The sequence below is a fragment of the Nuphar pumila genome, chromosome 15 (assembly GCF_984573655.1).
Source record: "Nuphar pumila chromosome 15, dmNupPumi1.hap1.1, whole genome shotgun sequence".
Classification (NCBI taxonomy): Eukaryota; Viridiplantae; Streptophyta; class Magnoliopsida; order Nymphaeales; family Nymphaeaceae; genus Nuphar; species Nuphar pumila.
The window spans coordinates 34770685-35059042 of record NC_143263.1 but is presented as its reverse complement, the minus strand read 5'-3'; the positions used below and the strand labels follow the sequence as shown (position 1 = coordinate 35059042).

At 36.8% G+C, this 288358-nt stretch overlaps 4 protein-coding genes, 1 long non-coding RNA gene and 1 other non-coding gene across 7 annotated transcripts; 4 read left to right on the top strand and 2 right to left on the bottom strand.

Moving 5' to 3' along the window:
- Positions 1–44408: 44408 nt before the first annotated feature.
- Positions 44409–46510, top strand: LOC149815108 (uncharacterized). The gene is made up of 3 exons (XR_016428063.1): positions 44409–44489; positions 45135–45269; positions 46395–46510. It is a non-coding gene; the product is annotated as an uncharacterized LOC149815108 (long non-coding RNA).
- A 1665-nt stretch (positions 46511–48175) lies between these two features.
- LOC149815107 (polygalacturonase-like) lies at positions 48176–52483 on the top strand. Its single transcript, XM_089990484.1, has 5 exons — positions 48176–48281; positions 50011–50092; positions 50487–50595; positions 51392–51508; positions 52219–52483. Exons 1-5 carry the CDS (start codon positions 48176–48178, stop codon positions 52453–52455), a joined length of 651 nt encoding a protein of 216 aa, XP_089846610.1. The 3' UTR covers positions 52456–52483.
- Positions 52484–105901: 53418 nt separating this feature from the next.
- Positions 105902–238695, top strand: EMB3142 (nuclear pore complex protein (DUF3414)). Of its 2 annotated transcripts, none has more exons than XM_089988665.1 (45): positions 105902–106206; positions 106305–106397; positions 106529–106603; positions 106688–106792; positions 106878–106988; positions 108869–109028; positions 115098–115183; positions 115380–115502; positions 115599–115826; positions 116190–116279; positions 122782–122940; positions 141769–141885; positions 141957–142163; positions 142344–142445; positions 142512–142658; positions 159015–159145; positions 159262–159381; positions 159644–159767; positions 161810–162007; positions 162086–162204; positions 162798–162948; positions 163029–163141; positions 163226–163307; positions 163397–163483; positions 163594–163671; positions 179480–179683; positions 185996–186088; positions 193835–193948; positions 194122–194289; positions 194378–194433; positions 194518–194590; positions 194702–194892; positions 194981–195110; positions 195200–195277; positions 207445–207609; positions 210560–210733; positions 210796–210915; positions 219150–219293; positions 219827–219946; positions 220040–220135; positions 221995–222090; positions 222189–222289; positions 226043–226162; positions 226282–226360; positions 238216–238695. In XM_089988665.1, the coding sequence occupies exons 1-45, from the start codon at positions 106066–106068 to the stop codon at positions 238297–238299; spliced, it is 5553 nt and encodes a 1850-aa protein (XP_089844791.1). In that variant the 5' UTR covers positions 105902–106065; the 3' UTR covers positions 238300–238695. The 2 variants fall into 2 exon arrangements, with proteins under 2 accessions (XP_089844791.1, XP_089844790.1); XM_089988664.1 differs by having other exon boundaries at positions 221953–222090.
- LOC149815106 (small nucleolar RNA Z195/SNORD33/SNORD32 family) lies at positions 120111–120190 on the bottom strand. The gene has a single exon (XR_016428163.1). It is a non-coding gene; the product is annotated as a small nucleolar RNA Z195/SNORD33/SNORD32 family (small nucleolar RNA).
- A 38210-nt stretch (positions 238696–276905) lies between the features above and the next one.
- On the top strand, positions 276906–278194 carry LOC149815104 (early nodulin-93-like). The gene is made up of 4 exons (XM_089990483.1): positions 276906–276984; positions 277285–277346; positions 277772–277847; positions 278109–278194. The coding sequence occupies exons 1-4, from the start codon at positions 276906–276908 to the stop codon at positions 278192–278194; spliced, it is 303 nt and encodes a 100-aa protein (XP_089846609.1).
- A 2408-nt stretch (positions 278195–280602) lies between these two features.
- On the bottom strand, positions 280603–281758 carry LOC149815103 (uncharacterized). The gene is made up of 2 exons (XM_089988358.1): positions 281527–281758; positions 280603–280704 (listed from the first exon to the last, which is right to left on the bottom strand). The coding sequence occupies exons 1-2, from the start codon at positions 281746–281748 to the stop codon at positions 280618–280620; spliced, it is 309 nt and encodes a 102-aa protein (XP_089844484.1). The 5' UTR covers positions 281749–281758; the 3' UTR covers positions 280603–280617.
- Between the last annotated feature and the right edge of the window lie 6600 nt (positions 281759–288358).

Genomic DNA, 288358 nt, shown 5'->3' with positions numbered 1-288358 from the left:
TTCCCTTTTTTCAAGTAAATCAGTCAATTTCAAGGCCTAGTTTTTTTCAATGGACTCAATTTCCTCATCCATGGCTTTTACTCAGTCTGTTGACTCACATGATTTTATTGCTTCATCATATAACATGTTATCTTCCATGTCATTCAGTTTTAAAGCATAACACAGTTTCTCCAACAGGTAGACATAATAGTCATTCAAGTAAGACAGGGGAGTTCTAGACCTTTTGTGGTCAACCTGAGTCTTATGAGAAGAAGATATAGAACTAACAGATGGTTTATCATAACTTAAAAGTTTTTGTGAGTCATCAGAGTTATAATATAAATCAAGAGGATCATCTCTATTTATTTCAAGAATGATTTCTTCTATATTTTGATGTTCCAAGAATATAACATCTCTACTTTAGATGAAACCCTTATTAGGGTAGTAAAATCTATAACATTTGGATCCTTTGGATATCCAATAAAGATACACCTTATAAATCTTGTATCGAGTTTTTCTTGATCGCTCTATATCCTTTATATGAGATACTAAACCTCATCTACAAAGGTGACTTAGGTTAAGTTTTCTTTCTGTCCATAATTCATAAGTTCTAGAGACAGTGGCCTTACAAGAAACTCTATTTAAAACATATGTTGTTGTATATATTGCTTCTCCCCAAAAATACTTTGAGTAATGAAGCTTTAGATAGCATGCATCTAACCATATCAAGAAGGGTCCTATTGAATCTTTCAATCATACCATTCTATTGAGTTGTGCTTGGAGTCACAGTTTGAGGTTTGATATCATTAGCCTTATAATATTCAAAAAATTTATTTAAGGTATATCCTCCTCCTCGATCGTACTATAAAACTTTAATCTTTCTACAAAGTTGGATTTTGACTTCTTGTCAATATTCTTTAAATTTTTCTAATACTTCATACTTATATGTTATAGGTATACAAAACTATATCTTGAAAAGTCTTTAATAAAAGATATAAAATATTGCATTCCTTTATAAGTTTAAGTCCTAAAAGGACAACAAATGTCAGTGTGCATAATTTTTAATAATTCAGATGTCCTAATTACATTATGTGAAAATGGTTTTCTTGTTATTTTACCATAAATACAAGGTTCACGTCTGTAAAAAGAAGATTCATCAAAGTAAGGTATTAGATTTAATTCAACAAGTTTTTTCATTTTCTTTAAATTAATATGCTCAAGTCATCGATGTCAGACATTTACATCCACATTAAAGACATTGTAAATATAAGTAGAAATAGATAAAATTTTATTCAACTTAGAATCATAAATTTTGAATAGACCATGTTGTTTATCAAAAAACCCATCAAACAGAACTCGACCATTTTTTTCTATGGTAACCTTTCTCGATAAAAATCTAAGTTCAAAACCCTTAGCAACCAAAGTCAAAAAATACACTAGATTACGTCTCATAAACGGTAGAAATAAGATATTTGACAACAAAACATTGTTTCTAAAAGTTTCAACATGATAAGTCCCAACACCCATAATATCACAGTAGGTGTTGTTCCCCATGTACACTCGATGTTCACCAGGTTTATACTCGATCATGTACACCATTCCTTTCATGCTCATGGCTATATGACGTGTTGCCCCAAAGTCCACCCACCATCTAGAAAGTGTTTGGTCTGCATAAGGGCATTCCGATATCACATAGATTATATCACTCATCTCCTTTTGCTGATCATTTTTGTTGTTCATTCTATTATTATTGTTCATTCAACTCCAGCAATCTTTATTGAAGTGTTCAAGTTTTTCACACTTGAAGCATTTTACCTAGGAGGCAGTTTACGAAATGTTGGACATTTTCTCTTATCAAATTTACCATTACCTTTAAAAAGTTTTTTCTTAAAATATGAGTATCTAGAAGGGCTATGACTGTGGTTTGGAGCATCTTTTGTGAAGTGTAATTTGCTTTTATTATCTTGTTGCATATGTTGCTGCCCAATTCTAAGTTGAGTAGGTAGCTCTTCCAAAGTTAGGTTTTTAGATTTCAGTTTTAGAGCAGTTTGCACCATCTTCCATGAAGATGAAAGACTATGACGAATAGTGGATATCTGCATATGATCATGAATCATATTCTCAATAATCGCCAAGTCTTTTCCCAATACTAGCATTTTATTCACGTGGTCAACTACATTGTCATTTTCTTGCATCCTACACGAATTATATTACTCCAAGATAAATTGAATGTGAGTTTCAGAGATAATATCATATTTCTTTGAAATAACATCAAACATGGACTTTACTTTAGGGTAATTTTTGAACACCCTAATGAGATCGTCATCCATGTAGGCGAGCATAATGGATCTAGCTAACATGTTATCCTTTTTATATATGAGATAAGCACTTTTGTCTGCTTCTGTAGCTTTGTCACCAGAGTCTCTCATTTTAGTAGTCGGAGCATTCTCGATGCCCCCTAAGGTCAAAACTAGAGGAATCCTCCTCTTTCAAATATGAAAATTGATTATATTTAATTTATCAATTTTGACCAATTTAGTAGCATAAACCCTACTAGTCATTTCTTTGAATTTAAGTATTTTGTGTTGGCAAAGCATGGTAAAGATATGTCAAACATTCAACAAAAAGATAAATAAAACAATATTAGCCATGAGCTCATAAAATATCATGTTCATAATCAATAAATTCATGATATTAAACTTATTTTGTCATGCAAATATCACAAAAATGAAAGATAATCAATTTCTAACTTATTACAACTAAAACTAAGATCAATGAGGCAAACTGCAAACTCTGAGCACTTTTTTATAATTTAAAAAAAGTCAGAGGTGTGAATTTAAAGAAAAAATAGAACCCCCAAAACAGAACTTAAAAAAAATAGGAGGTTTTCTGTAAAATCTCGAAAAGATAAGAGCCTATTTTGGATATATTCCAAAGTACATGCCTCTTTTTAAAAATTACTAGATAGTTAAGGACTTATTTTATAAAGTGGAGGATACAGGCATCAAATATAAAATAATAAGGGTCAGAGATATAATTCTATTGCAACAAGATATAAGTGATATTAACAAAAAAGAATACGGGCAAAAAGGTAAATAAACTGGGCAAGGACTTGATAGGTATTAGTGGAAACGACCAAGGGTATTTTACTAAATTTCCTTGTTTAGATGTATAAAAGCAGTCGAACATCCGAGAATTCTGGAAACTCAAAACAAATTTTTTTGTCAGATCATCGTTCTTCTGCTATTAAAAAATTTATTTTTTTGCTTATGTTCCCCTTCTGTGAAAGAAAAAAACATTTTGGTTTGATCCTCCACTACATGCAGTCTGCTTGGCTAGGCGCTTGGGTCAACAAAAAAAAATGTTAGCATCAGAAGTGGGCGACACAACGGTGGGCAATGAGGCGGTGATGGGAGAAAAGGTATTCTTCCCCTTTGATTTTTTTTTTGTTTTCTTTTTTCAAAAACCAAGGGTCGTCGAATACCGGTGGCCCACTCCTAATATCCCTTTCTTTTTTGTTTGTGCTTTTGTTTTTGTTTTTCTACCTGTTAACGAAACTAGAGGCTAGATACAAACCCCGGTCTGGGGTCTGTGTTATTTTTTTTTTAAAGCAAATGGACCCAAAAAAAATCCTCATAGGGGTTTTTTCAAATAAAAATAATTACATAAAAAGAAATTTCCTTTTTTTGTTTCAAATAGACACGATTTAGGGTGTCTTTTTTTTAGAAAAAAAGGAACCCAAAAAAATTGACCTGATTCAAGGTCTTTTTATTTTCTTCAAAAAATGGAACCCTTAAAAAAATAAAAGAGGTTTTTTTTTTCTCCAGAGGGGAGTTTTTCTTGTCTTCTTTCTGGTTTTTTCTTCTTTCTTTTAGCTTTTAGTGAGGTAGGTCGCTTGAATTTGGCGGGGTATTTTCTTTCTTGTAAGAAAAATGGTCCAGTTAAATGAAAGCACACTTATTTTATTTTTATGTATACTTTGATTGTCAGATTTCCATCGACTAAGGCTGGAAATGCGGTGACAAGAAATGAGGGGCCACTGAATTAGACTCGGTTAGGCCCTTCAAAATACAACAACCTTTAAACTAAAGGGAAATGAGTACTGACCTTTTTCATGTTTGTTTTACGGTGATCGTCGATCAGTGTTTTGTGGCTTTGAGCGTCAAACATCGACTCTGAACACGGATTCAAAGATGGCACTGCACACACCACGAACTAGCACTTTGATACCATCGTAGAGAAGCCGAAGAGCCTAAGTACGCAAATATAAAAAAGGTATATAATAAGCCTTCTTCAAAAGGAGGTTTTCTCACTTTCTCGTATGTCAGTTTCTAAGTGAGAACCTCTCCCTTATAAGGGAGAGATGTGCTGGTAGTTTTTACCCTCCTGGGTAGCCATTACCAACTATTGGGACTTACCTATTTTCGATAACCATTTTTATCTAATTGATACAATAGATTCGATCAACGTCAGCCTCCCTACCCGAGATAAGCACTTACCCTGCCAGGACTACTATCTGGACTCAACCCTGTCAAGGAGACTAGAGTGGTGACCTAACCAATCAATTATTAAATAGGAGGCTAAAGTGATGTTCTAACTAACAGTCTAATAGGCGGGAGGTTGCCGCCATAATGGCTGCATCAATATATTGAATACAAAGACCTCACTCCAACCATTCATGCGTAAACCCATTATTTACAACTGGATCATTATACTCTAACTCTTAAGTAGGTACCCCTGAATCAATTATGATATACGAAAGGACATCATCATCTTTAGGATCAAAATTACTTTTTTTGGCTTTCAGGAATTCCACCTCCCTACTCTCTATAAATCCTTTCTCAGGATTATATAGACGATATCCCTTTGATCCCTTTGGGTATCCTATGAAAATGCATTTGATAGTCTTGTTATTTAACTTGTTCCTCATCTGACTAGGAATCAACACATGAGCAAGTGACCATCACTTTCATAAATGACTCAAGTATGGCTTCCTGTTAATCCATAACTCATGAGGTGTAAGTTCTACAGTCTTAGAAGGAACCTTATTTAGAATATACATGGCAATACATATTGTTTCTTCCCATTTTTTTTTGGAAAGATTTGCATGTACCAACATGGATTTTATCATATCCATTAGAGTTTTATTCATTTTTTCTGATGCGCCATTGTATTGAGGTATATAAGGCATAGTTGTATGAGGAGTTATGTTATTATTATTGCAAAATGTCTTAACATCATCGAAGTTATATTCACCTCCTCTATCAGATCTAATAACTTGGATTTTTCTTTCTAATAATCCTTCAATTTTATGTTTATATGCCTTAAAATTTTCTAGAGTTTCAGATTTCCTAGAGATTAAGTAAATGTATTCATACCTCGAGTAGCCATCCATGAATATGATGAAATATGATTTATTTTCATGTGTTTCTATTATTATGGGTCCACATAGATATGTGTGTACTATAACTAGTAAGTCACATGCCTTATTACCCTTAGAAAATGGTTGTCTAGTCATTTTACCTGATATGCATGGTTCACATCTTTCAAATTCTATATTTTTAAGTGAAGGTAATAATCTCATGTGAACTATTCTTTTCATTTAATTAACATTTACATGTACTAACCTTAAGTGTCATAAATATGCATCAACATTAAATGCACAATCAATATAACCAGAAACATTCATTTCATTATTTATAAAATGAGACCATAGTCAGCATCATAGCGACCCTTGAGCTTCACTTTTTCATTTTTTCCAATAGTGACCTTGTCACCCAAAAAATGAATTTCGAAGCATTTTTTAGCAAAGTCTCCTATTGCTAAAAGATTTTTTCTCATGGAAGGTACATAAAGTACATTTGTCAGTAAAAGACTAGTCCATTCTATTCGAAGCTTGTAGGTCCATATCCCGATCGTATCATTATAAGTGTTATTTTCTATATACGCCTTGTAATCTTCAGGCTTCAACTCCTTTATCTCTGTAAGTCCTTCCTTTGACTTAGTTGCATGTCGCATCACCCTGAATCAATCCACCATTCTTGGAGATCGCCATCTATGATCAATGATTCAGACACAATACAAACTATTTCATGCTCTCCAGTTACTTGTTTTCCTGGATTCTCTTTTTTTGTTCTGTTTGGGCAATTTTTCTTGAAATGCTCAAATTTTTTACAAGAAAAGCATGCTCCCTTGGTTGCATTCCTGAAGTTTTTAGTTTGCACTGGACGCTTATTATTGAATTTATTCTTCATAAATTTCTTGAAGAATATGTTCTTAGGCGAGGGGCCTTTCAGCCCTCTCCATCCGGTGAGCCGAAAAGGGAGGGGTCTACTGGCCCTTCCTGTTCTGACGATATGAAATGAGAGAAGGGCCCAGCGACCCTTCCAATTCGACGGTCGACAAAAAAGAGAAGGGCCTGATGGTCCCTCCCATCTGGGTGATCAAGGTACTAAACAATGGTTGCAGATCGCCCGGTGTCCAGTCGAAACTAAGGGGAAGGTCGAATGGCCATCTCGCTTGTGCAGCCCGGTGTTCCAAAAAGAATGGGTCGAGCGACCCTTTCCACTCAATCGGATGCTACTGAAACACCCATCCACCGATTACATAAGATCGACACCGACAATAATAAAAAATATGCAATAAAATTATATTGTCAATGATTCATTGATAACAAGCGCTCTGATACCAAATGTTGGATTTGTAAATCTACCAAAAACTAAAGGATTATAATACATGTTCTTGCTAAATCATTGAAACTAAAATATAAACTGAATCTTGATGTGAAAGCGTGCTTGAATTCATTAGCGATCTGGTAGATCGATGACATGTATGATCTTTCAAAACCTTCATACATGGCCCTATTTCTTTCTTTAAAATCTTATGAGAGAGATTGATTTCTCTTGATGATAATGAGAGCCTCAAGGAAAATGTCACTATATAAGGTTTGGGGACCATAACCTAATTTGAATCCATTTGAGAGTCTGTCTACAATTCAGCCCATCATAGAGTCGTAGACACTCTTTATATAACAAACCATATCATATGAGATATCATATGGCTCAACCGAACTAGATCACATAAAGTGGACCTGAACCTGATATAATCTATAATGTTTGATTTATCATATGTTGGCCCAAACTACAATCTATAATGTTTGATTTATCATATGTTGGCCCAAACTATTTTTCCAACATAAAATGCTTTGAAAATATCAAGCTTGAGAATCAAGAAGGATATACCTGACTTTGTGAGTGAGTGTACCCTCTCATTTGCTAAGAAGATCCCATCATGTAGAAATCGTCCCTGTGAACCAATAGTGATGTACTTAAGCCTTTCCGCAAACACTTTAGCCAAAATTTTATAAGTGCTATTTAGAAAGTAGATGGGTTTAAACCTTGTAATGTTTCAGCATGGACTTCTTTGGGGATCAAAATGAACTCTGGACGACTTATTTTTCTAAGCAGGGTACCATGTTGAAATAATTTTGATATGAAAAGATAGGGATCCTGCTTGCAATTGTCCCAAAATCCCTTGAAAAAGTAGACAGGAAAGCCATCAAGCCCAGGAGCCTTACCTGACGAAAGGGACCAATAGCTTGCCCAAAAGTAAGAAAACTGAAAATGCATGGGTTCCAAAACTGCAATATATGTGCGATAGTTTTTTTAAAATAGGTAGATTTATTCAGAATGGTGAGTTCTATTCATATTCTTGAAATTGATGAATGCATTGTATGTGTAGACTGATCGCGAGAGAGATCAGTGGACCATTTTTCACATTAAATGATAACTCTTGATTAAGTAACACTTTGTTTATTAGTTTATTAAAAAGAATCATATATAAATGTCCAAACAATGTCAAAATTACATTCTTAAACACATGACAACTATGTCAATTAAGAAAAAATTTATAAAGAATCTAATTTTTGACACCACTACCATTGCTTATACTCTTAGAATATTTAGGATAATTTGATTTGTCAACCATCTTATCCCATTTTTTCTGTATAAATAATTTCATCTCAATAACAACAGGCCAACCACCCCTCCTTTGGCCAAAACAGTAGGAATAAAAAAAAAAAACTTCCCCTCGCATGACCACGCATAATTCCTTCTTATGTTGCAGCCCGCCAAGTGAGCCATCAAGGTGTCATGCCATCGGGCAGGTAGCACACAAAAAGGAATTGAAATTGTAAATATGAGACTTGAAACTATATACATGAGAGGTGGGAGGATTGGAAATTGGGTTTGGGATTCAGGTGGTCTAGCATTAAGGTTGGGTATAAATTAAAGGTATCTTATAATGGGTCAATTGTCTATGAGAAGGAACCTTTGGAGGCCGCTCCCCCCAAAGTGAGGATGTCCACTTTGGCATATCTCCATCTCTTCTATCTTCTTCATCCCTCTCATGGTTGTGGCCTACCACTCCATGCATACCCCCACCGAGCACGGCTCGGTGCCATGTACGTGCTCACCTTCACCCAAGGTGTCAATACAGCTCACGTGTGCTCGATCCGGTCCCCTTTCTGCTCATCACACACACCATTTGTGCCCCTACGGGAGCGTTTGAATTGCGGATGAGCATGGACAGGATGCACCAGAACGTCCATGCACGTCTGTGAACAGGACAGGATGCACTGTCTTGTTCTGTCCATACACTAAAAAAATGATTTTTGTTTTGTTTTTTGTCTGAGAATGTCCATCCTCTGTTGTTCCGTGGGGGGGTGGCACAGAACAGCGGCGGACGCTACCGTCCACAGAACGCACAAATATCCCGCATTTGCGTGGGTGCGTGGACGCACGAGGGGCCCACGCTTGTTGCAGCCCGTGTACAATGATTCAAACGCCCCTCAAGAATCAAAGCAGGTTATATGTTCCCCCCCGAACAGGGCAGTTAGCTACATCTCATGTTCGGGGGTCCCAAAGAGCACCACGTATGTAAGCATGTGCATCTCGTATCCCCATGTTTGTCAGCATTAATTAGCATTGGAGTTTGATGCGATTGCAAAGACTTAAGTACCCTCTCCTCCATTGGTGCCAAAAAAAATGACGATTCTTGAAAAGGAGTGGTTGTAAAGACTTAAGTGCACCGAAGATGATTATTTAAGACCCAGTCTCTGCACTGCAGGATTATCTGAGAAAGAAATCTCCCTTGGAGGAGGCTATGAACATCAACCCTCTCACTCTCTCTCTCTCCCTTCTCTTTCTGCTTCTATGCACATCCAACAGAAGATCTTACATTGCTTCATCAAGCACCGGCTGACCTGCACATTGACTGTTGTGGAGTCTGATTCAGAGTTTTTACCCTTACAGGAAGAGGGTTTGGGGGCTCCTTCCAGCGTGGGTAGCATCATTCAACTAAATGAGTTGTAGATCCTGATTCAGAGTTTTTACCTTTACAGGAGGAGGGTTTGGGGGCTCCTCCCAGCGTGGGTAGCATCATTCAACTTGATTCGTTGTGGAGCCTGATTCAGAGTTTTTGCCCTTACAGGAGAGGGTTCTGGGGGCTCCTCCCAACGTGGGTAGCATCATTCAACTTGAAGAGTTGTGGAGTCTGATTCAGAGTTTTTACCCTTACAGAAAGGGGGGTCTGAGGGCTCCTCCCAGCGTAGGTAGCATCATTTAACTTGATGAGTTGTTGAGTCTGATTCAGAGTTTTTGCCCTTATAGGAGGAGGGTTTGGGGGCTCCTCCCGGCGTGGATAGCATCGTTCAACTTGATTCATTGTGGAGCTTGATTTAGAGTTTTTGCCCTTATAAAAGGAGGGTTTGGGGGCTCCTCCCAGCGTGGGTAGCATCGTTCAACTTGATTCGTTGTGGAGCCTGATTTAGAGTTTTTGCCCTTACAGGAGGAGGGTCTGGGGGCTCCCCTCGGCACGGGTCCCGGGTGTCGTGGTCAAAAAATGCACAGGGTATCATGGTGAGAAAAACATATTTTTGTTCCAAGAAAGGTTAGAAGAAATCAATGGAAATTCCAACAAGGAGCATGCCAGAATCAAGATGTGGATGTCAAGCGAGAATGGTGTTGTGCAACTCGAATAACACAAAATAATAGGGGTCTGGTTTTTAGTTAAAATGAGGAATGAAATGACAATAGAAATCACTGAAAATTTACAGAAATAAACTAGACTTAATAACGAAGACACCATTTTTTACGGATTTGGAATATGACCTCCGGTTAGGGAGATATGGCCCTGACAAGTTTGTCCTAATTCGGGTAGCGATTTACAGCGATTTGCTTATTGAATAACACTACAAATCGCTATAGTGATTTGCAGAAGACACTACAAATCGCTATAGCGATTTGCGAAAGACACTACAAATCGCTATAGCGATTTGCGATTTGTAGTGTCTTTCGCAAATCACCCGAAAATACTACAAATTACTGTAGGAAAGCCCGGGATCCGCGCCGGGGGGGAGCCCCCGGACCCCCTTCTGTAAGGGCAAAAACTCTAAATCAGGCACAGAAGTAGAGAGAGAAGGGAGAGAGAGTGAGAGGGTTGATGTTCATGGCCTTTGCCAGGGGGAACTCTTTACCTCCCTTGATTTCTTCTCTAGAGAGAGAGAGGGTTTTACAGTGTTTTACGGAGAAGGAAGAAAAAGATGACGATGGAGCAATGTAGGATCGTTTGTTGGATGTTGTGAACACCCCAAATTTTTAAAAATCTTTTAAATATTCCCTTCTTGCCCCTAAATTCATTTTTTTAGCAAATGTGTCATTTTTTAAATATAAATTCCAATTCATTTCTCAAGTTTTACTGAAATCAAATTCATTTTACATGTTTAAATTGATTTCGGATCTGGATCCATTGTCCAGATCCAAATCTAAATCTCCTTGTTCAAATTTTAAATTTAAATTATAGAAAATACCAAAAATAGTCTTTAAATAGCTCGGACAGTCCATTCGACATCCGTTTGGATCCATCACATATATTTCTCAATTCGAGCTTCAAAAACTCAAACATTTTCTCAAAACTCGGGTCCGAATCCATTTTCTGAACAAATTTCCTCAAAATAACCTTGAAAACCTTCTTTTGTAAATATTTCTCAAAAATACAAATAAATTAGTTTTAAATCTTTGATTTCAGGGTTTTATTCTAAAAATGTCAAAAAATATATATATAGAAAATGTCAAGAAAAGAACAAAAAAATAAGAAAATAAAAAAATCCAAAAATTTCAGAAACTATGCAGTTTACTCTCCTTTTTTTTAGTAAAGACGCTCTCTTAAAACCTCTTTTTGAAAAATCATAAACCATTTTTTTAGAAAAATCTTAAAAGGGACCCCCTCTTTGGAAATTGAGGAAACTCACAACGGCCGCAAGCTCGTCTCCCCCAAGCTTCCACCCTTCGATCGATGAGCACCTTCATCTCCACCATCGATGCTCAACCGATCGCCTCCATCCTCCTCCTTCGTTCATCACCTTCTTCCCCACTGGGTGGCCCTCCATCTCTAACAGCCTCCCTCTCTCGAAGGTTCCCCTTTCCCTTTAAAAGGAGAGCACGCAGAAGGGGGAGAGGATCTGTTTTCACCTCCCCATTGCCCTCCTCTTCATGCATCGATCGCATTTCACCCCAGCATCCCCTCTTCTCTTCACGATTCCGTCTTTTCCCCTTATTGCTTCCTCTCTTGGTCTTATCCATCGGCTAAGGTAATCCGACCTTACTGCAGAAGCATCATCGAGGTAAGCCTTCCCCCCTCCTTTTCTGGTTTATCTGTGAAATTTTTCCTTCTTCACGTAGTTCAGTCGTTTTAAATTTTACTCCTCCTCAGTTGCTTTTGATCTTCCCTTTTTTTTTAATTTCTGTTTAAATCGCACGGTTAGAACACCATGGTGGTGTCGGTTTTGCATATAGCAAACATCGACCCATCTGTGTGCAAAATTAACGGAATCTCTGATTCCCACATCTCCTTCTCCTTTCTTTTTTTTTTCAGAGTTCCATTAATCTTCACATGATTTGAGTTATTTATATCCTGTTTTTATTTTATATCACCTCATATGATCCCTCACTTACCCTAGGTATTTCTTTTGATGATTATCTTGACCTGTATCGGGTGGCCTTCTCTTTTGGATCTGTAATTTTCTGTAATTTCCATTTGCTGAACCTTGGTAAACCACAATAGCTCGGATGGCATTTTTCGCCCCTCATTACCATAGGCTTCATTTTCTGCTCGGCGCCATCCACTATGCATAGAATAGAAGTTATGATTCTAGCCTTTAGCTTGAAGAAGATCCATATGGGAAGCTATACGCAGTGTATCAATGTCCAGCTAAGAAGAGCATGGAAATGCTTTTTACAAAGAAATGCCAAGAAGAGTTCTTGTTGGGGACATTGGGAATATTCAGAAACTCGTTGCTGGGATATGCTACAGATACGTTTTTAAGATATAAAATGATCTCCAAGTTTACTTTATGCAAATTTGCTTGCAGCTGTAGACTACCTGGGTTTATTTGTGATAATATTTTTCAGCCTAAAGAATGATATGCTACAGGTAAAAATGACACATGTTTAAGAAAGGAAGATCATTACTCATTCTTAAGGGAAGCATTTATTAAGGGAAAAAGACCTTTGTATTATAAACATCGTTCCCACTTCTGTTCTGTTTCAAGCCACGCTTGTCTTTAATCCCAGTTGGTAATCAGCTGGTATTAACCCCCAACGTCTGTTTTATTTTGAACTTCAAAAGGCCATTCATTAACTCAACTATATCTTGGAGTTATTTGTAATAACTCAATCAGGTGGCTCGCCCGATTCCCCATTTTTTATCGTGTGTGTGCTTACCTCTAAATTGGTCCTCAAAGTAACCTCATTCTTTCTATCAAAATCCATAAATTTATTTTATGATGCCTTCATGAGGCGTTATAAGGAGTCAATCTCAGCAGCATTGTGGCTGCTCTGGGTGCAATTGCTTCTGTTGACTCAATCATACAGATTGGTCTTTTAAACCTTTTGAAGGTTCAATTTAAGATATCATTGACAATATTATCAATCATGTGCCCGAGAGATGTTCTGAGTTTCTGATTATCCTTGATAAACAGCTGGAGAAATGCAAAGAATATGTGCATAACATGTCATTTGATAGGTTTGCAACACATCGATTCTGCTGGCAAAAACGTCAAATGTACAGGTATGATCCGACCTTTTGATAATAAGATGTTGTGTTAGTCTGTGCCACCATCTTCGTCTGCCACTATTCCTGCTAACATGTATCATTTTGTTCATTGTAATGAGTCGGCACCCAGTTATCACTTCCTGCAGCCCCTGCTATTACCATTATAGCCATCACAAACAGCACCCTGCTGCAGTCCTACTTGCAACAACATCATTGTAGCCTCTTTGGATTTACAGCAGTATAAGAAGAAAAACCATTGTCGTGCTTCTTCCTACACCTACAGCCATATAAAGCACTGCTGTATATGCCAAGTGTAGCAACCTCCAACATTCTCCGGCACCATTTTCACTACATCGTCACCACACTTGCTGCCATCACTACCTTACTTCACTGTTACACAGCAATCACCCATTTTTCCCAGCCCTCACTGTCATTTTACTGCTATATAGCAGTCTACCTTCCATTTACCAGGCACTTATAACATATACCTCAGTTTGCAGAGCACCCACCGGTATTTTGCTGTATTTTCCTGCAACAACACTACCAATCATCCCCAGCCTTACATACTATCATATATTCAATGAATTTCACAACAACCCCTGTTTCATCAACCACCTGTGACATCCCCCTTTGTACCTACAGCAGTGATTAGCAATGTTGTAGTCTCTAAAACATGCACACAGCAGTAACAATACACTGCTTAGGTTTCCCTTTCAAACTTCCACAGTAATGCCCAACATTACTACAAATCCCTTCACTACCATCTGAGTTTTATCCTTGTCAATCACCTGTTGCAGCATCACCATCCCCTTTACACTTTATTGTTTGATTTCTCTACACCCATGCCACATCAGTCTACCCAATGTATATCCCAAATTCCTCCCATTGCAATATATCACTTCCAATGTAAAACCAAATGATGTATATCTATATATATATATGTATATATATATATATATATATATATATATATATATATATATATATATATATATATATATATATATATATATGCATGTATATACGTATATAGATACATATCAGTTTCATCTTTCCATAATTTAGATCTTAAAAAAAAAAAAAAACCTTGGTATGTGAGCATTTTGCCATTAATGTTCATGTGATATGTGCAAATTTTCTTCTATTCTTATACTAACCAAGTGTTTTTGTAGGAAATATGTGGAATATATCATCATTAGGAGTTATAAATTCAATTTTGGTGTGTTGTAATAGTTAGAGCTTAATGAAAATTTATATTTCCAGTTTTAGCTAGAATGAATGAGCATTGTAGATATCGTGAATTACTTGTTTTTATACATCTTTACCTTTATTTTTCAAATTCTCACATTGGTGAAACACGAATGACACGTGCACCATTTCGTAAGAGGTAAATCAATCCTAAGTTGATGATCCACATCAATGGCCATAGTCAGGGTGTGGACAAAACTTAGGATTTTTATCTTTTACGAAATAACACTGGATCCACACTGGATCCATTTTTCAGAATCCATCATATTTTCTTAAATATTTTCGTCTTTTATTAGAATTTAACTTAAAATTGACTTAAAATATATACCAATGGCCATAGTCAGGGTATATTGAGAGTTAATTTCATTATAAATTCTATAAAAGCACCAAATGTATTTTATTCTTCTCTTGAATTTAAATATAGATTTTTATGTAATACATTCAATGACCATAGTCAAGGATGTATTATATTTTCAATCTTATTTTAATTTATTTGAAGAATGGAATAGCTTTTCAAAATCTAAATTCAAAAATTTTAATTCATTCATCATTTAGATAGAACTGCATCATATTTTTCAAACTCCCTTTTCAAAAACTCCAAGTGATGTAAACATCTTCCTCAATCCATCTTCAATTCCTATAAAAAACCAATTCATCCTTTCATTTTCAAATTCAATTTCATTTTCAAATCTCAAAGTTCAATTTAACTTTGAGATTTCGAAGTCATTTTTATATTCAAATTCAAATCAGATTTCAAAGTTCAATTTGACTTTGAAATTCCAAATTTGTTTTGTATTCAAAAAAATCCAATCTAACTCAAAATTCAATTCTTTGAGATTCTTGATTCATCTTCTAAATTCAAAAATTCAAGGTCTAATTTGACTTTGAAATTTGTTTGTATATTCAAATTCTAAATTTCATTTTTAATTTTGAACTTGGAAGTTCTTGATTCATCTCCTAAATGTAAACTCCAAATCCATTTTAAGATCCAGGATTCAACACTCATATTGGATCCCAGACTTCAGATCCAATTCCTCTTTAGGATCCAGAGTCCTATTCCACTTTCTAGATCTCAGACTTCAGATCCAATTCTCTTTTAGGATCTAGACTCCAATTTCACTTCGGATCTCAGACTTCAGATCCAAATCCATCTTAGGATCCAGAACCCAATTCTACATTTGGATCTCAGATTTCAAATCCAAATCCATCTTAGGATCCAGAACCCAATTTTATATCGGATCTCAAATTTTAGATTTTAAATCCATCTTTAGATCCGATTCCATTCCCAATTCTATATTTCAAATCCAATTCCATTTTCAGATCTTATCCAAAACTCCCTAAATCCATTTTCTATTCTTAAATACCATTTGATTATCTCAGATTCATTCCAAACTTAAAAATCCAAATTCAATTCCATCTCAAGTATTCATTTCCTTTCCTAAATTCAAATTCAAATTCAAAGTCCATTTTTGACTTTGAAACTTCATTTCCTTTCATTTCAAAGCTTCAAGTCATTTTTTTCTCTCACTTATTCTTTCAATCCTGATTCACTTCAAAAAAAAAAAAACTTAGAACTCATCTGATCTATCTCAAGTTCTAAAGTTAGATTCAATCATTTCTTCGCTCCCTTATCAAGTTCATCTCAAAATAACTTAGAGATTTTCAAAATATCTTTCAAAAAGAGCATACATTATGGCATTGCACAAGCATGATTCTTTGTGCATTTAGAGTTAGAATAAATTCTTAGATTATATTTAGGCAAAGCAAAAAGGCATAGATTCGATCCTTGGTTTGATTACCCCTGGTAAAGGCGCCAGGAACAGTCGAACCTCATACCGATGAGTGAATCCCGTCTCTCTATTTTCCCGCAAATTTTCAAAAATGAAGGCGAGTAATTTTCTAAATATTTTCAAATAAAGGTCAAGTGAAAACCCGCAAAATAGTTCATCTTCTCTCTCTTTCTTTCTTTCTTTTCTCTTCTCTCTTTCTTTTCTTTTTTTTTATTCCACTCCCTTCAAAAAGGAGGAGAATAGAGGTTAGAAAAGGAAAAGAGAAGGAAGAGAGAGAAACCATAAAAAGAGGAAAAATTTTGCGATATCACAGGTTTGGCGACCGAGATGGGACCCGTCTTCGTCCGGTCGAATTTGTGCCTTTGCTTTGCTTTTATATAATCTAAATCTTTATTCTAACATATGTCAGCTACATTTTTCATGCAAACCTTAGGAGCCTAGACTCTGTCCTAAGCTGACATCATTGCATACAAGATCTAAGTATGTTTGGTAGGACTATATTGAGGAGATTGTCCATGTTCACATTAGACTTAGGTCTTAAATACAACTCTCCTCAATTTTAGGGATTGAATGCAAAACAATGTATGCAAGTGTATGCTTCTCTTTATTTAAATCTATCTCTTTAGGACTTACATTAGAGCCTTCTGATTTTATTGCATGTTCATCATATTTTGAAAACATCCATACCTATATTGTCCCGATCTTCACGTTGCTGGGCTGTCTCACTGAACCATAGTTCGGGAGAGAGCCTCACAACTGGACCACTTATTTGGGTTCGCGCCCCCCTACCACGTACCTAAGGGCCATAGTCCGAGGTATATCGGTACGTGCTCAAGGATGTTGGGAAGCCTTTTACCTTAGAACCGGAGAAATATCTTATATGCCACGTACTTCAAGCTTCGGCTTGAGTATATCGGCATACCTTGATTGGAATCAGATGATATAAATCGTAGAGTTAGGATTAAGATCCTATTTGCCATTTCAAATATTGCATATAGAGTCAGCTTTAGGGAGTGTTGTTTGTACATCCTTGTTTGTATATCTGTGATTGTATGATATTTTATATCTTCCCTATATTCTTCAAAACCCTGGGTATATATTATTCAAAATTTTCTCCTTTTAAAAACCCAGGAGTACTTTCCCTTTATTCTTTTGATTTCTTCAAATTCTTTGATCCTTCCTGCAAATTCTTCAAATTTTCTTTAGATATCCCCTTTCAAATTCTTTTATAAAATAAATTTTTGTCAGGATATGTCCCTTTCAAAATTAAGTATTTGTTCATTCTTTTTCAGAAAAAAACAATGTGGTTGTCACGAATTTTTGGGTGACAACCCAATCCGTCGTAATGGGATATTTTCATTATTAGACTTCTATTTCCTTCTTTATCATATTTTCCTCCAAATTTTTTTTCTAAATATCCCATTCTTACCTTCAAAGAGGACATTGACATTTCATCATGGTTTGGGCAAGGACTGGAAAGGAAACAGTGCCCCAGCAAAGCGACAGTGAAGGAGAGGAAATGAACTCCATCAGGTCATCCAAGCAGCAGGGCCAAGAAGCAGAAAGCAATATCGATACAGCTACATACAAGTTATTTCAGAAAGTGATGGCCAAAATGATGTCTGAACAGGCTGAGGAAAACCCTGAGAAGATATCTTCTAAAAGCAAAACCAAGGGAAAAGTCAGCAAGAAGCAAGTTCAGTATGACAGCACTTCAGAGTCAGCAGAGGAGGACTCAGAGGAAGAGCAACCGACATATTTTCACAATCCCTTGTATCGGCCCAAGAAGGTCAACAAGGGGCACGAGTCAGCAAGCAAAGCCAAAGGTCAGATCCCAGCAGAAGATCCGATGCAGGAGAAAATCAGAGAAATGACTCATGCGATCAAAGACTTACAAACCCAGGACAAAGGCAAAAAGAGCTACACCGGTGCAGATTTTTATGATGGCCTAGAAGGAGATGACAACTGGGAAGATCTTCCTCGTAAATTCATAAAATTTGATGGGACGGCAACCCCAAGGCTCATCTGGCCACATTTTTCTCCGAGTGCAACCGATTCAGAAAGAACAATAGGGCTCTATTCTTATGCTTCCCACGTAGTCTGGAGGGAGTTGCGGCAAGATGGTATGCCGACCACATCAACCCAATTGAACTGCGAGAATTTGACAAAGTCATCAACTTGTTCATTGAAAAGTTTCTCTTCAATACTGAGGCTTCGCCTACCCTCAACCATCTTTTCAACCTAAAGCAAAATGACAATGAGAGGGCAAAAGATTTCATTCATAGATGGAGATCCACCTGCAACCGGATGAAGGATCCGATATCAGAGGGACATGCACTCTCAATAATCTTGAACAATTTCTCTCAACCTCTGAAGGGTCTGATCTCTACTTCTCTGTCTAAATCTTTCATCAAGTTAATAGAGCGAGTCGAATGGCTCGAAATGGGATTAGAAAATGGAACCTATCATGGCATCACCTTGGCAGGAGGCGGTCAGGATGTGAAAAAGAAAACCAACTTTACCTTTTCTACCAGTTCCTCCAACAACAATGGCAAAAACAAAAGAGGTGGCAGAAAGAACCACACTGGCGGGTCAGGCAGAGATGATTGTTTCAGTCAAAAGAGTGAGATCAGCAGGCAGAATGGCAGCTCTCCCTCGAGCATCCAGTTAGAGTCTAAGCCCCAAGGGAAGCCGAAGCATGACGGTTGGGGATATGACCGTGAGTTTACACCCTTAGAGCAAACACTTGAGGAAGTTCTTGAGTATATGACAACAAAAGAGATGGTTAAACTTCCCAAGGTAGCAGATCCACCTGTGACTATGGGAAGATTCAAAGATCAGTTCTGCAAATTCCATCTAGCGATGGGGCACGACATCGAGCACTGCTTTGTTTTCAAAAACATCGTTCAAGACTGCATTGACAAAAAGCTGTTGGTAGAAGAGTAGCTACCCGTCCTGGCTTAGCTTCCCGAACCATGTCAATATTTTTCTGCTTTCTCTCTTTTCAGTCACCTAATAGGGACAACTCGGTCCCAGTCTTTTGTGACCTTTGGTCAAACAAGCTTGTAAATATTTCAAGTCGTTGTTATCAATATTTTCCTATCAATGAAAAATGTCAAAAATTTTCTTCATACCTGTTGATATCACATACCTCTATCCTTCGCCACCATGGGGCATTTATTTTGGAAAAAATTGTATTTCTCCTATTTCTTTTTAAAATTAAGGGACAATCCAAAAACATCATCATGAGAGAAATGATATTACCTATGAGGGATTTTCAAAATTATAAAAATCTTGAGAATTTCTGCAAAATCTTCGTCATGTTCATCAAAAATTCAATATTTTGATCTAGTCTTCTTCAAAATAAACTATCACATTGATTTTTCTTAAAATGGGTTTTTATACCATTATCTTCAAAATTAACCCTCATGATGATCTCTCATGATGATCTCTCATGATGATTCTTTTTTAAAAGGATCAGATCTCACACTGATCATTCTCCTTACAGTAAACCTTCTTCTCAAAAATGATTTTTCACCTATCTTTTAAATAAACATTTTTTTTCAGATCCCATATGCAGGCAGGATCAGAAAAATTCTTTTTTCTCTTAAATCTTATAAATTTTCAGTTAAATTTGATATTTTCTCCAGTTTCATTCATTTTATTCGTATTTTTATCAAGTTTATATCAATTTTATCAAGTTTTTATCAAGTTTATCGATATTTCCTCAATTCCATTAAAATTTTTTCAAATCCTTACCCTTTCAGGTTAAGGGATAAACCTGATGCCTCTTTCCCATGAGGTATTCTTTTCCCGCTCAGGTTAAGGGATAAACCTGACCCTCGTTGTCTGAGGTGCTCCCATTCAGGATAAGGGAAAATCTTGAGACCCCTTGTAGGAGCCATAACGCTACCTATGAGGATTCTTTTGTAAATACAAGTTTTGTTAATCTTTGTTTATTTTCTAGATTTATATCAATTTCCCTTCATTAAATCTTTTTAAATTCTATTCTTATTCCCATTCAGGATAAGGGATGATCCTGAGACCTCTCGTGGGGGCAATAATGTTACCTATGAGAATTCTTTTTGCAAATACAAAGTTTCATCAAATTGATTTTCTAAATTTATATTAATTTTCTTAAATTCCATTCTTTCCCCTTTCAGGTTAAGGGATAAACCTGAACCTCGACATTCGAGGTATTCTTTCTCAGGATAAGGGATGATCCTGAGATCGCTCATAGGAGCAACAAATGCTACTTGTGAAAATTCTTTTACAAAGTAAATAAATTCCCTCAAAATTTTCTCCATTGTTTATCAATATTTCATCAAAATTTTATTTCCCTTCTATCTGTTTAAATTTTATTCTTATCCCCATTCAGGACAAGGGGTTAATCCTGAAAATTGGACCGCATACAGCCAAATGTGCTGGTCCATCTAAATCCTAAATCCTAAATCATAAATCTTGTCATATCTCTTTTAAATTCAAGTCTCAAGTATATCCTCCAAAAATCTCTTCCCCTTTCAGGTTAAGGGATAAACCTAAACCTCGACATTCGAGGTATTCTTTCTCAGGATAAGGGATAATCCTGAGATCGCTTATAGGAGCAACAAATGCTGCTTGTGAGAATTCTTTTACAAAGCAAATAAATTCCCTCAAAATTTTCTCCATTGTTTATCAATATTTCATCAAAATTTTATTTTTCTTCTATCTGTTTAAATTTTATTCTTTTTTTTCCAAGACAAGGGGTTAATCCTGAAAATTGGACCGCATACAGCCAAATGTGCAGGTCCATCTAAATCCTAAATCATAAATCTCGTCATATCTCTTTTAAATTCAAGTCTCAAGTATATCCTCAAAAATCTCTTTCCTTTTCAGGTTAAGGGATAAACCTGAATCATTGTCTATTATATCCTAAATTCTCACCAAATGTCTATCAATTTCATCAAATGTCTTTTATTATCAAGCCTTCGGGTTACAATTTCATCAAATGTATATCTTTTTCAAAGCCTTCGGGTTTCAATTTCATCAATGTATATCTTTTACAAAGCCTTCGGGTTTCAATTTCATCAATGTATATCTTTTTCAAGCCTTCGGGTTACGATTTCATCAATGTATATCCTTGTCAAGCCTTCAGGGTTACAATTTCATCAATGTATTTCAAGTCCAAAGCCTTCGGGTTACAATTTCATCAAATATCCATCATTTCCAAACCTTCGGGTCACATCTCTATCAATGTCAATCATTCTTCCAAAAATCCTGATTTCGAGCTGGTCGGGCAAACAAATCCTGCTTTCGAGCTGGTCGGGCAAACAAATCCTGCTTTCGAGCTGGTCGGTCAATCAAATCCTGCTTTCGAGCTAGTACTTCCAAAAAATCCTGCTTTCGAGCTGGTCGGGCAAACAAATCCTGCTTTCGATCTGGTCGGTCAATCAAATCCTGCTTTCGAGCTGGTCGGTCAATCAAATCCTGCTTTCGAGCTGGTCGGGCAAACAAATCCTGCTTTCGAGCTGGTCAGTCAATCAAATCCTGCTTTCCAGCTGGTCGGTCAATAAAATCCTGCTTTCGAGCTGGTCGGGCAACAAAATCCTGCTTTCGAGCTGGTCGGTCAATCAAAATCCTGCTTTCGAGCTGGTCGGTCAAACAAAATCCTGCTTTCGAGCTGGTCGGTCAAACAAATCCTGCTTTTGAGCTAGTACCTCCATCAAAATCCTGCTTTCGAGCTGTTCGGGCAAACAAATCCTGCTTTCGAGCTGGTCGGTCAATCAAAATCCTGCTTTTGAGCTGGTACTTCCAACAAATCCTGCTTTCAAGCTGGTCGGTCAAACAAATCCTGCTTTCGAGCTGGTCGGTCAAACAAAATCCTGCTTTCGAGCTGGTCGGTCAAACAAATCCTGCTTTCGAGTTGGTACTTCCATCAAAATCCTGCTTTCAAGCTGGTACTTCCAAACAAATCCTGCTTTCGAGCTGGTCGGTCAAAACAAAAATCTAAATATTCCTTCCCAAGTTTTAACTTAAGGTCGCATCAAAATCTATATTGAGTGATTATTTCACAAAGGATGCTCAAAAACCTTGCCAATTTGATAAAAATACTTGTTGATTCCAATATTCTTACTGCACAAAAGAATTACCTCGAATTACCTCTAGTATTTTCTTCATAAAAAGTAAAACTCTTTGTGAAAAAGATGTAAAATTCAAATCTTTTTCCTGTTGATCAACCAAAAGGATGAAAGAAATATCCTCGGTATGATTAGTAAAATAAATATTCAATGACATTGAAAATCCGGAATCGAATTGATATTGATCATAGCTATGATGCATGTTTAAAAGACGATTTCCTGGCAATTAGGCAGCGGAAATATCCTGAGCCATAAAAGAATCCACTTAATCCATATCACCTTATCCAGTTTAAAGCTGCAATCAAATATCGGCAAAAGGAATCTCTCAATTGTCGTCAAGATGAAGGCGAATTAAGCGAGTAGACCCCCGGGGCCAAAGAAGATTTGAAACATCTCCAAGATGACAGAGTTTGTGATGGATCCTTCCAGGGAAAGTTCGGATCACCGTCAAGATGAAGGCGGATGTGATGGACCTACCGACAAACCCTAAATGATATTTGATTTCAGTTATCATCTAAAAGACCTTTCGAGCCAATATCATATATAATCCCTGAGAAGATGAAGGATCGGAACATCTTCAAGATGAAGGAGTTTGTGACGTACCCTTCCCTGAAAAAGAGAGAAAAGTCAGGACACATCCAAATGAAGGATGATGTAAAAAGCCCGAAAAAGTCCAATGACTCAAAAAGAGTGCAAAAAGATCATCATGAGAAAACACTCAGATATCAAACTGCCTAAATTGCCAGAAGTCATTCTTTCTCATGCAAAATATCTTTTATCAATATCTTTTCTTTACTTGCTTTTATGAAATTGAGAATATTTCTTCTCTTCTCATGTCAAGGAAATGGATAGCTTCCTTGAAGAAAATCATCAGCGCTAAAATTTTGAATTTAACTCTTAAAACCGAGGAGTTAACCTCGTTGGAGGAAATACTCTGGGTAAAAGAGGAAATATCGTTGCACACATGTGCACATTTTCAAGCGTTGAAGTCAACTATAAATTTATCTTATTGGCAAAATTTTCTAGATATTCTAAGAATGAAGTAAATATTCGATATCCATTTTGATGCAACTTAGCGTTGTTTATATCTTCCAAAAGAGTTACCCCATTCAGTTAAAGTATCTCTCCTATCCCATCACGGTTTTGAGAAATTCTGTATGGTCTTTCCCACTCAAGTTAAGGGTCAAAACCTGTACTCCCTGCGAGAGATCATTAAATTCAAAAGCTGATTTAGTCTCAGCAATGAGACGCCCAAGTTCATCCCTTTTTCAAGCTTTAGGGAACCCCATTTCCTTCCTCCTTTCGCAAACCCCTGTCGGATTTGTTCGTCCAAACTCCGAAGGTCCCATCATGGTTTCTTCACTCGAGATTCCATATGGTCGTCCCCTTCAGGTTGTGGTTAAACCTGAATCTCGTCCAACGAGTTTCCCTCGTTTCGACAAGGTGTTTTCCTTCAGTCCCATCATGGTTCTTCCCATCGAGGAATCCATGCTTTGTATATCCATCCGGAATAAAGTCCTATTTGAACTTCATCTCATGAGGTGTTTTCTCAAAAATGTCCCATCAAGGTCATCATATGTTCCCTTCCCCATTCAGGTTATCTTGAGATATCTCTGTCCCATCCAGGTTAAGGGCTAAACCTGAGTCATTCCAAAAAGCTGATCTAGCCTCATTTATGAGACTTGATCAAAACCATTTCATCATTTCGAGATCTTCACCCAAAGTCCCATCACGATTTCCTCATCTCTATCATTCAGTCATATCATGGTCGAGGATTTCACTCCCCCAAGCCATTCAGGATAAGGTATTAAGCCTGAAACCATGTCTTTCAAATAAATTCTTCCACGCCCAGTTCAGATCTATTGACTGGGGCATTTTTCAAAATTTGGAGTGTTTTCTTTGCCACTAAGCTCGGCTTTCAACCGGCTTAGTAGCAAAGAGGGGCATCTGTGAACACCCCAAATTTTTCAAAATCTTTTAAATATTCCCTTCTTGCCCCTAAATTCATTTTTTTAGCAAATGTGTCATTTTTTAAATATAAATTCCAATTCATTTCTCAAGTTTTACTGAAATCAAATTCATTTTACATGTTTAAATTGATTTCGGATCTGGATCCATTGTCCAGATCCAAATCTAAATCTCCTTGTTCAAATTTTAAATTTAAATTATAGAAAATACCAAAAATAGTTTTTAAATAGCTCGGACAGTCCATTCGACATCCGTTTGGATCCATCACATATATTTCTCAATTCGAGCTTCAAAAACTCAAACATTTTCTCAAAACTCGGGTCCGAATCCATTTTCTAAACAAATTTCCTCAAAATAACCTTGAAAACCTTCTTTTGTAAATATTTCTCAAAAATACAAATAAATTAGTTTTAAATCTTTGATTTCAGGGTTTTATTCTAAAAATGTCAAAAAATATATATATAGAAAATGTCAAGAAAAGAACAAAAAAATAAAAAAATCTAAAAATTTCAGAAACTATGCAGTTTACTCTCCTTTTTTTTAGTAAAGATGCTCTCTTAAAACCTCTTTTTGAAAAATCATAAACCATTTTTTTAGAAAAATCTTAAAAGGGACCCCCTCTTTGGAAATTGAGGAAACTCACAACGGCCGCAAGCTCGTCTCCCCCAAGCTTCCACCCTTCGATCGATGAGCACCTTCATCTCCACCATCGATGCTCAACCGATCGCCTCCATCCTCCTCCTTCGTTCATCACCTTCTTCCCCACTGGGTGGCCCTCCATCTCTAACAGCCTCCCTCTCTCGAAGGCTCCCCTTTCCCTTTAAAAGGAGAGCACGCAGAAGGGGAAGAGGATCCGTTTTCACCTCCCCATTGCCCTCCTCTTCATGCATCGATCGCATTTCACCCCAGCATCCCCTCTTCTCTTCACGATTCCGTCTTTTCCCCTTATTGCTTCCTCTCCTGGTCTTATCCATCGGCTAAGGTAATCCGACCTTACTGCAGAAGCATCATCGAGGTAAGCCTTCCCCCCTCCTTTTCTGGTTTATCTATGAAATTTTTCCTTCTTCACGTAGTTCAGTCGTTTTAAATTTTACTCCTCCTCAGTTGCTTTTGATCTTCCCTTTTTTTTTAATTTCTGTTTAAATCGCACGGTTAGAACACCATGGTGGTGTCGGTTTTGCATATAGCAAACATCGACCCATCTGTGTGCAAAATTAACAGAATCTCTGATTCCCACATCTCCTTCTCCTTTCTTTTTTTTTTCAGAGTTCCATTAATCTTCACATGATTTGAGTTATTTATATCCTGTTTTTATTTTTTATCACCTCATATGATCCCTCACTTACCCTAGGTATTTCTTTTGATGATTATCTTGACCTGTATCGGGTGGCCTTCTCTTTTGGATCTGTAATTTTCTGTAATTTCCATTTGCTGAACCTTGGTAAACCACAATAGCTCGGATGGCATTTTTCGCCCCTCATTACCATAGGCTTCATTTTCTGCTCGGCGCCATCCACTATGCATAGAATAGAAGTTATGATTCTAGCCTTTAGCTTGAAGAAGATCCATATGGGAAGCTATACGCAGTGTATCAATGTCCAGCTAAGAAGAGCATGGAAATGCTTTTTACAAAGAAATGCCAAGAGGAGTTCTTGTTGGAGACATTGGGAATATTCAGAAACTCGTTGTTGGGATATGCTACAGATATGTTTTTAAGATATAAAATGATCTCCAAGTTTACTTTATGCAAATTTGCCTGCAGCTGTAGACTACCTGGGTTTATTTGTGATAATATTTTTCAGCCTAAAGAATGATATGCTACAGGTAAAAATGACACATGTTTAAGAAAGGAAGATCATTACTCATTCTTAAGGGAAGCATTTATTAAGGGAAAAAGACCTTTGTATTATAAACATCGTTCCCACTTCTGTTCTGTTTCAAGCCACGCTTGTCTTTAATCCCAGTTGGTAATCAGCTGGTATTAACCCCCAACGTCTGTTTTATTTTGAACTTCAAAAGGCCATTCATTAACTCAACTATATCTTGGAGTTATTTGTAATAACTCAATCAGGTGGCTCGCCCGATTCCCCATTTTTTATCGTGTGTGTGCTTACCTCTAAATTGGTCCTCAAAGTAACCTCATTCTTTCTATCAAAATCCATAAATTTATTTTATGATGCCTTCATGAGGCGTTATAAGGAGTCAATCTCAGCAGCATTGTGGCTGCTCTGGGTGCAATTGCTTCTGTTGACTCAATCATACAGATTGGTCTTTTAAACCTTTTGAAGGTTCAATTTAAGATATCATTGACAATATTATCAATCATGTGCCCGAGAGATGTTCTGAGTTTCTGATTATCCTTGATAAACAGCTGGAGAAATGCAAAGAATATGTGCATAACATGTCATTTGATAGGTTTGCAACACATCGATTCTGCTGGCAAAAACGTCAAATGTACAGGTATGATCCGACCTTCTGATAATAAGATGTTGTGTTAGTCTGTGCCACCATCTTCGTCTGCCACTATTCCTGCTAACATGTATCATTTTGTTCATTGTAATGAGTCGGCAACCAGTTATCACTTCCTGCAGCCCCTGCTATTACCATTATAGCCATCACAAACAGCACCCTGCTGCAGTCCTACTTGCAACAACATCATTGTAGCCTCTTTGGATTTACAACAGTATAAGAAGAAAAACCACTGTCGTGCTTCTTCCTACACCTACAGCCATATAAAGCACTGCTGTATATGCCAAGTGTAGCAACCTCCAACATTCTCCGGCACCATTTTCACTACATCGTCACCACACTTGCTGCCATCACTACCTTACTTCACTGTTACACAGCAATCACCCATTTTTCCCAGCCCTCACTGTCATTTTACTGCTATATAGCAGTCTACCTTCCATTTACCAAGCACTTATAACATATACCTCAGTTTGCACAGCACCCACCGGTATTTTGCTGTATTTTCCTGCATCAACACTACCAATCATCCCCAGCCTTACATACTATCATATATTCAATGAATTTCACAACAACCCCTGTTTCATCAACCACCTGTGACATCCCCCTTTGTACCTACAGCAGTGATTAGCACTGTTGTAGTCTCTAAAACATACACACAGCAGTAACAATACACTGCTTAGGTTTCCCTTTCAAACTTCCACAGTAATGCCCAACATTACTACAAATCCCTTCACTACCATCTGAGTTTTATCCTTGTCAATCACCTGTTGCAGCATCACCATCCCCTTTACACTTTATTGTTTGATTTCTCTACACCCATGCCACATCAGTCTACCCAATGTATATCCCAAATTCCTCCCATTGCAATATATCACTTCCAATGTAAAACCAAATGATGTATATCTATATATATCTATATGTATATATATATATATATATATATATATATATATATATATATATATGCATGTATATACGTATATAGATACATATCAGTTTCATCTTTCCATAATTTAGATCTTAAAAAAAGAAAAAAACCTTGGTATGTGAGCATTTTGCCATTAATGTTCATGTGATATGTGCAAATTTTCTTCTATTCTTATACTAACCAAGTGTTTTTGCAGGAAATATGTGGAATATATCATCATTAGGAGTTATAAATTCAATTTTGGTGTGTTGTAATAGTTAGAGCTTAATGAAAATTTATATTTCCAGTTTTAGCTAGAATGAATGTGCATTGTAGATATCATGAATTATTTGTTTTTATACATCTTTACCTTTATTTTTCAAATTCTCACATTGGTGAAACACGAATGACACGTGCACCATTTCGTAAGAGGTAAATCAATCCTAAGTTGATGATCCACATCAATGGCCATAGTCAGGGTGTGGACAAAACTTAGGATTTTTATCTTTTACGAAATAACACTGGATCCACACTGGATCCATTTTTCAAAATCCATCATATTTTCTTAAATATTTTCATCTTTTATTAGAATTTAACTTAAAATTGACTTAAAATATATACCAATGGCCATAGTCAGGGTATATTGAGAGTTAATTTCATTATAAATTCTATAAAAGCACCAAATGTATTTTATTCTTCTCTTGAATTTAAATATAGATTATTATGTAATACATTCAATGACCATAGTCAAGGATGTATTATATTTTCAATCTTATTTTAATTCATTTGAAGAATGGAATAGCTTTTCAAAATCTAAATTCAAAAATTTTAATTCATTCATCATTTAGATAGAACTGCATCATATTTTCCAAACTCCCTTTTCAAAAACTCCAAGTGATGTAAACATCTTCCTCAATCCATCTTCAATTCCTATAAAAAACCAATTCATCCTTTCATTTTCAAATTCAATTTCATTTTCAAATCTCAAAGTTCAATTTAACTTTGAGATTTTGAAGTCATTTTTATATTCAAATTCAAATCAGATTTCAAAGTTCAAATTGACTTTGAAATTCCAAATTTGTTTTGTATTCAAAAAAATCCAATCTAACTCAAAATTCAATTCTTTGATATTCTTGATTCATCTTCTAAATTCAAAAATTCAAGGTCTAATTTGACTTTGAAATTTGTTTGTATATTCAAATTCTAAATTTCATTTTTAATTTTGAACTTGGAAGTTCTTGATTCATCTCCTAAATGTAAACTCCAAATCCATTTTAAGATCCAGGATTCAACACTCATATTGGATCTCAGACTTCAGATCCAATTCCTCTTTAGGATCTAGAGTCCTATTCCACTTTCTGGATCTCAGACTTCAGATCCAATTCTCTTTTAGGATCTAGACTCCAATTTCACTTCGGATCTCAGACTTCAGATCCAAATCCATCTTAGGATCCAGAACCCAATTCTACATTTGGATCTCAGATTTCAGATCCAAATCCATCTTAGGATCCAGAACCCAATTTTATATCGGATCTCAGATTTTAGATTTTAAATCCATCTTTAGATCCGATTCCATTCCCAATTCTATATTTCAAATCCAATTCCATTTTCAGATCTCATCCAAAACTCCCTAAATCCATTTTCTATTCTTAAATACCATTTGATTATCTCAGATTCATTCCAAACTTAAAAATCCAAATTCAATTCCATCTCAAGTATTCATTTCCTTTCCTAAATTTAAATTCAAATTCAAAGTCCATTTTTGACTTTGAAACTTCATTTCCTTTTATTTCAAAGCTTCAAGTCATTTTTTTCTCTCACTTATTCTTCCAATTCTGATTCACTTCAAAAAAAAAAAACTTAGAACTCCTCTGATCTATCTCAAGTTCTAAAGTTAGATTCAATCATTTCTTCGCTCCCTTATCAAGTTCATCTCAAAATAACTTGGAGATTTTCAAAATATCTTTCAAAAATAGCATACATTATGGCATTGCACAAGCATGATTCTTAGTGCATTTAGAGTTAGAATAAATTCTTAGATTATATTTAGGCAAAGCAAAAAGGCATAGATTCGATCCTTGGTTTGATTACCCCTGGTAAAGGCGCCAGGAACGGTCGAACCTCGTACCGACGAGCGAATCTCGTCTCTCTATTTTCCCGCAAATTTTCAAAAACGGAGGCGAGTAATTTTCTAAATATTTTCAAATAAAGGTCAAGTGAAAACCCGCAAAATAGTTTCTCTTCTCTCTCTTTCTTTCTTTCTTTTCTCTTCTCTCTTTCTTTTCTTTCTTTTTATTCCACTCCCTTCAAAAAGGAGGAGAATAGAGGTTAGAAAAGGAAAAGAGAAGGAAGAGAGAGAAACCATAAAAAGAGGAAAAATTTTGCGATGATCACAGATGTGCACAGAAGTAGATGTTCAGAGAAGGGAGAGAGAGTGATAGGGTTGATGTTCATGGCCTTCTCTAGGGAGAACTCTTTGCCTCCCTTGATTTCTTCTCTAGAGAGAGAGAGAGGGTTTTACAGTGTTTTACGGAGAAAGAAGAAGAAGACTTTGAAGAATCAACATCATCCTCGACTTACTGGATGAAGGACATGTTTGTCCTTTTTTTGAACGAAGAAAGAAGAAGAAGACTTTGAAGAGTCAACATCATCCTCGACTTTCTGGATGGAGGACATGTTTGTCCTTTTTTTGAACTGTTTGTTTTTTTTGAATGAAGGGTATTTTTATCATTTTCTCAAACCATCACTTTATGAGAAGAATAACAAGAAAGGGTACTTAAGTCTTTGCAACAACACCAGAGTCCGATGCAAAGTTATGTCAACATACACGGGAATACGAGCCCCATGTGCTTGTATACGTGGTGCTCATTCAAAGCCCCGAACACAGACGTAGGATTCAGTGAATCATCGGGGGCGAACATACACCACCCTCTCCTTAAGAATACACAAACTCATGGTCGTTGTTGCACTGAAGCGCCTGTTACCCACACGTGCCACCAGCTTTGCGAGCTGTAACACTTAGCTGTTGGACTCCTCCGTCTGTCCTTGTTTTTTCTTTTATAATCATAACCTATGGGCTAATACCAACGGTGGCTCAGCTTGTCTGTTAGGAGCAGCTGGTGCACGATCATCTTGTGTTGCTACGTTGCAGGTTCAAAACCCATTGGAATAGTTGTATAACCAGGGGCGTAGCTAGGGGGGGCAGGACTGGGTTGTAGCCCAGTCCTGCCTCCCCAAACAGTTAAATTTTTTTTTTTTTAAAAGCCCAGTCCTAGCCCTGCCCTGATTCCATATGAAATAGATTTTTATCCATTTTTTAGCCCAGCCCTGACTGCAGCAAATAGTTTGATTTGTCCATATGAAATAGTTTTTTATTAATAATTGTAGCCATTTTTATTTTATCTCAAAAAAAAAAAAAACAGGGGCGCTGCCCCCGAACCCCCGACTATCACACAAATAAATTTTTTTTTGCTACACCCCTGTTTGCCCCCCCCCCCCCCCTCACATGAATCCTAGCTACGCCCCTGTGTATAACTACTGGTATGGGTCTACTTAACCCCAGCTTGCCTTTAAAAAATATATATATCCTATGGGCTAAGAGCAAGTACTTGCTTAGTTGATATTTACAGCCGGGACAGTGGCACAGATCATGTTCTCAGGAAAATCTCGGGATGAATTAAAAATTTTGTTCTTTCGAAAAAAAAACTCGGAAACACATGTACATATTTAGATCAAAATGTTCAAAAAGTATTTTTATTGGGATAAAATCACGATCTCTCTAAAATTCCTTATTTGGGTTTGTGTTACAAAATTAAATAATAACCGGTGCATGTTGCAGTTTTCTAAGAATGTAGTGGACTTTGAATAATATATCTCAATATTTTACAGGTATCGCGGATATCTATGATATAGTTGACGAAGACACACCCGCTGAGCTACTTATGGGTTCACTGAACTTTTATATATATATTGAGAGGCAAACTAGGGTTAGCCCGACTCCTACCAGATATCTCTTGAGCCCCATGTGGCAGAGGGATTCGAACCTGAGCCTTCAGCTTGGCACATACCCGGCTTACCACATGAGATACCACCTCTGTGGTTATAAGGATATATATTTGCTATAGCTGATTGTAAGTAGTCAACCTGGGATCTCGTGGGTGCAAGTTGTTTTGATTAGGACACGAAGTTAGATCTGTTTTGAGTTAACAGAAAATATAGAAAAAATTTCAAATACCCTCAAACGTTTCCACCTAATTCATGCACACACCAAACTTTTTACATGAGTTAATCAAATCCCTAATTTAATTACCTCTAATTAATTAGACTTATAATTTTTTTAAAAATGACCATGCTACTCATGTCTTTTTTTTTTGAAAGGCAAGCTGGAGTTTGTTAGACCCCCTATCAGTTATACAACTATATTATAGGGTTTCGAACCTGCAACGTCCCAAAGCAAGGTGACGTGCACTAGCTGCTCTTACCAAACAAGCAGGGCCTCTGTTGGTACGCTACCCATATCTCTTGCCACGTGAGAAAACCTAGTTTATAGGAAACTTTTTTTTTTCACTTATCTCGAGTCGTGAATATCTCTCTCGAAACCAAACGAACCCATAATAGTCACCATGACAATAGTTAATTGATCTTGATTCTTTATATACTAAAACTTTTGTCAACTATAACCGGATTGACTTTTGGGTCAATGAAAATGCACCTAGTTTAGGTTAGGGTCAACTATTGGGGGAACCAAACAGACCTAATTGTGCTTATAGCTTGCATAGTCACCGTCATAGCAATAACTAATTGATTTTGATTCTTTAAATAGTAAAACTTTTGTCAACTATAACCGGATTGAGTTTTGAGTTAAATGAAAATGCATTTAGTTTAGATTCGGATATTTATCAGGTCATAAGGAACCAAACAGTTATGCTATTGGTGGGTTGAGTAGCTTACTGTAATTTGTTTTTTAAATAATCAACCATCAGTTTTAAGGTGTAGTGGTTAGTGTCTTGGAGTCAAGGGTTCAAGTACCATTGTAGTTAATACACTTTTTACTCAAAACATTAGGTTCATGGCCCTACAAAAGTACTTTGTTCATACTTTTAGAATAAAGACAAACTAATAATTTTATTTTTTCAATTACAAGAGTAAAATGATAACTTCAAAACATGAGTTAGGTTAACCCAAGATCAATCCTAAGTTAGCTTATGATTGGGGTCATTTGATTAACCCAATTAAAAACTTTGGTAGGCATTTTCAGACTCAAAAGTTTGGTGTGTGCATGAATTAGGTCAAAACTTTTGCGGTTTTGAATTTTTCTTTCATCAATTCAAGCTTAGGTCTTAAAAAATTTGAAAATTTTCAAATACCCCTCAAACATTTTGACCTAATTCGTGTGCACACCCACCAAAGTTTTTACCTAGGTTAATCAAATGATCCCAATTTAATTAGCTTTAATTAATTCTGTTAGAATTTTTTTAGTCACATGAGAAAACCTAGTTTTTAGGAAGCTTTTTTTTTTACTTATCACAACTCACAAGTTTTTAGGATTTTGGGTGGCCATCCGCATCCATGCAAAGCTTCTTCGTCTTCGGCATCGTATTAAGGAATGACTCAGCGTTAACAACCTGAACAAGTTTAGGTTCATCGGTCAGTGGGAAGCTGAGCTCTCCTCCTTGGCCCAATGTCAGGTCGATCTTGTTGGTGTGCCGGAGGGTCAAGTGCTTCAATTGCAGGAGCGTATCATTGCCCTCTCTGCCCTCGTTGCAGAATGGTGAGCGCGAGATGAGCTTAGATGAAAATTGAGGGCCAGAGTTGCATGGTTGGCAAATGGCGATGATAATACACGATTTTTTCATATGAACGCATCAAATAAGTACAGAAAGAACCGGTTCCTCTCGATCGAGATCGATGAATGCCAGTTTGATCATCACAATTGTCTGACAGCTATTACTTCTTATTTCTCCAGGCTGTATTCGACTGACGTAGGCGTTGGGGGGGTCATCGGCGATATGGGTTATAAGCGGTTGGCGGCAAACCAATCTGTTCCTCTGCAGGCTAGATTTACCGAAGCTGAGATTTCAGATGCTATTAGCAGCCTCTCAGGATGGAAGGCCCCAAGCCTTGATGGTTTTCACGTAGACTTCTTCAAAGTTTTTTGGCAAATTGTTAAAGCTGACCTGCTCCAGTTGTTCGATGAATTTTATCGTAATGTCAGGCTGCCTAAACCATACCATGTGGCAGTCTTTTCTTTGATTCCTAAAAGGCAAGGGGTGTCAGACATATCCAACTTCAGGCTGATTTCGGTGATGGGCGCTCTGTATCGCATTATATCTAAGGTGTTGGCTAACCGGTTGCGCGTTGTCATTGATCAACTTGTCTCTTCAAATCAGGGGGCTTTTATTCCAGGTCGAAGTGTGCAAGGGTCATTTATTTGTGCAACTGAGCTTCTTCACTCTTTACAGTCGACTGAATCACCGTACTTCTTGTTAAAATTGGATTTTCACAAGGCTTATGATAGTCTGGCATGGGATTTTCTGTTTGAATCTCTAACAAATATGGGGTTCGGCAACCGGTTTATTGCATGGGTTAAGAAGCTGGTCACGAAATCAGTGTCATCGGTGTGCATCAACGGACTGAGAGGGGAAAAATTCAAGTTGGCTAGAGGCGTGCGACAGGGTTGTCCCCTAGCCCCCATCCTCTTTAATATCGCGGCAGAGGGTTTACCTATTCTCATGAAAAGGGCAGAACAAACAGGCTTCTTGAATTCGTTGGGCATTCCTGGTTTTGTTGGTCACACAATTCAATATGCAGATGATACTTTAATATTTGGTCATGCGAATGTTAATCAAATGTCTAGGTTGTGCTTCATTATTAAAATATTCGCTGCAATTTCTGGCCTTCGCCTGAACGAGAGTAAGTGTGCTCTAGTCTTACTCAATGTTGACCATCTCCTCCAATCGGCTGCTGCAAGGATCTTTAACTGTCTGATATCCGACCTTCCTGTTAATTTCTTGGGTCTATCATTTCACTCACTGCAGCCGTCGAGAACTTCGTCTTGGACGTCTACTATAGAGCGGGTGCAAGGGAGGTTGTAGTCTTGGAAGGCCCGATATTTATCTTTTGCGGGACGATTGACGCTCATTCGCCATGTTTTGGTTACATTACCAGATTTTCGTATAAGCATGTCCATTATACCGACGACAGTAGAATGAACGATTAACTGTTTGCTTTCGCACTTTCTTTGGTCTGGAAATGCGTCTCACAAAAAGTACCTGCTTGTTTCATGGCAGCAGATTGTTCTCCCGAGGCAGCGAGGCGGCTTGGAGATTCTGGCTATGAGAAAGATAAGCATCATTTTAGTCTTGAAGTGGGCTTGGGTCGCTTCCACATCTCCATCTTCTTGGGCTACGTTTGTTAGGGAAAAATATGGTAGTTTACCCGACTCCCTTCTTTCGACGCCCAATTCAGTGTGCCATTCGTCCCTCTAGTTGGAGTGGCGGAAAACACTTCGCTCCTTCAGTGACAGGGATCTTAGGCCTGGCCATGGCTGCTCGTGGCTTCACTAGGCCATGGCGAGCGGAGATAGGTTCTCCATTAAGCAAGTTTACTATTCCTTGTTGACATCTGGGATGGATTGGTTTTCCAATGATTGTATATGGGGTAAGGGGCCCGCTCCAAGGGCAAAGGCGTTGGCGTAGTTAGTGGCTCTAGATCGTGTTCAAACCCAGATTAATGTCAGGAAACGGGGGCTTCAGTTTCCAAGCATGTGTGTTCTTTGCAAGAAGGCGGTAGAGGACACGACTCACCTATTTTGGTTGTGCCCTGTAGTTTTAGACCTAGTCTTTCAAACTTGGGGTGCACCGCCGGTTCAAACGCGTTTGAGTTCTGTTATGCGGGACCTCTTGTTTGGTCTCATGAGTTTACGAAACAAAAAAAAAGGGAGATTATTGTGGCAGGTATGGTTGTTTTCAGCATGGTGGGTGATATGGACCGAAAGAAACGATATCTTTTTCAGGGGCATCAAATTCAATTTTGGAAGGCTACGTCAGCGGGTTATGTTTGATGTGTATCTAACTCTTAAATTACATAGTAGAGACGGGGGTTTGGATCTACTTATACTCTGAAGTGTGCATAGTCACCATCTAGATGGTGGTTGTCTTACTCTTATGTTCCTCTCTCATCCAATATTAGGTTGGATGTATTTTGGTAATGTTGAATGATAAATGTTCTCTCTCTCTCTCTTTCTCTCTCTCTCTCTCTCTCTCTCTATATATATATATATATATATATATATATAACTAATTGATTTTGGTTCTTGCAATAGTAAGACTTTTGTCAAGTATAACCAGATTGATTTTTGGGTTAAATGAAAATGCATTTAGTTTCAGTTTGGATATTTATCAGTTCAGCTATTGAAGAACCAAACAGACCTAATCATGCCAGTGGTGGGTAGAATGATTGTTGGGTTAATAAGCTTACTGTAATTTAAGCTTTATATAATTTTTTTTAAATAATCAATAATTAGTTTTATGGTGTAGTAGTTACTTTAATGATGTCAAAAGGGCTAGATAGGATGAATCAAATGTCACTATATCTTTTTACCTTTGACCTGGCAAAAAAATCAATCAGTTGCCTGTGCCGAGTGAACAACCTGAGAATCATGAACAATTTCTTTGTTATCCAAGTGATTTATTGATTGTGCATTGTTTAGAATTCACATGGGGATGAATGTTTTCAGAAGAATATTGCACTTTGAAGTGATCTGTATGGAACACTGGATGCATAACTGCTCAGCAATTTGTGTGAGGGCATGAACTAGCAGGTGTGGGGTTGATTACCAACGAGGGGGGGCTGTGCGTGGTTGGTAGGAGCTATCAGTGTACGTCTCCTTGTGGTGGGACGTTGCAGATTCAAACCCCAATGGTATGTTGAATAATAACTGGTGGGGGTCTGCATAACCCAGCTTGCCTTTAAAAAAAAAAGGTGTTGAGTTGATTAGGTCCCATCAAATCTGCCCATCCGTTTGAATCGTGCTCGTAACATATGCAACGCCATTAGATGCGTTTGCAATGATCCAATCATCATTTAACTTGCAATGTCAGGATTGTTTGACAAGATCCGCTAAATACATTGGGGAGTCGGATACCGATAGGCTTGGGACAGCAAAAAATCACAAAACCTCCGACCCATTTGCATCCCTACTCAGCCACCCAGGCGATGTATCAATGGCGATTATAGTTGGAAATTGTGCCATTGTTTCATCACCGTTAAATCAGGGTCAAAATCACTGGTTAGCTGTCTAATGAAACATTTCAAGTAACTATAAAAAATGAATATTTTCTCAAAAAAAAAAAAAACTACATAAAACGAACAACGTTAAAACGTTTGGATTCATATTAATATACAACTTTGCGATTGAAAGCATCATCCTCCTAGCTTCGCTACTTCAACCCATTCCCCTTGCGCTTCTATGAGGATTTCTCATTTTGTCCCTCCATCCTATCTTTAACATTTCCCATGAACTCCTAATCATCATGTCTTCAATACCTGCAATTCAAACAGAGAGAGAGAGAGATCAAATCTGCTTGGCGGACTTAAAAGTGAAGAAGCATGTGTTGTTCCTTCCAAGAGAGTTTACTTTCAGTGGTGCAACTGGTGCATCCCACACACCCTTTATAAAAAATAAAGGGCGGGGACAAAGCAGTCCCTAATGGGAATAAAGGGTGGGGATAATTGCCGACTCGACCGAAACCTGAAAGTCGAAATCAATGCTAAACCCCTTTTGGTTGGCGATCGATTTGAATCCATATGTCTGGAAGGGCGGACGGTCGATCCAAACCAATAAAAATGCCATCTGAGAGGCTTACCGGTGCAGGTTGAAAAAGCAGTGCCGAACTGTGGTCGGGGCGAGGTACCAACAACAAATGCCACCTCATAAGGTGGGACACACTTCGACTTCCCCTATATAAGGGGGGGTTGGGAATCAAGGATCCAAGGCTGAGGAGTATGATTCTCGTCGTGAAGTAGAGCTGGCTTGCACACCAACCTGGGTCCCCGTGTGCAAGCATGCTTCTGGCTAAATACGGAGGTGTCGAATCCTTGGTGGGGGCCACTAGCGTGCGTCAGCGAACACTGTCAAAGCTTCGTCGATCATAGATCCAAGCTTGGTCTGCGGTTCTGTTACATAATGGTAATGTTGACTCGCAGTCTCAGTTCGTTGGACACATCTTTGCTCCGAACGGATCTTTCCGCTCAAAAGAAGGCTACCTCGCTCTCCTTCCGTCGGGGGTGGACCGGTTTCTGACGAGCCTGCTCTGAGGCAAGGGTCCGACTCCGAGATCATGTTTTCTGGCTTGGCTAATCTTACACGATCGGGTGCAGACTGACAATTTCCTCAAATCCATCGGATTCCATCTGCCGAGTAAATGTGTGTTGTGCGAGGCGGTCGAAGAATCTGCGTTTCACCTTTTTTGGGAGTGCTCTATCTTTCAAAACATTTTCAAGGTGACTTGGAATAAGTCGGGGGTCAGCGTGCGCCAGGAATCGTTCACCAGTGATTTGTTGTGGGGTCCTAAGCAAGTTCGTCATTGCAACTATTGACGGATTATTTGGCGAACATGGCTTCTCTCGTTATGGTGGGTTGTATGGATGACTCGCAACAACACTATTTTTCGGCATATTCCGGCAGTGTTCAACAAAATGGTGAACCTTATTTTGGCGGACGTGTATGCCATTCTACGCATCAACATCCCTAATATACAACACAATCTGCCCACAAGGATCACTCATGATCCAGGGTGATGCTAGCCGACAAACTGGAGTTGTTTCGTGTTTCTCTGTTATCTTTTTTTTTCATTTTTCATTTCTCTTTCTTCTTTTTTCCTTCGTTTTGGGGCTCTTTGGCATGTCTTGGGCCTGGTGGGTTATCTGGTAGGTTCAATGTTGGTTGAACCTGTTTCGTAATGTTGATGGTTATAGTCTCTCTCTCTCTCTCTCTCTCTCTCTCTCTCTCTCTCTCTCTCTCTCTCTCTCTCTCTTGCACATGCTCATCAATTATGTAGTTCCAATTCTATGCCCTAGTTGGGTTCAGCAGGTTTCACTTTCACACCAATGTACAGGTAGTGTCCTGATGAGAGCTAGGTCTAGCAAACGGGCCGAACAACGTGATCTTGGGCTGTTAACCCTCAGTCCTTTCATGTGATGGTGAGCCAGACCAACCTCAAGCTAACAATATGCCCTAGCGAAATGATCAGGACCCGAGCTGAGCCGTTCACATAAAAATAAACTTTTATTTTTAAATAGGTTGTGAATTAGTATTTAAAAGATATTATAAATTATGCATGAATCCCATAAAGGCTACACTGTTTAATAGAGATGTCAACTGGCCAGATGTAACCCAAATCTGGATCTAATTAATAATTAGATTCTGTTCGGAATTGAGTTTTGCATCCGAATCCAATTAATATCTCATTCCGATCAAAATCCGAATATGATCAAGTGTAAATATCTGGTTTTAAGCTAGTTGGATTTGGATTTAGTTTTATAAGATTCCATCTGACTCTAAATCCCAATTCGAATCTGAATCCAATTAGGCCATTACTTAGTAATGGCTAAATGTTCCAGAAATCGCATCTTTACTAGCACAAAAATTATGACAGTAAATGATTTTTATTGATGCTAATTTAGTTCCAATAAAGACAACTTTTATTGGCACTATTGATGTTTTTACAGCGCCAATAAAGCCTTTTGTAGTGGGTATTAGGTGTAAAAGATTAAATGCTTCATTATGTTTGTTTAAATTACATTCTTCTCATGTGTTTTGACTGTTTAATTAAAAAAAAATTGCCCCTTCTCTATCTCTCAATAAGAAATGATGAGAATTTTAATCTCTGAATTAATCTTGACAAATAGTATTTGATAGATTTTTTCTGTTATTCGAGTTTTCTTGTGGGCCCGAACACATGGACATGTTGATGCTCTAGTCTGTTATAAGGAGGTAATGTTAGCTACTCTCGTAGAGGTGGGCCACGTAAGGCTGGGTGGTAGTAGGGTCCCACCCGGGGTTTTCTCTCACTTCTGTGAGGGTTCCTCGTCATAAAAAAAAGATGTCCATTACCCTTGTGGGTAAGGGTAAGCAAACGCTAGTGATAAAAATGTAATATTTTCATTTTTTTTTTTTTAGTTGTTTTGTACATCTGGCAGAAGTGACTTACAAATTAAGTTTAGTAGAAACTGAACTTCCAATCACCTTTTTTTTCAAGTATATGCCAGAATCTATAAGAGTTGAAATGCTTTCAATATACCAAATTTTCAAACTTCAAAACATAAAATTTTACATCAAAAACTATGTTCTAAAGGCCAATTCCTACTATTTTGATTATGCCGAACATATCCATTTGGTCAGACTTGGTCAAAACAACCTTTCCTTATAAGTTTCAACTATAAGGATTCCTTACCCATGATGGTACGGTACTGTCCGGGATATAAATGTGTTTAATTAGCCATTGCACTGATTTTTGTATTATATTCCCAGCATTAATTTTCGTTGCTTTGACTTGTTTGAAACACGTCAAAGTTCAAAATGTGCACATAGTGCACCTGATCCTCCTTCAAGTTAAAAAGTATTCATGGATGAAAAGCCTGTGAGTTCAAAGCTTATCCAATCATTATCACTATATATCTCTTTATAAAAGCTTGAGCTCTAATATATTTATATTGGGGTAATGATGGCCTGTATTAAAGTAAAATAAAAGTTAGATCAAGAAGGAAAAACTAATTAACCCCCAAAAAAATAAAGTTGGCTTTTTCAACACAAAAACTTTGTTTTTTGTGATGAGGAACCCTTGCCAAAGCCAGAAAAAACACAGGTCAATAAGACTCCACGTGGAAACGTGCCACTTTGAGTCTATTTATCATTTTTATCATTTTGTATATTTTATTATCTATAAATATTTACATGTTAAAATTATTAAAATATGCTTTGATAAATTAAATACTTAAAAATATGTGCCATCACACGAATTCATCACTCGAATCCCTACTACATCCATGTCTGTATCTGTATCTATGTATTGAAATTATAAAAAAAAGAGTGATTGATGGCCTATACATACGTAAACCAGTTTCAAACCAATACTCTCAACCACAATTTTGATTTTAACATGTTAATGGATTTTGAGCAGATATACCTGACCTTGTAGGGGTCAGTTCAAGATGGAGGTGATTGATGCTGTCCATTTTTCGTCTCAACTCTCAAGAAAATTTTGAAGATATAGAATGTGCTTACCACCTTTTCTAGCCACAAAGTGCTGGGTCTTTTTTTGTTAAGCAAAGGAAAAAAACTTCAACTTCACATTTTTCAGAACCTCACTTGGTAAAACCCTTGAGGTTCTTCCTGCCTCCTAGGAAGTAGACCCAGCTTCAATCTTGTGGTAAGAAATCCTCTCTGTGGGTTTCAAACTCATCGTGTCAACTTGGTGATGCTCACAAATCACCCCTACTATATGGGGAATGCTCATAAGCTGATGGGCTGTACCCCAGAGATGGAGGTCTGTCAGCTGCAGCCTCACACTAAAAGTGTGCAATGTAATTGCACCTGATCCTCCCTCTTCAGATGCTTTAGTTGCCGGTTATCTAGAACAATGTTGTTAGAATTGGTATCAGGTCTGAATCAATTTTCAAAATGATTCAGATAATTTTGATTCACACTATGAAGCGAATCTTGCTGAATTGGTCAACTTTTCACCATCAAATGGGTTCCACTCAACCCCATCTTTATACCCCTCAGGTCTGAATCAATTTTCAAAATGATTCAGAGAATTGGTTGATTCACACTATGAACCGAATCTAGCTGAATTGGTTAACTTTTCAACATCAAATGGGTTTCATTCAACCCCAAAGTCAACCCTATCTTTATACCCCTCGGGATTTTATCAATGCAAGTTGTTTTTTATCAAATCGGACCAGATCAAACCTTTGGCTATTTTCAAAGTGGGAACACGTATCCAAACCCTCTTTAAGCTTTTTTTTAGATAACAAGCCAGCTCATATCCATGTCGCCGTGAACCCAAATCGGCCTTAATTAGTGGGGGAGAATCAGATGATGAAAACACCATTTATGGAAATCCCCATTCATCTCAATCAGCGGGATGGTAAGAACTCTCTCTCTCTCTCTCTCTCTCTCTCTCTCTCTCTCTCTCTCTCTCTCTCTCTCTCTCTCTCTCTCTCTCTCTCTCTCTCTCAAGATAGGTATGGTGTATCACGCATGAACATGATAAGGTGCGGCTATCTCATCTGCATCCGTTTTTGGGATTTATAATAAACATTAAAGTTAATATGATCTCGGGTATGTCCAATTGTTGTGCAGTTTTGAGCCATTTGACAGCCATCGTATAATTTTTAAAAACAAAAAAGAATGCCGACCATTTTAAAGCTTTTGATTGTCATCTTCACATGAGAGAGAGAGAGAGAGTTTTTAGTCATGCTTTTGTCATCCAATACGTAACTAGAATGGAGGGCCCCGGCTGGTGGTTGAGAGAGAGAGAGAGAGTTTTGCAGCCTATAAATTGCTCCGAAAGGATGAAGGATGCATATCAGTAGCAAAACTCGAGTGCACACGGGGAGGCAGATTAGGATTAAACCTCGTGAATTCTGATACTCGAAATGATGAAGCTTTATGGTGTAGCGACCATATGCATGCTGCTGCTATTGTCGTTAGAAATTGGTGGAGTGTTAGGAGATGTTGGCACGGCAGCGTCCTACAGTTCCCCTTACATACGTAAGTCACCCAACATTCTACCTTCTTCTACAGATAACTTTCTGCATACCACACACTAGCATGTTCCAGTGATCTGCCACGAGTACTTACATGCCACTGAAACACACGAAATTGCTGCGCATGTAGTGATTTTTTGTATAAAAACACAGGAAATCGCTGCGTGCAACCCATTCCCCTAGCAATTCTATGAGGATTCCTCATTTTGTCCCTCCAACCCATCTTTAACATTTCCCATGAACTCCTAATCATCATTTCTTCAATACCTGCAATTCAAACAGAGAGAGAGAGAGAGAGAGATTGGCGGACTTAAAAGTGAAGAAGCATGTGTTCCTTCCAAGAGGATTTACTTTCAGTAGTGCAACTGACGCATCCCACACACCCTTTATAAAAAATAAAGGGCAGGGACAAAGCGGTCTCCCAGGGACAGATTTGTCCCTGCGTATCAAATGCAGGACAGCGCCCGGGCAGGGCCAGGTCTGTCCCTGCTATGGTGTGTCCCTTGATTAAAACCCATCCTATGATTTTATTTTATTTTTTATGATGAGGAACCTTACGGAAAACCCCGTGTGGCGCCCCACGACGACCTTACCTTACGTGGCCCACCAGCTTCGGACACACCCGTGTGCCAGCAGGGAAAACCCGCCCTATGAGTTGAACAACGTTATTCCCTAAAATGGGACTTCCCTTCTCTACTCAAAGTCTTTGTTCATCTGTCCTGAAGTACTTGCAAAAGGAGAGAGTTTCGAAGTTTACCTTGCAGTTTATGTGAATGTTGGGTTTATTTGCATGTTCTTGTTTTAGCTACTCAGTAGTGTCCAGTGAAAGTGGAGAGGAAACCACCCACTACATGAATCCAGCCAAGCACAGCAGAGAGAGAGTTTGGGTCTCCAGGTGGGTCTAGATTTGGCACAAATATCAATCTATCAACTATTGGAGTCGACATGGAATTTGCTGACCACCATCTCCCGGTGGTGGTAGTCTAAATGTGGAATTGGCGTCGGCAAAATGCCACCCCAGTTCCACGAATTCCTTATTTTCTCTCCGTCCCAAACGGAGGGAAACCTTTGAATCCAGTCTGACGCCCACTTTTCAACTCGAGATTCCAAACAGGCCCTAAGATGAACCTTGATGCGTGAAGGTGAGTGGCGCCGTGTGACTCGACGGCAAAACGGATCTCTACCATTTAATATGGGCCCTACCACCTGCTTCGGAAAGATACCTACTTTCTTGTGAAAGAAGGCCTTTCTTATAGGAAGTTTGCATGCATGACATGACTGCAGGAAACCAGGCTTGCTCTGTGGACAAGATCTATCATAACCCAGTGGATCTATAATGAATCCACGAATCAAGATGAAATTTAGATCGAGTGCTAATGGGATGGATACTTTCTAATTCAACTTGTCCCAAGTGGTTTATAGTATATACAAGATTTTGATATGGTTACCAGATATGCAAACTGGAATTAGATTGCCCTAAGTGGTGCACACCTCTCTCTCTCTCTCTCTCTCTCTGGTAGCTTGGATTTTTTATAGTGATAAAGATTTTTTTTTTGTATAATGACAACTGTGAAGCGATTTCACAAAAAAAGACGAACAGAAATGGAACTACTAAAAAATATGTTGTGTTTATTCTCAATAAATAAACACAGTGAAAGCATATACCCACTGTTCTTTCTCAGATCTAGTGCCAGATATGTTATGTTTCTATTAAACTCTTCTTTTTCGTTTTTTGATGAAGATATCAAATCCTGCATCTGTTATGATATGATATCATATCAAATTCATAGTTGTAAACAAATCTGTGATTTCAGAGTAATTTCTATGAATAAATGCGTTCTTCCATAGATGTTGCTATAAACAATAAGAATAACTAATATATAAGGTCATGATGCACAAATGCAAATCACTTGTCTAAGGATTCGTTTGTTCATTTTCGTCTACCATGTAGCAGAAATGGCTCGACCCAGTTCTGTTCTTAACCAAGCTTCAGGCACTATGATAGTGTTGTTGATTCATTTGGTTTCCTTGGGTTGGGCAGGGGACGTACAACTTGGAGCTGTTGCTGCTAAGATCTTTGATGTGGTTAGCTTTGGAGCTGCTGGAGATGCCAAAACAGATGACAGCAAAGTAAGTTTTTTTTTGAAAGATTTTATTCAAATAGCACTTCTTTCTGCAAACTATTGCCAAGGCAACGAGAGAAGCAGAATTTTTTTCATCATTTCTAAGCCAAGTCAATCGCACACACACACACATAATGCATATAAATAAAAGTACAAACGAAACATATAAATACAACATTATGCTAAAAAAAATGGAAAAGAAAACATATATTACAACATGAAATGTAATAACTATTCTTTTAGGGTTTTGAATAATTATATGATGATACAAACTTGTTGGGGCTGCAAACAGATTGGATATGGGATGGATACTGCTTGATCCAAATCCATAACCAGAATATGTTCATCCGACCCCATCTGAGTCTGAAGCCTAATAGGTTACAATGATGTAAGATTGAATCTTGATCTACAACACATGTGGTGATACTGGATCCCATAAAGAAGACCCAAATCAAGGTTTTAACATGCAAGATGTGTAAACAGATTGAGTTTGATCTGAATCTGAACATAGATTCTATATAAACCACTGATCCAAACCCAATCCAGATGCCCTTTATGGTTTTGCTTTAAAGATCTGCATGATCTTGATATAAGGTGCTGGATCCGGATCTGGGTCCCACAGAACTTGATTCCTACATTTATGATTTTGCAGGCATTTGGGAAAGCGTGGTCAGCAGCCTGCAGCACAGGTGGGCCGGTGGACGTGGTTGTCCCTCAAGGGAAGACGTTTTTGGTTGGTCAAACAGCCTTCAGCGGTCCTTGCAAGTCTTCTCTCATTACCCTCAAGGTACACATCGCAAGCCATTATGAAAACAATTTTTGCATTTACAATTATTTCCTAAACTTTAGGACATGTTTGAAAGGAGAAAATGGTAGGAAAAAATCGAGTAGGAAAGAAAAAGTGGCAACTTTTCCATCCATTCCCAAACGTAAGATAATTTCTGTAAGAAAAGTATTTCTAAAAACTCAGATTTTTTATAGGTAAATTCTTCCACCTGGTGAAAGAATTTTTCATATCAAATGTTTTCTTTTTTGCGTTAGGGCAACCCATCACCTTCAAAGCATCTCTCTCTCTCTCTCTCTCTCTCTCTCTCTCTCTCTCTCTCTCTCTCTCTATATATATATATATATATATATATATATATATATATATATATATATATATATATATTTATATATATATATATATATATTTATATATATATGGTCGCTTCCTCCAATAAATTAGAGACTGGAGTTTTTAACCCTATTTTTCTTATTACACACAAACAAACCATAAATTTTCATTTGGGACTTTTTTCTTGCTTCCTAACGCTCGTTACTGGGATTTTCTCAGAAAAGGAAAATCTCTATCAGTTAAAATTTTTGTTTTTTTTTCAAAAAGATTGGTATATTTAAATTTTGAAAATATATGAAAATGTTATAAATATATAAATTATAAATATCATTTTAATAATGCAATAATATTGGGATGAAAATGCAATACTTTCAAAATAGGTGATTTTTTTAACTGTTTTTTCTCTAATTGTATTGATTCTTCCATGATAAGGTGTCTGGTTTTGGAAAAATGCCTTAATATCTGTGACTATTGATTCTTCCAATGCGCTTTGGTTCTTTGTAGTACTAAATTTAAAAGTTATAAGACCCAAGGGGTTTGGCTTAGTGGGATGTGGTCTAGACTGTTTAACGGGCAGTCTAGGTTCAAATCCCCGGGCAGTCTAGACTGTTTTACACGACATGAACAGTGCGGCAGGCTGAGCCAGCACGGCTAGGTCTCTGCGCCTGGGGCAGTTTGTCTGAATAAAAATTAAAAAAAAAAAAAGTTACAGAGGTGTCCTTTGCCGCAAGGTCAAAGTTGGCGAGGTAAGGGGAGCTTAAGAATGTTTACACATATTATTCTTTCATCGTGTAGGTTTTCGGCAACATTTTAGCCCCTGGTGCAAGTGCATGGAGATATCTAGACAAGAATACGTGGCTATCATTTGAGTCAGTGACAGGCTTGGGCATCGAGGGACATGGACTAATTAATGGCCGTGGGTGGGATTGGTGGCCCAACTCATGCAAGGTTGATCCAAAAAAGGTAAAAAAAAAATGTTTAGCTGCCCTGATAACTCAAAGCAGTGCCACATGTAAAAGAGATAGATCTCCTTCTTTGTCCTGTAACGAACCCTGTAGGGTTAGGGTTTGGTGACAAAGAAGGAGGCCTGATTAGAATAGGGTTAGGCTGAGATCACCCACATGTTTTCATAATCAGACCTCCTTTTTTGACACCAAAATCTAACCCAATAAGGTTAGGTACGAGACAGGATTAGGTTAAAACCTGACCCATTGATACCCTTACTTATAGGGCCTGATTAGTGAAAGTCCTTGAAGCAATGGGATTTGATTTGGTATCCTTAATTCATTATTGAGCATCTTCACACACCCCTTGCTAGCCAGTTGTGCTCAAGCCGAGAGAGCAATTGAATCTTTAAAGTAAATTTAGTGCAATTAAGAGATCTGGTAGACTAAGAACTTATTATGTTTAGGAATCATCTTGGTTAATCCAATTTGCAGATTTCAATTACCAAGGAGTCTCTAACTTTAATTTGTGTGTGTGTGTTTTCCTGTTTTGCAGCCTTGCACGGACGCACCAACGGTTAGTATCGTTCTTGCCTTTCAATATATATATGAGGCACTCTTTTTTTTCCGTGGTTTGTATTGCATAGTGGAATCGAATAATGAAAACATCTGTGTGATTAGCCCACAAGGGCTCCGTACACCTAGCTAGATGGGTCGACTTAAAGTGTTTTGGTTGGAGGATGTTGCAAGTTCGACAGCAGCGAGTGTTCCTTGGCGCAAGGTCAAAGTCAATAAGAAACTATTCCGGGTGGGCAGAGGGGGGTGGGGAGAGTAGTCATGTAGCTTTACATTGCAGACACCAAAACAGAGCACAGTCATATTGGCGGTTTGACACACACACAATAAAAAAAAGAGGACTATGATTAACTTGTTGAGCTTAAAAACAAGTGTTCATGCTGCTTGCTGCCACGCTATGATTTTTGAGAAAATTTTCTCAAAATCTTATCTGCCTTCTTCTACTTCATACACATGGCAGCATCAGAATTAGGGAATAATTTTGAATTGAGATTAGGTGCAACGTGATTGCACACTTTTAAGTGTGTTGCTGCTCCAGATCAATCTCCATCGGATGTTGAGCCCCACAGCTGACAGGTGCTATCCTAAAGATTGCGAGTGATCAAGTGTAGCAGCACACTAAAAAGGTGCAATCACATTGCACCAGCCTGAACTTTTAGGCATTATTTTCAGCAAACTGAGAAGAGAATACCAGATAGCCTTAACCTAAGGACATTAAAAGAAAATGGTGTTGGGGGTAATATCATCTTTCCTGCCCCTAAGTCTTAGGTTGCAAGTCAGCTGCTCACTCTCTCTTTCTTCGAATTCGATGTCTTAAGCAGCATGCAGCAAAGATCGATTTGAGATGCTAGTTGAACGATAATACTATTCTATCCTGTGGTCCTAGCTATGTAAGGACATAAGGTCTCTTCTTCTTATCACTACGACTAAATCGTTGATGCCTACCAAGTGCAGGCACTGACAGTCAGGGGATGCAGCAGGACAAAACTAACTGGCGTTAAAATTGTGAACAGCCCGCGAGTTCATATTCTCATACAGGGTTGCACCATCATCAGCATGACGTCGCTTTACTTGTCATCGCCCGGCAACAGCCCAAACACTGATGGGATACATCTTACCACATCACGCTATGTTCGAATATCAGATGCCCACATTGGAGCAGGTTAGTTATTCTGAATCACATCAAAGTTGAACATTTTGCTTGGATTTATTAGCGCCTCAAGATGTGATCCATTGATCTCTTGACGCATTTCCTATATATGTCGTCAAGGTCAATTGCATGATAGCTTGTACGTAGGGCTGGGAAACAAGCTGAGCCGCTGGTGGATTGGTTTGTTTCATCTTGTAATGAGCTCATTCAAACTCATAAAGGCTTGGCAAGTTGATTATGAACAATAGGTGCCCGGCTGGGCTCAACTCTTTTTAAGCTTGTTAGTAGAAATATATTTTAGCCCTTTTTTTTGTATGTATTTTTTTTATAATTTTAGTTCTTTCAGTTTTAAAATGATGTATTTTTCTATAATTCAGCTTGGCTCACCACAAGAATGAGCCAAGCTTCAAAACTTCAAGCTTGGCTTGTTCAGCTCGTTTAATTACCAGCCCTAATGGCAGCACTTAGGTCAAGAGAAATCACATGATTTTGTCAAAATGCAACTTTTCTAAACTATGGTGTTGCCAAAATGTGGTTTTAAGGATGGAGTGGTCAAAAACATCCCCTTGTAGATAGTGTTGAATTGTGCCAGTTCCATCTCCAATACAGTGCTTCTATGGCTCAAACTTACAGCAAGTAGTCTCTAGAGTTCCAGACAAAGTTGAGTCAAAGTGGTTGTTTTAGGGTGCGTTTGATTACCTCAGATCTCATATTCAAGGTGATCTATGCAATTTGAGATCAAGTCTTCTCAGATCCTATGAACTTTTAACTCGATCTGAACTACACTTGATGAATATTTGATGAGTCATGAAAAGAAGAGGGGCAGATAGCAAAAGCACATGGATATGAAGAGTCATATCTACAGAGTAGTCCTCCCCCTTAGGTTGAGATTCATGAATCTTAGATTACATTTGAATCTCAATTTCAAAGTTACAGTATTTCATGTTTGTAAAGAAAAAGCATGAATTTGGTGTGGGGCCCATGCTAGATCCAATGCGTGGATTAGAGATTTAGGCTATGTTTGGGAGCCTTTGCAATGAGATGAAAACATGGTTTCAGTGTATTGCCAAAATGTTGTTTTGCCAATGTCATGTTGAGAGGAGTTGCCAAAAACATCCTCTCGTGAAAGGTGTTGAAATGTGGTGTTGGGCCTGCCAACACCACTCCCAACACATCGTTTCAGCAACGCCACTGCTCCTAACAGTAGGGGTGGCAATCGGGTCGGGTTGGCGTGTCAGCATACCTCAACCCGAACCTGACCCGTTTATTAAACGGGTCGGCTGTGGCAAACACGAACCTGACCCGTTTAATAAACGGGTAACCCGACACGACCCGCCAACCCATTTAATAAATGGGTTGGGTCGGGTAAACAGGTTTTCAGGTTTGCGGGTCGGGTTGGCGGGTTGATGGATCGGGTTGGCAGGTAAGCAGGTTGGCGGGTCGGGTTGGCGGGTTGGCATACCCCCAACCCGAACCCGACCTGTTTAATAAACGGGTTACACGGGTCTACCCGTTTATTAAACGGGTTGGCTTAAGCCCAGCCCGAACCCGCCTAAGAGGCGGGTTGGCGGGTCGTGTCAGAAATTGCCACCCCTACCTAACAGCAACAAAGTACGGGAGAATGCCGGAAACCAGAACACAACCACCGATTCAAGTCTCCCAAACATACCCTTATATCATTCAAACACACTCTTAATGATTGGTATGCCTTTTAAAAGTAACGATTTTTTTATGCATGCAGGAGATGATTGCATTTCTCTTGGCACTGGCTCTCGGGACATTAAGATCACAAATATTAATTGTGGACCAGGTCACGGCATAAGGTAGTATTTAATTTAGTTATTCATTTCGACGAATAGGTCAAGAGCGTGTTTGCTTGAATCTCATATGATTCAAAATCACATGTGATTTGAAATCATATGATTCCAAATCACGTGGTTGTGGCTTGGAATCACATGAGAAATGAGTGAAATGGCCCTAAAGCTGATTTGAGATCTCATTGCCTCATGTCTGCTTGCACGTGAGAAATGGGGCAAATGAGGATCTTTCACTTACTATTTTGAGACAATGATTTTTGTCTAGGACAAGCATACCTTCCCTTGCTTCAATTACACTCAAAATTACTTGTTTTTTGAGTTCCAAGAAATTTGTTTTCCCATGCTTCAACTGAGATATTCTAAGTAACTATTGACGTTTTTCTGCATCTGAATATCATAGCATTGGCAGCCTGGGAATCGGTAAAACCGAGGGAACTGTAGAATTGATACATGTAAAGAATGCCAACTTCACTGGAACAATGAATGGTGTTCGAATAAAGACATGGCAGGTTCGTCTTTTCCTTCACGTTAGTAGGGCTTATTTTCGGACCATTACCCTAACACAACCCGGGAAAAAAAGGAACATTGTTTACCAAAGGGAAGCCACTTTTCCCAACAAAGGGATGCCCACGTGAGAAAGTGCTTATTTCTCTACGAGAGAGGTGTGACCCTATTTATGAAAATCCTGCGACAATATGGCCGAGAAATTACCTAAAAGTTAAAAATGGTAATTTCTGGCGAAATTTTCAAAATATCATGATTTTTTTGGCAAAACATAAATATCACGATTTAAACATGATATTTACGTTTTAAACGGATATTTATCGTGAAAAATTGTGTGGTTTTTATTTTTAAATGTTTTTTATTTATATTTCCTTATACAAAATTATTTGTTATACTTAATTTATTTTTTATTGCTGAGATTTTACCGAAAAACATGAGATATTAAAAAAAAATCAAAATCTCACGAGTTTTTGACTGCCCGAAAAAAGTGTGTTTTAAACTTTTGTCACTATGACCTTATTTTGATAGGAAAGATGGTTTTTGGAATTTATTATGTAGGCCCCGCTGTGTATCTCTCATGGAATTTGAGAAAGAGGCATCTTTTCCTATAAAAGAGGACTTGTTTCGTAGGAAATGGCATGAAACATACACCCCCTTAAATCTTAATGAAGATTACATTATTGTGCCTATGAGCCAGTATATCCATTAGAGTTTTGGATTTGAAAAATATTGCATTCATTAATAGCTATTATTGCACACATGCCTATTTGATGTTGTTTTTTATTCTTGTTTGTTTAACAGGGGGGCTATGGCCATGTCAAAAATGTAGTGTTTGAGAATCTGCAATTCAATGATGTTTGCAACCCAATAATAATCGACCAATACTACTGTGATTTACCCTATCGCTGTCCACCGCAGGTAAGGCATGTAGTGTGCCATTTAAATCACACTTTAATAAATAAATAAATGTTTACCAAAAATCTTGGTAGAGACATTAGCCAAATACATGGACCAGAGATCCTGGATTATGAGATCCCAGGGTCTCTAGTTCAACCCTACCTTCCAGTGAGGGCGGATGGGTGCAATCACATTTTCAGCATTGCACACTCTCAGTGTGCCGCTGCACCTGGCTGCCCTCAATCTGCTGTTGGGCTCTGCGGCTGACAGGATGTATCTCAAATATGGTGGTAGGGCTGCCAACGGGTTGGGTTTGTATCAGGTACCCGGCCTGAATTCTCTGGTATGGGCATGAAAAGCTCTGACACGAATAATATTCGGGTCATCCCAACCCGTGAAATATGTGGGCTGGGTTTGGGTCATGATTTTTTCTGGGGACCTCACCTGACCTGATTTTTTTCTGGGTACCTGACCTAAGTATTTTATACGTATTTTCTAGTAAAAATAAATTTCAGAAATTATATGGGTTCGGGTTTGGGATTCCATTTTCATAATCCGGCAGCTTGTTATTTGCGGATACCTGACCCATGACATCCAAATATGAATTGCAGCCAGGTGAAGCAGCACACTGAAAGTGTGTAATGTGATTGCATCAGATCCGCCCTCCAATTTCATTGGTTTCTAACACCATTAATTGAGTTGTACTCACCCCTTTTCTTGACTTAACACAGAAATCGGCGGTACAAATAAGTGAAGTGAGTTATATTCAGGCCATTGGTACGTCGAAAACAGATTCTGCCATATCCCTAAACTGCAGCAGCAGCGTTGCATGCACGGGGTTGTTATTGCAGGATGTCAAATTAGCATCTTCAACAAGAGGGCATGAAGTGTATGCAGCATGTATCAATGCCCAAGGGACTATGAGAGGCACCGTTGTTCCACCAGTTCTGTGCTTTTCTTCTTATTAGCATTATTCTATATACTTCCTACGTAGGAGGTGATTGTACCACAATTGCAAGCAAAAAAAAAATTGCAATGAATATTGTTTTTAATCGAGGAAATTCCGGTTAGGATGACGGGATTGGGGAGAGATTTGTCATGGGCTGAACCTTGGGAACGAGCCGGCAGTTAGTAATGGGCACTAACCAAAGCCTACTGCATGAGCAAAAGGGCAAACGCCCAAGGCAGATGCCCAATCCGTGCCTTGCATGAAAGAGGTTTGTCGAAGAGCAACACGATGTTGATGGTCCCTATACTTAGGCAAGGGCAACGATGGGAGAAGCACGCGACTTGTGCATCAACGCACACTTTAACATGCATCCAGTAACTTGCAAGCATGCACAAAGCATACCCACAATCCAACAACGCACAAGCAAGCTTCACACAATCCAATTAAGAAAGTAATGAATGAATAGTAGTACTCTGTAATTTCTGTATATTACTTTGTTACATACAGCACATATTTATAATGTCACGCAACATTGATCCTGCGTGAGTTACAAAATTCAAAATTTTAAAAATACAGGCTGTTACATAGAGGCTATCGTGATTTCAGGATCTGATTTCACGCTGGACGGTTTACATGAAGATCTTGCCAATATTATCGCTGCTATGCCGCAGCATCTATTTGTTACTCCCCCTCAAATTGGAGCGTGGAGATCCCTAACACCCAATTTGTAAATAAATTTTTGAAATTCTATTTTGCCTAAGGGCTTGGTAAATACATCAGCCTTTTGAAGTTTTGATGATGCCCTTTTGAATTTTCTCGCGAATAAAATGACAATCTAGCTCAATGTGTTTCGTTCTCTCATGAAACACGGGATTTGCTGCTATGTGTAATGCAGCCTGATTATCACAATATAATGTAATAGGTTCATGCCTCATAAGACCAAGATCATTAAATAATGCTTTCAACCAAATAATCTCACATGCAGTGGTTGTCATTGCTCGATATTCAACCTCGGCTGAAGAACATGAAACGATACTTTGTTTCTTTGATCTCCATGATATAGGAATGTCACCGAGAGATATAAAATATCTCGTTACAGATCTGCGACTAGTAGGACAACTTGCCCAATCTGAGTCACAGTACGCTTTGATAGATAACTTAATTGTAGAAGATAAAAATATCCCTTTTCCTGGTGACGATTTCAAATATCTAATTACTCTTAATGTTGCTTCATAATGTGGCTTCCTTGGATTTTGCATGTACTGAGACAAAATATGTACTGTAAATACAATATCTGAGCATGTCACTGTGAGATAGATTAGTCGTCCGACTAGACATTTATATTGTGTTGGATCTTCTAATAATGAACCTTCATCCACGATCAGTTTTAATTTCTGATCCATAGGAAAATCAACAGGTTTGGTTTCGCTTAAACCTGCATCCTTCAATACATCAAGTGTATATTTCTTTTGACTCGGAAATATACCAGATTCTGATCTAGCTACTTCAATCCCCAAAAAATATGTCAAGCGACCTAGATCCTTGATATGAAACCTAGAATGTAAAAATTGTTTGAGAATATGAATGACTGACTCATCATTTCCTGCAATGATAAGATTATCAACATATACAAGTACATCAATAAAATGTTCTCCTTGTTGACATGTAAATAAGGTGTAATCTACATTGGATTGAGAGAACAACGCATATTTCAAGGCTATGGTGAGCTTATTGAACCAATTTCTTGAAGAATGCTTAAGTTCATATAAGGACTTGTGAAGTTGACAAACTTGATACCCCCCTTAGTATGAAGACCTTGAGGTAATTCCATATATATTTCTTCATCAAGATCTCCATGAATGAATGTATTGCTGACATCCATTTGATATAAACTCCACTTTTTAATTGCTGCCAGGGCTAAAAGAGATCTCATGGTAATTATTTTTGCAGCAGGGGCAAAAGTCTCATGAAAGTCAAGACCTTCAATTTGTGTACATCCTTTTGCAACAAGGCACGCTTTATATCGCTCAACGGTACCATCATATTGCCTCTTGATTTTATATACCCATCGACAACCGATAGGCTTCTTTCCAGGTGGAAGTGTAGTGATGGTCCATGTATTATTTTTCTCAAGAGCTTCAATTTCCTCAGTCATAGCATCTTGCCAATGCGTATGCTCAATAGCCTCGCCATATGTACGTGGTTCAACATCAAGAAGAACATGAGAGAGAAATGCAATATGTTGAGGGGGAAATTTTGATAAAGGTAGAAAGTTGGTGATAGGATAGTGATTACCTTTACTTGAGGATATCTGATTGAGAACTTCGAGATTACTGCATGATGAATTCTTGGCCAAGGCTACTGAACAAACGTAATCTTGAAGATATGATGAAGGAATATGAGATCGACTGGATCATCGTATGGATTGGTTTGGTTCAATAACTGGATTGGACTCTAGTGGGTATTCAAGTTCGGAATTGTGATTTAGTGGTGCAAAGTTGGTTTCTGAATTTGACTCATGCGGTATAGGGGTTAATGCTCCACTTTCAATATTGGCGTCATGACCTTCAATACTTTGTGGAAGTACTAGGGAAGTATTATTGTAAAATTTATTTCCTTTATAAGGAAATATTTGTTCATAAAAAGTAATATCTCGGCTTGTAAAAATAGTTTTGTTTTGAATATCAAAAACTCGATATCCTTTTTTATTAAAAGTGTGCTCGACAAATACATATGGCTTTGCTCGAGGAGCAAATTTGTCCTTTGGAGAAGGAATAATTTTAACATAACACAAATATTCGAATGTACGAAGACGTTCATAGTTGATGGTGTTTCCAAATAAAAGTTCCAAAGAAGTTTTATTTTGTAAAATAACACTACAAGAAAAATACAGATTAGCGACAGATGCTATCTATCACTAAATGTGTTTAGCAACGGATTGGCGACGGATAGCATTTGTCGCATAATCCTGGTCGCTAAATAGTGACAGAACTGATCTGTCGCTAATCCGTCGCTAAACAAGCATGGATTTGGTTTTGTGGCGGAATGTAATCTGTCGCTAATTCGTCGCTATTTTAGTGACGAATTAGCGATGGATTACATTCTATCGCAAAACCAAATATTAGCGATAGATATTATCCATCGCTAATCCGTCGCAAAATTTTAAAAATAATTAAAAAAATTTAAAAAAAAAAATCTAAACGAATCGAGTCTGATCCATAAGAAACCAGGTCCCAAACATAAGCCCGAGAAAAAAAATCTTTTAGGGGGGGCGCTGACCCCCCTATAACCCCCCGCCAGGGGCGGCCCACCGGACCGCTGACCGCGCAGCGGGACCTGCGAGAGAAAAATTAAAACAATTGTGTCTAAGTTGTGGGGGTAAAGTAGGAACCACGAGAGAAGGCTTACTAGTTACTATCATTCCCGCATGAGCACACATGTAGAAATCAAAGTGTCTCGGATGACAGATCTTTGTGTCGACAACAGTACCTATGGCAAAGACAATGAGCATTTGGGACTAATTAAGCATGTTGCAGAAAGCATTTGTTAAAGATGCCTACCAGGTGGCACATTGTCAGGTCCATTCTGGAAAAGCTTGTAACCCAAGATCATTACACCTCAAGACCAACTTGAAGAGTCTTAGGTTCTTCAATTAAAAGGCTACAAAAACACTCAAGACGCTTGGCAAGGTTTTTCTCTGTGGAACTACGTTTTCTACTTTTCTTAACAGTCTTAGTAGAATCATTACATGAGGCCCCATATTTGTCCAGCAAAACATCTGCAAAGAGGATGTCTATCAATACAAGCCAAACACCATGAATTCGAGGCTGACAAAAAGTTGTTTCCTGCAATCCAAGAAATCCAATAAACACCGTTATAAGAATGGATTTGAAGATTAAGTTCTAAGCAAGACTCAAATCTCATCAATTTGTAGTTCGCTGATGTATAAAAAGAAAAAAAGAAAAAGAAAGCAACTAACAAATGACCATCACAAGATGAATCAGAGAGAGAGCACTTTTTTAGTCTAAAAACCCATGCTTGTCACTTCCAAAAAAATAGGACGGATGTCAGCTCATGCTTTCAGATAAAGGGAAAAATTTCATGAGGAGTGTGCAATGGAGGATTACCTTTAAGCATAGAACCAGAGGAGACATATATTTTGGAGTAAACAAGTCACTGGGAGTGAAGGGTGATGGCAATAATTTGCACAATATCTGGTTATCTACAGAAATCTTCTTTCTTAACTTTAAGGCCAAAAATAGTGCATTTGGGTTTTCATTACTAGTTGCTTTCTTGAACCAATCTACCAGACCTGGAGCTTCAAGAACATGTGTTGCCAGAGCTTCTGTAGGTAACTGCAACAATAAGACAGAACTTCAGATTCAACCAAATCTCAATTGAATATAAGTTATTAACTAAGAAAAGCATTAATAAATTATTAATTTATAAAAAAAAATACAGAAGGTTGTTTCAGCTAAGGTGCCAAGTGTTGAATCAGAGAAGAAAAACAAAGATTTCAAACAAGCTTCAAGTTGGAGCAAGTCTTTCAACTATGAAATAATCTTTTTTTTTATCTGGTTCTCTACAAGTCCATGACCAAGAACATCCAACTGCTGTTTATCTCAAACAATAGCATTTTCCAATGCAAAAAATGGTTTTACACAAGTTGTAAGATACATACAATGACTGAAGCTCCCAACCTATGTCACACGTTGCCCCCATATTGTATCCCCTTATATAGTGGTCATATTGAAAACTTCATAAAAATAGTTGTATCCCTGTATCCACAGCCATATACATGTGATATAGCCCCCAACACATTTTCAGCATGTCTTTGGGCCTCACCAGGTGCATCCCTAATAGAAGCAATTTTATAAAGCACACATCTGCCTCAAAGTGCATTCTTTCTCATTTTCAAGTTCAAAATGAGCTGCACCATGCTTATGATCATAGGGGGTAACTGGCAGTGCAGCCAACAATACTGATGATGCCATTAGCTGCAAATCCTTCTGGGTTAGGTTCTTATTAAAGCTTTTTTGAAGGGCATAATGCTTGTACCAAGCATAGGCATGATGATAAAGATGGCTCTCTGAGACCCAAAAGATTTCAGTCAACTTGGCATAATAAACAGCCATCAATGATAAGTTTGGAGTTTTCTTGACCATGCACATCAAGCCATGAATGTCTTCAACAGAATGAAAAGCTTCTTCTAAGGATCAATAAAGGCATCAATTAACTAATGCAAAAATAAGGTTCCAGAAAATGCATGCCTATAAGACAGCTACTTCACTAACCTGCCAAAGTTCAAGTTCAGTGGAAACTTTTAACTGCTCAAACCTGGTGTCTTGATAAAGTTGTAAGCTCTCGAGAGCTGACAAATCAGGTCTATCCATTTGATCTATGTACTTGTTTAGGTTTGCCAAATGCTTTCTTATAATTTCACATAGCCGATGAAACTGAGTGGTTCGCTTGTATTGCTTACAGAATTGGAAAGCCCGGTGTGTTGTCATCGCAAAACATGATGGGTTCTAATCCATGAGAAGCATTGAGCCTTCCTCACATCACAAGCACTGTAAACTGGGGAACAAAAAGAAAATGTATATAAATCAAACATGGAACTAAAACATTTGCCCAAAATACAAGCTTATTAGAGCTTTTATTACATCAGAAATAATTACATAAACAAGGAAAAAACAATTTACCTGCTGATAAAGGAAAAGACTATCACATACTTGCAAAATGTGCTTTGCCCAACATTTACCAAGTTATCTTCCTTTTTTAATGTCTTTTAAACCATTAATAGCCTCTCCATATGTCCCATTCAACAAAGACATGAGTAATATAAGAATCTCATCCATGTCCCATACACACACAGTCTGTTTCTGATCCACCAAACTATTCATCTTCATAGAAGAACATCTGTTACCATTTAGACCATGACAAGAGAGTATTTCTCTTTACTACAGTGCGCCTTAGCTATATGCTCAACTATAAACATGAACACAATTAATAGAAATGTGAACATAAACATTAAAAAAATAAGGAAAAACAATAGACATTCAAAAACTCACCAGACTTGATGAGCACCAAATTTTGCACGCTTAGATGCAGTTATTGTTTTCAAATGTGAGTGAGTTGAAGCAATATTTGTAGCAGTGGTAACTGTAGAAGGCTGCAATAGATGCTCAAAGTCTGGATCAGATATAATTGGAGGGCCAAAATGTCTTCTAGATTGTATTTTTAGTTTATACTCCAAATCAACAAGCAGAGCTGCAGCACCCACTTCTTGAAAATTATGTGTGTGGATGACTTGGGAGCTCAAAAGACCATCACTAACTCAAAAAATAGGAAAAATTTACATTCCATATACAACTGTCAACAGATGATGCACATGAAAGCTACAAAAACAAACCCAGAGAACAATTGTTGAACCTTCCAATTCATGAGTTTCAACCATCAGAGTATCCACTAAATCATCATGAGTTACCTATTGAAATTCTGCAACTTAGGATACATACTTTGTCCAATGGTGCTAATGGATTGATTTTTGCAAGGCAACCTTGTTGAACAACAGTGTATTCATGAAATGTCGATGTGCCTAAGAAGTGATTAACTGGAGTTCCATTAGTAGAAAACCTGGATTTTCCATCACTAAGCATCACACTTCTCTCTGTGTTATCCTTAAAAGCTCACACATGTTGCTTTCTTCAAACTTGCAATGGGCACATTCTTTGAAGCATTAGCCAAAAATATACATATATGATAATTATAACAACTTTTTACAAATAAAAATAGTGTTCTATAAAATGAAATTGTTATTTGTATGCAAAAAATTTAATAGAAACGAGTTCAATACTCATTTGTAATGTAATAGAAATGTGCTTTTTATACCAACGGAGGCTCCACTTGTTTGGTAGGAGCAGCTAGTGCATGTCACCTTGTGTTGGGAAGTTGCTGATTCAAAACATAATGGCATAGTTATATAACTGGCCTAACCCCAGCTTGCCTTAAAAAAAACAAATTTTCTTTACAAATTGTTGAAGCGAACAAACAGCAAAATGAACTCATCTTTAAAACACTAAAAGATTTACAAAATCAACTTGAAAATTGTTTTCAAGAGACTACGAGTAAAATAGTTGTATTATAAGAACTTATAGCAAATTTTAGTAAACAAACTACTACTATATATAAGGACCAAAAAGATATCCCCTATACTATCCCATTATCTCTACAAACATCGACAAAATGAATTTCATAATACTGTGTTGCTCAAATAAACCGAAATCAACAAACTTAAAGAACAAACCATAGTTATATGTTATACTTGTAAAGAGACTGTATGCCTAAGTTGTTATCATATGTGTCACTATAATCATAACCATGGAACTCAAAAAAGTGTAATATCAATGCACTATATGTAAAATAAAAAATATAAAAAAGACAAATTTTGAACTTATATCAAAGACAGAAACCCTTAGTAAAAATCTCAATATATACTACATATATAAGACAAGAGAATCCCTCTTTAAACGAAATCCAACAAAACCTCCATCAAATAAAAAATGGCATTGATATTTTAAAATGAAGAATTAAAACCTTAATGAAAAGCAACCATGACTTACTTAATTTACGATATGTATGAACTAGAAAATACAGTAGAAAACATGAAAAATAATATAAAAGATCTAGAAACTAAAGAAGAAGATAATTATAATAGAACTAGAGACCTTTATAACTAAGTAAAACAACTAAATAGTAAAGAAAATGACTCCTATAACAAAATCGAATAAGTAGAAGCAAAATTTGAAAATCTATTAAATAATAAAGAAATACAAACTGAAATTGAAGAATAGAACGACTGCCTAGAATCACTTACAATACAACCAAAAACTTAGAACATGAACTATATAAAAGCAATCTATTAATAATAGAAGATAATGAATCCTCTAGATATATGGATTAAGAAGAGTATAAAGAAATCCACAAATTTATTACAAATTTAAACATGACAAAACCTGGAGAATCATCTAACCCTATAAAAGTCAAAAGAAATTGATAAAATAAAGAAAAAGAAAGTAATATTGGAAAACAAAAACAACCTATAAAAGATAATTATTACAATAGTAGATATGTAAAAAAAGATGACAAATGGTATAATATAAAATAAAAAAATTATAAAAAAATAAAAATTTGAATCTCAAGAAGCAAATCTAAAACCTATAAGTAATACTAGATATATGTTGACCTAAATACATGTAAAGATAGAAGTAAAGCTATTGACCTATGGAAATTAGGGATGAACCATGTAATACATCTACATACAAATTGATATGCCAACAACCTATGAAATTGCATGACCCATACCGGAATAGGAATAGTTGAAAGATATTTCCAAGAATTAGATAAATTTGTCAACTTCGTATAGTTTAAAACAAATGCTACAATTGTGGGTCTATCACAAACCATATATACTTACCTAAAAAAATGAATTTTGTGGAGAAGAAACATTATCTTATCATCAACAAAGATACAATGAATATATGATAAACCAACTAAAAATATATGACTTATGCCAACTAGATACCTTTAATAACAAATTTTTAGAATAATATTACAAGATTGCAGACAATAGAAATATAAACTTATATTTTACTGAGTTTCCATTTGCAACAACAAATTACTGCATAGCAAACTATGAGTCATCTAAATACTTTTAAGATAGCATAGGAAATAGAATGGTCAATGTTAAGGAATATTTATGAAATATATATGTTTAAGCCATAGAGCCCAACAAGCAAGTAAAAAATATAGTAGAATATGTTGTAATGAAATTATAGACATGCCTAGAAACTATGATTGCCACAAGATTAAAAACTACAAATGAAAGAAATCAAAACATAAAGGAAAACAACCTTATAAACATAAATTCAAGAAAAAAACACTTTGTTAAATCAAAATATCGTCCCAAAAAGAATAAAAGTTGTAAATATTGGGGATCATTCATGGTATAATTGTGTATATGCTTCTTCTATAAAGAATTTCATCATCTTCATTTGTTGTACTTCATAAATAAAAATTGTGTTAGTTGCAATTGTGCAGTTCTCTAGTAAGAGTGATTGCTACGTTATTCTTGTTTCTTGGGATGTGTTTTATATTAAATCATATTATTTTAAAATGGTTTGCCGTTGGGATTTTCTACCTAAAAATCTTTGTGCTTCAAATTGTTTAGTTTGATTTTCTACCTAAAAATTCTATTTTAGTTTGAGTGAATAGGCATTTCTTTTCTCCTAATATGATTCCATTTTTAAAACATTTGTCAAGAATAATTTTAACATGGGTTTCGTGGTCTGCAAGTGTTTTTGAGAATATAAAAATGTTGTCCATATATACTACACAAAAAGAGTAACTCTTAAAGATTTGATTCATACGTCTTTGAAATATTTGACGTGTGGTCTTAAGTCTAAAGGGCATTATTAACCATTTGTATTGACCTACAGGAGTAGAGGATGTTGTATAAGGGATGGTTTCGGGTTGTAGTCTTAGTCGCTAATATCTATTTTTACAATCTCTTTTGGAAAATATTGTTGTCCTTGAATGTGGTTTATAAGATTATCTTTATCTGGAATAAAGTATATGTCTAGGATAGTAAAGTCATTCAATTTTTTATAATCTATGACTAGGCGTGCTTTTACACGTATCGTTTCGGCATGATTCTTTACTAAAAGGCAGGGCTGCTATGTGGACTATCACTTGGCCTTATTAATTTCTTTTAAAGTAATTCGGGAATTTGTACTTCAAATTCTTCTATATCTTCATTGATTTATTTTAACTGTTTTTTCATTATTATAACTTTGGGGTCTTTAAGTTTTATTTGTGCATAAGGCTTCATTTTTTTTTCAATGTTTTAAAGGGCCATGTCAAAGTGGTGATATTTTTTGGATAATTGGATACAATTATTTTAAAAATTTTGGAGGTTGATAGGATGTTGGCTTATGCTTAGTGTTATTTCTTTAAATTCTAAATTAGCTTGTTTAGGTATTAAATTTCTTATAAACTTATATTTATAATAAAAGGATTTTTTTAGCAAGGATATTTTTATATTCTTTTATTTGTACATAAGGTTGATATAGTTTAATAAATTATTTTCTAAAATCATGTCATGGTTTATGGTAGTAGACCATACTTCTTAGGTAAGGTAGGTGGTGTGACCTTAGTGTGTGCAGGAAACTACTATACATAGGTGGGTTAAGTGGGTTGGCTGGGTTGCCAACTATTCTAAGGCTTAGCGCCACCTAGGGAGATTGCTTGTTCAAAAATGTGTATTGAGACCCTATATACGGATCCCTTCAAACATTGCAGAGGCAAGAGAGAAAGGGAGGGAAAATTAGGGAATGTTGCACTAAGTGATAAGCAATAAATAGACTAGTGAGTCCTTGCCCTATTTGTGTGTGTGATGCGGGTTGGTTTCAGGGTTGCCTTAAGCTTCTTATGCCAAAGGCTTTGTGTGGGTGGCATAGACAGGTCCCTTAATGGGGTGTTTGTGACGGAAGGTTGTTGCACACCCGGGGTTGGACGTGCAAGCTGCACATAGGCTAAGAAAAAAGAGAGTCATGTGGCAGTTGGTACCAGAGCCAAGTTATAGTGTTGCTCGTGTTGGAACTAAGAGAAGTAAAGACCCATATTGAGCACATGGAGAGGATAATGGTTGCGGTGGCCACTCTCCCTGCTTAACTCTCAAAAGTGTCTCAATGTGCGACTGATTCTCTCAATTGTGTAGTCGTAGTGGAGTCCCTTTCGGTAGCCAACAAGGAGTTTGAAGGAGTTGGAGAACTACTTATGGGATATTCTGGCCATTGGTACGTCGAAGACATATACTGCCATATCCCTTAACAGCAGCAGTGTTGCATGCACGAGGTTGTTAAGTGTATGCAGCATGTATCAATGCCCAAGAAACTATGAGAGGCACCATTGTTCCATCAGTTTTGTGCCTTCTTATTAGCATTATTCTATCATGTATTGAATATACTTTCTATGTTAAAAGCAAGGAGATGATTGTACCACAATGGCATGAAAAAAATGCAATGAATATTTTTTTTTAATCAAGGAAATTTTGATTCATACGGCAGGATTGGGGAGAGATTTGTCATGGGATTAACCTTCGGCCGGAGCCGGCAGTTAGTGATGGGCACTAACCAAAGCCTACTACATGAGCAAAAGGGCAAATGTCGAAGGCAGATGCCTAATTTGTGTCTTGCATGAAAGAGGTCTGCCAAAGGGCAACATAGTGTCAATGGGCACTCCATTTAGGCAAGGGCAACGATGGAAGAAGCACATAACTTGTGCAGCAACGGACACTCAAACATGCATGTTGTAACTTGCAAGAATGCACAAACTATACCCACAATTCAACAATGCACAAGAAAGCTTCACACAAGCCAATAGGGTCTAACAAGTGCAAACAACAAGAGTTTTATTGATAAAATAGCCAAACAACACTTACAACCTTGAAGGGATGTGGGGCTTCCGAAGTGCTTGACCTGCAAGCCAAGAAAAAGGATCCCTATATAAGTGTTATAGAAGTTGACCCCTTGCTACTAGGAGGAACCTGAAAAACACTTGGAGAACCATAAATTTTTACTTGGTCAAATTCATGAAAGTGTGTTTGAATGAAGTATCAAATTTTGACAAACCAACTGCACTATATATAAATGTGTCGGTGATCTTTTGATCTCGAGTAGGGTTGGGCAACAGGCTAGCCCAGCCCGCTAATGGACGAGGATGGTCAAAGCCCAGTCTGGGTTGGCCCATTAACAAAGGTTCAGCTCATTGCCCATCCATGGGCCTATTGGGTGGGTTGGGTCTGGCTAAACTTTTTTTTTTTTTTTTGAATTCACATTTGTAATGGCGACTGACTTCGAAGATTGTCAACAAGACCACAACAACCTAAAAACGGGCATGCATATGTGGATCAAGTAGTTGAAACATTAAAGATACAATACAACATACCTACTAGACTATGCAGATTGTTGGTCACCGATCATTCATCACCGTTCGCTGATTGCGGGTGGGAGGGGAAGGTGCGAAGGATGCTATGTCTGTGATATCGTGAAACCATGCTTGAGAAGCCCTACACATGTGAAAACTTAAAACAAATGAGTAAACATAAGACAAAAACAAAGGAATAAATAGCAGGGTGGATCAGAATGACCCGTGTCGGCCCTCTTCAGGTTGAGCTAGGGCCAAATATATTGGCCCAGGCTCGGCCCATGGTGGGCTGCCCGACTAATCTCGGGTAATAAATTCTCAACGTGTGTGAAGGAAAGTGGGCTCAAAGTTTGAGGTGGGCCCGTGTCGACACCAACGAGGCACCCTCAGATGAAGTTGCTCCTTTTCGTGTTTTGACTTTACGGATGTGTTTCACATATATGAGAGTAGAGAAATACCAAATGACATGTAGTGAATTACACATGGATGTAAAGTTGAGTCGTTCTACCCCCACTAGGGTGCGTCCCTCGATTAAAACTCATCCTATGAGTTGAACAAAGGTATTCCCTAAAATGGGACATCTTCTCTACTCAAAGCCTTTATTCATATGTCTTAAAATACTTTCAAAAATAGAGACACTACAAGAAATAACATCTTTATTGTTGCATCCCTCCTGACGCGCCACTAAAGGATCATTTTCCCTAGTGCTAATATGCTTAGCGCTAGTGAAAAGGTAAGTTATACTAGCGCTAATATAATAAATTTTCACTAGTGCATAGAGAAAGTGCATTAGAAAAAACATTTTTATTGGTGCAGCTACTTGTTGCTCCAGTAAAGAATATTTTTTTCTAGCGCACATCAAAAGTGCCAAAAAACATTATTTTTTGTAATATCTACATTTTTTCTAGGTTTTTAATAAATAAAAAGTGAATTTTACAAACAATTGTGGCCAATATTACATTTAAATTAGCATTAAGTGTATAATATGTCTTTATTGCCATTTCTTGCTAATTATAAGTTTATTTAGCATTCTTTAGTTAACTGGCTTTTATTTGCTAATTGTAATTAATTAACAAATATTAATTATGTTTAAATTAGAATTTAATTATTGATTTTGTTTAATTGTCAAATATAGTAATTGTCATTCATTAGTGAACTATAATTAAATTGGCATTCTAAGGGTTAGTTAGATTAAATTAGCAATTTTAATTCAATTAGATTTAATTTAGCAATAAATAAAGTGAATTAGGTTTTTAAATGCCGAATTGAAATCTGTTGGATCCATATTGGGTTGGATCCCTGTGAGGGTCGATTTCTTTGGAAAGTCTCTATAAGACTAAGAAAAAGAAAATCAAGAAAGAAAAGAAAAAAAATGGCCAAGTAGGCATGGTAGTGACCAAGTGGGAAGGAATATGCTTGGTATATTCCCCCACTATCCCACCCTTAGGGGGGCGACACCCTTGGAGAGGGATCTTCTAGATGATTCTAGAATATTCCCTCTTCCTCCCAAAAAGGTTATAAATAGCCTCACTCTCTTAACCCTCATTTTTGCTTTTTGTCTCTCTTTCTCTCTCTCTCTCTCTCTCTCTCTCTCTCTCTCTCTCTCTCTCTCTCTCTTGGTGCCAATTTGCTTTGGAGTAAAAGAGCTCCTCTTTTCAATGATTTTGGGAGTGACCTCTAAATAGGATTTCTATAAATCTACAAATTGAGATAACTCAAAGTGTGGGAGTTGCCATTGAAGGAGTTGTCATTATTTTAGGGTTTTCTTAAGATTCAAACAAGGTAGGGGATCCTATACTCCATGATAGTTGTAGGAATCGAAGCATGCTAGTTGTTTTATGTTTATGCTAATATGCATATTGATTAAACCCATGTCAATTTTGATTTAATATGCTTTGATATGAATATTGATTATGCTTGTCGATTTTGGTTTATTTTAAATTCCTACATGCTTATGTATATTGATTATGCTTGTCAATTCTAAATGCCTATATATGCTTATGGATATTGATTTTTGCTCGTCTATTTTGGCTTAATAAATTTGTTTAATATGTTCATGTCAATTTTTGGCTTAATAGGTTTATGTTAATGCCAATATGCATATTGATTTTTGCCCATATCGATTTTGGCTTAATAAGTTTGTTTATTATGCCCATATCAATTTTGGCTCAATATATGTATGTCAGTTTTAATGCCTATATGCATATTACCCATGTTAGTTTTGGCTTAAAATATGTTTTTAAAATGATTTTTCCTATGTCGATTATGGCTTGTGGTATTTTGGTATTGATTCCAAAATGCTTATATGCATATTAATTATGCCCATGTCGATTTGGCTTAAAGCATGTTTTTTTTAATGATTTAGCCAATGTCGATTTTAGCTTGTGGTATTTTGGTGTTGATTTTAAAATGCCCATATGCATATTGAGTATACCTATGTCGATTTGGCTTAAAGCTTGTTTATATTGATTTTTAAAATGATTTTGCCTATGTCAATTTTGGCTTATGATATTTTGGTGTTGATTCAAAAATGCTTATATGCATATTGATTATGCCTATGTTGATTTGGCTTAAAGCATGTTTATGTTGATTTTAAAATGATTTTGTCTATGTCAACTTTGGGTTTCTTTTAAATGCATATATGCTATGTTGATTTTGGCTTATCTTAAATTCCTATGTGCTATGTGTGATCATCGCAAAATTTTTCCTCTCTTGGTATTCTCTTTCTTCCTTCTCCTTTTCCTTTCTAGCCTCTATTTTTCCTTTTTGAAGGCAAAAATAAAAGACAGAAAAAAAGAGAGAAGAGAAAAGAAAAGAAAGAGAGAGAGAAACTCTTTTGCGAAGGTCTCACTTGACCTTAATTTTTGAAAAGATTTTTAAAAAGATTACTCGCCTCCGTTTTTGAAATATTTGCAGGAAAAATTGGGAGACGGGATTCGCTCGTTAGTACGAAGTTCGACCGTCCCTGGCGCCTTTACCAGAGGTAATCGAACCAAGGATCGAATTTATGCCTTTTTGCTTTGCCTTAATATTGTCTAAGAATTTATTCTAAGTCTAAAATGCACAAAGAATCATGTTTGTGCGAATGCAAATGCAGCAATGTATGCTTTTTAGAAATTTTATCCGAGTGGTTTTCAAATTATGAAAAATATAATTAAAGAAATGGTTTTTGAGAGTTGAAGACGGACTTGGAGAAGTTAGATTTTCTAACTTTAAGATTTAGAATAGATCTTGAGTTTTGAAATAATCAAAGATTGAGCTTAACCTGAATTTGAAGAAGGGAGATTTGAAAATGAATATAGACTTCAAAAATGGATTGAAAGTCAAGATGGTATTTGAGAAATGGAGTGGAATTCTAGATTTAAAGTTTGAAATCTGAATAGATCTTGGGTCTAGGTGGAATTTGAAAACAAAATTGGATTTTTAGATCTGGATTTTAAGATGGATTTGAATCCGAAATCTGGAATCCTAAATGGCATTGGATCTGAAGTCTGAAATCCAAGATAGAGTTAAATCTGGAATCTGGGATCCTAAATGGAATTGGATTCGAAGTCTGGAATCCAAGATGGAGGTGAATTCGAAATCTGGAATCCTCAATAGAGTTGGATCTGAAGTCTGGAATCCTAAATGGAATTGGACCCGAAGTCTGGAATCCAAGATGGAGTTGAATCCGGAATCTGGAATCCAACATGGAATTTAGAAGATGGACCTGAATTTTGGAAATCCAGATGAGATTTGAAGATGGATCTGGATTTTGGAAATCCAAATAAGATCCGAAGATGGGTCTGGGCTTTGGAAATATAGATGGGATTTGGATTTTGGAAACCCAGATAGAACTTGAAATTGGATTTGAGAAACCTTAGATCAATTTTCAAAATTTGGGAAGAAGGATAGAGAATGAAACTTGATTTTCAAACTTGAGTTTTGAAATCAGGAGATGAATCTGGAAATTTCAAAGTTGAATTTGAACTTTGAAATTTGATTTGAATATTGAATTAAATTTGAATTGAATCCTGGAAACAAATTTGGAATTCCAAAGTTGAACTTTGAAATCTGATTTGAAATTGGAAATTGAATTTTGAATAAAAAAATGAAGTTGAAATTTCAAAGTCAAATTGGATTTTGAATTTGAAGTTTGAACTTAAAAATGAGATAGAATTTTGATAATAGAAAGATGAATTTTGAATTTATAAATAAAAATTGAAGATTGATTTGAGAGATGAAGAAGATATTTGAAGATACACCTCAAAATCACTTGGGTTTTGAAAAAGAATTTTGAAAATATGATGTAATTTTATCCTAAATGATGAATGAATTAAAGAATTTTTAAAAATTTGAATATTTGAAGAGCATATTTCATTCTTTAAAGGAATTAAAATAAGATTGAAGATATAATACATCTTTGACTATGGTCGTAAAATGTATTATATAATAATCTATATTTGAATTCAGGTGAAGAACAAAACATATTTTGATGCTTTTATAGAGTTTTAAATGAAATTAACACTCAAATATCCTGACTATGGCCATTGATATATATTTTCAGTCAATTTTAAGTTAAACTCTGATAAAAGCATAAAATATTTTAGAAAGTATGGTGATTTTTTAAAGAAGATCCAGTGTGGGTCAAATGTTATTCCATTAAAGATGAAAATCCTAAGTTTTGTTCACATCCTGACTATGGCCATTGATGTAAATCGTCAACTTAGAATTTAATCACCTTTTATTAGAATGGTGCACGTGTCATTCGTGTTCCCATTTGTGAAATTTTGCAATAAAGGAGGAAGAATGAGATGAAACACATGATTTTGAGATCTATATGCACATACATTCTATTCTAACACTGAAAATGTAAATTTCTCATTATAACCTAACTATTACATCGTTGAATGAATTAAAATGATAGAATCCTAATCTAAGAAGGAATTTGATGTATGACATCTTTTCTGCAAAACAGAGTGATCACAGAATGGAAAATTCACTAAAAACATACAGGTGACTATAATTGTTCTAACGAATAATACCTATGCAAAGTACCCTACTTATGTTGAAATGAAAACGTATGCACTTAAACATAATGCCTATACTAAATGGGAAATGTATATCATGAGTGATATGCTAAGATATATATACACACATATATCAGAAGTGGTGTGTTCATGAAAGGAAAATTTGTATATGCTTTTCCTAAGTGACATGCTTATGTTAATGAAGAAGGGAAATATGGGTTTTAGAGTGCATTGGAAATGGAGAAGAGGTGGAACAACACTGCGCTGTGAAGGAATGTGGTGAAGCGAGAAAAGACTGTATAGCAAGCAAAGAAGGTGTTAGTGGGGTGAGTAATCATGATGGAATTCTCAGGTAAGAGGGGAATTTGCAGTAACAGTGCACATTGTGGCAGCAGTGCAGATATATGGTGAACATATGGAAGGTGTAATCAGGTAGTATAGGGTGATGGTAATGGTAGATGTAGTGTAGTGGATAAGCAATGTGGTTGTAGTATGGCTACAGTGGGTGGTTGCATGGGTGTTTGTGAAGAAGTGACTGTGAAGAGGACAGGTAAAGTGGTGTACACAGGAGAGGTACCAGGAATAATATGTTGTGTTGGGGAGTTGGTGCAGCAATGAGAGTGGTTTGTGAGGTGTTGGAATGCACATAGTTACAGCAGATAGCTATGAAGGTGGAATGTATGAAAGCCTACTTAAGCAACAGCAGATATATGACTACAGTGTGGGTGGTATACAAGTATACCCTATGGGATGCAAGTGTAAGAAGGGACTAAAGTAGTAAAAAGCAGTGACATTGTGCTTGTTGATGGAGCATAATAAAGTAATGACAACATATTATGACTACTATGTAGGAATGCTAGTGGGTATGTGCATAGGGGTGTGAAGAAGGTGACAGGGATGTGGATCTATGTTCCGAGTTCTAGAAATTCAATACATACCACCACCCAGGACCCCCGGAAAGAGAAGAATCATGGCTAATCTCTCCCCCAACTGAATGAGATCTGGAAAAGATAATATCTTTGTGAACTCAAACAAGAGATTTATCAATAAACACTAGCAGCAAAACCGCAGATTTTCTTTTACACATGATATCCAGGGCTAGAACTCTGTCTTATACCTATGTTCAAGAATTTTGAGTCACCCCAAGTCTCTTTCTAGCTGTAGAACAAAGTACGCAGAGAGGGGAATCAGCAAAGGCGGATCAAATGACTAGATTCATCAGCACTCTCTTGGTCAGATCTTTTGACAAGTTCTTCTATACTGGTGGAACCATCTACTAGCTCAACAAAGGGGTTTCAGCAGTCATACTTGGCATTAAATAATTCCATGGTTGATGAGAAACTCACAGATGAGTTGGGTATGGGGCTTCCTATGCATACTAAATGCAACGCTTAATGCGAAGTTGAATAATGCTACCTCTTGCAAAATCCCTCAGCCAAGTCATCAACAAAACTAGTGTGATTTCCTTGCCAAAGGGCCTAAACTGTACCGGTAGTTAAGTCAGAAATTTGTTGCATGACAGGAATCACCTGTAAATACAGGAAGAGATCCCTTCCCATCATTTTCAACATGAGACAAAATTATGAACCCATGTTAATTCCTGGTTTTCAAGAAGAGGTTGATTGTTGTTTACAGAAAAGGATATAGCTTATTCATTCCCTATTACAAACCTATCTCATTGAATCCCTCATAACACATACCCACTTGGCCAACTTTCAACTAAAACATTCTATCATGCCCAGGTTTCAACCAATCCTCCATAAGTCTGTATACCGATTGAGCTTTACTGAACCGAGATCTCTTTATGCATATTTAGATTTGAAACGATCAGATTCAACAAAGACACTGACAGATCTAAATCAAAAGAAAAGAAAGGAAGAAAAAAAATACTGCAGATAGTCATGACAATACTAAACAAATAAAGCAGTAAATAGAATTAGTCTGTAAAATGAACAATCGATGACCCTGGACAAGAATAAATGACTCTAATGATACGACATAAATGGTTAGATCTATCGATAATCTAAAGTAAATTAATAGAGTACAATAATGAACATGGGTTGTATACAGATCCCTTTACCTTTCAGACAACAGAATGCTACCCAGTCTGTTGCTTATATCAGAAACAATGCTAAATTGGATGATGAAATGGTGCTACATGAAACCTGCTACAACCTTCTCTAAACAAAAGAGGCTGATACATAAGCAACCTTATTGATACAAAAATTAAATAAACCGCAGAAGAGATGACATAGTATAACAATGATGTTGCGTATATTTTGAAACAGGAATGAAAGAGGGACGTTATGAACAGAAACATTCAAACAATCATGATGAACATTAAACATAGAAACTGAAGAAAAATAGAGAACAAAAGAGATAAGCAGCAAAGGAACAGCTCAAGAGAGATGCAGATTCCCTCTTTCCCCCACAATCATGCTCACTCGTTTTCCCCTTCCTTTCTTCTCTCTCTCTCTCTTTTTTAGTTTGGCATAGCCGGCAGGTCACGCAAGAGGTGGGAGCTCTGAATCATCAACATGCGTTGATTCGAAATTCCCTCGATCATTCAGAAACACAAGGGAGCGTTTCATAATGGATCGGAACTTAGATGTCATTATGGCAAACTGAAATAATGCATAACAAGCAATAAAAAAATGATGGAGATAATTCAGAATGGGATGCGGAGGTAAAAGGTAGACCTCGAGACGAAGATGAAAACTCGATAACATAAAAGATAATTAAGTATAATGAAGTTTAACATAATAGAAATGAACGAAATACAGCAAAAGGAAAAAAAAGTGAACAGAACGCCATCTGATGCTATTAAAATGAGAAATCGTATGTAAGAAAGGCAATCAGAAGAACAAGAAAATAGAAATTCAGATGTAAGTACAAAAATCAAAGATGAATAAAAAAAAAGTAAATCAGTATGAAAACAAAATACAAACAAGACGTTAAAATGCGTATAGACGATGTTGAAGCATAAGATGGGCATTCAAAATAGAAATCAAAAAATTCAGGAATAGATTAAAAAAAATGTAGGAATGCAAGTGTTCCAATCAATATTGCAATTCGTAGGTTGATACTGCTAGATGCAGATCAACACTACGAATGGCGCTTATGGTAAATAAAAAAACAGAAATAACTAATGCTAAATAGATGTTCTAGATGTAGATTCGACAAAAGAAAAAAAAATTACTTACCGTAGATGAAGTTGATTCTGATTTGAGAGGGGAGAAAGCTTCTCCTTAATGGTGGATTGAAATTCTTGTCTATCTTGCTACAGGGAAGGCTGACTCCCTCAATCGATTGGGGAAGATGAAAAGAGGGATCAAGAGGAGAAGGAATGATAGAAGGGTGGAGGGGTGAAGATCGGGCCCGTGGAAGAGGAAGAGGAAACGATGGCAGGGTGAAAACGGATGGTGAAGTGGAGTCCTCTGTGTGTCTTTTTAAAGAGGAAAATGAAGATTCTGGAAAAGGAGGTTGTTGGAGATGAGCGATCGTGAGAGATGAAGCAGAGAGAGGAAGGTCTCAGCGGCTTCTCTCGCAACGGAAGTCCGTTGGGACTTTTCAAAAGGAAACCTCCAAAATTTTCAAAATTTTCAAAAGGCTCTTAAAAAGTTTTCTCAAAAGAAAAAGAGGTTTTTAGTAAAAAGGGATCTTAAAAACTAAAAAAATAAAATTCCGAGTTTTTGAAAGAAGAAACCCCGAAAACATGAGGATTTTAACAAATTGGACCAAAACGAGGCATTTTGAAGTATTTTTGCGAAAAGAATTTTATTTTGAGATATAAGATTGTTTAAAATGAGGTTTTTGATAAAAGTAGGGTTAATTGGGATTTCAAGATGGATCCGGGTCCGATTTGGATCAGAAATTGGGTCGAAAATGAAAATTGAGTCTGGATTCCAGCGAATCCGAGAAATGAATGGAATTTTTGGTTAAAAATTGACCCGATTATTCAGAGAATGTGAGTTAGGGACAAAAAGGGAAATTTTGAAATTTTTGGAAAATTTGGGGTGTTCACAGATGCCCCTTTTTGCTGCTAAGCCGGTTGTAAGCCGAGCTTAGCGACAAAGAAGACACGCCAAATTTTTAAAAAAAAATGCCCCTGTCAGAAAGTCTGAACTGGGTGTGGAAGAATTTGTTTTTGAGCAACATTATTCTCAGGTTTGGCACCTTATCCTGAAAGGTTTTGGGAAGAAATGAAATCCTCTAAAATGAAAATAATTTGGACATATGAAAATGAGGAAATCATGATAGAACTTTGGGATGACTATCCCGACATGGTGAAAAAGAAGTTTTATAGATGAGACAAAGATAAGAAATTTTGAAAAGACACAGCCTTAGCCCTTAACCTGGATGGGACAAAGATATTTGAAAAACCACGATGGGTCATTTTTGAAAAATACCTCATGAGACGAGGTTCAGGTATAATCCTTATTTGAAATGGATACACAAAGCATGGATTCCTTGATGGGGAAAAACCATGATGGGATTGAGAGAAATACCTCACCTGCATGAGGCAACTCCCTTTGAAAAATATACACAGCGCTAGGTTGCATCAAATTGGATATTGAGCATTTATTTCATTTTTTGATAAATAGAAAATTTTGCCAATAAGATGAAATCGTAGTTGATTTCAAGACTTGAAAGTGTGCATGTATGTGCGAAAGATATTCCCTTTTTTACCTAGAGTATTTCCTCCAATGAGGTTAACTCCTCGGATTTCAGAGTCAGATTCAAATTTTAAAGTTGTTGAGTTTCTTCAAGGAAGTTATCCATTTCCTTTGATATGAATAGAGAAGAAATACTCTTAATTTCATAAAAGCAAGTAGCGAAAAGATATTGATGAAAGGATTTTGCATAAGAAAAGATGATTTCTGGCAACTTTGGCAATTTGATATCCTGAGGCTTTTCCCATAATGATCTTTCTGACACTCTTTTTGAGATATTGAGCTTTCTTGGGTTTCGGGAGAAGTTTATTACATCATCATTTATTTTGGAGATGTTCTGGCTTTTCTTTTTTTCTTTGAGGAAGGGTACGTTAGAAACTTCTTCATCTTGGAGATGCTCTGATCTTTCTTTTTCTCAGAAATTATACTGGTGATATTGGCTCATTGGTCAAAAAAATCTCTAGATGATAGCAGCAATCAAATATCTTTTAGGGTTTGTCGGGAGGCTCAGCGTAGTCGCCTTCATCTTGACGGTGATCTGAACGTTCCCTGGAAGGATCCGTCACAAACTCCTTCATCTCGGAGATGATCCAAATCTTCTTTGGCCCCGTGAGTCGAACTCGCATATTCGTCTTCATCTTGACGACAATTGAGAGATCCCCTTTGCTGATATTTGATTGAAGCTTAAATGAATGAATGAGGAGATATAGATTGAGTGGATTCTTTTTATCGCTCAGGATATTTCCACTGCCTGATTGCCAGAAAGTCATCTTTAAGCATGCGTCATAGCTATGATCAATATCGATTCACTTCCGGCTTTTCAACGACATTGAATATCTCTTTCGCTAATCATACCAATGATATTTCTTACATCCTCTTGTTTGATCAACAGAGAGAAATTCTGAATTTTACCCCTTTTTCGCAAAAAGTTTCACCCTTTTGAAAAGAATACTAAAGGTAATCTGAAATGATTCTTTTGTGCAATAAAATATTGGAATCAACACATATTTCTGGCAAATTTGGCAAAGTTTTTGAGAATCTTTTGTGAAATAATCACTCAATATAGATTTTGATAAGACCTTGAGCTGATATTGGGAAGAAATAATGTAAGGCTTTAGGCTTTGAAAAATTCGACCAGTAAAAACTTTATTTGGCAAGACCAACTAAATGGATTTGGGTAAAAAGGTTTTTTTGATAAAAAGACTTTGGTAAAGGATTTTGGTAAAGGACCAGTGTTAAACTGGAGTTTGAAGGACCAATTTGTGAAAAATTGAAATTTTGAGGGACCAATGTAAATATTTGGAATTTTGGAGGACTAGGATAAAACTCAAATTTTGAAGGATCAATTTTGAGAAAATTGGACTTTTGAAGAACCAATGTACACATTGGAATTTTAAAGGACTGAAATTTGAAGAATCAATTTGGAGAAAATTGGAATTTTGAAGGATTGAAATTTGAAGAATCGATTTTGAGAAAATTTAGACTTTTGAAGGACCAGTGTAAAACTGGAATTTTGAAGGACCAATTTGAGAAAATTGGAATTTGGAAGGACCAATGTAAACATTGGAATTTTGAAGGACCAATTTGAGAAATTGGAATTTGGAAGGACCAATGTAAATATTAGAATTTGATGAAGGACCAATTGGAATTTTCAAGGATTAGTGTAAAACTGGAATTTTGAAGGACCAATTTGAGAAATTGGAATTTTTGGAAGGACTAGGATGAAACTGAAATTTTGAAAGATCAATTTTGAGAAAATTAGAATTTTGAAGGACCAATGTACACATTGGAATTTTGAAGGACCAGTGTAAAGACTGGAATTTTTGAAGGACCAATTTTGAGAATTTGGAACCAACGAAAACATTGGAATTTGAAGGACCAGTGTAAAACTGGAATTTTGAAGGAACAATTTGAGAAATTGGAATTTGGAAGGACTAATGTACACATTAGAATTTGATGAATGGCCAATTAGAATTTTGAAGGACCAGTGTAAAACTGAAATTTTGAAGGACCAATTTAAGAAAATTGGAATTTTGAAGGACCAATGTACACATTGAAATTTTGAAGGACTAATTTGAGAAAATTGGAATTTTGAAGGACCAATGTAAACATTGGAATTTTGAAGGACCAGTGAAAAAACTGGAATTTTGAAGGACCATTTTGTGAAAATTGGAATTTTGATGAAAGACCAGTGTTAGACTGGATTTGGAAGGACCAATACGAGAATTGGATTCGATGAAGGACCAATATTAAATTGGATTTGATGAAGAACCAATATTAAAATTGGATTTGGAAGGACCAATGTAAAGATTGGATTTGGTGAAGGACCAATGTGAGAATTGGATTTGGGAGGACCAATGTGAGGATTGGATTTGGTGAAGGACCAATGTGTGAATTGGATTTGGAAGGACCAATGTGAGGATTGGATTTGGTGAAGGACCAATGTGAGAATTGGATTTTGTGAAGAACCAGTGTGAGAATTGGATTTTGTGAAGGACCAGTGTAAAACTAGATTTGGAAGGACCATTATAGAAGGTTGTGCTGCTTCTATGAATGGTTTCAGGATTATCCCTTATCCTGAATGAAAAACTCATGTTTGTCCCTTAACCTGAAGGGGAAATAAGGAAGTTTGAAGAGAATAAACCTGAAGCTTGAAATTTTGGAAGGGATCAACCAGAAGGCTGGATTTTGGAAGAAGGTCCAACCTGGCAGTTGGATTTTTGAAAAAGGTGTCCGAGTTGGAACTCGGATATCTAAAAAGATGGATCATCCCGAGAGTTGGGTTTTTGAAAAAGTTCAAGTCGGAACTCAAATATTTAAAAAGAAGGATGAACCAACCTGAGAGTTGAGTTTTTGAAAAAGGGAAGAATCTGAGTCGGAACTCGAATATTTAAAAATAAAGACGAACCAACCTAAGAGTTGGGTTTTTTGAAAAAGAAAAGAATCCGAGTCAGAACTCGAATATTTAAAAAGATGGATGGACCAACCTGAGGGTTGGGTTTTTGAAAAAGAGAAGAGTCTGAGTTAGAACTCGGATATTTAAAAAGATGGATGGACCAACCTCAGGGTTGGATTTTTTGAAAAAAGAGAAGAGTTTGAGTCGGAACTCGAATATTTAAAAAGATGGATGGACCAACCTAAGGGTTGGGTTTTTGAAAAAAAGAGAAGAGTCTGAGTCGGAACTCGGATATTAAAAAAGATGGATGGACCAACCTAAGGGTTGGGTTTTTTGAAAAAGAGAAGAGTCTGAGTCGGAACTCGGATATTTGACAGAAAGTTTTAACCAGAAGATTGAATTTTGAAAAATTGTCAGTGCGAGGATCGGATCTAGGATCGAGAATGACCAGTTCAAGGACTCAATTATTTGATTTGCAATGAAAAAGATCAACATAGTTAATTGTATACGGTTTGATTTTCAGGATTAACCCCTTATCCTGAATGGGGAAGGAATAAAATTTGAGAGGAATTGACGAAAAGAGGTAAAAATGGAGAAAATTGGAGGAAGTTGATGAGAATTTGTCTTGAAAAAGAATTCTCATAGGTAGCATTATTGCTCCTACAAGGGGTCTCAGGATTATCCCTTATCCTGAATGGGAAAGAATAAAATTGACAAAATTGATAAAAGGTTGATAAAGAATCAAAAGAATTGATAAAGAATCAATAAAAATTGATAAAATTGATAAAGAATAAAAATTGATAAAGAATTGACAAAGATTGACAAAAGTCTGATGAAAATTGGTGAATTTTGGTGGGAAAAAATTGAGAATACTTGGAAGACGATGAAAGGCTTCAGGATTATCCCTTATCCTGAAGGAAGAAGGACCTCGCATGACGAGGTTCAGGTTTATCCCTTAACCTGAGAGGGAAATTCAGGTTTATCCCTTAACCTGAGTGGGAAATTCAGGTTTATCCCTTAACCTGAGTGGGAAAAGAATAGAAATTGAGGAAAAAGGAATAAAATTTGACAGAAATTTATACAATCAAGGAAAATTGATGAAAATTTGTTTTACAAAAGAATTCTCATAGGTAGCATTATTGCTCCTATGAGGGGTTTTCAGGATTATCCCTTATCCTGAATGGGAAAGATTGACGAAATTTGAAGGAATTGATGAAAATCGGTAAAAATTATAAAAATTGATAAAATTGATAAAGATTGACAAAAGATAACTGAAATTTGAGAAAAGAAAGAGTTTATTTGATCCTGCCTGCATATGAGATTTTTAAAATGAGATGAGAATTCTTATTTGAGAAATTAGTGAAAAATTCATTTTTAAAGAGAAGATCAACCGAAAGGTTGATTTTGAAGAATAATCAACGCAGGGGTTGATTTCGAAGAGAGATCGTTATAAGGATCGATTTTTTAAGACAAATGGTTCGAGACCTAGGGGGGTCAATATCAAGGTTGATTTTTGAAAACAGTGGTTCGAAACCAATTTTGGAAAAGGATATCAACACAAGGGTTGATTTTTGAAGACAATGGTTTGAAACCAATATTGGAAAAGGATATCAACACAAGGGTTGATTTTTGAAGACAATGGTTCAAAACCAATTTTGGAAAGAGAAGATCAACACAAGGGTTGATTTTTGAAGATGATGGTTCAAAACCATTTTTAGAAAACGATATCAACACAAGTGTTGATTTTTGAAGACAATGGTTCGAAACCAATTTTGGAAAGAGAAGATCAACATAAGGGTTGATTTTTTTGAAGATGATGCTTCAAAACCATTTTTAGAAAAGAAGAAAAAGGGAAGATCAACACGAGGGTTTATTTGAAAAAGCTTGGATGAAATGTTGAATCCTCGATGATCATGACAAAACTTTTGCAGAAACCTTTCAAAATTTCACAATTTTGGATAAACCCTCATAAGTAATATCATTTCTCTCGTGAATGATGTCAGGATTGCTCCTTATCCTGAAAAGAGTAGGAGTTTAATAGAAGCTGAAGGCAAATAAGATTTTTGAAATATAAATACAATTTTAACAATGAAAGATGCCTCAGTATGGCAAAAGAATGAAGAATTTAATACCCAAGATATGAAGAAAATTGACATTTTTATTGATAAGCAAAAACTGAAAACCAGACTCGAATATTTACAAGCACGTGACAAAAAGATCATAAAAGACTCGGGCTGACTTGCCCCTACAAAATAACTGGTAAAAGAAAAGAGGAAAGCAAGGAAAATTTTTGCATTGTCAGTTCTTCGAATGGTCTGGGAAAGGCTTGGTCAGGACAGCGGGTTGCTCTTCATCTTCGTCCTCTATCAGAAGATTTTTATCAATGCAATCCTGGATGATGTTATTTAGAACGAAGCAGTGCTCAGTATCGTGCCCTACTGCTCGGTGGAACTTGCAGAATTTGTCTTTCCATTTTTCTAGGGGGACCGAAGGATCAGCAACTCTCGGAAGTTTAATCATATCTTTGCTCAACATATACTCCAGAACCTGCTCGAGGGACTGTTCCAGAGCAGTGAATTGGCGGTCATAACCCCAACCTTCACGTTTTATCTTTTCCTTTTGTTTGTCCAGAACCGGCTTGTCATTCTGTTTGAAGGGTTTCTCTCGCTGACCTGTCTGCTTGTTCTTGCCATCTTTACTGCTACTGCCACCAGAGTTAGCTGAGAAGGTAAAATTAGCCTTTTTCTTTTGATCCTGGGCATTCTTGACCAGAGTAATGCCCTCGTATACTCCATTTTCCATTCCCATTTCGAGTCATTCAGTTCGCTCTGTCAGTTCGATGAATGACTTGGATGGGTACGTGGAAACAAGGCTTCTTAAAGGCTGTAAAAAATTATTGAGGATAATTTGGAGAGCATGTTCCTCAGAGATAGGATTTTTCATTTTGTTGCAAAGACTTCTCCATTTGCGAATGAATTCTCTGGCCTTCTCACTACTTTCTTGCTTAAGGTTGTACAGATGATTGAGCGTGGGTAGAGCTTTCGTGTTAAACAGGAAACACTCAATGAATAGATTCACAACCTTGTCGAAATCCCGCAACTCAACGGGGTTGATGTACTTTGTGTACCACTTAGCTGCTATGCCCTCCAAACTGCGAGGAAAGCACAAGAAAAGGGCCCGATTGTCTTCACTGAATCTGGCACATTCTGCAAAAAACATGGCGAGATGGGCCTTTGGGTTGTCGGACCCATCAAACTTAATAAACTTTCGAGGGAGGTCTTCCAAGCTGTTGTCCCCATCCAAGCTGAGGTAGAAGTCTTGCCTAATATATGCTTTCTTTCCTTTGTCTCGAATTTGTAGGTCCTTGACCATTTTGGTCAATGCTTGGATTGGATCTTCTGTCGAGACACCATCTCTAGGCTTGCTTATTGATTCAGGCTCTTCCGCCACCTTCTTGGACTGTTGCAGATGTCTTGGGACGAACACAAACTGCTCTTCTTCAGAATCCTCCTATGTCGATTCCGTACCCTCAGAGGTACTATCCTACTGGATTCTCTTCTTGCTAACCCTGACGTGTTTCTTCACTGGCTTTCTCTTGATCTTGTTTTTAGAAGATGTTTTTCTTGACCTCATATCAGCCTGTTCTGACATCATCTTGGCCATCATTTTTTGGAATACTTTATACATGGCTGGATCAACCAAATCTTCTGCTTTTGGGCCACGTCCTCTGGATGATCGAGGAGATTTCATTTCCTCTGCCTCACTGTCACTTTGTTGAACTGTCCCTTTTCCTGTCCTGATTTGAACCATGGTGGAAGCTAATGCTTTTCTGCATAGTAAAAGGATGGTTCAGACTGATAAAATCTTGGGAGAGAGAGATGGTGAAGAAGATTTTAAGATTTTTTTAAAAGGATATTTCTTGATGAAAAGGAAATCTCATGTGAGAAGAGAGAAACAGACTTAGGAGACATGTTTTTAGAAGATATGAGAAAATTTTAAAGATAGATGGCAAGACTTTGAATATTTGGAAAATTGCAGGCAGGATCAAAGAAATTGAATGAAATTAAAAAGAAGAAAAATCCATCTGGAACTTTTTGAAAGATAGGGAAAAGACTAAAAAGAATGTCCAGGGTTTAAGAATGATGAAAGGATAAAGTATGAGAAACATATATTTCTGGATTTTGGAAAATAGAGAAAATTTTGAAAGAATATCCAGGGTTTTTGAAAAAGTAAAAGTAGATGCGGATTTATAGGATACTATCCATAAAAGAATCAAATTATACAAACAATGATGCACAGAACAACATTCCCTAGAAGCTGACTCTAAATGCAATATTTGAAATGACTTGTAGGACCTTAATCCTAACTCTAAGGTTGAACTTATCTGAATCCGATCAAGATACGCCGATATACTCAAGCCAAAGCTCGAAGTTTGTGGCATAGGAATATCTATCTGGTTCTAAGGTAATGGCTTCCCAACATCCTTGAGCATCTACCGATATACCTCAGACTATGGCCCTTAGGTACGTGGTAGGGGGCGTGAACCCAAATAAGTGGTCCAGTTGTGAGGCTCTCTCCCGAACTATGGTTTAGTGATACAGCCCAGCAACGTGAAGACCGGGACAATATAAATAGGGATGTTTTCAAAAACATGTTCAACATGCAAATAAAACCATAAAGCTCTAATGCAAGTCCTAAAGAGATAGAATTTAAATGAAGGGAAACATACACTTGCATACATTGTTTGCATTCAATCCCTAGAATTGAGGATAGTTGTATTTCAGACTTAAGTCTAAGTGAACATGGAATAATCTCCTCAATATGGTCCTACCAAACCATACTTAGATCCTATATGCATTTATGTCAGCTAGGACAGAGTCTAGGCTCCTAAGGTTTTTATGGAAATGAAGCTGACATTTGTTGAATAAAGACTTAAAATATATCAAAGCAAAGCAAAAGGCACAAACTCGACCGGACGAAGATGGGTCCCATCACGGCCGCCAACTTCTGCGATCGCAAAATTTTTCCACTCTTGGTATTCTCTCTCTTCCTTCTCCTTTTCCTTTCTAGCCTCTATTTTTCTTTTTTGAAGGGGAAAATAAAAGACAGAAAAGAAGAAAGAAGAGAAAATAAAAGAAAGAGAGAGAGGAACTCTTTTGCGAAGGTCTCACTTGAACTTAATTTTTGAAAAGATTTTTAAAAAGATTACTCGCCTCCGTTTTTGAAATATTTGTGGGAAAAATTAGAAGACGAGATTCGCTCGTCGGTACGAGGTTCGACCGTTCCTAGCGCCTTTACCAGAGGTAAACGAACCAAAGATCGAATTTATGTCTTTTTGCTTTGCCTTAAAATTGTCTAAGAATTTATTCTAAGTCTAAAATGCACAAAGAATCATTCTTGTGCGAATGCAAATGCAGCAATGTATGCTTCTTAGAAATTTTATCCGAGTGGTTTTGAAATTATGAAAAATATAATTGAAGAAATGGTTTTTGAGAGTTGAAGACGGACTTGAAGAAGTTAGATTTTCAAACTTTAAGATTTAGAATAGATCTTGAGTTTTGAAATAATCAAAGATTGAGCTGAACCTGAATTTGAAGAAGGGAGATTTGAAAATGAATATAGACTTCAAAAATGGATTGAAAGTCAAGATGGTATTTGAGAAATGGAGTGGAATTCTAGATTTAAAGTTTGAAATCAGAATAGATCTTGGGTCTAGGTGGAATTTGAAAACAGAATTGGATTTTTAGATCTGAATTTTAAGATGGATTTGAATCTAAAATCTGGATTCCTAAATGACATTGGATCCGAAGTCTGAAATCCAAGATAGAGTTGAATCCGGAATCTGGGATCCGAAGTCTAGAATCCAAGATGGAGTTGAATCCGAAATCTAGAATCCTCAATGGAGTTGGATCTGAAGTCTGGAATCCTAAATGGAATTGGACCCGAAGTCTGGAATCCAAGATGGAGTTGAATCCGGAATCTGGAATCCTAAATGGAGTTGGATCTGAAGTCTGGAATCCAACATGGAATTTAGAAGATGGATCTGAATTTTGGAAATCCAGATGAGATTTGAAGATGGATCTGGATTTTGGAAATCCAAATAAGATCCGAAGATGGGTCTGGGCTTTGGAAATATAGATGGGATTTGGATTTTGGGAACCCAGATAGAACTTGAAATTGGATTTGAGAAACCTTAGATCAATTTTCAAAATTTGGGAAGAAGGATAGAGAATGAAACTTGATTTTCAAACTTGAGTTTTGAAATCAGGAGATGAATCTGGAAATTTCAAAGTTGAATTTGAACTTTGAAATTTGATTTGAATATTGAATTAAATTTGAATTGAATCCTGGAAACAAATTTGGAATTCCAAAGTTGAACTTTGAAATCTGATTTGAAATTGGAAATTGAATTTTGAATAAAAAAATGAAGTTGAAATTTCAAAGTCAAATTGGATTTTGAATTTGAAGTTTGAACTTAAAAATGAGATAGAATTTTGATAGTATAAAGATGAATTTTGAATTTATAAATAAAAATTGAAGATTGATTTGAGAGATGAAGAAGGTATTTGAAGATACACCTCAAAATCACTTGGGTTTTGAAAAAGAATTTTGAAAATATGATGTAATTTTATCCTAAATGATGAATGAATTAAAGAATTTTTGAAAAATTGAATATTTAAAAAGCATATTTCATTCTTTAAATGAATTGAAATAAGATTGAAGATATAATACATCTTTGACTATGATCGTAAAATGTATTATATAATAATCTATATTTGAATTCAGGTGAAGAACAAAACATATTTTGGTGCTTTTATATAGTTTTAAATGAAATTAACTCTCAATATATCCTGACTATGGCCATTGATATATATTTTGAGTTAATTTTAAGTTAAACTCTAATAAAAGAAGAAAATAATTTAGAAAGTATGATGATTTTTTAAAGAAGATCCAGTGTGGGTCTAATGTTATTCCATAAAAGATGAAAATCCTAAGTTTTGTTCACATCCTGACTATGGTCATTGATGTAAATCATCAACTTAGAATTTAATTACCTTTTATTAGAATGGTGCATGTGTCATTTGTGTTCCCATTTGTGAAATTTTGCAATAAAGGAGGAAGAATGAGATGAAACACATGATTTTGAGATCTATATGCACATACATTCTATTCTAACACTGAAAATGTAAATTTCTCATTATAACCTAACTATTACATCGTTGAATGAATTAAAATGATAGAATCCTAATCTAAGAAGGAATTTGATGTATGGCATCTTTTCTGCAAAACAGAGTGAGCACAGAGTGGAAAATTCACTAAAAACATACAGGTGACTATAATTGTTCTAACGAATAATACCTATGAAAAGTACCCTACTTATGTTGAAATGAAAACGTATGCACTTAAACATAATGCCTATACTATATGGGAAATGTATATCATGAGTGATATGCTAAAATATATATACACACATATATCAGAAGTGGTGTGTTCATGAAAGGAAAATTTGTATATGCTTTTCCTAAGTGACAAACTTATGTTAATGAAGAAGGGAAAGTATGGGTTTTAGAGTGCATTGGAAATGGAAAAGAGGTGGAACAACACTGCGCTGTGAAGGAATGTGGTGAAGCGAGGAAAGACTGTATAGCAAGCAAAGAAGGTGTTAGTGGGGTGAGTAATCATGATGGAATGCTCAGGTAACAAAGGAATTTGCAGTAACAGTGCACATTGTGGCAGGAGTGCAGATATATGGTGAACATATGGAAGGTGTAATGAGGTAGTATAGGGTGATGGTAATGGTAGATGTAGTGTAGTGGATAAGCAATGTGGTTGTAGTATGGCTACAGTGGGTGGTTGCATGGGTGTTTGTGAAGAAGTGACTGTGAAGAGGGCAGGTAAAGTGGTGTACACAGGGGAGGTACCGGGAATAATATGTTATGTTGGGGAGTTGGTGCAGCAATGAGATTGATTTGGGAAGTGTTAGAATGCACATAGTTCCAGCAGATAGCTATCAAGGTGGAATGTATGAAAGCCTACTTAAGGAATAGCAGATATATGACAACAGTGTGGGTGGTATACAAGTATACTCTATGGGATGCAAGTGTAAGAAGGAACTAAAGTAGTGAAAAGCAGTGACATTGTGCGTGTTGATAGAGCATAATGAAGTAATGACAACATATTATGACTACTATGTAGGAATGCTAGTGGGTATGTGCAAAGGAGTGTGAAGAAGGTGACAGGGATGTGGATCTATGTTCCGAGTTCTAGACATTCAATACATACCTCCACCCAGGACCCCCGGAAAGAGAAGAATCATGGCTAATCTCTCCCTTAACTGAATGAGATCTGGAAAAGATAATATCTTTGTGAAATCAAACAAGAGATTTATCGATAAACACTAGCAGCAAAACCGCAGATTTTCTTTTACACATGATATCCAGGGCTACAACTCTAGCTTATACCTATGTTCAGGAACTTTGAGTCGCCCCAAGTCTCTTTCTAGCTGTAGAACAAAGTACGTAGAGAGGGGAATCAGCAGGGGCGGATCAGATGACTAGATTCATCAGCACTCTTCTAGTCAGATCTTTTGACAAGTTCTTCTATATTGGTGGAACCATCTACTAGCTCAACAAAGGGGTTCCAGAAGTCATACTTGGCATTAAATAATTCCATGGTTGATAAGAAACTCACAGATGAGTTTAGGGTATGGGGCTTCTTATGTATACTAAATGCAACGCTTAATGCAAAGTTGAATAATGCTACCTCTTGCAAAATCCCCGAGCCAAGTCATCAGCAAAACTGGTGTGATTTCCTTGCCAGAGGGCCTAAACTGTACCGGTACTTAAGTCAAGGATTTGTTGCATGACAGGAATCACCTGTAAATACAGGAAGAGATCCCTTCCCATTATTTTCAACATGAGACAAAATTATGAACCCATGTTAATTCCTGGTTTTCAAGAAGAGACTGATTGTTGTTTAAAGAAAAGGATATAGCTTATTCATTCCATATTACAAACCTATCTCATTGAATCCCTCATAACGCATACCCACTTGGCCAGCTTTCAACTAAAACATTCTATCATGCCCAGGTTTCAACCAATCCTCCATAAGCCTATATACCGATTGAGCTTTACTGAACCGAGATCTCTTTATGCATATTTAGATTTGAAACGATCAGATTCAACAAAGACACTGACAGATCTAAATCAAAAGAAAAGAAAGGAAGAAAAAAAAAATACTGCAGATAGTCATGACAATACTAAACAAAGAAATCAGTAAATAGAATTAGTCGGTAAAATGAACAATCGATGACCCTGGACAAGAATAAATGACTCTAATGATACGACATAAATGGTTAGATCTATCGATAATCTAAAGTAAATGAATAGAGTACAATAATGAACAGGGGTTGTATACAGATCCCTTTACCTTTCAGACGACAGAATGCTACCCAGTCTGTTGCTTATATCAGAAACAATGCTAAATCGGATGATGAATTGGTGCTACATGAAATCTGCTATAGCCTTCTCTAAACAAAATAGGCTGATACATAAGCAACCTTATTGATACAAAAATTAAATAAACCGCAGAAGAGATGACATAGTATAACAATGATGTTGCATACATTTTGAAACAGAAATGAAAGAGGGACGTTATGAACAGAAACATTCAAACAATCATGATGAACATTAAACATTGAAACTGAAGAAAAATAGAGAACAAAAGAGATAAGCAGCAAAGGAATAGCTCAAGAGAGATGCAGATTCCCTCTTTCCCCCACAATCGTGCTCTGTCGTTTTCCCCTTCCTTTCTTCTCTCTCTTTTTTTTTGAGTTTGGCATAGCCGGCAGGTCACGCAAGAGGTGGGGGCTCTGAATCATCAACATGCGTTGATTCGAAATTCCCTCGATTATTTAGAAACACAGGGGAGTGTTTCGTAATGGATCGGGACTTAGATGTCATTATGGCAAACTGAAATAATGCATAACAAGCAATAAAAAATTTGATGGAGATAATTCAAAATGGGATGCTGAGGTAAAAGGTAGACCTTAAGACGAAGATGAAAACTCGATAACATAATAGATAATTAAGTATAATGAAGTTCAACATAATAGAAATGAACGAAATACAACAAAAAGAGCAAAAAAGTGAACAGAATGCCATCTGATGCTATTAAAATGAGAAATCGAATGTAAGAAGGGCAATCAGAAGAAAGGGAAAACAGAAATTCAGATGTAAGTACGAAAATCAAAGATGAATAAAAAAAAAAGTAAATCGGTATGAAAACAAAATACAAACAAGACGTTAAAATGTGTATAGACAATGTTGAAGCATAAGATGGGCATTCAAAATAGAAATCAAAAAATTCAAGAATAGATTAAAAAAAATGTAGGAATGCGAGTGTTCCAATCAATATTGCAATTCGTAGGTTGATACTGCTAGATGCAGATCAACACTATGAATGGTGCTTATGGTAAATAAAAAAAAAGAAATAACTATTGCTAAATAGATGTTGTAGATGTAGATTCGACAAAAGAAAAAAAATCACTTACCGTAGATGAAGTTGATTCTGATTTGAGAGGGGAGAAAGCTTCTCCTTAATCGTGGATCAAAATTCTTGGCTATTTTGTTACAGGGAAGGTTGACTCCCTCAATCGATTGGGGAAGATGACCAGAGGGATCAAGAGGAGAAGGAATGATAGAAAGGTGGAGGGGTGAAGATCGGGTTTGTGGAAGAGGAAGAGGAGACGATGGTACGGTGAAAACGGATGGTGAAGTGGAGTCCCCTGCGTGTCTTTTTAAAGAGGAAAATGAAGATTCTGGAAAAGGAGGCTGTTGGAGATGAGCGATCGTGAGAGATGAAGCAGAGAGAGGAAGGTCGCAGCGGCTTCTCTCACAACGGAAGTCTGTTGGGACTTTTCAAAAGGAAACCTCCGAATATTTCAAAATTTTCAAAAGGCTCTTAAAAAGTTTTCTCAAAAGAAAAAGAGGTTTTTAGTAAAAAGGGATCTTAAAAACTAAAAAAATAAAATTTCGAGTTTTTGAAAAAAGAAACCCTGAAAACATGAGGATTTTAACAGATTGGGCCAAAATGAGGCATTTTGAAGTATTTTTGCAAAAAGAATTTTATTTTGAGATATATGATTGTTTAAAATGCGGTTTTTGATAAAAGTAGGGTTAATTGGGATTTCAGAATGGATCCGGGTCCGATTTGGATCAGAATATGGGTCAGAAATGAAAATTGAGTATGGATTTTTGCGAATCCCAGAAATGAATGGAATTATTGGTTAAAAATTGACCCGATTATTCAAAGAATGTGAGTTAGGGACAAAAAGGGAGTTTTTGGAATTTTTGGAAAATTTGGGGTGTTCACACTATGTCTATTTTGGCTTATTTTAAAAATGCTTATATGCTTATTATGCCCAAGTTGATTATGGCTTAGGGTATGATTATGTTGATTTTAAAAAGATGCCTATATGCATATTATGCCCATGTGGCTTAGGGCATGACTATGATGATTTTAAAATGCCTATATGTGTATTGCAATTATTGATTTTGGGTTAATATATATATTAATTATGCCCATGTAAACTTTGACTTAATATGTGTGTGTTGATATTTAAAATACATATGTATAATGATTATGCCTATGTCGATTTTGGCTTAAAGTATGATTTGAAAATACCTATATGGTTTTAAATATGATTGTCATGATTTTAAAATCCTTATATACACGCTATATGGCTTGAATATAATTTTATTTATTTTATAATGCCTATATACATGCTTATGTATATGGTATTGAATATGATTGTGTTGATTTTAAAAGGCCCATACCTATGCTTATATGGTTTTAATATGAATGTGATGATTTTAAAATGCCTATATACATGCTTATGTATATATGTGGCTTAAATGTGATTGTGTTGGTTTTAAAATGTCTTGATGCATGTTCATGTTCATTACTTATGCACATGATTGTTGAGTAAGAAAATAATGATATACATTTTTATGTGTATCAATTTTTGCACATATCATTTTTTGCTTAAAAGAATGATTGTGTGGATATGCATGCTTATGCATATTAATTATACACATATCAACCTTGGCTTAAAGGATGATTGAGTTGATATGCAGGCTTATGTATCTTGAGTATACACATATCGACTTTGACTTAAGGATGCTTGAGTTGATATGCAAGCTTGTGTATCTTGAGTATGCACATATCGACTTTTGCTTAAAGAATGATTGTGTTGATATGCATGCTTATGTATATTGATTATGCATATGTCGACCTTGACTTATGATATGATTGAGTTGATTTTAAGATGCCTATGCATGCTTATGATCTTTCAAATATGAAATGACTATAGAGTTGTAAAATCTGAAATACCTATGCTTATGATTTTGCAAATCTAAAATGATCATACACATACTTGTGATTTGAAAACAATCTAAGAGGACCATGTGTATGATAGAATGCCTATCGTGAATATAGACCATTGTGGATTCGAAATTGAATCATGTCTATAATATAAAGCATGATCTTATATGATAGCATGAAATGTTCAAATACCACATGATGATATTGCTTGTGGATTCATGGAGTTATAAGGCAAAAATGTATGCCTACACTATTTGACTGCTTATATTAGAGCTTGTGTGTGATTTGGACCCAAATCCAATAAGTTTGAGATCCAAACAGTTGTAGTTGTATGATTGCATGTAACTCACCTAAGATTAACTAACTTAGATCACCCAAATATTTTTGGTTGTGCTATAGAATGGAATTAAAATAACCATTTATCATTAAAAAAAATCAAGTTTTCTAGTTAGAAATTTTTTTAAGGCAAACTGGGGTTAGGCAGACCCCCTCCTGTAATTATTCAATGTATCATTGGGGTTTGAACTTGCAACTTCCCACCAAAAGGATACGTGTACTGGTAGCTCCTATCAACCACGTGGAGACCCCAGATGCAAATCACTTGTCTAAGGATTCATTTGTTCATTTTCGTCTACGTTCTAACAAAAATGGCTCGACCCAATTATGTTCTTAACCAAGCTTGTGGCACTATGATAGTGTTGTTGATTCATTTGGGATCCTTGGCTTGGGCAGGGGACGTACAACTCAGAGTTGTTGGTGCTAAGGTCTTTGATGTGGTTAGCTTTGGAGTTGCTGGAGATGCCAAAATAGATGACACCAAGTATGAGTTTTTGAAAAATTGGATTCAAATAACGCTTCTTTCTGCAAGCAATTGTCAAGGCAACGAGAGAAGCAATTTTTTTTTCATAATTTCTAAACTAAGATAATCACACACACATACATAATACATATAAAAGTAAAAAAAAAAACTATGAATACAACATTATGCTAAAAAAAATTGGAACGGTCTGCTAAAAGAAAACAAATAGTACAACATGAAATGTTTTTGTCCTGCTAGCTATACTTTTGAAGATGGGTGATAATAAAATTGCAACATTTCACAGTAACAACGAGATAATTTACCTAAGTATATCATTTATAGGCAATTGAAATTATATTCTTTTAGGCTTTTGAATAGTTATGTAATCATACAAACTTGTTGGGGCTGCTGACATATTGGATATGGGTTGGATCTTGACTGATCCAAATCCATGTCCAAAATATATGCATTTGACCGCATCTGAGTATGAAATCTGATAAGTTGCAATGATGTAAGAATGAATCTTGATCTACACCATATATAGTGATACTGGATCCCATAAAGAAGACCCAAATCAAGGTTTTAACATGCAATATGTGCAAACAGATTGGGTTAGATCTAAATCTCAAGATAATTTCTAAATAAACCACTGAATCAAACCCAATCCATGTCTAATCTTGGAGCCCTTAAATGTTTTGTTTTAAAGATCTGCATCTTGATATAAGGTGTTGGATCCAGATCTGTGTCTTACAAAATCTAATTCCTACATGCATGATTTTGCAAGCATTTGGGAAAGCATGGTCAACAACGTGAAGTACATCTGGGCCGGTCAGAATGAAAATTTAGTATGCAAATTCAAATTTAAACTCATAATCAAAATTTAAATATAAACTCATAATCTCAATTCAAACTCAAGTTTAAACTTAAATTCTTAATTTAAAATATAAATGCAAATTCAAATTTAAAGTCATAATTCAATTTTAAATGCAAATTTAAAATTGAAAAATAAAACCCAAATCCAAACTTACAAGTCAAATTTAAATTCAAGTTATAATCTAAGCAAAAAATTCAATTTAAAATTCAAACTCAGTTTCAGAAATAAAATTTAAATTTTAATTCAAATATAATTTTAAATTCAAGTTTCATATAAAAAACTAAACTCATAATTCAAATACTCTTAAAAGTCACAATGCAAAATTCATTTGAAATTAAAATTCAAACTCAATTTTTTGCCAAAATTAATCAATGAATTGCATTATTCAAACTAGTTGTCTTACAGACATGTTTTACACACACACACACACACACACACACACACACACACACACACATATATATATATATATATATATATATAACATTTTAAATTTTGAATTGCAAAAATTAAATTATCTCACAAACATGTTTCACTCACACACATATATGATAATTTAAAGAATGTATGCCTATACTCATACTAGTTATGTTAAAACTATACTTTACATATACATGACAAATTAAATAATGAATTGGTTAATCCAATTAGTGATCTTATATACATGCTTCACACACACATATAGAACATTTTAAAGATTAAATTGCAAGAATCAATACAAACATATATATGTGACAATTTAATAAATGATTGAATGTAATAATAAAATTGATTGTAAACATCTTACTAATATATTGCATACAATAACTATTGAAAAAAGTACATGTTTACAAGCACTAGATCTTGTTTGTTGCTATGACCTCTTCTTCATAGCATGCACTTGCTCCTCCAAGGGTTGATCTTCCACCTTATTATACTTCTAAGCATCCTCACGCGAACTCTCTACTCCAACCTTTTTTTTTTTGCTAAAGTACTTCTTATGCAAAAGAATACTCACTTTCATCCTCCTTCAGTTGAGGACCATCAACATCATTCTCCACCTCACAATCTCCACCTTCTATATTCTCCAAAATCTTCACATCAGCCATAACATTCTTTCCTTGATGAGGTACCTCCCCTGCCACTCTCACGGTATCCACACTCTCCATTTGCATCTCACCACTGCCACTGCAGGTGGCTACATCTGATCAGGCATCGGCCTCACACTCAGTCAGTGGATCCTTCAAATTCTTCAATACAGACTACACACATGAATCTCTCTCCTTAGATGCTTTTCGGATGAAGACATGATTTTGGCCACAATCTTTTCAACCTTTTCTTTTGTTGTCACTGAAGGTGTTAGTTGCTTCTTATTTAAGCATTGATTTCTGGGAGTCATCATATTCATGTTGTATTTATTGTGTCATATGTCGGACACATACTTTTGGCTACAACGCAGGTTTTCTTACTATCCACGTGTCAAGCCTCTTCTATACTCCTTAATATGAATCATTAACCAGTGGGTAAGCTATCAATTGTTTTGATTGGTATATTCCATAAGTAGGTGTTGGTGTAGGTGTTGTTGCATCCATGATAGTTTCTTAATTAGTCATTTTGTAATCAATAAATAAAAAAATTTCTTAAAAACAAAATAGAGAAACTGGTGATTGATAGCAACTAACAAGAGCAGACAACTATTTACATTAAAAATAACATCAAATATTGCAGATGCCTAATCATATGCATTGTAAGAAGATATCTTTTTAGTTTATTTTTCCTCTTTTATTTGCATGACGAAAATGCCAAAAAAAAATGAAAGCTCACAAGAAAGATGAAGTAGACATTAAATATTCATTAAATGGGGACAAAATGCTCACTTTTATAGTTTTGTTTTGTTTTCCTTTTTAGATATAATACAATCATCTAAACATGAGATACATGTTAATAACAATATGTATAACATCTGGTGATCATAAAATGATATAGATAAAAAATAATATATACTAAATAGAAAAGCAAATACTCAAAAATAATGAACAACAAAATAGATCATAACATTGATTGGTTCACTATGGTTTCAATTATGTAAATCATGATAGGACCAAGAACATTTTGCCAACTTTCAAAAACTCTTCTTCATGTTAATTTTTTCATGCATTTATAAAAACTAACATATAACAAAAAACATAAATAAATTACAACTGATATCTAAGAAAGGCTTTCTCTCTATCCAATAATGGTTTCTTCAAAGGTCCCTTAAACCTATTTGCCAATGACCTACCTATAGAAAAGAACAAACATGAACTTGGGTCCTTGAGACATGCTAGAACATAGCCACATATTCAATCTAGAAAAACCATTTATCAAAGTTAGTATCAACATGGCTGACAAAAAAGATGGCTTTTAAACTAAGAGTTTTACATTAGGAATGGAAGAGAAAGCAAAAAGGACATCCAACTGGATTGGACCTTTAAATTATTTATTGATGTCATAATTTGCCCATAAGCAGTTAGAGTTTATAAATCACTTCAATGCAAACACAAGACATTTCCCTACATCCTGCACATAAATTGGTACCATATTTTTGTCATTGTAGCATAACTCACCCTTTTAGAGACGACCATGAAACAATCTTTGTTTGATGTACCTATGAAACAATCTTTAGGCATCACACCCTAGAAGAGGAAGTTTCGCTATTTTAGGGGAAAAAAATAGTAACTTTCATGAGACAAAACATTGGCAATCAAAACAACATGAAGGTATACATTTTAAGAGCATTCATATCCATAAATACCAAGATTTTGCGAATCAAAATTGATTATTGCCTTATATAAAAAAGTGCATGCTCATAAGCATGAAGATGTTCAAAATCCATCAGTCACCTTTTAGAAACAACTATATTCAACAAAGTTGTTGGACCCCCAACGACTCACCATTTTTTATCTCCAACTTTGTGTATAAATATGGGGCAAAGCCCCCACAATATGTACGCTTCTTGCATAAGCATTGATCAATAAAATATTATTTTTTATCCCTTTTGTTTGCCCCTTTAGTGGGTGTTTGTGTGTGGGCCCATCTTGTGGCTTGTGTGTGTTCACTTGGTGAAACTCTTTTGAGTGTCCTTATTGTTGTTCTTGGTGAACATCTTCGAAGGATCTTGTTTCCTTTCATATGGTCTATGCTTCCTATATGCTTTTCTCATGTTTCTTTTCATGTTTTCCATGTTTTCATGTATTTTTTCTCATGCTTTCACTCACTTCTCATGTACTTTCTCTAAATTGGTAACCAGCATTGTTAAATTTTAACAAAATTTTAAATCTTTCACTGAAAAATCATGAAATATAATAATGATTAATTTTATTTTGGTTTTTATTTGTTTCTTGTCTGATTCCTATTAAATTACCATATTGCTTTATTTTTTATTCATATTTCACTTCCAAATTTATATTTCACTTACCGCTTTTTATAAATTTTAAAATGCTTTTCTTCTCGCTTTCGCTTCTCGTATTGTTTTCCGCTTCCACTTCCTAGTTTGACAACCTTGCACAAAACCAACAAGGGTAAATACAGAAGAGTTCACAATTCACAAGAGCCACTAAGAGCAAAGCACAATGGCCTCTAAAGGGCACACACACAAAAAGCACAAAGGTAAAAAATATTAAATTTATTAAGAGAAATAATTAATACAAGCATGTCTTCAAAATGGGTAAGAGACCTAAATATAAAGAAGAAGATAATGAGAGAGACTACTAGCCATTAGACATTCCTAATGGCTAGTCTAACTAGCCGTTAGGCATGCCTAATGGCTCAATCTCAATAGCTGAATAAATATAATATATATATTATAATATATATTATATAATATTATATATATTACATAATATGCATATAAAATACAAAAAAATTATTACATCAATCCTAAAATATAACCTAAAAACATATATATATGTAAACCCCCCTCAAATTGATAGTGAAATGATCAAAAAATTGCCGAGGAAAAAGGAGAACCAAGGTGAAGGCAATGCTTTGGTGAGGAAGTCGACAATATAATGTTTTGATGTAACATAAAACAACTTAATGGTCCCTTTACGAAATTCCTCACAAACATAATAACAATTTATCTCTATGTGCTTCATACTCTCATAAAAGGTGTGATTGCTTGCAATGTAAATGATACTCTTGTTATAACAATACATCTTCAAAGGTGTACAAAAAAGCGACACCTTTTGATGTTTCGTGCACCTTCAAGAGATGAGTGAATCACCGAAAAACACACAATAACCCATAGTTGAAATCCAATCATTGAGATTGTCTCTTTATTCATAATCAGTATAAGTTATTAACTTTAAAGATGAAGAAAATGATAAAAATACCTCTTTAGTTAATGTGTCCTTTAAATATATTATATTTTTCATAACTTCACTTATGTGAACCATTGTGGGGGCATGTTGAAATTGGCTTGCGCTATGAACTACATATGCTATATCATGTCGAGTGATATATAGGTACATGAGTGATCCACACATCTGCTAATAAGAAGTAGGGTCCTCTAAAGAAGTGTTGCCATTGACTCTCATCTTAGTATTGATGACTTCTGCAATATCTACTACATTATCATCTGATAAACCTAATCTGATAATTATTTATGATGTCATTTCATTTGAGATAACACATAGCCTCTTGGGGAGTAAGCAACCTTAATACCTAAAAAATACATTAGAAAACTATGGTTAGACATATCCAAAATTTTCTTTAGAATATGTTTAACGTTGTCAATACCTTTCTTTTCACTTTCCATAATAATCATATCATCAACATATAATAACAAGATCTGTTCATGCATTCTTAACAAAGAGAGCAGTGTCATTATAACAAAAAATAAATTCAACATCAAGCATTACCTTACTAAAATGGTTGTACCAGGCTTTAAGTGTTTGTTTAAGATCATATAAAGGTTTCCTAAATTTAAGAACTTTCCCTTTCTCTATATTAAACCTGAGCAGAGGATCTACATAAACTTCATCATTAAGGTCACCATTAAGAAATGCATTTTTTTACATCAAATTGATACGTGAGCTATAGTTTAATAGAAACTATGGCAATCGGGGTCCTAACACTAGTCATCCTAGCCACTAGAGCAAAAGTTTCTTCATAATCAGTCTCATATTCTTGTGAGTATCATTTTGCAACAAACCTAGCCTTATATCTTTTTAGAGATTTATCATTCTTAGTTTTTACTTTAAAGTTTAAATACCCATCTTCAACCTATAGTCTTTTTATTTAAAAGTAAAGAAGCAATTTCCCATATGTTGGTTGGATTTACGACGGGCATCTAATTCTATTGTTGTAGCATCTATCCATTAAGGGTGGTCCATAATTTTAGTATAACATAATGATTCATTGTAGGCATGGATGACAATCAAGCAAGTCTTATAGTTTTGGGGAAAAGGATTTAGAGGATACAAACCTATTAGGTGGTTTGGAAGTTCATTGGGATTTTCTAAGATTAGGTTCTTCTATAAATCTAGTATTAGGTTCTTCTATGGGTTGATCATCTATAGTTTGATCTTATAAATATTTTTCTAATGCACAAGGTTGATCCTCACTCTCTTGACAAGTATAAACACAAAGTTCATGAGAAGTTTTATCATTAACAAAAGAATCATTATAGGTATGTCATTAAGGACATCATCATTAAGACATTCATCATTATCAAAATTCTCAGCATAATCATTCAAGCAAGATATATCATCACCTCTCTTAGGTAAGAGATCAAATAAGAAAGAGTAGTCTACTTCATCATTAGGTTTATCTTTATCAAACCCGTTTTCTTGTACTAGAAAAGTCACATTTCAACTATGTAGCATAGACTCTTCTAATCGGTGGATCCGAGTGCAACACTTGGACACAACTTCCTTTGGGTCAGATGAAGTCAACCACACTAAGGTCTATTTATATCTAAAAGTATATTCAATTAACCCTAACCAAGTCTAGTTTTATCTATACTATATATAAATGCATAAATGCACACACATGCACGTACATATATATATATATATATATATATATATATATATATATATATATATATATATGCACCAGTGCAATGCTATTTTTTATTGATGAGGAATAACAATTATAGATTGTTAATTTGATTTATTGCATGAATTTATGCATGATGAATTGATGATATGATACTTGTTTTTATTTCATTAGTGTTAATTTAAAACTGTCAAAAATCATATACGTATACCCTCCTCGCACCCCTGCACCCATTTTTTTAAACCACAGTACCGCATTTGCACCCCTACCTGCTCCTATGTGACATATCATTGAGAAAATATACAATTTATCAATTTTAAAATCACAACATCCATATACTTTTTGGTTTTCACCATAACCGATAAATATACATTCAATAGCTTTTGGAGAAAGTTTGTCATTTTCTTGAAAAAGAACAAAAAACTTATATCCATAATTTTTAATCTTTTGAAATTGGGAGTTATATTAAATAATTTTTTGAAAGGTTTAATATTTTTCAAGGAAGATGAAGGCTTTCTATTTATTAAGTAAATAGCAATAAGCACAACTTTGACCAAAAAATTCATAGAACCATTTTTTTTAAATGAGTAGGGTTCTAGTTGTTTCAATTATTTTTTTATGTTTTCTTTCTACAAGACCATTTTGTTGTGAGGTTTTGGGCAAGATCTTTGATAATGTAAAGCTCATAACCACATCAGATAAACAACCACATGAAAATGAAAGCATACCAAATTAAGAAAACAAAGCAAGAAAGGGAGACACATGAAAATGGATTAAACAATAAAAAAATGCAATATGCTATTAAACATACAAAGATAACTTGAGAACCATGCAATTCTTTCACAAAAAAATCAATTCATGTCAAAAATTTCAAAAAACAATTAATTCAACTGTTACAGATGCGCTTAGCGAAATATCTCACCGCTGATGATGTCCTGATTGCTAAAAAAGTCATCGATGAAGTGCCACAATGTGATAGAGAGTAGGCAATAGTGTCAAAGAATTTTGCCAAAAAAATAGGCGCCATAAAATCTTTGAAAACTTTTTTCAAGAGAAACACAATGGAAAAATGGGTAGGATAACACAAAAAGCCCTAAAATATGAAAAAACCCTAAAATGTGAACCACCACTTTTAAAAAATAAAGCATTACATTTAATGCTTGTACGAACATTCACAAAAACATGGAGAGATTCACATCTAAGTCTTGAAAAAAATTATGAATCTCATTGAGAATGTCGGGAAAGTCCGCAAATGAGGTCACAAGGTCCGCATAGGTAGGGAATGTTCATGAATCATCTTGCAAACGTCACGGGGACGTCTGCAAATGAGTGAGGACATTCAGACATTTGCGAACATTCTCGAGGAATATTTAGTTAAAGGAGGTACACATGTTTTCTTTACATTATATTTGCGAATGTCATATTGTATTTGCAGTGGTCTCATTAGAGTGTGAAAGTTGGGAACATTCACAACAAATATTCATGAATATCAGCACACATTTGCAGAGCTCCTTCAGAAGTATTTACTTAAGTGAAGTTTGTTAAAAGAGAATATTTATGTGTTTGGGTAGCAATATGTAATTATGACAAATAAGATTGGCTCTTTTTGTAAACTAATTTTAACTACCCTTTAAGAAGGCATTAAGGCTGAATGAGAAAACAACGAATTTCCCTTTCCCTCTCTCTCTCTCTCTCCCTCTCCCTCTCTCTCTCTCTCTCGCTCGCTCGATTTCCCTCTCTCTACCTGTGGATAGGCTGGTTGCTAGATTTAGGTCTGGCGGCCAGAACCCTTTCAGGCCTAATTTAACATGGTATTAGAGTCGGACCCTCATCTGAGATTCCACTGATGTACGGTGATGCTGAAGATGATTGTGGCATATGGATTCTACTATTGATTGGCGATGCTGAAGATGTTCGTGGTGAGTGGATCGTGGAGAAGATCAGATCTAGTGGAGATCTGATGCAAAAAGACATGTAATCAGATCAGGTGGAAATTTGATCTGTCGAAGGTCGTGAAGAATCAGATCAAGCAGAGATCTGAGTTGTTGAAGGTAGAAAAAAAATGGCAGATTCATATTAGAAATCAGAATCAGACATTGAGTGGAGACTGGTTGTGGATTAACGTGGTGGAGTCAAACCACATATCAGATCTGACCTAAGGTCACATCAGATCTGGCATGAAATTTTTTTACCTATCACAGATCAGATCTGGTATTTTGCCTGTCACAAATCATATTTGAGTTGGTCTAATTTTTTTTTTGTGTGTGAAGATTGTGATCAGACAAGACCAAAATCTTCTCTAGGGAAACTGTATACGTGCAGGTCCTATCTGGTGTCTGGTTGAGTCTCAATCAATATGGCTGATTTGTAGTCTAAATATAATGATCTGAAAAGAGAGATGCTTGGAGAATATAAGGCATTTGCAAACCCTTTCTTTTATGGGTCTTCTGTCAAGCTAGATGACTCCAACTATGCCAAGTGGTCCGAGAATTTTATGATGTCTATTTCAGGTCATCGAAAAAAGCATATTCTATTAGAACAGGAACCAACCAATAAATCAGAAAAATACAGCACATGGGATGAAGATAACAATATCATTATGTCTTGGATTATGAACAGTGTATTGCCTCATATAGTTGACGATCTTATTTACTATACGTCCGCTAAATAGATGTGGGACAATCTTCGAGATATGTACTCCCACGAGACCAATGTTAGCCGCATCTTGTAAGTTGAGCAAAAGATTTGCAAACCTTCTCGAGGAATATTTAGTTAAAGGAGGCTCACATGTTTTCTTTACATTATATTTGCGAATGTCATACTGTATTTGTGGTGGTCTCATTAGGGTGAAAAAGTTGGGAATATTCACAATAGATATTCATGAATATCAACACACATTTACGGAGCTCCTTCAGGAGTATTTACTTAAGTGAAGTTTGTTAAAAGAGAATATTTATGTGTTTGGGTAGCGATATGTAATTATGACAAATAAGATTGGCTCTTTTTGTAAACTAATTTTAACTACCCTTTAAGAAGGGATTAGGGTTAAATGAGAAAACAATGACTTTCCCTTTCCCTCTCTCTCTCGCTCGATTCCCCTCTTTCTGTCTGTGGATAGGCTGGTTGCTGGATTTAGGTCTGGCGGCCAGAATCCTTTCAGGCCTAATTTAACATGGCATCAGAGCCGAACCCTCATCTTAGATTCCACTGATGTAAGGTGATGATGAAGATGATTGTGGCATATGGATTCTACTATTGATCGACGATGTTGAAGATGTCTGTGGTGAGGGAATCATGGAGAAGATCAGGTCTAGTGGAGATCTGATGCAAAAAGACATGGAATCGGATCAGGTGGAAATTTGATTTGTCGAAGGTCATGAAGAATCAGATCAAGCAGAGATCTGAGTTGTTGAAGGTAGAAAAAAAATGGCAGATTCATATTAGAAATCAGAATCAGACATTAAGTGGAGACTGGTTGTGGATTAACGTGGTGGAGTCAAACCACATATCAGATGTGACCTAAGATCACGTCAAATCTGGCATGAAATTTTTTTACCTATCACAAATCAGATCTGGTATTTTGCCTGTCACAGATCATATTTGAGTTGGTCTAAATTTTTTGTGTGTGAAAATTGTGATCAGATAAGACCAAAATCTTCTCTAGGGAAACTGTATACGTGCAAGTCCTGTCTGGTGGCTGGTTGAGTCTCAATCAATATGGCTGATTTGCAGTCTAAAGACAATGATCTGAAAAGGGAGCTGCTTGGAGAATATAAGGCCTTTGCAAACCCTTTCTCTTATGGGTCTTCTGTCAAGCTAGATTTCTCCAACTATGCCAAGTGGTCCGAGACTTTTATGATGTCTTTTTCAGGTCATCGAACAAAGCATATTCTATTAGAACAGAAACCAACCGATAAATCAGAAAAATACAGCACATGGGATGAAGATAACAATATTGTTATGTCTTGGATTATGAACAGTGTATTGCCTCATATAGTTGACAGTCTTATTTACTATATGTCCGCTAAACATATGTGGGACAATCTTTGAGATACGTACTCTCATGAGACCAATGTTAGTCGCATCTTGCAAGTTGAGCATGAGATTTATCAACTACAGCATGAAGATCAAACATTGTATCAATATTATGCATATGTAAAATCTGCTTTTGAAAGGTTGAATGCACATAGGTTCCTATGTTGTACCAAGCAGAAGTCCCATCACGAGCAAACCATGGTTGCAAGATTTCTTACTGGGCTATCATCTGAATTATCTATTGCCAAGGTTCAGATGTTGAATGGATCTTATGTTCTGACTCTTGCCGAGGCTTACAACCGCCTGAGCAAATTAGTTATCACTCTTCCACAGACTGAGCTTGATTCACAAGCATCAGCTATTGTAGTCACCCTGGATCGTGGAAGGGGAAATTTCCTAAATACTCGTGGAAGAGGTTGAGGTGGAGACATAGGAGGAAGAGGTAGACTTAAGTGTACCTTATGTGGAAAATTGGGACATCTTGAAGATAAGTGTTGGACAAAAATGGTCGACCCCCTTCTCAGACATCAAACATGACCAAGGCTCAAGGTGCAAAGCTTGACACAGAGACTCCCACTGACTCCTCCAATGATTTGGTTACTCTTAGTCGTGCAGAGTATAAAGAATTGATGTCTCACCGCCCGTCTAAATCGGGCACAGTTACTCCCATTGCTGATGTTGCTTGCTCCGCAAGTGATGAATTAAAGTACAAAGGTAGTAGATGGATTATTAATTCAGATGCCTCTAGGCACCTATGTGGGACATCTAAGAATTTTTCTAAGTTAGATCCCATGTGTGAATATCACAATGTTGTCCTTGCCGATGGGAGTTCATCACCCATTGTGGGTCAAGAAAATGTTTCCATCTCTTCGTTACTTCAGTTGATAGATGTGCTTCATGCTCCTTCCTTTCCTAAAAAATTATTATCAATTAGCCGTATTGCAAAGGAACACAATTGTAGAGTGATCTTTGATCCTTTGTGTTGCATGTTTCAGGATTTGCTGACAGGGAAGAGGATTGGTGGAGGCTATGAAGAAGGAGGTGTCTACTATCTACATCAACCACTTGGAGTCGTGTACACTATGTTTGAGTCATCCTCCAGTTCTTATCAACAGCATCTTCATCTTGGTCATGTCCCGTTGCCAAAACTTCGTCGACTTCTTCCTTAGATTCCATCTTCTGCCTCGTTCCAGTGTGAAGCCTGTCAGTTGGGTAAACACCACAAGAGTTCTTTTCCGTCTAGTCAGAGTCCGTCGAGTCAAAGGTTATTTGAGCTTCTTCATGTTGATGTATGGGGGCCTAGTAGAGTTTATAGTAGGTCACAATGTCATTGTTATTTGGTCATTGTCGATGATTTTTCTAGATTGTCATGGGTGTTTTTAATAAAAGACAGATCGAAAGCTCCTTCGATCCTTATATCTTTCATTATTGAAATAAAAACTCAGTTTGATTGTCTTGTCAAGATTATTCGCACTGACAATGCTCTTCAGTTTAAAACCAATGAGTTACTACTATTTTATAGAAATTGTGGCATTCGATCTCAAACTACTTGTGCCCATACCTCCCAACAAAATGGGGTTGCTGAAAGGAAGCATATACATCATCTAGATGTTGCACGCACCCTTATGTTACAATCAAGCATGCCTCTATCATATTAGGGAAATGTCATTCTTACAACATGCTACCTTATTAATCACATGCCATCATCCTCGTTGGAAAAACAAATTTCTTTGAAAATCCTATATCCAAATGCACCTCTTTTCTCGATCTCTCCCAAGTTGTTTAGGTGTGTTTGCTTTGTTCATAAACTAGGGCCTCATCGGGTCAAATTGTCTGCTCAATCCATAAAGTGTGTCTTTGTAGGTTATCCAAGAAACTAAAAGGGGTACCAGTGTTATGATCCCATTTCTCCTAGGGAGTATGTCAGTGCGAATGTTTCCTTTTTTGAGTTTGTTTCTTTCTTTTCAAGTACTGCCTCCAGATTAAAATGCGATTAGGGAGATGTTATGCCTTTACCTATCCCACCTCTTCCCTTAGAGTCAATTCCTATAAGCCCTCCTACCTCACACACTCGAATGCGGTATCATGACCCTTCTGTGGTATACTCTCGTAGATCTCCTCTGGAATCATAACCCATGATTGAAGTCTGCTTCCTTAAAAGTAAGTCCTTCTGCCACGATTAAAGCCTCTACTGCGGATGATGACTTGCCCAAAGCTATCAGAAAAGGTAAAAGGCAATGCACTTTACATCCCATTTCTAAGTTTGTTACAGATGCAAGACTTGGGAGTCATATGAAGAAATTCATCAAAGCTCTATCTATTGCATCTCTCTCGCTTAATCACCATCACGCATTATTAGACCACAAATGGAAAGTAGCTATACAAGAAGAGATGAATGCTTTAGTTTCACAAAATACCTGGGAGTTGGTTACTCCTCTCGTCGATGTTGATGTTGTTGGATGTAACTGGGTCTACACCATTAAGTGTAATCCACATGGCTCAATCGAACGTTACAAAGCCATGTTGGTGGCAAAAGGGTACACACATACGTACGAGGTAGACTTGTTTGAAACTTTTTCTCCAGTGGCTCACCTTGGCACTATTCGGATTGTCATATCTGTGGTTGTACATAATGGATGGAGTTTATGCCAGTTGGATGTGAAGAACACCTTTTTGTATGGTGATTTGTCTGAGACTGTGTATATATAGCAACCTCCGGGGTTCAAGGTTCAGGGGGAGTGTTACCAGGTGTGTAAATTAAAGAAAACAATGTAGGGTCTAAAGCAAAGTCCACGTGCGTGGTTTCAGAAGCTGTCTGAGAGTATGTCTGCATTTGGCTTCAACAGGTCAACATCAGATCACTCATTGTTTGTTAAGAAAACTCCTACAGGTGTTGTGGTTATGGTTGTGTACATGGATGATATTATACTCACATGAAGCAATATAAAGGATATCTCAGATACCAAAGCTCATATTCAGAAGCACTTTGTTACCAAAGATCTTGGTCTTCTTAGATATTTCTTGGGTATAAAGGTGGCTCGAAACAGTGAGGGGTTAGTTCTATCATAGAGAAAGTATGTACTTGATTTGTTGCAGGAAACGGGAATGTTAGGAGCCAAACTTGCCAATATTCCAATGGATCCTAAACTTCTTGTTGTTTGATGAACAAGCATAACCGGTTGACAATAGAAGTTTCAGGTCTTTAGTTGGTAAACTCCTGTACGTTACTATGAGAAGACAAGATATTTCCTTAGCTGTGAGCAAGATAAGTCAGTTCATGGATAAACCAACCCAAGTGCATTGATAGGCAGCAATGATGATTCTCAGGTATTTGAAATCTTCTCCCGAACAGTGACTACTATACAAACCAAGCTACTCTCTCGATATAGTTGCCTATTCTGATGCTGACTATGTTAGAGACATTAATGATAGAAAGTTCACTACAGGGTTTCGTGTGTTTATAGGAAATAATTTAATTACCTGGAGGAGTAAAAAGCAAACCGTAGTAGCCCGACCTAGTGCTGAGTCAGAATATAGAGCCATGTCTCAAACCGCAACTGAAATGATATGGATTAGGTCAGTTCTTAGAGACCTACAGGTAAAGACCTCAATGCCAATGGTGATGAGATGTGATAATAGAGCAACCACTTATATTGTTAACAATCCGGTGTTTCGTGAGAGGACAAAATACATTGAAGTTTATTGTCACTACATATGAGATCTAGTGAAGGCAGGACAAATCTCTACTCGTCATGTTATTTCAAAGGATCAAGCTGTTGATGTGTTTACTAAACCTCTTGCTAGTGCTGGCTTTCTTCGATGTTGTGACAAGCTAAGCATGATAGATATATATGCTCTAGCTTGAGGGGAAGTGTTAAAAGAGAATAATTAAGCGTTTGAGTAACAATATGTAATTATGACAAATAAGATTGACTATTTTTTGTAAACTAATCCCTTTAAGAAGGGATTAGGGCTGAATGAGAAAACAATGACTTTTCCTCTCTCTCTCGCTCAATTTCCCTCTCCCTGCCTGTGGATAGGTTGGTCGCTGGATTTAGGTCTGGCGGCAGGCACCTTTCAGGCCTGATTTAACAAAGTTCACATGCTATATTCACGAAGGTCCTTCTATATTTGCGAACGTCTGCAAAATAATTTTTTTATTGAAATATTGCAAACTTCCTACAACATACCTATATATTGCGTGAACCTCAACAGGTTCACATGTGCAAAAGACAAAAATGTTATAAAATAGTTGGGAATTTTTGGTCAAATTAGTAGGTATTCAAGAAAGTGCAACAATTTGCAAGGACAATACAATCATTTTCAGTTTATATTTCAAGTTGGTACCAATTGACATTAGTATCAAAATCAAACCTCATTGCATTCACTTTTCTTTGCATACGAGCTCACTTTTAATCTCTTTCTACAATTCCAGGTCCAATATTACCACGTATATTTTGGATCTAAATTCAACCCCACGTCATTGGATTTGATTTAGATCCGAACTCAAATCCGGACCTGACGTGATTCAGACCGTATCCGATGTATCAGATTCATAAGTGCAACCCTATGACGGGGGCACGTTGATCACGCTTACGAAGGTTGGAGTCTTGGACCGTTGTTGAAACGTGAATATTTCGGTAGCTAGGTGAAGAGTGCACGGATTTAGAAAGGGAAGGGTCCGAATTTGAGCATGGAAATCCGAATAGAGAAAGGGTTCGAATTTGAGCGCCAAGGGAATCCAACTATAGAAAGGGTCCGGGATTGCCAAGCCCGAGCAATCACTCGCTAGCGCGCGCGCGAGAGAGAGATTAGGGCATCGGACACGAGCCCCCTCCCGTCTCCTCCGCGCGTTTGAATCCGAGTCCCATTTCGCGCCTCTTCTCAGTTACTCAGTTCTCTCGCACTCCGCTCTGCTTCTCCTCGCTAGGGTATCCAACCAGAGCAACAGCAATGGTTTCCCCCAAAACCCTACTCTCGACGGTGGAGTCGACCCTGCTCGGCCCTTCCACACCGACGCCGCGGCAGAGAGTCGAGCTCATGCACGCCCTCCGCGACGCCCTCCCCGCCTTCCGATCCTTCCTTTCCTACCCGGTAGGGTTTCCCTTTCCTTTTTCCATCTCCGGCCCTTTCTTTTCCCGATTGTTTTCTATTCGCGTTTCCGCCGCGCTGAGTTTTTGTGGAATGTGCAGGTGCCGAAGCCGTCCGATCGAACTCAGGTGTTGTCCAAACAAGTCAGGCTTCAGGACGTCTCGCCGTCGCTCGACGACCTCGATGTCCAGATTGTGAGTTCCAAATACCCACAAAGAAGAAAAAGATCAAAAGTGTTTGTGGAATTGTCATGATCTCTCTGTCTCTGATCTCCCCCCCCCCCCCCCCCCCCCCCCACCCTGGCTTTTTGTGGTTGAATTCGCAGGCGCTGAAGCTGAGCGACGAGCTGAACCTTAATGAAATCGACTGCGTTGCGTTGCTCGTCTCTGCACATCAGGAGGTTATTTGAATCGCATTACTGCGTCTTGTGCGCTGCCTTTCTGTTGTAGTTCTAAGCTTCCTTCATTTGCAAACTGTCCTGCAGTGGGATTTATATGGGCGGGAGCCACTGGAGATATTTCAGCTTGCGGCGGGGTTGTGGTACACAGAGAGGAGGGCACTGATTACTTCCCTGTATACGCTCCTGAGGGTGATTTGATTATTTGTGAACTCTCCCTTTTTTTGTGCTATTTTGTTTAATCATGGCGATTTATAAGTGTATAATTTCTCTACAGGCTGTTGTATTGGATCAAGGACTCGAGGCAGATCTCGTTTCTGATATTCAGTACTACCTCGAAGACTTGTTCAAGTCTGGACTTAGGCAACGGTTGATCACGCTTATGAAGGTTGTAAGAGCTTGTACATTTTTATTCTCTCTGCAATAATTTGCACCCTCACTCACTGGATGTCATGAATTACACACCGATTGTGTCTGTTTTGTTGATGTCTCAATGAATCTCATAAAATTCAGGTTGGGTTTGTGACTACGTCATGATTGACAAACCTAGTGATCTTTGATAACTATTCTGTCTGGAGTCATGATTCAGAAAGCGTCACCAATCTTCCTACCCTTTTCTTTCTAAATTATAAAACTAGCAAACTGTATCTCTATGAATGAAGTGTGAATGCCGGTCCCTGCCCTAGCGCTGTCCTGTTTTTGACATGCGCATCTTGCAGCGTCAAGAACAGGACACAGCATGTCCTGTGCGGCACTTTACAAAGCGTCTGCACAGGAAGCACCAGTCTCATCCCCGGGGGTGTGACTGGCAAGTCCAGGACAAACGCCACATGTTCTGCCGGTGTGGTGCTTGTCCCCGGATGCAAACACACCCTTAGTTATCAATTATAAGTTCCACAAAAAGTATTATAAGACATAATTTTCTACCATTTGTAAGTATTCAAACAAAATTACCAAGAATATAAGAATGTGCAATGAGGTCCCTTGAGATATACTGTTCACACACTAGTATATATATATATATATATATATATATATATATATATATATATATATATATATATATATATATAGAGAGAGAGAGAGAGAGAGAGAGAGAGAGAGAGAGAGAGAGAGAGAGAGAGAGAGAGAGAGAGAGAGAGAGAGAGAGAGACTACCGCCAGCCTACCAGGCTTTTGAAGGTTTTTTTTCATGTTTTCCTTAAATGTGGCCATACAGATGTGTTCTATATGCTTGAATTTATAGGAATCGGCTCTTGGATCGTCCAATTCTGACATGCAAGTAGGTTTTTATACGGTTTAAAAACTGACGGTCTAAAATTCTCATAAATATTCAAGGCTTAAAAGGGCATTTTTTATCTAAAAAACATGATCCAAGTGTCATTTCCTAGCAAATAGATCATGGCGTCAAATTAAAAAAAACCTGAAAGCACCTGTTCACTCGTGGTAGGCCAAAAAAGTGGTAAGCAGCTACCACATTTCCACATTTCCACATTTCCACATATATATATATATATATATATATATATATATATATATATATATATAGAGAGAGAGAGAGAGAGAGAGAGAGAGAGAGAGAGAGAGAGAGAGAGAGAGAGAGAGAACATGGTCCATTTGCTTGAAATCGACTATTGGATTATGTTTTTTGGGCAAAAAAACCTGATTTTGGATGCTTGAATATTTGGAAAACTTTTGAGCCATTGATTTTCCAGCCTTAAAATTTCTGCTTATGCATCACAATTGGGTGATTCAAAAGCCGGTCCCTTTAAATCCAAGCATGTGGATCACAGCCATACGGTCGGATTTAAGGACCCCCCCCCCCCCCCATGAAAATCTCGGTTCAGACTCTAGTTCTTATGTTTCCAGTTCTCATATTCTAGTAGCCATATATATGTTTGTATGTATATGTCGGCCTACTAGAATATGAGAACTTGAGTGTGAACAAAGATTTTTTGAAGCTTGAAAATCGACGGCTCGAAATTTTCATAAATATTCCAGCATTCAAAAATGATATTTTTTTTAATTGAGAAAACGTGATCTAATAGTTGATTCCTATCCAACGGAGCATGCAAAACACATTTTCAGGGTTGGATTTGCAAAAAGAAGTGTTGAAATGTCTAGTGTACACTCCAGTTCTCATATTCTAGTGGCCCTATTTAAATGTATACATATAAATAAAAATAAATAGATATAAATAAATAAATTTTTTTTGGTGTCTTTGTTTAAAAAGTTTTGTTTTATAAGCCTAGGATTGGTGATGTAGCAGGAACTTAGTCGAGCAGAAGCAACAATTTCAAGTGGGCATCAAGTGGAGCAATATGTGATGGACTCAAGAGGTGCTCTTGTACAACGCAATGCCGTTGTTCTAAGAGAGCAGCTTACCATTGGTCATTGCCTTGCTGTTTCAGTTCTCATTGTTCGATCAAGTATGATGCTTTTTTCTGCTACTTTAATTCAGAACCATTGTTAAAAGATAAAATCTAGAAAAATAATCTTTCTTGTGCTTTGTTTGCATACAAAAGTTTGTATATATGTACATTTGAGAAAAGGGGAAAGAGGTGGTTCTAGTTAAGGGATAATTAGTAATGTACTGATGGAAATGAAACAGATATACACACATACAGTAAATATTTGTTACTTATGATGGTATGAAACTATTGAGTAGAAGTCATTTTTTTCATAATTATTTCTATTATGATGTAGATCAGGCTCTACATGTGTGATGCACATGTTTTGTTTATTATGAAAAATGCATTCTGAATCATGTGATTGTGCATGTAAGCATGCTTTTCGAGGTCTTTGAAAATCAATGATTCACAATGTATCAAAACTTCACAACTCAAAAAATTGTGTTCTTACGTGAGAAAAAGAGGATCCAAGACCTGATTCTTGGTAAACAAACCATGTTGAACATGTTTACATGGTCAGATTGAGTTGATACAACTTGCACATATGATTTCTAGCTCGGTAGTTCCATACCTTCTTAAGTACCAAATATTTACCAGGATCTACACACACACATGGGACCATATATTGATCACTAATGTTGGTCTTGCAATAATGTCAATAATGATTTTCTGTGAGAATTTTAAAAACTGGTTTTCCTAGGTGTTGGTCTTCCAACAATATCAGCAAATAAAAAATATGGAAACAGCCGAGTTTACCAAAAGATGTAGGTAACTTATTGCAATATTCTCATTCTAGAGTTCCTTTCTTTTTAATTTAAATTATAATTTAGAGACATTGCCATTTTCAAAGAGCTTTTAAAAGCAATTCGTTTGAAATGTCTTTATATTTGTTGTTTATAATGTGTGTGATTGTGTGTAGAATTACAAACTATCACCAATATTCAGAAAATATGTTCTTTCTATTATTTCTTTCTTTTGCAATATTTACAAAATTTTCTTTCATTTGCAGCATAACTAGACTGCCATTATGTTTTTTCTTAAGACCCTTACGAGTTGCATTACCGCCTTTGCACGTCAACACTACTAATTGCTTTCTCCTTATCCCAAAGAGAACCATGCCAATTATTGCTCACACATTTGTTATAGGGCATTTTGGTACAAAATAAGGCTTTACCTATGAAATATTTGTAGCATATCTAGTCATTGTAGTGTATACCAACTTTGTGCAATTTTTTTGAGCATCATCATTGAATACAATTTTCCGATAACGGTTGGGTTACATCAAGGATCTGCTTTAAGCCCTTTCCTATTTGCGATAGTGATGGATGAGCTTACGAGATCAATTCAAGAAAATGTACCGTGGTGTATGTTGTTTGCTGATGATATTGTTTTGATTGATGAGTCTAGAGATGGGGTTAATGCTAAGTTAGAATTATGGAGACAGACATTGGAAGCTAGAGGTTTTAAGTTAAGTAAGAGTAAGACTGAATATATGGAATGTCGGTCTAGTAAGCAACAAAGTAGTGATGAGAGTGTAGTGAAGCTTGGTGAGCAAGAAATACCGGTGAATGATTATTTCAAATATTTGGGATCCATCATTCAAAAGTATGGAGAAATTGATGGAGATGTAAATCATAGGATAAAGGTTGGGTGGATGAAATGGAAAAGTGCAACTGGAGTGCTGTGCGATCGTAGAATGCCATTGCGGTTGAAGGGAAAGTTTTATAGGACGACTATTAGACCCGCTTTACTATATGGTACGGAATGTTGGGCTGCCAAGAGACATCATATTCAAAAAATGAGTGTAGCTGAGATGCGGATGCTTAGATGGATGTGTGGAAATACAATAAAAGATAAGATTCGGAACGAGGAGATACGTAAGAAGGTAGGTGTTGCATCCATTGAAAATAAGATGCGAGAGAATCATTTACGGTGGTTTGGACATATTCGGTGAATGCCTAATGATGCTCCAGTTAGAAGGTTGGAGAAATGGGAAAATATATTAGTTAAAAGAGGTCGGGGTAGGCCTAGGAAGAATTGGATGGAGATGATAGGAAAGGATATGAATGCTTTGAACCTCACCGAGGACATGGCATTGGATAGAAATGATTGGAGGAAAAAGATTCATGTGGAAGACCCAAAATGATTTTCTTTTTTGGTTCATATCGCTGACCCCAATTGTTTTGGGATGAAGGCGTAGTTGTTGTTGTTGATCATCATTGAATACAATTGTGACCATGTACAACTTTTGTAAATTTTTTGTTTTTTAATAATGTATGATGAAGATCTATCCTTTTTTAGAATATCTTCTAGCATGATGCAACACCTTGATTGTAAATGGATTTAGATGCATCTAATAATCAAAATCAATGTTTGAAATCACTTGAGATGAATTATTTCAACTATTTTTATAATAAAACAAAAATAAATTTCTCAAAACTTTCCTTTTAAAGATCTTTATATTAGTTCTAATTTTCTAAATCATTTTGGTTCTTTGGAACAAGTAATGACAAGTAATACTACACGGCTTTGCTTGATGCACTATGGGCTTGGCTTGGTTCATATCGTCATTCTAGAACTCATAGAATAAGACAAGGCAAGTCCTTCTCTAGTTGACAACATGCATGAGTGGTTAGCCCAAATGACTATTGTACTACAAGGGCATGCTATTTGGCCTGACATGCATTAGTACAAACTGCAGTAGGTTATAATCAGTGTTGCAAGTATCATACCGTATCATTACTTGTAACAATATGGATACGATGCACACTTGTATCGCGATACGAGTGTGTATTGTATGTATATCAAGTGTATCGGATGATACACCTCTATATTGTACCACATTATACAATAAGGGTGTATCATATGATACACACAAGGCGCGATTTAAAAGGGCTGAAACCTAACTTTTTTTGTTTTGGGTTTTAAAGACCTGCATAGGACCAATTTTTCCATTTGTATAGAGGCCATTAGAGGGGAACCCACACACCCTAGGAGGCGTAAGAGCGATTTGGGGGTTGATTCGTGTACAAGGTTGAGGGCTTTTGCGGATTTCTCTCGTAAGAATGCATTTTCACCCTTTTTTCACTCAAGGAAGTGGGCTAAGTTAAAAAAATCCCAAGTTTCTTTGGAGCAAGATGATATCAAATGACTCAGCATGACAATTGGACACTCAAGTAGTGAGTGAAAATCAATCAAAAATTGAGTACAACTATTACCATAATGCTTTTTCTAGTGGTACTTCTCTTGAAGCATCATTTAGCCGAGACACATCACAGTGTTGCCCTATGCACATCAAGGGATTTGCTGGTGGCCGTTAAATGGCAATGCCAACAATTGCTTAACAATTTAAGAGAAAAAAACAAGAAAAAGAAATGAATGAGGCAGAATTGGAGGTATGCGTAGCCATAGAAGGATTTATTGATGTAAATGAGCTACTCACTTCTGATCTTACAACCCTTAGCATAACATTAAAAGTAGGAAGCTTTGCAGCAAAGGAGAACAATGTGATTGAAGCTAGCAACAATGGTGCGGGTAAAAAGAGAAGAGGAGGATGAGGATGAGGTGGAGCTGGATGCTCTATTAGGGCCTTTTTCCCTCCTTAAGATTGCCCTTGGGTTGTCATTTTTTTAATTGTTTTTGTCTCTTTTCTTTCTTTTTTTTCTTCTTCCTCCCACCCCAAAAGCTTTCTTTTTTGTTCTTTCATTTTCTTCTTCTTTTGTTTTTCTTTTTTTTGTTATTCTTCCTCCTTTCACCCTCCACCTTCTCTTTTTCTTCCTCTTTCTCTTCTTTTTTTTCTTTTCTTTTTTCTCTTGTTTTCCTTATTTTTCTTCTTCCTCCTCTCACCCTCCACTCTCTTCTATTTTCTCTTTTTTCCTTCTTTTTTTATTTTTGTTGTTTGCATGTGTTTTTGACACACATATATAAAATCTGTTTTTCAGTTATCTATCTGTGTGTGTGTGTGTGTGTGTGTGTGTGTGTCACCATTAAGACCCTCCAAATATCAAAGTTTTAGGTATTTTATGCTCGGTTTGAACCTTTAGATGTGTTTATCAATACTTATTTATTGAGAAACAAACTTTTTTTAAGTTGATTTGATGCAAAAATTTGAACATTTTATCATGAAATTTTAGTACAATATCAACCAATGATTTTTTTACCTCTTTAAAATACACATCTGAGCATAAAAATGCTCGATGAATTACATGTTCTCTATTCAACAACAATCATAAACATATTAACGGTTTAGATCGAGAATAAAACATCTAAAAACTATGTTTTTTGGAGGCTCCTAATAATGAGCTAACGAAACAGGGGCAGTGTGTGTATATATATATATATATATATATATATATATATATATATATATATATATATATATATATATATATATATATGGAGAGAGAGAGAGAGAGAGAGAGAGAGAGAGAGAGAGAGAGAGAGAGAGAGAGAGAGAGAGATGGTGTGCCCCAAGTTTTGGTGTATGTTCAATATTATGCTATTTCATGATTTTTGCGACATGTTACACTGAATTACACACTTCATCCATAGTTACAATCATATGTTTGTTACTAAATCTAACTATTTATTGTAATTTTTTCTTGATGTTTTATTTTTTTTGTCTCGCCTAGGCCGACTAGTCCCACCTAGCCCTTTTAGGGGTCTTTCGCCTAGGCTTTGACTAGTGCTTTTGACAACTAAGGATGTGAGACATTCATGAAAGGATTATAGGTTTAATCACAACAGATGGGTAGATTGACATAAAGGCAAAACCTTGATAAATTTTCTTGTCTGTTACTCCAAGGAAATTATGTTCTTTGAAATCAATTGGTTGTCTGATACGCGCAAGATGGTAGATGTATTGCTCAGGGTGTTTGATTAGGTTTGTGGAAGTGGTAAGCTTGAAAATATAATCCAATCATTGATAACGCAACAAATTATTGGGCAATAGGTAAAGAATTACAGCAAATTATGGGACATTATTTTGGACCTTATGTGTTGCCCACTGCATAGACCTCATGCTTGAGGACATTGACAACCTGGATGAGATCAAACAATCGAATGCTGCCAAGAAATTACAAATTTATTTACGATCAAGCATGGATTTTGTGGTTCATGAGAAAGTAAACCAATAGTGCTGAGTTGATTCATAGTGCAAACACTAGATTTGCTTCTAACTTTTTGACAATGCAAAGTCTAGTAAGGAATGTAGTTGCATTTAATTTTTTTTCACCAGATGAGTGAAATGCATATCTTAATGCACAAAAAAGAAAGCCAACAGAAATTATGGCAATAGTTGCACTCAATTTTCAATATGTTTTCACTCACTACTTGAGCACCCCATTGACATGCCGGATCATTTGATGCCATCTTTCAAAAAAAAATTCAATGGGAAGCAACAATTACGAATTTGTTACCTTAGCCCACTCCCTTGAGTGAAAAAAATGATGAAAATCCACTCTTCCGTGAGAAATCTGCAAAACCCTCTCTCTTGCGCACAAATTGGCCACCAAATCACTCTCATGCCTCTTAGAGTGCGTGGGTTGTCCTCTAAAGGCCTCTACACAAGGGAGAGAATCGACCCTAGGGAGGTCTTTATGAACCAAAATAAAAAAGTCGAGTTTTGGTCCTTTTAAAGTGCATCTGACACGTATAGTACGATACGCCCTGTATCATACAATACAAGAATGTATCATACATTACAGCCAATACGGATACAATACACACTTGTATCATGATATGAGTGTGTATCGTATCAATTTAGGCCTTAATTACGATACATGTCGTACAATACAATACTTACAACATTGGTTTCATGTGTTGTGTTTTTTTTTGGATTTTCTTATTTTTTTTTTTTGGAGTTTCTGAAAATTTTTATTGGAAAAGTATGATTTTTTCCGATACGATGCGTATCCTATTTTGGGCTCGACCGATACTGGTTATGATACACTTTTTACAACCTTGGTTCTAATCATAAGTTGAACACTAAATGTAGAAATGGACCATTTTATTATGTTTAGTCTATGCCTATTTTAGTAAATTTGGTTTCTATTCTTGATCTGCTTGATGCATTTTTGAACTGCACAGATTCAAAGGATGTGAAGGATATGTTGTTTGCATTAAAAGAGAGTATTGCTGAAATGGATGATGGTAGGGAGACACAGAAACTTCAGGTTTTCTTCTCAATCCTTTGTGAAAATTTTGACATTATTAGGATGTAGTTTATTCTGAATTTGCATGTGTATCTTTCACCATCTTCCTTGTCTGATAACCTTGCAGTTTCAGTCCTTTTTTGTTGTTAATTACACACACACACACAGATATATTTGCATTTGTACTCATTGTTTGACTTTGGTTTTTTCTATGCAGATTGTTTTTAGTCTACTTTTTGCGATTGTCATAGCTTTCATATCAGATGCTTTAAGCACAGTCCCCGACAAGGCATCTGTTCTATGTAATGATGCTGCATTTAGAAGAGAGTTTCAAGAACTAGTAAGCTTCCTTTTTATAGATTATCACTGTTAACCTGTAATTTGTTACTGCTTTAGTACCATCCTGGCTTATCTTTTCCTATGCTGTATTCTCAAGGTGATGGCTCATGGAAATGAACAAAAAGTTGAGGAGTTTCTTGATGTTGTAAGGCTGACATGGACTGTTCACTTGATGCTAACAAGTGAAGAAAATAATGCTGCTGAAACTACTTCAATTGCTTCATCCAGTGAATTAGCAAGTATTGCTTCATGCCTGGAGCTTGTTTGTGCAAGGAATGTTTTCCAGATTTTACTGGATAAAATCCTTCGTACTGCTGCATATCAGGTCTGGTCATCATCTGTACAAGATTCTTTTCGGCAACATCCGAAAAAATGCTGCAAGATAGAACTATCCATTATATGAAACTTCTCTGCTCACACTAATATTTGCCTTCTATTCATGATCATGTATTCAACAAGCTTATGCTTACACTCTAGGTGTATACTACAGCTTTCATATGCCTGACTTAAAAAGAAATGATTGAAAAGTGCAGAAGCATAACTTTCTCCTCAGGACAATGTTTTATTTCTTTATTTAGTTTGGTTGTTCCTTTGTTTTTTTGTGTTTTAAATGGTTAATCTTTCTTGAACCTTTTTCCAGTTTCATTTATTGTGAAATAACCTGAAATTCTGTATATTGATTTTGCAGAATGATGATGAGGATATGCTCTATATGTATACAGCTTACATGCATAAATTAGTAACGTGCTTTCTATCCAATCCCATTGCTCGAGATAAGGTTCTTTTCTTTTTCACAGTGTTAGTTTGCCACTGGCATATCTTCCTCATCCTAGGCGATATATTAGTAATGGATTTTGTTGTCGTCCATTATTTCTGCATGCTATGATGGATGCATGCTAATGATATCATTCTGATCATTATGTTCTCTCCAACATATGTATGCTTGTTTTGTGATACTTAATTATTTCATAACTTGTCTATTGTGCTCCTGCTGTTTGTCTTCCTTCGGCTGGAGTTTTTAATTCTCGTGGATGGAATGCATCATTTCTTTCTACGTTTTATGTTCATAATAACTGCCCATCTTATATCTTAGATTTTTTGCTCTTTATAAGCATCTTTGCCTAGTACCAATGCTTCTTTGACAGCAAATTTCTATGGTTTGTGCCTAGTTTAGTCCATGAATGGTAAACCTTTGATTTTCTTTTTCCCATTGGTGAACATTTTAATTTCATTATACCAAATGTATATGTTTCATGCTAATGGTTACACTGTGCTTTTTGTCTACTTCATATGTATGCCTAAAGCCACTTATTCTTGTCATGCTTCTTAGAAAATGCTTAAAAGGATGAATTCAGTTTATTTGGGATTTTAGTTTGTTCATTGTGTTTTTGGCATGCATGACTCATTTGAGTTCTGTAATCCATGTCATTCTAAACTAATTCTATTGCTATGAATTTTCCTTTCTGTTTCTTGGATCTTAAATTCCTAATGTCGCTATTTATTTGCATTTATATTTGATGATATTTCTCTGCAAATGATAGTGCTTGGCCTGTAAACTGAAAAGAGAACATAAGGGGTTCTGCATTTTAAAATACTATTAATGAGGCCATGTTTTTGGTGCAGTTCGTCTTCTCACAAGTTAATACTTGTTTAGGCAGAGAGTACTTTTTTGGCCTTCTGGATTTTGTGCCATTATCACTAGTGGGCAGTCTCCGACTTTTGTTTCTCTTAATCTGAATAATGGATTCTTTGCCATGGACTCTTGAATTTCGATGAATTTAGTGGCCTTCTATACTTATTTTAGTTGATAAAATTTTGTGTTAAAATAGAAAATTTGGATGCAATGAATATATTTAATGGATAAAATATATATTTTGTGGCACGATTTGGTGGTGCTTTTGGTTGACTATGGTATTTATAACAATTTTACAAATTTGTATTGATGAAGCTTCTTGGAATAATTGGATGCATAACTGGATCCTTGAAGCCTCAAACAAAGACAACAACTAAGCTTGGTTGTATATTGTTATTATGAAAATGAGGAGAATTTCTCTCGCAATATGGGCATGATTCTGTTTTCTACATGTAGATCAACTTGCTGCCAGTAAAATGTAATGCTCACAAGAACCTTATGTTCTTTCATACTATCTTGGAAACATCACTTTAAAAACTGTGGTTTAATGAGGTTGCAAAGTCTTATTTCTGAAAATTTGAAAACAAAGCGCTTTTGTGCTGTTTGATGTTTTACACTTTCGTATGCCCCAAATGACATAACAATTCACATCTTTGACTAGGGATGGCAGGGGACCGGGGCGGGGGACAAGGTCTTCACCCCCACCCCGTTTCAAAAATTTAACCTTCATCCCCGGTCCATCCTCGTGGTGGGGGAGACTTTGGACCTCCATCCCCGCCCCGTCTCAAAATAATAATCCCCATCCCCGCCCCCACCCCCGCCCCATCCCCGTTCCCATCCTCATCCCCGTTAGGGATGGCAGTGGACCGGGGCGGGGGACAAGGTCTCCACCCCCCCCGCCTCTAAAATGTAACCTTCATCCCCGGTCCACCCCCGTGACGGGGGAGACTTTGGACCTCCACCCCCGCCCCGTCTCAACATTCTAATCCCCGTCCCCGCCCCGTCCCCGCCCCGCCCCGCCCCGCCCCGCCCTTGTGAGCAATAGTCACACATTACTTTTCAAGTATGAATTGTTTTTTTTCATTTTCTTTTGAACAAACTTTTAAAATTTGTAATACAAACATTTATTTTTTTATTTGGGTGAGAACCAAACTTCTTGTTAACATAACAAATAGAAAAAACCTTCCATTTTGTCTTTTGGGCTTGAGGTGTGCCATGCAATGGTTAAGGAAATCAAAACCATGCAATTTTCTACAAGCACCAGTCAAGCAGACCATGCCATTGGTTCGATACCCGGAGTGCACGTCTGCCATAAGGCCAAAGCATGATGGTCCCTGGTGTGCATATGAGGACCTTTAACTACTTGAAGGTAGGCCATGTCGCAGGGTGTCATCTTTCCCAAGCCCCACCACCTGAACTGGGGTTTTCCCTCGGTAAATATACAATAACAAAAAGACCATCACTTAAAATGGTGTGATAATATCTGTGTCCAAAAACCTACCCTCGTCTGACTTCTTCTCAAAAGGGCTCAATGAAACAGTTGCAATAGGGCAAGGAGGGCGAACGCGCAGAGCGTTTAAATCATCAAAGCAGGAAAGGAAAAAAAAAGAGGGAGGAGATGGCACCACAGAGAAGGCTCACGACAGTGGCACAAGGCAGCGGCAGAGATGGAAGGAGGGAGAGATGGTGTCGGCCAACGGTGCTCGGTGTCGGCAAACGGTGGTGGGCGACGGCCCGACTCCAACGATAATGCAGATGAGATGGGGAAGGGGAAGAGAGGCGATGGCCCGGCTCGACGGCTCTAGGGTTAGGAACTTAGGGTTAGTAAACATTAAGAGAAAAATATAAAGGGTTGGGGGCGGGGCCGGGATGGGGATGGGGCGGGGCCGGGCCGGGCCGGGCCGGGCCGGGCCGGGCCGGGCCGGGCCGGGCCGGGGATGGGGCGGGGCTTGGCGGGGCGGGGCGGGGGAACGTGCCAGTCTATCCACGCACGAGGATGAATTTTAACCTTCATCCCCGCCTCCATCCCCGTTTCATGCCCTCCATCCTCGGTCCAAACGGGGCAAGGCGGGGCCCCGCTTTCCCCCGGTCCACTGCCATCCCTAATCCCCGTCACCATGAAGATTGCATTTTCCTTGCCATTTTTAATAAAAAAATATGCAATGTCCAAAAATATTTGCTTCTCTGTTTGATCAAGTCCATCATAACTTATTTTTAAACTCTGATGAATATCTTTATGTTGATTCTTTAAGGTCTTCAAGATGCTTTCCCATTCCTCTATATTGTTCTTATAAAAAAACAGTGAGCCTAATACTTCAAGTGTTAATGGTAGCCCACCGGTACTCTACACAACTTTCTTAGATAATTTTTTCAAAAAAACTGAGTTTATTTTTAATCAAACGCTACAATATTTGCTAATTGAGAGTAAAAAACAAATTTTAAATAATGTGATCATGACTTTATGAAAGCTTTTAAGATTTTCAGTGAAGAACAACCCACAAAATACCAGAATTTCATTACTTGAAAATTTGTATATTTATGTCAAGAAAAAAATGATCTAACAAACTATGCAGATTTGGTTGAAGCAATTAACGGGAAAAGCAAAACAGTAGTAGTTCCACCATAATCTGAACCTAGAACAGATAAAAATCAGATAAAAAAAAGATTTTTTATGTGCAACCTCAGCCAAAAGATGGTGAATGGTTAATGAATAATCATTGTCACGCTCAATAACAAAATTCGATATCATCATTGATTACACCAACATAAAAAATCAGACAAGAAAACTTTAGGTCGCAGTTGGTTGCACACATTTATCATACCAACAAATAGAAATCTTGATCCAATGCAATTATAAAGAAAATGGGCGCACCCAGATAGACCCTTCAAAATCCCACAGAAGCAAAGAGCGAGCGAGAGAGAGAGAGAGAGAGAGAGAGAGAGAGAGAGAGAGAGAGAGAGAGAGAGAGAGAGAGAGAGAGAGAGATGGTAGTGCATGTTATAGATTCATCACTCTGTTACAAATTTGATTGGGTTTAACCATCATCACGTCTCCCCAATTCAGTACCCCAAATTGAAAAAAGATTTAACGTACGAAATGAAGAAACTCGCACAAAGAAATAGAAAAGGGCGAAACAAAAAAAAAGTGAGATACGATAATCCTTTCAAATGTACAGAACTCAGGGCTAGATTTTCTACTTCTCCAGAACAAAAAGGGCTTCTGGCTGCAGCTTCTCAAAGATGGTATAAAAGAAGAAAACAAAAATTTACCTTCTCTCTTTCCTTTGGGCGGCGACTGTGAGTAGGGATGATAGTATTTTGTCTAATAAGATTTAGGGTTAGGGTTAGTAAGTTAGTAGTATATATAAACATGGTTGTTTTGTAATTTTATTACTTAACTTAGGGTATTTTAGTAATATTATTAATGGGGGCGGGGATGGGGTGGGGCGGGGGAAAGTGTAAGTCCATCCCTGCCTCCATCATCGCATGGGGATGAATTTTAACCTTCATCCCCGTTTCATTCCCGGTCCAAACGGGGCGAGGCGGGGCGGAGCCCCGTTGTCCCCCGGTCCACTGCCATCCCTATCTTTGACGTGCCTATTCAGATCATTCTGAAATTGAGTCTTTAGGAGGTTATGCAGATGAAAGACCTATGATTTATTTTCTTCTGCTGGTTTCTGGGAATTTGTCTTGAGTAAATAGAGTTCCTATGCGTGGTGATTGCAAACAATTCATCCTGTAATATTGTCATATTGTTTCCCAATGCAGATGGAAATGCAGCTATTGTATAAAAGAAGTGAAAGTTGTGCAGTGGAGGTGTAGAAGTGTTGGGTTCACTCAAAGACCACCATGATCAGCTGCTGAATTGAATTGGTCCCAATGTTTTAGACCTGGATTCTGATCCAATTTGGACTTCTAAGTTTTGTCTTATATTCTTAATTGGATGAAAAGTAGGGTCATGGATTGGATCTGTGCCAAATGTAGCCTTTGTCTGTCTGCTAAGAAGTCACATATGCATTTTATCTGCTCCTGCCTCCTTGCTAGGAAAAATATATGAGCTGGTGTGTCCAGACTGGGTCCTTCTTGTTCTCTCCCTTCAAATGAAAGGTTGCTTTCTCTTCGAGAGAAAGTTTCTTAGAAAACAAGATTACATTGCATTACAGTATTTCTGTCAATCACCCAGGTCAAAACTTCCTTTGAGAAGGCCAAGTAAATTCATTTGATGAGTCCTTGATCTTTTGTAAGCCTCCATACCCTTGGTCTGAAACAAGTGCTGCCTAGGTGATCCTCCTTGGGCAGGTCTTCTTTAATAATTAAATCAGGTGGGATGACCTTCTATCAATATGATTTGAAGATTGAGATAGCAAATATAAGTAACAATGATTCCTTTTCAAATGGAGAAATTTGAAGGGATCAGTTTATTCCAATTTTAGGAAAAGGAATAGTAGGCGAAGTTGGAACACAAGACATCTAAGAAAGGAAACAAAAAAAGAAAGATGTGGGATATATATTTGCAATTAAAGAAGGCTGAAGCAATATCACACTAAAAGGTTAAACTGATGTCAACAACAGAACCAGGTTGATGCCCACAATGACGTTGACAACATAAGGAAAGTGAAAGAAGAAACTAAGGAGTCAAAGAAGAATGGAGTAGAAGAATAAAGGAAAAGAATAAGAAGAAAGGAACACCAGAGAGGGAAAAATCTAGAAGGAAAGAGAACTAATAATGGGAATAAAGAAAGAGAAGAAAAAATGTAAAAGTGAGAAGATTAAAAGAACAAATCAACAATTGCAAAGAAGGAAATAAAAAAATTTAGTGGACTCAAATCTTAATGAAGAGTATCTCACGTTATGGCAGCATCAAATCAGGGCCAGATATTGCTGTCAGTAAAAAAAGGTCAACTGTAAGACTATTGGTGGTTGACCATCTTCAAGGGAGTGGTTATGTTTGAGCTATTGTGTCTAGTTTCAGATTTGTTTTTGTGGAGCCATCTAGTGGTGCTGTCATAGATGTTAAGTTTTGAAATTCCAGACTTTGGAATGGAGATAGAAAATTTCTACCTTGGGTTGTACTATGTATTGATTATTCCAAACTTTTCCCTTCTATGTGTGTATGTAGGCTATTTGTGTTGTTTTCTGGGACATAAATTAGTTGACATCAAGGAATATGATCAATAAAAATTTTTTCTTTAAAGTTTTGTTTATTAATTAGTGGACAAACATGGGATCGCCTGGGCAAGGCCTGCCCAAGTTAGACCCAATGCCTAATGGCTGTTGAACTATGTTTAATATATCATGACACGGCCAAGCAATCTGAAGGGCTGATGAAGCATGCAAAAACCAATTTCCATACCAATAAACATTGTGATTTTAGGAGGCCAATATGAAAAGACTTATTCAAGCAGACACATATAACCGAAAAGAACTGATCTGGTGATTTTTTCATTTTCATAACCATTTCTCCATGTTCTTTTGTGTAGACATGGACCTTTTATTTGATCTAAACTTTATCATTTTGTAGCATAATATCCTTGTACTTTATTTGTAACTTGTGATGAGTAACTGTTCTAACTAAGCAACTTCTGTCTGGCCTTTAAATCATGTAGCAGCCCTTGTATTATCTAACTTGTATGGGCTGATTGGGCAGGTGAAAGAGATGAAGGAGAAGGCTATGAGTTCCTTGTATCCATACTTAACGGGAGGACCAAATTCCTTGGTGATTAATGATAGTGGGAATGAGCAGATGTCAAAAACAAACCCACATCCTTTTATATCACTTTTGGAATTGGTCAGCGAAATCTATGAGGTATTGTTATACCTTTTTTTTTTTCGGAATATATAAAATCCATTGGATACCTGTTCCAATATGTGGATAGCCTGTGGACTTCTGATTTTGTCTGTTACATAAACCTTCACTAGTGTTAAGCATGGGATGCTGATAGAGATTTCCTTCACTTCTTTTATTGAATGTTGCTGCACCTATATGAAACAGTGAGAGCTAATTAAATTATTATATGACAAAATAACATGCTGGAAGTGTGTGTTGGTTGCCAAACCTCACTTGCAGTCTGTTTAGTTGGACACTCAGATCAAGAAGCAAATCAGATTTTGTATGTCGAGCACCTGCCATCATAGGAAAATCATATAATTAGAAAATAAACCTTTCCTAGTGGAAAAATCTTGCCAAATTCTATATATTCACAAAATCTACAGATTGCTAAAATCAAGATCCTTGTATAATAGAACAAATTCGGCGCATTATTTGTGGTTCCCATTTGTAATTCGTTTTTAGAATCCTACAGCAATAGACTATATAAGTAATTGAAGACTTAGTTTAAGCTAGGGCTTTCAGTTTCCTTACAAAGAGTGCACCATGCACAATGGATGTGGGGCAAAAATTGGGGAATAGTTTCTTTCCCAGACAGATATACTTGTGGAATGCTTATGTAATAAAACACTGATCTATTGGCATATCGAGATATTCCTAAGGTGATTTAATAGGAATCAGGTCCGATACCATGGGATTAAAGTTTTAGTCTTTACCCTCGCTTTGTTAAAGACAATAATTCTTTGGGATGTGACGAGAGTGCATGGGGAGACTTGAAGGATGGCGTCTAAGAAAGCTCTAAAACTGTGTTCCTTTCTGAAAAGAATCAAACATATCCTGGCGAGACTCAACGATTGACGTGTGCAAAATGTGTCATTGAAGAATTCTATCATAAAAAAATTATGTTGGAGATATCAGTTTCCATGGGGTAGGAATAATCCAAATCTTGTAATTTCTTCTCTAGGAAGTTAAAGTTTTGACAGCTCGATGAAGGGTGGGAGACTGATGTTTGTTTGATCCCTTGTTGTGCGGTTTCCTCCTTTCAGAACGGTAATGAGGTTGGCTGCCTTGTATATAAAAGAATTAGAATATCTCATGGATTTGCTCTTCCCCATTTGTAGGTCAATGGCATTAGGAGAAATGAATTCCGATGATGTTGGGAAGCTGGGGGTCGTTGGAGTAGCTTGAAATCACCAGAAAAACATTATTCCTAGGGCTCACCAGAAACTCTCATCGTCGATTGGCAATCAGCAGAGACAAAGGGCTGATGGGAAAGGGAACGCTCCACTATGCACTCGAACATTCCTCTTGGTTGCATGATTCTCTTTCTGATGAAGCTTTTATTTTAATGCCATCTAACTCTTAATTATAACTTCTGTTCATAATGGGTGAGAGCTCGGGGGGGGGGGCTTCCCCCAGGGTTTCCTCTCCCCTTGAGAGAGAGAGAGAGAGAGAGAGAGAGAGAGAGAGAGAGAGAGAGAGAGAGAGAGAGAGAGAGAGGCTACTAATGACGTGCACTCCAAGGTTGTGCGAAGCCTTGTGGCTGAGGCTACTTCCAACCATGGGAGCACAAATGAGGGATTTACTGCAGATGGTGTTTCACACCTTCATGTTCAAGATGCTGTGGATGTGGCCAGGTTTCCCAAAGTTGGACATACTATGGATGTGGAGGATGGGAAAAATAGCTTAGCCTCTACTCGGTTGTGGGTGCAGGTGGTGGGATGTATCCCGATTCTTGATCCAAGTGAGGTCGTTCCTCCGCCACTTGAGGATGATGATCACCCGATCATTAGTAATCCTCTGTTTTTTTATGAGAAAAGGAAGGAGAATCTGAAGTATTCTCTTGTTTGTAAGTGCGATACTAGGGCTATGGAGTGTCAGTTCTATGTGAAGGAGCTCACAAACAGGTGGAGGTTCAAGGTACCTCCTTTGTTCTCTTCTCTACCCAAAAGTGAGTTTTGTCATTATGTTGGCTTCTGCAGAGGATTTGCAACTTGTTTCGTCAAAGGGTTCATGGACATTAGCTGGACATACTCTTTTATTGGAGCCCTAGGATGGTTCAGGGATTCCAAAATTCCGTGGCTTTCATTCTGTTATGGTGTGGATACAGATTTTTGATCTTCCTCCTGCTGTTTGGTACAAGGATGTGTTTTGGCACATTGCTGAGGCGCAATGAAAGTGAAGCTGGTTTCAATAGATAGCAAATCAGGCATTGGTGGTAATTGGCACTATGCTCTTGTTCTACTTCAAGTGCCTATTAATTCAGATATTAAGGAATTTTTTAGTATGCATTGGAGATAAGTTTTCTGGTGAGATTAATATTGTTTTTGAGGGATCAATTAGATAGTGTTCTTTTTGTAAGTCCAGATCACAATGTTGAGTCTTGTTCTGAAAATCTGCTGGATCTAATACAAAACACAGACCTCAATAGAATGGGAAAAAGGCATATAGATGGACACCAAAAAATGCCATTAACCCAAAAGCATGTTTGTAAGATAAGCATCCAAATTTCTATGCTAATTTTGTAGTTAATGATGGTGCCATAATACTCAAGCGGTTTTGTTGTTCAATAACAACCCCAGAATAAATTCGCTTCTTTGTGACGAAGGCTTTCATTATTTTAGAGTTGATAGTAATTCTAAGTCTTTGGATTTGGTGTTGGGTATGAATAAATTGTAATGGAATAAAAGTGCAAAAAAAACAATGCCACTAAAAGGCTACATGATAACAAAGTGTGCACAAAAACAAAAACCACTAATGGGCAAAATGCAATAAGCCACGAGGGCTAACACAAACCACTCACAAAGAGCAAGAGAGCACAAAATAAATAAAAAATATTTTTTATTAGAATGCTAAAGAGAAGCATAGATAGAGAGGGCCTGAAGCCCCTTTAAATAGATTACGAGAGGGCTCTTAGAGCCATTGGGGAGCTCCCAACGACTCTAAGGCCATTTGACCTTAATCCCCTTGTGCAAAAAACAAAATGACAAAAAGAAAATAAAAGAAAAAAATAGGAAATGACAAGGCTGCCCCTAATGGACAACACCTATTACGTATGAGTGAAAGGATAAAATACCCCTAGAGGGCATTGCCTATTTCATTACTATGAATATATATATATATATATATATATATATATATATATATATATATATATATATATATATATGTGTGTGTGTGTGTGTGTGTGTGTGTGTGTGTGTGTGTAAGAATAACATATTTTAACACCCTCCCTCAAACTTACAGTGTGACCAACGAAAGTTTGCTAAAGAGAAAAATAAATCGAGGTACCGAAAAAGCTTTAGTAAAGAAATCCGTGAGCTGACACTCTAAAGTGATATACGAAAACTTAATAGGCCCTCTCAGATATTCATCATGTACACAATGACAATCCATCTCTTTATGCTTTGTTCGCTCATGCAAGGTGTTGTTGACAATGTAGATCACGCTTTTATTGTCGCAACACATCTTCGAAGTTTTGGAGATGACAAACGCCCTTATCTCTTAAAAGATTTCTTAGCCATTCCAGCTCCATGGTTTTCGTAGTAATTGCACAATATTCAACTTTAGTAGAAGACAAAAACACTTTCTGTTGCTTCTTGCACCTTCAAGATATTACATAATCTTCTAAAAACACACAAAAATCAGTTGTTGAGATTCTGTCATTAGGGTTTTCTCCTCAATCTGCATTAGTATAAGCCGTTACATTTAAATAAGAATACGAAGATAAAAACCGTTTTGTTATTGAATTTTTGATATATCAAACAATTCTTAAAACTACACTCATGTGCATTGCCGTTGGAGTATGTTGAAATTGGCTTGCTGAGTGAACTGCATGAGCGATATCTCGTCAGGTGATGAACAAGTGAGAGATCCAATCAGTTGTCTATAAGGTGTTGGATCTTTAAATAGAGTTTCATCTTCTAGCCTTAGTTTTGCATTGACAACTTCAGGAGTATCTACTTTCTTGTCATTCAAGATTTCTTGATTTAACATAAATATTTGCACGAAGGTTCATTTGTAACAAGATGTACCCTCTCGATGAGGCTCCAACCTCTATACCTAAAAAATATCTCAAAAAGCCTGGATCAGACATATTAATTTTTTTAAGAATAATTTTTATTTTTTGAACTCCCTTTTTGTCATTCTCAGTGATTATCATATAATCTATGAACAACATAAGTATAACAATGTTAGTACCTATATTTTTGACAAAAAGAGCAATGCCAATTTAATAAGATCGATAACCCAAACTGATAATAACATCACTAAATCTATCATACAAAGCCTTAGGGGCTTGCTTAAGTCTATACAAAACCTTATTTAATCTAAAAGTTCTACCTTTTTCAATATCAAATCTCGACGGAGGATTCCTATAAACTTCTTCATTAAGTTCACCATTAAGGAATGCATTTTGACATCTAATTGGTAAATGAGTCACTCTTGGATGGCGGCAACAACTATTAATGTTCTTACACTAGTCATTCTAGCTATGCGTACAAAAGTCTCTTCATAATTATTGCCGTACCCTTGATAGTAACCCTTAGCCACTAGCGTAGTTTTGTACCTTTCTAAAGTCCCATCACACTTAATCTTTACTTTGAAAACTCATCTACATGCTATTGGTCTATTTCTTGAAGGTAAGCTAACTTCCCAATTATTGACTTTACGAAGGGCTTCTAGTTCTATGTTCATGGCTTCTACTCAATATGAGTAGTTTTTTGCTTCATTGTGATGAGATGGTTCATGATAAGAATGAAGTGCTATCAAACAAGTTCTATAATTCAGAGAAAAAGAATCATAGGATATAAATCTATTTGAAAGGATGAAAACGCAATTAGATCTTCTAAGGGTTGACTCTTTTATAGGTAGTCTTTGTGTGTATTTTTTGAGAGTACACGGTTGGTCTCTTTGTTCACCCTGGGTATAGACTTGTATATTATTAGAAGGATTTTTCAACAATGTTATTCTAGAATATCGTTAACTTCATGAATATCATTAGCTAAAGTATTATCACAAATTGAATTATCATCATTATGATTTATTTCATAATCACTTGGTTCATAAGAACCATGTTTTTCCTTTGGCAAGAGATCAAATAAGAAAGAATAGCCTACTTCCTCTTTATCATTATTTTTATCAATGCCATTCTCATTTTCCAAGAAAGTCGTATCTTTAGAAAAACATACAATTTATTATTTTTGAAATCAAAGCACATATACTCTTTGATTTTCTCCGTATCCAATAATGACACATTCAATGACATCTGGAGATAATTTATCATTTTTATGGGTAACTACAAAACATTTGCAACGAAAAATCCTTTATCTTTTGAAATCAGGTGTCACGTTGAATAATTTTTCGAATGGAAAAACATTTTATAATTTTGAAAAATGCATTTGATCTTTTAAATATGTTGAAGTCAAAATGGCTTCGACCCAAATTTTTTTAGGAATATCTTTAGAAATGAGTAAACTTCTAGCAGTTTCTATAATATGTCTATGTTTTCTTTCCGCTAACCCATTTTGCTGGAGAGTTTTAGGGCATGATCTTTCATGACAAATTTCATTTTGTTTTAAATAATTTTGAAAGTCATTCAACATATATTTGTAATGAAATGGTGGTCTTCCACAAAAGCACTTGAATCCATAAAAAGAGTGTCTAAAAGACACTTCAAGCAAAACCCATAAAAGAGTATAAAAAGAACACAATAAATGAAATAAAATTCTTTATTAATAATAAAAAATGCTTAAGAAGCATTGAGTACATGTAATGGAGGGGTTCACCCCTATTTATACAAGAAGAATGAAGAGGGGAGAGCTCATTTTGAGCTCTCCCAAAAAGAGTCGTTGGACTAGAGTCAACGGCTATAACCTAGTCAAGTTCTAACAAGAACTTGACTAGATTATATATCTAGTTCAAATGGAACTATATATATATATAATGTAAAAATAAAATAAAGGAATATATATATATAATATAATATTATTATATATATATTACACTTTATATTTTACATTTTAACACTCTCCCTCAAACTTACGATACAATGAGTGAAAGTTTGTTTAAGAGGAAGTGGAATCTGAGAGCAACAAAAGGCTTGGTAAAGAAATCTGCTAATTTGATACTCTGATGTAACATATGGCAGAACAATAGTTTCATGCAAAAATTCCTCTCTGACATAGTGACGATCCATCTCAATATGTTTGGTGCGCTCATGAAATGTTAGGTTGCTTGCAATGTAGATTGCACTTTTATTGTCACAACATATTCTTGAAGCTTGTGTTGCTTCTGCTCTCATGTCAGCTAGCAGTCGCTTGAGCCAAACAACTTCCATTGTAGTGGTCGCCATGTCTCTATATTCAACTTCAGTGGAGGAAAAAAAGACTTTCTGTTGCATTTTGCACATCCACGAAATTAAGGACTCACCTAAGAAAACACAAAGGCCAGTGGTTGAGTGCGTATTATTAGGATCACCTCCCCAGTCAACATCAATATAGACAATTAAATCTAATGATGAGGATGAAGACAAGAAGGGGTCTCGTGAGAGAGATGTCTTTAAGTATCTAATAATACGCAAAACTGCTCCCATGTGTACAGAAGTGGGAGCATGCTAAAACTGACTAACTTTGTGTTCAACGTGTGTTATATCTGGCTTAGTAATGGAAAGATAGGAAAGCGCTTCGATAAGCTGTCTGTAAGGAGTGAGATCATCGAGAAGTTCTCCATCATCAATTCTCATTTTAACATTGACAACTTCTGGAGTGTCCACTTTCTTATCATCCGTAATGCCAGACCTGAAAACAATATCAAAGGCAAATTTAGATTGAGATATCAAATACCCACGAGGGGAATACACAACTTCAATTCCTAAAAAATATATTAATAAACCTAAGTCAGTCATTTCAAAGTGAGTTTTATGAAGAGTTTTGATATTTGCAACTCCCTGTTTATCGCCTCCGGTGATGATCATGTCATCCACATAGAGAGGAAGCACTATAATCCCTGCTTCAAAATTCTTAATAAACAAAGCAGTGTCAGTCAAACAGGGTTGAAAACCAATATCAATCGTTACATGACTAAACCTATCATACCAAGCTTTTGGTTTTTGTTTAAGGCCATAAAGAGTTTTTTCTAAGCGAAGAGCGTTACCCTTGGGATACTAATACCAGGTGGGGCTTTCATGTACACTTATTTAACAATGTTTTAATTTAGAAATGCATTTTTGACATGCATATGATATATGGGCCATTTTCTAATGAAAGCCAATGCAATTAAGGTTCTAACTGTGGTCATACGAGCAACTAGGGCAATGGTTTCTTCATAATCAATGCCAAATTCTTGTGCATAACCTTTGGTCACTAATCGGGCTTTGTATCTCTCAAGAGTTCCATCACTCTTAGTTTTAATTTTGTAAACCCATCGACAACCTATAGGTTTTTTACCTAAAGGAAGATCTTGAATTGTCCAAGTAGAAGCCTTTTCAAGTGCATCTAACTCAGTTTTCATGGTTTCTACCCATTCTACATGATTTTTGGCTTGTGAATACGATGATAGTTCCTCGTATGAGTGTATTAATGCAATAACTGCCCTATATGTTGGTGAAAAAGATTCTCATGATACAAGCATTCCAGGAGGTCTGGAGACTCAGGATCATCTTCTGGTTGATACTTCGGAATATTTTTTAAGTGCACATGGAAGGTTTGACTCTCTTCGTCTTGAATATTGTAATACAACATCCCTATGGATTTGCTCTTCATTGTCATCATTATGATCAATATCAATAGTACTTTGATCATTGTCAAAGTCACATTCAGGATCATATTCATTAGATTATGATGTTAGATCTATCAAAAATGAGTATTCAGTAACTTCCTTAGGTTTTTCAAAATAAAAGAAGCTTTCTTTTTCTTGTAAAGAGACATTTCTTGATACATACAAATTTCCATTTTGAGGATTAAAACACCTATAGCCTTTTTGGTTATCGACATATCCTAAAAAGGCAGATAGAATCGCACAAGGAGAGAGTTTGTCATTTTTGTCAGTGAAAACAAAGCACTTGCATCCAAATACTCTCAATCTAGAGTAGTCAGGAGAAAAATTCACAAGTTTTTTAATTGGGGTAGTATTTTTCAAAGAAGAAGATGTCATTCGATTAATCAGATAAGTAGCAGTTAGGGCAACTTCTGCCCCAAACTCCTTTAGAACTTGGTTTGCTATTAATAAGTCCTAGTTGTTTCAATAATGTGTTGATGTTTACGTTCAGCCTGTCCATTTTGTTATGGTGTGTATGGACAAGACCTTTGGTGTGTAATGCCATGTAAATTAAGATAATCTTTGAATTATTTAGACATAAATTCTCACCCTGAATCCGTGCAAAAAATGGAAATATAATTTTCAAACTTATTTTTGACCATGTTATGAAATATTTGAAAATATGAACAACCTTCGTATTTATGTTTAGAAAAATAAATCCAAGTGTGCCTAGAAAAATCGTCGACAAAGATGACATAATATGCAAGGCCACCTTTTGAAATAGTTGGTGCAGGACCCAAACATCCAAATATACTAATTCAAGTGGTCTGGAAGAAACATAGGTTCGATCATAATCTTTTCATTTTGCCAAGAATACTATCTTTACAAGTAAAATTCTCATAATTACAATTTTTTTTCAAACTTGGAAAATGTTGGATTTTGGCCATATGAGGGTGACCAAGTCTTTTGTGCCACAAATCCAACTCTGTTTTCTGAATATTATAACATAAAGCATTCTTAGACAATTCCAAAAAATCTATGTAATATAGTCTTCCTTCTCTATGGCCTTCTGTACCCAACAACCATTAGAAGAAAATGAGATATTACACCTATGATCAAATATTTGAGAGACAGACAAAAGGTTTAAATTTAGTTTAGGAATATATCTAACTTCTGAAATAAAAAATTTGTTGGTTTTATGAATTTTTTCAAAATTTTCTATTCCTTCTATTTCAAGAGAGGTTCCATCAGCTGTAAAAACTTTTGATACACTTGACTTATTTTTAAAACATCCGGATACACTATTGTTATTTGGGGTCATATGAAACGAAGCACCAGAGTCAAGAAGCTACAAAAAGTTATCTGGATCAGAGATATGAGACAACTGCTCAAGTTGAGGGTTCTAAATGATCGGAACATTTAAATGTATTAACTCAAGTGGTTTAGAAGAAACAAAAGTTCTCTTCTTTTTGACTTAGGACATTGAGGCCTATAGTGTCCCGACTCATGAAACAGTGGCAAATGACTTTTCTTTTGTCAAAATCACCATTTGTCTACCAAAGTGGGCGGCTTATATGTTCGCACATAATTTCCCAGTCTAGATACAGCTAGAATGGAATCATCTTTAGATTTTTGAGTATTTTTTCTAAGTCTATTTTTCTCCATAGTTAGTTCCTCTATAGTATCGACGATAGAGGAAACTTTTCCTCAATAAAGAAGAACCGATTTAGTTGACTCGAATTCTGGTCTCAAACCGTTTACAAATTGATAAAAATGCTCCATATCAAGTTGTTTTTACAGAGCTCAATTGTAGACTGCCATTTTAGCTCTAAAAGAGCCAATTCTTCGTAAAGTTCAGACAACTCATTGTAATATTCTCTAATCGTTTTCTCTTTTTTAGTCATTGTCCAAACTTTGTCTTGTAAATTGCACACATGTGCAATATCTTTAAGGGAATACATATTTTTGAGTTATTCTCAAGCCTTATCAGCATGTTCGAACTTAGCAAGACTACAACATTTTTTAATGTCTACACTGTTAATTAGCCATAACATAATTTTTGCATGCCCTATTCTTCACTCTTTCTATCCCTTTTCATAAGTGGATAATGCCTTGCTCTTCTCCTTTTCCGTTAGAGAAACTTCTTTATCACCCTCTATTTTGGTGAGAGATAGTTTAGGTTCTGAATCAGAACCGTCCACTATACCCCATAGCTCTTTTCCCCAAATGTGGTGCTTCATAATCGAAACCCTAGTATCATTTAACTTCATGGGTATGATGGTGATCTTATTATTGTCGTATCTTTTACAAGTGCGAGAGAGAAAGAGATGAGAGAAGAGAGAGCAAAGAAGAGATAAACGTATGAGAGAGAGGATAGATAATACCATTTTTTGTAGCAATTTTTTTTTAATAGCCTCCTTCAAACAAATCTTCTTGAGCCAAGAACAAAGTGATGAAACACCCTTTGCAAGTGAGGCACGAAAAACGAGATGGAAGCTTTTTACGATCTAAGATCTCCACGGCTCTGATACCATGTAATGAAATGGTGGTCTTCCACAAAAGCACTTGAATCCACAAAAAGATTGTCTAAAAGACATTTCAAGCAAAACCCTACCCATAAAAAGGTATAAAAGGAAGAGCACAACAAATAAAATAAAATTCTTTATTAATAATAAAAACTGCTTAAGAAGCATTGAGTACATGTAATGGAGGGGTTCACCCCTATTTATACAAGAAGAATGAAGAGGGGAGAGCTCATTTTGAGCTCTCCCAAAAAAGTGTCATTGGACTCAAGTTCTAACATATATATAATAAACTAAAGAAATTGACTAGATTATATATCTAGTTCAAATGGAACTAGATATATATACAATGTGTAAAAATAAAATAAAGAAAAAATATATTAATAATATAATAATATTATTATATATATTATACTTTATATTTTACATTTTAACTGTCACATGGGTGCGGGTGCGACACAGGTGCGGTGCAATTTTAAAAATTTTGGACACGGGGACTCGACTATATATATATATTTAAAAAAAAAATATATATATATAATAATAATAATATATCCTGTGTGCATATATGTGGATATTGTCCTCTAAAGTTTGGCACCAGCATGAGTGTTTTTATAAACTTTGCAAATTGTACTTTTGCCCTTGTAGAAAGGGGGGTCCGGGGGCTCCGCCTGGCGCGAGTCCCGCTGCGTGGTCAACGGGCAGGGGTCAAGGGGGGCAGCGCCCCCCAAATTTTTTTCCCTGGGACTTATGTTTAAGACTCATGCTATATATATATATATTTTAAAAAAATATATAAAAAGATCATTATTTTTGTTTTTTTACCTTAAAAATGAACATTTTTGGAATCACTCAACGTTGACCGAGTCCAAAACAAGGACAAACTTGACCTCGACTCGTTGATCTAGTCCGACTCGGCGTTGACCGAGTCCGGGCGGTGTCCGAAGCCGCACTCGTGTCCGCACCCGTGTCGGGGCATGTCGACTCGGGTGCGGCGCCTCCCTAGCCGAGTCCGTGTGACATACCATTTTAACAATATTCTCCACCCGAATCGGATCTAAGAATAAAAATATTGCTTAGAAATTGAGTTTTTACAATCATTTGAAATTCTTTAAAAAATGAGAACATATTTAATTTAAGATTAAGGAAATTGACCCTACAAGTAGCCACCTTTAGACACGACTGGAGTTGATGTGCACTAACTCAAAGGGTCTTTTAGAAATAAAGGTTCTATTTGAAAACAAAATTCATTTCATTTTACCAAGAATGCAATCTTTGTAAACAATATTTTTTTTCATTTCAAAATTTTTTCATAAAAGGGAAAAGATACATCTTTAATAGGCTTGTATGTGTAACGACCCAAAACTGATCCTTGAAAATTTGCATTTTTTTAATAAATAATTTTGAAACATTGCAGAAAATATTTTAGTGACCCATGGCACATTACAGATTTAATATACACAACCCAATAATCATTCCAGACGTATAATAAAGCAAACTATGAACTGAAATTAAATTTATTCTAATTGAATAGTTCATATGTCCCCTCCAAACAACAACTCCCTAACACCGTCCGAATCTGGGTCACCATATCATAACCCTCTCTCCGTTCAAGAAGCTGCTCCTTCCATCAGTATGCCTCAATACCTGAAAGAGATTTGTAAAAACATGGTAAGAACCAAAGTTCTAGTACAAAACACTCTTGAAATCCAACATTAAGGAAATTAGCATAAACCAAACCAAACATAAGTTTAAGAGGGCTCAACAAACATCACATATTTAGAACAAAATTGCAATATAAGCAATTCAATTTATTCAATAACAATCTTATGTTAAATTAAATATCTAGGGATGCATGAATGACTTATTTAACTTTAATTATCAGTATTGCTTTTGCATGCATGCCCCTAATTAATGCACACTTACTTATATAAAACCTACAGATACTCAAAACATGCTAAATTCTTGAGGTTCAAGGCAATTTTGAGTGGTATCTTAACATATAATTTGTATTTTATTAACTTGGTTCTAAATATGTTCCTCGATCGATGTCAGAAATCATCACCATCAATCAGAACATTGAGAATCATCACTTAATGCCGGGACGACAAGAAAATCAACATTCATTAATGCCACATTGTCGGTATACCAATAACTGCAGCCGAGTCTAGCAACACTACCTCAGACAAAGTGGTGAAAGTTCTCTAAAAATCGTGACCGAGAACGCGAACCACACATCGGGTTTTGGAAAAAATAATGCATACGACGTTTAATATCCTTACGGTCCCTCATGACCGCCAACTGAGGTTCCCAGCTTTTCAGATGGTCACGGAGAAAAAAATTTATTATACGGTATCTTTTATCATTCTTAATTAATTAAGTGCTTTTATACAAGAATAATTATGCAAATCATCATGAAATAACAAATTTGGGCCCTTGCCCTATCAAATTCAACATTGTAATTAATTCAAAAGCAATACAATATAATTTTGCAATGCATTTACAACTTACTAATGCGAGAGGAACACATGCTTCTGTTTTTCAATGAACAACAATCACCCAGAAATGAATATAATTTAGTATCTACAATGCACAAGACATGACATCAAAGCATATTCATAGCTAGTGAATGAATGCAAGCTTTATCAAGCACATTAGATATGTCATATTGACCTATAATCTAAACTTTTTGAGACCAACCAATTTCAATAGTTATTGGGTTCAAATTCAATTAAATATCCATGATCGATAGTTCCAACATAAATTAGATTTTTGGGATAGCATAAAAAGAATTTCAGTTTTCCAAACAATTCTTCAAATCAGATTTCTAATCCATTTAACAAAACAATTTACTCAATTTTAAGGAAGTAAATCCCATGCATAAAACCAATCTCATGTACGCAAAGCCACAACTACCATAATCAGATTTCTTAAAGCATGACAGAAAAAATACTAAAATCAGATTTGAAGCATAGTAAGCACATAAATGAATTTGTGCATGCAACTTAGACTAAAACGGAAAATTAGGTATGGTATGCATGATCAAATCATTTGATAAAGAATCAGATAACAAAAGACTTCAGAATGCATTGACCACAAAACTTTATATATATATATATATGCTGATCGACCCAACCTAAAGTAAAACCGGGTTGGGACAGGTCAGCAGACTCATTCAGGAGTCCTCCATCAGCATACCAGTCAAACCTGAAATCCAGACCCATTGTTCCTTTGGATTTTGGTCGAACTCTTGGGCCTTGTCATACCTAGCAAGAGCTCGGTTCAAACCGATTCTTGTGCACAGCTGGACATGTACATTCTAATCCATAAATCAGTTCGATCTAAACCCAGAAAGAGATCTATCATGGGTCCTCATTAATAATATCAAAACATGTAGGATTTAGAATCCAAAATCAGAACCAAATCAGAATCTAAAAAAAGACTGTAACCGTTAAGGTATATAATCAGTTTTTTTATTAGATTGTGTGCGTATGATTCACACCAACAGAATTCAGATTTTTTTGTGTGTGCACATGCATAACACCCACCACTAACCTGATTCGCATGTATGTGCACAGCACACACCACTAACCTTTTTTTTTTGCGTGTGCATACGCCACACATACTTCCAGGAATCAGGCCTTAATGACTGAACACTCAAATCAAGAAAAAATTACAGGTTTAATTTATACGGTACATGAAATAAATCTGGACAGGAGCATTACATATGAAACTTTATATAATCTACATAAAAATCTATGTACGCTACAAGCATCACAAACTCATATCCAGACTCAACCATTAACCAACTCCCACACGCATGTAAGTTTCATGCTAAGATGTATTTTAAAAACATAACTAGTTTAGGTTATTAAAACACCAACAAAGAGCAAGAGAGAACAAAATAAATAAAAAATATTTTGTATTAGAATGCTAAAGATAAGCATACATAGAGACACCCCTTTAAATAGATTACAAGAGGGCTCTTAGAGCCGTTAGGGAGTTCCCAACGACTCTAAGGCCATTTGACCTGCATGCCCTTATACACAAAAACAAAATGACAAAAAGAAAATAAAAGAAAAAAATAGGAAAGGAAAAGGCTGCCCCTAATATGCAGCACCTATTACATACGAGTGAAAAGACAAAAATAGCCCTAGAGGGTATTACCTATTACATTAACACATATATACATATGTATATATGTGTGTGTGTGTGTGTAAGAACAACATATTTTAACATAAATCTCATGATGCTGTTAAGTTGTCATCTCAGCTTGCATTTGCTAATTTGATTCATGAAATCAACAATTTTGAGTCAAGCTCCCTGGACAAGAATTTGGCTTCAATGGAGGTGGTAATCGGGATGAGACTCTTTTTGAGGGGAATTTTTGCGCCAACTTGGTAAGTTTGCAAAATCAAGATAAGATGGTTCATATAAATGAGGTTGATGGAGTTACTGTTGATGTGATGACTTTGGAAGATTCTAGGGTTCTCAAGGTGGATGCTCATGGGTCGCTTGGCTTGGAGGCGACTCTTTCGGTTGTTAGGAATCCTCAAGATGATCAAATTGGTAACATAGACAATTATCTAGGTAAGATTAGGCAATTTCCTAATGATGACGCTGATCCTAATGTGGACGATAGTAAACAGGATGTATTTCCATTGGGAAGGGACTTCATTAAAGAAGGTTTATCTCAAGGAGGTTACAAGGAGTCTTCTAAAGAAAGAAAAGATTCTATGCTAAAGAAACGTGTCCTAACTCCCTCTCCTAAGAATGTGGGACATCCTAAGCTATGTAGTTAAAATCCCTAGGCGGTGCCTAGTTGGTAAACCCCTAAAAAGACTAGTCAAGGACTATGCAGGACTAGCCGGACTAGTCGGTGCCTCAATTAAAAAATAAAAAATATACATAAAAATATGTTTAATTCTTTTGATAATATGATATTTTCATTAGACAAGTACACAATTACACATGCTTTCACAAAATATATATTACCAATATATATATATATTCAATTATTCAGAACATATTTAGTATAATCAACAAAATATGCTTTCAGCCTTCCATAGAAAAATTTATTGTGACACATATTTTATTCATAACACAATCAGAATATATATATATATATATATATATATATATATATATATATATATACAAAAAGATCTCACTTTTTGCATTTCATAGAAAAAATCATAGAAGCACAGTAACACACACACACACACACACATATATATATATATATATTACATAATCGATAATACTTAAAGCTTGCTTTTAAGCTTTTATAGAATTTTTTACAAAACTCGCACATATTTATCTCACTTTCAGCCTTTAATACAAAAAATTATCAGAAACAAATTAACACACATATATAAAAAACATAATCATTTAAAATTAACTCCCTCCCTTTGTACGGTTTTTAAAATATATATAAAACAATAATTAATAGCTAAGCTATCCTTGTGCCTACGCGAGGGCTGCTTAGTCACTGACTAGGCCCCCTAGTCAATGCCTGCTCGGTGAAATTGGTTCCTTTTAAGGTACCCACATAGGAATTGCAAAGCCTAAGTGTTTTACCTATGTCTAGGCCAACTAGGCGAACTAGTCGGCTCTTTTGACTACATAGGTCTTAAGAAAATTACTCAAAAGGAGGAGGGTGCTATGGATAAACAAGTTTTGGGTCTTGGATCTATCAGCCATAGATCTAGTACAGTCATTAAAAATTCAGGTTCATTGAAATAATTGTTTTGGGTTTGGATTTGGGTTTTTGATCTACTGAGTGGGTTTCTACTCGGTTGTGGATTTTATTAGTTTGGTTTGGGTTATGGATCGATGTTTTCTACTGGGTATGATTCTATGCCCAGTTGGGAGATTATCTCTTAAAGAATAGTTTTGTATTCTATGGATTTGCTTCTTTTTACGAAGATCAATGTACTTTAACATTTTGATTAATTAACTGGTAGCGGTTTGCCTAACCCCAGCTTGCCTATAAAAAAAATAAAATAAAATCTGCCTTTATACACTTCCTGTAAAGCAAGGTCTTTCTCAAGATTTTTCATATATTTTCCCAATTAGACTCTAGGATCCATGCCTTTTCTACTAGCTTCTTATTCTTGAATCTCGCTTGCTCTCATGTTCTTGAATTTGGCAGATATGCAGTGATCAGACAAAAGCACCCATGTTAAATCACTAGATCAGACCCGTGTTCAACTGGGCCCATTTTTTGTTAACAGTCAAGGGGACTGCCCATAAATATTTTATTTTGACAGTCGAGAAGACTGCCAAATATTTTATTTTGAAATGAAACTTGCCCAGCCAACAGTTGGCTGGGTTTTAATTGCATGTCTGTCTGTCTGTCAGGTCTGGACTGACAGAGAGCACTTAATCTACACAACCGAAAACCACTATGCACTATAAATCGCAGATTTACAAACACTGTTACATGAATATGCAGATCCACGATTATCCCTGGATCTGCACATTCTTGTCGGCATATAGAGTTATCTACGCCAAAGTACGCAGATTTATGTTCCAGTTTTTTTTTACTATACAGTTTCACATTCAAGTGTTCCTGTATTATGCAGATTCACATTTAGGTGTGCATGCATATGCAGAAATCACATTCACATGTACAGGTATATGCAGAATTACGTTCAAGATTATACGAATAGACAGATCCATAGCTATCCCTGGATCTGCACATCCATATCAGAAATTAAATTATATATACCAGAGTTTGTGACATTACTTCGAAGTTTATATGAGATTGCGTGAACAAAAGATTGTGTCGCAAATTCAAAACGGATTTTTTTTAAACACCACACTGCAGCAGATCTGGGCCAGATCTGCACATGTATGAACATGGCTGATCTGTCCAACATATTTGTGTGGCCGATATGAACATGTGGCCGATCTGTTCAGATTTGTCTACTTATAAAAGTAGACAGATCTGCCGAGATCAAAAGGGCTGAACTATATATATATACTTCCAGCTCTTATTTTCAGGAAAGAGAAGTCGATAACAAGTAAATATACATATACATTGATGAAAAAGAGCAAATCAGATTCCTTCTTTTGTATTTTCAGTAATATGCTAAATAGAACCCGATCTACGCTCTCTTTTTCTCATTTGAAAGAAGAGAAGAACCCGTGCCTTATTTGGAGTTCGAAAAAGATGGAAGAAACGCCGGATGATCGGAGAAGAAGGTAGATCCTTCTTCTTCTTTTCTTCCTCTTTTTCTCTTCTCCTTCTTCTTTTCTCTCTCTCTCTCTCTCTCTTTCTTTTCGTTCTTCCTCTTTTTTTTGAGTTTAAATAGAGGTATCTATGGTTTTCTAATATGGCCGGAGATAGAGCTTCTCACAAGGGACTCTATCTCCAACTCTCTTAATCTCTTTAGATTTTAGTTTGACTTTTCAAACTTCTTTTCTTTTTCTTTTTATCTCATGGTAACTATGGGATCTTCTAGAAACCCTAATTAGTTAACTACCTCATCTAATAAATTTTGGAATTTATTAATTTTCATATTAAAATAATTAATTAGTAATTAATTATTATTTATTAAATTCTCAGAAAATTGCAGAGGGTACCTTAACCTGAGAGTCTTTTAAACCTTTCATTTCCTTAATTTAAACCTGTATTTTAAATTTAAAGCTTTATTTTCGTTGGATCTGGATTCAAATCCAAGATCTAAATCCATATCCAAAATTCATTTGCATCCTAAGCTGGATTGGATCCTAATTAATATGGGTCTTGGGATGAGTCCAGATTCATTTTAATTTGGATCATATGGATCAGATCTAGTCCGATCCAATCTCGACCCGGTCCCATCGAGATAGGCCTTTTTTTTTTTTGAAAAATGCGATTTTCGGGCCAACCGTACCTCGAATTCAGAAAAGTAAAATACCGTTGAACGAATTTACCCCGAATTTCACTCGAATTTCGCTTGGTTTTAAAGGTTGAAAATAAAACTTTTTATCACCTTTTAATTGGCTCATTTCAGTCTTGTCAACGAGACCTGGGCCACACCCAAACTCAATTATCTCATCCTAATATCAAGGTTTTCCTATGTTTCTACAAGACAGCCAAATTTCAGAAATCTCAAAATTTAACTAAGTATAAAAATACGCGATATTACAAGGATAGTTCTGTAATTTTTCTTATTGTTTGTTAGAAAGTCGGGGGAGGTCACCTTATATTGTTGTATTCCTCTTTTTAGTTAATGAAGCTAATAGTTTGCCTCTTCTCTCTCTGCTTCTATTCTTCTTAATTTCTCTCTTTGCTAGGCTTCATAACTGATTGGCAGATGACTGCTAATTCTCTGAAGTTCTGCTAGAAATTAAAATATTTACATCAGTGATAAGCATTTTTTTAATACCATATCATAATAAGTAAGTTTTGATTGGTTTACGACATTTGGGGAGATTAACTTTTGGTGGTTTCTATTCTTATGCTGTCTTATTTTTTGCTTGGTTCTTATTTTTCATGGCTTCTTTCTTGATCTGTTCTTCTGCTTCTGAAATATCACAGAAGGAACCAGAGCATTTGGCTGGAAATGAAGCTGTATGGACCTTTGTAAACTTTGCTGGGGAGGATCATACAAACTTTCAAACCCTAGTTGCTTTCTTGAGAATGATGAGTTCCTTGGTATGATGATCATTTCTTATGCTATTGAATTGTTTGTTTATTATTTTCTCTAAACAAGCTGCATTGATCAGGCATCAAATGAGGAGGGTGCGTTAAAGGTTTTCCAGTTACTTCAGAGAAAAGCTTTCCGTTCTGTGGGGTGGAATAGACTGTTTGACTGTTTGTCTACTTATGAACAAAAGTTCAAACAATCACTTCAGACCACAGCTGCTGTTTTGCCTGAGTTCCAGGAAGGTGATGCTAAAGCAATCGTTGCCTACTTGAAAGTTCTTCAGAAGGTCCTGCTCATTTCGTTCCTTTTCTGGTTGCTTTCACATATGTGCATGTTTTTTTATTCAAGAATGTCTCGGTTGGCCAACGATGCACATTTTATTTCACCAGTTGGGGAGGAGATTACTCCCATTTGTACTTGGGTTTTGATAGACCATTGACTGGCATTCTCCTTTACAAACTTCCAGGTGATTGAGAAAGGAAATCCTGTAGAGCGAGTGAAATGGTTTCCAGACATAGAGCCCTTATTTAAGCTGCTTGGATATGAAAATGTGCCTCCTTTATTGAAGGTGAGATACTGCTGTTATGTCTTAACATCTTCATGGTTTGTGGTCCTAATGTATGGATATACGTAGGGTGCTTTGCGGAATACCATCACTACGTTTGTTGAAAATACTCCTATCCTCAAAGATACAATCTGGAGTTTTCTGGAACAGTATGATCTGCCAGTAGTGGTTGGTCCGCCTCTCATTGGAAACAATCCTCGGCAATTGCCAATGCAGGTGAATTCCCCTTATATCTCATTCTTTATGTGTTACATTGGTTTTCGTAAGTTTATTTAAAATAATATTTTCCTGAGTTTTGATGCATTTAGTGAGTGGTGATATATGTTCAGTTTCATGTTCAACAATGAAAGTATTTTCTAATTGTCCAAGCATAAGAATGATCAGCCAGTTACAATATCAATGAATAAAGTTCTCATCCCCAACATATGATTGGTAACTCTCTAATCTTCTGTTTGTGCCTAATTATATGTAAACTACTTGTGCTTGCACATGTATATGCGTGGGTTCAAGAACATGAATAGGTAGTGCATGCACACATGCTTTCCATGTTTTCTTGAGAGGGATTTGCATTATCTTAGCATTTGTTTTGCTTGACTTGGGCTTGGATTTCTAGGCGACTCTCTTTTTCAAATTAGAAGGAAGCTTTTCAAAGTTACAAGGAAAAATTTTCACATATTTCTATACCATCTTGAAGCTAGGCCTGCTTTGGAGACTTTGGTAATACAGGGTCATCCTAGAAACTCAGTTCTACTTATCTAGGAGAGAAAAGTGCATCTGGGCTGCGTGTTGGGGTGCTAAGGCTTGGCTCAATCAACCACATCTCTATTGATCTTTAGGTGTTTTTAAGGTGAGTATGTAATAGTGGTCAGTCTTAATGAAATCAGGCTTCTCTTTCTTTCTTTTTTTTATTAGAAAAAGACAATGGCCGGCCTCTGGTTCAAGCAGGGTGCGGCAGGTGAAAATAGAGCCTCATGAGGTGGGTTGACACCCAAGTCTGGACGAGTAAGAACCAGAACTGGATTAGTTGGATAAAACTATACTTTTTAAAAGGCCAAACAAGAGTGATCAGTGGTTCTTAATTTGACCATGGGTTGGATCTGATCTTATGGATAAACATAGTTGATATCTGGATCCCCAAATCCTCACACTCCTTGTGCTCAACTTCGTTTTGTTGTTGGCCTTGTTCTTGTGGGTCCAAGTTGCTATGACTGTCAAGTTTGTGTCAGGTTGCATGTGGTAAAACCTGATGTCCCACTGACATTCTGAAGGTACTGCAACCTTAGTCCTGAAGATCGGAGTCTTATTTACTTTGGATGAGGCTGAGCTTCTTTATTCATTATCATTTTTGTGGCTACCAAATTTCAACCTATTGTTCCACAATATAAGGGGGTCTGCATAGTGTAAATGATTCTAGGCTAGTGTTTTTCCATTTTTCTTTTCCTTTTCTTTTTTTTTTGGGAATCTTCCAGTATATGTAGGGAGTGGGCAGCTCTATGAGCTTTTAGTGCCCAACCTGGTGGAGGGGTTGGGCATTTTTCAAGCCCAATTGTGGTTCACCCAGTCTTGCCCCTTTAAGTAATAAGTGCAGGGTTGGGCTTAGCTCTCTCTCTCTCTCTATATATATATTTTAATTTTTGTTTTATTTTATAGTGAACCCAAAATTTTTTGCTGACTGCATGTGTAACTGCGATATTGTTCTAGGCTTTTGCTCTTATGGGCTTGACCTGGTCCCCCTCAAAGGCATCATGGATCCTTAGAACTGAATCCTAAACCTATTCAAAGCTAGGTGAAGGTCCTTGACTATGTAACAACCCATGATCCAGGTGTCTATGGTTGAGACTATGTCTAGGATGGTTCTCTAGTTTAGACAAGCCCATACTTCTTTGCAAATGCTTTCAAAGCTCACACTTCCAAACATTTCGACTGATCCACGCTCTCATCTGGAACAAGCAAAACAGACTCCTCATCTAAGAAGTTTGGATACTTCGTGGATTTTTTTGGTGACATGTCAAAAGAAGCATGGATGCTTGTAAAGTGACAAGTATATCTGCTATGTAACAGGAACACGACAGAGCACCTCACCTGGATCCGTGTTGGGTCTGGTTCAGCTTAGACCCCGCCCAAAAACCATTTTTCTGTTTTTTTGTTGTTGTTTCACTGCAGTGAAAAAGTGCGACCCTCTTTTCAAAACCGTTGCCTCCTCTCCATCTTTGATTGCGCGAGAAAAGGAAGGAGGAGAGAAAGAAAAAGGGGAACTAGAAGAAGGAAAGGAAGAAAAAGAGCAAGAAGAAGAAGAAGGAGGAGGAGGGGGAGGATGAGAGAAGGGAAAAGAGGAATATGAGAGGGAGAGAGAGGCAGTGGGGGTAGGGTCACTTCGTCGCCCCCTTTCCTTTATTATGATAAAAAGAAAGAAAAAATATCCCAATACCCCCTCTTCTTTCTTACTTTGTTTTAAAAAATTTCATTTTAACCCCCTTTATATTCAAAATATCAAATTCTCCTCTTATATATATATGGAGAGAGAGAGAGAAACTAAAATATCTAAACCCATCAAATATGTAAACCTTGTTGAACCCACAGGAACTGTCGGATCTCTAGATCAACGGTTCCTGTGGAAACCCCCTTTCCCCTTCCCTTCTTTCCCCTCCCACCAACGCCCCTTCTCCGGCCTCCACCACCATCTCCACCACTGCCGGACGACCTCCTCACCACCATCCCCGGCCTCCACCACCACCGGAAAACCTCCCCACCGCACCCTCCTCTCTCTTATTTCTGCGTTTCACCCAGCCCCAGCCAAATCAGGTCTTCTTGCCGCCCCTTCCCTGGCCTCCACCACCACCGGACAACCTCCCCACTGCCCCTCCTCCCTCTCGTTTCTGCGTTTCACCCATGCTCAGCCAGATCAGATCTCCCTGCCTCCTCCGCTAGACGGCCTCCTGCCGTGGTGTGCCGTGGTGGTGGTGGAGAGAGAGAGAGAGAGAGAGAGAGAGAGAGAGAGAGAGAGAGAGAGAGAGATGGGTGGGTTAGGAATTGCATAGGAACTGTTCGATCTTCAGATCAAACGGTTCATGTTGGTTCAACCAGTTTACATATTACACTGGTTTACATATTCTAGTTTCTCTCACTATATATATATATAGCCATGTCCCCATACCCACTTATCTTGAAATCATTGTGTTGTACCCTACGTACCTACACTCGTACCCATGTGACATAGCGTATATGCTAATATTTAAGCATTTTGTGAAGTAAGTTGAATATATTGGAAATGAAAAAATGATAAGCTATCAGCTATTATTTATCCTTATGTACCAACTGGAATGCATGGCCACACTATCCATTAGAGAATAATGGAGGGGAGTTGTAACGCCCTAAATTTTTTTACCTTAATTATAGTTCAAATATTGAACTTTCGAGACCAATGTTTTTTGATAAGTATAAGTAAATCAGATTTTATAATGCGGAAACGATTTTTAAAAATGATTAAGACTTTGGGCGCGGTTACACTAAAGCTAACAATCAAATCAAAATATACGGGATATACACATTTCAAATCACGTACAATATAAGACTGAAATATGAAGAGTTTTAATTTCATTTCAAATCAGAGTATGAAAACAATATTTCAGTTTCTACATGATCAAGTACTTAAACGAAAAGATCATGAATACCAAGATCGCAAGGTAAGAGTGGACCCTCGAAGATGCATCTCGACCAACCTTTCGCTCCAACTACTCATCATACTTTACTTGCATTACCTGTTCCCCATAAAACAAGGTCAGACTCGCTAAAGTCTGGTAAAGCAACCCAAACTCAAACTTAAAGAAAACATATCAAGTATTTAAAGGTAAAGATATATTATTCGTTCATCGTCAAGTGATAGACAAGGGAACAACGTCCTATGAGTCATTCATTTCAAGCATTCGAACATAAAGCATTTAAAAGCATTTTATCACTTAATATTCTATTCAACCTTAACTCACGTAATAAAGCATAATCTATATGCATTCAAGTCATACAAGTCATCTCATATATATATATATATATATATATATATATATATATACATCTAAGACATTCAGATCATTGCATCATTTTCATATGCATTCATAATTCTTATAAACAATAAGTCAAATCACATTTGACCATTCCAACGTGAAACACACACACATACTTTATAAGTAATTTAGTTAGATATTCATGATACACATCAATCATAATACATAGGTGTGATATATTTACTCAGATAATCATAATGCAATTTTTTGCAATGAAACTAAGTCATTTGTAGGTATGATGTATCATTCACCTATACGCTAACATAAGCGTCACAATCATAACCTCATATCAAGATCTAAAATCAATAAGGATCTGATTATCATATCTGAGACCAATATATAATTATGCTATAATAGAAAAGCCAAATCTATAGATTCATAACAGGCTATCTCAATCAACTCAGAAGATCATCACAATTCATCATAACATTTCATTTATTCATAATAAAAATTTATAAAATTCACGCCGGATCACCTGGTCTGGAAAACGTACAACCTCACAAGGAGTTACTGCTCTAGACGGATGGTCTGCTTGGTCTTGAACAATGCACTTCCTTAAAGGAATGTACCGTCTTCGCGGGCTACCCGCTCTTGGACAATGCAATTCCTCGTAGCGACTTACCGCCCTAGCCGGATTATCTGATCTGATCATGCACAATTTCTCAACGGGTATCATATCCATTGAAAACTATTGTGATACATGCATCAATACAATTGACCACTCTCAGGGTCGATAGCCATCAACACGGGCATAAGCATGTATACAATCAAAGCATCACATCATACATCACTTTATATGGCATTAAAATTATAAAATCATACATTTAACCAATAAGGCTTCATGAACCAAAGTTTACTATTGAACTTAAACATTTATCGCATGCATTCATAATTTTATTTCACGTGACATTTAAATCATATCATACATAACCATATTATCCTACACATCATATCATCGTCACGAAGTCACATGGGTGCGGGTGCGAGGATTCAACACTTCCAAAAGACCCATCTGTGGGGGTGCGGCAAGGGCAAAAATGTAAATATATATATATATATATATATATATATATATATATATATATATATATATATATATATATATATATATATATATATATAGAAGGGGGTCGGGGGTGAAGACTTGTTACCCACGTTCTGCTTGTTGTGTACTTTAGCTCAACAGGACAAAATTGATGAACCGAAAGGATTGACAATCTGATCGACCTAGCCTGCTGCGTTCTGCTGACTGTCATGACTCAATCATGTCTGAAACTCCCTCGTCTTCACAAAAAAAAATATAAGCGAAAGGTTTGACGTGGTTTGTTGGAGAGAGAGTCTTCACGAGGCCTACGACGCCACGACCACGCCACTGCCTAGGGTTCTTCAAATTTCATTTTATATACAGTTGCACACAGATGACAACTAAAAGAAATTTATTGGATTTGACATGTGGAAAAGAGAGGTCTACACAAGGCTACGACTAGAGCACCTCGTCAGGAGAAAAGTGAATACTAATAGCCACCAAGGCTCTACTCTACCACCATCATTATCATTTATTATCATTTATTATGGAGAGATAAAATCCTTAACGAAAAAGGATTTGGTTGGTTAAAGCATAAAGACTTCAAAAGGCTCTTGAATTTTGGTTTTAATTTTTGAGGAAGATGGATCTTCATTTCCAAGTTAACAGTATGTTTTCCAACACTGTGAATTAATTGTTTGGAGGCAGGAATAGCATGGGATGCCAACAAAGCTCGTCAGATGTTGTGGACACAAGTGCCCCTTTATAAAACAAGAGCATCAAGCAGATATCCAGAATTTTTTTTTAAAAATTTTGTAGCCCATTTCGTAGGGCAATTTTTTTTAAAAAAAAATCCAAACAAAAATGGACCGAATTGATCCTGGGTGCGGTCAACGCACCCAGGATCGGGTTGACCGCACCCGCACCCGCATCGCGTCGACGCGGGTGCGGCACCCTGCTAGCCGAATCCCTGTGACATAGACAGTATGCATCAAACATGACTTATACATATTCATAGTAGTTATGTGTGCACCATGTATCAAATTCATACAAACACACTGCAACGCCCCAAAATTTTAACCCAGATTTTTGAGGATTTTTTTTATAAAGCAGAAACAACTAATAATTCTAGGGTTAAGCATTTCAGAACGATACAGGAAGGTAAAATCAAACCACACCATTTATTTTTATTTCAATAATAATAGAATCCAACATAGAGTTTTCACATTATGAGTCTCAAAATAAAAATTCCAATCCGAAAGAAAGTAGGACCGTCAGGGAACAAGTAGATCAAGTCTTGGTCAACGCCTCATCCCGCGTCGCTCATAAAACTATTCTGTGCCTGAAAATGATAAAAATTATAGGAATTAGACTACCATGTCTAAGTAGGAAAGACTGTACTCTTAATGCAGATATGTCATGAATCTAGTATGTGATGTGGTTGTCATGTGAAAAATTTTCAGCCTATTAAGAATCGCACAAAGGAAAGTATGCATCAACAGTAACAGACATATATCTAAGCAGGCATATAGATTATACAACAGTTATAATTAAGCCATTAAAACATTTTATGCAACGACAACAATTAAACAAGGCATTAAGCAATTAAAACATTTTATGCAACGACAACAATTAAACAAGTATGACATTAAGCAATTAAAGCATGTTTTGCAACAACAATAACAGTCATGCATAACATTCATGTAGTAGTCCCAATACGAAGTTGATTATCTCATATTTACACATTGCAGGACGTCATTTCCTCACAAGCTCAGAACATGCTTGAAGAATATAAACCTGTCTCCCTAGTAACTCCACTCACGGTGATACCTAACATGTTCTAATTGATGTTTATCTTGTCTTATCCCGTGGGTACACACGGGCCGAGGCAATCATCACAGAAAAGAACGTTCGGGGGTATATTATTCAAAATTGTTTTATTAACCCGAACATTCTAACTGTGACTGAAATCCCATGGGAGCGGCCAGTGACCGAGAGAAACTCCCAAAGGCCAAAACCAAAACAGGATGCATCCCTAACTTCTGCAGAAGAACAAAGAGCTACCACCTAGGATATATTGGTAGTCCGGGTCCCCCAACTCCGAGGACTGGGACCAACGAGTCGCTTTACGCTCGAACAACAACCAAATGTCCCCGAAGTTTTGTACCACCTACCCTATCCAAGGTAAGCCCGAATCTGAGTGGGTTAATTTTTTTCATTTAATTTATTTCCCGAAGTACAGGGCATTTCCCCAACTTCCTTCTGCTACCACAGCAGTAGAATTCCCAACCTTAGTGAATTTACCAAGGGTATAGAACAGTCCCAATCCTTTGTCATATTGATTGCATAACCCACCCTAAGTGCTCCGGTACCTTTAAACCAGTTAAGCACGAATTCCCCGGTGCCTTTAAACCAGTCGGGCAATAATATTATATTTTCATTTTCATGTGGATTCACATCATAACTTTGATGGTCTATGCAAGACCCTCAATACACTGGCTGAACATTCATATCTCCACAACTAACCGACCCATAGATTCGGTTATCAAATTATTATTATTATTATTGATTTATTCTTTAATAGTAATTTGCCACGACACCTCCATGTATAAAAGGGTGGCATGTATTAAAGGCTCTACCAACAAGCAAAGACACTGTTGGTGTTTTTTTTTATTGAGCATGCAGAGTAGTCCTTGAGATTTGGTAATACTACTATATACATTTCTCCCAATACACTCTCATTTGGACATTCCACAAGTTATACATCTTATTTGGCATTTGATACTTTCAGCAATTATGTAGGGTCTGGCAATAGTATTTCTGAAAAATATACAGTTTCACATGCATATCAACATTGGAGAATAAGCATCTTAATGGCCATTTGAACCTTCTAGATGATGTACACGTAATGAACATTGGGACATTTTAGGGAATATGCAGTTGAACAACATAAATTAGGCAGCTTAATATGCAACTAAATATCAATTTAACTTACAAGTTACTATGCAGTGAACACCAAATTTGCATGCAGCTTAATATGCAACTAATCATCAATTTAAATTTACAAGTTACTATGCAGCTTAATATGCAACTAAACATCAATTTAAATTTACAAGTTACTATGCAGTTTAATGTGCAGCTAAACATCAATTTAAATTACTAGTTACTATGCAACTTAATATGTAACTAAACATCAATTTAAATTTACAAGTTACTATGCAGCTTAATATGCGACTGAATATGTAATTTAATATACAAGTTACACATCCCATCATTCAGTTCTTTAGTTGGTACACAGTCCATCTATCACATTTATCTTCAGCCAACAACAGAGATGAACTTAAGCAACTATTACTATATGCAAGAAGAACTACTTAGATTAAGCCATAAACTATAAAAAAATGAAAGTTTTTGGTACAAAAAATTTCATATTCCGCACAAAAGATTTGTACAGAATAAATCCTGAAATTCAAGAGAATATAACCCCTGCCAAGTCATGCAGTTCCAAAGGTTATACACATGGCTAAATCATAAAATTTACAGGAATGTATATATATATATATATATATATATATATATTTATACAAAATTTCAGAGGAATGTGTATGCAACTTAAATCATAAATTTCAATAAAGTAGAACAAACTGAATCATGAAATCCAAAGAGACATACACATGTATAACCCATGAATTTCAAGAATATTGTGGACAGGATCAGATCGCGACTTCCCTAAACTGCATAAAAGTCTATTTTTTTTCACATGCCGATCCTGCTTATACCCATAAAACAGATTAACTTATAGACTTAAATCTTGTTTGAGATTCTAAGAATATTTTATATTCAGAATTGCATACTCGTTACAGGTTATATTTAGGCAATAATTTAACATGCTCAACAATTTACGATAGTTCTTGGATGGTACACACGGTAACCCGATGTATTTTCTCCTTTATTTTTTTTTCACAATAATCTGACCCCCCCCCAAATCTGAGATTTGGGGTTCTCGGTTTGGGGTTGAGAGACGACCCCAAATCGGAGGTTTTCTTTTCCCCAATTTCTTTTTTTCGATATTAGGGTGTTCCGACAACCCTCACCTCATGCTCGACCCATAGCATACCCGAAAAAGGAACAACAACCTACCATTTTACGGCGAAGACGTTGCGGCAGCCACGAGAGGAGGTCGGTTGGCCTGGACAGCACCACCACTGCAAGGTTTCGAGCTGCAGGCCGGAGATCGGAGGGCGATGCGAATGTTAGAGAGGTAGAGGAGAGTGAGAGAGAGAATGGGATAGCGAGAGAGGGAGAAAGAGGGGTTCGGGGTGTTAGAATACAGTATGGATATATGCGTATGGATCTGGATCCAGATCCATACGCATATTGTATGAACACATGCCATATAACCTCATTAATGGCATTTTTGTAATATCGTTGTACATGTTTTTACCTTTTAATGTTTAGGGTTTCGGTGGTCGAGCTGTGTGAGCCGCCCCAGCCATTGTGACTTCTCTCTCTCCCTCTCTCTCTCCTTATTTCCTGTATACCAATCTAATATGGTATCAAAGCACACAGGTTAATCCTGTGCGTGAAGAACTTCCAGCGTGATCATCTCGTGGTTCGTCAGCGTGAACATCAACCCCAGCTCCCAGCGTGATCATCTCGTGGTTCGTCAGCGTGAACAGCAACCCCAGCGTGAAGAAGTTCCAGCGTGATCATCTCGTGGTTCGTCAGCGTGAACAACAACCCCAGTGTGGACAGGTCCCAGCGTGATCATCTTCTTTTTTATCTGAAATCTCATCTTCTAAATCTGAAATCTCATCTTCTGAAAGTTGGTACTTTCCTTTTCCCCTTTTTCCTTTCAGCGTGCTCATCCATTTTTTCTTCTCTGTTAATGATTTATCTTCTTCATCTTCTCTGTTAATCATTTATCTTCTTCATCTGTTAATCGTCTTTGATTCCAGAAATTTATTTATTCTTTTTATTCATTCTTTGATTTCCAGAACTTCTTTGATTCCAGAATTTTTTTTCTTTATTGCTATTTTAGTGTCCCCTGTGCAACGTTTGTCAGTTTCATTCATTTTATTTTTTATTGATTCCAGAAATTCTTCCTTTATTGCTATTTTAGTGTCCCCTGTGCAACGCCTATAGGCAGATTGTAACTGTTTACAATCTCGATTCTGAACTGAAAAAAAAGGCGATTATTTCCAGATATCAGTAGCACAGGTACATGTCTTGTTGAGGTTCTCCTGCTTGATTAAGTGATCTCAAACCTGTTTGTTTCTTTCCATTCGTTTTGTTTGCTTATTCATTGTCCCATTGATATGGATTTCCATTCGTCATCCGGTCCCTCTGCAAATTTCTTGAGTCAGCTCGTTACAAAAAAACTTACTCATTCTAATTTTTTGACTTGGAAGAGACAAATCCTTCCTTTTATACGGAGTCAGGATCTCGATGAACATCTGGATGGTTTAGTTCCTATACCATCACGACTTATTTTGCAGGAAACCAAAGATGAGAAGGGTGACAAAATTACCATTTCTATTAAGAATCCAGAGTATACAGCTTGGAGGACGCAGGATCAGTCTTTGGTTGCTTATATTACGTCAACACTCTCTCAAGAAGTGTTGGTTACTCTTTCAGATGATTGCACTGCGGCGGATCTATGGAGTAAGCTGTCTCAGACATATTCTCAGATATCAGAAGCCCGAGTTATGTACTTAAAAAATGAATTTCAAAGTTTGAAGAAAGGCTCCATGACAGTCATGGAATACATAGGCCGCTTGAAGAGTATTACCGATCAATTGGCGGTTATTGGAAGTGCTATTGCAGATAAAGATAAAGTTCAACAACTTCTCAATGGATTGGGTCCTGATTTTGACATGCTTACCACGGCTTTATCATGCCTTCCGCAGTTGCCCACTTTTGACGATCTTCAAGCGAAGCTTCTCCAGCATGAGATGATTATGAAACAACGGGCAGAAGGAAATGAATCTGCTCGTCCTCATTCAGTATTGGCCATGGACACTTCTGTAGGTTTTGGACGAGGGAATGGAGGGCATCAAGGAGGCAGAGGCCGCAGACGTTTTGGGCACGGAGGACGTGGTATTTTGCCTACACCTAATATTTCAGGGGTTTTTAATACAGGAAATCAGAGGAGAGTGCCCACTTGTTTCTTATGCAACAAAAGAGGACATGTGAAAGCTGATTGTTGGTTTAATCTACAGAATAGAGGAAAAATAAACAAAATTGAGCATAAATCAGCTACTCCTATGGACACAAAAGGGCCATCCACAGATGTGCAACAACTTTTGTTATCAGCATTGTCACAGATGACGATCAAGCAAAATGAACAAGGCGAGTGGTATGTTGATTCAGGTGCCGCCACACATGTTACGGGTAATGCGGGTAAGTTATCTCACTTATTGCCTTATTTTGAAAAAGGTAGTATAGTTACTGGAGATGGAACTTTTCACTCCATTAGTCATACTGGCAGTGCACATATCCCTATGTCAAAGTCCTCACTCCACTTGTCCAATGTCCTTCTTGCTCCTAATATTAAAAAGAACATTGTTTCTGTAGCTAAACTTGTTGACGATATGAATTCTTCCGTCGAATTTACTCCCTCTTCTGTTTATGTTAAGGATCTACGAACGAAGGAGACGTTCGCTAAGGGGGAGCGACAAGGAAACATGTACGTCTTTAAGGAGGTTCCTTCAGTGTCTTCATCTTCAGTTCCAGTTCTCCAGTTGAAGTCGTCCAAGCATTCTTCAGTGTCTTCACCTTCAGAGTCTTTGTTTTTTCCTTCATTGAAAGTTTTTAATTCATCTCATTGTAATAAGTCAAATATTTGGCATAGTCGTTTGGGACATCGTAGTCGGGGTTTCGTTGAAAACCTTGTATCTGATGGTCTCCTTCCAGAGTCTAGTTTATGTTCATTTTTTGATAATAATAATAAATGTTCTTCATGCGAACTCTGTAAAAGTCATGTTCTTCCTTTTCATATTATAAATAAAAGAGCTTCAAAGACATTTGAGATTATTTGTTCTGATGTTTGGGGACCCGCACCTATTCCTTCTCTTTCTGGCAGTCGCTACTATGTTATCTTTATTGATTCTTATTCCCGTTATACTTGGATATATTTCTTAAAACACAAGCATGAAGTTTTTCAAATATTTCGGGAATTCCATTCGATGGTCAAAACAAAGTTTGCTTGTGATATTGTGCATTTACAATGTGATGGTGGAGGAGAGTATTCATCGAACGAGTTTATTGCCTTTCTTCGGGATAAAGGAATAAGTCGACAGGTTTCTTGCCCTCATACCCCTCAACAAAATGGGGTTGCGGAGAGGAAACACAAGCATATTGTAGAGAGCGCAATGAGCATGCTACATGACAGCAATATGCCCGTTAGTCTCTGGACAGAAGTTTTTCACACATCTGTTCATATCATAAATCGTCTTCCTATGACACTTTTGGATCGGAAATCTCCCTATTATACTTTATTCGAGCAACATCCCTCTTACGATGAGCTGCGTGTTTTTTGTTGTGTATGTTATGTACATGTTGATTCATCTCTGCGAAATAAGTTTCAGGACAAGGCTGTCAAGTGCAGATTTGTTGGGTATGCAGATGAATACAAAGGTTATCGATGCTATGATCCTACTACAAAACGTATTAGGACCTCTAGGAATATTGTTTTTGATGAAGGAAATTTTCAAGTCAATGACTCTGCAGCGTTACCATCTCGAGAATTAGAAGTATATGATCCATGGATGAGCGCAGATCTTTTTGCTAATACAGGAGAAACATGTCAGACAAATTGTCCTTCCTTCGGCTTGAGTAGGGAGTTGAATGACTCACAAATGCATGTTGACTTATCTCCAGTTGAGTCTCCAGCTGAGCCACCCTCAGTAGAACGCTTCTCTGGGCTGATATACACTAGACGGGACAAAAATACAGAGCCGAGGAATGTGAAGGAAAGCATCGCCAATGCTTCGGCTCAAAGGCCGTCACGCATTAAGCCTCCTATTCAACGATGGGTGAGTTATGAGACCTTCTCCCTTGATTTCCAGTTGTTTATGTCTCAGCTCACAAAACAGGATGAACCCACTTGTTTTAATCAAGCTCTTCAATCCCGTCATTGGACTGAAGCTATGAATGAAGAAATGGAAACTCGTAATGAATGCCAGACTTGGGAAATAGTTCCTCGGCCAGAAGGAAAGAATGTAGTTGGCTCAAAATGGGTTTATAAAATAAAATATAAGCCTGAAGGAAGTATTGACAAATATAAGGTGCGACTTGTTGCTCGAGGATTCACACAACAATATGGTGAAGACTACGACGAAACTTTTAGTCCCGTAGTCAAAATGGGTACTATTCGTATCATCATATCCCTAGCAGTTGATAAAGGCTGGAGCCTTAGCCAGATGGATGTCAAAAATGCTTTTTTGCATGGAACTTTAAAGGAAGAAGTGTATATGGAGCAACCACCTGGTTATGCATCCTATTGCCTGGGTGTGCAAACTAAGGAAATCTCTGTATGGGTTGAAACAGGCATCCCGTTCCTGGTTTGAAAGTTTCTCTATGCAGATTCAGAGTTATGGTTTTAGAAGATGCTCTCTGGATCACTCACTCTTTATTTACCAAAAGGCGGACATTGTTATACTTCTTCTTATATATGTTGATGACATTGTGATCACTGAGAGCTCAGATAGTCATGTGCAAGACGTAAAACAGTTTTTAATGAAAACTTTCAAGACAAAAGATTTAGGGGAGTTGCGGTACTTTCTTGGTGTGAAAGTTGACAGACAACAAGACACGTTGACACTCATGCAACAAAAATACACTCTTGACCTTCTGGAAAAAGCCGGGATGACGAATTGCAAACCAGTCAGCACTCCTAGTGTATTACATCAAAGGCTGAGCTCTGAAGATGGTCATCTTTGTGTCAACCCTACAACGTATAGAAGTCTCGTGGGGATGTTACAGTACTTGACCTTTACTAGACCTGATATAGTTTATGCTGTCAATCAGGTATCCCAGTTTATGCACCCTCCAACGGAGGGTCATATGGAAGCAGTGAAGCGCATTCTACGCTATTTAAAAGGAACTATAGGAGACAGACTTGTTTATCGCAAGAACGATAATCTGCATAGAGGACATGAACTCATCACTTATACAGACGCAGATTGGGCAGGGGATTTAGACGAGAGACGATCTGTCTCTGGATATTGTGTTTATATTGGGCACAATTTAGTGTCTTGGAGCAACAGAAAACAAAAGACAGTGGCACAATCGAGTACAGAGGTTGAATACAGATCGATGGCTACAGGCACTGCAGAAGCTACATGGATTAGACACTTATTGAGTGATCTTGGGGACACAATTATTCGATCATTTCTTTTATGTGACAATCAAAGCGCAATAAACATTGCATATAATCCTATCCAGCATAGCAGAACGAAGCACATTGAGATTGATCAACATTTCATACGGCAGAAAGTCGAGATGAAGGAGGTAGAACTACGTCATGTTCGAACAGAAGATCAAGTGGCAGACCTGTTTACCAAAAGATTAACAGGACGTCAATTTTGGCTATTGAAGAGCAAGTTGTACATGCTCCAAAATCACGTACAACTTGAGGGAGGGTGTTAGAATACAATATGGATATATGCGTATGGATCTGGATCCAAATCCATACGCATATTGTATGAACACATGCCATATAACCTCATTAATGGCATTTTTGTAATATCGTTGTACATGTTTTTACCTTTTAATGTTTAGGGTTTCGGTGGTCGAGCTGTGTGAGCCGCCCCAGCCATTGTGACTTCTCTCTCTCTTTCTCTCTCTCTCTCTCCTTATTTCTTGTATACCAATCTAATACGGGGGTCCCCCCTTTGTAGGAGGGTGGCCACCCGAAAAGGGAGGAACCATACCTTCCCGGCGGCTGCGGTGTGCTCCCCCACCTTCCCATCTCTTTACGTGTTAGGGTTCAACTGAACCATAACACCCGATATATCGGGGGAGGGGGTTTTCCCCCTTTGTTATGTTTATCGGGCAACCCATATCGGGTTGCCCCCCTTTTTAATCCCTCCCTATATTAAAATTTTACAGGGTGTGGGCCGGGTCCGACCCACGACCCGCGATGCTGGATCCGATCGCGATTCGGATCCGGGTCGCGTGAATAGCAGTGGATCCACGGGTTGGATCCACTTGGGTCCAACGGTGGATTTGAAAAGTTTATAATAATAATTATTAGTTATTTATTTATATAGTATTACTATTATATAAATACTTTAATATGCACATATAATTTTCTTTTGGATCCGGTAACGAATCCTAGGCCCAATTCACGTTAATTAAATAAATATATATATAAATATAATTTCTATGTACTGCATAAAATTTGCGGTTATTACACACACAAAGCAACATAGTATGTGCAAATCAAAGTATGATGACACATTGCGTACATATTATACATTCATAAGTGCACAAGCATTCAAACTCACACACATGTGTACCTGCAACAAACACACTCCATATGCCGCTAACTACAATCATGATAAGCATGATCTCCGAGCTACAATTACAAGAGTCCTAAATATCCACAACTAAGTGAAGTGTGTGAGCATAACTTGTATTTGCAATTCATTTAGATATTCAGTGCAACATCATGCTTACACAATTAGTGCCTAAACATGCTCTCTATAAGTTCAGTTAAGGTATCTTACCTTAATAATATGAAGAACAATGAATCGAAACTCAAAAGACCGAAGAGTTTCGAAGTTCGCAAAGACCGCTACCCAAGCAATATAATGAACCCTTCGTGTGCGATTGCAAATGTCAAAAACTCAAAAAAATGCAATTATAACAAGATTAGCCAAAAATAGCAAATTTCCCTATAAATCATTAACAAGAGCCAAATAACACACAAATACACTTCAATAATTTACAAACTCCATCAAAAATATATTTAAATAGTGATTTATTGCCAAAAATAGTTTTATAACTGCAAATTATACCCTGATTGGCTTGAATGAACAAATAAATATGTAATAAATAAATAAATGAAATTCAAAAGCTAAAAATACATTTCTAATTTGGAGATAAAAAAACTGAGTTCTTTATTTATTAATAATCCTTAAAAATTACGGGTTTTACAGGAGTGAGTGGGTGGTGGGGGGGTTGGGTGGTGGTGAGGGAGAACAGGAAAATAAGAACTTTTACTCGGGCAACTATTGCGAACATTGACATCTTTGAAGTACACACTACACAATATGGAAAATTCTTTTCTTTGCCTCATTATTTAGCTGCGGGGAGAGACTGGGGGTGCATAATACAATTATATTTATCACTAGACTCCGGCTTTTTCTTTTCTTTCCACAGGAAACATGCACCAACATAATTATTTTTTTTTTAATATTTCAGGGACTACCCTATTGTTTCCATTAAACTGTTGATGGTCACAACATGTTCTATATGTTACAGGTTTATGACATGAGATATGAACTAAACGAAGTGGAAGCCTGGACTGAACGATATCCATCAACTATATCATTTCTTAACTTGTTGAATGCTCTCATCAAGAGGGAAAGTGATACCAGTGATCGAGGCATAAGGTGCTGGAAGATTTTTTTTATTGCAATATTATTTTGGTTTCTTGAAGTTTTTATGGCAGATGCAAGGCATATGGTAAAACATTCTTCTTCATTTCACTCTTCCAAAATTGTCATAGGTTTCTAGGGGTCTTTAGGTTTGTCTACGACCATGTATTTGGACCTTTTCCTCATCGTGCATACGCGGAACCTGCTGAGAAGTGGCAATTGGCTGTTGCTTGCCTGCAGCACTTTCAAATGTGAGTTCTCTTCGAACAATTCTAAACTTGAGAAAAATATATATTAGTATCTGCTACTAAATGTGCAATACGACTGGAAAAGTGAAAATATTCTTTTCTTCTCCACAACAGTTTTAATAATTATATTGGACTGTCAGATATACTGTTTAGTTTATCTTGTTCATGACAGGTAATACAGCTCTGTGCTGGTTTTGCTCTTCCAGTTTTCTTTCTCATAGTATATTTTTGAATTATCTGTTTAGTGTTCATTTGTCTTTTGCAGCCTGTTGACCTTGTATGATGTTAAGGACATGGACATTGATAATCCTGAGCAGACTCCACAGCAAGTTTCTGGAAAATCGGCAGCTCTGCCAGAGCACGAGATCCCAGTTGTTGAGTTGCTGAAAGTATCAACACTTTTTCTCACTGTCTACCTTATTATGTATAATGTGTTACAAAAATATTTATATGCATATGTGGTATCATGAAATTGTCAAATTTTTTATACCTTTCCTGCGTTCTTAAATCACTCAATTACCTTTTCACTGCCGACTGACATCACCACAGTTAAATCCCGTCAGGCTATGACATATCCAATGAAACATTTTTTGGATGGTTAACGGCTACACCATGTTGGTTTAGCTGTTTAGGCAGAAAGTGAGGAGTAACCCTTGGGAGATGCCTTTGGGAAAATTAAGAAAAGGAAAAACCACAAGGTAACAAATATTTTGAATATCTTAAAAGGGTAAAGAACACTACATGTTAAATAAAATTAAAACATGCTCAAAGTGACTCAATGAACTGTTGGGCTTAGGCTTGCTTGATTTGTAGAGTAAGTTTATGTGGACCTATCAAATGCAAGCCAGCACGCCATTTGGCTTCAACCATGAAAAGTGTTGCAAAGAATAACTTGTTGAAATTCTTACATATATAAACACTTTCTTAAGCCCAACTCTAATTAAAAAATATGGGGTAAGAAAAAATAACTATGGTACCTGGACACGCCATTTTACCCTCCATACCCGTGTCAACACAAGTCGACACCTGGACACCATTTTACCCTCCTTACATACAAGTTTGTATTCAATTTGTAATTATATTTTCAGTTTATAACTTTATATTTTCAGTATATAATATATATTTTAGATATAGCATATATATTTAGATTATATTCAGTTTATTTTGAATATATATATATATATATAGCTGTGTCCTTGTACACACATTTTTTAGGAAATGTTGTGTCGTACCCTCTGTACCCACACCCGCACCGGCACCGGCACCCAGGTGACCGAGAAAATTAAGGATCATATTTGCATTGATGGAAGAAGCTTGGAGAAGTCTTGTGGAAAGGAGAAACTATGATCCTAATAGTTTGTCTTAGTGCGGGGTGGCCACCTGATGATTTTGTTGATATAATAACAGCAAGGGTGTTAAGGAAAAGGTATCCCACCCACAAGTGGCTTGACAAGGTAAATAAAAGTTCAAAAATACTTTACAACATTAGGTTGAACCTATGTCGCACGGACTCGGCTAGGGGGTCGACGCACCCGCGTCGACATGCCCCGACACGGGTGCGGCTTCGGACATGGGGCGGACACGGTCAACCAAGTGTTGGACTCTGTCAACGCACCGGGGCTGAGTCCGTCCACATTTCGGACTTGGTCAACTTTGACCGAGTCTATTTTTGTCCATTTTAGGGCAAAAAACTAAAAAAAATGATATATATATATATATATATATAGCCGTGTCCTCTAATGGGCACAACTTTGACCGAGTCTTATTATTGTTATATATATATATATTTAAAATATATATACATATATATAGCCGAGTCCCTGTGCCCAAAATTTTTGAAATTGCGCCGTACCTGCTCCCGCACCCGTACCTGCACCCGCACCCGCACCCGCACCCGCACCCATGTGACATAGGGTTGAACTTGAATATGTACACCATTTCTTTTAAATAATTATGATGTGCATTTGGTGCTCCATTTATGAAAATGATGTCAACCTGATTTTTTGTACCAATAATCAGTTTAGAAATGCTTCAAACAATCATATAACATTCTACCAGATGCTAAAACTGTTGTACTCCTGTTATCTCAATAAGTTTTGGATCTATTTTTCTTAATGAATTCATCAAACTTCTTATCCTCACCATTTCTGCCTGCACACCTGCAAGTGCTCAATATTCTGCTATAACAACAATTCTGTTTATATTATTTTCGTCTTGCACCCTGATTAAGTTGCCATGCTTTAGAGACTTGGTAGGAACTTGTTTCTCACCATATATTGATTTTGCCTTATATTAGCATTTTAATCGTTGTATAATGTGCTGTTGATTGGTAAAGCCTTAGTTGCAAATTTTGATTTATGGTTCATATTTAATTTTGTATGGAAAACTCGATAAGTGTATTTCACATTCTTTTGTCCTTGTGGACTTTCAGGACTTCATGAGTGGGCGGAGTGCTTTCAGTAATATCATGGGGATTCTTCTGCATGGGGTTAATGCTGTAATTGGTGATCGGACTACTCAAGTTCATGGTCCCCTTTTGGAGAAGGCAGTCCATCTGTCTCTGGAGATTATCCTCCTTGTTTTTGAAAAGGATCTTTTTCTTGCTGATTTCTGGCGTCCTTTGTACCAAGTAAGACACCTTGCAGTTGCAAGTACTTATTAATAGAGTTCTCTGTTCGTGAAGCTGATTGTTTCAAGTGTCCTGCAGCCTCTGGAAGTAATACTATCTCATGATCGAAATCAGATAGTGGCTTTATTGGAATTTGTTCGATATGATTTTCTCCCACAAATTCGGCAGTGTTCCATCAAAATACTTAGCATATTGAGGTTCATATTAGATGTCCTCTCTCTCTCTCTCTACATGCATCCACATCACACACACACACAAAATCTTGTGTTTTATACATGGCTCAGATATGCATCAACTTTGTGGAAAACCTTGTTGCTTTCTCCTCCATGAACTAAAATCTTGTTTCATGAACTCTGTCTTCATGATTGAGGTTGAGATTGTTATTGTCTTTTAACTTGATAGTTAGTGTTTGTAATTTCTTCATAACTTTGTATCTTTTCAATATGTTCAACAATAGACTTTTTAAATGAAGACCTTTTTCTTTTTTTCAATAAGCAATATCTATGCGTCAGTTTCCAATTCCAAATGTAAGAATATCATTACAGATCTGAAGTAGTGGATAATTACACTTGACAAAAATGCTCTTACATTAGTGACGGTTTGCATGAGAACAAGATAAAAAAATGATTTAAATGAAGGAATGTGCAGCTTGGTTTTTTTCGGAAGTGGGTCAATCTGGTTGATTCAATAGTTCATTGGTTGGTCCATCTGTCTTTGAGCTAGGAATTTTTTGTTTTTAATGGGTTGCAAGTTCATATTCATGTTGATATTCCTTTATTATGTTTGATAGTTCTCGCATGGTGGAGCTTGTGCCTCTACTTCTGGAATCTGGTTCTGCCAACAGTTTGATTGAAGATTATGCTGCTTGTCTAGAAGTTCGTGCTGAGGAGACTCAGGCCTTGGAGAATACTAGTGATGATGTTGGTGTCCTTATACTGCAGGTTAGCATTTGATCTGTTCATTTCTTGTGCTCCCAAAGTCCTTTTTTGGGATATGATTCAGTGTCTGTTTGTTATGCCAGCTTCTTATTGATAACATAAACCGGCCAGCACCTAATGTCACTCATTTGCTTCTGAAATTTGATGTGGAGACATCAGTAGAAAGGACAGTCTTGCAGCCAAAATATCATTACAGGTATCAGAGTAGCATATGTGCAGTATTCAGTTGTTTATTTGTCCCATCTGGTTATAACTCCGTATGATAGCTTTCTTTCTTCAGTTGCTTGCGAGTTATTCTTGATATTTTGGAGGCAATGTGTTGTCCTGATGTTAATGCATCACTGCACGAATTTGGTCTTCAGGTCAGATACTTATTTGTTTCTATTTCTGTGTCAAGAAGTATTTTTTGTTGCATGTACATGTCAAAGTGACTGTTTTTTCGGATGTGTAGCTGATGTACGAGCTATGTTTGGACCCAGTGACGGGAAATGCTGCTAGTGATCTACTTGCGAGTAAGAAGTATCAATTCTTTTTGAAGGTAGCTTTTGCTCTCATAAGGTTCAGAGAAACACCTGCGTGCATAATTATATGGCTCTTCCACCATACCTGTACCCGATAACATTTTAATCATTCTGTTTAAATTTTCAGCACTTGGATTCATTCGCTGTTTTTCCACTTCCTAAAAGACATACAAATCATCCACTCCGTGTTAGTTCCTTGCAGCAGGTGAGTGCATTAATTTCAGCAACTATATTTCACATTTCATGGATCTAATATTTTGCAAATAACACTATTCCTTTCATTTGAGCTTACCGTGGTTGATACATTGATTTTGTAAAGCATATTTCATCTTTTCTATAAACTGCTTTGGCATTCTGCAATTTGCTGAGCTGAACCACTAAACCAATATATGACAAAGTGATTATGCCCTCCAAATATGCTCTCCTTGTGAAGTGACAAATAATCTCAATATGCTTGGTTCGTTCATTAAATTTTGGATTCTTCGCTATATGAATAACACTTTGATTGTCACAATACAAATGGGGTTCACTCACTCAATTTTACTCTCATGTCTTAAAGCAACCATCTTAGCCAAATTATCACACCCGTAGTTTGTGCCATAGCAGCTTCTGTGGTAGACGGCTACTCTTTGTTGCTTTTTACTCTTCCAAGATACCAATGAGTCTCCAAGGAAAACAGGAATCATGAAGTTGAATGCCTATCTTTTGATTATCCACCAAAATCCGAGTTGCAATAAGCTCTCAACTCTAACTTTGATGTAGTAGTTGAGAAGAGCAACCCATGATGCACGGTGCTGCAAATATATCTAATGATTCTGAAAACTGTTGCCAAGTGCATTGATCTGGGTGCTCTTATGAACTGACTCACCATAAGAACTGCAAATGTGATGTCAAGTATTGAAATAGTAAAGTAAATCAAGCTCCCCACAAGCTGTCTATACAATGTAGGACCTTCCAATTCTTCATCATCATATCTTAACTTGACATTGGTCTTTATGGGAGTATCAACATGCTTGTTGTCATCTGCCAGTCTTGACTTTGCTATCAAGTCAATTGCATTTTTATGTTAAGAGATAACCCCTCTTTGAGGATGCAACTTCCAAGCCCACAAAGTATTTTAGTTTGCCTAACTCTTTCATTTCAAAGGCCCCAGCCAATCTCCTTTTAACGTTCTCAATAACATGTGGATAATCACCTGCAATAATCATATCATCCACAAAAAACAACAATAAAAATATCCAAAGTCAGATATAGACATAAATAATGCAGGATCATGATAACTCTGTCTAAACCCAATATTTTTAACTACAGTGTTGAACTTTTTGAACTATGCTTGTAGAGCATGCTTTAATCCATAATGCTCTTTTAAGCTTACACACTCTTCGTTCCTGATCTATTACTCCTTGTGGCAGTTCCATATACACCTCCTCTTCTAAATCACCATTCAAGAATGCGTTCTTGACATCTAATTGCCACATTCTGTCATTTTATTGCTGCAATTGCCAGCAATATCCTGATAGTTGTCATATAAGCCACTAGTGAAAATGTCTCAACAAAGTTTATCTCATACTGTTGACTGTAGTCTTTAGCTACCAATCTTGCTTTATACCTCTCAATGGTGCCGTCTGCTCTTGTCTTCACTTTATAGACCCATTTACACCTTATTAAATTTTTTTCTTCATAGAGCTTCACAAGTTCCCATGCCTTCATCCTCTCTAATGCATTCAACTCCTCACTCATAGCTTGCTGCTACTCTGGATCTACAACAATTTCATCAGCGGTTTTGGGTTTACAGTAAGAGTGAACTAAGGCAAGAAAGGCTTGGTGAGTAGCAGAGAATGACTCATATGAGACAAAGAGAGTAGGAGGAATAGATGGACGAGTATTACAATGTACTTGAGTAGGAAGAAAGTGGACCAAGATCAACAGAAGGAACATTAGAACTAGATTGGGGAGGATCCTCCAACTCTTGAGCATGCTGCTCATAAAATGAAGTGGGCTGAATCCTAGGAGTTCTTCTGCTATAGGTTATCGAAATGTCCCTCTTCTCTGTCTATGAATTCTCTTGAAAAGAAACCAGAAAAGAAAGCTCAAACTCAACCTTCTCATCCTTTTCTTACAAGCAAAAATCTGGCCTATCCTCCACGAACTCCACATTTCTAGATATTGATATCCCAAAAAGTAGCACTTTAGACTTTTGGTGACAGTTTGTCTCTCTGATGAGGTGGGATAAGAACAAAACAAGTACTCCCAAATACTCAATGATTCATAATCAAGTTTTCTCCCATATAATTTCTGAAATGGAGTCAGTTTCCTAATTACACTAGAAGGAATACAATTAATCAAATAAACAGCCACTCTAACTTCCTTAGCCCAGAATATCTTGGGTGCACAACTGCTAAATAACAATGCTCTAGTGGTCTCAAGCAAGGTTATAAGTATCGTATCATAACCCATATCGGTCGGGCCCAAAATAAGATACATATCATATCATATCGTAAATTTTGAAAAACAAATTAAAAAATTCTAAAAACACCAGAAAAAATTAGCAAAAATTCTAAAAAGTCATTACACGTGAAACAATGATAAAATGCACAAAATGCAACCATAAAATCACATATAAAGCATTTATGTCTATGAGATGCATAATACATCATCAAACATCAACTCTCACAAGAACAATGCAAAATTTTAAATATCTTGCAATTAAGAACATTCCATAAGACTCATATTTTCATATTACATAAAAAATATTATTGCAATAGTTGCACTCAATTTTCAATCCATTTCCGTTCATTACTTGAGTGTCCCATGGCCATGCTGGATCATCTGATGTCATCTTTGTTAGAGGCGTGTGAAGCTTGATTTCTACCTTGATATAAATCTTTAATTTTTGCGAAACCAACTTCGCGGTAAGTTGGCCGGGGGGGGGTGTTGTAAGGGAGAAACACCCCTCAAGGCAAATTTTTTTTTGGATAGTAGCTTTGTAATTTTACTCATAATAAATTTTTTTTACCTTAACCCATTTTTTTGGGTGAAAATGCACTTTTTTTTACCTTATCCCACTTCTTTAAATAAAAGAATAGTGAAAATACACTGTTACTTGACGAAATCATGAAAGCCTTCTGCCCGACGCAAAGATCGGCCCCCAAAATGGTCTCATGATTCCTAGTGTAACAACTCAAGATTTTTAACTCGAAAATTTTGAATAATTTTTTTTCATCAACGGAAACATTTTTCAACATCTTGAATCAAAAACCTTGGGCGAGTTACTGATCAGTCAATCACACTAGTACTGGATTTTATAAAAGAAGGAACATATCATTATAAACTTTCATAGGGTACTAAAGTTCATAAAACAAAATAATAAAATAATAGTAGTTTCAAAATCCAGCCTTTAGAAAAGGGAAATGGAATGGCTTCCTGGCTCTACCACAGCTCCCCGTCATCGCTCTGGTAATTCATTCAGTTCCTGTAATTGTGTAGGGGTCAAAACACCGCCCCAGTAGGAATACAATGACAAAGTACATGTAAACAAAAGTAGGCCTACAAGAAACATTATTTTTGCAAACATAACTAAATATCGAGGCATTGATAAATCACAAAACCACTGAAAAGCTTTCTTCAATACTTATATTATGCATGGCTTAACAATGCAGTAGAGTATCCATCTATGATATGAGTGGCTTAAGATTCTTTCGTTTAGGTGATATTTCTTACATGATGCATGCAATGCTTTTGTCAGAATGCACACTACACTTTTGTTCCTCTTGTTAACAGTCTTTGTGGGTACGACACAGACAATATCTGAATTGGAGACACGACCAATGGGTACATTCAAACATTTTGTGTGTTATTACCTTGGCCTTGCACATCCTTTCCGTCCCTGGGTGAAGGACGAAACTTATTGAGAGAGAAACCCCAATACCCTCAACTTGGTATACCAACCTTTTCTTCAGTTGAAACTTTATTCACTAACACCTCGCGGCACCGTTGGTAGCTATTCCCTATCTCCGTGGCTAGGAATGCAACCCTCCGTGCTTTACAATATCTCACGGAGCCAATCGTACCACTTATTCTTTCATTATAAGCAATATTTGAACTAACATTCACATTCTTAATTAGTTAACTGTCATGACATACATACTTAAACATTACTTTCAGACTTTCAATGGCCTCCATAGGGCACACGTATGCATGATTTCTTTTTAACTTATCACACAGGCCACTACTTTGAGGCACAAAAATTAAAATTCCGTTTCAGAGGTTTTGAGCACATATGGCCTTCCTCACTGCCTTGTGAGTTAATTTCGACATTTCGCCAAAATGACTCGGAATAAAGCATTAACACACTTTCTTTGCATTCACATTTCTCATGTTTTTATCATTATAATAATTCATGAATCACATGAATAACTAACTTTGCTTAACTGAACACTAGCACTTTTTCACAAGGCAAAATATTTGTTTCACGTGCTCCAAATCACATTTATGATATATCTAAAAAAAAGACCATTTGGTTTATGGTAAAAATGCATACGAAGCTATGTCACATGGGTGCGGCACTTTCAAAAAACTTAGGTGTGGGGGTGCGGCAAAAATATAAAAAATTATATATATATATATATAAAGTCCAAAAGTTGGACATAAATGATCTTGGGTGCGTTGACTACGCTCAGGGTCAGGTTGACTGCTTTGGGTGCAGGTGCAACGCGGGTGCGACACCTAGTTAAAGAGGCCCTGTGACATAGATACGAAGCTAACATAAGCCTTAATCTCTTACTTAATGTAAATATGTAGTTTAAAATTCACTTAGGCTAAGCAATTATTTTCTCAAACTTGAATCATATGCAAAAGAAACCAAATAAAAACCGGAATTATGTTCTAAGTCAAACACATATCCTAAGTAGTTTAATCATGTCTATTTTCATAAACTCATACTTTTAAAATCATCGATTTTAAAGCTTGAAATTTGTTTTTTACAAAATCCAAATTTCAACTTGCCGGTCACCATGTCTCTCAAACCACATAGATCGTTTTATTAGTTCTATTTTTCTTATAAAATGCATTGAATGGTGTCCTTGAATTAAAATACACATTTTAAAATCCAATCTGATTTTTTTGTCATACGTGACCACTTTTTTTTTTCATAAAAACCCGATTTCATGAAAACTGTTATGTTGAGCCAAATCACGTTTTGCACCCACCCACCCACACACACACATATATATATATATTCTTTTTATTTGAAACCAGACTTATGCATTTTAAGAAAACTCAGACCATTCACATGGTACTAAACCCGCTTTTTTTTTTTTGGAATCAACAACAAGAACGTCTATTTGATATAAGCATACTTTTTTTTCTTTTCCATTCACATTCACGTAGATGCGGGTGACTCATAACAGCATTTTTTTTCGGCCAGACAGACTATGCTGCCTCCCAAATCTGATTAAGTGCATCTTTCATCAATTTAACAATCTTGCTAAAGGAGCATTTTGACTCCTAATCATAACACGTATTGTCCAGACATTTAAATCATACTTAACAAAGATCAATGATATCACAGACAATGCTGATCAAACTAGATTTCTAGAATCTCATGATAAAACAAAAAAATCGATTAACACAAATCCTCTTTTGATGTCAAATAATACTGTAGCTAACATAAACATTGTCAGAAATCAGAAATATGGAAAATCGATATCTCATGGAGCCATACTTTCACATGCGTATACTTAAATCAAAGTACCTACCTTAAACGAGAAGCTTCAAATCGATATTGCGTTGGTTGGACACTAGTAGTTGGCTACGAACCCGACTAAAAGTCTTCACCACTAACACAATCTAGCTATAACACAAGAGAGAGACACATAGGAGAGTATGGAAATACGTGTAGGCTCTCTTAGCATTTTATAAGGAGGAAAAATAGTAGTTACAAAATTGGTTAGCGGGGGTTTCAATTCTCAAAGGTCACCTTAGGGTAATGGGGAGGCTGCCATTCACTCATGGCTTAATGAGAGAGAGAGGTGGGTGGGAGTTTCAAGAAACCCCAAAGCCTTCTTATTTATTTATTTTTTTCATATGTTTTGTAACTAACCCCTTTCACGTGAGGGGGGGGGGGTGTTGTACACCCCACCCATGTTTGGCTGTTGTAACCCCAGCCCACCATCTTTGACACACAAAAAACTTTTTTTTTTTTTGGCTTGATTGAGTTTTATAATTTTTTTTTCTTATCTATTTTTTTCTAACTTATTTTGAAGTAACTAGTTTAACTCCCCCATTCACGTGAATGGGAGAGAGGGCTCAACCTACCATTTTACTTAAGAGAAACTCCTAATTATAAGGAGAACAAAAAAAACGTTTTCTACTTCTTTCTATTGAATATTTAGTATTGTATTATATATATATATATATGGTTCAAGTGGGGTCGAGGACACCCCTCTCTTTAATGTATTAACTCTCCTTCATATTCTATTAGTTAATATATATATATATATATATATATATATATATATATATATATATATATATATATATATACTATGTCACATGGGTACGGGCGCGGGTGCGGGTGCGGGTGCGGGGATTCGGCACTTCCAAAAAACCCGAGTGCGGGGGTGCGGCAGGGGCAAAAATGTAATATATATATATATATATATATATATATATATATATATATAAATATATATATATATATAAAGGGGGTAGGGGAATAGGCTGTTTTTTTTTTGCAGCTGTCAGCAGCTGACAGACAGTTGCTGTCAGCAGCTGACAGAACAGCTGCTGCTGCAGCTGTCAGCAGCTGACAGAACAGCTGCTGCTGACAGCTGCAAAATAGTATTAATGGACCTTCAGCTGCATAATTTTTTTTAAAAAAAATTTCGAAGCCCATTTGGGCAAATTTTTTTTTTTTAAAAAATGGACCTTAATGATCCTGGGTGCGGTCAACGCACCCAGGATCGGGTTGACCGCACCCGGTGCCGCACCCGCACCCGGTGCCGCACCCGCACCCGCGTCGAGTCGCGTCGACGCGGGTGCGGCACCCTCCTAGCGGAATCCCTGTGACATAGTATATATATATATATTTTTTTTTTGCATCCCTAAGTATATGCTATGTACCAGAGTTACTGGAAGCGCCTATGCACACGGGGAAGCGCAAAACGTCGCGCTTCCGAAACGTGCAGGGAAGCACACTTTTGTGGGAAGCGCGCTTTCCAAAAATGGGAAGCACGTTTCCCCCACGATTCCCCCACGATTTCCCCTCGCTTCCCCATTTTGGTATTCTTTTTTTATTTTTTTCGCTTCCCCCTCGCTTCCGGTTCGCTTCCTAGACGGTTCGTAATTTTCTTCTAAGTCATCCCACGCTTTTTGCTTCCTAAAATTTTGAAAGTGCCTCGCTTCCCGTATCGCTTCTTCGACTGGTAATACACATTTCATACATTATGAAATCCATCTTATGTATTAATTGTATTTCTAACACTACTTTTACCTTATGTTACATCATAAATTTCTGGATCCATGTTGGATCGAGTCCTATGTATATCGATCCACACTCATATCTAAAAGTCATTTTGGATTTCGAATCTTGGGATCCAGATCTAATTTGGATCCTTTCGAGATCCAAATCCAATTATCAAAATCTGACCGGTACACTTCTATATATATATATATTTTATTCCTACTTTCGAATCTCAGATTTACTTATGTACTAAATCCAATTACTGGATCTGTTTCCCATAGATAGTGGATTTTAGATGTTTTCGGTATTGGATCAAGATCCGAATCCTAGTAGTTTTGAATCCGCGAAATTAAATTTTTAAATTCCTTATAAACCTTTAGTTTATATTAACATTTCACAAATTATTTTCAAAATTTTCTAAGAAATTTACGGGTCTTACACCTAGGGTGTGGGGGAAGCTCTCCAGTATGTTCTATACGAATGAGGGTTTCATACCTCAAAAGCTCTTTAAAACCAAGAAATATAAAAGCACAATTTTGCCCATTTTTAAGTCTACGGGCACCGTATCGTCACAGTACCGTATCGTCACGATACGAAACATTACAACACTATATCGTATGATACATGCGATACACACTCGTATCGAGATACATGTGTGTATCGTATTGATTGTATCGATTTCTTGAATCATCGTACAATACGGTACAATACATACAACATTGGTCTCAAGTATGTTTCTATTTTTTCTCTCAGACACCATTTTGTTGAGGGGTGCAAGGACAAGACTTGTGATGAATTATTCCCATATCTTGAAGAAATTCTTGAAAGCCATGTCCAATGTATTCTCCCCCTGAATCCGAACACAAAATTTTAATTCTGGTAGGGGATTGAGTTTCAACAAATATGCAAAACTTTCTAAAAATTTCAAGTAATTTACTTGTTAGTGTGAGTTTTCTCCAGAACCTGCGAACGAGAAATTAAGAGAGGGAAGAGATAGAGGCTGCAATGAGTCACAATTTCTCAACAACAGAAATCGTGACCTATTTCATTAATAAATAGGCAAAAGCCCTAATACATAGCCTTCACAATAACTCTGATAAGCTGGGGTTATTTACAAGTATACCATTATGCTACATACAAGTAGTTTGGATCCGGATCCGGATCCAAACTGTAAATACAAAACTGTCTAATAGTCTCCCTCAAGTTGTGCATGATTTTGGATCATGGACAACTTGCTCTTTAGAAACCAAAAACGGCACTTTGTGAGTCCTTTAGTGAACAAATCAGCCACTTGGTCTTCTGTTCTAATATAATGGGGCTCAATCTCTTTTTCTTCAATCTTCTGCCTGATAAAATGCTGATCAATCTCAATGTGCTTGGTCTTGCTGTGATGAATGGGATTAAGAGATATTTGAATAGCACTTTGGTTATCACAAAAGAGAGAGCAACTAGCAATCGACTCTTTGAGCTCTGTTAACAAATGTATAGTCCATGTTACTTCTGCCGTAGCAGCAACCATCGCCCTGTATTCTGCTTCTGTGCTAGATCTAGCCACTGCCTTCTGTTTTCTACTACTCCAGGAAACAAGATTGGCACCAATGAAAACCCCATACCCTGAAACTGACTTTCGATCATCAGGATCTCCTGCCCAGTCTGCATCTGAATAAGCAATTATGTCATGAGCAGTATTCATGGATCTGCTTTTGGTGTACAAAAGTCCATCTCCAACAGTGCTCTTCAAGTACCTCAGTATCCTCTTTACTGCATCCATGTGTCCCGTCCTTGGCTCATGCATGAATTGAGAAACTTGATTAACTGAATATGTAATATCGGGCCTGATAAAAGTAAGATATTGAAGCATTCCCACTAGACTCCGATATTTGGTGGGATCATGATACAAGTCTCCGTCTTGCACACTTAGTTTCTGGTTAAGCACACTAGGAGTAGCAAGAGGCTTGCAATCTTTCATTCCACCCTTTTCTAACAGATCCAGGCTGTATTTATGTTGGGTCAAAGTAAGTTTATTTCCTTGCCTATCCACTTCTACTCCAAGAAAGTACCGAAGGTTTCCAAGGTCCTTCATTTTGAACCTTTGACTCAGAAGGTCTTTAGTTTCTTGAACATGATTCTCACTACTTCCTGTAATAATTATATCATCAACATATATTAACAAGAAGGTAGTAAACTCCTTACCTCGAAGAATAAAGAGGGAGTGATCCAATTGCGATCGATAGAAACCAAGATCGAGATGCTTGTTTCAGTCCATAGAGAGCTCGATTCAATTTGCATACATATTCCTTTGAATCTACTTCTGTATAGCCTGACGGTTGTTCCATGTATACTTCTTCCTTCAAATCTCCATGAAGAAAGGCATTCTTCACATCTAGCTGACTTATTCTCCAACCATAATTGACAGCTAATGAAAGAACAATGCGAGTCTTGTCCAAACTCTTGAGTGAATCCCTTGGCTACGAGACGAACTTTGTATCGTTCAACACTTCCATTCGGTTTGTATTTGATCTTGTAGACCCATCGTGAGCCAACAACATTTCTATCTGGAGGTCGAGGTACAACAATCCATGTTTGACACTGGTACAAAGCTTCCATCTCTTCATTCATGGCTTGAATCTATTTTTTGGAATTAATGGCTTGATGAAAATGTCTAGGCTCAGTCTCTTTCTCAATCTGTGACAAAAAGTAACTGAAAATCCATGGTGAAATTCTCATAACTGACCCACCTTTCAATAGGATGTCGAGCTCTTTCAGATCGTCTGATCGGAATAGCTACTGTATTCTCCATCTCCAAAATCATTCTCATCAAAAACCACATTCCTAGATATCTTAATTCGTCTATTGTCAGGATCATAACACCTGTACCCTTTGTGGTGATCTGCATATCCGACAAATCTACACTTGGATGCCTTATCCTGAAACTTGTTTCGCAGAGAAGAGTCAATATGAACATAACACGTGCAACAAAAATTTTTTAGTTCATCATAATCAGGATGCTTCCCAAATAGGACAAAAAAAGGTGATTTATCTTCTAAAAGCTTCATGGGCAGACGATTAATAATGTAAACAGCAGAGTGAAAGGCCTCTGTCCAGAGTCCTATGGGAGTATGACTTCCGTGCATCATGCTCATAGCGCTTTCCACAATGTGACAATGTTTCCGTTCTGCAATTCCATTCTGTTGGGGTGTATGCGGGCAAGATACTCTACGATTTATCCCATTATCTTGGAGATAATTGATAAAATCCCTGGATGAGTATTCCCCCCACCATCACATTGGAAATGTAGAATATTAAAAGAAAACTGAGTTTTGACAAATGTATGAAAGCAACGAAAAATAGAGAAAACTTCCGATTTATTCTTCATGAAATATATCCAAGTGAAGCGAGAGAAATTATCAATAAAAGTAACATAATATTTGCTGCCAGAATTAGAAGGATTAGGAGCCGGTCCCCATATATCGGAACAGACGATTTCAAAAGGCCTTGAAGCTCTCTCATTTATTGAATGAAAAGAAAGAACATGACTCTTACACATTTGACAACTTGAACACACTTTATTATCTGGTCTAGGAATCAGGCCAGACTCAGGAATAAGACCATCAGATACGAGTCGCTCAACGAAGACTCGACCACAATGACCAAGACGCAAATGTCAAAAATCCGGCTTATTACATTTATTTGAAGATTGCAAATTGAACACATGAATATGCTTGGACGACATGGACTGAGGAGATGACTTCAAGGTCGGTCGAACACAAGTAGAAGGGTCCTCCTGGAAGACATACATATTTCCCCGGCGTTCCTCTCTAGCGAACATCTTCTTCGTTTGTAGATCCTTGACATAAACAAAAGCCGGAGTAAATTCAACAGAAGAATTGGTATGATCAACAAGCTTAGAAACAGAAACAATATTTTTTGTAATATTTGGGACATGAAGAACATTGGAAAGATGAAGTGGGGATTTAGGCAAGGGGATAGAAACATTTCCAATGTGGGTGATGGGGTGGTGTGACCCGTCTCAAGTGACGATATTACTTTTTCCAAAATAAGGAGTTAAAGTAGAGAATTTACCCGCATTACCTGTGACATGAGTAGCTGCCCCTGAATCAATGTACCAGACGCCTTTATCATCGCGTTTCAGATCAAGTTCAGACAATGCAGCCAAAAGAAGCTCTTTCACATCGCCACCAAACTTTGAAGGGTTCTCCTTTCGTCATGACGAGTCACCCTTTTGGAACTTTCCTACCATGTGAGTTTTCTCCAGAACCTGCGAACGAGAAATTAAGAGAGGGAAGAGATAGAGGCTGCAATGAGTCACGATTTCTCAACAACAGAAATCGTGACCTATTTCATTAATAAATAGGCAAAAGCCCTAATACATAGCCTTCACAATAACCCTGATAAGCTAGGGTTATTTACAAGTATACCATTATGCTACATACAAGTAGTTTGGATCCGGATCCGGATCCAAACTGTAAATACAAAACTGTCTAATAGTTAGTTGGCTATATTTCTCACTAGATTCTTCTATACTTGTTGGTTGACTATATTTCTCAAAAGCACATGGGTGCTCCTCATTATCTCGTCTAGAGTATTGTATAAGGATATGAGTTGGTTCTCTTTCTTCACTTTGTTCATCATTTGACTCAATATTATCACTAACTTCATTATCATCATAAGTCATGATAAGTCAAACAAGAAGGCATACTCAGACTCTTAGTTTTTTCAAGATCAAATCCTTTTTCTTTTTCAAGAAATGTTATATTTCTAAATATATGAAGTTTATCATTTTTAGAGTCATAGCATCGATTACCTTTTTGTTTTCGGCATATCCAAGAAAAACACATTTAATAGCTTTAGGAGCGAGTTTGTTGTTTTTTTTCAAGTAGCACAAAGCATTTACATCTTAACATCCTTAATCTTTTCAAATTGGAAGAAATCTTAAAAAGTTTTTCTATTAGAGATTTGTTTTCTAAAATTTGAGAAGACTTTCTATTTATTAAATAAACCGCGGTGAGGGCGGATTCATACTAAAACTTCTTTGGAACTTCTTTTTGAAATAAGCAGGGTCCTAGTAGTTTTAATAATATAACGATGTTTTCTTTCGAAAATTCTATTTTGTTGGGGGTCTTATAACAAGATTTTTTGGTGCAAAGTACCATGAATTTTTAGATAGGATTGAAAATCATTTGAAAGAAAATCTCCTCTCAAGTCTGAGCGAAAAATCTTAATATTTGTTTTAAATTGATTTTTAACAAGATTATGAAAATTTTTAAAACATGAAAAAACTTCGGATTTGAGTTTAAGGAAGTAGATCTAAGTGTGTCTACTAAAATCATTTATGAATGTAACATAGTATGAGTAACCACCTTTTGACATAACGGGAGTAGGACCTCGTGTATTCGAATGCACTAATTCAAAAATTTTATCAGTCAAGGAAGTTCTAGATCTAAAAGGCATCGTTTGCATTTTTTCAAGTATACAATCCTCACATACAAATTCTTTTTCCTTACAATTTTTTTTCAAAAACGAAAAAAAAATAGTTGGGTATACTTGGATGTCCTAATCTTTTATGTCAAAGATCCAAATTAATTTCTTGGATATGGTTACAAAAATAGTCTTTTGCTAGACATAAAGAGTCCATATAATAAGGGTCTCTTCTTTTATGACCATAGCCAATCAGCTTTCCTAACCAGAGATCCTGCACCCAACTATGAGAATAATACTTTACACCCATAATTGAAAATTTGGAGAAACTAAAAAAAAGTTTAAATCAAGTTTTGGAATAACCCTAACATTTGGATTTTTTTTTTGAATCATTGTTAAGGTTTCCTATACTTTTAACTTTTAAAGAAGTACCATCGGCGGTTGGCACACATGAAAAATATGAACTAGTGCAATCGGATAATAGAGACTCATTATGTGTCACATATGAAAAGGAGCTCACAAATCCAAAATCTAATAGGACTTATCCGGAGGCGAAGAAGAGGAGACAACGACACCAGATATAGATGGAGTTGATTTTAATATTTGTGAAATGGCCTTCGAAATTTAGGCAATTGTCAAGTCATTGAAGTTGCCCCCTTTCTTTAATTCTTGAGGTTCTTCACTTATCGGGGCCACCTTTTTGAGTTTGGGACAATCCGTCTTATATGTCACAGTTCTTTACAATAATGACAAGTAATTTTGCCACCCTTGTATTCTCTCCCATTGTATCTTGCCCCATTATGTTCTCGTCCATTGAATTTTTCTCAAAATGAGGAGGTTTATAAGTTTTTATAATTTTTTTGGGTCTTTGATACGTCCAGTAGCTCATCACTAGATTTGTGCATTACAAGTCTAGTTTCTTCTTGACATATTTGAGTAAGGGCATCACTTATAGAAGAAGTCGAAGTCCTATGAAGTAAAGATGACCTAACTTGCTCAAATTCCTATCGAAGACCATATAGAAAAGTGAAAAGATTTTCTCTTTCAACTTGTTGCTTTCTCATCTCAATTGCCGAACCTTTCCATTTTGGTTCCAACATAGCCAACTCATCCCAAATAGGGGATAAGAGACCATAAAAATCTCTTACACTCTTATCCCCTTGTTTGGTAGTACGTCGTATCTTGGAGATAATATAGTCTATCCATATCTTTTTGAATGAGTGCGCTCCTTAAAAAGATTCATGCATCACACGCTTTTTTGAACTTAATGATGCTAGTTGCAATTTTGAACTTCATGGTATTCTTGAACCATGAGAGTATTTGAGCGTTGTTAGCCTCTAAATGCTTCGTTTTGTCTTGATATTCTTGTAAAGCCTTCTTCTTTTCTTTTTAAAAAAATGTTTTGATTTGATCTCCTTCTCTTCTTGTTAGCTTTAGTTGGGTTTCATTAGTGGTCCAACTAACAAAATCCCATAGCTTTTTTCCCTCGATATGGTTTTCCATTGTGGTAGCCTACATCAAGTAGTTGCTTTGGTTGAGCTTGTAGGAGATGACAGAGGCGGATTCTCTTTTACTCGTGTTAACGGTGAAGAATTTAGCTTGAAGTTGAAAAACAAAGCTTTAAGACCACCACCACAAAGAGAGCACACCTAAGATGTTTTTCAACACTGCAGGAGCCCAAGGCTCCGATACCATGAAATGAAACAGGATGTTCACAATCACAATGCCAACAAAGGGCTATACAAGTGTACAAATCACAATATGGTCTCTAATGGACCGATTACAATCTCACAAAGGAGATATACAAAACACAAACTTCACAACTGCACAATGTAAAAAATAATGATTTTGTAATCTCAACAAGTATGCTTGAAAAAGCATACATTAACACTTACAAAAGCCTATTTTTATAGAGCAATACAATAGTAAAAAAGGGAGTGAAGGGCGTTGGACTGCCTCCAATGGTTAGAAATATGACCGTTGGGAGCAGTCCAACGACTAGTTGGACTGCTTCCCAACAGTCACAAACAGTTTTACATTAATAATAACAAGAAAATTAAAAATCTAAAAAGACTATACAATCTCTGTTGGACTGTATTTATTACAACATATGAAATGACTAAAATACCCTTGATATACATATATTGAATGAATATATGTATATCAGGTGTGTACATATATACATGTACATATATATGCTATGTAACACAAACTCTTCTAACAGGCACCACACCTGCGTCGCACCCGCACCCGTACAGGTGCGACACTTGGACACAACTTCCTTTGTGTCAGGCACTGAGGTCCATTTCTGTCTAAAAGTAAATTTAGTTAACCCTAACCAAGTCCAGTTTTATCTATGTTATATATATAAATACATAAATGCACACATACACTCATTGTCAACTTAAAATTGTTAAAAAATATATATATATACCCTCCCCGCACCCTCGCACCCAAGTTTTTTTAAAGTGCCGCATCGCCGCACCGCACCCGCACCCGCACCCGCACCTATGTGACATAGTATATATGCATACAATGTATTTTAACATCTTCTTACAACTTATATTTGACTAAACTTCCCTTACAACATAAATAAATTACATAAAAGCCAAAGAGTCCAAACCTGGGCAGAAATAACCACATATACTTTGACTCTAATACGAACTAATATAACACTAATATTACATGCGACTTCTAACAAGAGGCTCATTTATCTGTTAGTTTATTGCATGGATTAGCACTTACTGGTCTTGTTACGGAATTGTTTCTTCTGAATCAAATGTTGTACTACTACTTGATTTTGGGTTTTTGAAAGAGTTGGTTTCATCCATAAATATGGTTGAATTCCATTGTCTTTTTCTTTATTCAACGTTTTTCATTTAAAATTCATGAATGATGACTAACTGAGCTCCAATTCTGTTTTGAATGTACTGAAATTTAAACTCACATTAAATACGGGTGCCCATCTTTGTCACTCTAGATCTGAAGGCTTTCTTTTTACCTTCTATTTTTATTCTTTGTGCACTACTTGCTTTGTGACTTTGATGTTTGTTACATTAAGCAGCCCGTGCTTTTGTAATTATTTTGATGGTGTGTTCTTTTTCCTGCCCAGAGAGCATGGTTATTAAAGCTTTTGGCTGCTGAAATGCATATGGGTGATACGTCTTCGTCAATTCATAGAGATGTCTTCCTTGGTGTTCTTTCTCGTCTGTTTGTTCGAGAGACGACCGAGATTGGATCTGTTGGTTCAGTGTTGCAAGATAACAACTTGTATAACATTGACTATATGCGAACTGGAAGCACTAATAAGAGCAAGGTATCCTCGTCTGATGGTTTGAATGAGATGTCTATAACATGCCTTGGGTTTTGAAGGGGGTTTGTCATTGACATTTTAATGTGGATATGGACCATTTGTGCCTGCACTAACACAGTTTTGATCTCCCCAGTTAATGTTTTTGAGATCTCATATTTTGTTACATAATATTCTTTAAACAATTAAAATGCAGATTGTGTTTGTTTTTCTGATCTATGAAAACACCACTGAATTGCATACTCCATCCATGTTTGTATGGCCAAGTGGGATCTGCACACATCTGCATGCATATTTCTTAATGCTTGTCTGTTCATGCATTTAGCAACACTATAATTTTGAACAGGCATGGTGTATCCTTGTATCATTCATGTAATGGAAGAAGGTGAAGTGTCTGCAAAAAGACAAGAAATCCTTGAGATTTAATAAATTTTTGTTTCCTTCGAATTGTTCAAGCAACACATGATGCATGCTACACTTTTTTCTTTTGGTCTCTGAAATTGGTGAGCCACTAAATGAATGTATATCATGCTTCATTTGGTGTTTCATTTGCCTATGTGAAAATGCACTGCATGTGGTTATATGTATGACATGCTCATATTACTCCTGCCACCAATGGACACTTGGAACATGTTTGCAACGCCTGTGATTTTGTAACTTTCACAAGTTTTTTGTGATTCTAAATAAAATTTTAGAACTTTCACAGGGGCACTACAAACGTGCAAAAATGCAACCCATGAATGTGATTCGATCTGTGAATGCTGATGCCTCAAAACTTGTGAAAGTTTTAAAGTGTAACTCTGTGAATAACTTTCTCAAGCATTAGATGCTTAGCTGTGAATGTTATAAAACAGTGACATGACATGACATGGCACATTCTCACATGATAGATCTTCACACAAGTCAAATGCACAACCTAAAAGCAAACATGCGAAAGTTAATGCCTGAGAATGTGAATTACATAAATCACTTTCTCAGTGACAAAACTTTCATAGCTGAATAACCTGTGATCAAAACAAACATGCCCTTAATGAACAGGTTTCCTCTTTACTTTGATGGATCTCTCATACAATTCACTCTTATTTATGTCATGTCATGGAAATTTTTATAATTGGAAGACATTGGGACAAATCACCACTTTAGACGTATAATGATTCCACATTTATGTTAGTTTACATCAGGGTTGTACAATGTGGACAATAACTCATATCAGAGATGTTAAAAGTGAGTACCATATTGTAACATATCATAAAAAGTTATACTAAATAATTAAAACAAGTAAAAAATAATGTTTTTATAATGCAAAAAAATATTTCTAACTACAAAACAAAGTGAAAATATGAGATTGCAAATAATAATCAACCACATAAAACATTATATGCTCCAGAATTAAGATAGTGAGTTGATGTTCATGACCAACACTGTAAATATTGTTGTATGGTGTCAGACAATATGCTATGATACATATCGTATCTTTTAAGTAATATGATACAATAGTCATCTGTATCTTGATGCAAGTGGGCATATCTTACAATATACAATTAGTGCAATTTAAATTGCATTGATTTTGATTTTTTCCAACATATAAGGCCCCTTAGGGCCAATATACCAATATATACTTATTTCTAAAGAGCTTGTGAGTGATTTAGAGGTAATTTCTTGCAAAAGGAAGAAGAAGAAAATGATGATGATCATGATTGACATTACCTAGTTCCTTTTTTGGTTGATTTTTTAAAAAAACTTTGTTATGTAAAAGTTGTAAGTATTAAAAATACTTTTGAGTTTTGTTTTTTGTTTTTGTAAACACACATTATTATGAATCTTGTGACTTGTTAGCCTATTTTCAACATGCATATTATTCCATAGTTGCATTTTTCTTGTGAGATATGCGTGTCATTCATAGCATATTATCTTTATTATTGGATGTTCGATGTTTTATTCATCTCATAATTGTTTGATGTGGTGGTACAATACAATATGGTGTATATCGTAGCAATGACCAAATACAAGTTGATACACACTCGTATCATGATACGTGTGTATTGTATCTGTATCGGGTGTATCGTATGATATACTCCTGTATTGGTATGATACATCATGATACGAGGTGTATCATATGATACACCCTCAACGCATTTTAGTAAGGTCCAAAACTTACTTTTTAGGTTTTGAGTTTAAAGACCCCTTAAGAGCCAGTTGCCGCATTGCTTTAGAAGCTATTGGAGAGGAACTCACATACCCTAGGAGTTTTGGAGGCATTTTGGTGGTCTGATTCTTGCGCAAGGGAGGGGGCTTTTGTGTTATTCACACACAGGAGCATTTCTCCGCCCATGTTCGACTCAAGAAAGTGGGTTATTGTTTCTTGTGACATGATTTTTTTAGAATTTTTTCTTATTTTTTGGATTTTCTGGACTTTTACTAAAAAGTATGATTTTTTTTTTTTATGATATGTCATGTAACTCATTTTGGGCCAGACTGATACGGCTACCGTTCGCTTTTTACAACCTTGTTCATGACTAATGAGAGTACAAACTCATAAGTGAGAACACGATGTAAGTTACTCAAGGAAATATGAAGTGATATTGATTCTATGATTCACCTTCTTTGCCTCAATCATCAGAAATACCCCCATATTCACACTAAAAACCCTGAAAACCCTCACCCTCCTGACCCTTGCAAACTCTAGATCTCACACCCAAAGAGAGAAAATTACTTTTGGTGTGATGACCCTTATAAGTGAAAAAGGTCCATGGAGAACTGGCTGAACCTTTTAAACATTTGTAAAAAATACTGCCAAATTTGTTCACTTCCAGCAGTATCTGTATTGGAAGATACCCATATCCAGGTGGATCACCAGATGCATAAGATGCATATGAAATACACCCCTAAAACTAGTGTTAGAAGCAATGTTGTGAAAAGCGTTGAGGCATAGCGAGGCACTCCACCAAAAACTGAAGCGAGGTGTAAGCCTCAATTTTTTTTTAAACTTCAAAAAACTTTGAAAAAATATCTAAAACTACAAATAAATAAAATAAATGCTTTATTTATGGAGCAACAACTAATAAAAGTAATATTAATGCAACAACTTGATCTATGCAATTATCTAAGAAATAAAATACGAGCATTCAATAAAAAACTAAGTAACAAAATCTCTAACAATCAATAAAATCTATTATTTCTTTTCTTCATTATTATTTGTATTCTTTTACAAATTTTAATATTATTGCTGACTAGGGTATAAATATGAAGGATATGTGGCAAACCAATTCGTTGCTCGTGTACCACCATAGTTTAACTTAAGAAATTTTAGAATTTGATGCATTTAAACAAAAAAAAGCGATAAAGACAACACCAACTTATTTATATGCAAATAAATACATGTCAATTTCATCATTACACTCGTATAAGCTTACATTTATAGAAAGAACAAAAAATAAAAGATTACCCGTTTGGGTTCCGAACTTCCTCTTAAAGTTTCAACTCAAGATTTTGTTTTTCATCCATATTACTTTTAGAAAACAACAATGAGATAGGTGCCAACGTTGTGCAAAAAAAGAACTAGAAAGAGAAGAAGAAAAAATTAAAGGGTTATAAAAAAGAATCAAATCACAGGAATTTAAAGAAAGCAGTAGGGGGCTTCTAGGAGTCCACCTGCTTCTTCTTCTTTACCTTCTTGCTCTTCTTGCTGATGGGTGACTTGGGTTTGAACCATGGTTGCCAGTTGAGGAAGCGGGAAGCGATATGGGAAGCGGGAGCGGGAAGCGAGGCACTTTCAAAATTTTAGGAAGCGGGGAAGCGTGGGACCACTTAGGAGCGATTCGAGAAGTGTCTCGGAAGCGACCTAGGAAGCGTCTCAGAAGCGAGGGGGAAGCGAATAAAATAAAAATTAAAAATAAAAAATACAAAAAATTGAAAAAAAAACAACAGGGGAAGCGTGGGGGAAGCGAGGGGAAGCGTGATGGGAAGCGCACTTCCCATTAAAGGGAAGCTCGTCCCCCATTAAAGGGAAACACATCCTTCATTAAAGGGAAGCGCGCTTCCCAAAAAAGGGGGACGCTTCCCCCCACGCTTCGGAAGCGCGCTTCGGGGAAGCGTGCTTCGGGGAAGCGTGCTTCCCCTTTTAGCTAGGCGCTTCCGGTAACCCTGGTTTGAACTGGCGCACCCCTGAAATCGCCACACTGCCCTCAATTTCTGCTGGTTTAGCAAATGCAACAATAGGGGGCATCTTATCCCAAGGAGACTTAGAGAGATAGCGAGAGAGAGGGGGAGTGAGAGAGGGGAGAGCAAGAGACGAGAGAGACAAAGAGAGAGAGCGGCAGAGAAGAAGAAAGAGCGAGAGAGAGTATGTACCTTAGAGAGAGAGGGTTGCTCCTCTCTTTTTCGTCTTCTTTGACAGTGAAGAGGGGGTGGGGGTTGGGGAGGAGACAAAAGGGAGTGCCCTAACATCGGCCCCCCTTTTGTTTTTAGTTTTTTTTTTTAAATAGATTTTGGTGAATTGAGGGTTTTGACCCTGCAAAAAAGAGGCATGCGCCTCGTCACGAGGCGTGCACCTCAAGGCGTATGAGGCGCACGCCTCGACCATAGTTGCGCCTCAAGGCAAACAGGCCCTCGCCTTGAGGCGAGGTGCGGTTTTTGCGCCTTGAGACGAAGTGTATCATGTCAGTTTTTTCCCCTGAAAAAGCTCTATATTGAAACATACCTTAGGATGTGTGCCAACTTTTACAACAATGGTTTACATGGTTACAATAAGAATTTGTGGGCTCAATTTGTGCCTTTAACAAATTATCTTTTCTTTTACATGTTTTTTCTAAAGCTTTGACCTGTGTTTTATGAACAATATTTGCACAAAAACACAAAGATGTCCATATGCCAAACTGTGTTTATCTGACTTTTTTGCAGATTTTTATCATTTTTCTACATGTCCATTTATTTGTAACCATTTCCATGTTTTTTCTTTGTTGACATAATTGACAGCTGATAACTTTCTAATTATTCTTGCCGTTTAGATTGAAGAACTATTCATCGATATGTTGATTGCTTTCATTTTGTTATTTCTTAATCTTGTCGTGGTAGCTGAGTTGTTTTCTGCTTTAATTTCCTTGTATTTTTCTTTTCAGACATGACATCTGTCCTCGGTAATCAATTTTAATTGGAATTCTATTAAACCTACCACAGATTTCCTTTAGCTTCTCACTTGTATGATTTTTGTTTAGTTGTTTGCATGGTAAAGAAACTGAGCTGCTCGTGCCTCAACCCATTTCAGCTTACATGAAGATCGTTTGGTTTGTTATGTGAGTTGAATGGGTGGAGCTATGAGCAGCTTGTGTAATATAATTGAGCCAAGCATAAAGAATGGTTGTTTGACATTGTTCAGTTTGGCTCGCCTTGTCTAGATGAGAATATGTAGTATCTCTGTATCATTTATGTCAAAAATAACATGTTAGCCCAATTAGTTGGTTGATATGCTTGTAATGAGCAGGTCAGGAGTTTCATTCTTGTTGTGGACCCTATAGAAAAACCATTTTTTTTATTTTAACGAACCAGCTTGTGCTTGCCTCTTCTGGCTTGGGCTTGCGTCGTTTTGTTCAGTCTCATATGAACTAAAGTTTGTTTTATCTTGCCTGAGCTGGACAAGCGGAGCCTGAACAATGTCTCACAGGTCATGTTCGGTTGGGCTCATTTCCTACTCCTATTTGCACCATGATTGGAATTGTCATTTAATTATTGTTCATTTAGAAGGTATGATTTAAGGCATAAGTTCTAGTTTGTCTTCAGCACACTGTTAGATTTAGGTTTTCTGAGGTTCCTGCAGAGAGAAAGAAGACAAGAGAAAGGTTTGGGCTGAACTCTCACGATTGCCAATATGGGAAAATAGAGCCTCATTGTGACTATTTATATTCACTTTACAGTAAAATACATCTTTACGAAAACACCCTTATTAACACAAAAGACGAGAGGACTAATAACGGGTATTTTAGGAACATGATATATAATAAAATATAATAGGGAACTAGGAGACGTGAACATTAGCGTCACGAACAGTAACATCATGAACAGTGACGTGAGTGATATGGATCCAGATCCAGATCCAGATCCGACCACCTCAAACCTCACGCTCTAATACACACAAGGCATGACTTTTTACGCAAGTTGTCATCACGGGTTAGACAAAATGTCCTTTGTTACTTTGGCTTTTTGTCTTACTTTTTGCATCTTCTTTTGAACATTGTCCCTTCTAAAGGTAGATAAAAAAACTGGACCGCGGTGAAATTTCTGGGTTGCTGTTATTTCTACTGATGTTATTCTTCTGCGTTTCAGGTCTTAGCGCTTCTTGATATTATCCAGTTTAGATCACATGTTGCAGCTCCTGATTATTCGCAAGCAGTTTCAAATTCGAGCTTAGATGCACTGGTATAGTTTTCTTGTTGTTAGAGTAAATCTGGAACCACTGACTGATTTCTACCAATACTGAATTTAAACTTTCACACTTAACAGGTTCCTGACTGTCTTGCATGTTAATTGTAAAGTAGCATGCGCTTCAAGTTGAAAGTGTGCTGTAGTTTTTCTGATTGTAAATATAATATCTGCACTTTATTGGGTTTTCTCTGGGCAGGCTCTGAGAATTTTAAACTATGTGGCATGTCTATCTGTAAATGAATTAAGCATACACATTAAAATTTTCAGATTTCATAAGTGTAAAGCCTGTTACATTGAAAGGATATGTTTCCAATGATGAATGTATGTTCACCACAAATTTTGTCTTTGATTATTGTTGAAACAATATTGGCATTTTGGTTATAACCAAGTGGAAAAATTGGCTGATGGTTATAATTGTTGTGCGAAAAGTGATGTTTACAATCTGCTATGGGTGAAGAGTTGGCTTTCACTAATGGCCATGGGTGTTAAAGCATCCACAAAATACTCTCTCTCTCATATATATATATATATATATATTATATCTGTGTGTGTGCCACTAAAATATGAGAACTGGAGTGTGAACTTTGCTGTTGTTCCCTTCTTTGGTTTCCATTCTAGTGTGAAATTCATTAGGCTTCATGCTTATTCCATCAAGGTGTCCCTTTTGATCAATGATTTGACAGGAAGGAGCTAGTTTGCTTCTTCTAGTTGATGAAATTGGAAACATATAGCTTCCTGGATACAAGTTGATTCAAAGAGGTTGAATGAATATCAACCACAATAGTTGATGCGAAAGGAATAAGAGTAATTACCAAGTTTTAATGAACAAGGGACAAGATAAGGGTGGATTACGATAAGAAATAACCAAAAGAAAGAACATGACAGACCTGGAATACCTTGATATCAATATATACGTGTGTTTGGTGCAAATGTAGAAAAGAAATGGGAAGGGATGCAGTTGCACTTTATCAATAAAGACAAGGAAATAGGCGTGACAAGCTTCTGTTAATTCAGTAATAAGCTGATGTCAGCAATCCCCTTTTAAGCACAATCACCAGACCTAGTGGATTAGTTTTGGCTTATGTTATCTTTTTTTTTCTTTTTAATTTTTTTCGAAGTGTAATATTACACAACACAATCTCATAAAGGATCTGTTGGTTGGGTTCTGAAGAACACTAGGACAAGAAATGGAGAGAGAACTGAAACGCCATAGAGAAGAACAGGGAGAGAGGGAATACTTGGAGAACAAGGAATGTTAGAAATTGGATGAATGAAGGAAAAAACAAATTATATAGAATGATGGATGTCCTAACTTAGTGGATTGATTTCCTATGTTACCATATTGTAGATCTTACTACAGGAGGAAACTTGAAAAGGAGAAAAGTGAGAGCAGCCAATATGAACACATATGTTAAATTCCAACTATACCCATGGCAAGTTGCAGAGATTCACATGTGGCATATAGTTGGCACTTTAGGCATGACATTTAAAAATAGGCATAATACACATGCCATGACATGTTGGAACAATAGAGGACATTTTACATGTATTTTAAATGACAGATATTGCCTTGTGCATTCTCAATACGTGTATGTCTAAGAAAAGCTCACATCCATGATATAACTGAAAGAAAGGAGCCTTCAATCTCCACGCTTACCTGCAAGAGAGAGAGAGAGAGAGAGAGAGAGAGAGAGAGAGAGAGAGAGAGAGAGGTGTTCAGTCGTGTATCGGCTGACCCTTTCATTCTATTTAAAAGTATTAAGTAAAAATAAAACTAGGGTACAGAAATACCCTTTTAACATGTTAATTTACATTTACACCAATTGGGTCTAGACCCGATCCAATATATAAATGGATCGGGTCAGACATATACACAGTGATGACTTCTTTTCAGCCTCCCTCAAGTTGTGCATGGTGCTGAACCATGTACAACTTGCTTTTCAGAAACCAAAATCTGTCCTTCGTCAACCCTTTAGTGAGAATGTTTGCAACTTGTTCTTCAGTTGGCACATACATAGGCTCAATCTCTTTATCTTCAACCTTTTTTTAATAAAATGTTGATCTATTTCAATGTGCTTTGCTCGACTATGATTGATGAGATTGAAGGACATGTTGATGGCACTTTGATTGTCACACAACAACAGTGACCGAACAATCGGTTCTCCCATTTCTGTCAGGAGATGTCTTATCCATGTAGCCTCGGCCGTGGCAGTGGCCGTCGATCTGTATTCAGCCTCAGTGCTCGATCTAGCAACCACCTTTTGTTTTCTACTGCTCCAGGATACCAAGTTTGGCCCAATGAAGTTGCAATAACCGGATACTGATCGTCGTTCGTCTGGATCACCCGCCCAATCAACATCAGCATAAGTGACGATCTCATGGCCCTCATGGCCCCCGCCTGGATCTAATTCCCTTTTCTTGTATACCAGCCCATCACCAATTGTACCCTTCAGGTAACGAAGTATACGTTTGACTGCCTCCATATGTGACATATGAGGTTCATGCATAAAGTGGGATACCTGATTAACCGAATATACTATATCAGGTCTAGTAAAAGTCAGATATTGCAACATGCCAACTAAGCTGCGATACTTAGTGGGATCTTCATATATGTCCCCGTCTTTTGAACTCAGTTTCTGATGAATGACACTTGGAGTTGTCAACGACTTACAATCTATCATGCCTGCTCTGCTGAGAATGTCCAACGTGTATTTGTGCTGAGTAAGGGTGAGTGTATCATTTCTTTTATCAACTTCTACCCCAAGAAAATATCGCAGCTCTCCCAAATCTTTCATCTTAAATCTCTGATTTAATAACTCCTTCACCTGCTCAATGTGACTTTTACAGTTCCCTGTGATGATGATGTCATCTACATATATTAATAGGAAAGTAGTGACTCCTTGTTCATTGTGAATAAATAATGAGTGATCTAGAAGGGATCGAGAGAAGCCATGCCGTTATACCTCTAGAGAAAAACTATCGAACCAGGAACGAGAGGCTTGTTTCAAGCATTAGAGAGCTCTCTTTAACTTGCATACATATTCTTTGGCTTCTCGTTCTGCATATCCAGTGGGTTGTTCCATGTAAACTTCCTCTTTTAAATCCCCGTGCAGAAAAGCATTTTTTACATCCAGCTGGCTTAATGACCAACCATATTTAATAGCTAGACCCAACACAATGCGAATGATCCCCATTTTAACTACAGGACTGAAAGTTTCATCAAAGTCTTGGCCTTCCTTTTGTGTAAATCCCTTGGCTACAAGTCTAGCCTTGTACCTTTCAATGCTCCCGTCTGGTTTATACTTTATCTTGTACACCCGTTTTGACCCAACAACATTTCTGTTTAGTGGCCTAGGTACAATCTCCCATGTTCCACATTCATGAAGAACTTCCATTTCTTCATTCATTGCTTCAACCCATCTTCTAGAACTCGCAGCTTGATAGAACATGAGGGGCTCTTCCTCTTTACTTATGGATGTCAAGAACAATTGAAAATCCAATGAAATTTTTTTATAACTTATCCACCTGTCAAGTGGATGTCGAATCCTTGAGGATCTTCTGATATCCATTGTCTGTGAAGATGGATCCGTACTCGTACAAGAGACGAATGAGGGCTCTTTTTCTCGCCGAGTGTACACAATACCTTTATACCTTGCTGGCTCCAAGACATGTGGAACAGTTTCTTCCATTTGAGTTTCATTTGCCGATTCCTCATGTGTCTCCTTCTGACTGCAATTTTCTGGACAGTCTACTCTATCATTGGAAAAAAGTTTTGAATTTAACCAATGGATAGTATACCTCTAAATCTATTATCAGTAAAATTTACTTTTTGCTCTAAAAGCTGCTTTGGGCCAAATTTTACTCTTTTGTTTTATAGCATAAATGGTCACGATTCTGGTGACGACCTCATCCCTGGTAAATGGGACATTCCTCCTATTCCTCTTCAATATCTTTTATCATGGTTGACGACCTCGCCTAGGTAACAAGGCATATTTTTTCCGTTATCATGAAAATGGTGACACAATTATCACAAGTCTTGTGATGACCCGACCCCGGGTAATGGGATAACCTCTTAAAATTGTCTACCAAAGCCCTTCATTCTTGCTTTTCTCAAAAACATTTTGTTTTCAAAAGAGTTTCTTCCGCACTCTAACCACTCATTTCTTTCGCAGAAAAACTTTGGCATCTCAAAAATGGTTCAGACAAGAACTGACAGTCTACTCTATCATTGGAAAAAAGTTTTGAATTTAACCATGGATAGTATACCTCAATGCTGGGGCTTGAGTTATCAGCATGAAGGGTTGAATTAACATCCTGAGCATCAAAGTTCATCTCATCGAAAATTACATTCCTTGATATCTTGACACGCTTAGTCAGAGGATCATAGCACCTGTACCCTTTGTAGTCTTCTGCATATCCTATAAACCTGCATTTTAAGGCTTTATCTTGGAACTTGTGTCTGAGTAAGCTGTCAATGTGAACATAGCAAACAGACCCAAACACACGTAATGCATGGCCATCAGGTTATATGCCAAAAAAAGAGAAATATGGTGACTTATTTTCTAAGATACTCATGGGCAATCGATTTATCACATGGACTGTGGAGTGAAAGACCTCAGTCCATAATGATACAGGAAGATTGCTCCCGTGCATCATACTCATTGCAGTCTTTATAATATGTCGATGCTTCCTTTCAGCAATCCCATTTTGTTGAGGTGTATGCGGGCAAGACACTCTTCTCTTTATCCCTTTATGTTGAAGGAAACCAACAAAGTCATTCGAGGAAAATTCACCTCCTCCATCACACTGGAAATTAAGAATGTTGGTAGAGAAATGATTTTGAACAAAAGAATGAAATCTTTGGAACAATCCAAAAACTTCTGATTTGTGCTTCATAAAAAATATCCAAGTATAACGTGAGTAACTATCAATTACAATAAGATAGTATTTACTGCCAGAAAGAGAAGTAATTGGGGCAGGACCCCAGACATCTGAACAAATGACCTCAAATGGCCTTGAAGCTCTTTTATTGATGGAAGCAAATGGTAGGACATGATTCTTACATAAACGACAACTAGAACACTTTGTATCAACGACATCTGAACTCAGACTGGACTTAGGAATAAATATATTCAAAACAAGTTTTTCAATAAAATGACGACCACAATGGCCAAGACGACTATGCCAAAGTCTTGGCTTATTACATTCAGTTGAATATAAAATCAGAATAAAAAAATTGACGCTGGTGAGGCTTCAAGGATGAATAGTCGGAATGAACGGAGGAAGGATCTTCTTGAAAGATATACATGTTGCCCTATCGTTTTCCTTTAGCGAATGTCTTCCTCGTGCGAAGATCCTTGACATAAACAGAAGAGAGAGTAAATTCAACTGAAGCATTGACATCATCAACAAGTTTTGAGACAGAAACAATGTTCTTTTGAATATTAGGTGCATTGATGACACTTGAAAGTTTAAGAGAAGACTTTGACATTGGTATAATGACATTTTCAGTATGTGAGTTCGAGTGATGAGATCCATCTCCTGTGACTGCTATTCTTACCAACATAAGGTGTAAGAGTCAAAGTTTACCTGCATCACCTGTGACATGAGTAGCTGTTCCGGAATCGACATACCAAGTTCCTTTGTCATTTTGCTTCATATTCAATCCTGCCAAGGCTGCCAACAACAACTCCTTTACTTCTCCATCCTTCCTAGCCTCTGCTTGTGGGGCTTTCCCTTTGTTTTGAGGATTAAACCAACAATTTGCTTTAAGGTGTCCTTTCTTGTTGCATAGAAAACAAGTGGGAATGGGTCTTTGTTTTTGTATATTGGGTGTCGGAAGTATGCCACGACCTCCATAGGTGTTTCTCCCTGGGCCTCCTTTTCCTCGAAAAGAACTTCCTCGTCCTCGGCCATAACTCATTCCCATAGCCAACACATTTTGTGTTCCTGAATTCCCATAAGAATCTTCAGAAGATCCTTTTAGGGTCATCTCATATTGCAATAACTTCGCACGAAGATCTTCAAACTTTGGAAGTTCTGGTAAACATAATAAGGTAGTCGTCATAACATGATAGTCTGACCCCAATCCACTCAAGGTTTGTTGTACTTTGTCCTTTTCACTGACAAAACACCCAACAACAGCCAACTGGTCCGTGATGCCTTTCATTTTGTTCAAGTATTCCATAACAGACATGGAATCTTTCTTCAGCATTTGAAACTCTCGCTTAAGATACATAATTCTTGCCTCAGAAATTTGTGAATACGTCTGAACTAACTCATCCCACAGTTCCTTGGCCGTACAATCATCAGGAAGAGCAGTGAGGACTTCCTGTGAGAAAGTTGAAGTGATGTAGGCCACTAACGATTGATCCCTCTTCATCCAAGCAACATATTCTGGGTTCTTTGCGAAGAACAACAAACTGTTCTCCTTTATCGTTCGCCTTTTCTTGTGAGAGGAATTCTGGAGGTGATGTAACAGATCCATCCAGATGACCAGAGAGGTCCTGACTCTTTATAAATGGAATGATCTGTCTTTTCCAGGTTAAGAAATTGGAGTTATTCAATTTTTTAGAGACTAGTTGACCGAGAAAGCTTGAGGACATACATGACTGTCCGTAAGAGGAATCCATTCACAGCAGAGGACTCGGCTAATAGGGTTTTAGGTATATCACAGCCAAGGTTTCGACTGACAGGGCACTCGACTGTCACTTAGGTATAGATCGGCAGAAATGGGAATCACGCACAACAGAAAAGAAAAAGAGATACAACAATTCCAATATAGAGCAGTTCCAGAACCCACGAAAACAACAGTTTTAGGATCGCGCACAGCAGTTCCAACATGGGAGATACAACAGTTCCAGAACCCACAAAAACAATAGTTTTAGAATCACGCACAACAGTTTCAGTCACCCACGAAAACAATAATTTCAGAATCACGAACTCAGAAATATTTTCACACAGCCGAAATATTTCCAGAAAGGGTCGATTTCCACGAAACAGCAATTTCGGAATCACGAACTCAGAAATACATTTTTCAGAATCACGAACTCACCGTGAATATTTCCAGAAAGGGTCGATTTAGATTTAGAATCACGAACTCACCGTGAAAAAATTTCAGAAAGAATCGACTGTCACCGTGAAATGGATCTGTCTTTTACCGAGAAATCGAGCCACCGTGATCAAGCCACCGTGAAATCGAGTCACCGTGAATCAAAGGCAGCTCTTCACGCACAATCATCACGTTGCTCTGATACCATGAAAGAAAGGAGCCTTCAATCTCCACGTTTACCTGAGAGAGAGAGAGAGAGAGAGAGAGAGAGAGAGAGAGAGAGAGAGAGAGAGAGAGAGAGAGATTTCAGAAAGAGGTGTTCAGTCGTGTATCGGCTAACCCTTTCATTCTATCAAAAAGTATTAAGTAAAAATAAAACTAGGGTACAGAAATACCCTTTTAACATGTTAATTTACATTTACACCAATTGGGTCTAGACCCGATCCAATATATAAATGGATCGGGTCAGACATATACACAGTGATGACTTCTTTTCAATAACAACTGACTACACTTCTTGAAATTAACATGCAAGATGCATATGAAATACTTTAGATCTTTTTGTAACTTTAATTTGTTTTATTTCAAGAAAAATGCTAAATTCCATTTACTATCAATCCTGATTATATAATATCGTGGCTCATTTTGGAACCTTTTTTTGCCTCATCTTTCCTGTGGTCTTGTTGTAGGTGGGCAATGTTCTTCAAAATCCTGCAACTGTTGGCAAAGGTGGTGTTTATTATTTTTCGGAAAGAGGTGATCGCTTAATTGACCTTGCTTCTTTTGGTGACAAACTCTTGCAGGTTGTTCTTCCTCATGATATTTCTGCATATTAGTTTTCTTTCTGGTTTTTTCCCTTTCCTTATGTATTAAACTTTGTACATGATGTATAGTTCTTCTGTTAGTACCTATTTCTGAGCACAAAAGTGACTCAGTGATCAATAAATTGAGATCTTTTTCTCATCTGTACATGTAGATGTGTAACATGAGTCCACAAAGTAGCTCCGTGGTTAGTGATGGCAGAGTGGTTGAGTTAAAGAATTCTATCCAGCAGCTGTTGAGGTGGGGTTGGAGGTACAATCGTAACCTTGAGGAGCAAGCTGCACAACTTCACCTGTTGGTAGCTTGGTCTCAATTAGTTGAGGTGGATTGCTAAACATCTTCGTTTGCTGAGTTATGTACTTGAACAACTTTTTCTGTCCATGACATGCTGCTTATGCTGTTTTAATTAGGTGTCTATTTCTAGACGGATGATGTTTCTTGGAAACCACTCCCAAATTTTGTTTGAGTGAGCCCTCTGAGAACCATGTTATTTTACCAAATCTGTTCGTCATTTTCTTCCATATTATTTATGTTCTTCCTGTTGCTTCAGAGTGCTAGATGCCACGTTAGATGCCTCTGCTTCTCCTGACTGCTCAGTGAAAATGGCAGCTATCTTGACACAGGTACATGAAGATGAAGAGTTTTTATTTTTACTAGCAGTAGCTGTTGGTGCTAGGTATATTTTATTTAGATAATTTGTGGCCTTATTGTTATCATTGTACTTTGTCTCTTAGGTTGCTATTACATGCATGGCAAAGTTACGTGAAGAGAGATTCCTATTCCCTGGAGATGTTAATTCTGACAATGTGACGTGTCTTGATATTGTATCTGTGACGCAATTGTCGAGTGCTTCTTGTCAGTCCATACTGCTGAAACTCATTGTTGCAATTCTCAGGCGTGAATCATCTGAATTACTACGACGGAGGCATGCTACTCTGTCTAACAAAGCTTGCCATTTCTTTCCCTTTTTTAGATGTTAATGGTTAACTGATAAGATTGCTCCTTTATATTAGGCAATATGCTTTACTTCTCAACTATATCCAGTATTGCCAAAGTATGCTTGATCCTGATATTCCTGAGCCTTTATTGCGTTTCTTGCTGCAAGAAGAACAAGATGGGGGCATTGATATGGTCCATAAGAAAGTACTGTAATATGACAACTTGGAGACATGTTATTTTTGTTGTTTTTCGTGTACTGGTTATGATTTTAATGTTCTTTTCTATTTCACCAGATTGATAATGAACATGCAGAACTTGATAAAGCCAATTTCTTCATATTAAAGAAAGAAGCACGTGAGCTGCTTGATGTGGTTGGTATTCACCTGTTATTTTCCTTTTTCTTTTGTTAGGTTATGCAGAAGATGACTTTTCTATAACCAAACTTGTATGTCAATACATGTGTGTGCTTAGCTTGTATCATAGGGAGTCTGGGACTAAATAATTGGCAGTTACCATGTAAAGGAGGGATGTATATGGTCCTGGTTTAGCTACTGACTGAATCCAAATCTATTTAGTCAGATTCAGTAAAGGGAATCAAGGCTCCTAATCCGACTTTTCGGTTTTACATTTCATATCCAATCCAAATCCGAATGAGTCCATTTCACAATACGCAAAATCAAGAATCTTTAAATGTAAATGTATGTCCAGCTAAGGTATATGCCCTAATCTGATCCATTTTGGTTATAGTTTCTCTTCATTCAAGTGCAATTTTGGTCCAAAATCTGAGTTATTTAGATCCGACTATATGCAACGAATGGATCCAAATCTTACTGCTTGACATCCCTAATGAAAAGTAAGAGCTACGGAAGCAGTTTCTTACTTACATGTTATCTTTTGTGGTTTTTTCCTTTATTGAGATTGTTTTGTTGCTCAGACTGTTGAAAGTTTAGGTTGATTTTGCACTTCTGGGCCTAATTCTTTGTCCGATGGTGGATTTATTTATTCCTGTTGTTTTAACTAGTTCAGTTAATGACTTCCTTTTACCTTTTCCATTTTCATCTTTTTTCTTAAACAGACCGAGGGACTGTGGCTCCTTTTGTTCATTAGTAACATGCAGTATAACCAATCATTAAAGTTCCTTAAATTAACCACCCAGTCCAGGGAAATATGTTTTCAGGATAAACCATTTTCTATCTATCTGCTCAAATGGAACAGTTTATTGCAGTGTAAAGGAGTAGATCGACTTGACTTTATGTGATAATTATTCTAATAATAATAGTAGTAGTAGTACTTACATAAAAATAATACTAGTAATAGTATTGTTATTATTGGGATGTTATTGTTTTACTATCCTTTTTCATCAGGGTGAGGCCTGAGGCACAATCCCTAGTGTTCAGTTCAACAGTTTCTTTGCTTGGATTTTTTTAATCATTGTATTCCACTTGCATTTATCTCTACTGCTTTTTGCTTCTTAATCTTGATGGCATAATCATTACTAGTACATTGGAGATTTGCTACTCTTTGCATATTATTTTAGGATAACTCTATTTGCCGTTTGGTAAAAGGTTGCTGATTGCAGGTCATGACAAGAACCTTCAGTATTTGCACAGCTGTCTAGGAGCTTGATGTATTTGACTACTTTATGTCATACTGCTTTTGATGTTCATATGGTGGTTTCATTTGTGGGTGCTCTAGGCCACTCCTTTGGGCTGTTGTTGTAAAATTGTCTCTAATGAGACAATACTCATACAAGCATGAAATCCTCACAAGAGATGTGCACAAAGGCACTCAAAGAACACTTGAATTAACATGCACAAAGGCATAAAGCAATACAAACATGCACAAAGGCATGAAATGCCACAATATATTAGAAATAAGAAAAGCTTGAGCTCACAAGCTTGAGAAATTACAAGGGGGAACACCCCCATTTATATACATCAAAAGAAGCCACAAGGGGGGCTCCCAAAGGAGTCGTTGGGAGCCCCCAATGACTCTATTGGGGCCCCCTAGGTGGCATAAACCAAGGAAAAATAAAATAAAAAAAGGAAAAAGAAAAAGAATAAAAACAAAAAGTGCAAACATATTCCAAATGGAATATGCATAAAATGGGAAATTATAGAAATACCCTTTTTGGGTATTTGAATATATATATATATTTATATATATATATATCCATAGAGATACATATACATATATACATAGTACAAATGTATACGCACATATACGTACATACATACATACATACATACATATATATATATATATATATATATATATATATATATATATATATATATATATATATATATATACACAACGAGATTTAAGGATTACATTTTAACACCCCCCCTCAAACTTACACTGTGATGACCGCAAGTTTGCCAAGAAGGAAGTGAAATCTAGGCGAACAAAGTGCCTTAGTGAAGAAGTCGGCCAGTTGGTACTCAGGCGTTGCATACGGGAGATCAATAACCTTCTTCAAGTATTCTTCTCTGACATAGTGGTAATCCATCTCGATATGCTTCATGCGCTCATGAAAAGTGTGATTCTTGGCAATATATATTGCACTTTTATTGTCGCAGCATAGCTTTGTTGACTCTTTAATACAAACACCCATATCTTCTAGAAGACGCCAAATCCATAAATTTCTATGGTTGTGGATGCCATGGCTCTATATTAAGCTTCAGTGGAGGACAAAGAAACTTTCTGTTGCTTCTTACACTTTCAAAAGACCAATGATTCTCCTAAAAAGACACAGAAACCGGTGGTGGAGTGACGATTATTAGGGTTACCTCCCCAATCAAAGTCAGTATAAGCAATTAAATTTAATTCTCAAGATGAGAACAAAAATACTTATTTGCAGTTTTCTTTAAATATCTGATGATGCGAAGAACTGCACTTATGTGAACCGATGTAAGAGCATGTCGGAACTGACTGGCAATGTGAATTGCATGTGATATATCGGGCCTGTTGATGCTAAGATACATTAGTGAGCCTGCCTATAAGGAGTAGGATCAGTTAGAGGAATCCCATCATCAATCTTCATTTTTGAACCCTCTATTTTAGGAGTTTCACAAATTTTGTCATCTGAGATTCATGATCTGTCAATAATCTCACAAGCAAGTTTAGTTTGAGATAAGAAATAACCACGCTGAGAGTAAGCAACTTCAATCCCCAAGAAATGACATTTCAAATTTCGAAGTCAAGACAGATTTAATTTTCTTGACTCCTTTGACATATCACCTGTTATTAACATATCAACATATAACAATAATATAACAATTCCTGCACCGGATTTTCTGGTAAATAATACAGTATCTGTATAACATGAAAAAAATCATTTTCTAACATTACATTGTTAAATCTATCATACCAGGCTTTGGGAGCCTGTTTCAATCCATAAAGAGCTTTCCGAAGACGAAGAACTTCATCTTTAGGAATTTTCAACATTTTTCGAGGCACTCCAAAAACAAAGAATCACACGGTCTTCAATATTTAACCAAGCTCTGATACCATGTAAAATTGTCTCCAATGAGACAATACTCGTACAAGCACGAAATCCTCACACGAGATGTGCACAAAAGCACTCAAAGAACACTTCGAACTAATATGCACAAAGGCATAAAGCAATATGAACATGCACAAAGGCATGGAATGCCACAATATATTAGAAATAAAAAAAGCTTGAACTCACAAGCTTGAGAAATTACAAGGGGGAACTAGGGATGGCAGTGGATCGGGGGAAAGCGGGGCCCCGCCCCGCCTAGCCCTGTTTGGACTGGGGATGAAGGGTATGAAACGGGGATGGAGGCGGGGCAGGGGTGGACGTGCACTTTTCCCCGCCCCGCCCCGTCCCCGCCCCAACCCCGCCCCGACCACTTTTCCCCGCAATATCCCCGCTCCGCCTCATCCTCGTTTGGACCGGGGATGAAGGGTATGAAACGGGGATGGAGGCGGGGGTGGAGGATAAAATCCATCCCCGCCGCGGAGGCGGGGCGGGGGTGGAGGATAAAATTTTGAGGCGGGGCGAGGGTGGAAACCTTGTCCCCTGCCCCGCCCCGCCCCACTGCCATCCCTAGGGGGAACACCCCTATTTATATACATCAAAAGAAGCCACAAGGGGGCTCCCAAAAGAGTCGTTGGGAGCCCCCAACAGTCACATTTGTGCCCGTTGGAGGCCCCAACGACTCTATTGGGGCCCTCTAGGTGGCGCAAACCAAGGTAAAAATAAAATAAAAAAAGGAAAAATAAAAAGAATAAAAACAAAAAGTACAAACATATTCCAAATGGAATATGCGTAAAATGGGAAATTACATAAATACCCTTTTGGGTATTTGAATAAATATATATATATATATATGTATATATATATATATATATATATATATATATATATATATATATATATATATACACACACACACACACACACATATACATACATACAACGAGATTTAAGGATTACATTATAACAGTTGTTACCTGGCATTATGCATGCATCTGTTTATGGTAATAGGTAGCATTGATGTTTTTATCCTTTTTTCTTTTTTGAAACCATGTGAGGTTACTGTGGATTTTTTAATCCAAAACTAGAGGATAAATTTTTAAGATAGATGAATCTTGTGATGCATTAATTCAAAGAATTGAATTGGTTGGAGAGATCTTACGGGCACTTATGAAAAATATCCTAAGCCATATCTTGTGTTAGGGTGTTATGCTCTTTAGTGCATGAGCGCTTCTAACGACCCCAATTGACCCTTGTAAAAATAGTGGATTTTTTTTAAAACAATTGCGGAAACTCACTGAAGGATTTAGGGCATTACAAATTTAATATACCAAACTTCAAATCATATCGTGCATTGAATCAATTAAAGAAATAAATCAAACTTTATTAATTTAATCAAACTGTCAAAATAGTCTAAGACCAAAAATCGTCTATATCAAAACACGTCATCCTGTCAGAAACCAAAACACCAGTCACACAGCTCGTAGTCTGCAGCCAGCTAGTCAAGACATTACTGGGCATGCATTTCTGTAAAACAGTTTTAAGAAAATAGGTAAGAATCAAAGTCCTTTGTACGAATTATTCTAAAAATTCAAACAGTAAAGAAAATAGCATAAACAAATTCATGCATAAATTTCAGAAGAATCACAAGTAATAACTTACCACATTTATTCTACTATTCAAATATTCGACCAAATATCATGCTAAAACAAATATTATGTAAAGCCGAATATGCATAAATGCATGAACTAATGCTGAACAATAACATCTTCATGATTCAATACACATTCCTAAATAACTTATTAAGTTATTTATCAGAGTTGCTTTTGCATGCATGTCCCTATTAAATGCACACAATTTTAATTTTCACTTTTTCTTAGGCCCGTATATATGCAAAATGACTACAAATTTCTGAAGTCCAAGATATGTTCTCAGTTGTAGCTTAACACACATTTTTTATTTTATTACTTGGTTCCACACTTGTTCCTCAACTGATACCAGAAATCAACACCATCCATCAAAATATTAGAAATCAACGTCTAATGCCGAGACATCCCATAAATCAACAGCCGCTGCCTCCACTTTATTAGTATTCTAATAACTACAACTGAGTTAACAACACCATCCCCAAGCAAAGTGGTTGAATCTCTCTAAAACCGTGGTCGGGAGGGGAACTACTTTATCGGTTTTAGGAGCATAATCACACACAGAGTTTAATATCCTAATGGTCTCCTATAACCACCATTCAGGATTCTCATACTGTGGAAGAGACATCAAGGAAGAGATTAATTACACGGTTTGGTCTCTTTTATCATTTCAAATAAAAATTTCAAGTTCTTTACACAAGAATCATTCTATAAATTAACATGCAAAACCAACAAATTTCAGGTCCTGACCCTCACAATTTACAGTACAATTAACTCTGAAAAACCAATAATTTTCAGAAATAAATTTTGCAATGCATAAATAAAATCAACAATTAGAGTAACACATGCTCCTGGCCTACACAACCCGCAATAGTTCACATATGACCACCAACGCATTTTAAAAGTAATTTTTGCATCTTTGGAAAATTTCAGTAAATATGCAACACACACATTGTTTTCAAACATGTTCATAATGCACATTCAAAACACAAAATATGAATGCACACTAAGCCAAGCACATACACATGCAAATAGATGCTTGCAGAATACAATTCATGATCAATTCCATGCATAATCAACCAAATATGCATATGATCACAATTATGCAAACATCAAATAAATTTTAGATTCATACGCTTTACTATATGGTACGGAATGTTGGGCTGCCAAGAGACATCATATTCAAAAAATGAGTGTAGCTGAGATGCGGATGCTTAGATGGATGTGTGGAAATACAATAAAAGATAAGATTCGGAACGAAGAGATACGTAAGAAGGTAGGTGTTGCACCCATTGAAAATAAGATGCGAGAGAATCGTTTACGGTGGTTTGGACATATTCGGCGAAGGCCTAATGATGCTCCAGTTAGAAGGTTGGAGAAATGGGAAAATATATTAGTTAAAAGAGGTCGGGGTAGGCCTAGGAAGACTTGGATGGAGATGATAGGAAAGGATATGAATGCTTTGAACCTCACCGAGGACATGGCGTTGGATAGAAATGATTGGAGGAAAAGGATTCATGTGGAAGACCCAAAATGAATTTCTTTTTTGGTTCATATCGCTGACCCCAATTGTTTTGGGATGAAGGCGTAGTTGTTGTTGTTGTTGTTGTATACGCATGATATGCACAATTGCAAACTGCAGGATTAGGTTTATGTATCATCTTAAAGAGAATGCATATATCAATCTTAAACATGTTTATGACCAAATTCATGTACTCAATCAACTATGTGAAAACTTTTACCTTTGCTGGTATGATTAAACAAGCCAATGGCTGGGGCTGATCCATGTTGTAATATCACGAAATTTCACACATAGTCGTTTTATGATTTTGTTGAAAATTTGGCTAAGTATAGAATAAAAATCGTTTGAACCTCAATATTAGACTGATGCTTTTCAGTCTGAGCTTGGCCTAGGTCTAAACGAGCTACTTCAAATGTAGGAAATAGTTTTATTTTTGACCTTTAAATTCAGGCGAAATTTGGGTTGTTTTCAGGCAAAATTCAGAATTTATATTGAAGTGATATATCGTTGGATGCGTCTCGGAATGTCAAGTGCAATGATATGTTACTTTTTCGAATTAGAGTTCCGGTTGGTCCGAAAATCACATTTTTTAAAAAAGGAGCAGTTTGTCAGTTTGGATCTGGATTTGGATCAGACTGGATCCGGTGGATTTGATCCAAATTAATATGGATATGGACTCTATCCAAGACCCATATTAATCTGGATTTGGTCGAGTTCATTTTTTTTGGATTTTTGGAGATGGGTTTGGATCTTAGATCCAAATCCAGATCCAAACCTATGCCCAACGATTTTCTAGCTTTAAATTCAATAAAAACTTTAAATCGGGGTTAATTAATGTTAAGAAGTCTCCAAAGATAATTTGGCAACTTTTGGAAACTTTTGGATAATTATTAATTATTTAATATTTAATAATTAATTAATTAATTTATTTTTATTAATTTCAAAATTTATTTATATGGATGTTTAGGACTTCTAAATAGAGTCCTTGTACATGCCTAAGAAGGCTACAACAAGTTTTAGAAAAGGCTTTAAAAAATTGGAAACTTTGAAAAGTCAACCTAAAAAGGAGTTTTGAAAATTTTAGGAGAGAGAGAGAGAGAGAGAGAGAGAGAGAGAGAGAGAGAGAGAGAGAGAGAACATGGTCCATTTGCTTGAAATCGACTATTGGATTATGTTTTTTGGGCAAAAAAACCTGATTTTGGATGCTTGAATATTTGGAAAACTTTTGAGCCATTGATTTTCCAGCCCTAAAAAGGAGTTTTGAAAATTTTAGGAGAGAGAGAGAGAGAGAGAGAGAGAGAGAGAGAGAGAGAGAGAGAGAGGTGCGTCACCCTCCTCTCTGGCTACTTAAGCCTAAAAATTAAAAGAGAAAGAAAAGAGAAGGGGGAAAAAGAAAGAGGAGAGAGAAGGAGAGGGAAAGAGAGAAAGGATTAAGAAGAAGGAGGAACCTTCTTCTCCAGCCATCCGGCCTTTTAACCAATTGTTTTCCTTGTTTCTTTTCGATTCACGTAAAGGTACGGGTTTCCTCTCTTGTATCAAGTGAGAAATTGAATGTAGGTGGGTTTTCCATGCTTGATTTGGATGATAATCCATGGGAAAAGAGTAGATCTTTATGTCTACTCTAAAACACATGGAGGAGGATTTATGGATCCTCTTCCATGGACATGTTTTTGGTTTTTATTCGTCTTTTCAAAGAGAACTTTTATTTATTGTATAGGTGTTCTTTTAATGCTTACTTTTGATGAAAATCGTTTTTCATGGATGGTCCATGTATGGACTCTTAGATGTATGTAAGCTTATGGTAGGTTGATTCCTAATTATGGGTTCATAAAAAAAATGGTGAATCTGAATATTTTTTTCTTGGAGTTGATAGTATGTTCATGCTTTCACAGTTGTTGTTGCATATACATATTATAGGTATTTGAAGGTTTATGCTCATGAGAATGTAAAAAGGGCATATAAAAGCATGTGTTAATGAAAATCTCTATAAGATGATACATGCACACATGATGAAACATCCAAAAAAAATTGTATAGATAGCAGTATGCCGGGCGTCATGGTCTGACTGGCAGACCAGCCGGGCCCTGCTCGGTTGGCCAGACCTGGGCCGTTGCGGTGCTGCCTCGTCAGGCCTGTTCCTGACAGGCCTAACTTGGGTTTGCAGGGCCCAGCCGAGTGGGCTCGACTGGGCAGCCTGCTGTGTTTAAAAAAAAAAATCTGCACTTTTCTTGGGTATGAGTTGGGGTCGTTACACATGTACATGATCAAATTCATGTATGTGGGTCGGCCAATGCTGAAAAATATGTATTTTCAGCATTCTGGCTGATCCATGTACATGTTTACAAACATGTACATGGGTCGGCCAGACCACAAATACAGAAAAACCAGCCTGCTGTTTGATCCATGTACATGTTCACGAACATGTGCATGGGTCGGGCAGCCAAAACACACTTAGACCAGCCTGCAGGCCAACCTGTGTACATGTTCACAAAGTTGTTCAGCCAAACCAAAACACACAGACCAGTCTGTTGGCTGACCCGTGTACATGTTCACAAACATGTACATGGGTCGGCCAGACCTGTGTACACTCATGGACAACATACTAGCTGATCCATCTACATGATCGTAATCATGTACATGGGTTGGCCAGACCTGTGTACACAACTATACATGCTGGTCTATATATATATATATATATATATATATATATATATATATATATATATATATATATATATATATGCTAAACTCGATAAAAACTGAACATAAAACATATACACATACATGAGCATGTGTCATGGCTGATCTGATTCAAAATAAACATATAATTCGGCAGATCTGAATCAAAACAACATATACATGTGTTCGACAGATCTGAACCAGAACAACATATACCTGTGTTCGACAGATCTGATCCAGAACAATATATACTTGTGTTTGGCAGATCTAATCCAGAACAACATATATATGTTGTTCGGCAGATCTGATCTAAAACAACATATACATGTGTTCGGGAGATCGGATCCAATAAAACAATCATGTACTTAGCAGGTCTGAACCAGAGATACCGGAAGCGCCCCTACAATAGGGGAAGCGTGCTTCCCCGATATGCGTTTCGGAAGCGCGAAATGTCGCACTTCCGAAATGCGTGGAGAAGCATCCCCCTTTTTTTGGGAAACGCGCTTCCCATAAATGGGAAGCACGCTTCCCCTACACTTCACTCTTTTTTTTCATTTTATTTTATATTTTTTATTTTGTTTTTCTTCTTTTTTCGCTCCCCCCTCGCTTCCTAGGTCACTTCCGGTTCACTTCTTAGGTCGCTTCCTAGGTCGCTTCCGAGACGGTTCGTGATTCACTTCTAAGTAGTCCCATGCTTCTCGCTTCCTAAATTTTTGAAAGTGCCTCGCTTCCCGCTCCCTCGACTGGCAACCGTGGTCTGAACCATATATGCATGAGCACAAACTCGATAGATCTGATCAGAATATAGATATTCAGATGTATGTATTTGTAATTCAACAATCTGAATTTGGAAAATATTTTCAGATGCATGTATATGCGAATCAAAAAATCTAAAACAACAAAACATATTCAACTGTATGCGTATGAAACTCGACAACTTGAATCAAACTAAATATAATCAGATTTGTGAATACATATATAACTCGACAAATCTGATGTAAACAGGTATATTCAAATGCATGAGCATGAGACTCAACAGAATTTGAATATGAACATGCAACTTGTCACACATATATGTCCAGCTTTATAGAAATCGACCAACCTGAAATATATATGTATATACATATATATCCAAGTTTGCGTGAAGAAGAAAACTCGTCACACCTGAATTTATATATATATATATATATATATATATATATTGAGATTTGCGTGAGTTTGAGAAATAAAATTGATAATCTGACTACCTTCATATTTTAGATGCAGGCCCAAGAAAATCATCATATATGTATCAACATGCATATTTTCAGGTTTTTGATGCATAAGAGAAATTGTCATTCATAAAAAAATAAATCTATTTATATATATACATATATATAAATTCGACATTATATATTTATATATATACACATGAAATCAGATTTCCTTTTTCCCTCTAATACTTATACGTAAATCGATTTATGCGTATTTCTGGCCCGTAAGAGTTTAGAGAGAAACCCGTACCTTTAATCGAAGATCGAAAAAAGACTGGAAATCAATGGATGTTTAGAAAAAAAAAACTATTTTTCTTCCTCTTCTTCTTTTCTTTTCTTTCCTTCTTTTTTCTTTCTCTCTCTACATGATTTTCATGATTTTTCTCTCACCTCTCTTTCTCTTTCTCACACCCTCTCTACCTCTCTCTCTCTAGAATACAAATTCTAGAGAGAGGGAGATACAACCCCTTGTATATATTTTTATTATTTTATTTTTTAAAATGTTTCTAGATAGGGGTAACATCCCTTCTAGAGTTCTCTAAGTTGGGTAGAGTTGTACTTCATGTAGAAATCTACTCTATCTTCTCGATATTTTTAATTAAAAATTTATTTTAAATATTTTATTATTTAATTAATATCCTAAAAAATATTCTAGAGGGTGTCACCCCCTCTGGAAAGCCCTATTGGGTAGAGTTCTACCCAAGGTTGAACTCTACCTCATCCCGCTTTAATTTAAAGTTGTTTTTAAAGTTTTAAAATGGCCATGGATGGATTTTGTATCTAGATCGAAGATCCAAAATCCAAATCCACATGGATGCTACTTGGACCAGTTCATAGTCAATATGGATCCTGGACTGGGTCCAAATTCATATTAACTTGGATCAAACAGAGCAGATCCAGTCCGATCCAATCCGAAAAAATGTCAAGAATAGATGCCGGTCATTTTTGAAAAATGCATTTTTTCGGGCCAACCGTAATCCGATTTCGGAAAAACAGGTTGCGAAGGTGATCTACATTCCGAGGTGGATCTAACGGTGGTCATACCTGAATTTCGCTCAATTTTCGCTCAAATTTGGAGGTTAAAAACCAAAAATTTCTGAAATCATAAATAACTCAAATAGTTCATGTCAGAGGGCTCTGGGCCATGCCCAAACCCTGCTGACATCACTTATATTGTAATATATTTTTTCATGATTTTATGAATTTTAATAAATATATAATTTAAAAATTATATTTTTTGATTTTAAATTTCATGAAAAGATACACGATATTACAGCGCTTCTACCAAAGTTGGATTTGAAACTTTGGTGTATAAGAAGGCATTTATTTTAATCCAGTTTTTTTTTCTTGTTTCTTGAATATTTTTTCTTTATTCAATGCATAATCATTCAGATGCATAAATAGAACAATCCGTGTATATATTCAACCATTTATTTATTTTTGTAATGGGTTACTTTCTTATCTGTCCTGAATTATGCTGCCATGTTAATTTTAAGGTGCTTAACCCCCAAAGGCCAGCTACATTTTCATCAATTGTCCTTTTCCTAATATATTTGGGATTGCTTACTGGAGATGTTAGATTTTCAAGTCTGAGTGACCTTTGTTTATAACATGCTTTATTTACCACTTTGTTGCAATATGAGTTGTAGCTTTCCTATTAGTGTGAAGATTTGTTCTTACGTTATGGCATCCAATTACTTCTATAATTGTCTCTAGGTCTTGAACTGCATTTGTCTCTGTTTAAGTGTCTAATTGAGCCTTCCCAAAACCAGAGCTCTGGTTACAAGACTTAAATTTTATTGTTTTTAATATTTTTGCTATTAGAGTTTCATTATTTGTTTCATTGCTTTTTTCTTTTCAGTGTTTATTTCAATGATTTTTTTTTTTTGCTATTTGTTTGTTGCCTAATGTTTTCCCACTATTTACCCAATAGATTGTAAAGGATGCAAAACATGGCAGTGAAGTTGGGCAGACATTATCAATTTTTGTCTTGGATGCATTAATCAACATTGACCGGGATCAATTTTTCTTGACTCAGCTTCAAAATAGGGGACTGTTACAGTCTTGCCTCTCTGACATTAGGAATCCCTCATTTCTGGTAATCTGTTTCAGCTTCTTTCATGTGTTGATAATATGTTTGACTTCCTTATTTTGTATTTTCTTTTTGGAACTGTTTTTTCTTGGTGTCAGATGACACATTCCTTTCATGATCCTGTTTTCCTTGACTTGGAGCACTTAAGAGTCTCTCACGTGGATTCTGCGTTGGGAGGGACAGTGTTCAAGTCCACTATAGTATTAAAACTTTTCGTGAATAACCTTGCCAATACCTATTCAGTGTAATGAAATAAAGCGGAAAGCAAACCATAATGTGCATAAGCACAATTACATGTTTTACAAGGTACAATGCAAATGCCAAAGACAAGACATAAGCACACAAGTGCATACAATGGCTACAAAGAGCCAAAATGTGCACACGTACAAGTCCACAAGTGGACAAAACACAAGCCAATCAATGGAAAATACATAAGATCACAAGAGACACCAATGAACACACAAAGGAACACAAAAACATAAAAAATACTAATCCTTTATTGAGGTAGAATGCTTAGGAAAAACATTAATTTACAAGAGGGGGAGCACCCCTATATATGCACATTTAGAGGGCTCAAAGAGCCGTTGGGATCTCCCCAATGGCTCTATTTCTAGGTGTAGTCGTTTTCATTATGTGCAGGAGTTTGACATGGCTATGGAATTGTACAAACCTATGCGAGTTCTCAAAGAATGTTGGTCAACAGTAGGTCTCTGTGTGTGTAGATGCCAAATGAGTTCTGTAAGTAACCCTAATATCTGATTATTTCCCATGGGCTGCTTTCAAGTTAGTTGAATGGTTCCCAATACATCAACTTCTCATTGTATAATGCAATTATTGTTTGACGTGCTAAGTCACCACAACTTGACGTGGTTAAGATTGCTGCCAGCCTATTCATGTGTAGTTTTACTGTGATGACTGCTCACTCATGACGTTCCTTACTCGATACAATGTTCCAATCAGAGTTACCAGAAGCTATCTTAGATAGATGGAAAGCACACTTTCTAGAAACTTTTTTTGAAAGTGATATACTCCTTTTTAAACTTGATGGGAATTTTGATTCTCCCATGCTTCTCCTATGCTTTCCACATACTTTGTCTATGCTTCCCTACATGCTTCTATAGTGCTTCTTTTAATGTTTTCCATGTGCTTTCTCTCACACTTCCCACTCACTTTCCATGTGCTCTCTTTAAATTGTAACCATCATTTTTAAATTTTAACAAAACACATAATTATTACACTAAAATCATGAAATTTAAGAATGGTCATTTTTATTTTAGTTTTTATTCGCTTTCCGTTCGATTCTTATTTCGTGTCCCACTCAATTGTAATATCACTTCCTTTTTTATTTCCACTTCGCTTTAAGTCGATTCTTTCAAACTGCCTAACTTCTGCTTCTTGTATCATTTCCTACTTATGCTTCCTAGTCTAGCAACCTTGGTTCCAACAAAATTCATCCCAAAGTCACATAATCGACAATCTATCTTGTCTAGGCATAGAACTTTCCAAACCTTAAAAAATAGGTGGAGGTGGAAATAAATCCCCCAATGTCCACTGAGGATCTCAATCATGAAGCTCTTTTCGACTGTTTACTTGCTAACTCACAAAATACAAAGGGAAGCATGGGCACTGATAACAATTATTTCGGTGTATTAATATATTGCAGTTATTCAAATCAATGTGCTGAGAAACTAGTGAATAATGACAGAGTTATTCGATTATTCAATTAAAAGGCTTGCGTGGCCACACTGTTTCCCCATGTCCATTTGTTGATGACATCGGATTGAGAGCTATTTCTTGATGTCACTTTCTATGAAAATATACTGTTTTTCTTGCATTTTGAATGTCAACGTGTTTCTTGCTCTGTACTTAGTGCCATAAATCATCTTGTATTTGAATATATCTGTTTTCTTTAGCCTTTTCTCTATCTCAACATCTCTTATATGAACCAATATGGGTCTCTTGCTGGAAAGTGAATGGCAAGTGATTCTGAAATTTAGTATTCTCTCTTCACAGTCAGCTTTTCTTGAAGATTTGTTATCAAAAGGGGAACAATGTCAGAACAGTCATTGTAGCATCTGCCAATAATTTCATGCCAACAGATTTTGAAAAGAAGCTTCGCTGATTGCACTTTTTTTTTCCTTTTCTCCTCTTGTATGTATATGTATTAGTTCATGGATTTTGATTGTTAGTTTATCTATGTGTGCTGTAGGGATGCAAACGGATCGGATTTCGGATACCAAAATACATTGGGAAGTCGGATCGTTTCGGATCTGGGACAGTCAAATTTTGCAAATTTGGCTTCCTGAATCCGCCCCGTTTGCAACCCTAGTGTGCTGTAGCTTATGGCCACAGTTTTTATCATCAATCATGTTTAGAAACTACCACTTTCCTTTCCACATCTATAGCATATTATCCTTGTAGGATGCTTATATGCTGTCCTTTTCTTTTCTTTTTTGTTTTTCTCATTTAACAATCCTGGCTCAAAAATATTTTTTTGCATAAAGCTGTTTGAGAGATTTTTTAGTTGATCTCATTGCATACATTGTAAAATTTGATTCTTAATTAGGATTTAAAATATCATTCTGCTGTTATTTTTATTTTATCACCGGAGGTTCCTTTTCTCAACAGTGAATGCTGAGCAAAATTGTAGCAACACTTTTTAATCTTGAACTTGATCTGTGGCACTTATTATCTTCACAAAAAAAAATTCAATTTGTTTTTGTAAGTAATTTTTTGTCTCAGAGTTGTAAGCATGCTATTGTCCCAGAATTTGTGTCTCAGAGTTGGATTTGGGGCATTATATTCTAGTAGTAAATCTTAAAAAAATACGGATGATGGATGCCTCAATTCTATTTGACGTTTGTGATATGTTTACTCTTTTCATCTTTTCAGTAGCCAATGTAATGAGCTTGCCAAACTTGCTTTCTCAATTTGTTTTGTTTGTGAAATCTTGCAGGATACTTCGCGTCCTTCACTTGATTCATTGCAAAAATTATGTACTATTGAGGCAGAGATTGCACTGCTTGTACGAATTAGTTGCAAGTACAGAAAATACGGTGCTCAGATTTTGTTTTCCATGAATATTCTTGAGCATCTTACTTCATGGAAGGCATTGGACCGGCATATGCAGGTAATATGTTGTCTGTTTTTTTTTCTCAAGATTTCTGATCTACTGATATAAGTCTCTATCAGGGTGGCTTGCAGTGGGCGGACTCCATGCTTGGGACGAACAAACAGTTTCTGCTTGTCCCTGCTGTCCTGAGATTGATTTTGTGTTTGACTTCACTAATTGATGCATCTGATTTCTTTGAGGTTTGGTGTTCTTCCCCCGTCCTTCAGTGTGACACTGTTGTTTGTTTGCGACATTGTTTTATTGTTCTTTATGCTAGATTATGATGACATTGCTTTAGATTTGTAATCTCTTCTAACTCTTATTCAGGAAATATGTCATAAATAGATTTTGTACTGGAGGGACATGATAAATATATTTGAAGTTTTAATTTCTTTTAAGAATGGCATGTGTGCTTTTTTCAAATTTTGGTTATGCAACTGACATCCTTTGATTATTTTAGTGAAGTTCATCCAGTTCGTCTTCCCTTGGTGGCATTCAATTGGCTAGCTACGACGACAAACCTTTTAGAATATGCTACTTTTCTTAAACAACTGAAGATGCTACGGCTGATATTTGCTCTGTTCATTTCTTAATATCTTCTCCTTTATATATAGTGTAGTTTGTAATTTTTCTTCATTCTTGAATGGATGTGCCTTAAGTGATTATATGCTGCAATACCCGTCCATGATGTGCACTGGTGCTATGTGCTTGATGCCTAAAAACAACCGTGACTATTGATAAACTTGAGGGTTAGTATGTATAATATGAACTATCTATGAAGGAAGTTTCTTGTTTTTTTGACAGGCAAGCTAGGGATAACCCTTTCTGTCCATCTTCAAGCTAGGTATAACCCTTTCACTGAACTAGCTGTGGCTAGTGCTCTCCTACCTTGCTGTTCATCTTCAAGCTGCCCCAAGAAGATAGGGAGATAACTTGGTAGAATGATGAGATTGTTTGTCTGGGGGAAAGACCATCCAAATTAAATATTTAGTGTGAGTTTAGTGACTTTAGTCTCAGCCCTTGTGATTTAGGTGGGTTGGGAATTCATACCCTTCATACATTTAATATGGCTGTCATCAGAAAATGGTGGCTGTCAATTTGTGTGGAGGACAAGTACATCTCATCAAGAAGCAATTGCACTGGTGGCCTTGGCATTGGAAAATTAACATGTGGAGAAAACAATGAGGTATTTAGAAGTGTTGGTCGAAGCTCTTGGTTCATTTGAGCAGCTAATTCGTGTTATGCTTGGTAGGTGGGACACCCTACCTTTTTCTCTTGTTTTTGCTAGGCTGCAATAAGCCCAATTGTTCTTGTCAGCCATTGCTGTTCAAGGGAAGAGGGTTGATTGGTTATGTTCAAAATGAACGCTTAGTTGTCTAAAGCGCTAGGCCGAAGACCCCTAAAAAACCTAGCCGGAGCCTAGGCAGGACTAGGCTTGTCCAAAAGAACAAAACATTATAGATATCATAATAAACTGTTAAGTTTAAGTAACAAATATATGACTGTAACCATCGATGGAGTATGTGTAGAAATATAACACAAACTTCCTATAATTGCATACCATTGAAAAAGAAAACGTGAGGGAAACAAAGGGGAAACGAGTGGGAAGCATGGGTGAATTGAAAAAAATCAATATTAACATGAAAAATACAAAAAAAAAGAGGGAGTTAAGCGGAAAACGAAAGGAAGTGGTTTGAGAAGCGAGTGGGAAGCGTGTTTGTGCTTTCCGCTTCGGATGTGCGCTTCCCCCCTTATGGGGCACTTTCAGTAACTTTGTCACAGAGCCAATGTGATGCCCTACCACATGGTTCTTAAATAAAAGGCACCATGGAAAGCATAGCGATAAAAACCATGTCGCTTCTTGAACTTATCTAGTTGACAGTATGCCAATGTAGGATCACTTCTACATCTAGCCATTGATTGATCTAATTTAAAAAGACAAAAAGAAATTAGCCATAAACTAAGAGCCCACAAAATGTATATAGAAATATATAGCACATTCAATATGGAAAACATGCATTATTCAATATAAATATTTAGCAATACCTACATACAAATAACAAACCAAAGATACACACAATTCAAAGCGTCATCTTCAAAGATCACCTCATCATCACTTGGCCACTCATCTTTTTAATTGACTTTCTTGAAGATGATGGGGTTAATGAGATCTCCTTTGCTCCTCGTATCTTCACTTTAACAACACACAAATGCACAAAAGGAATCCAAACAGAACAAGACAGGGTAACGTGGTTCGGCTTGGTGAAGCCTACGTCCACGGTAGCAAAACTTTCTCTCTTCCTCTCACACCATCTATAAGAGGAACATGTTCTCTTTTAAATAGAGTTTTTCTTTACAAAGAACGATAGCTAATCTTCTCCTCTCATTTCTTCTTTTATTCCTCTCATTTCTTTAATCTTTTCCTTGTGTTTAGGAAAGGTTACAATTGTATTGCAACACACACTGGTTTTGGGATCTTGACAGCTCAGGTCCTCTATCTCTTTTGCGCCACTTGATTCATTTGCTGAGAGTGGATCAGTTTTCTTGTTGAATGGATCTAAATCATACTGATTATCTTTAACACACTTCATTTTTTTATTATATTGCGCAAAAACCAAATCATTTAATTTGTGTGAAAGTTTGCTTCTTTTCTTTGTATGAATCTACAAAAAAAATACAAATTAACCAATATTGTTTAATAGTAATAATAGTTTACCGCTTCAAAAGTTCTCTAGCTATGTTCACAACTAAATGCATTACATGTGACACTTAAGATCCGAACAACAAAGGTCTGGAGTTGGAGACAACCAATGCCAAAGGAAACCCACCAATCCACTATAAAGAAAAAAGATCAAATTAGATATAATTAAAGTATAAAAGTTATAAAAATAATGCAAACCTAAAGTTATACGACATTTAATTCACTTACCTAGAAAATACACATTTCTTCTTTACTAACTCCATGCCAAAGGGCTCATTGGCAGTTCTATATTTTATGAGCTGGTCCGCTAGTGTAGTTTGATCCATAGTTGGCAAACCTGCCGAGTTGACTCGGGAATCACCCGAGTTGACCCGGATCAGACCCTAACTGGGTCACCGATTCAGGACCACCGATCCACATGCTTATGTGTTTTTTGTCATGCATTTTGTGTTTTAATGTGTAATGTTCGTAAAACAATACTTGTTATAAAGAATCATATGTTTTTAAATCATAAATATTAAGAATTATGTATAGTCAAATACTTATATAACATTGTCATTGATGTCATGTGCTAAATTTAGTGACTATATAGTATGAGTTTTGATATTTTCTATATTTTAACACTAGAAAATGCATAGTCCTAACTCGTCCGAGTTACTGAGTTTGACCCGTTGACTCGCGAGTCATGGGTCGGGCGATCCGAATCCGAGGCACGAGTTTGCCAACTATACGATGATACTCTTCATTTCAAAGAAGATAGTTATTGCAAGCATATAAACCATTTTTTATCTCTTTATTTGACTCAATTTTTTCATACTGATAATATATATCTGGACTGAGATATAAGCTTGTTACATGCAAAAGTTTAAGAAATTGGTGACACCATCTTCTATCGATTATGTCCTAAATTGGGTCATATCTTTTGTCATTATTACCCAAATTTACTTATTAATTACCAAAATTGAATGTAATCATTATTAAAATTAAATTTAAACTTGAAAATGAAATTTACACTTGGTAGAATACTACAAACTTAAATTATATATTTGTTCATTTACCTAGTCCATCTTTTCGTATATGTAACCCATAGCAAGCTTTTTATCACTGCCAACCATTTGAAGCACATCAATCAAAAGTTCCATTGTTTTAAGGACATGACTCACTTCCTTTCAGAGTTTTGTGCTCAAAACTATACTTTCAAATCTTTTGTCATTATTACCCAAATTTACTTATTAATTACCAAAATTGAATGTAATCATTTTTAAAATTAAATTTAAACTTGAAAATGAAATTTACACACAAACTTAAATTATATATTTGTTCATTTACCTAGTCCATCTTTTCGTATATGTAACCCATAGCAAGCTTTTTATCACTGCCAACCATTTGAAGCACATCAATCAAAAGTTCCATTGTTTTAAGGACATGACTCACTTCCTTTCAGAGTTTTGTGCTTAAAACTATACTTTCAAATCTTTTACCAGTAGGTGTGCTTGAGAAATTGCTATTGAACCAATCGTCTCCAACAAACATAGACCTCAATCCTTTTTTGGAGTTATAAATGCTTTCAAGGGTAAAAAAACCTAGTAGCAAACTATGTTACTGCTGGCCTATTTAGGTCCCTCTATGTGCCAGTTCACATCATACTCAACACTTGAGTATGCTTATATATAAATAGCACCTATTGTTTTGCTTTTTTAAAGACATTCTTCAAATGTTTCAACTTTTCTATATCTTCTAACATCAAATCCACACAATGTGCAACACAAGGAGTCCAAAACAAGTGCTCTATGTTGTCCATCAACATTTTACTGGTTTTTGCATAATTGGATGCATTATTAGTAACAACTTGAACAACATTCTCTTCACTAAGTTTTTTGGCAATCTCATCCTACAATTCAAAAAGGAAATTTACATCTTTAACTTCCTTAGATGCATCAACTAATTTTCAAAACCTTGTGCCTAAAGGGAAATTAACCAAAAAATTTATGAGTGTCCGACCCTTGGTATCAGTCCATCCATCCGACATTAAGCTATACCTATATTTACTGAAATTCACTTTGTATTTGTCTCAAACTCCTTTTGTTTCCATAACTTCTTTAGCCAAATGTCGCTCTCGCAACCATGGTATGATGGACGCTTCATCCTATCAAGAGCATACAAGTATTCTTAAGAAGAGAGAGCAACCAAAGCGAGAGAAGAAGATAGACTTCATTAGTAAGAGTGAGAGAATACAACCCCCCTTAAAGGTGGACGTGCTCTTAGTTACAACCAAAGTAATTATACAAAGATATCCCTATAAATAAAGATATGTACACAAATGTGGGGTATCACAAAAGAATCATGGAAACCTTATTACATTTCAACACTCCTCAAACTTGAGGTGATTCTAATGGAATCATTCTAAGTTTGGAAAGAAATGTTCTAAATTGAGAAGCAGAGAGATTCTTGGTGGACACATCAGCTACTTGCTCTTTGGTTCTCACATGTGAAAGCGAGATGTTTCCATCCTCATAGGCAAGTCTGGTAAAATGACAATCAATTTTTATGTGCTTTGTCCTCATGAAATTCATTATTTTTGGCAATGTGAATTGCACTCATGTTGTCACAATAGAGAGGAATGTTCTCACAAATGTCTAAATCAAGGTCTTTCAATAGCCACCTGATCTTTGTAAGTTCTGTTGTTGCTTATGCCATAACCATATACTCAGCTTCAACTGTGGATAAGGATACTCTTTGTTGTTTTTTGCTCTTCCTTGAAATCAATGAGCTTCCAAGAAATGCACAAAACCTAGAAGTAGATAATCTATCTTTGGTGGATCCTCTAAAATCAGCATCACAATATGCTATAAGGTCACTTGAAGTAGATGAGAAGAAAAACATACCATACTGCATGGTGTCTTTGACATCTAACTATCCTTAGCACTGTTGTTAGATGTACTGATCTTGGACAGCTCATAAATGGACTAACATGTACAACATGGGAAATACCTGGCCTTGTAATGGTCAAATAAATCAAACTCCCAACCAATTGTCTATACATAGTAGGATCTTCCAATATCTCCCTATCTAAACCTCTTAGTTTCACATTTGCCTCCATAGGAGAATCCACTTTTTTTGTATCTTCAACAAGCCTTGCTTTTGTTACCAATTCTGTGGCATATTTAAGCTGAGCCAAATAAATCTCACGCCTTGAGTAAGCAACTTCAAGGCCAAGAAAATACTTCAAAATTCCCAAATCCTTCATTTAGAATATTCTGTCTAGCTTTTCTTTTGTCTCTGCAATCTTTTGAACTTCATCACCTGTAACAATCATGTCATCTACATATAAGTGCATACAATCTCTATGACATGATGAGACAGATAGAGCTGGATCATGATGACTTTGTTCAAAACCCAATGACCTCACAACTGAGCTAAATTTCTCAAACCATGCTTTTGGAGCTTGTTTGTGCCCATACAATGCTCTCTTTAGCTTGCATACTCTCTCTTCTGAATTAGAATATCCTTGAGATAGTGCCATATAAACTCCTTCATCTAAATCACCATTCGAGAAGGCATTTTTCACATTCAATTGCCACAATTTTCATCCCTTAAGAGTAGGTACAACAAGAAGAATTCTAATGGAGGTGATGTGCTTCTAGAGCAAATGTTTCTGCATAGTCTATGTCATACTGCTGACTGTAGACTTTGTATCTTTCCATTGAGCCATATGCGCTAGTTTTGATCTTGTAATCTCATTTGCATCCTGTTACATTCTTTCCAGGTGGTAATTTCACAAGCTCCCAAGTTTGCATTCTTTCCGATGCATCCAACTCTTCAGCCATTGCTCTTTGCCATTCTTCTTGAGTGATTGCCTCTGCATAAGAATTGGGCTCAACATAGGAACGCACAAGAGCTAAAAATGCACAATGTTTTGAAAAAAAGGATTTATATGAATCAAACCAAGCGAGAGGAACAAAAACATGGAAACTACGTCGTACTTGAGGGAGAGGAGAGGGAATGACTTGAACTGTTTGATCAAAATTAGTTGGCAAGAGATCAAGATTGGCCTCTGAAGATTCAACCTCTCCCTGCTCTTCTTTCTCAAGAAAGGGTGCATTCATAAATCCTTGTCTCCTTTGGTAGACTTGTTTAGCTCTGTTAGGAGATATGCCATTTAGCACACTAGAAGGCATACAATTTATCTAATATACCGTTGTATAGGTAGCAATTGTTTAGTGCACATTAGGTATGTGACTAGCAAATAAAAGAGCTTTGGTGGTCTCAAAGAAGGTTGTAAGTATCATATCGTTACCTGTATTGGTCGGGCCCAAAGTAAGATCGTATCGTATTGTAAAATATCATAAATTTTTAATAAAAAAGTTCTGAAAATCCAAAAAAATTAAGAAAAATCAGAAAAAATAGCAAAGTTTCTAAAAAAAGCATAACACATGAAACAAACCATGCAACTGATAACTGACAATTTGAATAAAAGGAAACTATATAATTTAAACACAATTAAAACCTTTACAATATTAAATTCACATCCAAGTCATACTAAAATGTCATAAGTTATAATTAAACTATTGAGAGTTCATGATAACTAAAAACATCACATGTAACCAATGTCTTATTTGCTAATCTTTATGTTCAAAGTATAAACTATAAAATATCCTATTTTTTTATTGGCCAAGAATTAGGATAAAAAAGCTTCATTGTTGCATCCGACTGTCGTGCCACCACCTCTTCATATTCACGTTCTTTTTTGGCAAGTGGGTCGTCATCATCATCTTCAGAATCTGGAACAATGGTTGAAAGTCTTTGTTTTTTGCATTTTTGTAACCTTTTTCTTTCAATTGTTTCTAGTTCAACAATAACATCAATGCGAAAAATGACAAGAATAGATGTAGAATTACATAGACATACTTTTTGATGAAGACCTATAATAGCTTGCTTAAATCTATTTAGCTCACCTCTAATAATATCACCACAAATGCAAAGTCTTTGTTTTTTGCATTTTTGTAACCTTTTTCTTTCAATTGCTTCTAGTTCAACAATAACATCAACACGAAAAATGACAAGAATAGATGTAGAATTACATAGACATACTTTTTGATGAAGACCTATAATATCTTGCTTAAATCTATTTAGCTCACCTCTAATAATAGCACCACAAAACACACATCTCAATGATAACCCCGATCATAGTACATCATCCATGCTTTTGCAGTATCGCCATGCATGATCATCTCTATGTGAAGACGACATCAAAAGATCTAAAATAAAACATAATCAATTAACCACCAAATAAAAATATAGGTATACATACAAATATTCGATAACAAGTTTACACACACATAACAAACTTAAGTCCTAGCAGTACGAATGTTGATAACCGCGACATTCGCTTGCTCGACTAAATGTTGAGGAGTCGTAGCAGTACGAATGTCAGGTTGTGCCCCAAGGGCACTCCTAAGAGGGAAGTGTATCTGTCGAGATAATTATGAAACATAAAGTACATATGTATACTCCTAATGTGTCTTGTTTCTACCAAGGTAAATACTATTTTCTGTGTACGCTTGTTTGGTCTAACTTTTGAATGATGTATAAATTTTGTTGTTCACATCTTCTTGATGTCTTTTATGTAGTTTCTTTGTGTTGTCATTTTCATTTTAATATCAAACATATTAACACTGATTAAGCAGTTGTTCATTTGCTTTAATAGTATTTATGTTGCAATTTATATTATAGGTAAAGAACAAGGTTGTTCGAAATATCATTGAATTTATCAAAGTGCACCAACTGATATTTGATCTAGCTCTTCGAGAAGACTTGCTTTGTGCTGATGATTCGACTTTGGAGCTGGTTGACATCGTTGTGGCCATTCTCACTAAGGTAGTGATATGCATGATCGTTCTTGTGGACATTGTATGGAGCTTTTGTACTTGCCTAGCAAATATGCTGCTGCTTTAAGGGAATTGGTTGGGATCATAGTCACAAATATCTTGTTCGGCTATGTGTTGGAAAGGCAATTTCTCACCATAATATTGACTTAGTTGATAAATCTACAGAAAAACTCGGCACTTAAAAGTTTTAAACATTATAAAAGTAGCAAAAATAGGTAAGAAATTAACATGTTTAGATAAGTAACATATACATATAATAAAATAAATAAGTAAAAAATATAAAAGAAAGAAGAAAAACACATTGAATATATAGAAAATAAGTAAAAAAAAGTAAAACTAATAATATCGTGATAATATTGCCTTATATGTAAATTTCTGATATTCCCAAGGTATCACGAGATTTTGCTTTACTTCATTTTATGAATTTAAACATTCAAAGTGATATTATCGCTATATTTTCAAAATATCACCTACATCTCTGTCTATGGTTGGAATTACTAGATCCTTAGTTATGTTCTTCAGGTTTGGCCTTATGATGAGCATGGTGAGTTTGGTTTTGTGCAAGCTCTTTTTGGCTTGATGAGTGAGTTATTTTCATATGATGCGGAGTCTTTTCATCATCCACATTCTCGATCTACTGAGGTATGAATACATCTCATTTTCTTGGTTTTTTTCAGGTTGTTTCCATGCTGAGGTTGTTTCATTAGTGTTTTTTGTTACTTTTGCTTTTTCCAGAGTCCAAAGAAATCAAGGTTGATGTTGTCTCGGTTGTGCTATAGTTTGATTTCTTACCTTTATTTCCTAATCACAAGGAAGAGCCTTAAGTTGCAGGTATGCAGAGAATAAATTATTGATTGGCTATTAGTATTTTGAAAATTATTGTAATGATATGGATGCATGTTGATGTACATTATCATATTAGTTATATGCCTGAAATATTTCCAGAATAATTTCTTACGGTTTTCACTTAAATAGATTTTTGTTTGTTCATTCTGTTTGTCGGCTTTATACATCCGACACATTTTGATTTTGTTACCAGGCGACCTCTATGGAATATACAATGACCCTTTTATCCATCTGTAATTCTTTTGTGTCTGACCAGTTCACACAGAACGTCCTCCGACATTCTCCTTGATTCAGAGTGTATACACCAATATTATTCATATACTGATCATTGTTGGATTGCTTTAAATCCATTTTTGTTGATCATTTCACATTAGGAGTTTATATGAATAAATAGTCATTTTCTTCCGTGTTCTGCTTTGTGTTGTTTTCTATGTCACAGAGACTCTTCAAAAGGGTCGAAGCACTTGTGTTGACATGGTGCAACACAGGTGTGGTACCCAACACAGTTGTGTGTGGATCAATATGTGTCGGGTGCAATCAATGCACATCTCACCATTTTGGTCCAATTTTGAACCGTCAATTCTGACCAAATCTAAAATTATCGTAACTAGAAAAAAACTTAAAATTTAAAAAGACTTATAACATATAGTACACATTGGTAACCCTGTAACATTAAAATTGATTTTTAGTTCTTTGTTGTATATATGCATTGCAAATATAAAAATGAACTAAGTATTTGCTAACCTCGTGGGCAAGGAACCCCTATTGACCCCCAATTGTACAACTTTTCCTTTCCTTGATCCCCAATATGTTTTTTACTTGTATTACCTATTTTTCCTTCTCCAAACTAGTAAGTGAATTTCGTGCCCAAATCTTGTAGATGGTATAGTTCATTTTCTTGAGGAATCATTACCTAGTTCTTTATAAATCACTATTGAGCTATTTGAGAGTAAATTAACCATCTATCTTTATAGCTTGATGTACCTTTACTGGTTGCTTTGTCAACATAACATTTGGATCAATAAAACAATTCCAGAATTCAACCGTAAATTCGGTTGACTATCCTTCTAGCCGTGGTGCAAACAATACTTTGTCTACTTTGAAATCCTAATGTGTAAATTGTTGTGCGGGATTCTTCCTGGGGGATTTTACCAGCTATCATTCTATGTTTCGGGATTTTTCTGGGGGATTGTACCAGCTATCATTCTATGTTTTTGAGTTTTCTTTCTGGGGGGATTTTTGGTGTCGTTTTGTATTGTTTTGGGTGTGGAAACTTCAAGCTATTTTTCAGGTTGTGAAATAATTACAATGGACATTTTATTTCTTAAAATCAGGTTCTATAATTACAGTGGACATTTTATTTCTTGAAATCAGGTTCTAGGGTATGTTCTTTCCACTGCAAGTTTAGGTGTTTACAAGATTGTGGGTGATGTGCGCCTTGGTGACATGTTTTTAAGTTGGTGCATAGTATGGATTTGGTTGAAGAGTAATCAAAATGGGTTACTCTGATTTTTTGTTTTTTGTTCTCTCTTACCTCTTATTGAACTTCTATATTAATTCCCTGATGAAGTATGCTGATTGCTTGTGTCCTTTTCTAATTTTTCTCTTACTAGGCTGCCTTTGTTTTTTCTTTTCTTTCCTCTATCATCATAGGTAACCTCTTCATGTTGTTATGTTACAGCTATACATTAGATTTTCCTGAATAGTGGGTTATATGTTGCAATATAAATTCTGGGTACGATAAATCAATAATGATCATTGTTGTAATTGAGGGTTGTTTTTTCTTGTATTTGTTATGATAGATCTCAGTCAGTCATGGTAATGCCAACTTTCCTGGTGGACAGCTACAACCCACATTGTCATCAGTTGGTACACTTCTTAGTTCTATTACGGCGGCTCTTCTTACTGCTACAGATGAGAAATCACTACTGATAAGCAAGGTTTTAATCATGAGCATGTGCCTTTCTTGCTTCGGCACTATTGTTAACATTGTCTAACTTTAGCATTGCCATAATTTACTTTGTTTTAAATGTTTTAGATTCTGGATATCAATGACCTATCCAGGTATGAGGTTGATGAAATTATTGATATGTACGTGAGCCAAGATTATATTTCGGCATCTGATAACATGCAGAGAAGGTAACTCTTAATGAAGCTATTTCTTCCTTTTTTTTTTCTTTGTTCTTTATTTTGGTAGGTGATGCCCCATTATGTAATCCTGATTTTCTAGCATTTATATGATACTTCAGATTCATTTCCTTGTTCATGGTTTGTCTGGTTTATATTGATTGTTATTCTTTATCATCTCAAACATGATTTACAATAATTTTATGTATTGTGCATCTGTGTTTCTATATTGACTTCACCTTGTGAAACAGTGTATAATTATGTGGAAACTTCATTCCCCTTGGTGGAAATCATCTCTTCTTTTCTTCTTAAGCACGATCTTTATAGTTTAATGCATTTGTTTATATTTTGTGATTATTGTAATCATTTTGTGAAGTTCTTGCTCCAAATATTTGAACATAAAATGATTATATGTTTACAAGCAACATATTCTGGTTTTCATATATCCATGACGTGAATCCATATTTTGGCAGTCAGATTAGGATAGAACTTAGTAAGATGTCCTATAAATGTAGAACAATTTATGGCCTAATTTTACAAATTGATTTGCTTAGGTGTTTGCTATCTGTCTCTCTCTCTCTCTATATATATATATTGCATTTTTCCTTTTATTCTTTCTTCTTTTTCTGTCAAGTCTGTTCTGTATGCTGTTCTTCGTTATCCCCAACTTGGCACTATTTAACATCAGCTCCTTTTGTTCTTTATCTGGCTTTCAGTAAAAACTTGGCCAAGATTATATTTTTTCCGACTGTATTCTATAACCTGTTCTTACTGTATCATATAAGTCATACTCTTCATCAATATGCTGTTATTCTTCATGATCGATTTGAATTTGCTCGGGTAACATTTGTTTTTCAACTAGGCTTCCACTTATATTCAGAAAGGGAAAGAATATTGTATATGGGGATTCAACTGGATAATTTGCTGCATGTTTTCTTTTTATTTTATTTCCTCTATTTCTTTTCATTCAAGATTGATGCAATTTTTTTTGTCAAATATCTTACCGCAGTGCGTCTTATGAAACTTGGCTCCTAATTTCACTATTTGGAAGAGCTTATGCATGTCAGCAATTTGTTTGCTGTGTATGTCACTTCTAAACCTCCATACAAGTTTTCATTGGAAGAAACTAGAAAGTGCTTAAAAAGGAAGAGAGTAGTAGAGTAGAAAAGAGAGTGAAAGATAGAATATGAATTATGATAGAAGAGATCACATCATTGAGCATATTTGGAATTTTCCATTGTCATTCCATAATTAATCAGCTCTTGAGTTCTTTATGTTTGCAAAAGCAAAAAAGACTAATCTACCATGTTAACCAACAATGACAGCTAATACGATGTCATCAAGGAAAAAGTCATAAAAGCAGGCATAAATTGTCTGTTTGACTATATGCAAAGTCATCAAGAATAAATAAATAAAAGTGATTCTCTACACTCTCTCAGGCTTACAACAAAGATGTCAGGTGTCCCAAGTGGAAAGGTTTGTGTATATCTTATTTTTACCCAGTTCTCACACCTTAGTAAATCAACAAATCAATTTCAGAAACACAGGTAAGGCTAGTAAAATAGTTTAGCTTTGCTTTCACTCTTGTAAAGTGGCAGTCTATTTCGATAAGATTCTTCCCTATTTAAATATCGGATGAGATGCATTCTGAGTGGCTGTTTTTTATACACATTTTTGTAATGAAGTAAGCGGAATTACAAATAACAAAGTGTAGAACACTTACAAGTCCAATAATGGACAAATACAAAGAGAGTAACTAAGCACTTTAAGTGCACACACAAATCCACAAAGGGATAATGCCAAAAGGCTAACAAAAGTAAATATTATTGAAAATGTGAGAGAAAGGAATGAATACAAGTAAAGGGGGAACACCCCTATTTATATACAAAAAGGGAGAGAGAGGGACCCTTGGGAGCTCCCCCACTCTTGGAGTCGTTGGGGAGGCCCCAACGCTCAAAAGAAAAAGAAATCAAAAAAGGAAGAAAAACAAAATAAACGAAATAAAAAGTTGTTTCTAATAAACAACTACAAGAACATGTAAAAAGACTAAAATACCCCTATCGGGAAAATACATTAGAAATACAGATATATATATATATATATATATATATATATATATATATATATATATATATATATCACGAAATACAAAAGAGAAAGATTAATGTGCACAAGCACACAAGCAAAGAGCCACTAATGGGCAAGAGTACAATAAGCCACAAAGTGGCAACAAACACAAAGTGAGAGAGAGAGCTAAAAAATATATAGCATCTATTGAGAATAGCTTCAAAGAAGCTTGAGAAATACATGGGGCTATGCCCCTTTATTTATACACAAAATGGGACGCAAGGAGGGGCTCCCATAGAGTCGTTGGAACCCCTCCAACGGTCATATTTATGACCGTTGAAGGGGTCCAATGACTTTATGGTGGGACCCCTCTAATGATGAGGTGGAAAAAGTAAAAAGAAAAGAAAGAAAAGGAAAAATAAAGAAAAAAAAAGGAAAAGCATATTAAAAAAGAATATGCGTGTTACAAGGAAATGATTATATTACCCCTAGTGGGTACTACAATATATATATATATATATGTCTCTCTCTATATATATGTAGATATATATTGTTAAATTGTATTGTACTTCCTATATATATCTACATATATATATAGAGAGACATATATATATATATACATAATGCTTTTTTGTAATTTTAGCATTAGAACAAATTATGAAAGCATTCATCTTGTATTGATATCTATTAGCACTTCTGTCTTTTGATTGGAGCATATCATTATGGTTAATTTTGTGTGGGTACAACCACTTCAAAGATAACATTTAGAAATGATTTTTTTTTTGAGTAGTATGAGACTATGAGTGTTTATGTAATTATTAATCTATTGAATTCTTGCTTATACATTACTAGTTTACCAACCTCTCTCTTTTATATTTTAAAGTTCAAATTTCTTGCTCTTTGGAATACATGCATGCAAGCATGTGTCTACACTCACAGGACTTTGTTGGTACTGGTTCCTATTTTTGATATTTCTTTTCATACAAATCAATCCTAGGTTTTGCTGAAATTTTACAGTGCTGTATAGAGATGTCACATAGACTGTCTGATTGCAATATTAAGTTGTTACTGAAGATTTTTGTGTACTCATTATGTTACATAACTGTGGTTGATTGAAAAAATGAATTTAATAACCAAAGCCAACAAATATGGGCTAGCTTTCTAGTAGGGGTGGGCAATGGGCCTGTCCAGCCTGACCTGAAATTTGGATGGGCTGACTGGGCTGTTGCCTCAGCAGGGCCTAGTCAATCCTGGCCCATCAATTTGATGGCGCCGCTGTGGTCCAAAAAACTGGGCCAAGCCTGGCCCACACTGGAGTACATCCAGGTTAATCACTAACTTTGATTCGTCCACTTTTACATGTGCTTGTGTGTGGCACATTTGATCAAATTAAGGATCAGATCTTTTTTTCCATAGCCATTCTGCTGTTTCATTGGTTTGGAGGTCACTCCCACATCCTGGGTATGGACTGTAGGTTGGCTTCATATCAGGTTCGTATCCTTCTGGTAGTTCTTGAATGAGGTTCCTTTCAATAAGTGCCACCATTGTAAATCGTGTGATCAATTATTGGACGATGCACTTCATAAATGACATCAGCTTGTATTTGTTAGTTATATTGCGTATACAAACTCTCTTTTCCCTAGTCTTCAATTTCAATGTATGGTTTTAACCTGCTTCTGCAATGACTTTTCACAATAGGAGGTATGTTGCAATGCTTGAAATGTGCCGAATTGCTGGGAGCAGGAGTCGGCTTATCATGTTGTTTCTTCGAATTTTAGAGCATGCACTTGACATTCTTTTCATCCATTTTCAAGACAGGTATTGATCCTTAGTTGTTTCCGTATCTGAAAGTTCAGAGCATTTGATTGATTTTTTCAGAATTGTTAAGTGTATTGTTTCCTTGTATGTTTTTTGTGGTTGTTTGACTTGAAAAACAGTGTCAATAACAATGAAGATATGCAATTATTGTGCATAAAACTACTTCCCACACTGGAGCAGCTTTCATTATTAAATGAGGTATGTTTTCTATTTTTTAATTGTTCAATGCTTGTCAATTCTTCCCCAGGACCTTTGCTGAAAATAGGAGTCACATCCTGGTTATTTGCTTATACAGAAACAATGAGCTTTTGTCCAGGGTCCGGTACCTCACATACCCAAATGCAGTAATCTGGGTTTTGGACTGTACTGGACTGTAATGAAATAACACAAAAGTAAATAAATGTCCCTTATGGACTTACAAGATTACAAACACCAAAAAGAATACTTGATCACTCCACACTACCCACACAAGAGTCAAAACAAATGGTCTTGTATTGAATGAAATGCTCTAAAGGCATTGGAATTTACATGGGCTTGAAGCCCTATTTATAATACAAAGGAAACAAAGGGAGCAGCCCAATGTGACCGTTGGGAGCAGCTCCAACAGCTAGCTGGAGCTTCCCAATCACATCTCATTAAAAACAAAAACAAAAAATAAGCCCCTAATGGGCTGACACCTATCACACTGCAAAATGACCAGAATGCCCTTGATGGGTATTCCAGTTATATATATATATATATATATATATATATATATATATATATATATATATATATATATATATATATATATATTAGAGGGCTAATCTTAACACCGCTCCTCAAACTCAGTGTAACAACTGAGAGTTTGTCAAGTAGGAAGTGAAACCTAGGTGACGGAAACACTTTAGTGAAAAAATTTACCAGATGGAACATAAGGCAATGTGATGGTCTTCAAAAATTCTTCACGAACGTAGTGACAATCCATTTCAATGTGTTTTGTCCTTTCATGGAATGTATGATTGCTTGCAATGTATATTGCGTTCTTGTTGTCACCACATAATCTTGAGGGTTCTACAATGTGAACCTCTAATAATTGTCTCAACCATACTAACTTTGACATAGTTGTTGCTATGACACGGTACTCTGCTTCAGTCAAAGAGAGAGACACCTTCTGTTGCTTCTTGCATCGCCATGAAATTAGATAATTACCTACAAAAACACATGAACCAGTGGTTGAGCGTCTATCATTTACATCCCCTCAGTAAGAATCAAAATATGCAATAACTTCTAACGGGAAAGTTGATGAAAGAAATAAATCACAATTAATATATTTTTTAATATATCTAATAATTCTCATTACAAGGAGCATGCTGAAATTGACTGATAGAATGAATAACATGAGCAATATCAGGACGAGTAAAAAAGAGATAAGACAAAACTCCAATCATTTGTCTATATGGAGTTGGATCCTTCAAAGGTTCTCTATTATCTTTCTTCATTTTTGCATTTATGACTTCTAGAGTATCAACTCGGTTTTCATCTGAGAGTCTTGACCGTTCTATGATATCTGCTGCATACTTAGTCTGCGGCAAAAAATAATCACGCGGTGATTTAGCTACTTTTATTTCAAGAAAATATCGTAAAAAACCAAGATTTGTAATATCAAAGTTATCTTTGAGCACATCTTTGATATGATTAACTCCCTGCTTGTCACCTCCTGTGATAATCATATCATCAACGTAAAGAAGTAATATTACCATTCTTGCATTAGAAGACTTAACAAATAATGCAGTGTCAGTATAATAAGATTTATAGTGAAGTTGTGTCATCACACTACTGAACCGATTATACCAAGCCTTGGGGGCTTGCTTTAAACTATAAAATGCTTTTTGTAATCGAAGAATTTTTTCATGTGCTAAACTTAAACCTGGTGGAGGATCCATGTAAACTTTCTTATTGAGATTACCATTAAAAAACATTTTTTATATTCATTTGAAAGATTGGCCATTTTTTAATTGATGCTATAGAAATAAGGGTTCTAACAATGGTCAGTCGAGCGTCTCGAGCAAATGTCTCGTTATAGTCTATCTCATATTCTTGATTGTATTCTTTGACTATTAATCTACTAATGTCCCATCACTTTTAGTTTTTATCTTATAGACCCATCTATATCCTATAGTTTTCTTTTCTTTAGGTAATATTTGGATTGTTCAAGTTTTTGCCTTTTCTAAAGCTTCTAATTAATCATTCGTCACCTTAATCCATTCTTGATGATTTTGAGCATCATGGTAAGATGTTGGTTCTATATATGAGTGTATATCTATTAGACAAGATCTATACCTAAGTTCAAAAGAATCATATGATATGAATCTACTAGGAGCCTTTGAAATTCTCATGGATTTTCTAACACTAGGAGAATCTATATCTTGATTTTGAGAATATTTTTCTAAAGCAAATGGTGGATGGTCTTCGGTACGTCGAGTATAGGTTTGAATTTCATTATGAGATAGGTCTATATCATCAATGCAAAGAAGTTGTCATTGAGTCTTGGACTGAATTTATGTATGTACAGGACCCGACCCGATCCATGTACTGAATCGGGTCAAGATCCAATTAGTATGTAATGTAATTTACGATACTACTAGAGGGTATTTTCGTACCCTAAAATTGTGTACTCAATATATTATTAATGCATTGATAGACGCAGGTTGACTCTGACGTCTTTTCTTCCTGCAGACGCCTCTTCCATTATTTTGTTTCTTCTCTTCCTGCACAGCTCATCGTGAAGACTCCTTGTCTAACATGGTATCAGAGCAGCATGACTTCTGGGTGTGAAGTGCTGCTTCCACTTCATTTTTGTCAACGTGAACAGTCGACTTTCTCTTCTCGTCGACAGGTTATTCTCCTTTTCCTCTTTCTGTCAAGTTATTATTTCTTTTCCACTCCTTCCATCGCAGATATGAATCATATTCAGTCTGCTAACTGTTATCACCTACTGGATTCTGTTTCTAATCATTTTCCCTTTTGCGCAAAGGTCAAAGTCGAGTCTTACCCTTTTACGCCATCTGCCTAATCACATAAACCTGGTCCTTCTCCTCGTGTTTTACTTCCTAACTCTTCACGTGATTAGCTTAGGCACGTGAATCTGATTCTCTTTCTCCTGTATCACGCAAAAGCCGAGCTTCTCTTTCTATTTCTTCATTCTTTATACCTGCTGGTTATTTGTTCTTTTTCATTTCCTCTGTCCACACTAGCTCTTTATTATTTGCCTCACATAACTGAACATTATTTCAGATCTACTGAGTGTCTTACACAGTTCTGAAACAGTATATTCGATCCTCTTTTTTGGTTTCTATCTGAATATTATCTCATTTCCTGTCAAACCTTTACCCTTTGTCATAATTTTCTTTCATATCTCTGTGTCGATTTCTGTCATAACTCACTTTCCTCTCAAATGGATTCCCCTCATCCGCAGTCAGGCCTCTCCTCTAGCTTTCTCGGTCAACTAGTCTCTGAAAAACTGAATCATTCCAACTTCTTAACCTGGAAAAGACAGATTGTTCCGTTTATAAGGAGTCAGGACCTCTCCGGTCATCTGGATGGATCGGTCCCACCTCCTCCAGAGTTCACTTCGCAGGAAAAGACGGACGATAAAGATGTGCAATCTATTGTTCTGCTCAAGAATTCAGAGTATATTGCTTGGATGAAAAGGGATCAATCGTTAGTGGCATACATCACTTCAACTCTCTCACAAGAGGTTCTTGTAGCCATTTCTGATGATTGTTCGGCCAAAGAACTGTGAGACAAGCTAGTTCAGACATATTCGCAGATCTCTGAGGAGAGAATCATGTTTCTCAATCGAGAATTTCAAATGTTGAAGAAAGATTCCATGTCTATTATGGAATACCTGAACAAAATGAAAGGCATCACGGATCAGCTGGCTATTGTGGGGTGTCTCGTCAGTGAAAAGGATAGGGTACAACAAACTTTGAGTGGATTGGGGCAGATTATCATGCTATGACGACGACTTTATTATGTTTACCAGAACTTCCAAAATTTGAAGATCTTCGTGCCAAACTATTGCAATATGAAATGACTCTGCTGAAGACATTCATGGACATTCAGGAACCCAAGATGTGCTGACCACAAGAATGACTTATGGTAGAGGAAATTTCTTTCGAGGAAAGGGAAGCCAAGGGAGAAACTTTGGAGGCCGTGGTATACTTCCCACGCCCAATATACAAGGACAAAGGCCCGTTCCCACCTGTTTTCTATGTAATAAGAAAGGGCATATTAAAGCAAATTGTTGGTTCAACCCTCAAAACAAAGGAAAAACTCCACAAGCAGAGGCTAGGAGGGATATAGAAGTAAAAGAGTTGCTGTTGGCAGCCTTGGCAGACTTGAATATGAAGCAAAATGATAAAGGCACTTGGTATGTCGACTCCGGAGCAACGACTCATGTCACGGGTGATGCGAGTAAACTCTTGAATCTCACTCCTTATGTTGGGAAGAATAACATAGTCACGGGAGATGAGTCTCATCATTCCATCTCACATATTGGAAATGCCATTATATTAATGTCCAAGTCCTCTCTTAATCTTCCAAATGTTATTCATGCTCCTAATATTCAGAAGAACATTGTTTCTGTCTCAAAACTTGTTGATGATATTAATGCTTTAGTTGAATTTACTTCCTCTTCTGTTTATGTTACGGATCTTCGCACGAGGAAGACATTCGCTGAGGGAAAAAGATGGGGCAACATGTACATCTTTCAAGAAGATCCTTCCTCTGTTCATTCTGACTATTCATCCTTGAAGCCTCACCAACATCAATTTCTTGCTCTTTCTGAATTTGTGTTCGCCATTTCTGAATGTAATAAGCCAAGACTTTGGCATAGTCGTCTGGGTCATTGTGGTCGTCGTTTTATTGAAAAACTTGTCTTGAATAATCTCATTCCTAAGTCCAGTTTGAGTTAAGAAGTCATTGATATAAAGTGTTCTAGTTGTCATTTATGTAAGAGTTATGTTTTGCCATTCAATTTCATCAATAAGAGAGCTTCAAGGCCCTTTGAGGTCATATGTTCTGATGTCTGGGGTCCTGCCCCAATTGCTTCTCTTTCTGGCAGTAAATATTATCTCATTTTTGTTGATAATTATTAACGTTATACTTGGATATTTTTCACGAAGCACAAATCAGAAGTTTTTGGACTGTTTCAGAAATTTCATTCCTTTGTTCAAAACCATTTCTCTACCAACATTCTCAATTTCCAATGTGACGGAGGAGGTGAATTCGCCTCTAGTGACTTTGTTAGTTTTCTTCAACATAATGGGATAAAGAGGAGAGTGTCTTGCCCACATACACCTCAACAAAATGAGATTGCTGAGAGGAAACATCAACATATTGTTGAAAGTGCAATGAGCATGATGCACGAGAGCAATCTTCCTGTAGCACTATGGACTGAAGCCTTTCACTCCACAGTTCATGTGATAAACCGACTGCCCATGACCATTTTAGAAAATAAGTCACCATATTTTTCTCTATTTGGCATACTACCCGATTACCATGAATTACGTGTGTTTGGGTCTATTTGCTATGTTCACATTGACATCTCATTGAGACAAATGTTTCAAGACAAAGCCTTAAAGTGCAGGTTTATGGGATACACTGAAGACTACAAGGGGTATAGGTGTTATGACCCATTGAGTAAACACGTCAAAATATCGAGAAATGTAGTTTTTGATGAAATGCATTTTGATGATCAGGCGCCTAATTCAAGTCTCCATGTTGTTAACTCAAGTCCCAGTGTTGAGGTATACTACCCATGGTTAAATTCAGAACTATTCTCCAGTGCTAAGGAAGATTGCCCAACAGACTGTAGTCAAAAGGAGACATATGGAGAATCAACAAATGCAACTCAAAGAGAAGAGATTGTCACACAAGACTTGGAGCTAACAAGGTATAAGGGTGTTGTGTACACCCGATGAGAGAAAGAACCCTCATTCATTCCTTATACAGATATGGGTCCTTCTGACCCTGCTCCACATATGATGGATATCAGAAGATCCTCACGGATTCGACATCCACTTGACAGGTGGGTAAGCTATAAAAAATTTTCATTGGATTTTCAGTTGTTCTTGACATCCATAAATAAAGAGAATGAGCCTCTCATGTTCTATCAAGCTGCAAGTTCTAGAAGATGGGTTGAAACAATGAATAAAGAAATGAAAGCCTTGCATGAATGTGGGACATGGGAGATTGTGCCTAGACCACTAAATAGAAATGTTGTTAGATCAAAATGGGTATACAAGATAAAGTATAAACCAGATGGAAGCATCAAAATATATAAAGTTAGACTTGTTGCCAAGGGATTCACACAAGAACAAGGACAAGACTTCGATGAAACTTTCAGCCCTGTGGTTAAGATGGGAACCATTCGTATTGTGTTGAGTCTAGCCATTGAACATGGATGGACATTGAGCCGGTTAGATGTAAAAAATGCATTTTTACACGGGGATTTAAAAGAGGAAGTCTACATGGAACAACCCATTGGGTATGCAAAACGAGACGTCAAGCAGTATGTATGCAAACTAAAAAGGGCACTCTATGGATTAAAACAAGCTTCTCGTTCTTGGTTCAAGAGTTTTTCACTAGAGATACAAAGGCATGACTTTTCTCGGTCCTTTCTGGATCACTCGTTATTCATTCACAATGAACGAGATGTCACTATACTATTGATATATGTAGATGATATCATCATCACAGGGAACTGCAAAAGTCACATTGAGGAGATAAAGAAGTTATTAAGTCAGAGGTTCAAAATGAAAGATCTGGGGGAGCTGCGATATTTTCTTGGGGTGGAAGTTGATAAAAGATGTGATACACACCCCCTTACTCAACACAAATACACGCTGGACATTCTCAATAGGGCAGGCATGACAGATTGTAAGCCATTAGCAACTCCAAGTGCCATTCATCAGAAACTGAGTTCTAAAGAAGGGGATATATATGGAGATCCCACTAAGTATCGTAGCATAGTTGGCATGCTACAATACCTGACTTTTACTAGACCCGATATAGTGTATTCGGTTAATCAAGTGTCTCAATTTATGCATGAACCTCATACGTCACATATGGAGGCAGTTAAACGAATACTTTGTTATCTGAAGGGTACAATTGGTGATGGGCTGATATACAAGAAAAGTGGATTAGATCCAGGCGGCGGCCATGAGATCATCATTTATGCTGATGCTGATTGGGCGGGTGATCCAGATGAACGACGATCAATATCTGGTTATTGCAACTTCATTGGATCGAACATGGTATCTTGGAGCAGTAGAAAACAGAAGGCGGTTGCTAGGTCAAGTACTGAGGCTGAATACAGATCGATGGCAGCTGCCACTGCTGAAGCCACATGGATAAGGCATCTCCTAACGGAAATGGGATAACCAATTGCTCGGTCACTGCTACTGTGTGACAATCAAAGTGCCATCAATATGTCTTTCAATCCCATTCATCATAGTCGAGCAAAGCATATTGAAATAGATCAACATTTTGTTAGAAAAAAAGTTGAAGAAAAGGAGATTGAGCCCATGTTTGTGCGAACTGAAAAGCAAGTTGCTGATATCTTCACCAAAGGGCTGACAAAGGACAGATTTTGGTTTCTAAAAGTCAAGTTGTTCATGGTCCAGGACCATGCACAACTTGAGGGAGGCTGAAAAGAAGTTGTCATTGGGTCTTGGACTCAATTTATGTATGTACAGGACCCGACCCAATCCATGTACTGAATCGGGTCAAGATCAAGTTAGTATGTAATGTAATTTACGATACTACTAGAGGGTATTTTCGTACCCTAAAATTGTGTACTCAATATATTATTAATGCATTGATAGACGCAGGTTGACTCTGACGTCTTTTCTTCCTGCAGACGCCTCTTCCATTATTTTGTTTCTTCTCTTCCTGCACAGCTCATCGTGAAGACTCCTTGTCTAACAATCAAGACCCTCGTTCACATTCCCATGTGCATCATGAGTGTCCTCGTTATCACTCTCATGCACATCATTAATGCTATCACATCTTTCATGTTTATTGACAAGGTAAAAAAGAAATGAATAGTCACAATGCTCTTGGACTTTTTTAACAAACCCATTATCGTTTTCAAGAAAAGTAACATTTCTTGAAACATATAATTTGTTCCTTTTAGTGTCATAACATCTATATCCCTTTTGATTTTCGGCATAGCCTAAAAAACACAAGGAATTGCTTTTGGAGAAAGTTTATCATTTTTTTTGGTAAGGACAAAATATTTACAACCAAAGACTCAACCTTTTATAATAGGGAGGTGTTTTAAATAATTTTTCAATAGGAGAAATGTTTTCAATGTTTTTTGAAGGCATTCTATTTAACAAATAAACCGCCGTAAGAACGGCTTTGACCCAAAACATTTTTGGAACATTTCTTGTTATAATAAGTGTTCTAGTGGTTTCAACAATATGTCTATGCTTCCTTTAAGCTAGTTCATTTTGTTGATGAGTATAAGGACATCGTTAAGATAATTTTTGAACTCTTTAGACGCAAATTCTCCTCCGGAATCCGATGAGAGAAAGAACCCTCATTCATTCCTTATACATATATGGGTCCTTCTGACCCTGCTCCACATATGATGGATATCAGAAGATCCTCACGGATTCGACATCCGCTTGACAGGTGGGTAAGCTATAAAAAATTTTCATTGGATTTTCAGTTGTTCTTGACATCCATAAATAAAGAGAATGAGCCTCTCATGTTCTATCAAGCTGCAAGTTCTAGAAGATGGGTTGAAACAATGAATAAAGAAATGAAAGCCTTGCATGAATGTGGGACATGGGAGATTGTGCCTAGACCACTAAATAAAAATGTTTTTAGATCAAACTAGGGTCACCACTTGTGGATACAACCGCTCCCGAGATGGAAGAAGCTTGATTTTTTAACATTGGTTGTAGTGCCTTCATGAGTTGCACAAAAGATAATGAGCCGATGCATTTAGAGTCGTTTACACCATTTTTTTCAAAGGACGGTCCCACCGAAACCACCTTTTTATCATCTCTTTGATATTCTTTCCTTCTTTTGGGACAAAAAGGTTGATGTGTCCCGGTTCATAGCAATGGTAACATATTATTTTGCCACCCTTCTTGTATTCATTATTACTTCTTTTATCACTTTGACTTCTTCCATTCTCATTATTTTTTACAAAGTTAGGAAGTTTATAACTCCTAGTGTGATTTTTGGGCTTTGACATAACAAGCACGGATTCTTCATCATTTGAAGCGGATGGTTTTTTCAGCATATTTTTCTCCATATTTGTCTTTTCAAGAGTTTCAACTATGGTAGGTACACCTCCTCTATGAAGAAGGGCCAACTTGGTCCCTTCAAATTCGGGTCTAAGCCCATTAATAAATTGATAGAAATACGCCGTTCTCATTTGTTTTTCACGGAGTTTTACATCTTGGGGAATATGCCATTTTGGCTCTAGAAGAGTCAATTCATCTCAAAGAAGAAAGAGGGCATTGTAATATTTCCTAATGCTCATCTCTCCTTGGGTCATAGTTTTCACTTTATTTTGCACATTGCATATGTGCACAATATCCTTGAGACTATACATATCTTTAAGATACTTCCATGCATCACTAGCGAAGTTAAATTTTGCTAAGTTAGAGTATTTTGTTGATATCAACACTATTGATGAGGCATCTAATTATCTTGAAATGACTCATCCTCCGCTCTTTTCATTTTTTCTCGTATTCGGTGACGGCTTTAGACATCTCTTCTTTTTGAAGAGTCATTTCCTTTTCATTTTCAATCTTGGTAATTTCAAGTTTAGGCTCTCTTTCGGTATCATAAACCAAACCCCATAGACTCTTTTCCCATATTTTGTATTTCACTATGGATGCCTACGTCACATACTTAGTATCATTGAGTTGCACAAGAATGGCGACGATCACTTCTCTTTCATTCTCCATGTTTTACAATAATGAGAAAGAGAGAGAAAGAGAGAGGAAGGAAGAAAACCAAAGATTTGTTGATGAGCTCTTTGGTAGTGCGCTTCCCGATGCAACGATCTCATAAACCAATGCTCCACCAATCTCACGATCCTCTTCTTGGCTTTTCCTAATTAATAAAAACTCAATAGCACCAAAACTCTGATACCGTGTAATGAAATAACACAAAAGTAAATAAATGTCCTTTGTGGACTTACAAGAACACAAACACCAAAAAAAACACTTTCTCTCCACACTACCTATACAAAGGTCAAAACAAATGCTCTTGTATTGAATGAAATGCTCTAAAGTCATTGGAATTTACATGGGCTTGAAGCCCTATTTATAATACAAAGGAAACAAAGGGAGTAGCCCAACTAGCTGTTGGGCTGCTCCCAACGGTCACCCAATCACATCTCATTAAAAACAAAAAATAAAAGAAATGAAAATACACAGTCAGCCTCTAATGGGCTGACACCTATTACACTGTAAAATGACCGGAATGCCTTTGATGGGTATTCCGTTTATATATATATATATATATATATATATATATATATATATATATATATATATATATATATATATATATATATATATATATATATATATATATTAGAGGGCTAATCTTAACACTGGACAGCTCAATCAAAGTTTCAGTCGGATTCCAGTCAATCTAATTAATACATTGGTTGGGTGTGAGCTGTGGATTATTATGTGAGCCACCGTCTTACATATTGTGTGTATTCTCAAGTGGAATGCATACTTCATACTGGCATGTAAATCATGTGGTGTGCGTTTGGGATTTTATTTGTGCCTGCATAAACTGAACTGTGAACATTGAATTCAGCATCAAAACATTTCATAGTAAACAATTCATATGGGAGTAACTTATGCCCATTGAATGTGAAATTTTCCTTGGTTACCTCTAACTGGAAAAAGACCTTGGACACCATAAAGGTTGTCCAAATGAGGCCACAGAGATCAGCTTTCACATTGTTTGGGTGGGACACTACATTCAACCATTGACTGTTGTCATCGAAGACTGAACTAAAGACCGCTCATGAAGGCATCTCATCTTCAATGTCTTCACCCAAAACAATTTCAAAGTTAATGGTTTAATAGTTTGCACTTGTTGAACTTGATGTGTAATCCACCATAATGGTTTTTGAACTGAGCGTGACATTTTTCTCAAACACTGACTGAAATCCTGCAAGTGGAAAACAGTTGGCGAGGTCTCATCCTACCCCTTTCAAATCAAATTTCCTTATCTTTGGGTAGCAGCACTGTCTCCCCAAGCTAAATAAATCACCCTGCAAACCCCTGAAGGTGGTTTTTGCCTGTTGTGTCCATTTCAGTTTTCTCCAAAATAAATATGTTAAGTGGAACATCAAATATTCTTCCTTGAAACACATCCTGTGCAAGTTTTTTTAAACAATCTTTGTTGATCCTGGAAGCCTGTATAACATAGTACTTCCATTCAATCATTTTCTATGGACAATTCCCATCTTCGCAATATGCATGAGGTTGACCTCTTGTCCCTCATTCTACAGGAAGTTCACAGATCACATCAAGTACATGAATGTCAGCAACTGAGTTGTTAATTAAGAATCCAGAACGTAAGAATGCTTGCAAGGATGGTTCGGGTAATAAGGATTTTCCACTGAATCAGAAGAAAGTGTGTTCTTCAGTCACGCCTCTTGTGCGATTTGCTGATGTCTCCCCAATATAACTGAGATTTTTTGAGAAATGTTGTGTATCAGTTCCATAATGTTGTTTTTCTACTAGGAATTTATTTAGTTTTCTTGCTGCATAATGTCATTATTATCTTGGCTTTTCCTGTTTTTTCTGTTTCACATTGTTTGCATGTGTATGTTCCCTTTCTTGGATCTATCGTGAGTTCATGACCTTGTAGTCGTCTTTTGGGCTAAATCACATTCTTTGCGTGTCTGATCATCTTGATTTGGTTTTATGCTTTATGAGTGCTGTCTCTCTGAGCACTGCATTGCTTTGTCAGTTTTGATATGTGCAGTTCATTTAACTATGATTTTTCTGCAGGAAAAGGCTGGTCACAATCTTAAAGTGTTCCATAGATTAGTAAGGTCCCTTAAAGAACTTGTTGCGCAGCGTATGGAAATCTGAAGTTTGGGTATATTGAGTGATTATAAAGTCCAGTCCACCCCTGCCTTGGCTGCTTCCAAAGATTATGAGGTGATCCTGCTGTTTGTTTTTCTAGGTGCTCAATCTGATGGCATCAGGGAAAGTAGTACTTGCAAAACGTGTACTAGTGTCAAGGGTTTTCTTGTGCTTTTAATGTTGCAAATAGTATTTATTACAAGAATGTATCATGTGCAAAAGATGAAGGCGTTTGAATTGAGGCTTTTCCCCTTGTTGCCATAGGCAAATTCTATACCGCTTTGGGATGTCTCCTAAGGTTGATGTATATTCTGTTACTCTCTGGTGATGAAAATTTTGTCAGGGACTTTATGTTCCTTTACCATTCTATCATACTGATCGTGCAGTTCCTTGTTTCTACGTTTCTCTTAGTTTTCTGGTGGCATTCTTTAAACTGACTTGCATGTGTAACTAGTTTATGCGTGTTTTCTATAACCACAGCTCTATTGGTTAGTCCGAGCATGTTATAACTACTAATTCAACCTAACAGTCAAGCAAATGAAACTTTGAAAATTCAGCTTTATGTGAGATTCCCATTCCATGGTTTTTACTTCCAGCATAGACTGATATTTTTCGAAGTTATTCTTTGATGTTGATCTGCTGTTGACCAAACGAGTTTTCTGCAAATGAGAAGATGAACAAAGGACAGACAGGTGATTATTCTTGTTAAGATTTGCAATGTATTATTGCATTCTTCAATGTGGATCCACTGTTAACTAGGTAAGTCGAGTGATAGTTCTTGTTAAGGTTTCTGATATATTTTGTCAGTCAGGTACGCTACTGCATTTGGTTTTTTTTCTTATTGCCCCAATAGGTAAGCTGCAGTTTGGCGGATCCCTACCAGTTTATTACTTGTAAACTTTTAAACTAAGAATTCGTACACAAAAGCTACCGCATTTAGTTTTTTTTTTTTTTGAAAGGCAAGCTGGGGTTAGGCAGACCCCTACCAGTTATACAACGATACCATTGGGATTCGAACTTGCAACATCCCGAACACAAGGTGACGTGCACTAGCTGCTCCTACCAGACAAGCGGAGCCCCCTTTGGTAAAGGTACTGCATTTAGTTGCTGACAGAGATTCAATGACATTTTCCTTTTCATTTGAAGACTCACATTTCTGTTGCAGCAACTTCGTGCACTTGTTATGAGTATTCTGGAATGATATCTCCAAGAGAGCTGGCGATGATCATTGATCTGCATGGAGTTGAGAACTTTGAGAGGGCGTTTGATGTGCTGTACGCACTCATCCAAGACAACTCATACTGGACGAGTGCATTCATGGCAAATTATCTGACCCCTTGGGGTCCGACAATTTTGTCCTGCCAAATTGGGATGCAAGCCACCCTTGCGTCTCAACCTACAGGGTCATTTTTGTTCCCTGCTTGATGGTAGCCGTGGTCCCCATTCATTTAGAACACAATATTTGGACAGACTGATGCGTCCAGCGCATGAAACGTGGCCCGAGAGGTTTTACACATTCATGTTTAGATTTTGATTGGAGGATGTGCACAGAAGTGTATTGGTTCTATGCTTGAAAGCTTGGTGGACAAGGGGGTGACCAAGGGGTTTTAACCATTTGGAGGTAAGCCACAGCAGAGCGTCAATCTCTCCAGGGATCCAGCTGGGTTTCCCCTTAATAAATATTTCAAAAAAAAACTTCAAAGGGGTTTGGCATAATTAGGAGTGGGCAACGGCCGGGCGGCCCGATGGGTCAACCCAACCTGGCCCGCCATTGAGGGCCTGGGCCGGCCCGATATCCCTGAACTGTTGATTAATTTTTTAATAATATAAAAATTAAAGAAATTAACTAATTGTATACTAACTTGGTAACTATTACTTATTACTTAATTTGTTTCATTAATTCTATGGAAACTAGAAAGATGATGGGTACATGAAAATTTGTTAATTAAAAAATAACCCTTTGGCCGGGGCTTTGCATTGGCCCATTGAGTCAATGGGCCAAATCATGGGCCGCTCTTCAAACTGGAGCCCAATAATAATTGGTGCAAATCATAGCCCTTTAGTAAATGTGCCAGGCTACACGTAAATCCTGGCGGGCCAAACTCTAAACTGGCCTGGGCTGGCCTGGCCTGATGCCCACCTGTAGGCGTAATTGTGATATACGCTGGCATATATACTGCCTTTTGATTGCCTTGATTGTGAGCTATTTTTGAAGAAAATTCTCCTATCATTGTCCTTGGTGTATTAAAAATAGAGAAAATGATCTTAATGTACGTCAAAATGGCATGCTTCTCGAAATGCCCCACTATTTTCAAAATCTGCACATCCAAATTTGCAAATGCTAGACTTTGTTAAGACATTTTTATCTTTCGCATGAGCTAACCTCTTGTGGTTAGTAGGATATATAGTTATGTTGTCTTGATCGTATAACCTCTTACTAAAAACTTCATTTATATGATGATTTTGCGAACCTCACGAAGTTCACGTAACCAAAATTGTGAACCTCTTGTGACTGAAATTTGTAAACCTTTACAAATGCTGTATGCATGATATCCATGAGCTACCGTGCCTTTAAGTAACTGATCTTTGCCATTGTGTGGTGACATTTACATATTAATGTTTGTGAATGTCTACGACCACACTTTGGTCGATTTTGATTTCTACAGATAAGGTATTACTTTCATATATATATATAGTGCAACATTCGTGAGCTACCATGTGAATCTCTTTTAATTAAATGATTTTCAAGGAGGTTTGCATATGTGGTGATATTTGCATATAATTTTTGTAAATGTCTCCAACCTTCACACTCTTATACGAAGATTGTAAATATGATGCTATTTTCGCAAATAATAGACGGCCTTCACAAAGAATGCTTGCGAATCTCTCTAAACGAAATTCTCTTCATTGAAATATGCAAATATGTGCTGACATGCATAAATTTTTAACATGCAAATTTTTGTACGTTCACATGCTTGCTGGAACATATAGTCATTTTTTCTTCTTTTTTTATTGTTTCTAGAAAAAACCTTAACTATTTTCTTCTAGAACCTCTAACCTTTTTTTTCTCCCCTTGTGATTCTCGTGAAATCTTTTTGTTACATTTTGATGAGGTTGCACTATCATTTTCATTGACTTTTTTGGTTAGGTCAAAATGTGAGTTTCATACAAATAATATATACATGTATATGAATATTGTTTTATTTCATTCATAACATTTTTTTTGTAGACATGAACATTTAATAACTTGAATTATGTGTGTTTGGTTGTTGTTGTGGTTGTTTTATGTATGTTTTCTTATATTTTATTTAATATTTGACACCAGATTTACTATTTAGGATTTTTTCATTGATATATATATATATATATATATATATATATATATATTTGTTGGTGTTATAGATGATTAATATTTATTTGTTTATCCTTTATTTAATATTCAATGGTTTTGTCTTTGTGTAATGGGGCTATGGTTGGCTGCAAACAAGCATTCAATTATGTGATGGGGTTGAAGTTGAGTATGCACAAGCATTGAATATGGGTTAGGGGTTATTGTAATAGTTGGTTTTTAGAGTGGTTGTTGTAGGTAGTTTTGTTAATTAAATGTGTGTTATTTTTTCATATGCTATTTTTACTAGATGAATGATATGTTCTGTAGTTGGTGTAGATAGTTAATGATGACCCGTGAAAGAGTTAAAGTATACTGTTTTAGCATTGATCACCATACTTGGAGATCTATACTGATCTCCAAAAATAATAACTTTAAAGAATTTATAGCTTTGATGTCTTGTAAAATTGGATATGCGAAAGTGTTATTGAGTCTTTGGCTTAATTATTATCCCAAAGTAGGTTGCTAAGATATATTGATAGATGTTTTACATGATGATGATGTAGAGTCAAAGTTATTTAGCGATGATATTTACTTATTTTCTAGCAAAGTTAAAGAAAAAGTTGTAGAAAGTATGATGAATGTAATGATGAGAATCATGTGGAGAATGTGCATCTATCTCAGGCACCATTTATTGAGTTGAGTTCTTTGGCGAACATTCAACTGTCCCAAATAATAGGCGACATTGATATCCTGAACATTGAGTTCAGGCTTGCAGTTTCCCAAACCAATTAGGGATATAAATGTTTGACGTACTGGCAATGAAAAAATTCTATGAATAATTGAAACATGATCAAAGGATAACTGTTGAGGATGTGAAGCTACATTGGCAAACCAATACTATTGGTCTTTATCTTAGTGATTTAGATGACATTCAACCTTCCATGACAGATGACATAAATAAGTATAAGTTGTTGGACTTTGTAATGTATGTTTGAGATTTAAGTGTGATAATGGAGGTATTATTTTTATGATTAATCTTGAGTGTTTAAAATGCATGAATGCTGCATGCACAATAAATTTTTATTTAATTTGTGTAACCAAATAATCAATTAGTAATAATAGTGATCACGTTGACAGTGGAGAATCAGATGACATTGATGATGATGACTATACCATGTTGGCTGAGCCGGACCAAGACACAGATGACAGGACAAATAATAACAAATGAAAATGATGCAGGTTTGTTGTATTAAACTATATGAACATTTGTTGGGCAAGAGAACTGTTTTATGTTTTTACACTAATAAGACATGGTTGAATCATATAATGAAGAACAATTGATAATCATTTAAGCAAATGCATCTCAGTTGTATATCGAATTGTGTAACAAAAGACTTAAGGATTGAGAACCTTTCCAACGGCTAACATCATGCTCAAACATTCGAGAAATTGCTTTCGACTGAAGGTTTAATGATCTTTGTAACGTTCCAATTTTTTAAATAAAAAATTTAAGATTTTTTTTAAATCTCTTTACACGATTTTCAAGAAAAACAATGAAAGCTTTTTTTAAACACGGTTCAAGTCGTGGGCGGGTTGCAGTTTTCAACTCAAATAACTGAATAAAACCATCAATTGAATTGAAATAAATCAAAATACTAGTCTCACTTAATCAAATTTTACAAATCTTAAGAAAATAATCAAATTATCAAGTCCTCACAGAAGCCTAAAGGAAATGTGACTCTCTTGATACCACTCCGAGCCTCCCGTCATCACCAGCCAGTTTACTCGTTACCTGAAAATATTAAAAGTAAGGAGCCATTAACAACGGTCCCAGTAGGAAACACCCTACAATATAGGCATAGAAAAAATACAAACACATAAAGCTTACATAGTTTCTCAAACAAACAATTCATAGAATGCCATTAACATAACATATAAGCACAACGATGATCATGGTTACAATAATGTTAAATGTACACATATAAGATTTCATAATTAACCATTCTTACCCTCAAGTAAAGAACCTGTATCTATATCATTAGTAATTAAGATCACAATAAGACAAAGACATATATACCAACATATGCATGAACTCAAAATCATACATGATATTCAATGTAACATTTAAATACCTGTGAACTTAATCTAATGCATTGTTACTCTTTTCTATTCTATAAGGGTACACTCCCAGGAGCCTACTCAAACTCAACAATTAGATGAAGGTTTATTATGCTATGTATTTTAATTACCCCATTGATTTGAAGAGTCTGAAAAACATTCACTAAAGCGCTCTGTGACCGAGAGAGACTCATAGTGGTCCAAAAAATCGATTTCTACTCTTCAGTATCTCATATTAAGCATTATATCATAATCAACATGAATAATCATAAACATATATCCTTAATCTGGTATATCAAAATTTACTTTCAGTGTTCATCCTCATAATTTAACCATATCTTGAAAACAAGTTTCACTTCGGATTACCTAGTCTTGGAAATATACAACCTCACAGGTAGTGTCTGCCATATTCAGATTACCCGATCTTGGACAATACACTTTTTCACAAGAATTTACCGTCCTTGCGGGTGACCTGATCTTGGACAATACACCTAATTACAGAGATTTACCGCCCTAGACGGATCACCCGATCTTAGTCATGCACACCTTCACAGATATTTTCTTTGAAACAATTCCTCAATGGATCTATTGCCATACATGCATAAGTACATTTACCTGCTCACAGACTCAATATCCACTAATTCAGGCACAAGCGGGTATACATTCAACATATATCACATCATAGGTTAGAATCATATGGCAAATCAACATGTAATCACATGCTAGCATATCAACAGGGTTTTGCGATCCAATAGCTCTATCATTGAGCTTAAACTTTTGTCGCATGTATTCATAAATTTAGCTCATGTGACATTTTAATATCACATAAAATCATATGATCACACACATTGACATCGTAACCTAACGACATATAACATCACATTTCATATTATTTAAAATCAATATGTTCATAAATTGAACCTTAAAGCATGCATATTTGATTAATTAAATCAATTATATCTTATAAATCAAAACATGTGTATTTCATAATATAAAATATCTAAACCTCAAGCATACATATTTTTTACGTATATCATTCAAGTCATACATACATAATTCATACATATATTATAAAAAGCTTGTAAACACACAAAACAGAATCAAAACTACAAAAATTTATGGTCACATCTTTAGGTGCTGGTTTTCAGACCCAAGTGACAGATCATAAAAATCTATTTTTGTTTGATCGCAGTAAATCATGGACTGAAACCTATTTTTTTTCTCTAATAGAATAATGCACAAACCAGTTCCTCAAAGAAATTGACATCAACCTTAATTGAGATGAAGTTTGAATTTGTCAATTTTTGGGGTCATAGATATATGTATTAGATTCCAAAATCATCTGATTTCATTGAAAAACTTTATCATATGAGTTTTCTGGACCGAACCTTGTCTGAGACAGTTTCAGATCTAGTTGTTTTATAGAATCTTGAATTTCACACGACTTGTGTGAGACTCTGGGGTTCACAGAAAATAAAACTTATTTTTCTATTTTTTTTAGATTTATCCGTAAAATGACCACCACATATCCAAAAATCATCCATAAACACCAAACATTCGATTTATTGAATTCTCTGCAAAGCTGACTATCGAAAACTACTCTACATGGACACAATTTTTCTTATCTTACAGCAGCCGCAACCCTCAATTTTGTATCACCACTGGGGCCAAATTTTTTTCTAAGACACCTCCCAGATGTTTGGAAGGTCTCCATAAAATAATTTGGTTAGAAGTGATTCAGTTTGAGAGATATGATTATTTTTTTGCAACGAATCAGTTAAGAAAATCATGACAGTACATGCATCATAATATAAAACATGATGAATATATGAAAAAACATAAGCATCAATGTGCAATATTGATTTTAAATAATGTATTAACCATATAAACAATATCTAAACATCATATAGATTCATAAAAATATTATAGGGTCATAAAACATGCTTGAGATCCTAAACTAGCAATATAACTCATGATTTATGCACATAATAACTAGTTTAAGATGATAGCATGCAAAATTATCATAAATCACTAGAAATAAATTTGTAGGAACATGATTCATATTGTAAACACATGAAAGAAAATAAGTATTCATTCAATGATGCTGGAAACAAGAATATAGAAATCATAAATCATGTAAGAACACGAAACTATGCGTTTCACACTGCCTAATTTCTCGATTTGGCCGTTTGAGCATAATTTTACCGAAAATATATTTTAAAATCTGTTTCAAAGCATGGTTTTGATTTAAAAACAAATTTAAAACATTTTTTAAATTTATTCTATATCTGTTCCACTATGGATCAACCTGTAAGATCGGCAAGACACACTATCTATATGCTTGCATTTGATCTTTACTATGCGTAATATGAATCCTACCTTAATCATGTTCTCAGATGAACTAATACCTTCATATCTCATCTTAGTACCTTAGTGCAACTTTAATGGCTGCTGAAAAATCTCTAAGATAGAAGAAAAATATGGTAGAAAGAAAGATTAGAGAATTCTAATGAGAATGAGAGAGGGCGGGAGAACTAACCTTGTTAATTCATCTCATGAGGGCTTCTATTTATCGATGGGTTTAGACATGAGTATCATCTCTAATATAAGATGCTAATATCTATTAATCTTTTTTATTAATAAAACAAAATAATAAATTATGAGTGCTAGCTTATTAAGTTTTAAAATTAATTAAGCTAGACAAGAAAGGTGGAGACTTCTTACCCTGTTTTGGGCTCTAGTGATAGGGTAACATTCTAAGAGGCTTACAGACTTAAAGACTCAACATAATTTGATATTTAAATAATCGATTTGATAGCCCTCAAAATGTAGATCATCATGGTGATTTTAGATTTAATCATACGCTTATATATCAACAAAAAAATTTAGTCGATGATAAAAAATATTGATTTTTGACCTACAATTAGGTATGAACTTCGATCGATGATAAAACACTCAAATCAACACCAATTTGGGCATGTATTTCGTTGCCCTTGAAATGATGAACATTAAGGTCAACTTTGATTTAATAAGTGAACCATCGATCAATTGAAATTTTTGTTGAAATAATAATGACATTCTTCAGAGCGTCCCATCCTATGTGTCCAATTAAATGAGATTAGATCCAAATATCCTGAGTTATATCCAACCCAATTCATTCTTAATTATATCCAAATGTCATAGATTATATCTAACCTAATTGGGTTGGATTTAAATACCATTAGTTAAATCCACTACCTAATTTAAGGTCCAAATTCACATTTAATTCGAATCTGAATTGGATCCAAATATTAAGGTTTGGATCTGAATATGACTCATCTAAGATCCATAAAAACCCTTGGCCATCTCCTAAACCCCTATGGGCTACCATGTTGACACATGGCACCCCATTGGGCTAGGCGTGACCCTTTGGGTCTCATAAGGAACCTGGGTTTAGTGCAAAACATAGCACAATCAATTTTGAAAAATCAAATTATCGATCCAATCTAAGTAAAAAACCTCAAAATAGAGGCTGGTCTAATTTTAAAAATGTATTTTCTGAATCAACTCATATACAAAATTGCCAAATCAAATCTCCTACGAGATCTATGGCTCTTGACAGATCTAACTAGAGTCCTAGTTCAACTTAAACTCTTGAAATTTACCTAAATTTAACTTGATTTTAACCTGAATTTAACCTAAATTTGAAAGTTAAAATAAACAAAATTTATAGGTCTTACAATCGCCAACATTGTCCTGAGTTTTTGAACGATCATGTTATCAGAAATAACTATAAAGCAAAATTCGTTAAGAACTACAATTATAATCATTGTCGTATGCTTGATAAAGAACCTGCATACCATGTTTGATTGCTCTGAAAGATTTATTGCATAGAGGTATGCAAATCTATATTATTTCAAGTGGAGAAGTATGAAAGCGAACATACATGTGGTGAATCATTAGGCAACCTTCAAGTAAATTGCCCCAGTTTAGATGAATTACGATCTGCAACATAAATTGGGTTAAAGATATGAGCAAGTAAAATTTTTGATGTGTTGTAAATGTAAATGTAATTATACAAATTTGTCCAACGAATACCTTGTCACATTTCTCGATAAGATACAATAATTTATGGTTCTTCAAGAAAGTATGGGCCCCATCTTTCATCGCTCTTTCCTTGACCATTTGTTGTGAATAGTTATTGATAGAAAGATAGTTTGTATTAGTCAGTAGCAAAACAAGAGGATTATCATTTTATGTACTCATTGAGAAAAAAGGGTAAGGTAAATGGTCTTTGACAATTCTGTTTCATTTATCATGTTTTGTTTATAGTACTGTTGGAGTATTTCTATGAATATATGTAGATATTAAATAAATTTGTAGTATGTGATACATTCATGTTAGAAACATATGAGTCTACATACAAACATAATAAACAAACATGAAAAACCACCACATTTGAGGGGGTGAGGATGGGGGTTGAGATTTGGTTCTCTTTCTATCGCCACATTTACGTGTATACATCACGAACTACCTAAGATATAAATAGAAGACATAACACATTATAGTAGTTTATTAAAAACTTTAAATAAATAGCAATTTATTCAACAACTCTTTACAAATACACATTTTGCAACAAGAGATACACAAACATATTGTTATTCATTTTTTCGCTTATTATTGCTAACCTCATCGCATACACTACACTTGTATGATACATCCTTGTGTTCTATTCTTCATCGCTTTACCTTAGGTCACCTTGGTTTATGCATTACTTTTGGTGGACAAAAGTAAGAGTCGATAGAGAGCTGTGTGGGACATTATCCATCACCAAAAAAATAAAAATATATTATATTAGCTCGATATGATTCAACTCTGAAGAACTTGTCACATTAATCCTATGATAGTTTGCCCTCATACAAAATGCATGTTATCGCATAAAATCCCACAACTTGCTATTTTTCATAAGAGTATAACTATTTCTTAAGATCAACACTAGAAGACATGGGATATCTGGGTTTGAGGACATGTTCTTTTTCCATGGAGCAAAATTCAAAGCTCAATAATGAAGATGGATCCATTTTGAAAGATCCGAGTCTTTATCGATGACTAATTGGTCGACTGGTATATCTCACCGTCACACACCCTGACAGTCCATGTTCTAAGACAATTCTCAAGCCAACCACACACTCCTCATATGGATGCAGCCCTCTGAATTTTGCGATATCTCAAAGGTACATTGGGCCAAGGGATTCTAATAAATTCATCTAGTTCGTTGACTGTTCTCAACTATTCTGATTCAGATTGGGCTTCTTGTCCAATGACCCTCACATCTACTTCTGGATATTGCATTATGATTGACCTAAGTCTGATATCTTGGAAATCAAAGAAAGTCAACTATATCTCGATCATCTGCAGAAGCCGAGTATCGTTCTATGGCATTAGCAACTTGTGAGCTCATTTGAGTCAAATATTTATTGACCGACTTTGAGATCACTCATCCTTAGCCAATGATTCTATTTTGTGCAATCAAGCAACACTGCGTATTGGTGCTTACACTGTTTACCATGAGAACACCAAACACATCGAAATCGATTGTCATCTCATTCAGGAGAAAAATCAAAATGGGTTAATCCGTACTCAGTTCATTCCTACCCATTCTCAGTGCTTATACATTTTTACAAAAGCCTCAATGCGCAACTCTCTTTTCTGAAGACCAAGTTGGGCATCCTCGATCCACATACTCCAACTTGAGGGGGGCATATTAGTTGTTATAAGATAAATCATTATCTACTGATAACGATTTATCATCTACATTTGAGGAATCTCGTTAAATGATTTGTCATCCACATTTGGGCTTATCGTCATCCACATTTGAGGAGGCGGCCAGCATAGGATAACTAGTTGTTACCTACATTTGAGGAGCAAGGGTCGACCAAACAGTCGACTAATTAATACAAGTTGTATTTGTGTACTCAACCTTTGGTAATTGACGTATCAAGAAAAACTTTCATGAGATTTTCATTTTTGATCTTTCTTCAACTCTTGAGCTTTCTTCAATATATATATATATATATATATATATATATATATATATATATATATATATATATATATATATATATATAATAAGCCTGTCAAGTTATGTATACAAAATGTCCTGTATTTTCATGATACCTTACCAATCTCATTTTGGGTTGTATGTGTATGATGCAGTTGGCAAGTGTGAGAATGCGGCCTTGGGCAAGGCGCAACCTGAACCCCACGGCACAGGCCCTTATGTCTCCTTAGGTGAAAAAATTGACCCCCATCATTCACCAATTTGGAGCTTTGTCCATGTGAGCAGACCTGGTTTGGTTGATAAAAAACTAAAAAACAGGTTGAGATCGAGATCTTTGTGGTCGGGTTTAAGGTGCCTAAAAGACTTAAACCTGCTTGGTGCCTATTTATTAAAATAGGCCAGGTTTGGATCTTTGTACTTTTTGAAAACCTATTTTGTATCTGGGCTAGGCCAGGTTTGGATCAGAACCAGCTTTGCTGCAGGACCATGTTGGACCTACGCAGCCCTTTGAGGCCAAAAAACCTGGTCTATATCAGATCCGCATATAAGTTTCAGTAATTATACTGCAAATTACTGTCTGGTCATAGTTCTGTTATTCTAATAAGAAACTAATCTAGTGGGGGGACTTTGATTGCAGTGTACTTCATTGTTGCAGACAAGACAGTGTTGGCTACCGCACGGAAGAACCCCTTCCAACAAGTGCAAGCTTGAGAAATAAATGTTGCATCTAGATACTATTATCTCACGTCTGCCTTTTGTACTCGAGTTGTTTGTTACATGTATGGTCAAAATGTATAGTTTTCTTATGATATATATAATGATGTTGTGGCGTTTAATCCACTTGAGCAAAAATACTCATATTGTTTCTTGAGTACTTTCTATCTCTGTCTCTCTGTGTGTGTATGTGTGTGTGGATCAGGTGCAGTTCTGCTGACACAGTTGCAGCTGGAGCTCGAGCAGAAGGTGTTGACAGTGCCGACATCGCTGCGGAAGCTGAAGCAGTTTGTAAGATAATACTCGGTGCAGGCGGGATCGTCTTCGTCACCTGTTGCACTTAGGCGCTCCTCCAGAAGAACTCGCTCCCGACAATGAAGGCGTTGATCTGGAATATTAGGGGCTTTGGTTGCCCACAGAAGCAGTTTTTCTTGGGGAGCTGCGCCCATGAAAGAGATTTTGACGAGGTCGGCATCGTTGAGACTAAGTTGGAGAGCAATGATTTGCAACTGATTCATAAGATTCGGTGGTGGTGTGCGAGTTATCATTTTCTGCCGTCGAGGGGTATCCTGATTATGTGGCAGTGTCGCGCGCCTATGGATGTCTTCTCCTTGGGAAAATACCACTTGGCAGTAGGGATTAATTCTTGACATGGCCGCCGAATCCCGGGGGGTCCTTGCAGTCCTCTACGAGCCCCTCACTTATGCCAGGTGAATTACAAGTGTTGGTGGCTTCAACGTGGTTTTGTACCAATAGGACTCTAATAAGCCCATCAGTCTGCGGGATGCTGTCACATTTTGATTTTGAGGCTTCATTAACCGGAATAGTATCATCGAATTGGCTATGAGAGGTTAGCATTTTTCCTAGTCAAACAAATGCTCCGATTCCTGCTCTAGGAAACTGGATTGGGTACTTATTTATAATTTTTTTTATTGAATGGGGAAGAATAGAACTTACTAGGATTTGATGAAATCTTTTTGAAATTATGGGAGACGTGGTATATGAGTCTTGATCGTCCTTCTCGCCTGATGGAAAGGTAGAATTTAGGCAAGTTTTTTGATCTCCGAATTGCATCGTCAAAATACTCGATTATGCAATAAAGAATAAAGAATACAATAAAGATTAAAGTGTATTAGTATTCGTAACTTAAAATAATAAAAATCAAAATAAAAGAACTAATGATCCGAAAATCACCTTTTTCAGGTTTGGGGGCCGTTAAGCTTTTATGTTCTTCTTTGATCCTTGCGATGCTCCTGTGTGGGGATGAAAATGGTTGCAAATTCGGCAATACATCGGCATAATTAAGCTAATTTAAGAGAGGATGATATGACTAGGCTAGGGCATGTTCTCTCCCGAAACAAAGCTTAGACATGAAAATTTCGGCTGGGTCCTAGGGCCAGCCCCTACTTATAGGATTTAGAATGAGATGATGGTCATGGGATTTCTTTCGATCCAGATCCAATTTCAGTGGATTCGAGTTTATCCTTAGATGAGGATAGACCTTATCCAAGAGAGACTTCTTAGAAGAAAGCTCTTTCAAGAGGAGTCCTTCCTCACTAAGAAATGCACAAGGTGGTTGAGAGGAGATAATGATAAGCCAAATAGCTTATTCATATGTTCAATGCAACAAATGATGGAATGTTTATGTCATCCTAGTGGATGACACTCCATTCCGCCGCCCTATAACGAATGGCCATTTAATGAGCCATCCTCTACATGGATGCAAAATCTCCTTTGTGGTCCGAGTATGAGGGATGCCTGATTCTCACATAATACCTACAAAACATTTGTCTTAAAAGATATTAGTAATTGAGCATTATAAAATTTTGGTATCCAGACGGTTGAATGAAATGTCGTTTGCTATGGGACGACACAAACATTTTGCTATCCATTGTACCGAACATGTGGACAAGCCATTTGACTTATCATTATCTCTTTCCAGCCACTCAGGCTAGGAGGACTCTTCTTGAAAGAGCTTTCTTTTGAGAGGACTTTCTTGAATAGGTTTTATCGCCATTTGAAGATAAATTCAAATCCATTGGAATTGGATCTGGATCGAAAGAAATCCAATGACCTATATCCCATTTTAAATCCTATAAATGGGGGTTTATAATTTTTTTGTCTAAGCTTTGATCCTGAAGAGAACGAGTCCTAGCCTAGTCATATCATCATCTCTCGAATTAGCCTATTTGCATCAACGTACTGCTCAAGCTGCAACTATTTTTATCGCAACACAGGAACATTGCAAGGATCAAGAAAGAACGTAAAAGTTTAATGGGCTTTTGAGCCCAAGAAAAGTTATTTTCAGATCATTCGTTCTTTTGTTTTGATTTTTATTATTTTAAAGAACAAATACTAATACACTTTGAACTTTATTGCATATTTGAATGTCTCGATGGTGCAATTTGAACTACGAAAATAAAAAAACTTGTTTAGATCTTACCTTTTCGTTAGGAGAAGGATGATCGAGTCTCGTATACTATATCTCCCATAAATTTTAAAAGATTTTATCAAATTCAGATAAGTTCTATTCTTCCTTGTTCAAAAAACAGTCGTATCATGGCTCAATGGTTCTTACCTAAAGTGGCGACTTCAAGGGTGCTTGTTGCTTTCGTTTTGAATATTGGTGGACGAGGGAATCAACTTTCAGCGTGCTTGTTGAGGAATCATGGGTTCAACCGATTGACAGTGAGTGGGCTGCAATCCGCCTGCACCACAAGCTTGGTTGTCTAAGGAAGTCGATCACTGGGTGACCAATTCAGAATAGGGCTTCCAAGTTTAACTACTCTTAATCAGCCTGTGGCTCTAGTTGATCCTACCAACTCTGATGTTCTCTGCTCCACTGACATCTTTGATTACAGAATGGCATGTCTGTGAAGAGATTAAGTGACACCAGTGCTCTAAGGTGGCTTGGATAAGGGAGGGGGACGACAACACCAAGTTATTGATAGAATATGATGCAAAAAGAGGTTACATGAATGGGTAACCATAAGTTATGGGTTAGTGGGTATGCGTTAGAGACGGTTTGGAATCCACGATTGTGTTGTGGTTCATAAACTTAAGGAGTAAGTTATGTAATTCATGGGTTAATAATGGGTCATGAGTAGTGGCTATTAATGAGAAAGTGACAGTTATAAGAGTATCTTCTTAGCTATAAATAGAGGGTCTTGAAGGTTGTACAAGATGTGTAATCTCTCACCTTTTGATTTTACCTTGTGTTAAAGATTTTCAACATTTTACTTCATTGTTAAGTTAATATTTTATATTGTTGTTGCATGTATCTTTGCTTTATTCTAACAAGTTTGGTATCAGAGCACCAGGTTCAATTGAGCTGGGCATGTTTGAGCATTGTGAAGATTGTTACCGAAGCCGAATCTTCAAGTTGGTTGGTAATTACGTGGTGTAATTCACGATGTCTAACGATACAAATCTAAACTCTATAAATCTCTCACATGCCTTGGTACCCATTTTTAATAAAGAAAATTATGAATTTTGGAGTATTAAGATGAAGACGTTTTTCATCTCTCAAGATCTTTGGGATCTAGTTGAAAATGATTTTGTAGAGACACAAAGCTCAAAAGCAACAAAAAAGGCAGCAAGCGAAGTAAAGGACCTGCGTAAGAGGGATGCCAAAGCCCTTCTCATTTTGCAGCAAGCCGTGACTGAAAGTATTTTTCCTCGAATTGCGGCAACCCCCAAGTCGAATGAAGCATGGACTATTTTGAAGGAAGCCTATCATGGTGATAGTAATGTAACTACTATAAAACTCTAAACACTTCATAGAGATTTTGAGACCCTGCTAATGAAAGAAAATGAGCCCGTGCAAGATTTCTTTTCTAGAATATCTTCTACTGTAAATCAAATGAGAACATTCAGAGAAATAATTGATGATAAAAAAGGTAGTAGAAAAAATCCTACGAAGCATGCCACCAAAGTTTGATCATGTCGTCACAGTTATAGAGGAATCTAAGGACATGAGTAATTATTCGATTACTGAATTAATGGGGTCTCTTTTGGCACATGAGGCTAGATTGAACAGGTCAACCAAAAAAAGCATTGAACATGCATTTCAGGCCAAGGTAGAAATTTCCAACAAGCAAACGAGTGACAAAGGTACCTTAGAGAATAAATATCCAGAAAGAGGTAGAGGAGGATATCATGGTTGTGGTCATGGTCGTAGGAGATTTGAAATGAGTCGTCACAATGGAAGTAATCAAAAGTCAAGTTATAAAGACAAACATTGTTATTATTGCAAGAAGTACGGGCACGTGGAAGCAAGGTGTTGGGAGAAATAAAAAAAAAGGTCAATGTCGTTGAAGAATAAGAACAAGGTAATCTTTTTCTTGCACAATTTGAAACCAAGGTTAATAATATGTAGTTTCTATATAGTGGCTGTAGCAACCACATGACAGGTGAAAAAAGACATTTTTACAATATTGATGTGTCCACGAAAATGAATGTTCGACTTAGAAACAATAAAGAGGTGCAAAGTGAAGGAACAAAACTATTGAAGTTGATGTTAAATCATGTAATAAAAGAATGATTCATGATGTTTATTATATACCTGATTTATCATACAATTTATTGAATGTTGGATAATTAATTGAGAATGGGTATGAACTTAACTTTTATGATGGAATATGTGAAATTAGAAAAAGGAAAATAGACAATGAACCTCTTATAAGAGTCAAGATGACACCTAATAGAATGTTGCCTCTTGAATTTATACACGTGAATGATGTTGCTTTAATTGGCAAATAGGATGGGCCGTCACATCTTTGGCATTTACAGTATGACCATTTACATTATAATGAGCTGAAAATACTGAGAACCAAAAACATGATTTCGGGGTTGCCTAGTATAACGTGTAGTGATGGAATTTTTGAAGAATGTATATATGGGAAGCAATATAGTTTATCATTTTCCATCGGAAAGGTGTGGAGAGTCAGAAAGCCTCTTGAGTTAGTTCATGCATATCTTTGTGGTCCCATGAATACTCCATCCTTAAATAATAGTAGATATTTTTTATTGCTTACTGATGACTTTACTCACATGATTTGGGTATTTTTTCTCTCTAAAAAATCAGAAGCCTTTAAAAAATTTTGAGAGTTCAAGGCTTTTGCAGAAAAGGATAGTGAGCATGTCATAAAGTGTCCACGTACAGATAGAGGGAGAGAATTTCTGTCTAATGATTTTGAAGAGTTTTGCAAAAAGAATGGAATTCGCAGGCAGCTAACAATAAGAAAAATACCAGAGCAAAACGGTGTAGCCGGGCGAAAAAACCGTATAGTCGTGGAAATGACAAGGAGCATGTTGACTGAAAAATGACTCCCGAATGAATTTTGGGCTGAAGCCGTGAACACAACAGTATACTTACTCAATATATCTCCAACAAAAGTTGTGCATAACATGACTCCATATGAGGCGTGGTGGTAGCAAAAACCAAATGTAAGTAATTTGAGAATTTTTGGTTGTGTTGCTTATTTCTTGATCAATTATAGTGATCGTAGCAAGATGGATAAGAAAAGTAAAAAATGCATTTTTGTTGGTTATAGTGACACAACAAAAGGGTATCAATTATATAATCCAACATCTAAGAGTTTAATCATTCGTCACAATGTTATTTTTGATGAATTAAGCTCTTGAACTTGGAATCAAGATGCAGATAAGTCAAAGATGGAGGTCGTTCCCCTTGCATCTGATAAGACGTTGGAAGCTTCAACAAGTATGTCTCAAAACAATGGTGATACTGAGGACACAGACTCGCCACCTAAAAAGGTAAGATCCATAAAAGAGATTTATGAATCGTGTACTTTTGCCTTGTTGGTTGAAGAACCTATGTGCTATGAGGATGCTAGTGAGAAACAAGAATGGGTAAGATCCATAGAAGAAGAAATGTTATCCATTCAAAAAAATGATACCTGAGAACTTGTAGATTTACCCACAGGTTAAAATGCTATTGGTGTGAAATGGGTTTACAAGGTTAAATATAATGCAGATAGGAGCATACAAAAATATACAGCAAGGTTAGTCGTTAAGGGGTATGCTCAAGAATTTGGAGTAGATTTTTCAGAAACTTTTTCTCCTGTTGCACGTTTTGAAACTGTTAGAATTATTTTGGCATTAGCAACTCATATGAAATGGTCAAATTTCCAATTTGATGTAAAATTTGCATTTTTGAATGGGTTCTTGGAAGAAGAGGTCTATGTTTGTTAGCCTCAGGGATTTGTTGTTAAAGAGAAAGAAGAGAAGGTGTACAGATTGAAAAGGGCACTTTATGGCCTTAAACACACACCATGAGCCTGGTATGGGAGATTTGACTCATACCTAATGCAAAGAGGATTTTACAGAAGTGAGAGTGAGCACACTTTGTATGTAAAAGGATCATGTACTGACTTTCTTATTGTCTGTGTTTATGTAGATGACATAATTTATGCAGGCTCATCGAGTACACTTTTTGAAGAATTTAAAGAGGACATGATGCATGAATTTGAAATGTCAGATCTTGGGTTGTTACACTATTTTCTTAGACTTCAAGTTCAACAAAGTATTGATGGTATTTTTATTTCTCAAGAAAAACATGCTTTAGACTTACTTGAGAAATTTAAAACAGTGTTGTACAAGCCGTGTTCCACTCCCATGAATACTAATGAGAAATTATCAGTACATGATGGTACTATGAAGGCTGATGAACGGTTGTATAGAAGTTTAGTTGGAAGGCTAATGTATTTTACACAGACTCGTGTAAATATTGTGTTTCCTGTTGGCTTAATTTCAAGGTTTATGCAGTGTCCAACGATACATCATCTTGGAGCAACAAAACAGATCCTTCGTTATATTCGAGCAACCACTAATTATAGAATTTGGTATCAATCAATTCCTGAGTTTAAATTAACTGGCTTTACTGACAGTGATTGGTTTAAAAGTTCATTTTTAGCTATAAATAGAAGGTCTTAGAGGTTGTACGAGATGTGTAATCTCTCATCGTTTGCTTTTACCTTGTGTTAAAGATTTTCAACATTTTACTCCATTGTTAAGTTAATATTTTATATTATTGCAGCATGTATCTTTGCTTTATTCCAACACTTATTTCATCACTATGCATCTGAACAGAAGTGTTAATAGGATTGATATACTTTGGGCAAATGGTACCTTGGTGGAGGGGTCCGATATCCATTCTGGGGGCAACTTATCACTTGATCTCGAAAGTTCTCGCTAAGAGGGTGAAGCCTATCATGAACCAGCTGGCAAGCTCTTTGTATCGTGCTTTTATTCGAGGGCAGAACATGCAAGATTGTATGGTGGTGGAGCCGGAGGCTATCCATAATATCAAAGGGACTTCTAGGCCTTTATTTATGCTTAAGCTTGATATCTTGAAGGCCTTCGACTCGGTGTCCTGGCCTTTCCTTGAGCAGTCTCTGGAGAACGTCTACATCTGCTGCGGTGGGCGTCAATGGCGGAATGAGTCAGTTTTTTTTGAATTGGTGCAAGGTTTGCGGCAGGGCTGTCCACTTTCTCCGTTGCTGTTTGACCTCATGGCTGAGGGTCTCTCAGCTATGCTACAGGTAGCAGCCGAGAATGCTTTCATTGATCCTATGGTTTTTTCATGGCTTCAACTTCACTCTCCTTCAGTTTGCAGTCATATACAGCGTGGCTTTTATCGAGTAGATGGTAGGCTTTCTTTGTATTCTTAAGGCTTTTGCTATGATCTTAGGTCTGTGCGTTAATGAATCCAAGTGCGAAGTGTGCCTCTTCAATGCGGACCTGTTGTCAACTGCTTTGCCCACCTCTTATATGAACTTGCCTATTGGCACCCGCTTGGCATAATACCCTTTTTTGCTTGGCTTAATACCCTTTCTTTCTCATCTTTTTTTAAAGTTGAGGGTTGATTTATCATAGCTGCGTGTGTTTGGGGCATTTTTTGTTGGGACTGTGGATCTTGTTTCTTACTTGAATACGAATCTTCTTATACTACAAAAGTCAGGTAGACTTCTTGTTGGATTAAACTTTTTGTAGTTTTATAATATTTTACTTTAGATTTCTTGTAAAAAGTTAGGTAGACACATTGAATAATATTACAAGTCTTGATGAGCCTTTGTAATATCCAAATCGCACTTGCAGAGTCTTGAAACTTTTTTGGCTTCCTCTATTTAAAGAGAGTCATCCGCCTTTTGTAACTTTTTTGGCTTTCTCTATTTAAAGGGAGTCATCAGCTTTTTTGTAAGGTATCTCATAATCGAATAACAGGGTTTCAGTGTGAACATAGGCAATTCTGGTCTAATCACGTAAATTTTTGTTAAGTATAGTTTGATTTTTTCTTTTGTTTCTTCCCGTTTATTTGTTTGATGAGTAGGTTGTGTGCGTATATTTTTCCAACACTTCCTACATAATAATAAATACATTTTCCTTTCTCTTAAAAAAATGATCATTAATTGGTAACTTATATAATAATTTATTATTCAGCACATATTTGATGACAACTTGGACTTGAGACGGGGAGTCAAGAACTAAGTCAAGAAATGCTAATGCCACGTTCCTTGATGCCATTCTTCCTGTAAATCAATGTCACCTAACCACTTACCACAGAAGCATTAGATGCTGTTCATCTAGAACATCAACAGTGCTGCAAATTTTTGTTTGCACATTTGAGACAAAGGGTCAATATCTTAGGGGTGTGTCTAGGGATGTAAACGGTTAGTATTCGGGTCGGATCTAGACATTACCAAGTTTGACTTAATCGGGTTTGGTTTAATCAGATTTGGATGAAAATATATAAAATCAAACTCAGATCCAATTACCATCTTGAAACCCAGTATTTACAATTAATTGGGTCGGTTTTTTTAGTTGGATTCCAGTTTTAGTTAGATTCGGGTACAGATTTTAATACAAAACTTAATACCAAACCTGAATCCAATTATTAATCGAATCCAAATTTTGTTACCAAGCCCGCGTAATAGACTCGGGTTGCAACTGAAGCGTTTACATCCCTAGGTGCGTCATAAGGCAAAGAGTCAAATCTCTCACAAACCCCAACACCTGAACCTTTTTGGAGATAATATCAAAAGAAAATTTTGCACCTAAAGGCCCCTGTAAATAACTCGACAATGGCAAGTTATGAACTAACATGACAGGGCATTAAATTCAACTGCATCACTGTGTTGTGCTTTACCCCCATTTACCTCAATAAACCTTATATTCATCTATTTTACCTCATTATTAACTGCAATAATAATGCAGTTAAGAAGCTAACAACTAGAGATAGGCAACAGGCTAACCCGACCCGATAATGCACCGAGCCAACCGGGCCATTCATCCAACCGGCCTGGTCAAAGCCTGGCCTGTTGACTCAACCAACCTGCTCAAAGCTTGACTCGTAAATTGATGGGCCAACAGCCTAATTCAAGCTGACTTGTTGGGAAAACCTCAGCCCACAACCCGTCCATTATGCTCGTGGGCCTAATCAGGTTAAGTCGGGCTTATTATATATAATATACACACACACACGGGTCAAGCCAAGCCGCAGCCCAGTCCTTTTTGGCTCAGTTTGGGTCGATCTTGGACCTAATTAATAGGCCCAAGCCCAGCCCAAAAAGGAAGGACCGTTCTCCACTGGGGGCTTAAAAGGCAAGGACTATTTTACAAAAATAGCTTAAGGCAGGGACCATTTTACAAAAAGCCAATAAGGCAGGGACCAATTTCCAAAAATTTCCTTTTGTTTTTATTTGCTAGAGAGAGGAAACAGTGTGCTATTCCAATATTAAAAATATATATATAGCAAAACAAGTGGGAGATTTTTTTGTTTTTCATTTGCTATATGCAATGAGATGACCACCAATAAACCAGGATTTTAGAATTAGACCCTCGTTGTATTGCGAATTCGAACTGCAGAAAATTGATACAAAACTTATCTGAACCGGCTTATTTTCAAATAAACCTAAAATTTGGTCAAATTATATTTTTAATGTCATTTTAATATTTTATATTACACTTTGCGGCTGAAAGTTGGCCAATTCAGTTTGACTCAGACCCGATTATGAAACCATCCGATTCCTTGAAACAATTTGAAAATTGATTCAGGATCCGAGACGATTCTTGCAACATTGGTTTGGTTTGGACAGTGGATATATACTGCAAAACAACAACAAAAAAATGGAAATACAATCAACGGTAGCTCCTAAGAACACATAGAGATTTGTTAGACCACCAACTTCATTTTTTTTTAGAAAGGCAAGCTGGGCCTACCTGTTACACAATTATACCATTGGGTTTTGAACATGCAACGTCCCAACACAAAAGATGACGTGCACTAGATGCTCCTACAAAAACAAGCAGAGCCCCCCCCGTTGGCAGTGGCGTGCAACTTCTTCTCAACTTTATATGATACCAAAAATTTGGATTTAGCAAACATTCAATTCAATAAATCACAAAAATAAGAATTAAAATACAAAAGTCCTAAAATCTAAGCATAAAACAATCAATTAATTCGGCAAAATACTAAAATCGGTTTAGGGTTCACTCTAACCGTGAGAGTGAGTGGTGGGTCTCATGTTAGGGGTCGATCCTCGAGCATCACAGAGAATGGTGGTTGGGTCGGTTTCAGAGACAAAATGGCAAGAGAGTACGTACCTTTGACACAGGCAAGGAATCTCCAGCGCGAGGTAGGTTTTGAAGAGATAGGGTACGAATGGGATCTTCCTCCAACGATCGGCTTGGACAGAGACAAGAAGGATGTCGAACGAATCTCCAACGCATTGTGTAGGAGCAGCTCGGGTGGTCTCCGATGTGGTTAGGGGCAGCTCCGGCGATTGAGTTCCTTTAATGAGCGGTGCAGCAGCGTGAGAGAGGGAGAGGGCAGAGATGTGCTTGTTTTGGGGGGAAATAAAAAAATGGTTTCTCCTACTGCGAATTTTTTAGGGAATTTACTGACGCAGTTTGGGGCTGCGCCAAAGATTTCAGGGGCATTATTGGCACAAATCTAAATCATGCCAGTGAAATCCTACATTCTTTGGCGCAATACAAAATCACGCCAGTAAATCTCTTTCACTGATGCTGAGTAAAACCTCTCCTTTTCTAGCGTCAGTCTACCAGCGCGCCAGTGAGCGCCTCTTTTCTTGTACTGATTTTTGGTGAAAGACCTAGCAAAAATAGCGAGGGGTTGACCAAAACATGGAAAGATCACCCCCACTTATGGAAGGGCAAATTTTGTATACAAATCACTATTACAATTTGATTAATGAAGTGGTAGGGGTCTGCCTAACCCCAGCTTGATTATCAAAAAATAAGAAGAATTTGGTCATTATGCTTTTCTTCATTTGTCTGTGTTGTGTTATGCTCAGTGGCGCCGGGGCTGCTTTTAGGCATGAAAAACAATGATACTTAAATCGGGCTGAAACAAAATCCAACACATTTATCAGATCTAGACTGAAAATGGGATAACAGATGTCATTGGGTCCAAGTTAGAATTCAAAATGACAACCAGTTTGAATAATTGGTATGAAAATAAATGTCTTTTTCTGATCTAGAGCAGATCCAGTACCACTATTTCTTAGGGTAATAATTGGACCAATGGATTAGGGACTTCCCTTTGAGATGTAGGATGGATCCAGATATGAAACCAGACCATTTAGCATGCTAATTAGTATAACAAGCTAACCACATCTCTACATCGCATTAGTTTCAAGTAAAACTTTAGCAAATAGTAGACCCTTCATTGTTGTACAATCACCCAAGATGTTTATGGAACCCAAAATCAATGTTGATGCCTTTGTATTTTGTGGCTATTTTTGAAATCAATGAGCTCCTGACAAGAATATGTTAAATAGATTTTTGAACTCCCCCATTTTTTTTATGTTTGGTTCTCCTGAATCTATATAATATTTCTATAGAGGCGATATTATGGATCCTTAGGAAAGTGGGAGACAGTCTTAATAGATTAAGGCTAGCCAAGTTGTTTATCTCTATTGTAGAGAATTGATTTTTTAGACTGTTACCAAGTTTTATTTTCATAAGGATCCTATTATTATGCTCCCAAAGTGGTATACTCTTCAAGGATGAATTAGACAGGCATGCAAGTGGAGGAGACCCTTGTTTGCCTAAATCAGTAACTGTTATGTTTATTTTGTATGTGAATTTGTAATAATGAATAGATTTACAGTTTTGTCTTTGCATGTTGACAATATAATTAGTGATATTCAAAGTTGGGAAAAATTGGTAGCAGCGAAATGCTTAGGTACTAAATCGGTGGTCAATCAAGCTGGCCATCCATCGTGCGTGTTGATGGACGGTCACACGCAAAAAAATATTATCAAAATGATGAGTTTTTTCGTTGAAGGACATTAGCGGTGACAAAAATCTCCGCTACAGCTCATTAGCAGTGATTTTTGTCGCTGCTAATGCTCATTTTTCTGCTCAGATCATTAGGGGAGATTATTTTATCACTGCTAATGCCCCTTTGGCGAAAAAGCTCGTCACAAATGCAATTTTTTGTTTTGTTTTGTGCTGACCATCAATCAACGTGCACAATGGACGGTGAGCGTGTTTGACTACGAATTTAGTATCTATGGATTTCACAGCTACCAATCACTCTCAAAGTTGGTTTGTATGTATTTAAAATATAGGTAGTGTGATTTATCATATTTTTTGTTATTCAAAAATTTTTGAAAGGATTTTTGTTATTCAAATTACATGAATGGAGTAGCTTAAAACATGTGATAGCCCGGGCAAATGCAAATGAACTCTATTTGATTTGTTTAAATATGACAACTACTATGGTGCCAACTATACAAAGGATAATGAAAATATTCAATTATTTTTTGGAGTCATATTTCTTGATTAAGTAACAAAGTTTAGTTGCCTTTTAAACACATGGCTATGCGATAGCAGCGCGTACATACCGTATGGTGAGTTGCTTTGGAGCTTGAAGAACCAGCGGATTGCTTTCTATAATTGTGGGCAACATATTGAGTTAAAAATTCATACATGCAAAATGTTTCAAGAGAAACCCTATAGCATAACAATAGATGAATTCCTTGTATGAAAATAATTTGAATTTAATACCATGGTAAACTTTAAATAGCAGGAGAATTAGGTGTCATGGTGTATACATTATGGTATATACATTTGGCTCTCACGGTCAAGTGGGAGATGTTAGCATAAGTGTGGGTCTTGGCACACTCACTCCGTTGTGGCCACGAGGCCTTATGGGTGTGGAACCCATGTCCCACTAGTTCTATTTTTACTTGAGTTAAAAGTTAAAACCTTTGGTAAAAGTCGGTTTTGGTAAAATCTTTTCCTAACTATTTTTCAAAGTGGGTCTTATCTTTTACTTGGATAGAGCTGAATATGAGAGAAAGCTTCCGTTTCTAAGGGGGGTTTGTTTTTAGATATAGGGAGGTGAAGAGAGCAGTTACAAGAAGATTAAGAATCAAGTGAAAGAAAACTCTAGTTAACTAAAAAATCCCTCTATGTAATAGAAGCAATTTGTCCTTGATCACCAGTCCAACGACACTAGAAGCATCTCCCTCGTTCTTCTCGTGTGGGCTCATACCCTGCTGCGCCAACACTAACGCCCCTCTAATAGAAGGACCATTCTGTGCCAAACTTTATTCATCATTGGCCGAACGTGGCACACATGTGTGCGGTACGATGGGGCCTATGGTGATGCACTCGTTGCTAAGTGGAAAGCTCATGCCTTGGTTGTGGCATGCGGCGGCGGCACGAGACAACACTACATTGCTCGTTAGTTGCTTAACAAGCAAGCTTAAGTGTCCGTAACAAATCTTAAGTGCATCTACTCAGCTTCATGCTCTGTGGCACAGGGGTCTCTTCATCCATCCACGATCATGTGCCATGCTTCAGGGGTGTTACGCCACCTGCAACCTGTCTCAACTTCAAGCTCACAAACGGAAGCCTTGCATGCAAAATTCATGTATCATAGTCAAGTATTCTCTTGCACAATCATACATGGGGAACACATCCGTGAAGTCAGAACACTCCAGAGGTGTCACACCAGTGTTCACGCGGGTCCGCCCGAACTTCGGGGTTGTGCATCTCCATGCACGTTGTGAATTACCATGCCAAGATCAAAATCTTGCCAACATATTCATATGTGAGGAATAATTTGTTGCAGTCATTTCAGTAAAATATGAAGTCTACATTTGAGAACTCTATTGAGAACAAAAGTGGTGCATTCTCACAGAATATTAGGGTTTATCCTATTGGCGGGGGATCAGTGCCCATAACACCTATATAGGGGACCTTCCTCTTGACTTGCATTGGTGCACCATCATGCGCTCCAAAGTGGGCAACCCCTATATCTCATGAGTAGCACATTGGAGTGCACGAGGGATGCTAATGAGTATGCAAATTTCTCATGGGCATTAGTAGGCATGCACGGTGCCTGCTTTTGTCACATGCCTTGTTGCCCAACTTTGCACCCTAGCGAGAGGCTCGACGAGTACATGCCGAGCAACGGTGATTTCTTTTAGCTAGAGAGCTCCACTATGTCAAACTAGCAACTGACTTAGGCCGGGGGCCAAAAGGTCTTCCCCATCATAGTGGAGTGTTACTCGTGGGGTGCGCACTCAGCTCTGCGGGGCCTGCAAGTCCAAAAAAATCAATATGCCCTCGTTTAGTGTATCTTGAGAACTTGATGCTTACTATAATGTTCATGACACTTATTCAGACACATAGCTGGTTATATCCACCCTGAATGGCTTGTGCACTCATCACAGAAAGGCAATACACTCGTTCCTCGTAGGCTTGAACACTCATACACCAAAGACTTTTGCATCACCCTTCTCTATCGACCTGTTCGATATTGTTGCTTTACATATTCTGTTATGCTAAGCATGTATGAGATATGCACTGTTATGATTTCGCTTTTGTCAGGCTTACATAGCTCCTAGACTAAGGCAAGCTATGTGCCGCACGACCCAAACTGTCCATTAATCTTTGGTGGGGCCATAGCTCTAGGACTGAATTGAGGGTTTAGGGGTCTTCACAAATGAGCTCCTCTAAAGAACTCTCAATCGGCCGATGCTCCAAGCATAACCCAAGGTGCCTCAATTTTGGGTGGGCCTTGGACCTAGTTTTGTGTGTCGTGGTGTGAGTGAGTGATTACAACAACCAAAGGCAAAGAAAGCAAAAATATACAAGGCTTGAAAGGGGGTTTCATCTAGCCAAGAGATTAGAATTGCAAGTTTCCTTCACAAGCATGCAAACCCGGTTTACAAGTCTCAAATGAGCCTCCAATTTAGACACACAAGCCCTTATACAAACTTAAATGAATATGCATGAGTGCAGGAAAATTGCATACGACAATCACAAGGACCCATTGTGAGACGAACAGGTTGTGTGTATGCTGGCTAAAGCTTCCAACACACCCATCAAAGGTATAGTTGTATCCATAAACCTCCCTTTGTTGCGCCCAATCAAGAAATGATGCTCAAACACCACGAAGAGGCCGAATGACTCCAAAGATGCATCCAACCACTCCACAAGCGACCAAATATTTCAAGAATCAACTCGCACTCCTCCAACTCGTTCAAACACCCAAGAAATGCTGAAAAATGGGTAGAATTGGTGCGATGGATGGATTTGAAAATGGAACACACAAATTCCTAAAGTGTTAAGACACTAAATGTGATTCACGAGTTGGTGCCGCAATCTTGACAGTCTAGGGAATGTGTGAATGAGTGGATTGATCCAATGTACTTGTTGCACCTTCATGGACCTCCTCTCAAATAGTTGGAGCTCGCTAATACATCAAGACAATCATCGGATGTGCTATGGGGTCGACTATGGCTGAGTCTTTCTCGATTGTCCCTAATTCGAATAAACACTTGAGCATCTACTCGACCTAAAGCTCTTGGGTAACCAAGAGCCCGCGTGACCGTAAGAGGAATCGCTCTAAGAGAGAAAGAATTCTTCACAGTTAGCCAAATTCTTATTCAAGCATCAAAAATCCTCTTACATGAGTTTGCCTATGGCTTTTATATCCTTCAAGCTTTACAAACTGAAAACCACTTGGCAACCCAAGTTTTCTCAAAATTAGTGATGATTTTTCAACTCCCTTGATAGTGACAGGCTGAGGTGGTGCTCCCATGTGCGCCTTATGCTGAAAGAGTCATCCCTATGGTCGTTGGCTGAGGTGGCACATAAGTGCCAATGTGGGTGCCCGGTTGGTGCCTATGTGTGTGATGGGTCCTTGCGCCTATGCATTGGTTGTGCTAACATGGCCTGAGCACCCATGAGTGTGTGGCTGTGCCTAAGGGTTATATCAGTCCACCACTGCTTTCCTTAACCTTTGTCCTCAAAGGGCTGATCCCTTTATCTTTTTCTTCTTTTCCAACTCATGACAATGAGTCCACAATTTTGTTGTTGATTACTTTCTTGTACTCTAGATCAAAGTCACAACTTTGTAGCTTCACAATCCATCCTTGTTGTCTAGTGGTAGTGACCCTTTGTTCAAGTAGAAACTTTATACTTTTATGACCCATTCGCACTAGAAACCTTCTCTCAAGTATGCATGGTTGTCACTTTTCAATAACTAAGAAAATGGCCAATATCGTACAATTGTAGGCACTTAATGTATGCACTTGCTTCGGGATTGCCTTGAGGATAAATGCTATGAGATACTCATCTTGCATTAGGACTGCACCAACCCCATAGTCACTTACATCGGTCTTAATTATGAACATCTTGGTGAAGTCAGTTTGAGCTAACACCGGTGCACTAGTCATGGCTCTCTTGAGATGGTTAAAAGTCTCTTGTGCTTTTGCTGTTGAAGTGAAAGTATCCTTTCAAAGTAGCGCAGTGAGAGGGGTGGCTATAGTGCCGTAGTCACGAATTAACCTCCTATAATAGCCCATGAATCCAAGAAAAGCTCTCAACATCTTCAGTGACTTAGGCATGAGTCATTATTCCATGTTGTGAATCTTTTCTGGATCTGACATAACCCCATCTTGAGATACAATATGCCCAAGGTACATAAACTTGGTGGAGTCCAAACTCACATTTAGATTTCTTGGCATAAAGAGCATTTTATTTGAATATAGCTAGTACTTCTCTCACATGTTAGAGATGATCCTCCCAAGTCTTGCTATACACAAGAATGTCGTCGAAGAAGACCAAGACATGTCACCTTAGCAAAGGCCGAAAAATACCATTCATCACTCTTTGGAAAGTTGTCAGGGCATTAGTAAGCCCAAATGACATGACAAGGAACTCATATTGCCTCATCATGAGTGAGAAAAATCATTTTGAACACATCTTTTTGGGCCATTTGTATTTGATGGTAACCTGTCCTTAAGTCCAATTTGGTGAAGTACTTAGCTTCATGTAACTCATCGAGCAATTCTTCAATCTTCAATAATGGGTATCAAATGCTTGTCCTTGACTTTATTATGTTGAGAGCACGGTAGTCTATACAAAACCTCCAAGTATTCTCCTTCTTCTTGACTAGTAGAATCGGTGAAGAAGGACTTGAGCTTGGCCTTATTATTCCACCCTCTAACATTTATTTCACCATCCCTTCCATGGCTTTTTTTTGTGACATAACATATCAATAAGGCCTTATATTCACGGGCCTTTCATTAGGTTCTAAGATTATGTGATGGTCTTGGGACCTTTTGAGAGGTAAGTCCTTAGGCTTTTGAAAGATCCCTTGGAATTCCTATAACACCTTAGCCATATCTGGATGTAAGAGTTCCTCTTTGTTCTTGTCTAACTTTTGGACCAAGCATAGGGCAGCACATTGGGAATTCTTGTAGAGTTTGAGATTTTTATCTTCACTTTTTGGCTTGTGTAGACTCTTAGCTTTCAAGGTAACCCTTGAGTCTGCAACTTTTGAAGGCTAATTCCATAGATTCAAAGTCTCATGATACTTTTCCAAGGCTATTAATCCAACTCATTCCAAACACTATATCAACTCCCTTGATTGAAAGAAGATAGAGGTCAACCGAGAACTTTGCTTGTTGGAGGATTAAGGGAGCATCTTGGCACATTTGGAATCATGATAGGCAACCTCCATCTCCAATGACATCAAACCATGGATGTTCCTTGTATTTGCATCCTTAATGCATTGCCACTACTTCTTGTATGAAATTATGAGTGACCCCGGTGTCTATAAACACTTGCACATTATGGCCATTGAGTCTTCCTACTAATTTCATAGAGCGAGGAATTGTTATCCCAAAAAAGAGCATGGTACTCAATAAAAGCTTCACCTTAAGTAGTTGGTTCCTCATCTTGCATTTCTTCGTCAATATCCTCCTCATCATCAATGATTTGGAGAATCTTGAGACTCTTGCACTTGTGACCTGGATGTCATGGCTCACCACATCCAAAGCATTCACCTCTCTTTCTTTTTTCTTCTATTTGCTTTTGAGAGACATAGTCTACCTTAGGTTTTAGAAAACTTTCTTTCCTTTCTATGGGCTTAATGACTTTGGTCATTTTTTTTACCTTTGAGTGTGCTTTTGGAATCCCCATCTAAGCTTTTGCTTATCATCAAAGAGCTTAGCAACTTTGTAAGTTTATTTTGTAGTTTGAACATTTGATGCTAGGGCTTCAATCCTTAGTTCATCCTTCAAACCTTCTACATAAGAACCAAATAGAGCATTTTGGTTCATATGCGGCACCATAGAGCACAAATCTTCAAACTTGGATTGATATTTTTCTAGGGATTATTTTTGCCTCAATTGTTTCAAAGCCACATTGTGATTCACCAATATGGTTGGGCCAAATCTTTAAAGCAAAGCATTTGAGAAGTCTTCCCAATTAGGTTTCCCATAAACCATCTCATGCCATTGGTACCATCTTAGAGTACTTTCTTTCATTCTTGCAACGACTTCATTCACTCTATGCTTATAAAAAATGTGATGGCATGTGAAGAAATAAAGAACTTTAAACAACCACTCTCTTGGACCTTCTCCTTTGAATGGTGGAAGCTCTACTTTCACCTTATGTCCATATAAACTCCTTGTCTCATATGCATCTTCATGTAGTATATTCTTTAACATAGGCTCATAAGCCCCTCTAGGCGTACTAGGCTCATGGGCATGACCCTTGTTAGCATAAATGCGATGGTTTAATTGCCCTACAAGCGTTTTCAACCTATCCATACGTACATTGGCCACTTGTTCTTTTTGAGCTAAAGTTCTCATGGGTTCTTTGTTAGATTCTTTGAGAAAGGCTCTTAGGAAATTCTCTTCCTCATGTAGTGAAGTAGAACCCACATTAGCCTTTGAATCCTCACTGGTTTTGATACCATTTGGTGGGACCATAGCTCTATGACCGAATCGAGGGTTTAGGGTTTTTTCACAAATGAGCTCCTCTAAGGAACTCTCAATCGATCGATGCTCCAAGCATAACCCAAGGCACCTCAATTCTCAGCATGCCTTAGACCTAGTGTTGTGTGCCATGGTGTAAGTGATTACAACAGCCATAGGCAAATAAAACAAAAATATACAAGGTTTGAAAGGGGTTTCGTCTAGCTAAGAGACTAGAATTACAAGTTTCTTTTACGAAAGTGCAAACCCGGTTTACAAGTCTCAAATGGGCCTTCAATTTGGACACACAAGCCCTTATACAAACTTAAATGAATGTGCAAAAGTGCAGAAAAAATGTTTATTCATTTTAATTGTCAAAGAAAAATCTTGGGTTTTATAAAAAGGACCCCACTGCAGTCATTTCAATGAAATACAAAGTCTACGTGCAGGAACTTTATTGAAAACAAAAGCAGTGTATTCCCAAGGGATATTAGGGTTCCTCTTATTGGTGGGGTCAACGCTAATAATACTTATATAGGGGACCTTCCTCTAGATTTGCATTGGTGCACCATTGTGCGGTTTGGAGTGAAAAACCCCTATATCTTGTGATTAACATATCGGAGTGCACGAGGTTGCTCACAGTATGCAAAATTTTTATGGACATTAGCAGGCATGTGCAAAGCCCTCTCTTGTCGCCCAACCTCACACCCTTGCGAGAGACTTGACAAGTGCATGTTGAACGACAATGATTTCTCTTGACTAAGCTTCACTACGTCAAACTAGCATCTGACTTAGATTGAGGGCTGAAAGGTTTTCTCTATCGCAGTAGGGGGTTACCCATGGGGTGCCCCCTGCACTCTGTGGGGCTTGCAAGTCTCCAAAAATCAATATGCCCCTCGTTCGGTGCGTCTCAAAAACTTGATGCTCACTATAATGTCTGTAATGCTTAGTTGGATGCATAGCTAACTCTATCAACCCTCGATTGCTTGCACGCTCGTCACAATAAGGTGATGCACCCATCCCTCTTAGGCTTGAATGCTCGTACGCCAAAGACTTTGGCATCGCCTCACTTTATCAACCCATTCAATATTGTCGCTTTAGATATTTTGTTGTGCCAAGCGTGTATGGGATATGCATTGCTTCAAATTCACTTTTGTCAGGCTTACATAGCTTCTCGCCTAAGGCAAGTTGTGTGTCACACGGCCCTGGTAGCACATCAATTTTCCTCTCCGCGCGAGATAGGAAGACGCAGAGAAAAAGGTCATGATAGTTCTAACGACTTAAAAGGCTAGGACTATTTTACAAAAACACTTAAGGCAGGAATAATTTTTGCAAAAACCTCTTTTATTTTTATTTGCTATATATGTATATATATATATATATATATATATATATGGAGAGAGAGAGAGAGAGAGAGAGAGAGAGAGAGAGGAAACAATGTTATTCCAGTATTAAAGGAATACTATATGTAGCAAAACAAGTGAGAGATTTTTGTTTTTCATTTTCTATATGCAATGAGATGACCACCAATAAACCCGGTTCTCTTTTGGTTTGGACCAAGGTTGTATCGGCAGAAAACTGATATAAAACTGATCTGAACCGTCTTATTTTCAAATAAACCTAAAAATTGTCAAATTAGTTTTAAATATTTTTAATATAAATTTAATATTTTATTTAACGTGTCTTTTTGTGGTTGAAAGTTGGCAGATTCAGTTCGATTCAGACCCAATTAGAAACCACCCGATTCCTTGAAACGATTTGAAAATTGATTCAGGATCCGAGACCATTCTAGCAACATTGGTTCGGACAATGGATACTGCAAAACAACAACAAGAAGAAAAATGGAAATACCATCAAACGGTAGCTCCTAAGAACACAGATAGAGATTTGTTAGACCACCAACTTCCCACCACAAAATTTGAGCAAAGCACAGTGTACTGCCAACTCTCCACCACAACCTTAGGCCTTTAAATTTTCTTTCTCTTGGCTTCGACGCAGTTGACACCAAATTTTTCATGTTCTTGTCTGTATGATCTGGTTTGTTCGCAAGAATATTTCTCATGAATGCTGCACCATCAATATAATGAGGTTTGGAGTGCTTGTTTGGCTAATACATTGAGCTTTCATGGGACCAGCAATGCTTGCTTTTATCAGAACTGGATTAAGTTCGGTTTGGCACTAACCCCCTGGTCACCTCCTAATCTGTGTGAGCTAAATCAAGGTGCGATACAGTACACGAATTGCCTTTTCACTCAGATCTGCTTCCGGCTATTGCTTGCTCGATGGTGCACAACAAGTCTCGTTCGAAGTTTTGATCCCCGACCTGGAAGTTCTACTGCTAGTCTATCACATGGTGAGACTTCATCCTAAGCCTTTTTATTTCTTCCAACAATTCTATTTGGATATTTTGGTTGAGAGGGCTTGGCGCCTTTCACCGTCCTCTTGGCTAGAGGACATCCATTTCACTAGTTTCATTTATGTGCACAACCCGTCCTTTTCTATTTTGTTTTTTGTTGGATAGTGTTCACTACGATGAAGAAGTCTTTTTGTGGTTGGAACAGCCTCTATAAAGATTTATTTGAATTTATTTTAGATTTTAGAGTTTTTGAATCTTTGCATTCAAAGATTGAATCTATCCAATATTCAAAAGTTTTTTTTATAAATACTTGTTACGTAGGCAGAGAAGTTCAGAGTTGGATGAATAAAAATTCTTATTTTTGTTGAATTTATGTAATTTCTTTCAATATTTTCTTGTTTTTCTCTATTTTTCTAGGTAGGAGTAGTGTAACATAATTTTTTTTAGTAAATCGAGCTCTCTGAAATTGTAGTTCCTTCTTTCAATTATAATGGAGTGGGCCTATTCCCCATCATTTCATATCGAAAAAAACAAAATGAAGACCTGGTCCCATTAGCTTAGCTTGTCATACCCACCCACTACAATGCGCCCTTGGATTGTGAAATCAGAGTGCCTGTTTTTTCTACACCTTTGATAATATTTTTTTTTTGCTACTTGCGCACCTAAAGGCCTATTTTTTAGGAAAATATATTATTCTTTTGATGAACATAGAGAAAGAACAAATTTGCATAATTGTCCTCAAATATTATTAGTTTGTAAAATAATTAATCAATTGATCTGAATGATTGAAAATATGAACAGGTTGAATTTATGGACATATATCAAAGGACAAATTTTTCAATAGTTGTCCTCCAACGTTTTATGCTTTCAATTACCAAATTAATCAATAAAAAGAGTGAGGTCCACCCCACAACTTTTATTTTTGAGAAGTCCTTACCGGATCAGGTGCAATCACATGGCACAAAAATTGTGCATTAAGCACCTGATTGCCCTCCATCAGGCCTTGAGCCCCACAACTGACAGGGCCGTCTCCAAGATGGGGGGTGATCAGGTGCTTAATGCACAAATATTTGTGTAATCATATTGCACCTGATCTTTTCACGGCTGCGAACAGCCCCTATATTAAAGGTGCAAATGTCTGCTTGAACACAGGCTGGCTCTGGTTCGCACGTACCTACTGAAATCCCTCCTTGGGCCAAGCCATGCGGATTGCGTTGAGTACATCCTGCACAATGTTTCCAGCCACTCTGTCCGCAGCGGGCATAGTGCTTTTGAATATAGCAGCGTTTCTTCTCTTCCAAATGAGCCACCATGCAGGACTTGTTCACCATCTCCAAACTGTCAGCCAATGTTTTGAAAGTTGTAGAACAGTTGGAGTTGAGATCAAAGGAGCTAGCGGCCAAGTGCCATAGCCAATCACATAACATTGTATGGAGCCCAGAGCTACAAAGTGAAGGCCCCACATGAAATGCTGTCATGTGATTGGCTGCGTCGAATAGTCATGGCACTTAGCCGCTCTCTGGATCTCTGCTCGTAGAATAGGGGTCCACCCCACAACTTGATATATCATCTCAAATGTAGGACTACCAATGGATCTGAGTAAGGATGGCAGTGGGGCTGGGCGGGGCGGGGGACAAGGTTTCCACCCCCGCCCCGCCTCAAAATTTTATCCTCCACCCCCACCCCGCCTCCGCGGCGGGGATGGATTTTATCCTCCACCCCGCCTCCATCCCCGTTTCATACCCTTCATCCCCGGTCCAAACGGGGATGAGGCGGGGCGGGGCGGGGATATTGCGGGGAAAAGTGGTCGAGGCGGGGTTGGGGCGGGGATTAGGCGGGGATCGTGGCGGGGCGGGGAAAAGTGCACGTCCACCCCCGCCCCGCCTCCGTGGCGGGGATGGATTTTATCCTCCACCCCCGCCTCCATCCCCGTTTCATACCCTTCATCCCCGGTCCAAACGGGGCGAGGCTGGGCGGGGCCCCTCTTTCCCCCGGTCCACTGCCATCCCTAGATCTGAGTTCTCTTAGTGAAGTGCAACTTCTTCTCACGTTTATGATACCAAAGATTTATGCTACAAAACTGTGGTCTAATTTAGGCTGACACTAAACTAAAATATATTGAAGGGAATTTTTTTAAAATGCACCTAAGCTATTACGATAATAAAAAAAAGACGCCCAAGCTTTTGTTAGAAACACACCAAAACTTCTGCTCGGTTAATCAAACGAACATTTTTATTGAATTTTTTTAGGGTAAACTCTCAATTTTTTATTTGTCTGGCTTTTCTAAAACACCATTTTAAGGGCAAAATGTTATTTCAGCACAAATTCAGCAGCCACTTTGATGGAAGTAAGCGTTAGGTCCCTATTAATTAATCACGAAAAAGTTTAGGTACAATTGTAACAGTTTTCAAAAACTAGGTATATATGTTTTTTATTGTCACTAATAGTTTGTTTCGAAGGACCCAAGGGGTTTAGCGTAATGGGATGAGGCCTAGGCCGTTTGACAGGCAGTCTTGGTTCAAATCCCATGGCTGTCACCCCCGAGTAAGTGCGGCAGGTTGAGCCAGAGTGGCTAGGTCTCTCTGCCTGGGGTGGTTTCTCCGAGTAAAAAAAAATAGTTTGTTTCAAAACTTAGAAATATTTGAAATTGAGGCAGGTAAAATCGAATTTGGGCTGTAAGTTAGCCCCCCAACTGCAATTTACCCTAAGAAGAATTTGGAGCAGCCACGGCCCACAAGGGTTGTCTTAGGGGCCAACAAAGTCATATATATCTATAAAATATCGGCATATATTTGTTTTTGAGGTGAAAATATCGGCATATATTATGTGAAAATAATATGAAAATACACATAATCCGAACAACGTGATATATCAAGATAAGCTGCACTAATTTACCAAAATGACCACATTTTTCGATGACATATTGACCTTTGAAAATCCGAAATTTCAAATATCAGCAATATTTGCAACACAAACTTTCATGTGTTTATTTTTGGTATATATAGATCACGGGTCTGGAAATCATTGACACGGGTAGTGCCCACGCAAATGAACCTCATAGATCGATTCAACATGGTCCAAATGTTAGGAACCAGTTATCAGATTTGCTTTTCGAAGAAAAAACACGATTTTATGAGCCAAGAAGTTATCACACGAGGTAGGCCATTGAATTTTTTAGGCTCAAAAAATCTCAAACCTAGCTGTCCTAATCTGACGATTTAAGAACCAATTCCCATTAACCAAACCATGTACATCACATATGTAAGGTTATTTTCATGAAAAAAACAAAATGAAAAAGATGTTCATTTGTATGTAATTGGAATCTAGCCATATGTATGTCATAACTTCTCTGACAAATATTGCGAGATTTACCACCAAGGTTCAAATCCCCATGTGGTAAGCGGGGTCCTGTGCTGAAGGCCAAGGTTCGAATCCCTCTGCCACATGGGGCTTAAGAGATATCTGGTATGGGTCTGCCTAACCTCAGCTTGCCTTTCAAAAAAAAAATTTACGAGATTTATAAAAATCTCATGATAATATCGGAAGAAATTGCCTGAAAGTTTAAAACGACATTTTCTTGCGAGATTTTCAAACTGTGATATTTATGTTGAAAACCCCTGGAGATTTTTTATTTTTAAATGTGGGTTATTTATATTTTCTTATAAAGAATATATTTTTATAGTTTTTAATTTATTTTTTATTGCCAAGATTTTGCCAAAAAAATGCGAGATTTATGAAATTTTTTAAAATCTCCTGAGTTTTTGACTGCCGATATTTTGCCGTTTTAAACTTTTGTCACTATGGTCATATCATATACTTTTGTTATTTTCCTTTTGTTGCTTAATTTTAGCGTCCTAACAAATTACTCTCATTTTACATTTTATTTTCTCTTTCAAATTAACTTTGAGCATTTTAGGTTTTTTTTTCATGAGGAATGGGAAAACCACCGTCGGGAACAGAGACCTAGTCGCACTGGTTACGCCTGCCATACTTAGGTCGCTTTCCCGACGTTATAAACCCATAGCACACCCTTTTTTTTGGATTTATAACCCGAAGAAACATCACCCAGCACAAAGACCTGGTCACACTGGCTCAATCTGCCATACCTATGGTCGTTGTGCCGGTTGCGTAAAACTCCGAGGCTAGCTAGGACCCTTGTCCCCGAGGCCTATGTTACACGTTGGCTTGCGCAGGGGGTAACATCCATGTGAATCGAACCTTGAATGCCCGTCTAGCAGCCAAGGCCCCACCCCACTACGCCAACCCCCCTTAGGGGCCATGGCGCACCCCTTGCCCCAAGGGAGTCGCCTTGCTTAGTCATGAGCAAAGGGCATAATGACCTTGTCGTTTCTTATATGCAAGGATCTGACGCCCATCGAAATGGAGCCCTGACCACCCGGTCTAGTTACTAACATGGAACTTACCATTTCAAATTATAAAGGTTTGTTAGCTTGCTAGTTGACAAGATAAAAAGAGAAAATATTAGAAATTCGACCCTCAAGGATACCTGCCATATTGCTTTCAACTGGGCCGGATTATAACCAATCAAGGGGAAACCATAGACTAGGGGCCGACCCTTGTTTTCCAATTAAAAGCCTGTAGCATGTGTAGGTAGAATATCATTTACTCCCATCCTTTCTAGCATTATAAATTGCCTCCTCCCCACTTTCCATCTCGCAACAAAAGTACAGTGCTTCCCTGTCTTTCCAGTCCAAACCAGAGGCAGTTTTCTGCAAATATAAGATGGCTGGTGTCCCTTCTTCTCAATCTGCAACCCGTAATATGCCTTCTTCTCCATTAGACAAGAACAACTTGGGACACTTGGATCAAAAGCTAGCCATGGCAAGGCGCTGTGGACATGGTATATTATCATTAATTGCTTTATGAAAATGATTTGTTTTCATTAAAATGGAGTCATATCTCATGGATTACTTATGACTTAAGGTACTATGTTTCCTTGAAGATGAGAACCCACAGTAGAGATTTTAAGAATTTGTTTTCTTCTTTGTAATACAAGTAAAAAAATAAACTAAGAGCATAAGTTCTCGTGCAAAAAGTGAAGTCAAAGGGACAGCTAAACAGCTGATTACTGCTTAATTGTTATCTACATTTTTTCTATTGGTTTCGTTTTGACTGATGCTTTGGTTTTTGAATGGTGAAGAGGGAGTCATTGCGGGAGCAAGGGCGGCTGTTGTTGCAACCGTCGCTAGTGCTATCCCTACTGTAAGCTCTCTCTCTCTCTCTCTCTCTCTCTCCACATACTATTATACTTGGTATAAGCCTGTCAAGTGCATGTCAATGGATCGGATTTTACACGATATCTGACTCCATTTAGTAGGATTTGATAAGCCAAAACAATATCCGATCATAATCGGATGCAGGTATGGTTTTGAACTTTTTCTACAGAATTCGATAAATATCCGGATTTGATAGATATCTGAATCCAATTACATGTAAAAAATTAACCGGATATATATGCTACGAGTTTTTCACCATCCAAATAGGAATTGGTTTTGCCAGTATCCCATTAGTCGAATCTGGCATGGGCCACATCCGATCCAAATCCTAGCCATTTGCATCCCTTCCACATATCCTGTATTTCTTGATATCTTAAGCATCTCATGTTGTTTGGAATGTGTATGATGCAGTTGGCCACTGTGAATATGTTACCCTGGGCACGGCGCAACCTCAACCCAACGGCCCAGGCCCTTATTGTTTCCATAGGTATCTTTCTTCCTCCTCCTTTACAATTAATGTCATTTTTGTAGTCTTCATTAGATTTTTTTTTTTTTTATATGACGTCCTCAATAGATCTTATTATATCTGCTTACTGGTGTAATTAAGGATATCCTGGCTAAGTGTAGGAGCATTTCCCTTATTTTTCTAGTAGGATAGAACCTACCTAAGGTGCCAGTGCTAGTTCATGCATTGATCATAACCCTTCTAATATTCTAACAAGAAAACAAATTGGGAATTTGATTGCAGTGGGCGGTTCTGCATTCTTCATTGTTGCAGACAAGAAGGTTTTGGCAACAGCAAGGAAGAACTCTTTCGAAAACATGCAAGCTTAGATCTTGTATCTATGACCGATAGATATATGTATATATATATATGTGTGTGTGTGTGTGTGTGTGTGTGTGTGTGTGTGTGCATTTGTACTTGCTTTGTTAATCAATAATCTGATCCATGTACTTTGCTTCTTCTAAGATATATAGTACATAAAGTTTCTCCATCTACCCCACTTAAACAATTTATCTTGTTCCATGGTTCATGAATGACATCCAACATTGGTAAATGGAAAACCCCACAGCTATGTAAATGTGTGGACTGCTCTTTGCAAAGCGTCCGTGAGCAACGAAAATTAGCACCTCCGTTTCACAGTGCAATTTTACTGTTTGTAAAGAGGGAAGGGGTTGAGTAGTTGACTTGGCACGGCTGTATAAAATGAATGGAAACTTTTTGGAGTTGTAAATGGGAGTTCTATGGATTCCTTTTTTTAAGTGCATGGCATCATCACAGACTTGAGAGTAGACAGTTTCATCCTGCAGTTTCAATGATCCAGGCTATGTATAAGGTTTTCCCGTTAAAAATTTTTGAGATAGGGAGAAATTAAGGTGCATTTAACTGGTGGGCTCAGTAATGGCTTCCGTGCCAGTGACCCTACCCGGGGTTTACCTCACAGGGGGCGAGCCCATTAAGTGACCAGGTGCTTGGTGAGGGTTCCTTGACATCTTAAAAGAAAAAGAAAAAGAAAAAAACAGAAGAAATAAGGTGAAGTTTGCCATCTTTTGCATCCCATGGGCCTATCATGAGTACTCTTTAATGTTTCTAGCTAGATTTGGAGACCCCAAAGGGGTTAGCATAGTTGGAGCGGGCAACTGAGGTTCGATTCCCATGAGCACTACCCTCTTACACAAGCCAAAGCAAGCAAACAAACATGAAATGAAATCCCTCATGTGTGATGTGAAATCACGCGTTGGGATTAGGTGCATCACGCATTGCACAAATGCAATGTACCGCTGCACCTTATCACCCTCCGTCTTTTATTGTTACAGCCTGTCAGAGTGGAGCCAAAAGCAGACGGATGGTGATGAGGTGCAGGCACATTGCATTTGTGCAATGTGATGCACCTAATCCCAACGCGTGATTTCACATCACACATGAGGGATTTCATTTCATGTTTGTTTGCAATGAGAAATGGGGAAAATGATTAATTTTCCGCGATAGTGGAAGGATGCAAGATTAATTTAATTCATGGCCAAGCAAGACATTCCATTGAAAAAATATGATCGAATGTCTTATCTTTATAAAAAAGCACACATTGTTGAATGCAGCTATGATCATATTATTTAGTTGATAGACTTAAAGTCTTAAACCTTTGATTTGTATTTTAATAGAAAACTACCAAACTATGATTATATTTACAAATTATTTAAGAAAGCTGAAAAAAACAAGAAATAGTGAAAAATTGAAATAGTTGGAAAAAAAAATTGGGAGTTATCTCTTCTCAAAACTGAATAATCTCCTAGATCTCGTCTTTTTATAGATGAGAGTTTCCTAATTATAATCAAATTAATTAACTTATTTAGATAACTTCCAAAAAAAATAAAACTTATCCTAGCAATATGGATCAAGCATAATGATCCAATATGTAATCACAAAGATCCTAAACAGAATCTAAAATATAAAATGGATTGAAATGGATCCTTATGGACCCTGAGTCTTCTACTATGCATTTGCATCTCTCTCTTGGTTGGATAAGACATGCTCTCATGTTTGAGATCTTGCTTATACTTTTTTCAATTTTGTTCCACCTTATAGGTTATCGGCTCACAATATAGAATTGGATCTCAAATTTGCTCTATAAACTGAACGAATCGAGTAGGAACACCCCCAATATGCATACTAAAACCATGAATATTCTTTTCAAACCATCCAAACACTACAACAGAGCAGTAGATTAGCGACGACCACCTTTCGTCGCTAATCCGTCGCTAACCATGTTAGCGACGGATTAGCGACAACGCGGCGACAGTATGCTTACGTCGCGAATATTTCGACGCTAACTGGCGACGGAATAATTCCGTCGCCAAGTCCGTCGCTAATTGCGACGGAATAACGAGCGCTATATTCCGTCGCCAATCCGCCGGTACTAAACGGCGACCACGGCGTGGCGACGGATTTAATTCCGTCGCTAAGCCGTCGCTAGATTAATATGAATAGCGACGGAATCATCCGTCGCTAATCCGTCGCAAAAACGAAAAAAAATCAAAAAAAATTATTTAAAAATTAATTACGGAGAACTGTACAATTTATATTTCCTGTACAATTTATATTTCCTGTAAATAAAAAACAAACCACACAAAAAAATTCATATAACAAGTATCTATAATAATTAATCGTTCCACCTTAAAACTAAGAAGTTTAATTATTTATAATTCAACAATTACAATTAGAAAAAATAAAAAAAATAGAACTTCTTCAACACAGTCCTCTAATCATCGCCAAGATTTTGTGCGTCTTCTTGTTCATTGTCTTTATCTGTCCCTTCAACTCCACTACCCTGATTATCGCTAGCAGCCTACACAAGAAAAGAACAGTCAGTATTGATAAACAAAATATAATGAAATAAATTACACACTATATGTGATTCTATCATGTGCTCATGTGTGATCTAAGGCAATAAAAAAACTCTATATGTGATTCTATCATGCTCATATGTGTGCTAAGGCAGTCAAAAAATTGAATATGTGATTATAGCATGTTCATATGTGTTCTAAGGCATATAAAAAAACTCTATATGTGATTCTACCATGCTCAGATGTGCTTTAAGGCAGGCAAAAAACTATATATGTGATTCGATCATGCTCGTATGTGTGCTAAGGCAGTAAAAAAATTGAATATGTGAATATAGCATGCTCATATGTGCTCTAAGGCAGGCAAAGCCAAAAATTTTATATGTGATTCTATCATAAATGATATATAACATGTTCATATGTGTTCTAAGGCAGTTAAAAAACTCTATATGTTATTATAGCATGTTCATATGTGTGCTAAGGCAGTCAAAAAACAGAATATGTGATTATAATATGCTCATATGTGTTCTTAGGCAGTAAAAAAACTGAATATGTGATTATAGCATGCTTATGTGTTCTAATGCAATAAAAAAAACTTTATATGTGATTCTATCATGCTCATATGTGCTCTAAGACAGACAAAAAGTTAAATATATATATATGTGATTCTATCATGCTCATATGTGTGCTAAGGCAGTAAAAAAATTGAATATGTGATTATAGCATGTTCATATGTGTTCTAAGGCATCTAGAAAAACTCTATATGTGATTCTACCATGCTCAGATGTGCTTTAAGATAGTCAAAAAAACTATATATGTGATTATACCTGAGAGGGACCTGGAATCGAAGATCCCCTATCCTGAACAGCGGCCTTGATCTCATTTCGGAGAAAGGGGGCGACGGTGTATTGGAAGTAGTTATTCAGTGATTCATTAATGATCTCGCGTACATCATCACCGGAAAGAATAGTCGGCTGCTTGGAGCTTATGTCGGCGCAAGAAGTTGGTGAGCCGTAACTGGAAGAACCAATAACTGGTGAAGTGTTCATATTACTCCCAAACCCGAACACGCGACCTTTTTTGGGTTCACCTGCTGCAGTCACCCATGCTGTAGGATCAAATGATGGATGCTGAGTAGCGTCTTCACCATATCGCTCTACCATTTGTTGCTCATATGCCTCCTACAAAATAATGTTTAAAGTATTCATTAATAATTAATGATAACATTATGATGACTTGCATATATATTGCAATGATTATTAATAGAATTAATACATACCGTTGTCGTTCTCGCCTTCTCTGATACGAAGACTCCCGTGGTCTTCCGTTTATGTATTTCTACAAACACATCCTTATATGGTACACTGCCTCCTTTTTCTGCTTCCTGCGAAGTTAAATGACAAAAGATTTAGTACACAAATTTGCAACTATACTTATAAAATTAATATTATATATTGATGAGTTACCATTTTCTTTAGGTGGCTCCCAAATGTCTTAGATCCATCTGTGTGTAGATGGGCTTCGGGCATCTTCGATCGATTTTGTGAAGCCTTCGCAGAGCGATTTTTAAATGCATCTCCCGCCCACATATCGCACATTTCATCCCAGTAATCTCTCCTGATAGTAATAGGACCATGGCCCTTCCATAGTAATGGATCATCTACTACGCCAGATGCTTTTTTTGCTGCAGTCTTCATAGTGTGCAGCATGTCTGCAAATCGATTGGCAGCCACCTTCTGCCACACCTTCCTTGCATCATTTTCTTCCACCGTAGTTGCAAAGCGATTCGAAGCCTACAAATATTTTCAGAAAGTTAGTAGACATTGCTTAAATAAATTAAATATGAAACACATTAACTATGAGGAACAACTGTATATCATGAATGAGGACCACAATCTGTCTAACACCTCCTTTGGGTACTCTTTCCATTGAGTAACTGGTCCTGGTAGATGTTGAAGAAGTGAATTCCTAATCTCTCGTACTACTTCTTGTGGCTCAAACCTCGTGCTGCACATGAATTGTTACACAGTAAATATCAATATAAAATATTTAAAAGATATGCAATAATTGAAAACAAAATACTTACGGTCGATTATCGATATACACTATTCGAATGAGTCTTCTTGTGCCAGCCTGTGAAGACCCTGTTTCCTGTGTTGGCTGTTGACTTGTGCGATCAACTGGTGTAGGTGGGTCGTGTACAGGCGCAACATCATCTGTAAAAAAATACACACCAAGTTCTCAGAATGTGCATTTGAACTAATCAAGCATCTAATTAGTTATATGATATACCTATCACAGGAGCCCGTGAAGATGAAGGTTGAGCCTGGCTACTACTGGATGAGCGACCACTATAACCTCCACGAACCATATTCTAACAAATAACATATGTCATACAATACATTCAAATAATTCACATCAAGTATTACAATGCATTCAAGTCATTCACATCAAGCATTGCAATGCATTCAAATAATTCAAATCATTGACATCAAGTATTGCACTAATTCAAATCATTCGTTAATTGCATAAATTATAATACATTCAGATAATTGAAATCATTCACATCAAGTATTACAATGCATTCGAATCATTCGTATCAAGTATTACAATACATTGAAATAAAATTTTTAATCATTCACACCAAGTATTGCAATACAACTCACATCAAGTATTACAATGCATTTAAATAGAGGTTTGTAGTATAAGATTTTTTTCACTAGCTTGAGAATTCTTCCTCGTCACTAGTTTGACTTTCTTCTTCTTCTTCTTCTTCTTCTTCTTCTTCTTCTTCTTCTTCTTCTTCTTCATTGTTTGCCCATCCACTTGGTACATCATTTGGATCACATTCCTCTATGAATGTTTTATCAGCCAATGGAGATATGACATGCATATCATGCGCAACATCGTGACCATAAGCGAAGTCACAGACATCATCTGATTGATAGTAATCACTGTCTTCAGCTAACTCATCTTCTTGTAACTGATCATACTCGGGGTATAGTTTGGATTTCACCTTGCAAACTGCCCACCATTCATTTCTATCTGACTTTTTTATACTCGGATATGAAGTATAATAAACTTGTTGAGCTTGCGAGGCTAATATGAATGGTTCATATGTTCCAAACCTGGATTTATGATTCACCTCCACAATGCCTGAAGCTTTGTCGAGTCTTGTTGCAGTTGGATCAAACCAATGACACTTGAATACCGTAACCCTGTTATTCATGCCTAAGTAAGTCAACTCCATTATTTCCTCTATAACACCGTAGTAATCATGTTCATTTTCACCGTAGCTGCTACCCTTGACACACACGCCACTATTTATCGTTGATTTGTTTATACCGTAGTCTTTTGTATGGAATCGATAACCATTTATGATATACCCGTTGTAGCATTGCACAACTTTGGTCGGACCATTTTCTAAATCACATATTCCTTGATCTTTAACATCACCATGGCGAACCTACGCACAGACATAAACAATTATTGTGATCACGATCAATTAAGTAACTTAGTGTTGTTTATAAGTACAAAATTTATGTTAGCTTCTTTACCAACTGTTTCAACCACTCCACAAACTTAGTTTCACGTTCTTTTTGTACTTCTGCATTAGTGAGATGTGAAACTTTGCTTTGCAACTCCAGATCAAATCGTCTGCAAACCACAAATACTTATATTACCGAGCCATGTATCCACATATAGAACATAAAAGGATTTATAATTGAGCATGAGTATGGAGTTGATCTACCCCCAAATGGATTAAATCCATCTGTACATAGACCGAGTCTAACATTTCGCACTTCCATTGCGAAGTTCTGATGAGTACGATCAAAGTGCTTCCAAGCTTCAGCGTCAACAGGATGCGTGATCTTGTTTTCATCGTGTCGAACTTTATTTGCTGTCTTTGAAGACATATACAATCGCTGCAATCTAGGAGTGATAGGAAAGTAGCAGAGCGACTTGTATGAAACTTCCTTTGATCTCGTGCTACCATTGCCTCTTGTCTTTGGCCTGAACCGAGGATGCCCACATGACGGGCATGATATGTCGTTTTCCTGCTCCTTGAAATACAACATGCAGTGATTTGGACAAGCATCAATCTTTTTGTAACCCATACCTAGAGCGTTGACCATAACTTTCTCACGATAGAAATTTTGTGGCAATTTCTCATCTTTAGGCAACATACTCTTCACAATCATGCACAAACGGTCAAAACATGATTGACTCAAATTATACTCGGACTTCAAATTCATTAGTTGAAGAACTGCAGACAAGATAGTGTGACTCTCACAACCGTTCCAAAGTGGCTCATCAGCATCTTTAAGTAAATCATAAAATCTACTAGCTGCATCGTTTGGTGATTCTTCATCTACGACAGTTCTTACATCACTAGAACTCATAGCAGAACCCAGTTCTGTTCCTGCAGCATCAAATATCAAATTCGTATATGGATTATCGTGCACCACATTCACCCGTGCATCAAAATCGTTTCTAAATTCTTCTCCATGAAACGCCCAGTTCTGATAATCACTCACAAAACCCTTCCTGTATAGGTGATGTCTAACGCCATGAGGTTCTACAAATCGATTATTCTTACAAATCTTGCAGGGACACCTAATCCGACCTGTGGGATCTACCGTACTGACACTCGCCGTTGCAAATTCAATAAAACTATCGACACCATCCATATATTCATGCGATAACTTATTGTCCACTATCCTACGGTACATCCATTCACGGTTTGCAGTCATTCTGTCGCATGATGTTACGAATAGTATCCTAACGAATTAAGAAAAAAACAATCAGAATGCGACGATGAAGAAAATATCAAATTTATCATGCAATATACTATGTCAAACAATAAAAGAATTTTGATGCATGCATTGATAACTTAATATTTTCATGTGCAAACTATTAATGACATGATACAATCATTTGAAGCATGCTTTTATTATAAAATTTCACATGGAAGTCAAAATCAAATTGAAAGTAACTACATGCAAACATGGATACAATTACATCAAACATTGCAATACATCATAATCATTCATATCAAATAAATGGCAAACATGTACCTGCAGCAAACACACTTCAATATCTCACTAACTACTACCATGCTTAGCATGGACTCCGTACTCCAAAAATAAGAACACTTCCATATTTCTACATTAAAATCATGCTCAGCATGATCTCCGAACTCCAACAAAGCAGTCCTAGATATCAACAACTAAGTGAGTGTGTGAACAATAAAGTGCTGCATTCAATAAATTAAATAACATGTGATACGTTTGCATCACTTACTCACCACGGGTATTTACCCGATTTGCATTGTTTTTGTCATTTACTTACCACAGGTGGCTGAGCACGAATTGGTTCCGTTGAAAAATCTGCACAAAAACAAAACAAATTAAGTAACAAGCTAACTAATCATGAAACAAGATGAAACACTAACTAAAAAAATTAAAACAAATTAAAACAACTCTAACTAATTGAAAGAAGAGAAAAGAAAAATAGTATATATGTTAAGCCAAATCTAACTAGAAGATGCTAATTTAACAAACCAGCTATAACATGTTGAACCAGTCGACTAACATAAAGTCATAGACAATTTCTAATCTGAACTACTTAGCAAAGGAATAGTAAATCAATCAATTAGTTTACTAGAAAAGATGTAAACTCCGTTTAACCACCACTATCATAAAGAATTCAAATAGCCCTAATCTAACTAACTGATTGTGAGAACATTAAATACCAATCTATCTAAGAAAAATATAATTATAAAAGACTAATAGATTGAAATACTCTAACTAACCAGATTTCAAGAAAACAAATTGAAGTAAAACTAACTACCAGTAGACATTAACAAACTAACAAATTGAACAACATGGACAACTTGTATATATACATTACAAAAAAAATTTCAACTTAAAATCCATATGGACAACATATATGCAAACTACACTTAAAACCATATGGACATCTTATATACACATATTACAAATTTTTTTTCAAGCTAATCACATGGACAACATAGGGATCACATAATAACTTTTTTTTTTTTTAAAAAGAGATCACATGGGCAGCATAGGTATCCATAACAAAAATTCTTTTCAAAACAGATCACATAGGCAACGTAGGTATCTCATAACAAATTTTTTTTCTAAAAACAAACACATAGGCAACATAGTATTCCTACTAAAGATTTTTTTTTCAAACTAATTTACATAGGCAGCATATGCATTAAAAAACAGATTTTTTTGAAACCAATTCACATAGACAGCATAATATATCTCATAACAGATTGTTTTTTTCAAAAGCAATACACATCGGCAGCATGTTATTCCTACTACAGATTTTATTTTTCAAACGATTCATATAGGCAGCATAGGCATTCAAAAACAGATTTTTTTTTTTGACAAGTCACTTAGGCAGCATAACGCAGGGGGTCGACCCCCCCTGCCGGAAAGCACGGCAGGGGGTTAAACCCCTTGCCTTTCCGGCAGGGAAGGGGGTTAAACCCCCTCCGTTTCCGGCAGGGAAGGGGCGTACCCCCTGCGTTTAGAAGAAGAAGAAGAAGAAGAAGAAGAAGAAGAAGAAGAAGAAGAATATTACCTGCGCTTCGCCGGACGGTGGCGGGAGGTTGACGGGGAGCGGCAGCTGGCGAGCGCCGGCTGGCGAGCGGTGGACGGGGAGCGGCGGCTGGCGAGCGGCGGTGGCCGGACGGTGGCGAGAGCCGATGGGCGGCGGGAGGGAGCAATACAGCGAAACAGGGAAAAGAGAAAGAGGGATGGGATTAGGGATTTACGCGACATTTAGCGACGGCTTAGCAACGGAAAAATTCCGTCGCTAAGCCGTCGCGAAACCCAAATACCAAAAAAGCGACGGAATATATTCTGTCGCTACTCCGTCGCTAATTAGCGACGGATTAGCGACGACAGAGTTCCCTCTCTAAATCCGTCGCTAAAATGGTGTTCTTGTAATCAAAAGTAGCGACAAAAACATGCAGTCGCTAATCCGTCGCTAAGTAGCGACAGATTAGCGATAAAAGTCGTTTCCTCGCTAATCCGTCGCAAATTAGCGACAGATTCTATCTCTAGCTATTCTGTCGCTAAGTAGCGACGGGAAAAATCCGTCGCTAATTTCCGTCGCTAATTAACAATTTTCTTGTAGTGAAAGTCACGTGAGATGCCTCCAAACGAAAATATGTCAAACTGATCTAGAGCATATTGTTAAGACAAAATTTTAATCCACTCTCAAGGAACCTCATCCATAGCTATTTGGTAAAGCCCATACTGATTCAGTTTAAGCAAGTTCAAGGTCTTAAATGGGGTTGGGTTGTGGAATATGGATATAGAACAATCTTGTATCTAGTTATTAGGGTTTAGATTTTGAATATATTTGGGTATGGATAGGGTTTGCAGAAGGTCACTCTGGATTGGGTCAAATAGGCTTAAGGTTAGATCTTTGGGGCCTAAGTTGGGTTCAAGCAGATCCACTAAAATAAGTTTGGATCCATCAAGAAATTTTGAATCTAAATCACCTTTAATTGGATTAGAGACTCGGGTAGGTCTTGAATGGATTTAAATGAAGGCTCATTTGGGGTAGACTTTAACAAAATATTATCTAACTAGATTTGGGTATCTTTTGAGCCAAAAG

Excerpts from the sequence above, each read along its gene's own strand:
- LOC149815107 (XM_089990484.1), top strand. The coding sequence starts at position 48,176 with ATGACGTCGCTTTACTTGTCATCGCCCGGCAACAGCCCAAACACTGAT. Across the intron at positions 48,282-50,010 it reads AGATGCCCACATTGGAGCAG|GAGATGATTGCATTTCTCTT; the intron begins GTTAGTTATTCT and ends TTATGCATGCAG. Across the intron at positions 50,596-51,391 it reads TTCGAATAAAGACATGGCAG|GGGGGCTATGGCCATGTCAA; the intron begins GTTCGTCTTTTC and ends TTTGTTTAACAG.
- EMB3142 (XM_089988664.1), top strand. The coding sequence starts at position 106,066 with ATGGTTTCCCCCAAAACCCTACTCTCGACGGTGGAGTCGACCCTGCTC. Across the intron at positions 163,142-163,225 it reads CAGCCAAAATATCATTACAG|TTGCTTGCGAGTTATTCTTG; the intron begins GTATCAGAGTAG and ends TTCTTTCTTCAG. Across the intron at positions 163,308-163,396 it reads TGCACGAATTTGGTCTTCAG|CTGATGTACGAGCTATGTTT; the intron begins GTCAGATACTTA and ends TCGGATGTGTAG.
- LOC149815104 (XM_089990483.1), top strand. The coding sequence starts at position 276,906 with ATGCCTTCTTCTCCATTAGACAAGAACAACTTGGGACACTTGGATCAA. Across the intron at positions 276,985-277,284 it reads GGCAAGGCGCTGTGGACATG|AGGGAGTCATTGCGGGAGCA; the intron begins GTATATTATCAT and ends TGAATGGTGAAG. Across the intron at positions 277,848-278,108 it reads GGCCCTTATTGTTTCCATAG|TGGGCGGTTCTGCATTCTTC; the intron begins GTATCTTTCTTC and ends ATTTGATTGCAG.
- LOC149815103 (XM_089988358.1), bottom strand. The coding sequence starts at position 281,748 with ATGAACACTTCACCAGTTATTGGTTCTTCCAGTTACGGCTCACCAACT. Across the intron at positions 280,705-281,526 it reads CGATTCCAGGTCCCTCTCAG|GCTGCTAGCGATAATCAGGG; the intron begins GTATAATCACAT and ends TTTCTTGTGTAG.